The sequence below is a fragment of the Lepisosteus platostomus genome, chromosome 1, assembly GCF_059453375.1.
Source record: "Lepisosteus platostomus isolate fLepPlt1 chromosome 1, fLepPlt1.hap1, whole genome shotgun sequence".
Taxonomy (NCBI): Eukaryota; Metazoa; Chordata; class Actinopteri; order Semionotiformes; family Lepisosteidae; genus Lepisosteus; species Lepisosteus platostomus.
The window spans coordinates 12,821,325-13,051,562 of record NC_142611.1 but is presented as its reverse complement, the minus strand read 5'-3'; the positions used below and the strand labels follow the sequence as shown (position 1 = coordinate 13,051,562).

The window sequence follows — 230,238 nt, the reverse complement described above, 5'->3', positions numbered from 1 at the left end:
TGACAGGCTAAAAGAGATTAATCTTTTTAGCCTTGATTGGGAAGATTTTTGTTGAGACCTAATTCAAGTGTTCAAAATCCTTTCAGCTCAATAAGAGTCTTCAAAATTAACAGTGAAAGACAAACTCAGATGAAAACTAAGGGGAAGTGAAACTGAGAAAATGAGGCACATTTTTGTGCCAAGCTGAGGGAGTCTAGAACAAACTGATGATAAGAAGATATTGTCCCACACAGAAGGGGAAAAAGTGTTACAGTACATTAATAATCAGCTACAGTAAATAATCTTGAAATTCCACACAACTTTTGATTACAGCCAACTGATGCGTGTCAAATAACCTAGCATTTAACAGGCTTGGAACTTTTAAAGATGCTTGCAAATTACAATTAGTAGCAGAATCATTATTTTTGGTGCTGCATTTATCCAAGTTAGTTACAGTTTGTAATTAGACACAAGCTGTTGTAGCTGTGTCACTGCATATGTGCATCAATATTCTTTAGAATAAAAATGGCACATTAAAGATCAATTCATACAGTAATTGATGTTCTAACAACAAACTAAATTACTTTGAAAGGGTTTAACACGTGGTTGGAGAGGGTTTGTGAGGCTCAAATTGACAGGCTCTGAGGGAGAGACAGGTCAATGGAGATTTAAAGGGAAAGACAGGCTTGTGAGAGGGAGAGGAGGTTGTGAGTGAAACTGCTCATGGCACTCTGGAGAAATAAATGCTGAAGTAGTGGGCCACTATCTACTGTAGGTTGCTAAGTAACGGCACTTGGAATGCTTTGGGCAGAAGCAGAGTTCATGGAGGACTTGGGGACCTGTTGTTTTGGGCAGTTTATTCTAGTTTCACTCTCAAGTCCCCCTTATTAAATTTCTTTTGTCCCCATAAACCCCTTTAATTCTTTGTTTTGCAGAGCACTCTCTTTACATATACAGTAATTCAGTGAGAGGATGGTCTCCTGGCGCTGAATTAAAGCTGTTCAGCTCCACTCTGCCGTCAGCTGATGTCAGAAACAGGATGCTCCAGGAGTGACAAGGTAGAGCTTTTGAGCATTTTGAACATGAGTGACAAAGTGGAGATGGATTGAAAGTACAGTACTAACAAAATAATAATAATAATAAACTTCATTTATAAAACACCTTTAAAAGCATCTTTTCAAAGTACTTTACGGGTAAAAGTGTCACGAACAGTTCTTTCCGGGCCCTATGCAGACGACACGATCCGGAATTGTGAGGTAACACTGGGGAAAAAGTCATGCAGGAGAGGGCACGGAGACAGGGGGCGTGTCCAAGGGGTGCAGGTGTCCAGGGAGAGTAAGCCCGGGCGAACAATCCAAGAGAAAATCCAAACGGGTAATCCAAGACAGAAGCAAAGTCCCTTTTGAAGTAACTAAGTAACAAACCAATCAAGTCTATCTCAGACACGAGAGGAGCAAAATGGGAAGCATGCCTGCTAGGTCGAGGGGTATTGAGGATCTGAGTACCTGTTTTATTCTGGAGACAGGAGAACCGCATGAGTGCGTGGCAAGGTTAGACAAGCAGGCCTCCTCAGCCCCTTGCCAGTGAGAGATCCGAAGCTGGAGCCGGAGGTAGACGGGTCAAGTTATTATGTGCAAGGAGAGCAACAGACAGGGTTACTCAAGGTGATGAGATGAAGAGCTCTCAGTGGGGCTGGAGCACAGGTGGCAGAGTTCATGGCCCTCAGAGAGCCCCAGAGGAGGCTCCTGGGAAGCGAGTCAGCATTTAAGCTGATGGGAGATATGCTTTTGGTGTTGTGCATGATTATTGCCCAATTTGCGAGAGGAGGGCCTCCCCACCACGCATGGGAGATTAAACACTCCAAAAGTATCCAGCAGCTCATCAAAAGCAGCCTTGCTGTCAGAGGAAGGAGGCAATCAAGGTAAAACTCAACCAGAATATGAATAATAATAAACTTTATTTTATATAGCACCTTTAAAGGTGGCTTCTCAAAGCGCTTTACAGAATGACAACAAGAAAAAAAAATAAACAAGATATAAACAATGAAAATACACAATGAGAGGAGACAGTAGATGGGGGTACTGAATCCATTAGGAGCAAAGGGGTTAATAACAGAACCAGTTAAGTAAAAGCCCTTCTGTTTTGAGTCTAGATTTGAAACATTATAGGGATAGTGACTCTCTGATATCCTTAGGGATAGAGTTCCAGAGCTCTGGGGCATAACAGGAGAAGGCTCTGTCACCCATAGAGTGTAGATGGGCTTGGGGAACAGATAGGAGCCCAGAATTAGAAGAACGGAGGTTGCAAGGTGGGGAGTAGGACGATAATAGCTCTGACAAGTACTGAGGTGCCAAGCCATGCACAATCAGAACAAGTGCACAATCTCACCACATCAGTTGGAGTGAGAGAGTAGGAGGTTGGGTACAGGTAAAGAAACTGGTGTGTGGGAGCTTAGATCCTTGAGAGGAGAGATCCCTCCAGGTGCTGTTGACCAGTGATACATGATGATACAGGAAAAGGGAGGAAGATAAGACAGATGCACTTGCGAAATAACATATAACCTTTACATTCTAGGATGAAGACAAGATGTTCCTGATCTGTTTCATCCTGAGACTGAGAGGAGGAAGGGCCCTCATTGCATCATGGGAGACCCCATGGTACTGCATACCCCCATGTGTAAAAAAATACGTGCTTCCTCCTCAGGGCGAGAGAGAAGAAGAGGCACAGATCACTGGTTAAGTAAACTGCTGCTGTCCTGATTATTCTCCCGACAGCAACACCTCTACAGTTGAAGATCAGCTGGGCTTGACTGTTTAGTCCTGGGTGGTATAAAAAGGATGTGCACAGTGATGGTGGTGTTGAGTGTCTTATTAAAATACCACCCTTGTGTTTTCTGATTTTTCTACCTGAAATACAACTAAAATAATGTCTCCTTGGTTATACTTTTGGTTTTTCATTGTGGGTTTAGTGCATCCAGGCTCCAGGCACTGCCCTGATAAGCCAAGTACAGTATCTGTCACATCTACCTCAAAGTAGAGCTGGCTTTTGTGGTTTATGGTGATTTGGATTATTTATCTTGCACTATAAATAAAAAAGTACCTGTACCCTGTACAAAAATCACAGTACACCACCCTACAAGACTCCTGTTTCAAACCCAGTTTACCAAAGAGTATACAACACGTTGAAAAGTCAAAATCAAAACTGTCATTTATGCCTCAAAGTCAAGACATTTGTATTTGTGATCTTGAGAATGGTATAATATTAATATGAATGGTAAGTACAATTTTTTTTTTTTTTGGAGTAATTATATGCATACATTTACATTTTATTAAAAAAATACTTTATGTGGAACTCCGTGATTTCACATTTTCAAGTGACCAAGTGGCAGAACATTCAAACTCCATGCAGATAATACCCCAAGAACTGTATCCAGGGCCTCAGGACTGCAAGGAAGCAAATAGCTACATTCATTTGAAACTGAATTAATCTACTCTGAAAAGTACTTGCATGTATGAAGGTATATGGCAGATTAAGGATTCCACTGTTCTACACGAACAACTAAATGAGCAAAGTTGTTGAGGACATAAAAAACAGTGAAGAAAATGTTTCTGAAGAAACGTATCTTGCCATCCTGTAGTTACATTAGAACAGTTATATTCATCAGTCCATTTCAGGAAACTCAGAGTACTGTACAATTTTACACAAGCGCACAATAGTACACACAACAGAAGTTTAAACAGAAAATCAGAAATTTGATTTTGTGAAGCCGAGAGTAAAACTAAATTATGCTGTACATCAAATACGTAATTTTTACAAACACGTTTTAAAACACGTTTTAATATTTTAAGTTTAAGGCTGGCAGTCTGAAAGCTTTGGGCAGTCGACAGACATGATCCTGCACATGAGAAGACTGATCGCCACCTTCTCCCCCACAAACCTCAGTGCTAATTTGTTAACGACTCACTGTAATGTAATGTCTACTGACCTGTATTCAGGTGTGAATCAAGCAGAAACAAAAATCTTCAACTTGTTATTTTAATGTAAAGCATCTCGTTTATGAGTTCTGCACAAGCATATAACACTTGGTTTTATCCTTTACAAAATATGGTGTAACTGATGTCAGTTTAATAAGTGAATTGGTGTGTAATATGGCGGATAATATATGGTTCTCACTCAAGGACAAAAATGACATGATTGTCTAGACAGTGCCTTTTGCAATACTGAACTTTCTGGAATAAGTAAGCTATTTTTTCTGTAATACAATGTGGTATGTTTAAACATAGACATTAAACATTATAGCTCTAATTCTACTCTATAAATGTATTATCTTTATGTTCTATAGCTCATCCATTACATTTTCTTTGTAACTCTTTCAGACATTAAACAAAAACATACTGTACTGTATAAATGAAATATACATATATCAGGATGCTCCACAACATATTTGTCAATATGTGTTTTATTTAGTCCCTGTTTATAATGATACTACATATTGACCTCATAAAACACAGATTTCATTGTAGCCTAACCTGTGTAGATGTAAAATGTGCTACATCATTTGGAAATATGTACAGTATGTGTAATGGAAGTTTCTGTACTTCAAAATGCATTGCTGAATCTTTCTGGCCTTAAAACACGTTAAAATCTAAACAAATTATAACATAGCTTTCATTTTCCCAATGTGGCATTTTACTTGTACTTATTTTAATTAATAGTACCTTAACTTATGATGATGCACCATAGATTTGTATGTAGAACCACACATGTTGTTTATGTAAAGGATGAATGGTTATAATTAGAGATTTTCATATTTCGCACTCAAACTGGAAAAAACTATGAGACATGTCTACAGTTTAAAATGAAGTGGCTGGAATGGCTATCAATTACTTCCTTATTCATTTTGCTAGAGCTTTTGAAGCAGAAAATAGAGAAAGAAAAACAGTGGTGTAAGAACCATTAGTAAACTGTGGTCAAAGCACACCTGGAGGATGTAAGAGAATTTAAGAGAAAGAGTGGAATAAGACAGATATAAATCATAAGCGAATACTAAAATACTAAAAATACACAAAAAACCGCTTTATAAAATAATTTTAGAATGATCCGGTTAGATTTAAAGAGAATAATGAATTATAAGCACAGGTAAAATGATACTAGAAAGGCAAAGAAAAAGAGAAGAATATTACATTATAGACTAAAATAAAAGATTTGTTTAATACTACTAATAGCAAACACTATAAATGAAGTGACCTGTCTCAAGATAAAACTGTAAAAATTGTAATATGTTGAATAAAGAAACAGTGAATATATAAAAATTAGTATACCAGATAGGTGTTCACCAAAGCAACAATATCAACAATATTGCTTACACTGAGCAAAGAAATTGTTATATTGAATAGTATTAGCATGGAATTGAAAGATGTGTATCAGATTTTACAAGCACTTAAGATAAATCTCCAGAGACCTGATGGTATTCTTCCTACTGTGTTTAAGAAACCAAGATTTATAAACAGGAGTGTGCACCTCCTGTAGATCGACAAAACTAAACCAAGTGATTATAAGCCATTAAGTCTTACTTCTATTAGAAATAGGATTATGGAACAGATAAACTGAACTAAACTAGAGGATCATCTATAGAGTTATAGGACAGGAGTTTTTAATCCTGGTTCAAGAAGCAAGTTTAATTACTTATGTGAAGTCTTAATTGAAATTACATCTTACTTGATTGGAATATTTGCAAGTTTATTATTTCACTTCAGAAATGTTGAATCTTACTTTTTAAATGCATTACTTAAAAGACAAGCTCCAATATGTTAAAAGGTCAAACAGTTCAAATTATCCTATTAAAGAGTAAATCAAGGGTTCAATTGATTAACTGATAAGTGGTTTAAACTAAAACCAACAGGTGTGTGGACCTCTGGGTCCAAGATTGTGAACCCATGTTTTAGGAGATCTTTAACTAACCTGGTAAAAGTCCTTTTAAACAGACAAAAGCATTAATGGATACAAAATAAATCTGCAATGTCATGTATTTAAATACCAACAGTGTAGTGGACTTACATTACAAGACATACAGATATCATTATATTAATACCTTCTTTCTGTGACAGCTATTCAGATCAGACAAGTATTCTGATTACCAATATTTAAAAAAATGATTATTGTTTACTTCTAATTAAACAAGTGTAAAGAATCTGTAAGGATTTACTTTCAATGTTTTGCTTCAGGGTACTAAGTTACAGTGTTAACAGCAATACAAATAGCAGAAAAGAAAAAAAAACACATCCTTTTTGTACTGCTGAATTACTATATATACACTATTAAGAATTCATAATGCTGCCAAACAATGTTTCTAGAACATCCAAGATTTAATTAAAAGTTAACAATGATAGAAGGGCAGAAAAGCCATTTACACACATGAATATGAAATGCAAAGAGGTAACTGAGCATGAATTAAAGGCATGAATCATTAACAAGACATGAATCTTAAACAATGCAATGTCAGACAGGTGGAAGAAATATACCTGTCACTTTTCTGATATGCAATACAAAGGATTTCAAAGGGTCAGATGTACAGTAATATCAAGATATACATGATCCCCACGTATTGTATATTTAAAGTATACTGTACTATCTTCAGTTCGTATTGAGATATCTAATTACATGCCATTGCTATTTGGCAATTTACTGTACATGGAAAGTGTCCAAGGGCTCTTAAAAATAAAAATAGCTACAGAAATTAGTGCACCAACTATTCCAGCTCAAGAATATGCTAAAGATATTGAATTTAATTGAAAATAATAAGAAAATTCCAGTTGCATCTAAGGAAAGGCATAATGTTTCTCCCTCTTGTTGAATCCAAAAAAACAGGTGGAGAAATGAAGTAAATGTCAAATATGAACACAGCACAATTATTTGCTAGACGTGCCTTTAAAAATTCCTATTGGTTGTGTTTGTTTGTATATAAGTTAAATAATGAGTTTAGGTCTTGAAATATCAGATGACAACTTCAATTAATGGTAATTTTTATGCCTGACAGACCTTTGGATTTAGCTTCAGTTGTAATGTTAAACCTTTCCACATATTAATTTAAACTTTATTAATAATAACTAATATATTTTATATATACTGTATTAAATAATTGATAGAATAATAGGATATCTTTACTTTTCATACTTGCAGTCATGCAGCACTGCTCATTATAGAACAGATCCATTATAGTTTTCTATAAATACCGTATATAAATCAGCGTCTTGTATTACAATCCATTTACTTCTTTTCTGTATCTATAGGGACAAACATTTATCAACAGAAACAATATGAAAGCAAGTTTTTGACAAAAGTCCAATCATTTGTTATCTGCTTTGATTACAAATCGCTAAGAAGAACAATTTCATGCAGATTTGGAACCAATGCAGCTTCAAAAGAAAACATGCTTTGCTTTATATAACCATAAAAAGCTTCAGAGCTTTTATGAGGATGTTGACTTGCAAAGTCCATAAAACAAGTACATTGTGGTTCAATAATTGATCCACAAGTACACTCATAAACAAAACTTCAATTCAGCATCTGGAGGGATACAAAGGGTCTTTCCTAGGTCAGTTTCATCATATTGCAATACTTAGATTTTCATCTAAGAATGATTTTTCAAACTACTTTTTGATGTACTGTAGCTGGGTTAACAGTTCTTAACATACAGGTACACTACTTTATTTGCAGCTTATAAAGTCCAGAAGTTTCTGACCTCCTCTCCTTGAGGTCTGTCAGCTGGAATGTAACCAACTGGATATAAGCAGAAGGCAATAATAAACATTCATCGTTGGAGTGTCCAATACACGATCATCCCCATCATAATGTGGTCGTCTACTAAGAGAACAAAAATTCCTCACCAGCAAGTTGGGGAAAAGACTGTATATACAGTAGTTCTGAATGCCAGAGCTGTTGGGAGTAATAAGCTTTAACTATGGTAATTTTGAAACCAAGAACTGAATGCAGACAAAAATCTAGCCAAGCAAGGTGATCTGTTACGTGTATCAATGAGCACTTGAGCACTGGTGACTTAGGGTACAGCTGGAACCCAACCCTTCCAGGAACAGGATTGAGACCCACAGTGCTAGGGGAAATAGATGGGATTTGAGACTTGTGGAACAGATATCATGTCCTGTTGAGACCCCGCAAAGGCCAACATGATATTCAGGTGCTAATATTTTGTCCCGTGATTTTGTTATATGGCTTATTAACTCTTTGCTTTGTTTCTCATGTGTTTATCTTAGTCCAACCATGGTTTGATGTCTCTTTTTTTCACCTTTTTGATTACAGACAGCAGCTAATGAGTCTAAAAAAAGAGCAAGCACACATAAGGCTCAGTAAATGTACCTGTGAAGAAGCAATCGGCATACAACCAGACCCTGTGCAGTCCTGCAAGAATGGAACTCCAGCCAGTCCCAGAAGGTAATGGAGTCAGTTCTAGAGCACATAAGGAAAACCTAAAGTGGCTGGAAAGTGGAAGTTTGTCTTCCTTCAAATTACCAGTCTTTCCTTACAGAATTGGACAAATGCTCTCTCCCCATCTGGAAAATAAGCGGCATAATTCAACCATGGATGGCTTGTTGATAACTAACTGATCCCAGACCTTCACAGCTTCACTGCAACCCTAATTGTAACCTAAAACTTTTCCTAACACTGTCCCTGTACCTGTTAGCCATAAACCCCATCAATAATTAATAATTATTAATTATTAGGATAGGCCAGACTGTTCTATCCTAAAATAGAAACTACACAGAACATAGAGGTTAGGAGCCCCACTCAGCCCTTCCAGACAGTACCACAAGATCTTTAATGACCAAGGAGCCAAAGCCTCAGTTTAATGTCTCGTCTAAAGGACGTCATCTCCTGAAACACAGTGTACTCGGTCACCATACTGGGGAACTGGATTCAGTTCTACCCTAACCTTACAGTAACTGTAACTGTAGCCCTTCACTCTCACACCATCTTTCTTCTGACTTCTCACATTAACCCTACCCTAAATTGAATTAATATAGATTTGTTTAACAATGAACAAATCATTTCAAAGGCTGACATCTCACCACTAGGTGGTGTGCAGTATCTGTGACTATCTTCACACAGCACTGTCCTTTCAAATATTTTGAAACAATTTTTTTTTAGTTTAATTGATTTTCATTTGTTCTCCCATGGGGACGTATAATTGTTTATGTATAATTCTGTTTGCCAGCACACACACACAGTTAATGAGTCATACCCAGTGCAAGGCATAGCCAGACCCAGTTGTAGAGACAGCAATGCTCAAGCAGCTCTCCACAGAGGCAACCACCACTAATGCAACATCACTTCAGCTCATTTAATAGCATGGAACTACCAAATCCACATGGCCGGGCTGTCCTCTTCCAACTCGGGCAGATCAAAGCCAAACCCTAAATTACCATTCTTTTAATACATTACCTTTCGGGGTTTATCTGTAACTCCTGGGCTATTTCAAACATAATCAAACATCAGCCTCCTGCAAGAGATTTCATGCACTAGTTCACTAGTATATAGAACAAGGTCAGATTTTTACTATGAAACTCTAGGAGACAGTGAAATTTCTAATACTTTGTGGCTGCATTAGCATTGGAAATAATAATAGAACCAAAGAAAAGAGTAAATGTACAGGTATACTGTTCACAGTGTATGTGATTACACATAGAGCAGTACTTAGTAGCAGTAAAAATGAAATGTTACCTAATACAGTATTATACTGACAAGCTTTAAAATTCAACCCATCAGACTTTGCCACACAGCCTCAAGGTTTAGTGTAGGCAGTGTTACCGTTACAGAATTTTAATTATGTGGTGAACACTATGGTTCCTGGAGAATAAATCTCAACAAGAACATAAAAAGCTACACTGCAGCTAATGACGTCTTCTCCTGTTGAGGGATTAGAGAGGGATGTGTGAGAAACAGGTACTGTTAGTATTAGAAGAAAGGTTATCTGGTCCGAGACCTTGAGAAAAGTCCTATTGCACGTTCAGGAGTTTACATTTCTTCAGGAAAAATAAGATACAGATCAACATAACGTTGCTGCTTCCTCCTTTTTGTTTGATGCTCCAATAATCAAGTTCCAGAGGTTATTCCAGAGTTTCCAGAATAGCTGTTGGAAGTACAGGCCTTCTTCCTCTTTATTGTACACTGGGAGCCGGTTCTGACTCCCGAATGTGTTGTTTAAGACCCTATGCAGACGGTATAATCCGGAAGTGACTGGAGTAGGACATCAGGGGAAACATGGCAGGAACAGGACAGGATAAATTACAGGGGGGCGTGACGGCTGTGATCCGGTGCTCTGGAGGCATGGTGCAGGCAAACAAGTCCAACTCCAAAAAAGGAAAACAAGGGAGCAGTCCATAATCCAAAAGCGGGAGGTACGTCCAAGACAAGGACAATTAAAATCCCCGGGAAGGGGGAACTCGTTCAGGAACACAGAGGTTAAAAGGATAACGAGGCCAGGCGCTCCGAGCCCCGGACCCAGATGGTCAGGACACTGTGGTGAAGCCGATGTTGTCGGGTCACTCCCGAACCCGCTGGTAGGCGGGCTTCCAGGCGTCCGTCTTCCAGATGCTGAGCAAAGAGCTACAGACACTCCATACTTAAATAGTACTCAGCAAACAGGGAGCAGGTGCATGTCATAATAAAACTAAAATACAAAAGGGTCAGAGTGCCCACTAGAGGAGAGATGACGATCGTGACTGTTTTGTGTGGTGGTGTCATGTTTAGGGTTGGAATGTGCTCCTTTGAGGGTGTAGCTAAACCATATATAGAACAGAAAGAACAGTGGTTTTGCAAGATGTCTGCTCAAAATGATGGACCAGTGCAAACCCTCTTTTACTCATAAATAACGTGATCTCTTGGTGTAAATCCCTCACAGAATAACAAAATCCAGGTCTTCTTTGCCAAGGGCTTAACTATGATTTACAGCCGTGAGAACCCCTTTCCAGCTTATTCATTACCATGTGCTAAATTACATTTTCTGTGTAAGAAAATACCATTCCAGGAGGCAAGCTTGTATATTTTTCCACAGAAATCTATTAATGAATTAAACTAAATCACACAAGCTAAACATTTCACCAATTTAAATGTTATTTTCATGAGAGATGGACGTTTACGTACAGTATGGTATGATTCACAATAAAAGGATGTCAAAATCTCTGATGATTCCAAAATCAAGAAAAATCTGGTTACAAATTGAGACATGTAGAAATTTCCACTCTAGGTGGATAGGCTTTAGAAGGTGCTTCACAGACCTTGGTTATTAATACTCCTAGACTCCTGATTTAGTCACACTAGATGAACATTATATAGTCCAGGATTAGTGATAGTCTGTTGATAGTCTGATAGTCTTTAAACTGCCTTGAAGGAACGTTAGAACATGAAAAGGTTACAAACAAGGGACCATTTGGTTCATCTACATGTAGCTTGTTTAGTTGATAGTAGTTAATTGACCTATGGACATTACCCAACTATTTCTTGAAAGAAGCCAGGGCACAAGTTTCGGCTTATTAAAGTTCATTCAGGGGGCTCTGTATTGCCACAATACATCCAAAGCGATTTGTTCCATGTACTTATTCCTCAAAATGATTCTGGTGACCTCCACCCTCAATAATTGAACTTTCCAATACTTAGACTCCTCTGTATCCTGACTCAATAATTCATCTCAACCAAAATAGCTGTATATTGCTCCTACATTTTAATACTTAATACAGTATGTGTTAAAAGTTAATCTCTTGGTTTATTTATTACCCTCACTCAGAAACTTCTAATTTGAGTCAAATCACACACTACAGTGTACTAAGTTTTAACTAGCTGCAACTAGCTACTCTTCAGCTACCTTGTCCAAAGGTTTATCTTAATGTTTCTTTTTGACTCCCTCGAAAACTAATGTGAATCCCTTTCCATTCCATGAATTGTGCCATGAAGAATTCCTTTCCTATATGGTATCTAGATATACTGTATGGATCGTGTACTGTAACTGTCATTTGTGTTATTATAAAGTACATTATGTTGAAGTGTGTACCGTACAGTATGTTTTGAAACAATATAAATCATCCATATAGAAACTCTCCCACACTGGTACAGTGAACCAAATACATTTAGGACCATAATGATGCAATGCTTTGTCATTTTGTGCTATTATTTAAAACAAATAATAGCGCATGCTGAAGGTCATGTCATGTCAGGTCATGCTGAAGATAAACCTCTGTGTACTAGTTTAATTGCAATTAACATAGTAAAGGTCATTCTTAGTCTCTGTATTGATTTTTTTTAAAACACTGAGCATCATAAGGTCCAATCAACAAACAGTGAGTCACTCTAATTGAGATCAACAATGTATTAGTAATTTAAATATGACTAATTGCATATAAATGTCCAGCGCACATTTGCAACTAAGCTCAAACAAGGTTTTTAAATAATATATTATATAAGTCAAATAATCCAATATCTAAAGAATGCATATATATATAGTGATGGAAAAATGAAATACTACACCTCCTCCTCAACCCTCTGACCCTCCTGTCTGTGTGGAACAGGCTGAATAGGACATGATGCCACTGCTGACGAGTCCATCGCAGCCTCTGTCTGGCCCAAACCAGTCGGGTGTGACGTGTAGGAGATGTGAGCAGAGGGCCTCTGACAGGTGGCCTTGCTCTAAGGCCAGCAGCATGGAGCCTCTCTGTCCTGTCACTGATGCGGGCATTGTGTCTGCTGGCAGTCTCAGCAGCAGTATAGGTGGCAGATCTGAAAGGACCTCTCAGATGGACCAGTCTGATGTGTCGGTCCTGGTCTGGTGTGGTCACTTGATGGCAACCGGATCTTGGACGGTCATCTGTCCTGCCAGTCTGCTGAAATCTTCTCTGCAGTCAGGATGCAGTGGAGTGGCTGACTCCATAGTGTCTGGCAACGCTGGCACATGACATGCCTGCCTGCAGCATGCCAATGGCCCTCTCCCTTGCTTCTGGTGACATTCGAGGCATTATGGGATGCACAGAAAACTAAGTGAGGCCTTTTTCTTGCAGTGAGCTAAGCTTTGAATTAAGGCCTTTTTAAAGGTGACCTGATCAGGTCATTGTTCCACCTGGTCCTCGTTGGGTAAAAGTGCACCTAACGAGCTTCCAGGTGATTGGCAAGTTGCAATGCCTCACTGCACAAGCTGTATTGCTGGTCAGAGGGCTTAAAACAAATTGACAACTTTTTGTGAAAGTACATAAGCTATAACTAGTATTCTCATTCCAGAAAATGTTGCATTTCTATTTCCATCAGTATACATATACTGTATTTCCATATATGGGATTGCTGTTAATGCAGGATGCTGTGGAATTATAGCAGTTTTTTAAAAAAATATTTGTTCTAATTATACAACTGATAGAATGTGCAACATTAGAAAGCATATGGTTTTTTCAGCTACAGAATGTAGCAACAAAACATAAAACAAAAACATAAACAGAGCAGAGCATCTTCTTTTAAAGTACGATCACAGTTGTTTCTTTGCCGCAGAAATTCATCTTCTTAATTAAAGACTGAATTGACTGAGAAAGAAATCTGTGATAAACCTTTACTGACAGATACTGTATGTTTCAGAAAACACAGGAGAGTTGTTCACCATATTTTCCCTGTATAATTCAGCATTTGACTTTATTACTTTATTACTTGGCTTGTTACATTAAGCATTCTCTAGCAAAATGTAATTAAATGAGAGACACAATGAAAGCTGAATATACTGTATGTGCCTTATGCTCCTAGTGTAATCTACTGTATACAGTATAAAGTAAAGTACTCCCAGATTTCATAGAAAATCGATATGACCTAAAATATGAAATTTCAACAAAGAATTTTAACTCACCCCTTTAATGGGTTAAAATAGGTTCATCTTTAAAAGTAAATTATGGGTGCAACTGATGACTGATAAGGATGATAAAAACCAACAAATGGAATTTGGTGGTTTACTTTATTACTTTACTACTTATTTTATTACTTACTGTAGTTTGTTACATTACATTTGTTACATTTGTTACATTAAGCATTCTCTAGCAAAATTTAATTAAATGAGAGACACAATGAAAGCTGAATATACTGTATGTGCCTCATGCTCCTAGTGTAATCTACTGTATATAAAGTACTCCCAGAATTCATAGAAAATGCATGTGACCTAAAATATGAACATTCAACAAAGAATTAATGGGTTAAAATAGGTTCATCTTGGAAAGTAAATTATGGGTGCAACTGATGACTGATGAGGATGATAAAAGATGGAGATGGTTCTCACAATCATGAGCAACAGCTGTGTGTGAGTTCTTTGACGTGTCTTGTGAAAGAAGTTTGATGATTATTTTAATTGTGTGCACTTCTTCTGAAAAGACTTTGTGGACTACTTTTAATTAATATGGCTGACAATGTTGCAGGCTCAGAGATAAAGAAGAGGGCAATCAGCAGATTAGGAGGTGTACTTTCAGTGTTAGCGCTGCCTCTGCAACCAAGAAAAAAGAGGAAAGCACATTTCATGATGACAGATTAACCTTCTAGTACAGTGCATCTGACTTCTCATTGTGGTAAATCATTCACAGAACCCACAAATGGGACGATATCACAACAGAATCTCTGTTTTCATATTTTCGACTGCTATTGAAAAAGTAGATTAGTTTGCTTGCAGAATTGTCAAAGAAATGTGGGTTTCTACCCTCAAAACAAATACAGTATCAAAACCAAAAAGGAATATCACTGAGTGACATGCTGTGAGAGTGTTTTGTGTTTAAGAAAGCAAATCTATTAAGAACAGATAGACAGTTGACATACTGTAAATCTGAAATGTTGAAGAAGAGCCTACAAATGCCTTAAAAGAGATTATCATAGGTTTCTGTTCTCTCTAAATCTCACAGTAAGGCAGATTTATTTTCCCACATGTGTATTGAATTTATATCGACAGTACAAAAGTCAGCATAGAATTAGCATTTTTTATAATGCAAAATGAACAGATTTGGTTTCTTTTCATTTCCATGAGCTCTCGATTCAAGTTATAGTTGTAACCATATATAATGAGTGTGGGTCAATCCTGCAAACCATAAAAATATTAGTTTTGAATTTCTGGAAATGGAAGAAATGTATACCATTAAGGACAAAATAAGCTATATTTCCATTTTCCATGGTGTTTTTCAATCATTCAGAGCTGTACAGTACAGTACGTGACCAAATACTAACTGTGGAAAAAACTACAGTATATGTAGCAGTACAGTTGACAAGAATTATGTTCAATTGCTCTTAATGTCATGTTGACTGAAGTAAGTTTTCTAAAGAAACTGAACTTTTGCACAACTGTGGTGAAAAGAGCTTTTTTGGTGAAAACAGAACTGTTGGTGAACAGGTATGCATGTGAAAGGTTTTCATGCTTCTTTTATCCACCAGAGGGATTCTGCAACTTCTCGGTGCTGACAACTGTAGCACTCGAGTTAAGAAATGTAGAGTTTCCACATTTTACACCTTACTTCAACTTTCCTGCATTGCAAATGTGAACACAAGAGTGCTCCAGTTACTGTTTTTCTGTCAGGATATTTATATCAGGAATATAGCAAATCTCAAAAATCAGATGTCCTAAATTTCATACAACTAATGACACTGCCAGGATTTCTTTGTTAACTACAAACATACAAACCTTGCAAGAAACATTCAGTACCACCGATAGCACTCCCGTGAGTTACCGATCGCTCTCAACTACAACAAAAGTTCAGTTGGTCTGAGTAAAAGCTATATGTGTCTGTTGAAAGTATCCTTTCAACATTTTGTTATGTGACATCTACAATAAAACATTTTTGTGGCTATATTTTCCGATTTTCAGGGAATGTAACTTCCTACAGATCTATCCTGTGAAACGTGTTTTCTGTAGTTTGTTGTTTCCTTTCAAGGTTAATGACATCACTACCCCATGGGCCAGTGCCATGTTAGTGCCTTTCCACCGAATATACAAAATTGATATTGGTCCATTGGTATTGGTTCCAGGCTATCATCAGAAGAACCTTTCCTTTCTTATGAGAGAAGGGGAGCTTGGAGTGATTTATTACCATCAGTTGCTCTCTTGACAGCATGCTTTTGGCTTTGCTGAGATTTAGACACTAATCATGTAGTGGTAAAAAGGATGACTCTCGGGACAACAGGTAAAGCTTTTCTGACCTTGGTTCTGTGACTAATGATTTTATGTCCAAGGAAACTTGTTCCTGCTACTGTATATGGCTTCTTACAACAATCTTTTATTTTTTCTCAAACAAATCATTCATTTGTATTACTTAGTCCAATTTAACTCTCTGACTGTTCAACCTTCCTAAAACCTTTCAAACACGCAAGATTATTCTGGATTTGGATTCCTAGCTCCCAACAATGGCAGAAGCATTTTACAATGAGCTGACGTGTTGACCTTTTCTTGAGTTGGTATAACCTCTTGTCCTCATTCTTGTCCTCAACTTCATTTTTTTCTCTGCTTTTCACCTTTGGCTGCAGTAGGTCTCTACTTACTTGGGATTATGTTGTAATGTTCTCCTCTTCGGTGTGGATATAGTCCTCTTCAGTGATGCAGAAGACCGACTGTCTTTGCATTTAATCAACCACTGATGCCGAGTACCAGCTATCAAATATGGTGCTAACAATTTACAGTACTTCTGGCACCGATTGTACGAGCAGAGTACTGACCATCAAGATACCAACCATTAGATGCCCCCATTGTGGTGAGAGAGCTACTTTTCCCTTTAATTGACTCACAATGCAAACGAGGCACTGTTATTGGGATGCCCCAATAATTCTGGGACATTCGTTGGTAAGCAAGAATGAAGGAACTCTTTGTCAAATCCTTGATCTCGGGTGGCTTAACAGATATCTATTTAGCTCTGTATTTGAGAGGCTTGTCTTTTCTCATGTGCTAGTGTGAAAAGAGTCCTGTCGCTGGCTCCGTGGAGTCTTTCCAAGTGAATGGCTGTGGCCCAGGCCCTTATTCATGAGCACTGGGAATATAAATGCTTAACTACCTTGAAGACGGACAAGTTCTCAGTTGAACCAAGTTGGAGGTGAACACAACAGGTTATCTTAATGTTAGATCATGCAACAGCACTGGGACAGACAGATTTGGTGGATATTTGCGTGACGGGACTGTGTCTAAAACATCATGGTGGAACTCCTGTCCACAGGATGGCTGAATGGAGACAGTGCTTCCGTCTGGAGGCAATAGAAATGATTTGGAGTCTTTATACAAGAGTGACTGTGGCCTTGTTTGACATGATATGTTTGTTCTCCTGCCACCTTGGTTCTTTCTACAGGACTTCTGTAAGGCCGGGTACCCTGATGCACAAATAGCCTCCAGCGTTACCTTATGCCTTTCTTCTACTGATTCTGTGTGATCGTCGCGGTTCTGGTGTCTCCGGCGTAAGGCAACAGGGCACCAACCATGTGAGCTAAAGGAGACCTCCCTCAGCCCAGGCAGCTGAGGTCCCTGTTACGCGTAGGGAGAGCGCTGATGTCACTGCACTAGCTCCGCTACACTGCTCTCACATTGTCACCTTACACACAAAGAAGAGTGTGTCCAAGTGTTGGGCACTGCTAACTGAAGTGATGTTGGTCTAAAACACCACTCAAACAAGCAGCCGGTGCCACATCTTGAACCATCTATGATGGGATTTCTGCTGAGGCCCTCTGCACGGAAGCTTTCCCCTCCTAGCATGTCCACTTCCTACAGGCTGAGTGGGATGGAGGCAGTGCAGCCATCAGTAGAGTTTAAGGCTTTGCATTCTGCCTCGAAGTCTATTCATGACCCATCACCACCATGAACTTTGATTTTTGCCCTTGAGGGAACACCTGAATTTCCTTTCAGGGAGCCAATTCTATCAGGGTACCGAGAGCAGCCCCATGATTTTTCTGCTGCAAAACGTCAAGATGTTACAGTCTGGAGTCTTGTTGCACATCATTTGAACAGGACTTGGTTAGACAACAGAATAATGAAATGTTGGAGTGGGAAGCTATACCAGTGTGAGAAGGTTGCAAAGGAAAACATTATGGTTATACCTTTGCTGACGAATAGAAAGGAGAGAAACAACATTTTGGCTGTTGGGCCTTCTGTACAACATGTTGAGCCCTATGCCAAATGTTCTAGTCAGTCCCAGAAGGAGACTAGTTCACATACATTCATCAATCTGAATGGTCCACACATCTAAAATGGCCTTCTGCTGAGGCTGCTGAGCACACCAGAAGAAGGCTCAGCAGCCCAAATGTTGTTGTTCTCCTTTATACTGTATTTGTCAGCATTGAATTGATGTTTACTTGATTCTTTTTCAAACTTATAAGGTGCTGGAGGACCAGGCAAGATTCTAGCAACAGCTATGAATACCAGACCTTATACCACCAGATTTTTTTTTTTAGAAAGGAAAGCTTGAAGTATCAAGGTTACTGATAAAAATCACGAATAATATATCAAGAACTTTGGATTTGAAAGACGATGCATGACATGGAAGGTCAAACATGTTACATTAATCAGATCTATGATTTGTTGCAATTGTTCTTTCTGAACTATCATAAGAGTGCAACAAGTGTACACAATTACATCCTGAAAAGATTGCCAAGTACAGTATAATATGTGAATTTTGATATACAATAACATAATTAAACATAACATGCCATAATTCTAACCTCAATTCGTATTAAAGTCAAATATTGACTTAATTGTATTTGGCTAGTCCTCCTTTCTTTTCTGTTTATGATATCTTTTGCAATTATTTCTCTTTTCTATGGGGCATATTGTTAAGTAACAAAGGGGGTAAGACACACAACAGTTAATTGCTGAAGAATGAATGTAGGAGAAGAAAGAAAAGTGTCTGAAGCCATTGAAATTGTAGCCACTGAACCTGGTGGGGAGACTGTGATAACTGTAGAATGGTGTAATGAGCTGCAAGGACATTTCTGAAGCCTGACTGAAATGCAGATGCCAAGGTCTTATAACATTTGCGACTTAAAAAGGGGATGTTCGACGCCTGTCTAAGTCAAGGGTAAATGTCCAACAGGGGAAGGGAGGAATGTGTGAGAATCTGACAGAAAGTGACAATATTTGATCAAATACAGTAGTTTGGGGATTATAGTGTGTTTCAAAATCTGGAGAGTCTACCATTGGTTTAAAAAAGCAACAATTATTCTGATGGATTGTTCACCAACAACCTCTGGGTTACAGTATGTCAGGGGGTTTTGCACAGGGCGTTTGCTGTTTCCCAATTCCCCAGGAAAGATCCTGCTGAAAGTCCTCTTCGAAATGTTTGTAAAAGGTGAGAGAGCTATTCCCATTTGCCCGAAGGAGACAATGTAGCTGTCTATAGTGAAAATCACGTTTTACAACCGCAAATGTTAGTCTTGCATAAATCAAGAAAAGCAGGAATACCACTGCAACAATTTCTCCTTCATATACTTGTGATACCGTATATCTTGGTAATGCTGTCATTTAAGTGAATCCTAAAAATACGAAAGATGGTTAGCACTGCTGAAAACTGTCCGTTTGCTTCATTTTCTACTTCCTTTTGAGAACGGTAAGAGATTAAATCTGGAACTTTCAAAAAAAGGTCTCTTGTAAAAAAAAACACTACGAACTCTACTCCACGAAAAGCAACATAACAAGGACATATTTCTTCTGGAAGAAAAATAAAAGTTTAGAAAAAATAAATGTTGGCACATGGTATTCAGCAGCTGTCCCAGTTTATCAAACAGGGTGACCTAAAAGCATTGTGCTGTGAATTCAGATAATGGTGCTGTATTCCCAGATGACTACAGGTAAGCCAGACATGGTGCATTCTTGCGTAATTAGAATTTATTGGCGAGGGCCCGTGAACTAAATGAAGCAATATCGTTTTTGTTTGATCCGCATTTAGATCCACTCTCTGCGAATCATAAGCCCAAAAAAATGGGTCCAGCCTGTGCAGAACCTTAAATCGCATTTGTAACGAAAACTAAAAAAAATAGGTGCGTGAACAGAAATCAATGAAAATGATGCTGTAAGACCAGATATGACACTAGTAGTGACATGTGATGTGTCAGTGAAGTTCAACTACTACCTGCAAGGCAGACTTCAAAGACCTCAGCGGTGCAAAGCACTCATAACCCCAAGCCGCGAAGCAGGGCGTGGCGCAGGCGGATGACGCCGCCTTTGTCCAATCAGCAGCGGAGCAACTCCCTGCCGTGCAGCCAAGTGGCCAATCAAGAGCAACGCGAGGGGCGGGCTCTCACCCTGTGTTGGAGTCGGTGCTCTCTAAGCTGCAACCCGGCTAGAGTAGAAGGAAGTAAATAATTAGATGGGAGGATTGATGTCATTTCAGTGTTTACGAAGATCAGTTTCCCCTGGCAGAATTGCATAACCCGAGTCCATTAACTTTGCGGGGTCCCCGTGTCTGTGCGTGTAAAGCAGCAGCGATTTCCGCTGGTGTGCGGGACTGTGAAGTGCACTGCTTTGCTTACTGGGGACGCCGCGGTGCGGGTTTAAGGTGGGCCTTGCCCGGATGTCTATGTGACTAAAAATCCCGGCACGGTCATCTCCAGATTAAAAAAAAAAAATTAAAACATTTTTTTACTCAGTCGTCCAAGTCTTCGGCATCATCCGCATCCTAATAGTGTCTGGGACTATCGTGCATTTCATCAGCCGATATGGGTAAGTCCTAAACAAAATGATATGCGCTATGCGAAGTTCTAATATAGATCAAGTTCATATTGGTGGGGCATCGCTGAAATACTGTTGGTAGTTCGTCAAGCAGCCAGTCTTAATCTTTTTGAATGTATCAGGCTTCTTTGCAAGAGGTTTACTGTAGCGGGTTGGTGGGGTGACCGTATCTTTTTTTTTTAGCAAATTAACGTTATTCTCTCATATGGAACATCTTGTTATCTAATCATGGTCTTTTCTCTGCCCAACACGAATAAATGCGCACTCACACTGATGGGGCTGGTTTCACATACAGAGTGGACTATGTAGGTGAACTGGTCTAGGACAGAGGCTGATTAAAAGGTCTGGGGGCTAGACCATAATATTTATATCCTACATTTGTAACGTTTTGTGGTGATTTATCCATTTCTGTTGCATTGAGATGAATAATTATTTGACTTTTCTATAATTTTATTTTTTTTGTGTGTTTACTAAACCGTGCAAAGGTGACAATTACGTATTATGCATGTAGGTTTGTACATACTCCTAATAGCAAACGTTTTGCTTTGAACCAATTTGGAGTTGGCGTGTCCGGTAATTTGCTATATCAATGTGCAGTCTCCTATGGCAAAGGAACTGCATTTAAATATTTAATATTATTGCGTTACGCAATCCACGTGTGATTATTTTGCACGCGTTTGCCTATGAAAAGGGTTCCTGGCGCGTGCAACTGATTAATGACGGCACTTGACAGAAAACACTGTTTATTGTAACAATCTGCATGTGTTTAACAATGTAAGGGCCGATCAACGCCTAATTTGGATACTGCTTTATCATCAAACATCTGTAAAGAGAAGGCAAGGGTTTTTATTACATTATTTCCGGGAAAGGAGAGTTTAGTTATGGTCGCGTTTGACCTGATTCAAATTTATAGTTGCTTTATATTATGGTATGATCCTGCTTGGATCAGAAGTATTTAAAACTAGTGTACAGCATGTGGTTTTGAGTGCAGATACATTAAATGAAATGTGACTTGTACAAGGCATTTTATGCCTTGTTAGAGCACTGCATTATTTATTTTTTCTTAAAAGGATATAATAAAATACTACTGTGTGTCGTGTTTTGTGGTTGTGATTGGTTCTGGAAGAAGACAAATCCTTCTGAAAATAAACATTAAATGACTATTAGTGTGATGCCAAGATGTTGAGACACTGTTGCAGTAAACTGGGTCGGATACAAAACCTGATGCTTGTGGGCATTTTCTGAAAGTGAAAAAGAAGGTCTGGTTCACCAAACTCCTGCTGGTAAAGGAGACTGTGAAGTTGTTATATTTTTGGTTTATTTTTCACAGTCATGGTCCAATGTGTTGATCCTCATTCAAACGTGAAATATTTCTTCTGGATAAATCACTAAAGGGGCCCTTTGGGTAACGAGGTTTCAAATTAATGTTTCTTTTTTCCTTCAAGAGTGTTCATCCTGGTAAAGGACCTTATTTCAAACCACTAGACCAGGAAGTAAAGAAATTCACCACGGTTGGAGGCAATATTTTGTGTTCATTGTATTTGTCCCTGTTCAGTAAGGACATACTAAAGGAGGTACTCAAGATATGACCAATATTGAGTTTTCTTCAGGTCTGTACAAAAATGCACTGATCTCTTTGTCACCTTAGTGAAGCACATGGTGGAGCTACATTGAGTGGCTTTGTGGAATAGCTTGCACATAGACAAAATATGAAGCTGTCTTCTGGTTTGGATACAGAAACTGAAAACATTGGCACTCAAGTTCTCCTTTCATTATTTAATACTGCGTCCAAAAGAAATGGGAATCCATTGCTCTGCTTCTGGGGACATAATAATAGTCCATGTTTTTGTGTGCCACCTTTACTGAATAATTTTGTTCTCGGATACTCGGTGCCTTGTGTTGCATTTGAGACTCTCACATTGTCACTCTTCTGGGACCTCATGTAACGGCTGTGAGATCTGTTCGTTGTGCTCCACCCAAAGTCTTCAAATGACGTTTGAGAACTTGGAAGAATGGAGAACCTGGCCTGTGAGTTTGGTTCTCCAGGACACAGAGCCTCCATACACCCGTGGAGGTGTCGAGACCATGTGTGCTATATTGCACCCTCCACACATCCCCATGCCACCCCCTGCTCTCCAGCAACTGAGAGAGATTGTCTTGACTCAAATATTTTTTAATTATTCCTGACATCTCTGTTCATGATTCATCCAGTACTGTTGTAAGGTGGTTCCGTGATACTATTGCATAATTGATCTAGATTGTCTAGGTATAGAACTGCAAGTATCTTAGTAAATTTTCCTTGAAGTTATCATCTAGTTGAGAATTCCTGCAAGGCATCCTGGAGAATTGTGAAATGTGAAAGTTTGCTTTAGAAATCTTATCTTTCCCCATGTCCGTGTCAGGTCGATGGTCATTTTCATGGGATGTCCATAAAATCCATTTCTGTTTCCATCCATTTTCCAACCCCTTCATGCAATTCAGATTCATGGGGGGAAGAAGAGCCTATCTAAGGGGCTCAAGGCGGGGTACTCCCTGGGTAGGTCTAGGTTTAGAGTTGGGGTTAACCCACAGACAAGCATGCACTCACACCAGGGCCAGTTTTCACTGAAGCCAATGAACCTGCCAGCATTTCTTTGTACTTTGGAAGGAAACCCACTTGAACATGGGGTTCTCCACACAATGACACCCAGAGTCCAGAATTGAACCCAGGGCCCCAGTCCTGCGAGGCAGCAATGAGAACCTCTGTGCCACTAGGCCTCCCCTTCACGGGATGTTCTAGTAAATTCTTTAAAAACTCAGGAAAATGTGACCGTGTTCCTCCTGATAGCAGAGACGCAGTAATATGAAAGGAAAGTCAAATGATAACATTTTATTTCTGTCCCCTCACCAAACCAGCAGTGAAAACATTTTGTCTTGTGGGTAATGGAGAATTATACTTGAAACTTGATTTGCAGATTTGTAGTTTGTCTGTGGTGATGAAGTAGGAAAAAGCTCATGGTGGACATGGAGGCAGATCACAGGACCTTTTATTCTGTCTTGACTCTTGGTATGTACCCAGAAGGTTCAGTTTGACTCAAAAACCTTTTTTGTGGCTTCAATGTTTATTTTCAAAAGCTCACCTGATCATAGTTTTAACTATGCAGTTATGTATGGTCTTGACAGCTTGTGAAGCTGTTAAGGGAGCTTTCTGGACTGGAGGTATTGTGCTTATCCATCTCATTTGAAGGCTGAAGTCATAGTTCAGCAGTGGTCCTCTTTTGATCTATTGCTTTCAAAGCTGAACACAAACAAATGTATGTTTTTGTTCTGTTTGCCGACCTGACATGACTAGACTGCTCATGTTCTCCAGGCACAATTAGTCATGATTTACATGAGTCAAAGGTTAAAAATTAAAGACCAGCGCCTTTAATAGAAACTATGCAAAATGAGGGAAACAGAGGATCATGAAGTTCATAATCCCAGATGTATTATAATAATAATAATCAGAATTACAATAATATCGCTATGACAAATAACTTCTCTACAAAAACACTCATGGGTGGACAGATGTTTTCATGCGTGGTTTACCGTTGTTAATTTGTTTATGCGGCAGGGCAGTAATTATTGTCATAAGATTAGTTGACACAGATTTTTATTTGGTTTTCCCTTAGAAGTGATGGGGGGGTGCTAATTACTTTGATAGTGGGTCAGACTATTTTAGATTTAACAAAGTGACCTACTGCAAAGGGAGAAAGTAATGTGATGGAGGCAGATATATCTGATATTCCTAAAAATAAAATGTAGTCCGTTGTCAAGAAGTGAAATATAGGGCCGGAGCACAAAAAAGTCTAGGTATGGGAGACAGTGTGAAAAATCTTAGCAGGAAGACTAACCATTAGAGAGGTCATTTAAAACCCTAGACCGGTGGACAAGGACTACTTAATAATGTGTAAGGATACAGAGTATCAGTTTTGCAAGAGTATAGCAGAATGGTATTTGTCTGTTTTGGGACTAAGGTACAAGCCTTTTAGAAACTGCACAAAGCTAAGCACATTTAGTGTGTATGCGGATGTGCTTTCTGCTTATTGCCACGAAAGCACCCTGTGGTCTGATGAGTCCCACAGCAAACTGCTTCCGAAGCATCAGCTAAAATGCCTAAAAAAGACCAAAAAGGAGGGGCTTGTGAGTTCAGAGCATCTGTCCTGAAGCAGGATGGCATGTCAGTCTGTGGTTGCGCCTAATTTAAATGGGCAGTGAGTGGAAACCTCAGCATGATTAAAGGAAAGCTAAATGCAGCAAATTACTATGGGATATCGCTGAAGGAAAGGATGCGTAATGGCTACAGACTCATCGGGAGGTGCTTCGCGGTAGAGCATGGTGACTGTGTGCCGAGTGCAGCTGGGTCAGGTCAATCCGAAGAAGAGAAACGGGACTTAGGCTCAAGGTTGGTAGTGACCTGACCTGGACCCAGCTGCAGTGTAATGGCAGTGCCCACCTGCCTGAGGGAACTTGGACGTGCTGGAATAGCCGAACAGAAGAGTATCCCGTGGCACGGACGACAACACTTTATCCAGATCTGCAAATGCAGAAAACGTTTACTAAACGCAACACCACTAAGTGTTGATTGTGTGAATGCTTCTCTTCTTGGATAAGTGGTTAAAAGTTTTTGCTCTTGTAGGAATAATATTTTGCATTGTAATATGATTTTTTTTTTTAACCTGAACCCTGCGTGCTTTATGCCCCGAGGGTGCGAATCTGTACTGTATCTCTCCACTTTGATTTTAATCAGCAGGAATCGCCGTGCGCTCGGTCCTGTGCAACCTCTTTGTTTTTCCCCAGCTCTTTGTTTTGCTGAGCTGCTGCCCTAGGTGTCCCACTGGCGTCTGTCTCGCGGTTTGTGCATGGGGTCATAAATACCAGCCGCACAGGTGGGGGGTGTCTTGAAAGGCAAACTGAAGGAAACTCGGATTAAAGAAACGCCAGCGGAGTGCAGGAAATGAAAGCCGTGCAGCTAATTAGGGGAAGAACAGGGCTGCCGAAATTTATTTTCCTCCCTAGAAGAAGAGAATTATTTTTTAAAAAGTCTAGGTCAGTGCCCCTTAATTGTGTTTGCTGCCGCACAGAAAACCAGACACAGGAGACTTGTTTTTTTTTTTCATTTTATGTTTTCTGCAGAAGTTGCTCATTATCTGTGTATAGCTGTGACCCTTGCAGTGCTCTCAGCACCACGTTTTGCCAGAAAAGAATTCCACTCAATGGAAGCCTTTGACAGCCAGGACTGAAATAACCAGATTTTGTTCCTTCTGCGAGAGATCTAACCTCCCGTTGGTGAGGGGACGTGCGAGTGACATTCCACTGTGAATGTCAGGCCTGAAAGTGGTTTCATCTGAACACATGGCCTCGCCACAGGAGCAGCTGCATGTGGTCACTGTGATGTAGGAGTATGCCACAGCTTGGAAAAGTATGTTTAGTCCAGCAGTGAAGAGGTCTGCAGAAGCATTAGACCTGATGATATTAACCTCTGCAGTGTAGTTTTGTTAAAAAAAAAAACTCTTACTGTATCAATTAGATTTCAGCCCCTTTTGCGCAGTGGGTGTTTTTGTTTTGTTTAGATTATGAATTGTAATTTGCGTTTATGGCAAATGCTTCATTATATCGCATCTCATGTACTGCCATTTGATCACACCACTGCCTATTGCCTCTTGTTTTCTTTTGCCATTGAATCGCACACTTTTTTTAACCTGAAACTCTCTTGATTGCAGATACTGTCCCTGTTCCTTCTAACTCGTTGAATAACAGCAGAGACCAAGTGGTGGTCAGTGTCAGAAATGTGTGCCCCAGATAATGCAGAATTCTGCTCTGTTCAGCAGTAGCCCCGTGATTTTTGTTTTCTTGAAGTGTTTATAGGTTATAATATAGACCTATTTTGTATATCTTGTTCTCTAGGTTATAATATATCTTGTTCTCTTCATCTTTTGTCCTTGTTGCACTTCTTTCTAGTACATATGGTAATAATGTATTGCTTCGTTTTGTGAGGAAGCTTCAATTGCAACATGCACAGCGAACTTAGAATTCGCTGAAGTGATTTCCAGCACTGTACTGTATATGAGTGTTCACAATCACAATAGTAAAACGATCAGCTGGGTTCTACAGCAGATCTGGTTCTTTTAGTGATGCAAATTAGAGTAGAAAAATACAGGGTGTCTGGTTGATCACAGTGCAACATAGTGGGTGTTGCACATCACAGAATCTTTTGGGTTGGAACAGTTGAAACAAGGCTGAAGTGTCGATGCAATATTAGAAAATATGGATACAAAAGAGAACATATTCTTCAAATTATATATGAATAATGTCTTATTTGCAAAATATGAACGTCGTACCAGATACGGTATTATATTGATATGCTGCCAGTGTTATTAGTTGTCAGGCAACCCATCAGAATGTGCCACACTCTGTGTGCCTCAAGGCCTACATGAGTGTGGGCAGTATTACCATTGTAGGGCTTTTAATCTGTGGTGAACACGATGGCTCCTGGGAAGGAAGTCTCAAGAAGAGCACAGAAATTTAAGTTTTAGCTAATGAAGTGTAACGGAGCAGCTGTCGCTTTGAGCAATTCATTCTTGTGGGTTTAGGTGTCTGGAAACCATTAAGGTTATGCTATTAAGGGATTTAAGGAGAAAATTGGAGCAGGCATTTTGCATGTTGGTTTTGTGCAGCTGTTTGCACATAGGTGCAAGAGAGAGTTGTGCAGCATCTGATACTGGTTAGGTTTCTCCAATATCGTGGTTCAGTCAATCCCCTGGCTACGAACAGTCTCTTTAAGGTTAGGATGATCTCTTGGGGGAAATACTTTGCTGATACTTCCCCTAGTGCTCAATAAAGGTCTGTGGGTGTTACTGAAGGCTGGGAGTCCAGTCCTTGAGGGGACGTGACTTTACTCTTTGGCATGGAGAAACCTTGGGTTGTACAGTCTCCTGGGGAAGGAAGGTTCACGGGTCATCCAGAACGCCACACTTGAAGTTCACTTCACAGGGAAACCACAAGTGGCGGGCTGGGAGCGACAGGAGAAAGGTTGCCATGGTGCTTTCTCTAGCGATGAGCTGTGTACCATGTGAAGGCTTTTCCTGTTGATGGATTAGAGCCCAAGTTCACGTTTCACCCAGTCCTGTCTGCAAGGCTTTGAAGGAGGTTTGTAAAACATGTGCTGTTCATAATAGTCCAGATTCCCCAAAAGTGTTGGGACATTCCCCAGTGTACATCCTCTATGTGATAGATGACAGTCCAGTTAGAGGTCTGGAGAATAATCTGCGAGTACAGGTTTTCTGCAAGATGCAGTTGAACACAAAATGGTCGCAGTGGCTGTGTGGCTGCTTGGAGAACTCACCCTTATCGTTTTTTTCTTTATAAGTCCCATCCTTCACTAAGGTCCATGAAGTTTAGATTGACCATAAAATAAAATGTGCAGAGCCCTTACTTTGCTTATCAGCAGTTTAGCTAAATGATGAAGTGTAGGGCCTAGATTTGGCAATGTCAGGGGACATGCCTGGGCAAAACTAAAATCAGGCCTTATCCTGCAAGGCTGGAACAGCTGCACAGGGAAGAAGAGAGTTGTGTGGTGCCGAAAACTGGAGAAAGATAAGTTACTAAATCTGCGAGGAGTCATAACTGTCAAAACTGCGGCTCCTTAATTTTTCACATCAGGCCAGAGAGGCTTCTTTGTGCTTCCTTGGAATGGCAGCTGTTTCAGAAAGCCAGCACTGGGAAAACAAACCTGAACAGCTGTCAGGGTGGGGGTCAGGGATGGAGGCCTGTCCAGCGCAGTGACAGGTGAGTTGTGGTGGCCTAAATGGGTGAAGTGGACACGGCAGGAGTTTCACTTTCACTTTGTGGGCGTGTATTGCTTGTGAACAGAGGACTGGCACTTGGTTTAATTTGTTCGACGGTCTGGAAGTTTCGTTCTAGAGAACCATTTTTTTCCCCACGGAAGTCGAAAACTGGCAAGTGTCATTTGTAGCAGGCAGGTTGTAATCAAAAGCATACAAATTAGTTTACAGACTTGTAGAAGGATTAGATAGGAACAGGTGCAATTAGAACTTTTTCTCTTTTGTTCATTGTTGTGTCAGTGGAAATAAAGTGAATTTGCTTGAAGAACGTGCTTTTGTTTTATCATGATTACTGCATTGTGGATGGGTCATGGAACCTTTAGTCTATATTACTGAACTTCCTGTGCTCTGAACTATTTAAATAACATAGTTCCTCGATATGTTATGATTTTTTTGGGGGGAAAATGTCATTTATTTCAAGACTTATTTGAAGCTACAGTATTTAGAACAGGTTCACTACAGATGCTGTCTCTAGGAGGGCCTTTTTGAAAGTCTCAGGCTGCAGATTTTATTTGTTCTGAGGAAAAGCAGGTGTTGTTGACAGTCCTCCTTGATTGTAAGCACATTCAGTTCTCTCTCACCTCACAGAGCTTTAGATTCCAGCCTTGACTTGCTCTATTGCCTTGAGATTCCTAGGATTTGTCTACAGCTCACTGAATATTTCAAGACCTTTTATTTATTATGGAGTGGGCTTAGTCTGGCTTTAGCTGAGGATTGCTTTGTACATATTTTTTTGTATAAAAGACACTTCGCGTGTTGTGTTGGATATGACTGGTGAAGTCACAGTCTGTACCCAAGAGACTTTTGTTTTTGCTTTCTGTCCTTGAGGGATCGTCCCCAGATTGCACTTCTAATCCAGAAGGAAGGTTTATTCTAGCTTTGCATCTGTAGCTCTGTAGTTGCAAGAATGAGGGTTATGTCCGGAGTAAAGAATAGAGCAGACCTAAGATGAAGAACTTAGGTGTTTGTATGTTTTACCCTTCATTTCTTGACGTTTAGCTACATTTTGTCTTGTCTTATGTAAATATTTTTACCGCACTACATAATTATTGATAGTCTCATGGGTTGATAATCTTGTAAATCTTCATTTATTTGTAGATAAGAGATTTGAGGAAATTAATAATACTGTCTATATTTCTTCCTGTAGTTATAGTGGTCTAACCATGCAGGAGCATTACTAAGTGTAACATGCTATTACACTTAGTAATAGCAACCATCTGACTTTGTTTTAAGCTTGCGGATATTTCTGGTAATGAATCTAAAAGGACAGAGGAAGTTAAGTTATAGAAAAAGGGCATCCAATATCAGTGTCTCTCTGGATTGAATATTTGCTGAACCTTTCATGAGAGTAATTCTGGAAGGTGAATATAGAGCAACATTACTGCTCTCAAACTTCTTTATACCCCTTGCTGTATCTTTCTAAAGAAAGATCTGCTTTTTTGGTGAAGTCCTAGAATTTTATTTTTTGATTGAAGTTTACAGAGGAGTTAGTCAGGAGTCTTTCAGTTTGGAAGCAAGTTGTTTCTTCAGCAGCTGAGAGAAACTAGATTGTCAGTGGAACTTGAAGATGTGCCTAGTTGTACCAGGCATAATACCTCACATAAAATATGAGTTAATTTTAAAGACTCATCGTAAGGAAGACAGTTGATGAATTTAACAATTGCAGACAACTTCCTTAAACATTTTTCTGGACTTCTCAAAAATCAAAAAGCATAGTACTGGTAGGCTATGTTATACAATAAGTCACCCCACTGCATGATGTTTTGCACTGACGTTGTTGATGAATTGATGAGGGTCTCGACAGAAAAATTGTCATTGTTTTTCAAGGCACCAAAATCATCAATGAAGGTGTTGTTTTTTCAGGAAATGAAAAAAACATTGTGAAAATCAAAATCTAATATTTTGCTTCTTGTAGTGCTTTTCTTATGAGGGAAACTTTCCGCAAATATATTGTTTTGCGGTAAGTGACTTTCTGGTCCCTAACCCCCACATATATCGGGGACCTCGAGAAAATAAACTCGAAAATGCTCTGTGCTTGCACATGGTATGTGGCTACATTTTATCTGCATCCTGCTGGAAGAGTCTAGCTCTTCTATAGATCTCTATATCCAGAAACTGCATGTTTCTGAAAAAAAAAAAGTTTAGGTTGGAGAAAACAAATGTGGGTTAATGAATGTTTTTCTCACAGTGGCTCTGTGGAGGTGGGGTGAAGGCTGTGTGAAGAGATATCACTGCCACTGCTGCAGGCTGCTAAAAACAGGAGGAGGGAGGCTACCCTGACTACCGCGCCTACTGCACTGTTACAGATCCCCACTGAGTTGTTTCCCTCTCATATCTGGCGAAATTGCCACACTGATTGGATGTCACTTGATACAGAAAGCCACATGACAGTAAAGATGTGCCATTGTGTGAAAGTCCTGCTGGAGTAAAGGGTAGATGTTATTAATCCTGTGCTCCTTGCCTATGCTAATCTGAACCCTGCTCACAATTTTTCAGTTGCTAATGTAATTGAAGAGGCCACAGCTGAATTTTGCTTTGGATTTATTGTAACGTGTCTAATGTCCAGAGAGAATACTGCTACTAATAATAATATTTATTAATTAATGTTGGGAGGTCATCAAATTAAAATGAGGTCTGGGGTAGTGTTATGGGTTGTAGTTATGCATTTGTGGTGTTCTTCTTTTAAGCAAAAGTTACAAAGGAAAAATCCTTGTATTTCTTGGGAAAGCCTGATAATCAATATGATTTGAATGACCAATTATGAGTCTGAATCCCTACTGTAGTTTCATGTCACCATGACTGCCATTGTGGTCAGCTTTCTGGTTTGTCAGTTTGGACCATGATTAAGTCGCATGTTTATAGTGAGAGGGATATTCTTGTACATCATATAACAAATAAATGTAACATCCAGGTGGGGATGCACATTGGTGGTGGTGGAGGGGAGTTCCCATTACCTGTAAATTGCTTTGAGTAGAGTGTCCAGAAAAGCGCTATATAAGTGCAAGCAATTATTAATTATCATTATTATTATTATCTTAGATTCCAGCATTGCCTTGCAGCGCAGGTGCCCTGGGTTGGGTTGAGTTATCTAGGTGGTTTGTATTTTCTCCCTGTGTTCGCGTGGGTTTCCTCCCACAGTCCAAAGACATACTGGTGAGTTTATTGGCTTCTAGGAGAACAGCCCAGATGTGAGACTGTGTTTGTGTCTGTGCGTCTGCCCTGTGATGGACTGGCATCCTGTACAGGGTGTATCCTGCTGTTGCTTGCCAGGATAGGCTCCAGCTCCCCCGATAGGATATGGATGAGTCGATAATATAATAAATATCTCAAATTCCCTTTAAGATTTTAGGTTAGGATAAAATGTGACCTTTAACCATGTCATTTAGTTTTTCCTTGTTGCATCTGATGTATCTATAACAATAAAAAAGTGCATATTCTTGCAGAAAGTGGAATAACAGGAATATATATCTATTTAAAACCCTCTGAAGAACACCAAGGCTGGTCAAGAGTGCACACTTTCATTTTAAGTCCTAAGTTCTCAGCATTTAATAGTGATGATAACACTGTGATTAGAGTTAATATTCTTATTTTTTCATCGTTGACTCGATTCATAATATGAGTGATACTGCAAAACGGAACCAGGTTTCTAAAGAGCAAGGAGTTTAAAGCCCACTTGATGTGCATTTAGGAGAGCTTGCAGTGGTAAGTGGTATACTGCAATCGATCCTTGGCATATGTCCCTCTGGACGTCTCTGCTGCTTTTGAAATGGATGCACCCATCTTTGCTTCACTTAGGGCCGACGCTGTACTGAAAAGCACTAGATCAGATTCTTGCTTGCACCTCACTAAAACAGTGAGAGAGCTATCTCTTTCCTGTTTAGCGATACTCTACACAAGCATTCAACCTCTACCGCCAATGTGGGTGATGTGACCGCAGACATAGTGCACCAGTACTCTCACTGTACCCCGGCTATCAGTGGGGAGGAGAACTGAGTGATGAAGCCAGTTGATACTGTAGATGGGGATTATTAGGAGACCATGATTGGTAAAGGCCAGTGGGAAATTTGGCCTGCACACCAGGATAACACTTACTCTTTGCAAGAAACACCCTGAGATTTTTAATGACCACAGTGATTGTTTTATTTCTCATCCGTAGGACAGAATCTTTAGTACAGTATCACCATCAATATAATGTATACAGACCTCAGGGTGAGCACTCACCTACTGGTCCCACTAACACCTCTTCCAGCAGCAGCCTTAGCTTTCCCAGGAGGTCTCCCATCCAGGTACTGACCAGGCTCACACCTGCTTAGTTCCAGTGGGCTGCCAGTTGTGAGTTGCAGGGTGATATACAGTCGCTCCTGGCTATCTGTGTAATGCTCAACTGAAAATGAGCATTATCAATTGATATTGTGGAAATTCTGAAGCAGTTCCCTTGGGGAACTCCCCCCTCCTACTGCTTTTGAACTTTAGAAGAGACTGAGATAGAAACCTGTTCAGGCACAGTTCGGTTCCACTGTGTTTGAGTACTGAGTTTAATTTCTCACTTCTCAGATGGCTGTCAGCAGAAAGGAGTTATTCCGTAAAAAGCACCATAGCGAGTGAAAGATTGATAACTCTGTCCAGAGAAAACGTCTAGCAAGGAGAGAAGCTGAGTCAGGATAGCTGGAATCAGGGAAATAGCCTGGTTTTTGATGAGAGCGCCAATTGTTCTGCAAAAAATAGCAAATTTTCAAGTACCAAGATTTTGTTTTACTTAATAACTTACAAAATTTTACATATTTAATTTTGAAGTCTAGTCAACCAATAACAGGTTATATAGCACTTGACTTGTACAAATTCTACTTTACATAAAACTGCTGTAACGTTTTAAAAAATCAGTCTTACAGTTTTACAGTTATGTAAATGATCATTAAAGGCAACGTAGTGCTTCCATAAATACCCCCTCCCTAAAATAACCTGAGTTGTTTAATTCATGAACATTTTTATTTTCTACAATCTATTTAATCAATTTAAAGATTTTGTTTTTTGCAAAGTATTTATTATATTACACAATACCATAAACTGTGCATTCAATAGCATAGGAAGCTACTATGATCTGTCAATAAGTATGAAGCTTAAATAGTAAGGGTGCATACCTATTAAGAGTGAAATCTGCTTTTAGTGAAATATATCTTAAGGAACAGCTTCCAGAACCAAACTCCATTCTTGAAAGAAGCCATGTATCATGGTCTGTCATGAAATATCAATGAGCCATAATTATCCTAAATTATTTATTCAGTATCTAAAATTTACACTGTTCATTTTTCTTAAAAGTTTCTCTGATGCTCACAAAGTATTTAGTTTTCTCAGCCTACATTTAAAAAAAAAGACTTCGGGGATGATATTTTGATGGAGCAGTTAGTGTGACAGATAATTATAACTGCCGTAGTAACTTACAACCGTGGACAAGGCCTGAGAAATTAATTACTTGGGCCTTTATTGTCAGAGTTTCAGGTTTTCAGTGATATAAACCTTTATTCCTGAGGAATCATAATATTATAGCAACAGAAAATGATTACTGGATTGTGTGCTCAAGGTCGGAAGATGTAGTAGAAGCTCTTGTCTTTTGTTGTTCCATGTTTGTGCATCTCACTTAATGCCCTGACAGGGGTGATTCATTGGCATTTGAGACATACAAGTACTACATTTGAAGTCTCTGAGGATGAGAGCACTGTTTTTGTAACTGCAGGGGTTGTTTTACTAGACTGCCGGAGTCTTCTAAAATTCATATCTGCATTAGTCATAGGGATTAGTGCAGTCTGCAGGCTGAAGCTTTTCTGGGAGCAACCAATACAGCATTTCTTACATGGTCTAGGAAAACTAGCCCTCTTGGTATCACTGTTGGCGTCACATTGTGACAGACAGAGGGTCATCGTTTTAGGTTCCAAACAAAGTTTTGCACGGCCTGTCATGGTGAATATTAGCATGTGTACTACTAGGTTCTGTACTACATAGTGTACTACGTTCTGGCACAGCTGCTCTGCTGTTTAAGGGCTGATCTTGAGGGGGGAAAAAAAGGAGTGGTGTATTTGAAATGGGCTGAGGAAGGATTCATTCCAAGCTGTCTTATTAACAGCCCACTTCTTCTTCACTTCCATTATGGCTTATCAGCATTGTTTTTTCTGTCCCCACCACCTCATTTCTATAAAAAGAAGGCTTTGGCCTCTTTGCATTGTCATTTAAAGGGAATTGCAGCATTTTACTTTCTGTGTTTTGCACATATTGGAATGTTATGTGTTAAGATTCACTTCCAAAAAGCTATTGAGCCACATACGCTGCTGGTAGTTTTTCTTGCTATACTATATTTTAACGCAACACCGTGTCATTGTTCCCTGTGCTCACTGCATCTCACTGCTGGAGAGGGCTTTTCTTATCATTTCGGTTTAAACCCCACAGTATGTGTGTTGGGGTTAAAAAAAAAACTCGGCTTATGTGGGGAAAGTACAGAGCTTTGATATAGAATCTGTTGGCTGCTGTAAGTAAAATGTGGCAGGTTGTTTATGAGCAGACCTTTTCAAGAGCACTCTTCATGAGGAGAAAAGCCATTAAGCCTACCATTTAGTTTCAGCTGAAATTAGTGAGGACGGAAGACCCGTTACGTTTTACAACCAGCTCTTCCAAGTGAGGTGTAAGATACAACATGTTATAAAGCGGAGATGAAGCAAAGTAAGCCGTTTTTTTAACGCAATGGATATTTTCTATCAAGAAAACCTGCCTGCTATTAACAATTGTTCCAGTCTCTGTTCCCCTTATCGGTGAGCGAGGCATGTTTCTGAACTGGAACAAAAGCATCATACCTCAGGTACATCAAAGGCAACGGTATTAGCTTAATGCTGCTCGCCTGTAATTAAGGTGCTCAGATTTGCCTGACAGATTTTGATTTTGCATTATCAGTGCAGGCCAGCACAGTATTCCTGAATTCAAGAACTGTTCTTCACGGAGAGGTTACCTTTTGCAGCTGTTGCCTGCATCCAGCTGCAATATTCTATTCTGCTTCCTTCCTTTTCCGTCGTATTGCATTATTGCCAAGGGGCCTCAATATACAAAAAGCTCAGGAATCCAGCAACTTTCACGTGCGAAGAGAAAGGTCATCGTTCTGTAATCATGGAAATCGTCAAAGCACAAGCATCAAAGGCTGATATTAATTTGCTTTGCTGTTTTTTTGTAGTCACACTCAGAGGATTGTTGTTTTTATCTGCAATCACAAATTATTTTTTCTATAGTCCCCCCCTAAATCTGAAATCGCCAGCAGTCAACACAATTATCCAGTGCAATTATCCCATTGACACAGATGGGATGGTCACCATGGCTCTGTGTTGCCTTCCATGCTGTTACCCACACTGCAACACCGTCCTAGTTGTTCTTGAGTCGAGACGTCACGTGGCTTTTTACTGAAGACTCTCCAAAATTAAGACCCTAAATATCGAAAGGAGGACCCCGACTAGCTCTGTTGGTAGAGCATGAGACTCATAACCTCAGGGTAGTGGGTTCGTGTCTCACGTCAGGCGCCAGGTCCTCCATGTTGGAGGTTGAGCACAAGGCTAACAACCCTGTCCCTTAAAAAAACTAACGTTACGTTAACAGCAACAGGATGCTGGGAGGCATGACGGGCAAACATCCATCCATCCATATCAAAAGGAGTCTCCGCCGCTTGGGGAATCCTAGTGAAATCCCCCAGACTCCAAACCCACTACAGCAAGGGTATTTAGTGAGGTCCCAGGAATTGATCAGTGCAGTTCCATGCAGTTGGGTTGGTAAGGAGTCAACACACTCTGCATATCAAAAAGACCACCTTTGTGCGTTTGCTGGGCTGAGCAAAGTCCTCTTTTTGAATCAAGGTTTTGGGTAAATCAGCAAGACAGGTGCGGACGTACAGGAGAAATAATTGTGGCACCCAGAAGACCAGTCGTGGTCTGGAATTTCACTGCAACGGTCCTGGGACACGTGTTGTGCTTCCTTCCTATTTGACAACATTTCAGCATGACCAACACGTGATCTCATGCAGATTCCGTATAACGCCTGCTTTCTCGTGAGATAAGAGCGTGGCAGGTATGCTGTGGAAGGCCTACTCTCCAGACCTGAGTCCTTTTGAATATTTCTGGAATAAGCTAGGATGACATGTGGTATCTAGAGCTCAGAGACTCTGTGAATTGGCTCATGTTTGTCGAGCCTCTACGCGAGGAATAGTACAGATCCCCTCAAGAGAACATTTTTGAATGTAGGGCAAAACTCAATTTTAGATGTACAGCTTACATGACTTCCAGATGTGACAACATGCTCTCCTAGTCGTAACTTTTTTTCAGTAGATACCATGTTGCTGACAAACGTTAATTAGCAAAATGAATTGACCTATTTCATATCTGTTTAATGGAATATCATTTCACCTGCTACTAAAAGATTGCCTACAGTAGTGTTACCTAACTTAAAGCCTGTGCTTATCCTTAGTTTGTGGTCAACCAAAATTAAATGGTTGTCGCTGTATGTTTTCCATGACACTAATTTGTTTTCCATATACACCATGAGCTTTCAGCACATAATTAAACGGCTTTTAATGTGCATAATTGTTAGAAGACAGTAATAATAGTTTTAGACCAATATTTATAACACACACTTAATATTGAGAGTGCAGTTAGTTTCTAGTGCGTTAAGTGCTAGTTTTTGAAATATAATATTTTTTACCACAGGTTTTAAATTTCTTTAGAGGTTTACGCAAGTTTGTTTTTGGTTGCTAATAATGCTCCACAAATTCTGCCAGTCTTTTTTTCAAAGAACCCACAGAGTCAGCACTGAGCTCAATTGCCATTAATGTCCAAGGATCCCTGGCTGGACCTGATACTGGTTCTGATACTGAATTGATTATGTTGCTGCTTCTCAGAGTTTTGCATACCTGAATCAAGTCCCCACGTAGTCATCTGTATTCCAAGCAAAGAACAGCAAATTCTTTCCTCTGTTCAAGTAGTGTGGCACTTCTCTTTCATATGGCCTCTAACAGCAATTTGTCTCTTGTAACGTGGTGCCTAAAACTGAATGCAGTAGTCAAAGTGAGTGTAACTAATCCATTGTTTTAATTTAGCATTGGTTCCTTTGATTTGAAGTCTTTAAAATCCATTGCTTGCAACATATTAAGGATACTGAACAGTTTCACACTGTATTTCCATAAATGTATATTTATTGCCAGTCACACTAATATAAAATGTGAATTTGCTTGTTTCTACCAAGAAAACACTGCAGTGGCACTTCTTAGTTTTGTTTATCATCCATGAAACTCTCAACAAACGCAGACCCCAGTTAAAAATATTGCATTGCAGTATCGGGTAACACCCTTACGAGCAGCAGTAACAGTCTGATCATTGTTATTGCCTGGACATCGACATCACCTGCTGTTCGATGGCCTACAGCTTCTAAACTGAGGCGAAGCATTCAGCTCTTCTGCAAATACAGCAAGGTGTGGTCAGTCTGGTGTTCAGCCAGCTGATTCCTGGTGCTAAGTCAGGTTCAATTTCAGAGACAAGGCAAGCCAGTCCATGTCAGGATCACTGACTTCCCACAGACACACTGCCATTCGCTCACTGAAAGTCAGTCTGTGGCCTTGATTCAGGAGCACAATTATTGAGCTCACGTTTTCCAGGTAGTGCTGGCCTGTAACATTTGCTTCTGAACACAATATTTTCTGGAGGATTTCTGAGAAATGAGATTCCCAAGTAATTAATACTGTAAGTTATACATTTAAGAAAAGGGTTTTAAGCTTTCTTTCAAATTTCAGAAATCGGTGGTCAGTTGACATTAGTTTTAATGCATGTGAGTCATGGCATTCACCACACAAAGTATTTTGAACATTTGTTGCTTATTAAATGTGTTTTGTGGCTCATTTCAGGAAGAACTTCCAGCCTGCTGTTTGTGGTGTCATGTGATTATTTTGTAGGTTGTAAGATCAGGAATATAGCTATAGTAGTTCAATCCCCTGAGTAACCTGCATTGCCTTGTAAGAAAAACCATATGAAATTAGTACCATACTGTGGATTTTGTTATACTGTTCGATGCTGTCTTTTTTTGTTATCGGTTCCTTGACGCAGTTGCTAAAGGCTCCAGTGAACAAGCCAGGCATGTTTGTCAGTGCTTCAGCGTTCATTACAGGGTTCTGCAGGTTATTGGTCAAACAGGGAGGCCATATGTACCACAGTGAGGACCTCTGTGGATTCCTACCCATCCATCCCGAACCCTGGTATCCATGGTGATAACTGACCACTTGCGAGCAGCTGCACGACCTGTGTCTGAAACTGCAGTGGTCATGCTCTAAGGCGTGCTAAGCTTCCTTATTTATTGACCTTCTTGTTACTTCACTGGCTTTGGGGTTGGAGCTGCCTTCCTATAGTCCTGAGTTAATGTCAAAATGGTTTCCTCCCTCGTGAAACTCTTGACACCGATTCCAAGTGTGTCGATTCGATTCACAGAGTGAAAAATCTTGCACTACAAAAGGGATAACTTTATGAGTCTTCCTTACATTTCTCAACTTGGCAATACACGTGTGTTACCATGGTACTGCCTGTTTGTTTGTAGTTGCCGAAGAAAAGCGCACTGAGGAGCTGCCTCACTGAAGGTTAACTAGCCGTTTGGCTTTTGTGACTGACAGATTTGTCAACCTTTAAGCACTTGCCATGCGCGCTGTAGTCGCTGCTTCTTTACCTTTTTAGCATCAGGGCTTTGAAGTTGCTGCAGACTCAACGGCGGCTCTGACATCTCTCTGTTTTATGTCATCCAAGCAGATAACTTCTGTGAAGCCCTGAGGAAGCTGAAGCTAACAGAAGCTGACAGCACAGTGGACAGTTTGGAGGGATGCCTGGACTGCCTGCTTAAAGCATTGGCTCATAATAGTAAGTCTGACTTGTCAACCGTATGAGGACAGATCGGCAGCACTGCAGAGTCTGCGCTGAGGTCATTCCTCCTGGTAGGTGAGGTATTTGCCTGCTGCTGTGGGAGTGCAGTGCTTTGGTGTTTATGTACCTCTCATTCTCTGCTTTGCACAGACTTCCTGCTTTTTTAATTTCCAGATTTCCGACTTTTCCGATTCGCCGATGATAACGTGTCAATGTTGGTCAAAAAATGTAAAACAAATGTAAGCAAGGCAGCTGACTCTGAAAAGGCAGCGTGAAAGAGAAAAACCTTTGGCCTGAAAAGGGCATGTTGAATAGTTCTTCCTTGAGTAATTTAGAATATTTTTTATTCCAGTAATATGTATGGGGTTTCAGAATATTTGAAGAACATAGTTTGTTTCCACATATAAAAGTTCATGTGGGTTATTTTTAGAATAATTAAAAAGCCCCTCAGAGTCTCTGATCATGCGAGAATATAATTTCACAGGAGAATGAAAAACCTATTATTTCAAATGTTCCTCCTTGTCTAGCTCTGGGTTTCATGTCATGGCTGTTATGGTATAATTTGTTCCGTGTGTTACATTTTCATGATGCGTTTCCATCCCTGATTTTTTTTTGTTCTGTTTTTCCTGAAATTATTTCCTTATGCAATTGCTTCGGGAACCTATAGACTTTGAGAGAAAGAAAATGTCTTCACCAGATAGCAGTCTAGTTTAAATCCATTTTCAAATCCCCAAGAGCTGTTATACTCAATAAAAACCATTCTACTAAAAAGCAGCATGTCTTCCATGTTTTCTTAATGCTGTGCGGCTGCAACTGTTTAAAATATCAAACGACTCTTTCAGTGATTACGTTTTAGATTGGGATTAAAATCTCTGAGGTACACCTGGAAACATCTAGTGATGATCTTGAAATCGTCTGCCTACAGATCCCTATAGCTGACGTTTTGCAAGAAACCCACTCACACTTCATTCAATTTGCCAGCATTTTAATTAGTTTTATCTCTACTGTATCTACCTGCGATTCAATCTCCGTTTGATTTCTCCGCATAACAGAAGGCAGATGTCGATTGCTTTAAATTTGATTACACCTAAGTGATCCTCTCCGCCCCAGCCATCATTATTTCATTAGAAAACACTAATGGTAAATGTTTCCTAGGTACAACATAGACACTGCAATGTCTATGTTAGTTGAAGTGCAGCCAAAACATATTAGGACTGCAACAGCTGTTAGAGTAGTTGACAGGTAACAGTCAATTAGGGGAGAAAAGCTTATGATGTGGCTTAGTGTTTAACTAATGGAGATTTAACCTGTTATCCTGTTGCACTGATCTCATGCCCCCTTGTCTCCTGGTTGCATGTTTAGTTTGTTACAGTTTAGCACCAACTAGTGTGATGTGAGCTGACAGACGTCATTCTCTTATTCCTCTGCTGATACAGTATATACTGTAGAGTGCTGAGTCTAAAGCCTCTCCTCTTTCCCCCCCTCAAGCAAAAGTCTGTAAAAGCTCTCTAGGGTACCCATATGAGCCATGATCCCGATGGATGTTTTTCAGTGGCAAATCCATACTCCTGTCCATGATCAAAGATGCCACCAGATCAGCAGCTTATTCCCATGTTAAGCATTGACACATGAGATCTAGTGGTCCAACATCCTTTAAATGAAAGGACGCCCAGTATAACATTTTTGGCCACGGCGACCCTAGTTTTTTCAGGTTTCCAGATTGTGTCCGCAGTAGTTGTGGTTTTATTTTAAGTTTTAAGTCCACAATCATTTTTTTTGGGGGGGGGGGGGTTGGGGTGGGTTGTATGATGCTCGTTGGCAGACCATTAGCTTAAACATGCTTCCTTTTAGTCCTGCCTCCGTTAGATCTTATCCTGTCCTCATCACAGCTGGAGCCCTTTGTCACTCTCACCTTCCTGGCTGCTGTCTCTCCGGAGTCTTCTTTGAGCTTTAGATGAAATAAGTAAGTTCACTTCGCTCGTTCCTGACCTGTTCAAGGTCAGAGTGACCCCCCCACCCCCCGGCAAGCTCGATTGCATGTCACGCACTTCTGTTATTTAATTTATGTCGTGCCCACTCTTGGGGCTGCTGTGCGTGGCCTCACTGTGTACCGAGAGGCCGTGGATAAATAAGAGCACTGTGGGGGTTGTGTGCCTCGTGCCTCCCACTCATTCTCTCTCCACATTACTCTGCCTCCCAGGGCAAGCAGCACATATCCATTCCTATATTTCACTGCCGGGTGACAGGTAGCTGTGAGTCACGGCATCATAATGAGCAGTTTCCGCACGCCGAACGAGGTGTAATTCATAGGGAGGTTGTAATTGCCCGAGTGAAGCAAGAAGGGGATTTCAGATTTCAGGGAAATGAAAAGGCGATCACGCAGATGCGAAGAGTCTGATGGGGGGGAATAACCTTGAGTAATTATTACAAGGAAGGAATTTGACATGATCTTTTGGGGTGCTGTTGAAGAGTAGTTTTCAAAAGTTAGTTTACAGGTCAGTTTGTTCCTGCAGTATATGGATGTTTGATTTATGTAACGCTGACTTCAACAACAATTTGAACCAGGACCAGAGTCTCTCTCACCCAACCTCTTAACATTAAAATTGTGAAGCTGTGTGTATTGTCTTCCTAATTCAACCAATAGGCCAATGTGAAAGTGCTGTACAAGATTGTTTAACATTGAGGTTGATTTTCATTGTTTTCTTTCAGATTCGTGAAAATTTTCGATCTTGTTCATTCACACCATGGGGACAAAAGTCAAAATCGCCATCACTCTATATCACTACAGATATTTTCCCCATAGTCTTACGTCTGTCTTCTTCGTGATGTTGTTGCTCAGCCTGTTTTTCTTATTACTGTATATCAAGCCACCTTGATTTTTCTCTGTACCACCCAGAACATATCAGAGTTCTCGGGCAGTTCGAAACTTATTGATGATGTACCGAAGCCTTTGTAAAATGTGTACTTCAACCTCTCATTTTCTTTTATTGAGCTTTGAGACATGTTTTCAGGAGTTTTTTTTTTGTTAAGATGGTAAGTTAAGGGGGCAGGGAAGTGGCGCAGTGGTTAACATTGCTGCCTTGCAGTGTTGGGGCCCTGGGTTCAACTTTGGACCTGGGGGCGACCTATTTTCCCCACAGTCGCACTGGGTTTTCTCCAGGTGCATCAGTTTCCTGCCGTAGTCCTAAGACTGTGTTAACACTGATGGGTGATTGGCTTCTGGGAAAGTTGGTGTGAGTGTGTGAGTGACTGCATTTGTATCTTTGTGTGCCATGCGATGTACTTGTGTCCCATTCAGGGTGTATCCTGCCTTGCACCCATTGCTTGCTGGGATAGGTTCCAGCACCCCCACGGCCCTGAATTGAGTAAAGCAGTTAGAAAATGGATGGATGGCAAGTTAATGGGGTTAAACGGATTGAATAGAAACATCAGAGGTTTTTTTTCTGAACACGCATCAAAAATGTACTCTCCTCATTCCCTTTGTTCAGTGCATTTCATGCATATTCCCTATAGAGAAACTGATAAAGCACGGAACCCGAAATTATAAAGAACTTGTGTAACTGAACCTCCTCAAAAATGTGACAAACACTGACAGATAAATAGGAGGCAGGCTTTAGTACCATTGAACTTGATTGATTTTCAGTTGTGTTTAATTTTGTAAATGAAATAGAAGTTTCTTTCTTTTGTTATTTTTTGATTTGGTTTTAATATGAAGCCGTGCCAGAAAATGAACCGTTTTTATGTCTGTATAGTTTATTGAATCCCAGGGATAAGTTGGTGGTTATAGAGAATTCTGCTCTATAATAAGAGCAGATTTTAAAAAATTTAAAACCTGCTGTTCTTAGTTTGAATCAAAGTTCACAACAGCCTGTTTGTTCTCTCACGAAATGTAGGTGTGATCATAATGGGAGAAATTCACTCTCTTGTAAAAGAGCTCCATCTGCTCAGCTACTAGACAGGTTTGGCAGTTGGCACACACTTCCAAGGACAGTATCCTTGGCACCGCTTGTTTATAGGAAATGTGTTTAGGGAATGCTTTCAGTAAAGCTACAGGGAGAAAAAAAAAAAGATCACACTTTTGGGAATGATGGGTTTTGGTTCAGAGTAATCGAGTACCTCTGCTCTGTTGTTCTTTAGAGATGCTGAATAAGGATTGCAAATGAGAAGAAGCCATTTGGCCCAAATTCCTTAATGTTTGCCTGTTTTTTAAATGTTTTGATTCAAGAAGCGCAAATCATCGTTTCTAGAAAGGTCCCAAGCAACCGGCTTAAAATATTTGTTTGTGTAGTCTTCAAGAGAGTCTCAAAAAGGGTTGGAGATTAATGTTGATATCTGCCCAAAATGTGCGGTGATAATTGCATTTAATGGCCAAATAACCAAAATGTATAATATACTCAGAAGACCAAAAATTGTGACGTTAATTGACGAGTGTAAGATTAATTACTTTAACATGCAAATCCAGTCATGAATCTAGTCTTACTAAAAAACTAGACATTGTACAACTTCTGTAATGACTTAACCTTTTAATTCATTTAGTGCTAAAATAGGTATAGTAGTAGAAAATAGGATGAAATTTGCAAAACCCACTTGGCAGGAGTTGTCTGATATGTAATTATCAAAACATGACTGCTGCTTGTTATGATTTTCACAGAACACAAGCAACATGGATCACGCAGACACTTTAGAGATGCTTTTTCTGTGCAGGTCAAACCTACTGTTGTTCACCATCACCATTTGATTACAGCACCTTGATATAACACACCTCGTAATTATGATCAAGGAACCTGAGATCCCAGCTACAATAAATCCATCCATTTTCTGACCACTTTATCCAGTTCAGGGTCACAGGAAAGCTAGGGCCTGTCTCAGCAAGGCGCAAGGCAGGATACCCCCTGGAAAGGACGCTAGTCTATTACAGGGCACACACTGAAACTCACACACACAGAATCAGTTTGCCCAGAAGTGTTTTAACCTATGTCTTTAAACTATGGGAAGAAACCAGAGCAGCTCGGGGAAACCCATGTGAACATGGGAAGAAGATAAAGTACAAAATTTATGCAGAGAGCACCCCAGGTCATGAATTGAGCCCAACACTGCGAAGCAGTAAGCAATGCTAACCATCATGCTGCCCATCCCAACTATAGGGTTGTAAAAATAAACCTACAAGACAAATGGTAACTACACAGATGGTAATCGCCTCAAAATGTCCGAATTGAACATGGAGTGTTGGAACATCACCCGCAGTGGGAAAGGTGTGCTTTTGATGTGCAACATTAAGGTTACAGATCCCTTTCCACGATTCTGTGCTTAAAATCTTTAAATCCCTCCTGTGCATGTAGCCGACATTCCCAGTTCCTTATTTCTTTGTTGAGCCCAAACCAAACTGTTGGGTTGACTGTTATATGCCAATACGTGTTCGACTTCTATAATGGTGAGGGTCTCCATATCAGTACTATAGGAACATTGAATTACTGGACCCAGAATTTTCTCCCTTTCAGAATCTCTCTGGTGACACGCAGGGGTATAGCTTGGCGAAGGTGAAATCTTAAGCTGCTCCTTTTCAGCGTTAATACTACATTTTGGAATTGTGTCTCAGATTCTGTCCGAGTTAATAGCAATGAAACTGGAAGCGAAGCGCAAAAGCCATCGGGCATCAGCAGATCTTAGTTCACACAGGACCGCTGTTGTTTCTGTGACGGCAACAGCGCATGAACAAAGCTGGTCTCAAACAGCTGCTCCAATGTCTGGCGTGGGAGTGAGGAGAAAAGAGCAATTTACATTGAAAAGCAAATTCCTGTGCTCTTTCTTCCCCCATATCGGCTTTTCTGTCACTTCATTTGAGGTGGGAAGTGCAGAGCCAAGCCATCATGTAGTACCCGCAGACAAGTTTGGTTTGCTATGGCAGCTCAGAGAGCTTTCATGTGATGCACGTCTTCTTTTCTTGTACTTGGTGAGGCTCTTTTTTGGTTATTTGCGTATATGCATAAAAATATGGTTTAAAATAGAAAGTGTTACCCCTTTGGCAACTGATTTAAGCAGGGCTTCTTGGCCACCAGCCACAAAGCCTTCACAGGTTCTCCAGCATAACAGCAAAACCAGAGTATTTGGGTAACATATGACAATGAAAATTGCACATTTTGAGGCTGTGTGTAAAAAGAAGCCACATTGTTTTGTAAATTGACTTTTAGTTCAATTTAGTAGCAAAATCTTTGTCTAATCATCCTTTCTCAAATCCAGCCAAGTCCACAGGGAACATATTTTGCTCCAATAGCCCCTGGGAATGAAAACCTCTTCAGTCTTGCAGATCTGAGAAACAGTCATGCACTTCTCTACTTCACCTGTACTCCTTCAGGTTTGAATAAAAAAGTATTTTGTGCAGGGGTCTTTATTTTACTGAAATTTTACTGAAGACGGTTTCCTAAAATAATTGACTTTTTTTTTTGCCCAGGCTGGCTTGTTTTCATTTGGTGAATGTTTTGTGCATTATTCTCAAAAGAAATTGCAGGAAACATCTTTTAAAAACAAAACAAAACTCATAATTAAGTAAAATTATTATTTCTGTTGTATTCATTTCGTAAATCAAGTAAACTGTAGCATGGGAATCAGAGACCTTTCTCTGTAGAGAAACAAGCCTAGTCAATTTTACTACTCCCTATTTTTGGATCCACTCTCAACAGACTGTAGGTAGTAGTTAAAATGGGAAAACCCCTTTGCCTCAAAACAAAATTCTCCCATACCAGCTTTCAGTGGTAGTTGTTTAAATAGATATGCTCATCAGTTTCTGTCAGTGTGTTGTGCAGTAACTGACATTACTGCTATTTTTCCAGTTCATTTTCTTGGCTTTAGTAGAGTAGCAAAGAAAGCTACATTATAATCACAGGACCAGTCAGCCTTCTCAAATACCCTAAAATGGCAAATACTTTAACAGTCTAAGTTTAACAATGGACATGATGGTACCCCGTAAACTGCAACAGAGATACAGTATAGAATTGTAATTGTGACCAGATTTGATAAAATACTGCTAAAATCAGCTGACAAGGATGCTAATTGTTGGTAATTTAATAAGAACTTAAGAAAGGGTCACAAACAATGAGGCTATTGTGTCCATCCAGCACATTTGGTTGCTATTAGCTAATTGATACGATGATCTTATTCATCTGCTTCTTGAGAGAAGCCAGGGTATTGGCCGCTATGTGGCTGGGTAGCTTCTTGCAGATTCTGACAGAACCAAATGCCTCCTGATCTCCGTTTTAAAGACACTCCCTCATCGTTTTCACCTGGGTCTTCTGGTTTTCATTTCACTGATGATTTTGTTAGCTTCAGCTACGTGGTTGGGGTAGCTTTAAAAAGTCTTGGTGATTTGGCGTTTCAGATTCTGCAGCGTGTGCTGATCTTTTTTTTTGGTATCATCTGCTAACTTGACAAGCTTACTAACTATAGCAAAATCTACAGTAGTAGGTCAGTGAAATAAATGAAGACGTGTTGTGGTCCTAATAACAAATCTTCATCATGTCACCCAATTTGAGCATTCAGGTCTAACCTGTACTTTATCAATCCATTAATCAGTTCTCATCCCAAAAATATGTACGACCTTGAATGCCTACTGCAAGGATTAATCTTTATGGGGCAATTTATCAAAAGCTCTGAAAATATAATTAGATTGTGTCATAAGTTCTATTTATATCCAGAATCATTGTTTGTTCAAAGACCTCTAACAAGATGATTAAACAAGGTCTGCCTTTTCTAAATCCATGTTGACTTGAATTTTCTGGTCATACAGATGACACTCTCTTGTATTTATATAATTATGATTATTTCTTTAAAGGTGTATGTGTAATTATGTGTAATAGAAATAGGACTTAGTTGGTTGAGTTAAGTCAAACTTTTCATGGCTGGGCACATTACATTAGTAATTCCCAGTAAATAACTCACCCCTGTCTTGAGTGACTCTTGGAAGATTTTTCTTAATGATTTATAGATATCATCTCTTGTTTCCTTTCCAATTGGTAATATTGGGAGTACAATTTGCAGGAAACTGTCAAGCCCTGGAGAATTATCTTAATAGCTCAGTGTACTTCTCCTGAGTAACACTCCTGTCTCTTCTATGTTAACACTACTTAAAATAGTTCTTTCACTGCTTACCCTAAGACATATTGTCAGTTTCTTCCTTGCTAAACACCTGTGTAAAATATTTTATATGTTATCTGTTTTCCTTACAACAGAATGTTTCCCATTTCCCATGAAATACCAAACAAACTATTGTTTTAGTTTGAGTAGACTTGAACACCTGAAGAAGACTTCACAGCCAAAATGTTGTGTTTCTTGTTTTTGGAATAAACCTTTATCTCTTCCTTTGAAACTTTTATTTTAGCCTTCTTTGCAATATTCTTCTCCATCTCCTGGAATTTCTAACATTATTTTTTTTACCTGTCCTTGCAATGTATTGTACACCATTCCTACTTTGCCGAACGTTGTCTTTTAGATTCTGCCTGTTCAAATTAACAGTATGCTTCAGATCATAATGCATTATGATTGCAGTTGCTTATTGATTCCTTATTGTCCCTTTTCCTCACTGTCTTAACTGTTTGAAAAGACTTGAAAAAAATAGGAATATGAAGCCTTCTTTTTGGTGCTCAGACACAAAGAGTAAGAAGTCTTTCTGATGGTTCCACTGATGGTATTTCCCAGTCTGTGTGAGGAAATGTAAAATACCTTCAGCTCTTAAACTCTTCAGTTCCCATAAATGCCATCATACTTGCATGAGAGAGATGAAGGAGATGTATGCACGCCTCTCAACGTGCACTTGTCTGGCCATCTCATTCGTTACCTGGGAAAATTAAGCAATTAAGCATCAATTCTGTAAATAATGCATTGGAATGATCAAAGTCCTGTAATGAATTAAGAAAACCCAAGATTATCTGTGACTGTCCTAGTTTAGCCAGTTGTGCTGTGTTGCTTCCATATCAGGGTCAGGTAATGGGATAGTATGGACTGCAACCAGTTATACTACTGGCCACAACTTCCTTATGGCTGGACACCTTTATTGCTTAAAACTATTTGGGAAGCTGTATTTAGAATTTTCAAAACAGTTTTTTTTATATAATTCAATAGGTTTTGCATAATTTTTGAATGTTTAATTCAAATTGGAACTACCAGCTAGTTTGCATTGTTCTGTCAAATGTATCTCCCCGTCAAGGAGCATTGGACTGAACTTATGAGTGTTGCAGTATGTCCGTTTCTGTTCATTGTTCTTTCATTCTGTGTTTTGCAGATGTAGAAGCTAGTGAAAAAATCCACGAAAGTGGGACTCTCAAGATGTTCCCGGGTCTGTTGTCTCCACAGTCTTCCAGTACACCAAAAGTAGCTAACGTCATTGCTGAAGTTGCCAAAAATGGTGAGGTTTTCCACGAGAACTTTCTCTGCTGGAACATCTTCAATTTTGCTCCCGCCACTTGTCAGTAAATATTTTTTATTCCATTTATTGTTTCATTTTTTTCTTTGAACATTATGTTGGCTTTCATTGTTTATAATTGTGTTGCATAGTCTATTGCTACTCATCCTACTCCCTTCATTTGTTAATTTATCATTCAGTGGTGAAACCCTGCAATGCCCTCTAGTAACTTAATCCACAGCCAGAGATTAAAATCTGATATTGCTTAATGTTAAGAAGGTGGCCCATGTTGCCTCTGTCTTCTGAACATTAACATGTATGCAAGCAGAGTTACAGGCATTGTGGGAAGTATACGCAGTGGCATACTTCGGTGCTAACTTTGAAACACATGGCCAGAGGTAGGACATGTTGTCACTGGGATGGGCAGTTGTTTGTCTGTACCAGCATGCAGCACCCAAATGTATCCTGTAATTTGGCATCATTCTGACTTATCTTTGACTGTGGGTCTGTTTTCAGCCAATTTATATATCGCTTCTCACCAGATGGTACTAGGCTGTTCGACAGAAGGCAGTAATAATGCATTTGTGACATCCGGCTTGTTTGCTTTTAGTCTTTTGGAAAGAGGGCTTAATCTTTCATGTACACAGTCTCAGTCTTTATCTTTTGGTAAACGCAGGGATACCTGTTTTTATTTTTTTTATCATGAATAAAGGACCTGCGTTAATAAAGAGTTAGTATCGTACCTTCAAACCAGATCATGTGTAATTATGTTGTTTGGAACATTAAATATTCCAGCTCCGTCTTCTTTGTCTTTGTCAGTTCATGACTCAAAGCTGAACTCAAACTTCATCAAAATGAAACTGTGGCTGTGATTGTCTCCTTCCTCTGCATTTTAGTAGCGGTCTCAACAAAGAGAACCACCCATCTTTTGTGTTAGACTGCAGTGATATAATATTTGATATTTGATATCAAATGATATTTGATGAAAATAGCTATCATTGATAGAAGATCTTTGATGAGAATTGAGAATTACTACCATGCTTTGATTTTTTAATACTGCATATTAAATATTGCGGAATTGCAGCGACTTTAAATTCTCTGCATGTTCTGCATTTTTTATAGAGTCCTAATTGTATATTGTGAATATTGCAAATTAAATCAAACTAAACATATCGGTAGATGACAAAGTGATTAAAGATTTAACTGGGTTTTGAAAGCGAAGATAGTAGATTTTGCTAAATCAGCCTTAAGATGGGGGAGGCCAGGGTTGTAAATCGTGCACTTGAAGTAAATTTGAAATGCCTGCAGTTTTACATTGAGGCAGGGAAATTGATTTACACTGGATTTTTCACATCAGCAGTGAAAGCTTAAATGAATTGGGGGTGCCTGATGAGCTGAAAAATCCTTTATTGACTGGACTATTCCCTGTGCAAAGGTAGCAGCAAGAGCTCTCTGGAACAGACACTAACTAGGCAGCAATACAGTTGTATAAAACTGGCTTAAGGAAAGCTACTGCCTGTCCAGTTATGCATTGTACTATATAGCAAAACAAGTAAAATTTCAGTTCTTAATCTGCAATCTGAAACATTTGTCAAATGTGCTGAATTTAACATGCATTTCTTCCATCTCAGTTGCTTGTGGTTAATATCACACCTTGTTGAACAGTACACTGCAGAGCTGTGTCCTTGGTATTGTTTTCCATACCAAAAAGGGTTTTGTGTTCAAGATGACATGATTTTTCTAAACAAAAAAAGGTTTGGAAGTAACATGCGATGAATTGATGGAAAAAAATAATTCCAGGATGATAATTGATTATTCTTAATAGCCTGCAAAAGACATCTGCAATTTGATTGCTATCTGCTTGCTGTTGGAACTTGGCAAAGGAGCAGAAATTAGGCATTTATCTCTTTAGTTGTATCTTGGCCTAAAGTTCATGGCTTAGACCAATTTGAATGCATGCGTTGCAAGCCATAAGAAACTTTATTGTGAATACAGTCACAGTAATACCAGATATACCAGATATAACCATAATATTTGATATACATTTGATATGCGAATATCAAAGCACTTTAGAGTAACGCAGTACAGAGAGTATACACTACTTAAAACACATCCACGTGATAGATCACAAAATAAAAATCCTTACAAAAAGTTTTTTTTGCATTATTTAGACAAGGGTAAAATCCACAAAGTGAGGATGTCCCAGATTATTTTTTTTTCCCAGTTGGTCCTCCCTAAGCACAGGCTGGATTAATCAGGGCTGAGTGAAAATGATTGTCCTTCTTAAGGCACTGCTCGTTTATTGCCGGACATAATCCATTCTTTCCCTTCTCACAGCGCTAGCCAATGGACATTTTCGGTTTGGCCCAACGCTGCTGGATCTTGTGGAAAATTACAGTTCTTTGTGGACTGCTTCTTCATTACCTGTAACACTGCAAGTTCTCTAAGTGACACATTCACCACGAAAAGGCTTTTAAGTGTAAATAAAGGAACAGAACATGATGATCAAGATATGTTCCCTAAACAGTAAACATGCTGTTTGCTCTAGTCAGCATTATTTTACCATAACAATAAAATGCTCCTCTTTATGCCCCATTTTGAAATCCCATGCTATAAATCTTAAGGGAAGTAGGGTTTGTATAAAATTGTCATACATCAATATGCAGTGGGCAGGAGACTCCAGATTGTTGAGAAGTACTACAGAAAATAGATGGGGGAAAAAAAAACATCTGACGGTGCTTTTTTTGCAGACAGACTGAAGTATTACATAAGCAGATGATTGTCAGTGGTCCAGAGTGCAAGGCCTCTGGAGTCCGAAAAGCTCATTGCTCCCAACATTTGATCACAAAGAAAAATGATAACATGCTGAAAGAGCTTTTGCTACCAAAGTCACAGCCCTGGTGCTGGAATTAAATTTGCAATGAAAACGCACATGAGAAATGGGGTTCTTAGACAAGAAAAAGCAGCAATTCTTTTTGTGGGTGACAAGGAAGTCTAAAAAGGCTCTGTGAGCTTCTCACAGCTCATTTGAGATTATAATGTCATTTGTGTAGCAGGAACATCTGCTTTGCAGAGCAGGCGAATACTGTACTGTTGCCTTTTCTTTCTAAACAGTCACCTCAAGCTTCACATTCAAAATGGTCCGTATTGTTTTATTGATATGGGAGATCCTTGTCTAAACCTAAAAACGACAACCTTGTATTCTGCAGGCGTTGCCTCGGTCTCTAATTTTTTTTTTCCCCACTGGCAGCCCTCTTTGTGGGCATTTGTCCGCCGGCGCGCCGTGGCATCGTGTGGGCAGCCTGCGAAGGGAAGCCCATTGGCCAAGGAGGTTGACCCTGTGAATTGCGGGTGAGTGGAGGGCTGGCCATGACGAAGTCCTGTGTTGTTTACAGAGTTCATGCGGAGCCCCTGCGTGGAGGCCGGATTGATTCCTCCCCTGGTTCAGCTCCTACACTGTAAAGACCAGGAGGTGCTCCTGCAAACAGGCCGAGCCCTGGGAAACATCTGCTATGACAGCCGTGAGTAACCCCGAGCCCCCCTCCGCCTCCCTATTGCTCTGCTCACACTCCCGGCAGGTTTTCCCACTCTGAATGGACGAGCGCTGCTGCCACGAGCCACCTGTATGTCGAGAATGTCATTTTTTGTATTACTTTGATTGAATCGCTATAAACAAGTCACTGCTGCAGATGAATGGTGTGGAATGGTTTCTGGCAATGGCACTGCCGTTTGTTAAGGGAGCATTAAATTTTGTAGCTTGCGCTCCTGAACAGTATTTAATTGTGTGTGCATTGGCCTGCGCATAGATCAGTCCCTCATTAATCATTTTAGAAATGCTTGTGCATAATTGTCCTTATTTAAATACGTTTTTCACATCTTGGATATTTTATTTTTTTGAATCCCATGCACTCAGTTCCAAATTATTTGCTTTCTGTGTCAAGAATGGTCATCATAATTTAAAAACCATGCCGCAGCATGCCAGTAAAATAGTGTAGAACAAGTTATTAAAAGACATTTATATTGCAAGCACTTGATATTGTTAATGAGCAAAATAAGGCACCAAGTCATACGGTTTACCTCTACAAATTAAGCCTATAAAAAAGGAAAGTTTTTTTTTTTTAGTGATTAACTGTAGTTATCTAGTTGAAATAAGAGACTGGGTTAAGGCTAATTTCAAATAAAATTCTGTGACAAAAAATTACACAGCTGAAATGTTTTGTTTCTAGAAGCAGCGCAAGTGAGCTGCCGGTAAAAGGAGAATAGCAATTTGCTTTGGAAGGTCTACATACAGTAGAACCTTAGACCAATGAGCAAGGATCTGACAGAATTAGATAGCACATTCTGAACAATCGGCGTTGAAGAGAAGTCGATGGTGAAGCCTGACTAAGCAGGAGCTCAAAAGACACGGGCCTTCTTGAGACCGGAGTAAAACTACAGTAATTGCATGGAGACTTTACAAAAATGTGTGTGTGTGGTCATCTAGAAATGTCGTCATATGTTTTGTACACTAAGAAAAGTTCCACAGGAAGACAACTGTACTGTAAAATGTTTCTTGGAAAAGTAAGTGTGCGGAAGCAATAATTTTGCTAATTATAGAGGATTCACATTTGACATGGAAAACAAACTACATTTTGACGGAGAATAATGGAGAGTGGCATACACTCTGAGCAGCCGTTTTGGAAACCTGGTGACTTTTTTTTTCAAATGGTTCAAATGGTCTGAGAAATCAAAAGTTCATTACCAATGCATTTTTTAAAATTAAACCACAGTTTATATGGAAACAAAATGGGAGACCAAGTGTAAAAAACAAACAGCTGGCACACTTAAAGGAAACCAGTGTTCCAGAGCAATAGGAATTACTGCTTGCTTGCTGATTGTTCAGCATGACCTGCATTTCCATTTTCACAACTAGGCCAGCACTGGAATTCCTGAAGAAGTAAAGGGTCAACGCACTGGACTGGTCATATACAGTCTGGGTACAGTCTGACTGGAGGGTCACTGGTGGATCTGAAGGAAATCTAGTCTAGCAAGAGGAATCTGACTTTAAGCTGCTTGGGTCAAACAGTGGCGACAATTCGCTTAAAGCTGCAGCAGCATTTATTTTTATTTTTTAAAGTCTGATGACAACAGATACCAAGCCTTACATACAGTAGAAACCTTAATTGTTTCAATGTTCCTTCATACGAGACAGGCCAGAAAACAAATCCAGGATGCTTTTGATGTAATGTAATTTGATGTCACTCAGTACAGTGAAAGGTAACCTAGCTGTGTGAAATGTGAGAGTGTGATGACCGAGCTTGACTGTGAATACCTAGAGGGGAGACACCAGCTGGAAGACAGCTCTCAGCTGTCCTGGCCCCACTGCAGTGAGCGTGTCTGAATTCTAGAATGTTCACCCGTCAGCATTCTCGGTAGGTGCATGCAGATGATGATGGTGGCTGTGCAGATTACAGCTCTTATTTTTTTTTGTCTCATTGACTTTTCTTGACTCACTAAGTATGTCTGAATGAGTATCACCTCTTTAAAACCAACTTTACTCATCACTTATGTCTCGAACCCTATAAGTGTAGCAGAGCAAAGAATGCTAAGATTCCCTTGTGGGATCTGACTAAGAAGGTCATGGCTCAGAAGAAAACTGATGTCTCATTATCATGGACTCCTCCAGCTGCCTTTGGAGTTCGTACTGTTCAACAGGCTTCTGCAAATCGATAAGGTAAACTCATTCAAGGACTGGAGTCAGGAGAGTTAGCGGGTGAGGTCAAGTGGTCCTGTGAAAAATTAATCATGAGAGACAGTAGTACTGAAGTGTTGTTTTGATTTTACTGGAACTATTAGATATTGGTGAAATATGTTTCAAGATTGTTTTTATTGCTGCAAGGACAAAATAAAAGGCAATATTAACAAAAATGCAAAGTACTGTATGCAATATACCATTTTATTAACAACAAAACTTGCATAGCATACCAACCAGAGTTATATTTGTGAATCGATCAGCTTTGATAAATGACCGAACATTCACTCAGGGATTACAAAGATATTAATATAACCTAAATTAAAATATATTGACTATAACACTTGTTATTGCCAACCCTGATAATTTAAATCGATCTCCTATTATTAAGCAACATTAATATTTACAAAGACAGGCAAATGTTAAGTCACTGTTGCAAATTAAAATGTATCTACCCTGTGTTGGAATAATACAGTAGGTTAGTTCTTGAGATTTCCTTTTTTCACAGTATGTTTATGAAGGGTTATCTCACAAAAATAATGAAAGGAAAAGGACAATGCACTTCACAGTGATGACAAACAGACCATCCCTCCCCTCCACAGTCAGTACATCAGAGAGCATTGGGATTTTCCATTAAAGTACAATAAGTGAAGAAGTATTGAGCTTATACTCATCTAATAACTCTCTGGTCAGGTTGTTTTATGGAGAGTTTGAAGGTCCCAACTGGAGACAGAGCTAAGCTGGTTTGTTGCAGCCCTGCCCAATCTTCTTCCTCTGTCTCAGTGCCAATGACAGTACCATCAACAAAAGAGGCAGGGAATGATTCCACTTGCAATGTCTCGTGTAGCTTTCCAACATTCTGTGCGAGGTTCGGTCACAAGGGACAAAGGCTGGGAAAAATTTCAGTTCACTAGCCCTCATTGTTACCGAGGTGCTGCCGAAAATAACGTTATTCATGCTTGTCAACAAAAGTTCACCAGTACTTCCATTGTTGATCGGGCCATAATTACAGTCGTCTCGTGGGTCCCAATTTCTCTTTTTGCAGAGGAGGTTGTGAGCAGAACCCTGTTAATGTATGGACTCGCTCTCAGCCCGGTGTCTTGAACTTAAGTTCACTTTCCAAAAACTGGGATAAATGTGGCCCGTGTCACATGGTCGAGTAGCTTGTCAGGTTGGCAGGCTCGGATAAAGGGAGATCACCTGAGAATGAATTGTTCAGACTTTTTTAATTATCGTAAACACGTTTTTTTCTCCCACCAAGAATTTTCAGTTCTTCCCCATCCCAAAGATACCTCACTGGATGATTTGACAGGTGACCTCCAGATGGGTCTGTCTAGAAATAGGAGACTAAGCTGTGCTGATTTTTATATTTGCTGATATACAGTAACTGTAAGAGTCACAGATGCCACCAATTTATTTATGATGATATTATTTAGGATGTCCTGGTTCGTTTAAGAGTCTGGACCTGCAGCTTGTGCAGATGACCCTTCTCTGATTCATTCCTAAAACTTAAATCAGCAGTTTTACTCTGCCAGGGTTATTGTACATTTAAGACCACAGAAATAAATTTCTACACATCTTTCCTAACACTTAATTCTGAGTGTAATAATCCTTCCTGTTACAATATATCCATTTATCTGTCTCAAACCTGTCTCTGTTGAAGTTTGGGACAATTTTGTGCCTTATGGATGATCTCTTAGAGCCACTTTCCTATCAAGGCTGCTTGGGAAATAATTCTCTATTGCAATAAGAAAATGATTTTATAAACTATTTTGACTAAAAGAAAAGCATTTTCTCAGTGCTATTATGGGTCAGACCGTTCATCTCTCTCGTAATGATGCGAGAAGTAAAGAAAAACATGTTTGTGTATCTTTACAAACCCAATCAAGACACCTACACAAACATCCTCCCACTCTGTTTAAACTAACAGGGGTACTGCTTCTGAGAGGAATTCACTTTTGTACTTTTTAAATTTGACCCTCACCTTCAGCTCTACGCTTCTACTGTTCACCCATCTTTTTTTAAAATGAGACAATTCATAGATGTTTCTATGTTGTCCTTCACAGACCACAGGATACAGACATATCAGGGCTCTGCACTGCTTCTGTGGATTAACAGATCTGGTGGTTCAAGGACATACAGTAATGGTTTTGCTTTCCCCTTTCTTTACAGAATAGGTTTTAGCTAGGCAAGTCCGTCACAATAGGCTAGTTTAGGACCTCCGACAGCCCAAAGAAAATGCATTTTAAAGCATATTGTTCTATTTTGTTTTTTTTTTAACTGTAGCCTCTTTCATTAGATAAATGTCTCGATTAAACAGGTTGTATACACTGGTCACGCATGGCTACAGAAGTAGACAAGTCAGTTCCCGGTGTCTGAAGCATATATACATACATGGAAGCAGCTTTTCAAATTCTTCTCCATTGTACAATTTCTTGGGGGGGATGAGTTTCAAGCATCCAGATTCAACTATTATTATCCTTGAAAATAGAGCTGCATGTTTTTCATGACCTTAGATTAGAGTTCCTTAACCACTTGGTTTAGATCTGTATAATCTTCGACTTTGGTTTGTACATTGATGCTTTGACACTGGTCCTTAGAAAGCTATTTTTTTTATCAATGCTTTCAAATCAAGCCATATAGCCTTATGGACTTCTTCCTTCTGACCTAATTTCCCAAATATTTGGCTTTGGTTATGTGCTATATGAAAAGAATTGACTTTGTGACTTGTTCACCATTTACTTCACTTGGAACCGGATTTTACAGGCTTACAGCTGAAAAGACACCATTCTGGGCTCGAGTCTGCAGCTGAGCAAGGAATTGGAGTCATGGAAATATTCCAACATGTAAGCCTCAGGGAGCCTGTGAAGTGTACCAGCTAAAAAAAAAAAAACGGTGGATCTGCACATAGTGGATTACAAATGATGGTCTCTCATCTTTTCCCCGAGACGCTGATTGCATGGACTTTATGGCGAGATAATATAAGTGATTTCACGGCTGTCTTAAAGTACAGAGAAATATTTTAAATGTCATAGCACTTAGTTCCTCCTCCAGGATTGAACGTGAACGTGAAAACTTCAGAAATAGAAACTGTGAGCCGTTTCACGGCGTCATCCCCTTGTTTCTCTGGCTGGCAGGGAAGATAATGATTTCCTTCCCTGCCACTTTGTCATGAGACGAGGCAAGGTAAACAGCTTGTCTCACTGATTCATTCCGTTGTGCCTCCCCTCCGGTTCTGCCTTTCCTCCTGCTTCTTTAATTGGTAATGAGGAGATGTCGCACTGGCGCTACAGTTTATACAGTGGATCTTTAGGCTTTACAGGAGCTCCGGCCATTTTCGAGAAATCAGCTTTCAAAACCAGTGGGCATATAATTCACTGTCCCAGCATCCCTGTGTTGCGGGTGATGTGGAGAGCAGCGCATGGTAACAAACCACTGCTGCCTTTCAACTTCCAGATTCCCAAATTGGGTTCCAACGTCAGGTGTCGGCCTGTGTGGAGTTCATATGTTCTCCCGTTTTGGGGTGGCTTTGTACGGGGTGCCTCAGTTTTTTACCCCACCCCAGTGTTCGGCTGGCCTCTCTGGGGTTGGTTTCGGTGGCTTATCAGTACTGCAAGGGAGATAGAGCCACGATCAGCACATTGGGCTGAATGGCTTCTTCTTATTGGTAGCCTCAATGATGTTAAATTGTTCTTGTGGTGTATTGACATGATAGCTTATGACTACTTCTTCCAGTAATGAAGCTACAATTTAAAAAAAAAGACAATGAGTTTTTAAAATATTTTCTTGACTAACGTTGACCACAAATACTTTCTCTTTCGCATACGAACACAGCTTTTGCAACTACATGCCAGTAGGCCTAGCAGATCTACCTGAGAGAAGCCAAGGCACAGAAAACAAAAGATAAACTGTTTCATGGCATCTGTATTACCCCGGTAAACTGCTAAAGTGACACAGTGAATTTAATGTTCATTTACTATTATTGCTGTCTGCTAAGCCTCATACTATAACATATACAGTATTCTAATGTATAGATATAGAGTATAACATAGATTGAAGTGTCTCAATTGACCTGCAGTTAGATAGATAGATACTTTATTGATCCCGTGAGGGAAATTGCAGTGCAACAGCAGCTTAACACACACAACACAGCCACAGTGTAACGAATTATATAATAATAGTACAATACATACAATACAATACAAGAGTTACTCACAGTCCGGACACACAAGAGGAAACTAGAACAGAACAGTACACAGAAAATCGTATCACACGTATGAATATAAATATAGATGTAACCATAGATATAAATATATATTTATATATATAGTTTTATTCTTAGTATAATTTTCATATCTGAAACTCAAACAACTATACTGTCCCTGTGGGCAGGTTTAGGCAAAGCTATCAGCTGAAAATAGTTCCTTAGTTAATTGGGACTTCATGCTAGCATAAACTCTTTTTACACATAGACATCTACTCTCAGACCAATATTGCATTCAGCCATCTATCACTACTTCTGTGAACTTCATTATCACTAAATATATGTGGGGATGATGATATTGTAACTAGTCAAATGCTCTCCTGATGCAAGCTTGGTGCACCAGTCAGTATATTCATCCTACTGGTGTTAAATCTTAAGACATTGTGTTGATTTTACTGATTTTTTTTTTACATCATAAAATTTCACACGACCCAGCTTCAGCTTCAATTTTATGCCAACCATTTCAGTCCATAATTTGTTCTTTTTTAAAAAAGAATGCAGAAATATTTTATGACAAATGATGTTGACATGAAAGTCACCACTGTATAAATGATATACCTGACATTATTTAATATTTAAAAGGCTAAGACCTCACTTAATGCTACTGAGATTATTATTGTTGTCACAGAACCCCCAAATATTAAAATAATAACTTATTTTTAATTAAAGAGAAGGCTGAACATTTTTCTCTTCTTAATTTTCATTTTCATGTATTTGTCTTCATGTGGTATTAACTTACTTGATCCTTTGTACCAGAAAGTCAGAATGATGTCACTAAAACAGATATTTGTACAAATCAAAGAAGTTTTAAAATTAATAATACTGTAAGTACAGTACTGCAGTATTTTTAAATTAGAATGGCATTTAAATCCCATTAGAATTTGTTTATCCCATTCTATATCAAATGTCATAGCATTAGCTAGGAAGAATTCAGGGTATGTAGTGTGATGCAATCTGACGTGCCAGTGTCCTCTGATTTCAGTCCTTGTTTTGTATCGTGTGTGTATGTGTTTTGTCTGATTCTTTGCAGCTCTTTCCATATAGAACCTGTGCCACAGTAACAAAGTTTTCCAGCAAAAAGTAGGTTTTGAAACAGCTTCTTGAGCTCAAGGGACAAGAAGGGAGATTTGAAAGAATATCAAGTGCTGCAATAAATGGGTTTTTTAAGTAAGGAGGTGATGTATGGAAGCAAACCAAATAGAATTTCCTCTTGTAGATTCCATTGTCCCCTTGTTTCACTCTCTCACATAATTTAAGAAAAATGTCCCCACTGATTTGTCCTGCAGGGACTGGAATAGATAAGCTCCTGATTCGAAACAGTTTAAAGCAGATCAAATTCACTGATACTTTCAGGGAAATGCAGCTGCCTTCAAATGCCTACATCTTGCGCTCCTTTAGAAGGTTTTTCAGTATGGCTCTTGACTAAATTGCCCTTGTTTCTGTCCAGCACATCAGGAGCTTTAAATACACAATCAACACAGTTGCACAAGTAAATAAAAAGAAGACGACATGGCAGGAAAAATTACAAATAAGTATTGGTCTCCCTGCTTCTAAACTCCTCCATGTGGCGACAGGACCTTTTTTAGCTTAACTTAGGACTTATGTCCAATGATTAGGTTATAATTGGAGAGATGTTTTGTAATCCTGTGAATATACCGTTGCTGTTATTACATTGTTCTGTTTGTGTATCGTTAATTTGTGCAGTTAATGTTGTCTTATTATTTTTCATTGATGTTATGATTTGTTTCTGTTCTTATGGTTTGCTGGTGTTTTTCTTTTTACTTTAACTCTTTGTTTTCCAGAGGAGGGCAGGAGTGCAGTTGACGAGGCGGGTGGAGCACAGATAGTTGCTGGCCACATTAGGTCACTGTCCCACAGTACAGACCCTGCCAGTGAGAAGCTCTTGACTGTCTTTTGTGGCATGCTGATGAACTATAGCAATGATAATGGTAATAAACCACACGGGGAAAACTACCATCCGTTCCACTTTGAAAGATAAGAAATAAGCACATCAAGGCTGCTGTTGCTAACTTTCCTTGGGAGTCATTGCCAGCACCTCTGCTATGTACCTGGGTAGGTCTGAGTGTATTAAAGTATCCAACCTCAGCCGTAAAACTGACAGTACAGTTAAAATTTAAATGTACTGTACAGTATCTAGGTGCATAGCAGTGGTTACTGAGATTACCATCACACTATAAGTGATATGATCATTATCAATACAGTTCTAGTTTTCTAATGATCATAATTAAGAAAGTCCATTTAATGCATAAATGTAGAAAAATAAATTGGGTGGTTGGTGGTTCACAGTCTGTCCTTGTTTATTTTCAAAGCCCAGCTCCCCCTGGAAACTGCGCTTAGATGTATCACAGCAGTTGTAAACTGTCTCTTAAGGCTGCTTTGCAGAGTCATCAGACTTTGTGCACAGTGGTTGGTGCTTGAAGGCTATATTTGATTATTGGGGTGGTGCTGTCAGAGAGATTGCATAAATGAGGGTAATCTGACAACCCGTAAGAGATTGGTGAAGAAAAGCACTACAACTTTACCCCACACACTGTTTTATTTTTGTTTCTGTTTGATTTTCAGCAATCTAAAATTGCCTGTAGGTGATTCATTCACAGAGTGACACGTTTTGTCGTATGTTCAGAAAGAGTTTGCACATTTCAAAGTTCCTTCAAAACAATATCCTTTCTTTACATTTCAGAGTAGATAGCCCTCTACTGTACAGTAAGATATTTTTCCAGTTAAATTAAACTAATTTAAACTAAATGGTAAAAAAAAAAATGTTGTAGTGATGTTGTGTTTATTGCTAACCTGGCAGTTTATGATAAAAAATTGATTTTATAGAATATCTTCAATCCTGGGCTGCCTTTAAGTCTGTGTAGTGGGCAGATGTTGAATAGGGAAGAACAGTGTTTTGATTTGTTTTTGCTCTGTCTCCAGGTGCTCTGTCCTTAGGCCCAATAAAGCCTGTGCTTGAGCTAGTATTTGCTTTATGCTCTTTCTTAAAGCGATAAATGAAGTTTTCTCTGCAGTCCCTTTTCTGCCTTCATGTGCTTTGACACACAGTTCTGTAGCGGTCAGCCTGCTGGCTTAAGATGAGGAGGAAGCCAACAAAGTTTCCATAGTTGGAACTTCCAAGGTCAATGATATCCTTTTAACTAAAGTGCCCATGGTTTAAAGTCTAGAACATACCAAAAGGTCATACACAAGAGAAAGCCATTGAGCCTGTTAGGTAGTTAATTGATTCAGGCATCTCATCCAACAGTTTCTTGAAGGAAGCCAGGGTATTGGCTTCAACAATAAGGATGGGTAGCTGTTCCAGACTCCCATAATCCTTTGTGTCTCCTGTTCTCAGTTTAAAGATGTTCTTTCACGTGGAATTACACAGTGTCAAATAATGAGTGTGGTTTCTGTTTCCTGGAAGTGATTAGGTATAAATGAAAGGAATAATAATAATTGGAACTAAAGGTAAAAGGATTAATAAAACTTTCTAACTAAGTAAGCAAAATGGACAATCATCTGAAGATTGATGTTATAAAATAATTAACATTTTTTGAGCAATTACTCTTCTCTATATCACATTCTATTTTACTAAAGTTGATCAATTTGTATCTCTAATATATGACCTAAACATAATGTTCTGTATTAATACGAGATGTTTAAAGTTCTCACCTTGATTTGTGTTTTAAGACTGCGTGAAATAAAATAATTGTACATTTACTGGCTGTTCTTACATATATTCAAGGAAGCCTCGCATTGAATTTTACTGAAACTCATGCTTTATGATTGCGTTACTCTTGACACTTACATGGAAGAAAAATCAAAAACTAAAATGTGTTGATTGCATAAGAATATACCCTTTTTATGATGGCAAACAGAAATTACTTTGTTGTACAGTAGAATGGCCTCTCAGTGTGCAATAATAGTGGTTCATATTACTTCAAAATAAATACATCTGTCTGTATAAAGCCAGTCAGGTAGGGAGTTTTTTTTTAAAGCAAAACGTTATACGTGACCACCAAGAACTTGTCAAAACAACTCGGGAATAAAGATTCAGAAAGGCACAGATCAGGAGAAGGGTGGGCACTAATTTTAGGCACTGAATATTTGAGCATGGTGAAGTTTTTCATGGAGAAGTGGAAGATGGATCATACCACCTAGACTTCTGGGCTAAAAACTGGGCACACAGGGAAGGAGGAATCTTGTCAATGATGTCACTGTAAGACCAGCAGCGAAAAAAGCTACGGAGCACAGTGGCTGAGATGCAAGAAAACGTCAATGAATCAGTACAATCCTAGTCACTGCACAACCGAGTCACTCCACGAAGCTGAACGAATGGAAACCCATCTCAAATCCTGCTTTGAGTTTGCAACTAAACACCTTTTTTTGGGCAAAAGGTTTCATGTTCAGAATAGACAAAATGATAACCTTTTAGTAAAAATGCAAAGTGTTGCATTTGGTGCAAACCGAACACCGTGGATCCAGACAATACCGTCCCCGCTGTCCAACATGATTGAGCCTGTATTATGTTATGAGGCTGCTTCTCATCAGCAGGCACTGGGACACTTCAGAAGACTGAGGGGAAACAGATGGAGCAAAGCACAGGCAAATCTCGAGGAACATCTGCTTCAGTCTGCTAAAGACCTAAACCTGGGGCAAAAGTTCACTTGTCACCAGGATGTGACACAAAGCACAAGGCCGAAGCTACATTGGCGTTACTTAGCCAGAAGAAAGTGAATGTCCACGAGGGGTCCAGTCAAATTCAGACTCGAACCTGATCGAAAATCTGCAACGAGACTTTGAAAGTTGCCGTCGCAAATCATTATTGCTGTCGCAAATGGATCATTGTGATAGTTTGTTGGAGCAATTCTGTGTTTTAGAAAAGAACAAGATTCCATCTTCTGTTTCTCGTAAAGCAATATGAGCCTGTTTCCCCCCCTACATTCATCTTTACAAAGATGTCTTCAGTTATTTTTTTTCTAGAATGGTGGGGAGCCAGCACAGACCATTTCCTACCCCCTAGAAATAAAACAAAAAGATTGTGGGTGGTAATGGTGAAAAAGGGAAGAGTGGGAGTAAAAAATAAAAGGCAGAAATGGAGATGACTTGTTTGAATGAATGGCTATGGAGACATACAAAAAACGGTTTAAAATGGAATGTATTTTTTTTAGGACGGGCCTTATGCATTCTTACATCTGGAGAAGGAAAGAAATCATTACTCCTAGTACACAATCAGATCTTACTGAGTTTAAAAATCAGCAGCTTCTGGAATGGTAATTATTCCTTGTAAATTAAATTCTGCAGGAGGCAGTGGTCTATTTTAGTGTCCGACTGTTCATAAATTCTCACTATGCCAAACTTAACGTTCATTAGTTTTCGCTAATAGCTACATTTTCTGTGTGACCTACCATGTGGCTGTTGCAGATACAGTATGTGCTTCCCAGAAAGCTTTCTAAATTCTTTAAAATGTCCTGCCCTGTCAAGAAACTGGAATGTACAGTGTTTTGAGAGAAAGATGACATTTAATTGGAAAGAAACTGCAAAATGAGGTACAGCTGACCTCAATGAGTAATTAGCACACAGATGTGGTGAAATTCCATGTGAGCAGAGGTGTCTGATGTGATAGGCTCTGGAATTAATCCCTCCTTCGGGCTAATTAAAAGGTTTGGAAGACCAGTTAGGGGGGAAAAAGGTTTCTTTCAAGGAGGAAACACAATAGCCCTCTCTAGAAACAGATGGCGCTGGTTTGCTTGTAGGCAGTACAGTAGTTCGTTTGCCAGGATCGATGTAGTTGACGTGCACTGTTGAGGGACAGGTTGGCCAGCTGAACCAGGCCTCACTGGAGACGTTGGTACCCAGAGGACTAGGGCATCTTCACCCCTTAGCTGTGAGAGAAAATTCATCCTCCCTGGACTTTCCCGCCAGCAGAAAGGTGGGCTGTCTCTGACTATAAGATAAGAGAGACAACAAAGCTGTTGCTTTGTCAAGGAGACGAGTGTTGGTTACAGAGAGGCCCGTTTGGCTCTAGGCCACAACACTAGGCTTGAGGTTTAAACCAAGATGGTGGCTATGTGCAAAGTTCTCTCTCATTACCTCACATAGGGTTTATGGTTCTTCAAAGGTGTTTAATGATATACTTCATTTTTAACACGTCAAATAATAAGAAGTTACACACATAAAATAGTCAGATGAAACACCCGAGTAATTTACCTTCTCTGGCAGCTCCTCACCTTATTCACTCACCTGCTGTGTGTTATGGTGCGTTCATGTTGGACATCCCCTGGGTCAAACCTGTTTTCCATCTCTTTAAAAACAGTGCCACTCTGTAGAGAAACAGCTGATGAATTTAACAATGAAGTCTGACTGTAGTCAAAGAGAAAAAAATACTCCAGCTCCAGTTAATTATTCTTCAGTTTCTGTTTTTTTGTTTTGAAGTTTTTTTTCGTTACATTTGAAAGTTAATGATTTTAATTTTCACAAGTGTCGATTGTTAGACAAAAAGCTAGCAAAGCTATGGATAGTTGATGATTGCCAGTCCAGGGATAGAGAGTTCTGTAGATATGAATAAAAATCCAAAGGAGCACAAATCGGATAAGTGTCTTATTCGGAAACGCTGAATAAGTCAGACGGAGCAACGTACATGTTAAACAGCAATTCATGATGCTGTTCAACATTCCAGTGTTCAACGTTATAGAGACTGTTCTATTTAGTCATTGATCCTCACTGCCACAAACTGCCAACAAAAGAGTAACCTACTTTTCTTTTTACTTTAATGATCAATTAAAGTCACATTGTTAGCCGTGAACACCCACAGTGTTGATGAGGCTTTTGAAAAAGTATAATTAAGGTGCACAGATTTCTGTCCATAGTTATGCTTACAACTTCAGTCTTCGTATGTATTCACGTCTGAATTCTGTTAATATGCAGATATTAGTGTAGGGTCAGAGTAAAATGTTTGAGAATGCAATTTGTTTTCAGTCTTAACAGGTGGGGAAAAATAGATCTGTACGCATCACTCTTAAAATTGGAAGGAAAAACATGATGGAAAAAAAACATGTTGCTCCCATATATTATACTCTGTATATTTGAGCGCTTACAGTGTAGAAAGGAGACACTTTGTTATTAAAAGTTTGTCTGGAATGCCTTTTGGGGAAAATACTGAGTGTACTGTTGGTCTGGAGACAGCATTAATTACATGTCTACCGTGTAGATTCTTAATGGCCCAGCAGGAGTCCTGCAGATCTGTGTGCTGCCTCACTTTCTTTCTGTGAAAGAAAAGTCCTGCTACTTTCCAGCTGCTCTGCCTTCTGAAACTTTGATCTAATTCTTCATCTGTAGCACTGCTCTCTTTCTCCTGTGCCTTTTAAAATGTCTTAATTTGGTAGTGGGGAAATGCTCTGCACATTTCCTCCAGTGCTTTGCATGAGGAGGTGACAATTAACAAGTGGCAATTAAGAGGAGATTAATATAGGTCTGGAAAAAGAAAGAACTTTTCTGATGGAGGCGAAACTACTGTATATATTTATTTAAAGAAAATGGTACTTGCTGTGATATTCTTTTTGTTGTAATAAAAAGGACCAAGTTGCAGATTTGCTATCATTAGAAACAAGACAAGTTTGTTTCCTTACTTATTTTCTTTAGTTATAGTATGGTTCTACTTCCATGTAATCAACCTTTCTGTTGACCATTTTCTATCATTTTTCCAACTAATACTGGGAGGGTATGCATTTTTCACAGATTGATTAAATTTCTCTTTAAGCGTTTTGTTCTTTTCTGTTTTTTTTGGGTGGTAGGGTTATCTGTTCTTAAAAGTTCACACCTAATCCCTATTCTATGAAAACTAAACCGAATGCCGTAATACCTTCAAAAACTTATAATAATAAAGCCACTGTAAAAATATGAAGCAGCAAGGTTACTGTATGTGAATTAATCAACCAGTAAATTTTCTTCCCTTGACACATGTTCTCCTCCTCTTATAGGTGGAACATTTCTTATTGGAATCATTAGTTGTGGTTTTACACTGTGAAAAGATTTTAACTTGTTTTGTAACGACTGTTGTTTTACCTGTTTTTTAATGACAGTTTAAAGGGGAACTGCAATGCTATTTTCATATTTTGACTGAAATAATCAGCATTTATAAGTGCATTTTAAACCACATTTAACCACATGTGCACAGTAAATGTTAAACTTCCAATTTACATCACAAAATAGATGACATTTCCAGGTAAGTGCAGTGCCATTTTCTGAGGCAGCAAAACTCAGGTGACGTGTGAGGCCCTGTGACATTGTAAACAAGCAGGCTTATGAATACATTGCTTTTGATCCAATAAAAATATTGCTCTCGACTTTGAGACAGTTTTGCTGACAAATACTATTTTCTTGTTAACTCTGCATGCAGATCACGTTGGAACATTTCTGTGGTGAAATGTCTTTTGCACGATCTGTATTTATTCATTTGTACATCACATCACATTGCATTAGTCATTAGGGATACTAGTGAGCAGGAAGGGCCGCATCATGTCGCAATTCATGGGAACTCAAATGCAAGTTTGCGACAACACAAAGACTTAATTCAAAATTGATATTTTTTCTTTGAAATCAATCAATTTATTTTGTTACTGAGATTTTAAAAACCAGTCTGAAAAATTGGGACTGCAGTTCCTCTTTAAAACAGCACTGGAAAAAAGATTTTAAACTCCTTTGAAATCATTCTGTTTCTTAAACTGATGATGATTCTCACAAGCTTATTTGCATTCTTAAAGGCTTTTCAGAAAATATTGAGCACAATATAAGGAAACAAGTTGGTGTTATAATATAACAATTTCGTCATTCGTCAACTTATTGATCAATAGTTTTCTTAACAAAGTTGAGCTTGGAGCAGGAAATTTTCTCTTCTAGCCTCTTCCTACTGTGTAAACCCCAGATAAAGATTACAGGCAATGAAAAACGGAGCTTCAGAATAGCGATGGACCTTCTTGCTGTCGAAAACAGTAATATGCAGATAGGGAAGGTTCATAATTTCTCTTGCTGGAAAGCGCGGGGGTTAAGCAGGCACATAAATGAAAAGCAGCCAGCTGGAGCCTTAAGCTGTGTCTTGATCCACTGTGAGATCAGTACAGCCCGTGTTTTGTTTTTTTGCTCTCCTGCTCTTTCAGGAGTGAAGAAGCATTGATAGGTAGCTCTGCACAGCCAATCTACTGTGTGCAACAGCTGTGTTGTCAATCACAAGCAGACATAACCATGCAGACTGCGTGTAAAGAGACAGGGATGTCACTGATGTTTTCTGTGCCATGAGAATAAGGTACGCTGATAAAGGGACTGTGTTTGTCCACATGCCTTGTCTGAACTGGTGTAAAGCAAGGATTGCCCTTTATAGAGCTCTAACATGGCCGTTACACACTGGTTAGTAAACTCATTACTTAGCTGTATATTTTCTTTGGCCATTTCATAAGCATGGGCTTTGCATCTTTTTAACCTAAATCTGTTTTTTTTTTTCTTGCTTGGTGCTGTTTTATTGGCTAACTATTTTCCAGCAGTCCTCATCTCTGTATGTGTCTTTCTGAATTCAGGGCTCTGTATGTTGTTTTACAGTGCATCGGGTACTTGATTGTGAAGATTTCTTTTTTTTTTAATCACGTATCTTATCAGCGAGGTAAAGGTGTTTCTTCTTAAACAGGGTACCTTTACCTTGGTTCTGGCTTTTACTTTGGGTATGTTTTTCCTTTCTGAGCCACGTGCCTGTAGTGTCTCATAGGTGTTTCCAGCACGCTGCACTGGCCTTGTGTAAAATCTCTTGGGGGGGACTACCCACACATGCTTATTTGGCAAATACTTTCTGCTGATTAACTCTGGGCTTTCGGCCCTCCTCCTGTTAACTTTAAGTGTAACCACAAAACATTGATGTGTTTCCAAAATCTTGTAACAGAAGATTTGTTTTTCACCCACAGAATGCCTGTCCCGTGATTTGGAAACAGTTCCTCCTTATAATTGAGCAGACCTTACTTGTAATGCTCTTACCAACAGCATTGTTTTAGGTTTCTATAGATATGTAATATTTGGATTTTCTCATTTGCATTCATAATTTAAATTTGAAAGATTTTGGAAACTCACAAGTGATATACAAGAGTGTGGAGATTATGACAGAATCTGTTGTCTGAAAAAACTATATAGTTTTAACACCACTTAATGTGTGAGTATTTTTGACATTATAGATCTGGACTTTTATTGTATTTGTTTTGGATGTATGCTTTTAAAAGCACTTAATGGCATTACACGTCGCCCTACACAATCTGGGTTTTGATCCATGTCCTTCCTCTTCCTCCAGATACTTTGCAAGCACAGCTGATCAACATGGGTGTGATCCCCACTCTTGTGAAGCTTCTTGGCATCCACTCCCAGAATGCATCACTCACAGAGATGTGTCTGATTGCGTTTGGGAACCTGGCAGAACTTGGTAAGCTTGTCTGCATCTCCTCTTGCTCCATATGACCGTGTTAAACTAAAATTCCTCCCATCTCAAAGGAGAGCTGAGCTGAACTATACCATTCATTGAAAATCTTTTATTTCAGAGGCTTCTGGAGACTGCACTCACCCCTTACAACTATGCGCCACTGCCCTGCCTGAATAGACAAAGAAATTGTGTCTACCTAAATTCTTCGTACGCTGCCTTATCATGTCTGTGGTTTGGCCAGCCAGTCACCAGCATTCCCAGAAAAATATTCCTCCCTGTGCTAAAATATCAACTTGGAATGTCTCTTTCAATGTTAAGAAAAATACCACATCACAATTCTAGTTTGAAAGTTCACTACTGAAGTAAACCTTAATTTAGCAAGATACTGTACATCTGGGTTTGCACATAAGATCTCTCCCCCAGAAAAGTGATTGTTCCAGCATTGCCCTGGCAATCACAGAAGGTAAATATCTAATTTAACTCTTTACATTCATCCCTAAGTTGGCTAATACAAAGAAAGTCCTCACAGCTCTACAGCTGTGACACACTGACTGTCCTTGTTAGAAACCTTGTGTTTATGGTGTGTAAAAAAAAATGTCAGTTAATGGTGAATGTTGAATAAATCTGTTGAGATCATTTGCCTTCACATGAACTCTGAATGCTTAGCTCAAATGCAGTTATTTTGGAATGGCCAGCAGGTGTTAACATTTACTCTATGTGTATTTTTTGTCAGACTAGAAATTTGAAAAATAATAATGCAAACATACTGATTCCAATAAACAAAATGTAGAACAAAGTAATGTTTCTTAATAAAAAAACACTGTTGTTTTTATCAGGTGGATTTATATAGTGCCTTTCATGTCAAATCCTCCCAAGGTGCTTTACAGAAAATCTAAAACATTTGTGGGATTTTGCAATTGTGCAAAGAAGAACAGTCAAAAACTTTAGTGTCCAGATGTGCAGAACTGGTAGAGACTTGTGGCTGTAATTTCTGCCAAAGACAAAATACTCAAGGGGGGTGAATACTTAAGAAATTAGTCATTTCCGGTTTTGTATTTCTAATTAATTTAGGAGGAAAATTGACATTATTTTATATCGATCAATGACAAAAAAAAAACAATTACATTACGATTCCATAGTCTAACACAATAAAATGTGACGAAGTCCAAGAGGGGATAATACTTTTCATAACAACTGTAAGTAAAATACAGTATGAATAACATCAGAATTATTGTCACCGGGTCTAACAGAAAGCTGTGTTTTATTTACATAGCTGTGAACATTTGTGCCATATTTGCTAACATTCTCACCTACTGGTACTGTAGCTTTTATAGAGAAGATAACTAAGAGCCCAGAAGTGATTCCAGTGGAATGCCACATGTATTGTTGGTCAAACCTTACGCACACAATATTGTCTATTACTGTACATTTGCTTTAAACCAGTTCAGAACAATTTCCAAAATACCAACTCATTCTCTAAGATTAATTACAATTAAATGATTTGGGGTGTCAAAGCAGTGCCTAAATTTAAAAGAACCAAAACTAAAGATTAACTAACTTTAATCTGAAGGTCATTTACGTCTTTGACTAATGCGGTCTCAGTTCTATGATAGGAATGTCATCAAAACATTTATCTGTTTAAATACTGCCTTTTTAACTGAATTGGAAGATTTGAATATATCTGATGTAACTTAGTACTGAACCAAATTAGATTTTTTTTTAGTAAGAGTTTAACAAGGACAGTTTTATGTAAAAGTATATGGAAATATCCCCACAGACAGAAGGCTATTAGAACTGTAACAAGGACATCATTGCACAATCTAATGACTACATCCTTCAAACATTTAGCTGGTATTGACCTAGAAGATAAAAGGAAGTAATATTTAATTGTTTTAATTTCATTTCATGCTTAATTCTTGCATGCTAGTCAAAGGGAACGGGTTCATTTCTGAATCATGTGATGCAATTAATTGTACATTATAATTAGAATAATTTCCTAATAACTTTTATTTTCAAAATATGGAAATTTAAGTGCTTAATAAATGAGGCCTTTGTGTTAGCTTCAAAATTGAGTGCGGTATTAATATAAAGTGCAGTATCAAGTGTTGAGTGTTCTAGATTTTCTCTTATTGTCTACAATAAACTTAGTAAAAAAAAAAGCACATCATGCTGATCTTTAAGCTTAATAGTACTTCTGTAAGAGTTGCCCCTGAATATCAAAATTTACACCTGATTTAATAGTTTTCCAATTACATTCTGCTTTTGGACAATTTCATTTTATTCAACAGATGGCAGTGTTGAATAAACCATAACACAGTATTTGTGAGGAGACCATTTTAATTTTTCCTGGTGCCACACTACAGTATCAACACCGTTTTCTAAATGGCAGACATATTTGTCGACTAACTTATCATTTGTTATCGAGCTAACAAAACCAAAAAGAAACAGACTAATTTAGGAACCCTATGAAGGGCAGGAGCGTTAAAAACTCAACTTTTGAAAGTCTGTATGAAATCCTCAGGTAGCTGTTAATAAAAAGCAACAATGATGAGAGAGCAAGATCTGGAGTATAAAATATATAGAAATGTTCAGTTTGCAAGAGGACACTACATCTATGTAAACAGTGTGTAGGTACTGTAACATCCTGTATAAAATCAAAGATGTCTAACATCTAAAAAAATCTACAGCCTCCAAACCAGTTTCACTGTCAATATGTGAGTTAAAATGTCCAATTAAAAGAACGAACTGATAGTAAGGCTAAAAACACCATTATTATACAGTAATTCCTTCATCGAGACTACACAACACGATACAATAACGTGCATATACTGCAGCAAAAAAATAGCACTGTCATTTTTAATGAGCAGCATCTACACAAAGTCCTTGTCAGTCTTCCCTCATCTTCTTATCTGGCGTTTTGCTGTACATTATCAGATGAAACTATATCTCGTTAAGCATCATTGCAAATAATTGCATGACAGTCATATCATTTGCACAATAAAGAATTATGCACGTTAGGTCATGTAGTGATTATGGATGAGTTCCGACCTCATTCAACTAAAGTGGTAACAAAGAGTCCTATCAGTGGGAGATAATTCCAAAAATGTACAGGAAGTCGTATGTAGTATTAAAGGCAAAGGTTGCAAAGAAGAAGAAATCCTCAATACAGTACATTTGAATCTATATTGATGGATAGAGGACTAGACAGACCAGCTACATAGTCTGTGGTTGGGTAGTGCTTTACGTATTCTGGAAATTATAGGTTGTTTCTCCTGTCTTTAATCGCCTTGTCGTTACACTGCAGAATCGAGCAAAGAACAGTTTGCCTCTACAAATATCGCTGAGGAGCTGGTGAAGCTCTTCAAGAAGCAGGCGGAGCATGAGAAGAAAGAGATGATCTTTGAGGTCTTGGCTCCTTTGGCAGAGAATGGTGAGTACTTAATTATTATAGCTTCCTGAGGCTCATTTGCAGTCACGTCTCTCTTCACAGTCTCTTATATCAGCCAAAACTGACAGTTCTCAGTTCCTTGATCGTTTCACACAGGATGGATTTAACAGTTCAGATCTCTATCTGTGGTTGGCCTGCACCCATGACACAGGATAAGACAGTCTGTTCTGCCTTAATTGCATCTGTCAGTTGGATCTATGGTAAATATTTAGTACCATTGAGTGTTTTGTAAGATGGTTTTGAGTGCTATTATCAAGAAAAAAAACTGTGATATAAAGAGCTTAAAGGACTGTACCCTGCCGCTAATAGAGTTGACTCCAGTTGTTTTCATGCTCTTCCATCCATCCATTTTCTAACCGTTTTATCCAGTAGAGGGTCATGGGGGAGCTGGAAACTATCCCAGCAAGCAACGTGCGCAAGGCAGGATACACTCTAGATAGGCCAGCAGCACATCACAGGCCACACACAGGCACAGATGCGCACACACCCACAACAGGGCCAATTTTCCCTGAATCCAATCAGCCAACCAGTATGTCTTTGAATTGTTGGAGGAAAATCGGAGGAAAGCTACGCGAACACGGGGAGAAGATACAAACTTCACTAGTAACACCGCAGGAATTGAACTCAAGGATCCAGCGCTGTGAGGCAGCAATGATAACCACTGCGCCACTCTGCCACCTTATTCATGTCCTTGATACAGTGTTGCTAGAAGTTGGTTACATGTGTTGCAGAAATAAATGAAAATTTGGTATTTGATTATCAGTTTGTTTGAAATCAGCCTGCATGTTAATAGTAAAGGACATCAAAGTTGGTCCTTTGCACACTGGTGTGTGTGGGTTTTAAAAGTTGCCACATGCTACCTACTGTATACCATTCTAAGTGACACAAATTGCCTAAAATTGGCATATGGCATATAAGCAACTTTCCCCGTTTTGATTGTGTAGTACAAGGAGCCCATTAAGAGGGCTAAAACTACATTTCCCTGTTGGCCATGGCTTGATTGAGAATCTCTGAGTTAATTGAGCACAGTGTACAGTATAAAGGTGTGGCCAAACAGAGTGGTTTGTCTGTGTTTGAAACCAGGCAGTTGCACTGAAGACTGAAGTTACAACAGCTTCAAGAAAAACACAAAATGGAAAAGATTAAACCTTTTTGAACCTGAACATTTAATAGTAGGGATATTCCACAGAAAGTCTAGAATTGTAGAAGTTAATTTATTCCATGGTTGTTGATATAATTTGGAGTGTTTAATAGCCACCTGCCTGTTTTTGCGAGCGTTTGTTTGAAAAATTGTTGATAATTTTTAAAAATAAATCCTTTGTGATAGCAGTACCACACAAACTCTTCCATATAGACAACATGTCAGAAAGAGCCTAGCCATGGTGAACTATTCCCCAGTGTCACACATGTTTCAAGTATATCTCATGTGAAAAAGGAATGATTTAGTGCATATTGCCTTCCCCAAATCCTATGCAGTCCCCTTCAAGATTACTCTCTCCTTCAGATGTTTAAGCCAATATTGAAACCAGCTATACAACAGTTTAAAGTTCCTGCCTTTCTTGAATAACATATATAACTTCTTGAAATAATTTTCATAATGCAAAAAACATTAAAGTTCTAAGCATCCGTAAAAGTTGCCTGATAGATACTTTAATCCCAGCGATACCAGTCTGTGTTTTGTAGACGATGTATTTATTAGCACATTTGATCTTTAATACTTTTAATTTATTCTTGTCTCTACCCCCTGCCTTAACTTCAGTTCGAGAACCGACATCAGACTCATGTTTTTCAAAGGAAAAACTTTGTTTCTCTGGAGAAAGATTAGTGTTTTTCTGACTTTCATGTCTGAGCTGTAGATGCACTAGGACTCGCTGTTTGGGCTAATTTGACAATATTAACAGATTATTAAATCAAGAGCTTTTCCAGCTGAATTACCAAGTTCAAATCCTTGATGTACTGTATATAGCCCTGGTTGTGAACTTTGACAGGGGTATCTCAACATGTATCTACCTATTAGCAAAAGAGTGCTGTTCTTGTCCATAATTTAATAAGCCTCCAGTGACAGATTAGGCCAAAAGAGCAAACTGTTCTATTTTGATCTGATGAACTGCAGCAACAGGCAAAACTGACAAGCCTCAAGCGTATGTAACAAGGATCTGTGATTTGGGTCCAGTTCAGTAGCATTTACCTGCTTCCTGGCCTTAGTGCTGTCATATAATGAAGAAGGGGAAATATGTGAGATGTCTTTCTTTCCCTCTCACTCTGAAGAAGCAAGGAAGGTTAAATGGAATGTTAGACCCCACTGTGTGACAATTAACCCTTATTCAGTGATGGGGGGGCCTGTAAGAGATCCCCCTTGATAGGAGCTTACCAAGCTGCACATAAACTCAGCCCGATGGGAAGGAAGATTAAATGGCCCAGGGAACCACCAAGTTCTACACTACCTTTCTTTCCTTGTCGTCTTTCTTCTGCAGCCCATTTAGCTTCAATCCCTGTAGCAGGGGAAGTTCCTCGTCCGATGAATTCCAGTTTGGCTGGTCTCGTTCTTTGCCTTCTTTCTTACAAAAACCTTCAATTTACATCACAAACAAAATTTCCAGGTGTGTGCAGCGCCTTATTCTGCGATTCAGAACGAGGCAACACCGGTGAGGTGAAGCTGCCCTATTGTATTGTAAACAACCAGGCCTGTGAGTACTGTACATCTCTTTTAATCCAGTACTAATATGGCTCTCGATCTTGAGATGATTTGGCCAAAAAATACAACTTGTTAACTCTGCATTCAGATCACATTGGAACATTTCTGTGGTGAAATATCTGCTGCACAACCAACACTTAATTTACTCATATATTGTATTGCATTAGTCATTGTGGTGACTAGTGAGCAGGAAGGGCCATTTTGTGTCGCAATTCATGAAAGCTCTCGCCCATGGCAAGATTTGCAACAACATGGCCACTATACACTGCGTTCACAAAATTCACGATTTTGTGCTTAATTCGGAATTTGTCTAATTCTGTGATGCCGTCAATTTATTTTGTTACCGAGGTTTAATAACTGGTCTGAGAAATTGGGACTGCAGTTCCACTTCAATAAGAAAAAGTCTTTACCGGGCTTCATCCACCCAAATATGTTGTAACCTTTTAAAATAAACACCTCCCGTGGATCTGGGCCTGAGATCATTCACAGTTTCCCCTATTTCGTAATGCAAATATGGGGAATGTATCTGGTGGTTCAACCCCAATTCTACAGTTCTGGTTCATCCGCTGTGCTCTAAGGCTGTAAGGTTGTGCCCAGGAAGTTGTGGCAGTGGGTGGGATTTTAAATACCTGAGGTTCCTATAATGAAAGTGCTGACTCCTGTCAATGGGATCAATTCTCTAAGTTAAGTGGCAAACAGTTTGATGTGTAAAGGAAGGGGATTGTTGCAGTGAGTGACTGATCATGTTTAATCCATTTGGAATTGCTTATTGCACAGGATACATCATGACTTAAAGTGCATTTCTTATTACGTCTGTATGAAACAATGTATTACCTAATAAGTAATTACATTAAAAATACGCACGCTCATTGCAAAGTGGTAGCATTTTTTCGTTTGTAATTTCTTCTGCGTTTATTGTAGGTAATTTGTATAACTCTCCAGCTGTTACAGAGCAAAAAGATCCAATTGATGGATGTAACAGTCATTTTCCTGAACAGTCCCACAGAGAATCAGATCTGAGGCAATTAATTCCACACTGAAATACAGAGAGAAGAAACTCAACATTTCGGCTGTTGAGCTTTCTTCAGGCTCTTCTGATTTGTCATTGGACCTGTTATTCACAGTGTCATCTCTCATCAGTGTCATCCTTGCCCAGCTGCTCAGTTTGGAGGAGCAGTCTGGTCGTGGCAGTGTCTAAGTGGTATAATACACCTTCCATTCCTGGATAATACTGTAGAATGTGCTTACAGGGACATTCAGAGAATGCAGTAGTTTTTGTACCATTCTCATGATCACTATCATGACTTTTCCTTTTTCTTTCATGTTATCTACAGTAACTCAGTAAACAGCAAAGAAAGTTTGGAGGCTGTAATTCTGCCAAAGGGGGTGTTACTAAGTACTGACTTTTGCACATAGCACATTTACTGTTTTTTTTTCAATCTGTTAAATTCAGCAAATAAATAGTAACTGTGCATTAAAATTTGTGTTTTCACTTAGAAAATCAACAAAACATGTAATTTGGCCAAACGTTTGCAACTGTATATAACAGTTGCTATTTGGTATTTGAAACTGTTAGGACTGCAAGCTTGAAAGCAACATAATGTGAAAACTATGCAAGCATCTGAATACTTTTGCAAGGCACAGTGTATGTGCGTATCACAGGCAAATAATCCTAAATGTGTAGCATTTATGGTAAACCTTACTTAACCTTCAGGAAACTGTAAGGAATTTGTTTTGTCAGGAAGTGTTGGGTGATTTCTGTTGGCCCTGTGTTGTGTTTTCAGGGTAAAAGAGAAAGTGTGCCTAGGCAAGTTGTGGATTAATGATTGCAAAGGAGCAGGGCAGAAAGACACAGTATAAATTCACCTTAAGAGGAAAAAAAGGAGGGGAAGAAGGAGAGGAGAGAAGGAGAAGCAGGTAGAAGAGAGAGGAGTCCGGAGGAGTTGGGACTTGAAGCTTGCACCAGGCGAGAGCTCCTTTGTCATGATCATCCAAACAGAACCTGACTGGAGCTAACGTACTTGAACCCTGTTAGAGAGAGCAGGCTTTTCTGTTTATCAGGGAACTTGGGTTTCCTGGGTAAAAGATACCTCAGTTACAAACGTCTTTCCTGATTAGGGTGTGTTTTATGGATCGGAATCTAGGCTCCCATTTAATTTTTGGCATCCAGGGTGCAGAGACAAAGATTTAACTGCAGGCAGCTCATCTCTTGTGTGGCCTCTGTAGGCATATTAAGAGTTTAGTGCTTGGTAGCAGTCTGGCGTTTTCTGGGTAACCAGAATGTTAGGCCTCTGAAATGCCTTATCTGTAAATACTGTATAAAATGTAACTTTGTGTGTTGTATGTTTTGTGTAGTTTATTTGTTTTAACCAAGTGTGCCTGGATTATTACTCCTCTCAACAAAGCTGTGCCAGAGTAAAGTATTCACGTGCCTCTAATTATACCAGCCGGTCGGGTATACAGTATGGTTAGAAATCATGTACACGTTGGAGGTTATGAATAATAATTTCACTTATTGACTAAGCCGCTCTGTCAATTCCTGATTTTTACCAGTTTCGTAACCCCGCATTTGTAACAATACACTATGTTGTGGCTTTGTGTAACACAAAAGGTAATAATTTCCTATATCCCATGTCTTTTATACACATTCGGATTTGCTTATTTTCTGAAAAAACATTTGGATGACATAACAGCAGAAGGCTTTGAAAATTGCTTATACACTATCTTACAAAGGAGGTTTTTTATAATTAATTCATTTTTGTACCATACTTTACTTTCCTCCTTAAAGCAAACCGTATCTTTAAAACATGTCTGTGTGTTCATCAAACCATCTTCAAAAATATTTAAAAAATGATGGTTCTTTTTAAATTAAAAGGTTGTTTTTTGTTGTTGTTGTTATTGTTATGTTTTCAATAAGAGGTTTGGATTGTAGCCTGCCATAGTTGTAAAGGTCTCATTTACCTTGATCATTGACGACCAGATTGTTTACAGATCTGTAAACAATGTTTTTTTTTAGCAGAGGAGTGTTTACTCTGAGAAAATAATGCTCTGGAAATAAAAAGAGAGGATTATTATTGTTATTCTGGTCACAGGCAGCCTTTCTTGTACAGTTAGTCTCCAAGACAACGTCCTACTTTAGCAGCTACAGAAAGGATGATTGCTCCCTCACGTGGTCAGGACTGTTAGGAGAGCAACTCCAGTTTTCCTAAACGCACAGCATCCTCTCCCTACATAACAACCCAAGGTTGTGATTTATCAGAGCTAAAATGAATAGAGGTGTATGGTCTTGGAAGGAAATCCCAGTTTTAGGAATCAGATTATGAATCCCTTCGGGTGTGGAGGGGAAGATAGGAAAGCTGGTCCCGGGAATGTGAATCTTACCATCCTTGACAGCAAGAACTTGCATTTTCTTCTGCTTTTAATTCTTTCAATTTGTTGGCCTTTCTTCAAAGCCCAGGCTTCCCACTGATTATGGGAGTCGAAGATTTAGTGAGAAGGTATTGAGCTGATATAATGTATACACCCGGCGTTTCAGTGTGCTGGTGAGGTTCGATAAAGATAAAACATGTAAGAATTTGCACATACCTTTGAGGACAGGACCTTTCAGCACCTTTTCTCCTGAGGCACAAATTAAAACATTACTGAAATCAGCAGAAGCGAGTAAGAAGTTAAATATATGACAGTCGTTGTGTGGGTCTTTTTTTAGCGTCCTGATAAATTAAATACGTCCCCCCTTCAGTTTTAAATCTTTTTCTGCTATGGGTCTGAAGGCACCATTACTATTGTAGTTGTGTAATCCATGCCAACGACAAGTCCTACGTTAACAGATAAAACCTTCCTATGGTATCTAAAGGTCTGAGTGCTAGCATCCCAAGGTATTTTGTGACCAGTGTTTAAAAATGTTTTGTATTTTGCATGAAGAAAAATAAGTCTGGCAGTTGCTAAGCATGTCAGCTCCTTAAAGCTTTCTGAAATGAAGGCTCAGTTGTTCAGTTTGTGATTTCCTGGAGAGCAGTAGAGTGGCTCGTGGCTGGGGTGATTATAACTTGCAACAGAAGAAAAGCTTTGTGCGTTTATGTTAATTAAAGAGCAGTGCAAAGGAACAAAAGAGACTGATGCACTTGGGTGAAACAGGAAATGGAATTTTTTACATGGCTAGTTCCTCCTGTATTTTAAAAAACAAAAGGTCTAAAAATTAAAATAGGCAGGATTGCGCTCAATAATTTAAGTAACCTGACCAGCAGCTAATAAGCCTTCCATTTTTAATTTGTGGTAAACCAAATCTGAACTATCAAACACAATTCTGTGCAGTTCCACACAAAATTGTATTCTGTAGTAAATAAAAATTGAAACTGTTCCCTAGTTCCAAGGCAGCTTCATGCATCAGATAGTTTGAGCTGCAGTTCAAAAAGAAATAAAATGGATTTTGAAGAAGGGTTGATGTATTATAGATCAGTAGCCTTTCTAGACTGTTTATTTACTCTCTCCAGTGGAATACTTAAAGCTTTTTAATTATGTCCCAGTAATGACATCCCAGCAGAATAGCAAAGCCTATTCTGTTCCATCTCTCTGTCTTCTTCTTCTGTTTCTATTTGCTTGTCTTTCTCCTTGTCGTGTATCTGACCCGACCTGTACCTTTGTCCTGTATCTGACCTATACCTGACCTGACCTGTCCAGTACCTCTGTCCTCTGCTCCGTGTCTGACCTGTACCTCTGACCTCTCATATCCCTTTGACCTCTAACTCTGTCCTGTGTGTGACAAGCAGCTCTGTCCTGTCCCTCTGTCCTTTCTGACCTGTCCTGTGCCTAGCCTTCACCTCTGACCTGTACCTCTGTCCTGTCCTGTGCCTAACCTTAACCTCTGACCTATCATGTACATATGTCCTGTACCTCTGACCTATCTTTCTGACCTGTCCTGTGCCTAACCTTAACCTCTGATCTGTCCCTCTTTCTTGTCCCGCCTTCGTCTCCACAGACATGATCAAGCTGCAGCTGGTGGAGGCAGGACTGGTAGAGTGCCTCTTGGACATTGTGGCTCAGACAGTGGACGGAGAGAAAGAGGAGGACATTGCTGAACTGAAGACTGCTTCTGACCTCATGGTCTTGCTGCTGTTAGGGGGTATGGAGAATGTGTATTTTTCCCCCTTTGTTTTAATGTAGATGATCTATGTGAAGATGAATCAGACATACACAATTCCCCCACCTGAGAACATAGAAATGGCTGTCCTTGGATTAAATGTATAGAAAAACAATTTGCTGAGATCATATAGTCCTTATAGTTCATGTTTTTCATGTTCTTTTTCAGTATATTATCAATATTTTAAAATCTGAAATTAATAAGTCTGCAGTGATAGAATCTAGAGAAATCTGCAACGAGGCTGAGCTGCTGTGAGTAGGTTGCTGCAGAAAAAAATGTCTTGCTGCTGCTTCTTTCTTGGGAGGCTTGGGGTTGCAGTTTATTTTGGAAGATGCAGCAGAGTTCGACTAATTAGCTGTGACCAATTAAGAAGACGGCCCTGGAATGACGGAGTCTGATCCCGTGAGTGGGAGTGTTAGGGCGGCTCCTAAGGATTTCCTTGGCTTTGCCCCGGAGAAGCTTCATTTTGAGTGTGCATCGCATGTTTCAGATGAGTCCATGCAGAAGCTGTTCGAGGAAGGCAAGGGGAGCGTCTTCCAAAGGGTCTTGTCCTGGGTCCCATCACACAACCACCAGCTGCAGCTGGCTGGAGCCCTGGCCATCGCCAATTTTGCCCGGAATGGTGAGAACCCTCATTGTTTTCTTTTCGCTCAGAATGGGGAAATATCTCCCTTGTTCCAGTGAGGTGTTTATTAAGAGGAGGATTGAACCTGTACATAAGTTCCCAATAGCTGGCAAATTCACAGCATGTTAATGCTGGACGTGTGCAAGATTTATAATACATGCTCATAGCAACATTTCCAGAGCTGCTCTGTAAATCCTTCAGTGATATACATTGTGAGGATATACAGTAAAGGCATCACACAAAGCTTATTCTTGTGTTATGCCTGTTTTGTTTGGATTTTGATGTATTACCAGTTGTTTGTTAAAATGGAGGTGTGTTCTACAAGGCGTAGGTGCAACATAGTTCACCAGTCAATTGAAAATAGTTTATTACACTCAAGTTCATTTCATGAACTTACAGTGGTCACGAGTTGGTTTTTAAAAAGCAGAGCATCTGTGAAGCTTGTTGCTGCAGTAGCCATCTGGAGTAGACAAAGACCACACATTCCAAATGTGCCTGGTGCTTTGAGGGTAAGGTCAGGTATTTTTAGGTGAAAGACAGCTCTGCTGTGATGCTGAATTGCTGCCCCTCTCTGTGATGTTCTTACAAAGTTAAAAAAGCGACAGTCTGCGGAAGATTTAAGAGGCTTAATTGAAATGTTCTGGGAGAGTGGTGAGAATATATTTTTGTAGAATCCACCCTCCCCCTCAAATCACTATACTGGAATTGGATAGATGGGTATTGGAATAGGTTGTGAAGAACATGACAAGAACAAAATACTTGTTTCGGAGTGAGTGATGTCTGCAATAGGAGAGGGAGGTTTATATACCAGTATCGTTTCTTAGTGGCCTTGAGATCTTTTACAATTGCATAGAAATAGCCATCTTGAGATTTGTTACAGAGTTCTGTGTCTGTCCATTCTCTTAAAGTGTCACTATACACTCTAAAAGGTTACTGTTGTGAATTTACCGTATTATTCCTCAGCTTTGACCTACTTCAATATTACTAAATATTTCAGAAAACTTCTAATACCTTTTTCAAAGTGGAGAACATGTACCAAAATGTGTAAAACCAAAAGCCAAGCTATGTTGAAATATGACTTTCAATTATACACATCAATTTATTGTAAATCATTTTTTTTCTTGTAATGTTTTCACAGAACACGATTTTGGAAATGTTATTAAATCTGCTGAGCTAACACTGATAAACAAGTCAGTGTGTTCTGTTCAAACCTTTTTTTAAACTTCAACACAAAGTTGTCTCATTTGAAATTTTCTAGAGAATGTTATGGAGTTAATATGTAAAAGGAAAGTCATTGTTCATCGTAAGTCATGGGCCTTTTTTTCTTTTTCTGTCCTCAGTCCATATTCTATAGACATTCCTTCTTTGCAGTTTGTGTATTAATATTTTAAAATGTATCTCTTCTCATCAAAACTGTGATCTTACAAAGAAGGTTTGTTACTACTCTGGCATTTGCGGTTTAATGCTACAGAATGTGGTCAACGCATAAAGTAGCCAGTTTGTCTGGAGAATTTTGTATTATATTAAATGTATTCCACAGAAATTCAGCTCTGTGCCAGAGCCTTCATAACATGTTTGCCACAATTGATTCTGTAAGCAAGTAAAAAGAACAAATTGTAATGGGGGGAATATTTTACAGGACTATCGGCCATAAAAACAGGTGTTTCTGGAGTAAGGAAAACCTCCCTCCTGATAGTGGGCCAGTTTGATCCCTCTGTCTCTAGGAACAGAGAAAGCCACAGGCCTACTGCAGACCTCTTCATCCTGAATGAGCTCAGGCAGTCAATTTTCCGAGAGATTGCCTCCATTGATGCTGCGGCTTTGTGTCGTGTCAAGATGCGCTGGCTATCGATGAGTGGATAATTGCTTGATACAAAATGGAGGTCACCCAGAACAGTTTTTCTCATTTAAATCCCGCCGTGGGGCTGATGTTTTCAATTTCAACTCATTGATGTCAAGAAAAAAAACAATCTTGCTTTCGGCGTGCCCTCAGCCTCCCAGTTGAAAATGCAAGCATGGTAAAATAAATACCGCCTTCCCCTGAAGTGCCGTGCCAAGCAAATTGATCAAAATTTCATCAGCTGTCCCTGAGCTCTGTCTTTCCTTCTCCCGAGCATGCATCACTGAACACAAGAATGATCAATTTGTAATTTTGCACAGGAGTGGAGGAGGACAAGAACATGCACAATTTAGTGCAAAAAAGTTTGGCATCAGTGAAACGAATAGCTGCCTCAGTGTTGTCATGATGTGGTGTCTCCTCGTATTCAGATGGTAATTGCATTCACATGGTGGACACGGGCATCGTGCAGAAGCTACTGGACCTTCTGGAGAGGCACGCAGAGGATGGAAATGTGACCGTTCAGCACGCTGCTCTCAGTGCCCTGAGGAATCTGGCCATTCCTGGTGAGCAGTATCGCACTGTGCACTCTTCATTTACAGCCCTGGCTCAGGATCTGAACAGCACATACAGTACCAGGCGATATCCGATTACCCACAGCTGTCGGTGCACAGCCAAGGCTGTTTTGGGGGCAAAAAAGTTAAAAGGTTTCGTTTATCTCTCCGTTTTCACGAAATGTGCCCAAATATTGAAAAACATTAGGGTGATTCCGTGTGTACTAAAAGTGTGATTGCAATGTATGAAGCAACATGCTGTCTGAACAAGTGATGTGTAAAACTGAAAATACGTCAGTCGTGCTGTTGAACTTTTCTTTTTACTTTTCCCCAGTGGTAAACAAGTCAAAAATGCTCTCCGCTGGAGTGTCGGATGTAGTTTTAAAGTTCCTCAAGTCAGAGATGCCTCCTGTCCAGTTTAAGTTGCTTGGGACACTGCGGATGCTTATAGACACACAAGGTAAGTTCAGTTCCCACCTGGCTGTTACAGGCTATCCGGTATAGGCTCGTGAGGGAACAGGAGCCTATCCCAGCAAGCAGCAAAAGCAAGGCAGCCTAGACCCTGGCCTGTACATCGCAGGGCACACATAGACACACATATTCACACCGGGGACAGTTTTCCCAGAAGCCAGTTAACCTTCCAGTATGTCTCTGGACTGTGGGAAGAAACCCACATGATCAAGAGGAGGACATACAAGATACTCCACACAGATAGTACCTAAGGAATTGAATCCAGGGCCCTAGAACTATAAATCAGCAATGTTAACCACTAAGCCACCCTGACATGTTCATGTGGTGTTGATTAATATTTAGAAAAACCCCCATGTTCTCCTTCGATTGAAAGTGGTATTAGACCGAAGGGGAAATGCAGGTATTGAGTAACAGGTACCAAAGGGTAGAATTAGTTTTGTGATTTGAGTGATGGGACCTCCAGGTGATACCCCTGCTGTAATCTAAACACCCTGACCCCATCCTCTCTCATGTGTGTTGACATCTGGAAATGCCATTCCTTTGCTTAACTGATTGGACTGATGCACAATGCTAATGCAGTGACTTACAAAGTGCAGAGATGTTTTATAGTGTGTTTTCAAAGCTGTGTGGATCCTAATGCCCCAGTACAATGACAGGGACACTATATTGTAAAAACGCGCCATCCTTCAGTTGAGACGTAAAACCGAGGTCCCGATTCTATGTGGTCATTAAAAATCCCAGGGTGTTTCTCGAAAAGAGTAGGGGTGTTAAACGGTGTCCTGGCCAAATTTCCCCCGGCCTTTACCAATCATGTCCTCCTAATAATCCCCATCGGGCATGCCTGGCACTTAAACGTTTTGGCTCTGGTTGCTTCATGAGCTGGGGAGGGGTAAGTCTGAGCTACGGTACCTAGTTTAAGAGAGCAGCCTGGGTGATGGGTGGCACCTGCCATGTTATCAAGGCATTTTCAGATCCACCGGGGAACAGCTGCAATCCGTCTGCAGCCTGGAAAACAACACTTCTCCCTGCCAAGCAGCATCAGTGCCTTGAACGCCTAATTAGCAGTCAGAAATGTGTGTGTTGGGTTACTCTAATTAAGAGAATTCAGCAGGAAAAATCCCACAGTCGATCGTGTTGAAAGTGTGCTTAACCTGACCTATTTTTTAAAACTTTAACACTGCTCATAATCACAATTCAGTTCAACTGGTGCTCAGTTATACTTCAGAAATAAAGCTATGTGAGCAGGTAAAATCCTGAACTACAGCTACTATACTGAGGTTTGACTACAAAGGTTGAGAGAATTATCAAGCCTTTATATCCCCTAGAGAGTAGCAGGGCAGCCTCCTTGAGATACAGCTGGTGCTGCAGGCAGAGTACAAATACATTCATCTTAGAAGCAGGACCTCAGCTTCAGCCAACATTGTCATTTCACAGACTCTCTGATCCTCACAGATGTCACTCTCACTGTTGGCCTGTATCGCGATCTCGGCTCCACTCTTCTGTTCCTCCTCTGTGCCAGTCAAAGGTCTTCAGCAGGATGCGTTCTAAAAATAACATTTCCCACCAGTTACCTGCTGTGTTTCTGTGATACAGTCCTCTTTATCTCTTTCTAATCCCGTTGCCTCTTTGTCGGGAGAGGTGGATTTTATGGCACGAACACGATACAGCAGAAAGAGGCAGCCGAGGAGTGAGGTAATGGTTCCCCAAGGGAACACGAGCGTGTTGCTGTTATTGGCGTGGTGTTCCCAGAGCCAGCGAGGCGCCATCACCTCCTTCGCGTCACCTCGTTTCCTCTCGGGCGGCAGCCCGAATGTGGGCAGTGTCTCACTCCCACAGGGGCTCACAAGCGCTCGGCGCGATGTTCACCAGCACCAGGAGACGGAACTCCCTCAAAGCAGCTTTGGCTCAAGATTTCAATACGTATCAATGCTGTGATCAGACATTGTGCTGCCTGTCAGCTGGGTTTTCAGTGATCGTTGTGACCACTTCTGCTTCCCCGTGTACAGGAAAGGTGTTTGTCTTTGCTGAAGATTTTCGTGATTTCGTATCGATCCCCCCGGGGTGCTGCGTCTCCGAGATGTTGGTTACTGGCACTTGCCATCTTTTTTCAGTGCCTCAGCCTGTCTTTTTTGCAGCCCTGTCTTTTGAAGAGCACTTCCTGTACATGTCCTAACATGTTCATTTTGGTTTGAGGTGGGCCGACTGAGGAGGACGGTTACAGAAATCTATTTTTTTAGGTTTTGATGCTGCTGAAAAGGTAACTGCATTGCTAACCCATTTCAAGTTACATACGGGATCGCTTGAGAAACATTAAGTCGAAAATACAGTGATAGATACGTGGTTTTGTGACACTGCATCTTTAAGGGCCTTAACAGTACTTAAAGGAGATGGAAATCTTATAGGAGTCTTGTTATCAGATAGATTAAAATAGTTTGCTTGACAATGTATTTTACAATTCATTGATCCCATTCAGCCTTTTAAGTCTCAAAAAGCACTGACAATTTCCTTTTCAACCTCCCAAAGTTCCTTTCTGTGTTGTCTGTAATATGACTACGGTGTATAGAAAAAATTGTGTCAATGTATAAAAAAAAATCAGTAGAAAATTCTTTTTTTTTCTAAATAAATATATTCAAAACTGTCTCCTGGAGACATATTAAGGAAACCTCTCGCTTTGAGCAGCAGGTACTCCTTTAAAAGAGTGGAGTCCTTTCAGCTCCATGCTGAGAGCTAATACAGGTCATGGCCGTGTGAAGGTTGAACTCGTAAGTCAGCAGACCCACTCAGAATGTCTCCCGTGGTAAAAACTCCACCATACCTAACCTTTGTGATGTAAATTCTCAATTGTATCTTCATCAAGCAGTGAGGCTTCAGTACAGCTGTCATTGTGCTGCTGACCCCCTAGTGCCGGGCTGAAACTCTTCTTGCACCAATGTTGAACACGTGGCCAAGTCAATGGGGCTTGATGGCATCAAATATCATGCCACAACGGCCTGATACCCCCCCCCCCCCCGAAACATAATCAAAGGATGCTTCCCTCTCTTGGCAAAGAAATAGAGGAGCTGGTATTATTGAGCTTCATAGACGCCACTGGAATAGACCTACCAGCTTCACAAGCCAAATGCATTCATGTAGGTAGAAGTATCGATTCAGTTTGCATCAGTAAGAAGCAGGAAACTACATGACTGAGTTTTCCTGTTGCAGCCTTAAAGCTGGTTGGTTGTATTTGCTTCCGAACAGGTTTTGAAAAAAGCTGCTCTCGAACTGTTTTTACATCTGTGTTTTAGAACTGATTCGGTCGTCCATCAACATAATTTTAATATGCATGACTGCGGAAACAGAAGTAACGAAGGCATTTTTCATGCTTTATATTGCTTGTTTGGTTTTGGATATGTCCTCTGTGCATGTGCAGTGGATTGATCCTTCTCGTTCTGTAATGCGGACACGTGCTATCAACCAGTCTGTGAAATTTTGTTTCATTACTCACATGGACAGGCTAGCATATTGCTTCAATCCCTAACCACTAATTTAAAGTTTTTTTTTTACAAAACACCAAAAGGTTCAAAAGCATTGAAGAAGGAAGAGGGCAGGGCTTTGGTCACAATTTCCCAGAATCTTCATCCATTTGCCTGATCAGAGGAATTGTGAAGCACCTTGGAAAATTTAAAATTTATGGCAGTACTATCCCACACCAAACTGTTTTTGTGACATAAGGAAAGAGAATTTCTCTTCTTTGTTCACATAAAAGTTGAAAAGCAAGCTCAGCTCCGAAAGTCATTTCTTAATATTAATGATATGAAATAAAAAAGAAAAGGCAACCATCACCAGTGTGTTCCGGCCCAAGAGACTATTTTATTGGCGAGTTTAGTAAATGTTGTTTTAAATGCCTTGAGCAATCCCGCATAACCATAAACTTTTTTAATGACACAGGGCTTATTCTAGGCTTATCTCTGAATACATTTTCTGTGATGTCTCAGCATCTATAAATAATGTATGGTATCTCAATAGAAACTGGGCTAGTCTGCATAATGAAAACAGCACAGTCAGGAAGGCCAAAAATTTTCAGAGCTGTGCGGATTTGTACGAGGAAGAAACACAAATGGAATAAGAGGCTTAATCATTCGAAAAGCTCAATTACACATCAGAAGTGCATTCCAGGAGCATTCCTGCCCAAGTGTTGAATCACAGAGTGAGTCACCCACATTACAGCCAACCTTTAAAGACTCTTTCACAGCTTTAATGCTGCACACAAAATACTAATTAATAAATGTTATCCTTTTTTTGATTGCTTTTTCTGAATATAAGAGATTTTGAAAAGTTAACACAGCATATTTCAAATAAAATGATCCATTTATGATATTCTCATGATGGTGTTTTGTGAACATTTTTATCAAAAACCTGGCCACAAATGGTATACTGTACAAGAGATTGACAGCTTAAACAAATACATATAGTGTAAAAAGTGTTTAAAAAGTGACTGCTCAAGTTGTATCAGCAACAGTGAGAAAAGTTTAGTTTTTAAACTACATAATGTGAGTATTACATTTCACATTATTGAAGCCATTGACATGGGTGGTTTATTTAAGACAGGTGTGTTGAAATATAGTCCTTGCACCAGCTCCAAACATGAAACGAGCCATATGCAAGTTGTGTTCAGGGCCATCGCACAGGATTCCACTTGTATCTTGTACTCACACGCGTATCAGGTGCCTGTGTTGATGTTACGCTATTAAATTCTCAACACATAGCACTTCCTGTGGTTCTCAATCCAATCGCAGAGCCCTGACTGATGACATCACAGATCTAGTTTGTAAAAGATCAGCGACTGAACCACCAATAATCACCATCTTATTGATACTGTATATAGTGTTCTTTCAGGATTTCAAAAGGATATTTTAAAGGGTCTTGTAAATTAGATATTGGAGAAGAAGAAAAAAATATGGTTCAAGAGTAGTGGATAAATTCATGTTTCTTTATAGAACGGAATGGAAAGTCCATATGTTTTCCATTGCTCTTTCCAAAGAGCAATAGCAATAGTAGTGGAAGTGAAATTAGTGCTGTTTTTATATATCACTGATATTCAGCAAATTTATAGTGTTTTGTGTCATACGATGCCTCTTTAATCCTGCCTTTTGCAGATTCTGTTTCCCAGTTAAAAACACTAGAACTTTGCTAATTACTGAACAAGGAGAACTGGTTCTCACTTATTACTGCCGCTATGTCAGTATTATCAGTCTTTCACGCAGATTTTACAGATGGTGTGGATCACAAATCCCAGAGTCTGTATTGCTGGCATTGCAATCCCACAGTTTGATAGGCGACTATCTCTAGGTTTACAAAGGTAATCCATACCTGATAACTGTTTGTAATGTGAAATTTCAATTTCGCAGGAAATTTCTTCACAGATAAAAGCCTACAACTAGAGGTCTAGAAACAAATAAAGGTTTATTCCATGCTGAAAAGAGAAGAAAAGAACCACAACATTTTGGCTGTGGAGCCTTTTTTGGGTGTTACTCATTGTCTCATTGTTATTTTAAGAGTACTGAATTCTCAAAGTGCACTTTTGTGTGTTCTGTGATAATTAGCCAGTTTAACTTAGTACAGTAATTAGCAAGATATAATGTGTAAAAACTCTAAGCTCTTGAACAGTGGCACAGTACAACAAAGTTCAAGGCATTGCAAATGTATTTCCCTTTCCGATCCTTTCTTGCTTTATTACAATTGTGATATTTTAAATAATTCCAGATAAAAATGCTAAACGGCATTTTATATAGACTAATGAGTATGTTTCCATAGATTAATGAGTATGTTTTGCTAAACTGGCATTCAGAGAAGAATAATGACTGCTTATTGCAAACGAAAGTACTCTGTGTCCTTGTAACATAATCATCAAAAAGCACAAAACACAACAAATACAGTAAGTAATTCTTTGTAATAGTGGTGCCTTGTCTTTCGAAAACTCAGTAGTGTTAATATTTCAGTATTTCAAAATAAGAAATCTGACCTGCCACTGCAAATAAGTTTGACACCCCCTGAGTTAAGAGCTTTAGTGATTGTTTAGTTATTCGCTACTTTTAGCCTTTTATTTTTCCTGGCAAAGTGTGTCCATAAGCTTTCTGGAAAAATTAAATGTTTAGACTTTCAGCTTCCACAGACGGCATATTGGGGATTTTGTAGTTTGTACAGAGACCATTGTTGAAAAATGTGTAAATGTTGGGTTTGTTATGTTTTTTTAGAGTACTGTAGGTCTTCCTTAAGAGCTTTACTGATATTTGTTTTGAACCTTAAGGTGGGACCGTTAACTGAGCCTGTAAGTTGTACTGTAAGTCTTATCTTACAATCCAGAAGTCTACAGCATGAGGAATCTAAGGTCAACACAGAGGGGATATGTGCTTAATGTCTCTCACTAACAGGTCGCTATGAAGAAGCTGGGTTTGTTCTTTAAGTTTGTATTCAAACTTGAAAGTTCAGGGTTATCAGAGACTTCCACAGCGTCAAGAAATCTCCAACTACCCCTTTCGGGACTTCTGTATATTCTCTCGTGCATGAATGAATCTTTTGTTTCCACATTCCCAAGACGCAAATAAGCGACAATTTCCCAAACTCTTCATAAAAGCCTGATACACGCCATGACTGTAACTGAATTTGCGTCAGCCTAGCCTGATGCATGGTCTTTTCTCTTGTGTCTTAGCGGAAGCTGCAGACCAGTTGGGGAACAATGTGAAGTTAGTAGAACGGTTGGTGGAGTGGTGCGAAGCCAAAGACCACGCTGGAGTGATGGGAGAATCCAACAGGCTTCTCTCTGCGCTGATTAGGCACAGTAAATCAAAGGTCAGTCTCACAGCACCGAAGTTCAGCACACTGTTTTTCAGCTTTATCCGAGACCTTCAAATCTGAGTTTTCTACCCAGAAACAACTAAGGTTTGTCTGGGCAAAATTTCTTTTCGCTGACAGAAAAAAATAATTTTGGTGGAGAGCTGAAATGCTGTGTAAGGTAATGTGCTTTTGGTTTTCAATCAGCTAAAGCTATATAAGCAAAGTCAAAGGGAAATGCTGACTATGGAATGACACGGCAGTTAAACCTAAAGATGTTCTCATCTGAATTTTGTTATTGAAAGGCAAGATGCTGACTGTCCTTCACGTTATGTGTTTTGCTTTCCGCTTCTTTCTGCTCCAGGATGTTGTCAGGACAGTTATCCAGTGTGGCGGCGTGAGGCACTTGGTAACCATGGCAACAAGCGAGCACATGATCATGCAGAACGAAGCCCTGGTTGCCCTTGGACTGATGGCTGCCTTGGACTTGGGTAATGTAACGTGCGCCGGCTCTGATGTAACCAGCAAGTCCCAGTCCTCGTTTCAGTGTACAGTGTATTCCATTGCACGAGCAGGGAGATACTGCATGAAACTGTATTCTTTCTTTCGCTGGAGTCGGCCTGGGGATTAGGAGGCCAAGGCCTGCTGGCACTCCGTTTTCACTGGAATGACGGTTACGGCTTTTTCAACACTATTACATATAATTTTGCAAACTGATAAGGGACGATGGGAGGTTGTGTCCGTAGTGCCTCGTCGCCTGCCTGTGAGAGGACATTGTCAAGGAGAGGAGCAGATTGTTCCTTCAGTCGGTGTACTTTTCCTGTTAGCTTTTGTAGGGTTTGCAGGATAGTTGTTTGGCAACTGGCAATTCCAAGCTGGGAGGGTATCAGAATACCAAAAATAATTAGGCGATTTCAGTCTGTAAAACATTCATTTTATGTTCATTTTCTCTGTGTTGTTTTGTTTCTTCCTTGTTAAGATATGTTAACATATCTGAACCCTCACCGTCCTTCACCTCGAGGCGGTTTCTACCTGAGCCTCTCGCAGAGCTGTGGAGGGCAGCATCTTATTCGATTTGGTTTTGGGCTTTTTTTCCCCATCGTCGAAACGCAATTCTGTTTTCTGTTTTCTGTTTGATCCAATTTAGGATCGCCAGTTAACCGGTTCAGTTCGCTGCTATAATCCCCAACTCCCCGCCCAGCCCCCACCACTGCATCGCCGCACCCACCTGTCAGTGCCATTAGTCCTTTGTCACTCTGCGAGGTCCTCGGTAACCGTGCGGGATACTCAGTACTGAGTGTCAGAGCGACATGCCTCACACCCTTGTCAATGCCAGCCCCAAGACATCCAGCAGGTCCCAGGCGTCACAAGCTGAGGAAACTCTAGTCGTGCCTTGGCTACACAGTTGTGTCAATTATGTCTCACCGCCTGGGGAATATTCCGGTCGCAGTCCGTTGACTCGAGCTGGTAGCGCCTGCACTGCTATAACTCTTTACTCGCATTCAAAACAAGGCCCTTCACGCACCTTGGTTCACCGCAGCATGTGTGTCCTTGCACTTTTTTGGGGGGAAATACTGGCTCCATGTGGGAAACACAAAACGGAATTACAGACATGGGAGTGTTTTTTGAAGTCGAATTCTTCTTTTGGGGCCTTCAGAGAGTTAACTGACAAAAGTAAAATAACTGAATCTGTAAAGCTCATCCCAAGCCCTGTTACTCAGTTTAATTGTAAAATAAACTCCTGTTAGGAGCGCATTGTAGATAAAATATCTTAAAACGTAGTTGATCTTACATTGTGCTGTTAACAAAGTGTCTTTTTGCTGATTTCTGTGTTTCGGAAGGTATGGCAGAGAAGGACTTTGAGAGTGCTGATCTGGTGCAGGTGTTGCACAAGCTGCTGTCGGATGAGAAGAGCGCCCCAGAGATCAAATACAACTCCATGATCCTCATCTGTGCTCTCATGGGCTCTGGTAAGTCCGGCTTGTGCATTGTTGATCTCAAGAACTCTGGCCTCTCTAGTATGTGAAAACCAGTGTGTACCACTCTTTATTTCAGTGGAGTCTGGAATTAAATTTGTAATCAAAGGGGTTTCTCTTACAGCGCACCGTTTTGCGATACTGATGGAGGTAATACCTGGTTGTAGTAATGTGAAGCGCTTAACTAATTTTAGGGCTTAACGACCGAACCATGCCTTTCCAATAGTTTGTGACCCTGTCCTGTAGAGAAAGCAAAGCGATTAGAATTCAGTTACCTTTGAAAATCCTCTTTCATGTGTTAATTTCCTGGATTGCACGGTATTATAACATGTGACTGTTTGTTTTTTTTAACTCCTCCTTCCCCACAGAACCTCTCCACAAGGCAGTGCAGGGCTTGACGTTTCTGGACGTTGTGTCAAAGCTGCGATCCCACGAGAACAAAACAGTGGCCCACCAAGCGTCGCTGACAGAGCAGAGGTTAACAGTACAGAGCTGAAGGACTCTTCCTCCTCTCCCCCCCGTCCTCACGCCCCCTCGGTCCCACGTCATGTCACAGGGTTCCCCTCTCTGTCCACCGTCAGCTGTTCCTGCTAACACCCCTAGCCCCCCACCCTTTATACTACTCGTGCATGCATTTACAAGTCTGCGCAGTTAATTCAGAACGATGACACTATAGGTCACCTTCTTAAATAGAAAACAGACACACACACACACACACAAAAAAAACACTTTTTAAGACCATAGCTGTGACATGAATCTGCCAAAAGGGAAAAAAAAAACAAACACTTCTCATTCATGAATTGTCTGACCATGTCCCTTGTTGCTTGGATACCACGTAGTTTTAAGATGTGCATGTTCTAGTACAGTTGATGGTGTAACAGTGTTCAGCCACTCTCCTCTCCAGGCCCCTCTTCTCCACCTCTGACCCACACACAAATGTAGCGCTTGTGACGGCGGGGGCAGGCTGGAAGGTGGGGTTTCTCCCTCTCCGGTCCCCCGTCTGCAGAACCTCTCCTTACTTCCTTTCTGCTCTTTCCCCACCATCGCACTGGAAGACTTGCCCAGTGTGGTCACTGCTCTCCTTTTACTGGTCTTGCTCATTTTGCAATGTCAAAAACAACATCATGGCTCCTAAGGTAATACAATAAAGGCTCCAGATGATCCAACAAACGTGTGAGGGCTCGTGTTTTGTGAGGGTGTCTGTCCCGTGTCTTCCAGGCATCGTAATGAGCCGAGAGACTGTGAGCCACGCCAATGGATCTGTTGCTGTCAGTCCCGATAGAGGGGGTATGGTTCAACTGGTGGCAGCTGGCAAAGCTAGACATCTCAGCAGTAACTCTGCTTTATATGAACAGTCTATCACTGCCTGAAGATCAGGTACTAGTGTAGGATAAGTAATGAGCTCTTGCACATTCAGTCAACTGTAAAATTGAGCAGGGGTGTTTAACATAGGTCACTACACTATCAATCTTGTTGCACACACCATGGTAAATGCCTTAGAAGTGGCCTTTCCACATTCTCATTGCAATTGAAGTATGTCTATTTAGCATGTTGGCCCTGTGATGCAGATGGAATTTACAGAAACAAAATGCATGTCAGGGCTTGGGACTACTTCATTGCTGTCCCTGAATCCTCAATAATTATCAGACTTGCATTACTTCAGAAACACAGGTGGGGTTTATTTTGCTGAAATGGGAGGTGTACTCATTTGTACAAAACATTTTCAGTAAGCTTATTTTGAACATAGGAACATGATCACTGTTGTTTAGGTTTAGAAAAAGGCAGTGCTTTTTTTTGCATCTTATGGATGGGTAAATAGTGACTTGATACAGTGTGATGCACTAATCCCAACCCATCAGCCTTCTACAATTGGGGTCCCCAAAACCGGTCCTGGAGGTCCACAGACCTGCTGGTTTTTGTTATAGACAGGATCTTGGTTATACGGTTTAACCCTTAATTGATTCATCTGAACTGTTTGACTCTTTTCAATTCTTGAGCACATTACAGGCTACCGTTTATTTATTGTATTTAAGTAAAATCTCTACTATTTGAGAAGGAATTAAAATGCATAGATTTCAATTAAGCAATCTATTAGTTTAATTAAAACTCCAATTAAGTAATTTAGAGCAGATGAATCAGAACCACATGTGTGTTACCCTTCAGGACTAGGACTGGGAGCCTGTTGTATAATACTGCTTCAAAACAGATCTTGGGGAAAATTTAAAAATGAGATTCCATTACAGAATTCCAATTCCATTTTTGGTACTTGGAACATAATTATATACATAAAAGTTTCATCAGACTTCGCAGGTAACTCTGGGTCAATGTTAAACATGGATAAAGAGAATGATTATTAGCCAGGATAGTGTTATAGGACCTTAAATCTTAACATAAGACAAGTCTCCTTTTCAGGAATGTTAACTTGTCAACCATACGGTCAAAAATCACCATATTATCTGTCATGACAAGTTTATCTGCTTCCAGTTCCAGACTCCTGTTGCTTATAAATGTGATGGAACATGAATATTATTGCTCCAAAAAGTTAGGCTTGGAGAGGACAATTTCCTCTTCATTCAATCGCTAAGATGTAAAAGGTTACAAGACTGGGCTTAGAAGGTGCTAGTTTGCACACACAGTCACAGCAAGATAAATAATAGTGTCTTCGAGACATTTGGTGTATTTAGCAAGGTTATACTGTTGTAATGCCTAAAACAATCTAGAGAGAACACCTAGGAGATCATCTAATCCTAAAGAGTATTGCCATCATGAGGTCCTGAATTAATTTAGAATGCTGACTGAACCGATGCACGTTCCAACTGTCCGGTTCAGAAATGTTCATAATCTCTTTTAAATTCAGATCTCATGTACATTATCCTGTCTAAAATACCATGCCTTTTATATTATTTCCTTGTGTTTTGGGGTTTCTGTTTACTAGGGCTTTACACTCACATCGGTTACTGGAAGACGATCTTCCTGGCTTTAAGACGGATGTCCGTTGCTCATCAAGGTAGCACAACAATGTGGAGAGAGTGCAGTTAAAACTTCAGACAGGAAGACACAATATTTATGCTGATGAAAATGCTTATCTTGTGAATTCTTTAAACAGTGAATGTAGATGTCATATGGTTTATGAGCCAGGCTCATGGACCAGAAGGCTGGACTCTTCACACGCATAACTGTGTGACTCATTTTTCTGCACTCAGTCCTGCTTCAGGCTGGACTGACGTTAAGCTCTCTGAACATCTGTAAGCATGGGCCAGTTCTACAGTATGTGGCATGGTAACTTTTGCATGTCCAATGCCATGTACTGTAAAGCTATATTTATTTATAGGCAGCTGATGGAGTACTGTATGTGACTAGTCTCAGTCATTCTGCCAAAAAATTTTTTGTGAACCAATACAACACTGCAACCGCTCACTTTCCTGTTTGGTAATAGACAAAAACAAGATCCATGAAGTACACTTTACAGCATGGGATAAAAATGTAATATCATTCTATGCCAAATGGGACCAGGAACATAATCAAGCTGGGGCAGCCAAGTTTATTTGTAAATTTGTTTTTGTTTAAAAAAAATCAATGACCATCAATACCTGAAATAATGTGACAGAGCTGACTGATATTCTAGTCTCCCACAACAGCTGTGACATCTTTCTAATACAAACTTGTACTTTGGACAAGGAAAAAAAAGTCTGAGATGAATCGGATCACCAGAGCTCGTTAGAATACTTCATGCACTTTCATCTGAAAACATGGATCTTCGACACTTCTTTCCTGGTTCCGTATTAAAACGCTGCAGATTCCTATATTAATTGCGTTTATGGCACTACAGCAATAACGAGAATGAATTGTGCATCATCAAAACTTCTACATAATCTTCCAGAAGGGGGTGATGTAATGTCTTATCACACAGTTCTAAAAAAAACTGAGTGAAATTATGGATCAGAAAACTGAAAATATGGGAACTATGCAAACATGCACCCAGTTAGTTTATTTTTGGAAAGGAAACATCCTTAGTTCTAAAACCTTATTATTTGCACCATTCCCATAATTAATTTATTAGGATGTATTCTTTTTAACTGACAGACTCCAAATGTCTGTAACCACTGTAACAAGTGAGTAGTACAATACCACTATATACGAAAAAAATTAGACAAAAATGTTTCATGACATACCTGTTAAGGAACACATACTGGCTTTGCTAAAGCAAAAGGGTTCTTCTCTTTCGTAGTTTGGAATTGTAAGTCGCTGTATTTTAGAAGGCAGCATGTTTTACACTTGTTTTTGAGCTTCTAATCCAGATGTGTTTTAAAAGTGATACAAATACTAATATCAATGTACACAAGATTTTTTACATCATTGAATACACAAGGGAAACCAATGCCATTTGTTTTAGGCATGCAGTGCATTTACAGACATTTGTTTTTTACATTTGTTACAGAAAGTGTGTTTGACACTGCCATAAATTGTCAAAAAAGTATGCAACTGCTACAAAAGTATTAATATATACACATAATAAAACAAATAGTACAGAAACTCTTCTTTATACACTTGTGGAACTTGCGGATCTTGGCGTTTTCTATTCCCTTGATAGCGCTATCATGCTTGATGAGACCTTTGTAAAAAAGGGAAAAAAATGAAATGAGAAAATTGCTGAGTTTCAGATTCCACATGGATTAAACTCTGCATAGGTCATTAAAAAAAACAGCTCTCAAGGTATACATTTCATTTAGGCAAAAGCATGCCAAAATCAACTGACACTTGGTGCCAGTAATATAGTTTTAATGTTTACCAGAAGTGATATTTCACATGTTGCAGTGACAATGCAAAAAGGATAGAATGCTTCAGAAAAGCCAGTGCATTACCTAAGTAATCAGGGAATGCTGCCTCAGGTGAATAAACTGCAAAAGAAACAAGGTTAGGTTTAAGACCACTCAGAAAAACAACAAACATGCACAACAGTCAGAAAACATCATTCAGTAGCTAGCATTCAACGCTAGCAGTGTCACTGAAGGCATCATTTTAGAGTTGGAGGCAGGGTAAGAGAAATGAAAGCCCACTGTGGAGTGCAGTGACAGCCAAATAATATGGAGGAAACAGAGGTCACTGCAAGGGGCCGTGGGGTAACAAATGCATGCAGGATGCAGCAGTAGACTTTCATAAAAATAACATTTTGACTTAACCCTACCACCCTTTGATTTAAATGAGATTCAGCTGTTCATATTCTGCAGATCAGGTTAAATTGGATTTTTCCCATATTTTTCACAGAAAACGTTTTAAATGTATAAGAAATCCATCAATAAAACTGATCGTTGTGTGCATCGCAGCAGTCCCTTAAACTCAGAATTGAGTAGTGAGTTCGACTGCTCAGTAGCCACTGTTCGATTAAAGAGAACTTTGGGTGAACTCTATACCTTTATTAAAAAGGATAGAGCTTTACTACAAAGCACAGGTCACATATGGGTTTGAACCCCAATATGGCCTAAAGGTATGTTTTTATTTTATGGGAAAGTAAGGGTTAAAGCACAGCTGCATACCTTCAGTACGGTTACTGAGAACCAGAATCCAGCAGGTTTGCTAAGTATCTTTAAATCATCAACAGCTGAAGGCCTTTGAAAAGTATGGTCCAGATAAGCTAATCAATGAGTTAATTAACTGTCAGGCTGTGAGCTCCAATCAATTTAAGGATATCTAAACTTAACAGAAACATCTGTGAATATGCATTTAGAAGATGAAGCTCTGTTCCGACAGTTGGAGGAGCAGATGTTGTCGTATTTTAGTCTGGAGATGTGAAGGCACTTTAATGTTTATTTTTCAGTCAAGGAACTCAAAGAAGAGCAACAAATAGTCTTTAAAAAATCACTTTAACTGTCAGAGTTAAAGGAGAGGAGTATGGTATAAAACAAAAGGTGCTTTTGTCCATTAAAAAGTGTGTTTCAGAGAAAAATACATTATCCTAATTATTGGTAAACATAGGTTTGGGAAGAGATCAAATTGTAATTCGTCACTTTATCTCTCTTTAAATGTAAATATTCACCTGCTGAGTCCCTTTTGCGCACAGCTGTTCTAATACCCCTCCCTCTATACCCTTGCTACTGCCTCCCTGGTTCATTCCTTGCAATCGAAGCTGGTTTTGTGAGCTTCGGCCTCACAGCCAGAACTGTCATTTCCTCAACCAGGCAAGTTAACGCAAACTAAACTGTTAAATACACAGTCTCTTTATATTTGTCATCTCAGTCTTTTAATCAGAATTGAACCAAACTACTGAAATGCCTGTTACAAGCAGAACAATCTAGTCATATCTCTGACTTGTACGCTTTTTCAAGTCACACATGTTGTTCATGAACTTGTGGATTTCACAGTCATCCATTTGATGATAATAATAACAAAAATCCTAATGAGATAATAAATACTAATAATAAATGCTACTACTAAAAATAAGACAAATTAATTCAATTTGAATTTTCATTTGTGTGTTACCTTATGGGTATGCATAATGTTGTTGTTTTTTCACCTACTCAAGCCACTTATTTAAACTTACTGTAACACTGCAGTGGCTGAGAGATGTCCACAAGGTGGTAGGCTTTAACATAAAATTATTACAACATACATCATTCAGTTCAGTGTACCTTGGGGCCTTTGGAATGTGGGCACTTAAGACGCATTATAAGATAATACATGAAAAAATAAACCTTCATTTTTATTACTTGTGATGCTTTTTCCATGTAAAACAATTTACATAATAACAACAGAGCTCCAGTTTATTAGCCTACATTTAAGACCAATCAGTCTTGTACTGGAATATTTCAAACAAGACACGAGAAGCCTGAATAAGCTCTACTTTTATAAAGTCCCCTGTGGTTTCTATGTTTATAACTGTGTTAAAAATGTAATGGCAGTTACAAGTGAAATTGAACTGAGGTGAACTTGAATTTATCAAGTTGTTTCTATTTTAATTAAGTAAAACCTATTTAATACTGCTGCATCCTATTAATTGGTTAGGTTAGGGATAATCCAGAGCCTGTAACGGCAGATGAAAGTCTCCTGCTGGCCATCAAAAAGCACCACATTGTGTCGAACAGTGTTTCCTTTTAATAAGGTTGATGTTATTCTCACCAGCTGGCCCTCACAGCTTCAATGTCACTCACTAGATTCTGTGCCAAGCAAATCCCGAAAATCTGAAAAATATTAAATCCGACAATGCATCACAAACAAAGACAAAAGATCTACGGGGAAAAAAACAGTTTATGTGACGAATAGTCCTAAATGATCTTTGAATGGGATTTAGCGAAGTACAGTATGAACCAAGAGCAAAGAGAGAATTATAATCTGCGTGTGTGGCTGGCTTTACCAGGTCCAGCTATATAAAAACATCAAGATATTTTACAAGGAGACTAACATGCCCTATTTGGACAACAAAATGCTGTACGGAGAGAATACGTTTCTGTATAGGGATGAAAAAATATTGTATAGGAAGAACTACGTGCAGTACATAAAGATGAACCTCATCTGTATTCAGAAAGTAAACGATTTTGTAATGAAAAACAAAATGATGTTATGGGACATTAAAACACTGTACATAACATTGTGCGGAGACAACAAATCACCATATAAGGACACTGAAAGGAGAAATCTTTCCCTAAGACTTTACAGCAGGAAGCAGCCTCCTCTCAGAAAAGTCATTGACCTGAAAGCAACTTTACACAGAAAGCAATTGTTTTTCATGTGAAAACCAGGGACAAAGTTAACATGGTAACAGAGGCATCTGTTTGCTCGAGTTGCGTAGTTTCTACCCCAAAACAAAGCTGAGCGTTTATGGCAATCACAGTTCTGAAGGACGATGAGTCTATTCTAAAATTTTAAAAACAAGTCTGCAGCAGCATGGAGGTGCAATGGTTAGCACTGATGTTAGCCCTGGGTTCGATTCCAGACCCCGGGGTGTTACCTGTGTGGTACGTTCTCCCCATGCTTAAGTGGGTTTCCTCTGAGTGTGCTCGTTTCACAACCCAGAAATCATACTGGCGAGTTAATTGGCTTTGTGGAAAATTGGGCCCTAAGTGTTAGTGTGTGTCTGTGTGCGCTCTGTGAAGGACTGTACAAAGGGTGTACACTGCCTTGCTTCTGTTGTTTGCCAGGATAGGATCCGGCTTCCCCTTGACCCTGTATTGGACAAAGCGCTTAGAAAATGGATTGATGAAAAACAAGTCTCATATTATGTTTGTCACTTCCAACACTTACAGGAGTTAAGGGCAAACGGTAGTTAAGTGTGATGAATCGGTTGACTCATGTGACACTACTCAGTCGGCTGAGTTCTTTCAAATGGTTTTCGAAGACCTCACTATTCAAGAGGAGTGACTGATGCTGAAAACCCTTTGAAAGGCAGAACCAGGTAACTTGCTTCATTTAATGAGCTGAAGAATGATTCTGTCAGAAATATTGTGCCAATCGGGAGTCAATTATCAATGCACTAAACTAGTGGTTCCCTATCCAGGTCTTTTGTTCCAAATGGGCACTTAATCACCAGCCTTAACTGCTAGCAGAAACTGATCTACTTGCTTATTACTTTTTTGCTTCACTTGGTCCTTCACTTTGACCCTGAAGTGCATTATTTCCAACATTTTAGCAAATGGAATCTTATGCTGTCTCTCCTAAACTTGCAAATTAAGAATTTGCTCCCTTATTTCTCACTAAAAAACTCTTAACAGGCAATCAATTAATGTTGAACAGACAATGGTGGAAATGATTCTGTATCAGAAAACCACTATAGTAAGTCAGTGTTTTTCCTTCTGCTTACCGTAAGTCCAACTGGTAAGCTGTTGTGAGATTCACTAATTAGCCGAGGGTTAATACTGTACCAATTGCAAATCTCATTCAGCTTTGTTAGAGGAGAAAGCTAATTGTTTAAAGGTTGCAAAAACAAAAATATACATTTGCCTGGGATTAAAAGCTAGAATTAAACCAAAGCTTACATCCGCTTCAAGAAAGAAATGTACCACCCAAACATCCGACATTCTGTTGCATTTTTACTTGGTATTTCTAACAGATGCGATAGAAAAATTAATCAGTCTGAGCTGTGAAATGGAAGGGATACAAAAGGCAATTCCAGACATGATTAATGCAGCATAAGTGCTGAAATTGAAATTTTAACCTTTGGGAACAGCAAATGCAGATGAAGAAAATGAAACATTTTGTTTGCTTCTGTGCTCCACATACTGATAGAAAACAAATCCACTGCTGGCCTCCTGGACATCAGCAAGTATAGTTACCTCTTAACTGGGTCTGGCCTAAAATTGTACTTCAAAACTGTCCTGTAAGTGGCTGTTAGTGTGATTTCTGAAAAAAAATCATCTCAACGTTTATCCTGGATTGAGTAGCTTGGGAAATCAAAATTGTCGCAAAATCACATTCAAACTGAAATCGAGGAATTTTTGGAGGCTTGTGGATACAGAGAAATACAGTAACACAGCACAGCAGCAGTGAAAATGTCTTCCTTGTTTGGTTCAGCATACATTTGCGAATCCGTCATTCACAACAGGACGTTTTGTCAAATCAAAATTTCAAATCCATCAGCCAGACAAGCTTCATAACTAGATCTCTATTCTGTGGAGTTATCACTGTACTGTACATGCCACATTTTCGCATTGGAATTCATTCATTTTCAATTATTGATTGTATATATTGATTATACTAGATATTTTCTTCACATTTAATTTATTTATTTTCAATATATCTGTCTGTGCTTCAGGATATCATTCATTATATACAGAACTTACCCATTTGTTTTGAGATCAAAACTAGCTTCAGAAAAACAAAATGGATGGAGACCACCGATGTTGTATATAATAAACTGAACTTTGCTCCACTTACTGAGTATACTTAAATAATATGGATATATTTGCATCACAATGCTTACAAATATCCAATAAGCTTCTTCAACTCATGGATGATATCAGAGTTTCTCTCAAACAACACTGAGCTGACTTCTTAACTGGTACAACGTTCTGAAATACAAAACTAACTTGCTGCGCGTACTAGACTTTGAAAAAGTCCCTCTTACCTGCAGTAGTGCAATTCCAATAAAGATGCCCGCTACAACAGTCAAGTTGTCCTGTAGCCACTTCTCAAACTGAGGTACGCAGCCTTTGACATTGATGAAAGTCTTCTGTTCTGAGTCCTTCACACAACAAAAACCAGCAACGACGTGAAATTGTGAATGCTGTGTTCCTCACACAAGAAAGTGCTGCATCTTACAGAACAGAGACTCCCACCGGAAGATTTGACAGTTTTACCACATGCGTTTGCGTTTGTTTTCCCACCTCTTATCCGTGTTTTAACTCTTTTGTAGCTGAGTGTTAATGGAGTTTTAACAGAAAGTTCTGGAGGAATGATAGCAACCAAGGTCACTCTCACTTCTGCTACTCTGACTTGTAACCCTCCATGATTTTCCTTCCCAAAAATGCTATGTTCATGCTAGTAAATCCCTCTTTTGTCTTTGCAATAGTCCTTCTGCATCCCTGTGCCACCTCATCTCCACCTTTGTAGCTCCCCCTTACACTCTGTATGGGGATTCCAGCCTCAAGCTCTCAATAAATATTCCTAAATGCATTTTCTTCTCAGGTTACTCTTTGGGTACTTGGTTTTGAGCATTTCTTTTTCTTTTACTGTGCTTTACCATGGTACAAGTAGAAGTTAATCAAAAGAGCTAAAAACACACAGTGTCAGCTGTGGGGGATTTCTTCGGGCTGATAGCATTACGTCTTTGTGCTTCACCACACTTATAGCTACATTAGAGGTTCGGCTGTCGAGCTGTGTCAGTGTACAAGCTGCAGAAGGGCAAGCAGAATTTAATTCCACGCTGCACAGAAAAAAAGAGAAAAAAAAAACATTTCTGTCCAAACGTTTTTTTTTCTTTTCAGCATGAAGTTAAGCTCCGCTTGTTCATTTTCTCTTGCTGCATAGGATGCAAATTATATCTATGGATGGTAGCGGCCAATCTCGGTGATTTTCACCCTGGTGGTGGGAATGTCAGAAAAAAGACAATAATAGAAATGCGACAATGTCGTTGCCTCACTGCTTTTTCAGTTCTACTGTACTTTGGACATGTAGTGCCCCACCTGACATAAGCTCAAACAGATGTGGGATGTAGAATGAGGAAATTATTTTTTGGAATATATCCTAAGAAAAGTCAGCTGGATTTTTTATGGAAGACATAACGGAACCATAATCCATGGGGTGTTAAAAAACAAAATATATGTGACAGCTTTACCAGTTGTATGGAAATCCAGTTACAGCTGCTAGTACAGTGAAGAGTTAAACCATAACTCCATCCTGGCATCGTTCCCGATAGATATTATACAAACTATACAAAGTAAAAACACCATTATACTATAACTCCATCATAAACACTACAGAACACAACATAATACGATGCATAATGCTCTTAAACCATTTATGCAAATCACATTACAGGCATTCAATTATTATAGTTAATAAGTAAAAAGCATTAAAGACTTTATTTATACTTCTAGTACTTTAGACTAGGGTCTCATCCGGGGTGTATCCTGACATGTTCCCGTTGTTTGCTGGGATAGGCTCAAGCCCCACCACCACCCTGAACTGAAATAAGTGGTTGGAAAATAAATGGATGGTGCATAATGTCACAAGATCTCAGTCGAAAACTAGGTGCAGAACTCCAGAGAGGGAGAACTGAGGTGAAAATAATGGAAGACACATTCAGGACTTGAGAGCTGACAAGGACTTTCTGCATCTGCAGTGGTCCCGAAATGCTGATGTGAAATGTTTTATTTCTTTCTGCATGTTGCTTCATCATGTTGTGTCGTGTTTAAGAATTATGACAGCGTTTTTTTAAGCCTCATTCAAGTAAACCACTACCATAAGTACTGTCTAATTGCAATTCTCTTTCAAGTGCTCCATTCCTCACCAGCTGTACTGTATACTCTCTGTCATTCAGCTGTCAATACAAATGTGTAACAAAAGGTGTATTAATGGATAATCACTTTTTTTATCTTGAAAATTAAGCTTGAAGCAATCCTGAAGTATTCTTGATCAGGCAGTAGTGTTTTGGGCACATAATTTACCAAATGACTTCTAGGCAAGTAGGTGATTTTAATTTTTGAGACAGTGGGAGAAGTGATGGCTCGTTTTAAGGCGCTGTTCCTACCTCCCAGCCCTTGTTTGCTCTGTAACCCACTCCATCAAGCCACACTCAGAGGGTGTCTCTCTTGAAATCAGCAAAGTAGAGTCATGACTGACTCAGTTTTTTGGGACCTTTTCCTTCATCAGCAGAGTCCTCCTTTTTACAAGTTTAAAGTTGAGCACAAAACTAGACTTGGAGGAAGTCCCAATTACATAGATCGTGAACAGCAGAGATTTATTAATACTTTGAAGCTGAAACCGCCAATTGCTTGTGCAATTAAAAAATTGCAATAATAAATCAATAATAAATCATTGTTGAATTTCCCTTTTTTATTCGTTTTCTTTAAAATATATTAATCACTGTTCACAACCAGCTACAACTTTCCGTTCCAAGTAAACAACGGAGACCTCAATATAAAATATCCCTGGAAAATTCTCTGGGTTAGTGCAGAACAAAACAGTATTAGTACCTAATGAAGAAAAAATGAGTGAAACGTTGTCAGCTCACCTCTTTCGCTCTAACATCATAGCCACACTGGGTGTTTATGACATCCTCCTGAAAAAAGAGGAAAAGGCTTAATGGTGATGTCGAATAGCAACCATATCAACATTCGTATCTCATCTCTCATTTAGGATGACAGCTCAGTGCTGCGGGAATCTGCTATGAAGCAGCTGTCTTGACTGTGCCTTCTGTGTTGAGCTCCACTAAGGAAACTGAACACACACCAAATGCCAGGTTGGATTTAAGGCATCAAGAACTGAGAAATAATAGTCTAAAAAACTAAAAAGAAAGTGAACTGGAAATGCCTCTAAGTTACGGAAAATGTTGCTTTCTTTATACACATCCATATTCCATCATCCACATTACAGAGAAAACAAAACAGGCAGTCCATATACAGTACAAACAACTGTCTTATGTGAGGAAATGTCTTCTGCTGCCCTGCCTAATTAGTGTTTTCATCTTCTGTCCTCATTTGAACTTATATAATACTAAATGTACTTCCCATAAATTACCACACGGATCTCCAGGGTACGACACGCACCTCAGCTCCAACAGCTTGTGGCTGTTCACAAAGTTATGCTCCTTTTGCCTGTTTATTAACCACTTCAATTATGATATCATGTTAAAACCCTCACTGGGCCCGCTTGTTGACTGACAACTAGTCAAAAACAAACCCAAAAGCAAGAAAAAGCCATCATTAACATGTATCTGAAGGCTGTTGTGTAAAAGTTTCAATGACCTCATTTCTTAAAAATGCGTTACAAAATATCGGCAACAAATTTTTAAAAACGCTGAGGGAGAACAGAGCTGTTGGTGTGTTCAGTTGAATAGCCCTTGTTAGAAGACATGCCAGGATGACGGTTTCCTTTTTGTACTATTTGTTACTATAGTTGCATTAGACACTAAGAGGCCCTTTCTCCCAGTTTCACTGTGTTCCAAGCTTTTGTCCCATAACTACTCTGGCTTGCCAACTGGAGGATTTGTTTATTTTATTTCCCCATAAAAGATGTTTCTTTGCACCCGATTTTTTATGTTTGTTTTCTTTATTCTTTACGGGCCCAAAGTCAGTTGGAGAGACTTATTTTTTATTTTACACAGCTCTCTGTGAGGGTCTGGATCATATATTTTGACATCCCCCGTTTCTTATACTTCACTAGATGGATTCACTTAAAACTGTACTTGTTTACACTGTAAACATCGGGCACATTTTGATGGGAGCCGACTGGACGTTAAATAAGTGCCTTATTAAAAATAATGTTTAGGGGGTTACCGCAGGATCCTTGGTACAGCAGGAGAAAGGTACTCCACACTTCTCTCGGCTGGGGTTGGTCTCAGTGCAGTTAAAGTAAATGTTTAAGTTCCAGTCATCAGCACCAAAAGCACCACAGCACTCCCACTGTGGAAAAGAGAGAAATTACAAATATTTGTAAATGGGAATTTATTTTTTATAGCTGCCACTTGATTGAGGTCCATCTTATTTTACCTTATTATGTATCTCTGGACTATTCTCTGTCTTCCGCCATGATGAAGTGCTACTGAATGTTTTACTTCTGTGTTATACAAGATAACTTCCAGAAGCTTCCATAAACGTCCTGAGGTTTTGTGAAGCTATGAGATTTAGAAGTTAAGTCCATGTAATCCTCTGTTTTCAACACCTTTCAACAAGGTGGGAAATAAATTTGAAAATTGTGAATTTACTATACATGTATATATTTACACTCACTGCATAAATGTTTTATTTGCATTTTAATCCATGAATATTGAGTCTGATGTACGACTGCATCTTTCTTTGGTAAGGCATAATCTGCCAATGTTTTTAAACAAGGCTCCAATGAAACTAGAATAAGCATGAGGACTTACTGCAGAGTTTAGTTAAGAGTTCATTTAGGGTAAGGATACTTTTGTAGGCTACTGAAACTGGATTAGCAAGGAATAAGCTGAAAGAGCAGACGTTGACAGCAACTCTTTTAGTAGCCTACGCCCTAGCACACAGAATTAGCAAAAAGGGAGTGGAGTGCTGCCTCTGTCTCTCCTGCACTGTATAATATTTAATTTCTGATAGCACATGGGAGGGATTGTTAATGATCTGTGATTTCACAATATACACCAGTCTGCCACAGAACCAGCAGAATCAGGAGACGAACTGCTGAATAAAGCCAAAAGTGCTGTCCTTACGTATTCCTGGGTGAAGTCGATCAGGTTCTGGAGGTCAATGTCGTCCCGGTAGGCCCTGATGTTGTTGTTGATGAAGAAGTTGAGCTGATCTTTGATCCAGTCTTTGAAGACGAAGGCCAGAACTCCTGCAGTCAGCTCCAAGAAGAAAATCACCCCCAGGAACACAGAAAACTGAAACAAAAGTTTGTTTTTTCACAAAGGTGAAAATGGCACCTAACACCTGTCACCTCAATTACAACCAAAAATGAAATTTTGTTATATAAAATATTTCATCTTAATTAAGGCCACAAAGGTCATAGCTAAGGCCAGGTGCAAATCTGAAAGATTCTTAAAGAATCTTAACACTCTGGCTTTCAATTTTGTTAACAGAATTATAATTATAATTACAGAATAAAAAGTCACAGCAAATTGATGCACGTGAAAATTAAAACCTTAGGATAGTATACATGTAAATAAAAATACAGACCAATTACCAAAACAAAAGAGAAAAATGTATATGTATCATACAGTATATTGAGCAATAAAAAAAAAACGTGTTGCTTATAACTGAAATAAATGTACAACGTTATTATCAGGCAAATTATGATTTTTGAAGCAAGTTGACATTTAATACAACAGTTCAAGTAGGGAGCTGCATCAGGATGTATAGGCTGCAAATGAACAGGTAAAGGTTTATTCCATACTGAAAAGAAAAGAAGGCTCCTGAAGAAGTCCCCACAATTAAAACTTTGTGTCTCTTTTCTTTTCAGCTCGGAATAAACCAGTTCCATTTCCACAAGCTGTTCCACTTGATATAACAGACATGACATGTAAATTCATTATGGTGATCAGCATTTGTCAGCAACAGGACTGGTCAATAGAACGTCCACTGTGAAAATTACAGGCCAGTTGTATGTGTGGCCAGTGCTGGAAGCAATACAAGCTGTAGACTAGACTTTGCACCAGATTACAAATGGCGATCCCATCAGGTCTGGTGAGATGTTGTCCACAGTCAGGACCAGCATGTGCTGTTCACTCATCTTTGAGCTACAGTATAGGCATGCCTGCCATCTCAGTGAAAACCACAAATGAACCATCCATGAAACTACTTACGCGTTCTCATCTGACAAAAGAGCCATTGGTACCAAAGCATCATGAATCACGACTGCTGGAATGTCCTCACAGAGGGATGATCTGTACAAATGGCAGTAAATGAGACTCTGTGGTTGATTGATTGACTTTTGATTGATTGCTTGGTTGGTTGGTTAATTGACCCACCAACCCCAGGACTTGATTGATTGATGTAGAACTATGTAACCAGTTGCCAATATTCCAGGACACTTGGACCTCCCCCATCAATCTTGTTGACGTGACTCATGACCTCCCAGACTGTGGCCCATCAGTGATGGACTGCGCTTGACTGCAAAGCCATGTCATCTTAGAAATTGCTGACTGTGAATACCCCGGATTGACTTCTAACAACTTCCAACAATACAGTTGACATAAAGGTGTTATTCTGCTGTTAAACGGGCTCCTTAAACTGTTTTCCTGTTAAACTGTTTTCTGCTTTCGTGATTTCCACTAGGCTTTATGTTCAGCAGGTTAAATCACCTTTTCACATGTCAAGTCAGCTCTCCCTAATGAGGTGCTCTGCTGGTCCAATCATTTTAATGTATCGTGGTCAGCAATGAATATTCGACTAATCAAAATGATGACAAAATCATTTAATCAATGTCCAACATCTGTACACTTTATATTCTATAAACATAAAGACAGTGAAAAACGTAGTAAAGCAGTCAAAACACTATACTGTACCATAATTTGTGAGTGGGAACATCACATTCTGAAGTGATGTGCTTTTCTCTTTAAATATGGTCAGTCAAGTCCATTCTTAAGACGATTTCAAGCTGTTTGAATGGGTGCAGCCTACTTACTGTCTGCCAATTCTACTGTTGCATCAAAAGGAACAAGGATAAAAGACAGTTGCATAAACAGCAAATATTCTCAGCCTGTTACGAGATTCCTCACATCTGATCATCCAAGCAATCCAGCACCTCATTTATTTTTTGAAGGATCCCAGCTCATTAGTTTTTCTAATCTCAATTCAAAGAAATTCAAAGGAAAAAAATGGATGTTCTAAACCAAATCTTATATTTGTTGAACATTCTTCAAACTCCTGCATTAAACTATTTATTTTCTCATGTGGACCTAATACCATTCCTGGGATTTTTTCCTGCACTAAACTCTTCCCAATGCAATGTTTTTAACGTGTTGCAGCTGCAAGCACTGAAAGCCATCAAAATATCTTAAAAAAATATAGAGTAAAAAGAATTTCCAATTTATTCATACAATAATGTTCTACAAGAGATAAGAAGGGCTGATACCAGACTGTAATAATGTTTAAAGATTCACATTGTAGATTTCAAACGTCTTTGAATCTCAGAGGTTAATAGGGTTCTGTTTACATAAAACATGCAAGTTTGATCACAATTCATGCATATTTTAATACAAAACACAAAAAAATAAGTTCATGAACATGAATATCTGCAATCTCACTGATGTTTGTAAACTAAAAAAAGCTTCCAGGAAACTCTTTAGCTAACCATTCAGATGAATCATTTACACATTTACCAATCATTTTCTGAATGTTATATAATTAAATCAACTTTAACCTTCCAGGCCAATACGGCAAGACTGTTGTTTTACTTAGTTTCCCTTATTAATGAATTTATTTGCATTACTTGATGGTTTCTGGAAACCTAATATAAAAGCGTCTTGAAAGTAAGCTGATAAAATATTTTCTGTTGCCTTTACACATACTGTACAGTGACACTTTTAGAAATCAACAGTAGATTAATAAAATTTAATTCAAGCTAACAGAAAAAAAAACAATCTGTATCTGTTTGACTGTAGGCATGTACAGTACATAATCTGTACATGTTAGGACTATTGCATTCAGGAGTATACATTTCCTCTCTTGTCATTTTAAGTTGTAGGAACACAACTGCATTGCAATCGTCAATGTACTTGCACAACCCCCCTTCAAGTACATACTGTTAAATGTAATGAGCATCAGTTAAGAAAGAAAAATAAGGAATGAACTATAAAGTCCCACTTTTCAAGAGAGTACTGCCTTCATGCTATCAGCATATTGGACCAACATCTCAGACAGAACCAATTTTTCTCTTGCAATGAATCATGGTCATCAGCAAATGTGATGCAGACACGCAGGGTGTTAATTGTGTATTTAACAGCCCTAGATCTCCACCTGTATCGATGGTCGGCAGCCAGACTGTTTGGCCAAGTCCTGTGACCTCACTACCTGCCCTTCCTGGGGGCTCATCCTGACGTGACAACATTCCAGCAGAACAACACACATCCCATATAGCACCCTGGCTCATGTAACCCCAGCTTTCTTTCGAAAAGAGAACATGATAGGTACACTTAAAGCTCTGTTTTCCCAACCTGAGCCCCAGTGAACATCTGTGACATGACCTGCGATGATGAATTACGTGTAGGGCTCAAAGACCAATGAACAGGCACATGCTTGAAGAGGTTCTACAGAGGAAATGGGGCAGAATCCCACAAGACCTTCTGACACCTTTAACACCTCTGCATCTTCAAAGCTGGTATCCAACATCAAACCGTTCCTTTACTCAGCCTGAGGCATTTTGTCAATTTCAGCTTTGACAATGAGCGATCAGTCGTTTCTCTTTCTTCTCGTCTAACGGTTTCCTATGACCATCTCAGAGACACTTACTGTAACTCTACTGCGGGTGTGCTGTTGCAATGCTGGAAAAAAGCTTTCGTTATTGCAGTACAAAAGCTTAGTCCTGGACAAGACAAGTGGAGAGGTGGGAGGAGAGGGGCAGTGGTGCCGTGGGAAGGACTTACAAACTTCAGGAGGAAGGTGTTTTCCCTCAGAGCTCCTATGCAGCCAGCAAATCCCAGGATGAACATCACCCCCCCGACCACCAGGAAGAGCCACACAGGGTCGAACCCCCCCAGGTCTGTGATGGAGGATATGTTGGACAGCACACCCTATGGAAAACAGATACCAAGTTATTGACTGCAGGCCTATTTTCTATGCTTTAATGTTGAAATACAAAGGTCAGATTCTTGTGACAATTAAATCGTAAAACACTTTTATTCAGCAGAGACTAGACTGTCTAGATTGAATTGCCACATACAGTATTTTAAATCAACCACAAAAATGAAAACTGCAATGTTGGAATATCAGAAATTCCTTTTAAAAGGAAGTTTACTCCCTTTCTTCGTGACATATATGAAGCCCAATTGAGCTGTTAAAGAGACTAGAAACATTGAACATTCACCTTCTGGGGGCACTTCAGTTAAAAAATTTGCAAGAACAGACAGCACAAAACAAACTAAGAGCTGAAGATCACTGTAACTCTTCACCAGCTCTGTTTTGTTATTGTTAATATGTAACTGGTCACAGTGCTCCTAACAAAATGGACAGGCGATCCTTCTCAAAAGCAGATACGCATTCCCAAATAAGTCAAAACTGAATTCCAGCATTTAACAGAGTATGACAAGAAATGCAAAGACTGAGATGTAAATAATAGTACTATTATTTATTCACTAATATTCATTGTTTTACTTATTCATTATTCAGGTTAGAATTTTACCTTTGTATATTCATAGACTGGAAGTGATTTAGTACATTTTCTTTTTTTAAAAAAGATACATATTTCCATATGGAGCCGTGGTAGATCAGACGGCAAGGGTGTCTAGCTCCTGACTGGAAGGTCCTGGGTTCAATCCCAGGTAGGGGCAAGCAATGTACTGTAGCTTGCTCTAATTCCTTCCAGACGGCTCCCAGGTTCACTCAGCCTGCTTTCCAAATGAGTACCGGGAGTTAATCCTTCCAGGGTTAATAGGCTGGCTGGAGTGTGATGCTGACCACATCCCCTCCACCTCCAGTGTCGGATGGTTGAGAAAAATGGTGTACCTTGCCCCCCCATTCCCCATGGGCCTTTATGGCCTGGAAAGGGGACCTAACCTACCTTCCTACATATTCCCATTTTTATTGAAACTCAGGAGAAAGAAAATGGAAGAGTTTCTCTCTCTCTGGATTTAAGGGGTCTCCAATATAGCGTACATACAGTAGTTTATCAGATTTGACCTTAATCACATCTTTCATTGATCACATTTTGGTTTCATCAGATTTATTTCTGATCAAAATTTGCTTTCAATTTCTGCCACTCCACTTCCTCTAATGTGAAGCCCTTTTCCAGCCTCCTTACGTGTGCCAATTAAAATTTGATATCTGGCTTTAATCAAATAAAGGCTTCAATGAATTAAATTAGGCTTGTTAGCACTTCTGTAGCTCTTTTAATGGAATCTAGGAGATCGCACCTCTCTTTCTATTCCACCACTCTTGAATGAAGATGTACTTTTACATGCTTTATGTTGAATATCAGAAAATCTCCATCGGTTTTATTTTATTGATTGTTTTCACTCAGGTTCCAGGCAAAAAAAAAAGATAAAATGTTAACCAAGTCCAGGCTGTATTTAAAAAAGTTGGAGCCAAGTTGCTATTTGAACTAACTGTCCCGAATCCCTTTTTATTCCTCTTAAATTGACAAGTACTGTTTAGCATTTTGAAAAAGCAGGATTGTTTAGTTAAGCCAAAACAAACCATCTGAGCGGCAGAGCTGCTACAGAAAAGAAAAGAAAGTTCATATGAAAATTAACCTCTGTTGATATTCAAAATAAACTGCCTAATGTTTTCCAGTGTAGGCTTGGCAGTCCGTGTCTGACAGTAACTTAAGCTTTCCTGCCCTTGTTTTAAACTCAAAGATTTGTCTGCTTCTGGTTAAGGGGGTCTTAAATCAAGTCAAACATTAACGACTCTCAAGCTGCAACTCAAATATTTTTTTCGATCCAAAAACATTTTGTTGAGGGGGAGCAGCAGTTCATATGTTTCATATGTTGGTTTTTTTTTGGTCTGATGGATGTTTGTTGTTTGTTTTTACGAAAAACCTTTGTCCTCCAGTAGACTGTGCCACTGTTTTTCCATGTACACTAATTAATTCTGAGCCTTTCTGTTTCAGAATGTGTCAGGAGTATTTTAGTGACCGATGATTCATTTTACAGTATATCATATCATCTTCACAGAGATTACAAACCTAAAGGAAAGCAATCTCCGTTTTGTTTAAATTATTAAAACATCTTACAATCAAACATTTGACAATATTGCAATTTTTGAATCCTTATATTGTGAATCTTATACTGTATAGTTTCTAACTCTCTCATTACTCTTGTATTATGCTCAACTCAGTTGGAATACAACACAAAAGTTTGTTCATAATGTTAACTAATATGACTTAAAGCAGGGATACACTTCTCCAAGATTCATTTTTGAATAAGTACAGCAGAGACTTGTTTTTTTATATTTTCCCACAAAAGTGACATTTTCACACATTGACACCTTAAAATATTAAGAAATTTTCATTTGTGTTCTTTAGAAAAGCAACCATTAGATTTTTATCCATTCACATAACTATGTCAAGGATGTTTCAGGTTTGCTTTTTATTCCCTCCAGTGTTTAAAAATGAGGTAGCTTGTTTGTCCTCTACTGGAATAGGTCTGAAATGTGCCCCAGGTTACAAACTATGAATCCAATCCTCTCAGGTGTCTGTCCCCCAGCTCCCTGTCTCGGTATACTGTGTGCCATATACAGTACATGTGAAATTGCAAAGATGATCTCCTGCTAAAGCTGAAGTTCTGTCAAATATTAGGGGAGAGACAAAGCTAATTTTGAACCGAGTGTAAATGTTTTTCCCCACTGACTTTAACTTTTTGTTTGGCAAAACGTAGATAATTGTGATTAGTTCTAAGATATTAAGAACATACAGTTTGCAAACTACAAAGCCATAAGTGCTTCTATCTAAGACGGTAGCTAACTGAGCTGAAAATCTCATCCAACGACTTTGTAAAAGTAGTTATGGCATCAATTTTGACAGCCTGTGTGAAAGCACATATGCTGGTACTCCCTTACAGTACAGTACAGGATGTTGGGCTGGGCACTTCTATCAACTCTGTAAATCCTTCTGCTTCAGAGAGGCAGTTAAGAACATTTTCTTCAGAATCTGTTGAGAACTTGCATCTGATCGGGTTTGTTGTTATTTGCGGTTTGTAAAAGCTGCCTCACTCCTCCACCAGCTGGAGAGCTGTGCAAGGAATCGTGCTCGTCTGTATTTCCTTCCAAAGCGACAGTGAGTGGCACGCAGATGTGTACACAACAGATGACACAACAGATATTCACACTGGGTGTAGCAAAAGGGAAGAGGATCTTTCATCTTTGCAGTCACTACTACCGCAAATCAAATACCCAAATGGGAGAAATTTCTTTTCATTACAATACAAAATAACATTAGGCTATTTCAATTCTTGGATTTTTACCAGCATAAATTCTTGATCATTATAAAATAAGGTAAACGTGATTTTAGGTTTTGTAAAAAAATAAATAAATTTTTATTCCATTTAATTTCTTGGATCACCACTACAATGTTCAGCAGTAAAAGAGGGATAGATCTTGTGAGAAACATGCTCTGTTTGAGCTGTCTGCCATTACCCACACCCACAGTGCCTAAAGGGGTTGTACAGTAGTACGGACTGAAGGAATGATGCAGTTAACACTGACTGCACTAGGGGTGTCCAGTCCTGGTCCCAGGAGTGCTGGTGTGTGGTAGACTTTCAACCCAACTTCATTCTTATGAAGTAAATTGAACAATTACTGCCTTAATTGGACAAAATCCATTAAAAATGCAGGTAGAAGATTTCACTCCATGTGTACATCTATTATAAACATTTCAGAACTATAAGGTCTATAACTGACTTATAGTTCTCTTCTCCTCCTTGTATAAACCTCAAGCTGATGTCAGTCTGTAAATTGTCCTGAGTGGTTTAACCGGCTGGCACACTCAGCCTTGAATGCAGAGACTTTTCATTAGTAGACAGTAAAAGGCTCTTTGGGGATTAATCTCAGCCTCAAGATAAAACAGGAGGACAATTAGAAAGATGCCAGCATTTTTACTGTGCATTGTGAAGGAAGGAGAGGAGGCGGAAAATGTGTCTGTGATGGACCGGCTTTAAAGACAGATACTATTTTCTCTTTGTAGCTTGAACATCTGTAAACAACAAAGCGCATATAAATTTAGAACCTAGAAATGATTACAAATGAGGTTTCCATCAACCGTAATTAGTTGTTTTATGCATAGCTGTTCGTGTCAATTGCTATTAAAAGCTGTGACTAGAATGAGGTAGTAAAGTCTGCTTTGGGCTCCATTACTGAGGGACTGGCCACACACTGGCTGTATAAGGCCAGCATGTAGCTCGTGTCCTGTGGAAGCTGTTCTCTTAGTGCTGAGGTTGAAGACACACCTAGATCTAGAAAGTAGTTAATTGACTCAATCTGAAATACCACTTGCCAGGATAAGTGATGAATGATGTTTCTCTTAATCTTACAAGAGGAATCAGGGACAAATGAGTGTAGCTGAAAAAATCTGTACTTCACTTAATAAGTATTAATCAACCTTGAGTGAGGTTGTATGTCTATAGACATTTATGTTTAGTAACAAACACATACAAATACTTAAACACAATACTGGCACAAGACCTGTTTTGGTGGGGGTTTTTTCTATTTAAAACATATACTGCACTCAGAGGTACATTAGTTCCCAGTTCTGGTCCTGGAGGAACAGGAGTTAATTGTCTCTTCTTAATCACAGGCTAATTGATTTCAGTTTTCTATTTGGGGCCTTTTTTTTAATTTGCCTTCAGCTCTTAAAAGGTAAATGGTATTGGTGCCAGCCTTGCTGAGGACACCTGAAATGTAGCCAATGTGACCTTGGCAAAAGAAAAAACCAAATGACCATATTGTGTGGGCTTGTCTGATACATTGTCATTCCCACCCGTGTCTGCTCATCACTGATGAACTGCTAAGAGCTACAGGTTAGTAATCACCTAATAAGTGCTGATTAATGAGAAATCATAGCAAGCAGGTTGATGAAAGCCTTCATAAAGGTCTGTGCACTGAACTTGTTGGAAACAGCACCCTTGAAATACGGACTCAGGAGTGGCCAAAGAAACAAGCTAAAAGTATAAACAAGCAAGGAGATCAGTTATGGCAACAATTAGCACAGGAGATAAAAAGCTGCAGCTGGCATGAAGACCAGAAAATGCAGTGTTCCTCCAGGGACAGGACTGAGAACAACTGGCCTACAATAGCATTCCCAGACAGCCTTGGATCTAGACACAGGTAACAACAGAATTACCTTTTCATTCCATGCCCAGAGCCCAATTCCCAGGAAGGCTACACCAAGCAACTGCCAAGAGAAGAAAAAGGGAAATTTGTGTTACTGTTCTGCAGTTGATAAGGCACAAAAAAACAATTATGAATTCTTTTGTATGTTGGAATTTTCCCATCTTTCATTTCTTTCTCAGAAAACCATGTATTCTGGAATCATACTATCATGGTACAGGCTGACAGACTGGTCAATGAAACACACACATTGGCGTTTTTTTAAGTTGTTAAAAACTGCAGAAGCAAAGTGAAGAAATTGGATGCAGCCAAGTACAGTACTTAAAAAAATACTCAGTCCTATGCATGGAAAATATTTTAGGTCCTTTGGTTCACAAAACGAACTCCAATTAGTTCACACAGGAATAAGGTGCTGTTGTAGAAATTATTATCTTTTGCAATAAAAAATTTATATTTAATAAGCAATGGAACAGACAATAAACAGATAAAGCAATATGTTCCTAATGCAGCACAAATCACCTTCCCCCGTGTTTCACTTTTCAGATATGTTTGGAGCAAAAGTTCACTGTACAGCTCATGGGATTGTCTCAATACTGTACATACAGTTGTTCATATCCTATTGTACTGTAGACCTTGGTGAGAAAATGATCATTTCTGAAAAAAGTAAAACACCATATATCACACTATAAAGCAGGGGCTGTTAATCCCTTTACAGAGGTTGAGCTGCACTCTCAGTTACTTCACAAATTCCATACCCGAAATGTAATTTTAAATTTTCAGGTGTTACACAGATGGAAATTTTAAAGTGCCTGTAATTGTGAATGATAAGGAGAATAAAATGTGCCGTTTTATTATTTTATTTGGGTGGGGGATTGAAACCAAGAATATGAAATGAGCCTCCATCTGTTAAGTGTTTAGGAATTCTTCAGACGCGTGTGCTACAAAATAAACTGGGAGTTCAATTAAATATTCAGTTAAAAGACTGATGACTCATATATTGTATAACCAAAATCTAAAGTTACTGGGGTTATCAGATGAGGACTGTTCATCAGGTTTTAACTACTGAACTGCTGAATGTGTACATTTTAAAAAGGTCACAAATTACAGAGATTTCCTAAGACTTTACCCCTTCTGAAATTAACTGCAGCTCTTCTCATTTTGGTTAAAAAATACTGAGGAACCTCATTAAGCAGCAGGTTTCTCATTTACATGAATAACCTGATTTACTGTGAGAAACAGAATATGTCAGCAGTTTACACTTCTTGCCAGCTGATGGCAAGGTGAGCACGTACAGAATACGTGCTTAGATATTTGAGTGATGCACTCTCTGAAGTGCAAGAAATAACGAGACTGTTCACACATTTTCACTGCACTTGGATATTTACCGGTAGTATGATTATAATAATAAGAAGAATAAACCGTATTTTATATAGCAGAAAAAATAAACAATAAGAGGAGATAGCAGATAGAGATATAAAGAGAATTATAGTTACAACGAGGGTTTGGAATACAGTAGGGAGGCAAAGGGGCAGACACAGAACCTAGTTAAATAAAAGCCCCTCTAAAAAAGAAGGTTTTGAGTCCGGATTTGAAAGAGCTGATGTCCTTCGGGATAGAGTTCCAGAGCTCTGGGGCGTGGCAGGAGAAGGCCCTGTCATCCACAGCGTGTAGAGGGGCTTGGGGGATGGGCAGGAGACCAGAATTAGTGAAGCTGCAAGACGGGGAATAGAACAATAGCAGCTCCGACAAGATGAGGTGCCAAGCCATGCCAAGCCCTATACAGTAAGAGAGCATGAGGATTTCGAAAGTCAACACGATACCTGACAGGAAGCCAGTGCAGGGACTCCAGGGTAGGGGTAATGTGATTCATATTTCAAAACGGCAGCCTACTCAAAATTAAGTGATGTCCTCAGAGCGGGTATTAGCAGTTTATATGCTGACTGCCTGTCCCAGCAAACACAGCAATGTGATCCCAGAGTGAGATGGCTTAGTGACCTCCATCCTGAGAAACAGCTGCAAACCCAATTCAAGCGCAATGGCATACACCTCCTCTTAAAATACTGCAGATATTAAGGGAATGTAGGCTAAGCCTAATTAAAGTAATAGTTGTGTGGTATTGATCATGTTAACTGGTGCCTAATGAAATGCCGCAGCAACAAAATGTTAAAAAATGTTAAATTATTAGATCTCCTATACTGAAATAGAACTAAAACTAAAAAAACAGAATTGCTCATGGTGGGGGACTAACATCAAACTACTGTATATAAACTGTAACTACAGGACTGAGCACAAATGCTTGTTTTACACTACATCTCTGCATCCCCTGATCCTTGGCATTAGGATGTCTAGGCATTAGGCATCCCATTAACTGTATCATTACCTTGGCTAAGGCCATTTAGAGCTGCCAAATATTAAAGCGAAGCCTCTTAAAAAGATGAAGTTCAGATTCCACAGAAAGGGTATTTTTGAAAGGGTGGGTGGGTGGATAAATCTGTGAATCAGCAGTGCTCTCTCTTAAAATGTTCAGACCTTTTGTCAAATTTCCAAACATCTCGCTGCCCACCACATACTGTCTGTTTTTTTACACTCTATTACCTTTGGAAATCCAAGCACAATGAAGAAATAAACTGTACTCTATACTTAATATTTATAATATACACACCTGCAGTTATGTGAAATTATCTTTGATTACTACAAAAAGCATATCTGCGGAGCACAGCAGTGTCCGTGCTGCTGCCATGAACCTACAGGGCTGGTGGGGTGGCCAGTCTCAGAATTTGGAACTGCAGTTCCCCTTTAAATCTGATACCATGTGACATTATTCTTCTCTGAATAATCCCGAGTTCATTTCACTGACCACCAGGGGTCCCCAGACTAGAGCTCTAAACACTTCACCTTTCAAGCCGTCAAATATACTGGACAAAAATCCCATTTAAAATGATGTTAAAGAAAAGGCCACTGAAGTAGAGGAGTGTAAAATGAAGTCACAAAAGCAATAGTTTCCATAACCACAGTTGCTGGGGGGGAGAGAGAATACAGCCACAGTTCGATTTCTTATTTGTTTTAGACGCCTTGGGCTCCATACTTCATCAAAGAAACAAAAGCTTGCTTACTTACTTACACTGCCTCTCATCAAAACCAAAAGAAAGGTTTCTGGAAAGAAATCAAAACACTGTTAAGACTACTACTACGCATAAAGGGGCTAAGAGGTGCATAAATATTTGCAAGTGAACCAATCTTTGTAGTACTGAACTGGTGTAATTAGAATAATAGCCTTTTCAGGTTGTTATAACTGCTACTATACAACTGCTCATGATATGAAAACCTAAACGTGAACTTTTTTCATTTCAAACACACTGCACTGATATTGGAACACAGGAATCTACTTGACACAGACAAAATAAGACAATTATTGTAACCATGGCTTTGATACATACTGTACTGTACATTAACAGCACTTTCTCAAGCAGACCACTAGAGCAACTTCCTGTTCCTCAGAACCAGAATCTATGAATCATGTTCGCGACTACGAATCAGCCACACAATCACGAACCAGAGCACGCAAAGGAAAACTACCCAGAAGTGCATTTAAAAAGGAGAAAGGCACTTCTTTACCCACAGGATGGTGGGAGGCTGGAACAAGCTGCCCAACCAGTGGCTGAAGCTGATACCCTGACTTCTTTCAAGAAACAGCTTATTAAAATTAGCTAATTAAAGGGCCAGAATGGCTGAATGGCACCTCTCATTTTTAATCTAACGGTCTAAAGTTTGGTTTATTTTATACAACGAATTTGGACGGCACAGACTGGCTTCTCTGAGGCCTCTCCCCATGAGTGAAGAGGCTGTGGTGCCTCTCTTCCCTACAGCCGGTTCTAGTTACAGAACTACCCTTACTTTAGAAAGCTCTGGCCGGCCAACTAAATGTATCGTTTGCTTTGTAATACTTAATAAAAAATCGTTGTCAATCAAATGCAACTGCATTGCAAATTAATAGCATTAGTAACATTTTCTAACATTTTAAGAAATATGAATCATCCCGTAACATCTCCAATGATTACACAGTTCAGTACAGTTAAACCGTTTCAGGGTTTAAAAAAGAGAGGAGATTGGGAGGCACTTCTTTGCACAAGGGTTGTGGGAGTCTGGAAGAAATGACTCATCTACTGTATGTTGTTGGAGCTGATATCCTTGCATCTTTCAAGAAAACAGCTGGTTGAGATCCTTGGATAATCTGGCTACTAGCAACCACAATCCATCAGAAAGTAAACTCCAGGCCTCCACAGTTCTCGCCTTGAATAAGTGTCTTGCTAATAAATGTATGTATTCGACACTCAGGGAATGAGAATATGTGCTTCTACTGAAGTAGGCCCAGAAATGTCTTCTCAACACCTGTAGTTTTCAATTACACTAATAGGAGGCTCCACTCAAGCTATCTATAATTACAAATAAGATTAAGTGGCATTCTTATACACATAACCCTAGAAGATACATATTTAGTCACTCTCAGTGGTTTGGAGGAACACTTAATTAAGTCATTTACAGTGACTGTTTTTTTTTGTGAAGGAATCAATCTACTGCTTGGGGAATAAGCAATAATCTCATTTCTGAATAGCTAATTCTGAGTATTCATTTATTAGTTTCACCTACTGGACAATTCTTCAGCTAAATTCAGTTCAGTTTATTTGTCACGTGCACAAGTGCTATACAAACACATTAAAGGAATCACCAAAAACATAAACACAGAACAGCAGCAGCAACAACAAGTTAAATAACACGCAATTTGTTTTTAAAAGTCAGACAAAAGTCAGAAAAAAAAACATATAAGCATGAGCCAGTGGTAGGGGTAGAGTTCAGTAATCTCACAGTTTGTGGGAAGAATCTCTGAATCTGGATTTTCGTGCCTTTATGCTCCTAAAATGCTTACCAGAGGGAATGGGGGAGAAAAGTGAGACTTCATAAGGGTCCTATTCAGCTTCCAGCACTTCAGCTCTCTTAAGGTTTTATTATTGCAAGTAGTTTTTAATCAATTTCTCAGTATGTTTACAGCAGATGTGTAATCGAATGAGCCAAAAGAGAGTGGTTTGGAAATTCTCAATTTTAAAAACTCTTTAAATGTTTAGTTTCGAGGATCGGTAAATTCCACAGCTTATTCACAGGCAGTACCGACTATCACAAAAAAAGCCATTCGTGTAGAGAAATGCCCACACTGGAATGGAAATTGGTCGTTTATAGACAGTGACTGTAAATGAAAGAAAAAGACCATCCCTTGCTCAAGAGTAGAGTGTGTCTGGTGTGATCAGTTCTGGTTATGGGACTACACAGTGAGAAGGAAAATAATCTTTTTGTATATTTGTCTACACAATCCTAGGAAAACAATCTGCTGAAAGTTTTTGTTTTGTTTTGACATACAGTAAGCTTCAATGAAAGCCATGAAGGCTACTATGTATATCCAGCAGGCCTGTGGTTTTGTTTTGTGTCATGTGTGTATTGTATTGTATCGTCTTGTATTACGGCCGCAATGCACTTGAGATGCAAAGATGTCCTGAAGAATGAAGTGCTTTTTGCAATAGCGAAGAGCACCTTTTCTGCCAGTCACCAGGAAGCTGGGACTGAGAGCAAACTGCGAGTGAAAAACATATGAAAAATTAAAGAGGCCTCTCTTTAGAGAGGACCATAGAATGTGCAGTAAGGCTCTGTCAGTTTTTATCCTGATGCTTTGTGTCCTCCAATCCATCTCCTAGCAAGAGGCATGTGAAGAGCTGTAACAATATGCTGAAGGACGCCCAAACTCAAAAAAGGGAAAAATAAAGCACAGCAGTCACGAAGACGAACAGGAACAAGGGACGTGTCAACCTGGTGGAGTGGAAAGGCAGACTTGTCGAGTGCTTCCATCTTCAGACTCTGACTCAGAAAAATAAAATACCCAAAGGGAGGCCGCCTGCCGTCACACTGAGCGATGACTACTGTTGCATAGCTTTGCTGCTTTAGAGGTCACAGTCTACCAGGGTATACAGACACCGTGCAGTACATTACCACCAATTTAAAACCAGGGAAAACAGGATCAATTAAACAAGTATTTGTTTTCACTCATATACTTCAGGGCTCAGACTGAATGAAACCAAGAAAATATTAGAGTTCAAGAGAAACCGTGCAGTTCTCGGACTAGAGTTTGACTAAAGCAACTATTGATAAGAGCAGGTGAATATGAACTCAGCCTCTCAACCCGCATTTACCAGTTTTAAGAGGTGAACTTTCAGTTGTTCGCCCTTTGTCAGTAGAAGATGCTCATTAAACTGGACAGGAACAAGGAAAGGTTTATTCCGTGCTGAAAAGAAAGAAACACAGCCTTCTTCAGGCTCCACAGCTGAAACGTTGTGTTTCTTTTCTTCTCTTTTCAGCATGGAATTAACCTATTTCTTGTTCCTTTGCAGCCTACACATGCTGACGCAGCTACCTACTTAAATTGGACAGGCCATAGTAAAGAGTGTGAATTTAGCAAGTTGCAGCTGACTTTAAGTTAATGAAAGACTCACTGTGATGAGTTCGACAGATTAGCATGACTAACAGGTTGTGAACTAATGACAGAAAACGGATGAAATATGTAAATTACTAATCCTGATTTTGTACGAAATATGACCTACGGATTGTTAACAGTAAAAATTAAGGTTTTATCTTACACTATTTGTCTTATTCAAATATATTGTTTTGCTAATAATAAACTAGTTTATTAACAAGGCTGAATTTAGGTGCCTGCGTCAGAGTAGATTTTAAACAAATTCCACATCATACTGTAGCTTTAGAGTCTTACTACTGTGCATTGCAGAGTATAATTTATCAGAAACAAAGCTTCAGCTAACTGCCTTCATTTAACCTCCAAATGAAATTACTAGCATACTAGTGAAAAAGCCATGTGAAAATTATACCTGTCACAATGCATAATTGTATAATCCATTAATCGAAACCAAATATGCACTATCCTTTATCAAAGAGCTCAATAAACACCATTAAAGAGCTAAACTTAAGTCACTAATCACCTCAGAAGTTCATACTTCAGATTTCCTCTTCTATCACTGAACCACCATTGGATACAACTCAGGAATAAAAGTATAAACCAAAAACAATAATTCTTTGCTCAATTTCATAAAAAGTTGACACTTGAATTGTGACACAAATATATGCAATATGGTTTAAGGTCCTATACATTTCTAAATGTAATTTCTGGTTGGACAGGAAAAAAAAAGGTCTTTCTGGTTTCTCTGGAGTGACATACAAGTACTGCACCTGGACTAATTTGCAAAACTCCCAGTTTCTGTCTGTTTAGCATAGTATGAACCACACCCGAAGAAGGCTCCACAGCCGAAACGTTGTGTTTTCTTTCTTCTCTTTCCAGCATGGACTAAACCTATTACTTGTTCCTTTGCAGCCTACGCATGCTGACGCATCTACCCCCCTGAGCTAGTATGAATCATGTATGATTACGCAATTAAAATGAGCTGCATTTTTTATGACGTTCCCTCAAATGCTTGCTTTCAGAGCAAATACGGGCAGGAGTTAACAAACAGATCTATTGCTTGACTGAAACGTCCATGTTTTGCTGGTACTTGCCTTGTATTGAAGCAATCTTACCTACAGTATACAGACAAGTGAGTATGAACGCAAAAGTGACAAAGTATCTTTCAATGTACTTTTATGCTCCGCAAAAAAGTTAAAGAATTAATCGCAATCCTAATGTTCTGTAGTTCTATTCCTGTTTCTCCCAAGGCATACATAGTTCTTTAAGTTATTGTGAAATTTTAGTTATTCATGGTTCCCCTGGGTCAGATGCCTGCATTGAATGATTATGGTATCCTATTCATTAAGCATTAAAGACAGAGGTGGGTAGGAAAGTACAGCTGAGCAAGCCAAGTCGATTCTACTCTGCATTTAAAAAGCTAGCTATCTGCTCCAAGCTTTGCTATAGTACAAACACGAATGTGCAGAATTCTTTAGGGAATGTACCAAGAAGTCATTAAGATAACTCTTTGATATCGTTTTCAAAGTCTTTTCTGCAAAACAGCAGTGAATTCCAAGTACCAGCTGTAGTCTAAACAACAGAATAAATCATTACCTTCTGTAGAGCAATTTACCCTACGTACCCTGAAATATTTTCAGGTTTTATATTTTCATGATGCAAAATAATGTTTGTTAGACAAAATACTTTAAATAAACACTATCTAGATACTGTAGGCACAGTAGCTGGATATGTTGTTAATGTAATGTATGCAATCTAATTCTTTATTAAAATGGACCCCCAGAGACTAATGAAATTATTTTAAAAATCATTAACACAAATAACATACCATAGAAACTGCTATTTCTCTAAACGTTGAGCACTATATAACGTTATTCACCTATTATTATTCTGGCATCTATAATGTAATTAGGAACATCAGATTTACAAGAACTCAATTTTATTACTTTTATATTGGCTGCATTGCCCCATGTCTCATTAATAAATGAGATTTAAAGAATAAGCAATCTAACTTTGTGCTTTTAGCGAATGCCCACTGCACATGTTTGATATACTTTCTCATATTTTAAATGAAATATTTCTAATTTGTAGCACCTCTGTTAGTAGGGTACTCCAGAAGATGTAACCAAACATTGAGCATTTTTTATACTGAAACTGACGTCCAGACTTCTGTTTTGCGCATATACGTAAACACGAGTCTTCTCCCATTAGGAGAGTTCTGCGTTTTGTGCCATTTATCACTAACTTTCTAAGCATCTTCTCACATTAAGCATTACATGGATGCTTCTCTGTACAGTGTATGTTAGCATTTCTTTCAAAGAGCAATCACACCAGGACAGGCTGCCAAAACAGCCTGTCAACAAACGGGATTAAAGTTATCAATTAATCAGAAGCTCCCAGTTTCACAAATGAACAAAGAAAGGACTTTGTGAATATCTAAAATGTTAAGCTGCATGTTTACCATTACGGTTACTTTTTTGTAAAAACAAATCTATATTCACTTATGGAAAAATACACTTGCAGCTTAAGACAGAATTTGAGCTTTGTTCTTAAATAGAAAGTAATTTATTTTTCGTTTTGGCCCAGGGCACTTCCACACATTATTCTTTCTGTCTAAGCTCAGAATCTTATGGGAGTAGTTGAGAAAGGAATGTGTGGTGTGACATTCAACTACAGTACTTTACAATGTTTTATAATACCTTTGGGGCTGGCATTATTTTATTCAACGTGCAACACATCATTCTGCATAACACCATGAAACGCATCATGTGCTCTTGGTTAGAGATCTGAAATGTGTAACGTGAGATAAAAATATACCATCGGTTGCATTTGGGAGGAAGTGGGTGTCCACTTGTGAGGTAATATATCGAAAAACCTATGGTTCTATCTCACTGGTTGTCCACACATAAAAGAGACAGAGTGTGATGGTTTTTAAAGGCCACATCGTTGGTTGAAAGAGTCCAACCAATTCTAAATTGGTTCTAATTAATTCTAAATTAATATTTTTATCTTTACCTTATCTATCTTGATAAAAATCTTAACCGAGTTTATTACATAAATTCGGAAGGGATGGTTATGCGTTTACTTCACCTCGATGATGTTTAGTAGGCATGTTTTAGTATGAGTTTAGGAGGGACAGTAACCAAGGGTGTCCTCATCTCTGCTGCTCTGACTCAGAATTCTCCATGACACTTCCCCAAAAAATCTAAAATACCCACGGTAAGCCACTCTCTCTTCTATTCATTCGCCTTTCTGCCTCCCTCCTCTACACCATCTCCACCTCTGCAGAAAATCCTTGTCTAATCCTTGTCAGTCTGTATGGGGGTCCTCACTACAGTCAAATAACTGGCCCTCATCCAAGCAGGTTCAGTCAAAAACACTTTCCAACTCCTCAATAAACACTCCTAAAAACACTTTCTCACTGGGGTCTGATATTCCTTAACAGACGCAATGTCACACATACTTTGTCACAAAAAAACAGCAAATTTGGGAGAAATGTGGCCCTAACAAAAACAACAGTAAAGAGAAAATGTGAACTTCTCTATTCCTTCCAACAGACCACGAGACAATTTGACAGGTACCATATTTATTTTCATCGTATCCATAAAAGATATATAATCACTACGGTTGAGGTGATTTCTTAAGTAGAAGAGGGGATGAAGCCATAAAATACTCACAGTAAAGCTTTAAAGAACAAGTTATGTTACTGAACCCAAGACAAAAAGATCTTTCTAGAATCGCAAGATGCTCAGAAGGTTATTTGGATTAGAGGAGGAAAAGTGATGTGTGATGGAGCTCAGACCTGTTTAAAAGACTGTGTTTGTGCTCTTTACTGTCAAATGTTCATAACGTTTTATCATAAAAACCCTCAGCATGACGTCATTTTCAAAGGCCTCCAAAGAACTGCAATTCTCAGACAATTAGCGACCACTGATATGATTTCCTGGCTTTCCGCCTTAATTTTTCCCCTCACTAATGGCTTTTGTTTCCATGCATTGTTTTGGAGTTCTTCATGAAGGAAACAACTATCCTCGTCACAGAGAATTGCCTTTCTCTCTAGTGCCATCTGTTTTATATTCAGTTAGAGGACTGACCACCTACGTGTGTATACTGGACTGGAAAACACCCAGACTTGACAGGAAGGACAACAGCATTCGCTTCCTCTCTCATTAAGGAAGCCCAGCACAAGATTCTCAAATACCGGCTGCACACAGGCAACGCAGAAGTTTCAACAGCCACGCTTTTCTCAAGGTTGAAGTACAGGTCGTGTACTTTTCCAGGCGCGGAAGGAATTCTGCAAAACTAAATCTGCTGTGTCAGTGCACACTGCACTGAAAAACTGGTCATATTTTTGTCTTTGAAATGTATCCCATATGGATATTCAAATTAAAGGTAGGTCATTACGCCCATGGTGCTCTGCAGCACAACAAAAATCTATTTTACAATTGCATGCAATTATAATGAGAATACAGTGAAGGACTAAAGAAGCTTTTGCCTTGTGTTGCAATATAATTGTGAATAACATCTGCTTATAAAGCATCACAGGGCTTTGCAATACACTCATAGCCTCTTTGCAGTTTATGACTCTTAGACTCATCTCTTATTTTCACATTTGTACAATATGTCTCACCTCAGACAGAGCCAGCTCTTGGAAAACTAGCTGTGCATGAACAAGAAACACTGGTGTTCTTCAACAATCAAAAGGCCAAACTTGGGTGAAGTAACTAGAGGAGTATCTCAGGGATCTGTACTACGACCACTGTTTTGCCTAATTTATAGCAATATAATGTAATGTATAGTTAGTAAACTACTCATACTTGCAGACAACAGCAAAAACCTATGATTATCAAACACAACAGAAGCAGAAAGTGACATTTAAAAGGTTTTACATAAAATTCAACATTGGGCAAACTCCTGGCCAATGACATTTAATGTATTTAAGTACAGGTAGAAAAACCTATCTATAAAAAAGACCAAAACTAAGCTTGAAAAGGATACTTATGAACAAGACTTAGGTTAAGTAAATGACAGGATACATAGTTAAAAGTTTAGAATTAAAGTAATTGGTTCTTATGTTAACATTGCACAATGTACTACCAGGAACTGTAGAATATTGGACACACCTTTGCTGAAGGAGCTGAACCTTTTAAGTTTTGAACGGAGGAAAATATGAGGGGATCTGCTCCAGGTATTCAAAATTCTTCTTCAGAATAAACAGTAAAACACAAACGAGAGGACAGAAATGGAAACAATGTGGAAGAGCATTAAAAACTGAAAACAGGAGGCCCTTCTTTATGCAAAGTGTGGGGGCAGCCGTGTTATGGAATCCGATACCCTGGATTCCTCCAAGAAAAGGATGTATGAATTTCTTGGATAAATTAACTATTAACTACCAAAAAGGTAAAAATACCTTCTTATTTGTAACCTTATATTCTTAGATGCAATAACAAAACAGGCTACTAGACATGGTACACCTAGCAAAAAGGTCATGTCTGGCCAACATTTTTTGGTAAATTTTACACCTTACATTGAAAAATGTAATTTCACAGCAAAACAACACTACAGGTGGCAGCATACGATGGTGCGTTTCTTCAAGAAAACCTCGAGAGTCTCTTTCTGGAGGTTTTCTGGTAACACTGAATTGGTTTTCTTTTTTTTTTTTAATTGGGCTTTCAGGCTACGGGGAAATTGTGCTTCTAGTTGCTTTTAAGTGAAAAGGAAGTTGCGATAACTATTTTCAGCTTAGCGTTGACTCATTTCTTGATCTTTGTATATCCGTTCAAGAAATTCTAGACACTATTCAAACACTAAAATCTTACTAGTAACACCACCTTTTTCATATGTGATGGATTACTCGGAGAAGAGTTGTCTGAGGAAGCTCAATAATGGACACTCCCACCATGGAAACTGGAGTATGCTGAGAAAACTCTTACAGTACATACAAACACCACACAGATAGCACCTGAAGAATTGAACCCAGGACCCCAGCACAAATGCTAACGCCTGTAGCACTATGCTGCCCTTTTAATACAAATATTATTTGAAATATGATTCCTCTAAATGAAAATTCATTCCTGGTCAATCATTTTTGAAAACATGACATGCTAACAATCTCACAAGTTGGCTACAACTGTATATGTCAGCATTTCTGTGCATTTTCCCTCATCCATTATAAAGGTCTGGTGGACTCCGAGGGGAACTGTGGTGGTTTATAGCTTGCCAAGAGACTTACAGGCAGTTCAATGAATACAACACACATCTGGAATCTGGTTCCAGTTTCCGATTATGAAATAACACACAAATCCCTCAAACACATGTACAGTCGTCCGAAACCTTTCCAGAACACGCAGGACAGTCAAACCGGTTGTATGGACGTTTAAGGTATTTAAGTGTATTTCATGTTAAACATCAAATCCTAAAAGAAAAACAACTGACCACCATACAATGTTTCTTAAAGGTTCTGACCGATTTCTTTTTCTTTAACAAAACCGGTGGAAAAAATAAAAACGCATCTTTCAGGGTCAATAATGCTTAAAGGGCAATTAAAACATTTCCTTTTAATTTTGAAGCACTGGAAACGTGTTTCCTTTTTTCAAAACAATGTGATCAATTTAGAACAGGCTCCATATAGGGGATAAAGTATTCTTTTTATTGTTTCTTTTCATTTTGCGAGGGTCAGATGGTTGGTACAGTGCCTTACAAAATTATTCACCTCCAGTCTGAGCATTCAGGTTTTGATATAAAACATTCACTTTAAAAAAATCGGTGATACTGTGTGAATTCATGTGCATACACACAAGGTGCAGGGTTTTTTTTCTTTTCTTTCAGGTAATATAAAGAAATTTGGCAGTACATTTGAATTTGAGAATAAGAGGAATGATTGTTTTTTATTCAAAGAGTTGTGGGAGTATGGAACAAGTTTCTCAGCCATATCATTGAAACTAATAAACTAGTTTCTTTAATGTTTACAATCCCTGGATCAATTAGTGACTAACTACCAAACTAAATGGGACAAATGGCCTTTTTTTCCATTTGTAACCTTTCTTCATGCTTTTATGTTTGTGAGAAGAAGATAAGATCATCTAGGCTTCTTTTCTTTCTGATATTAGTACTCCCCTCTCTCCTTATATCCCTTCCATAAGAACAGCTCAGGCCAAGAGCCTGACAAACGTTCTTACTCATTTCTCTCCATACTGAAATTCGAAACACGCAGATGAGTCTGAACTCACTGTTTCACAATGAGATGGGAGATTCTCTGAAGTGTGAACCACGAGCGTGCGTTCGGTCAATCTGAAACTAACAAAAATAGAAGGATGGAGGTCCATGTGAAATCACCAAATGCAAGACTTAACTGCAAGAATCAAATAACCTACAGGGGGATGTGGGAGTTTCCCAGCCGGCCTTAACTCTCCAGCCAGGCTTTTCACATTATGAATGGCTTAGCAGTTGGCCATGATAAAAAAAAAGCACGAGCTCCCAAGCAGGTTAAAAAGTCATTATTGAAGAGGGGCCCTCTGGCAGGTTGCAATCGAGTGGGTATATGACCAAAAATCAAGGCGATTTCAAATCATTTCTTTGAAAAATGGAGGAAATTCTACGTGTTACACATTGTAGTTTTATTACTGTGATAAGCCGTTTTGAGATCACAAACTAATTTGCTCTGATGAGATGTATGTGCCATAAACAATATTCCTCCAAAGCCATGAAAAGAATGACATTCCTGTCCCTGTCAGGTGTCGGACCTGCCAATCAGTACAAAAGGCAAACACTGGCTTTCAGGATGTGCAGATTTATTTAACAGGATCTACTTAACAAGACCCTAATGACACCTCCGCACAGAAAACACACTCATCTGTGTGAGACTGTGCACCGGGGCAGTAAAAGAAAGCAAATCACAACTCATCAGACATGCTTCCCTGCTGTGCCACAGGCTGGATAGGAATTCTCCAGCAATTAAAAGCTGTAAAAGTACTCCCCTTTATATGTCCTGATTCAAACACAGAGGTTTCACTGCTTCCAGAAGACTTATACAGTGCTGGGAATTAGCGCAAGTGCTATTAATCAGTACAGTTGTATGCAAAAGTTTGGGCACCCCTGGCCAAATTACATACTTTTCTAAGTGAAAAGAAGTTAACACAACCTCTGCAGCGAACAAACTTAAACTGGACATATTTCTGCAAATTTCAATGCACAGTTACTATTTGCTGAATTTAACAGATTGAAAAAAATAAAACCGTAAATGTGGCATGTGTAAAAGTTTGGGCACCCAATAAGTCAGTACTTAGTAACACACCCTTTGGCAGAAATCACAGCCTCCACACGTTTCTTGTAGCCAGCTAACAGTCTTTCTATTCTTGCTTTAGGAATTTTTTCCCCACTCTTCCTTGCAGAACGCTTCTAGTTCAGAAATATACTTGGGCCGTCTTGCATGCACTGCATGTTTGAGATCTACCCACAGATTTTCAATAATATTCAAGTCTGGGGACTGGGAAAGCCAATCCAAAACCTTAATCTTTCATTTCTTGAAGTAGTTCATGGTTGATTTTGAGATAAGTTTTGGATCATTGTCCTGTTGTAATATCCAACCTCTTTTCAGCTTTAGTTTCTTCCCTGTGGGATATTAGCTTCCAGGATTTGTTGATATTTAGTAGAATCTATTCTTCCCTCTACCCACACAATATTTCCTGTGCCACTGGTTGTCACAAAACCCCAAAGCATAATAAGATCCACCCCCATGCTTAACAATTGGCAAGGTGTTCTTTTCTTCAATTGCTCCTCCTTTTTTTCTCCAAACGTACCTTCGGTGATTGTAGCCAAAGAGTTCAATCTTTACTTCAGCAGACCACAGCACTTGGTTCCAAAACGCCTCTGGCTTATCTAAGCGTTGTGTTTTGTGATGAGATCAAAGGTAAGGTTTCCTTCTGATGACTCTTCCATACAGATCATGTTTGTGCAAACAACGCTGCACAGTGGACCGGTGCACCACTACTCCTGTGCCAGCTAAACCTTCCTGCAGGTCCTCTGCAGTGATATTTGGAGGTTTAGCTTTGCATTCCTGACCAGTCTACAAGCAGTTCTATCAGAGATTTTTCTTTGTCTTCTAGATCTCGTCTCGACTTCCATTGACTCAATTGACTCAATTGACTCGACTTCCATTTCTTAATGACATTTCAGACAGTGGAAATTGCAAGCAGGAAGAATTTAGATATCTTTTTACAGCCTTCCCCTGCTTTGTGAGAGTCAATTATCTTTATTTTCTGATCCTCAGTCAGCTGCTTCGAGGAGCCCATGGTTGTTGAGTGTAAGCACAACAGCCTGAGAAGTTCGAAGAGTCAGAGAATTTATGAGGCTCTGGAATGGTCATCGCCTGACTTAGATTTAGGCCAAACGAGTCAATTAAGTTCTGAGACCTTACAAAAAAATAACACTAGTGAATCGAATGGAAGGGTACCCAAACTTTTGCACATGTTCCATTTACTGTTTTATTTTTTCCAATCTGTTAAATTCCGCAAATAAATAGGAACTGTGTATTAAAATTTGCAGAACTAAGTCAAGTTTAAGTTTGTTCGTTGCAAAGGTTGTGTTAACTTCTTTTCACTTAGAAAATCACCAAAGCATGTAATTTGGCCAGGGGTGCCCAAACTTTTGCATACAACTGTATATTACGTCATCCATATTTAGGGGTTTCAAATGGTGTGAAGAAACATTTTAGATTTGGGATATATTAATAAAGCATGATTGTAGAGAGATGTAAATTCGGTATATTCCAACCTCTACTGCAGATGAATTGCATGTTAGTATTTAAAACCTTAACCATTTGTAATCCTTACCGTAAAATGAGCCAAAACTCCTCATTCTAACCCTGCTCTATAGTTAGGTGTATTTAATTACACTTTACATTGGTTTTTAACATTGTTAATCACACGTTAATAGTTAATTTACAGACTGATGTATCAGGATCCTACACTAAAGTGTCACCTGTATGCATGCCCACTACTGTGAGTCATGGGACTGTGGGCATTATCCTGTCAAAATAATAATGCGAACAACTAATGACTTGTTTTTTACTGTAGAGATAATCCCATTTTACAAACTGCAGCGGCAGTACCCCATAACAGCATTTCCTGCCATTCCTTAGTAAAGGCTGCTGTTGATGTTGAATATTAATTATTAACGATCACGGAAACCATCTCTCGCCATGGTTCTGTGAGTTCACTTATTATCTCTATCCCTCAGCCCCATGACAAAAAGTAATATTGAGTAGGAACGTGTTGTCAGGGTCCCACACGCTTGCCTACCTTCTTCCGGGCTCAGTGCAGCACAGATGTGCGTCTGGAAGCGCTGGGAAACGAGTCAGGGAAGCATTCCAGACTGAACAACATGGTAACTTGGCATTGACATCGTTATTGAGGACAGAGATCGCGCTTTATTACAGACAGTCTTACATTATTTGCCCGTGAGATGGAAACGAGAGAGCCCATCAGCAGAAGGTCTGGCAATAACGTGTCTCCAGAAAAGCAATCTTTCTTCTCCTAACGGAAACTGAACAAACATGCTTGTTTAAACTACCGCACTTTGAGGGGGTACTAGTTCAGGGCTACTCTCTACGCTGCCGTGCCTCAAACCAACAAAACAGAAAAGAGAAAATGGACTTCATGGAAACTGCAGGTCAGACAAACTATGGCGACGAGGGCACGCCTTCTGATATTCATTTATAAAACAACACACAGAACCAAGTCACTTAATATCAGAATGGAATTGATTTTTAAGAAGCACACTATTTCAATAAACCCATTCTTTCTAAAAATAAATTCAGATATAGGAATTATTCTTCGCTTTTATGTCCCAACTTAGAATTACTAATTAAAGTTGTCTGGTCTCACCAAAGTAACCCTGCATCAACATAGGGTAGGGGAACTGAAGGTCACATAGGTTTTGGTCAGTTAGAATTGGCCAGACTAGTGGAGGTCAGGCAATGATTTTACAGCCCCATTTAGTACTCTTTGCTACAGGCAGCAAAAGGGAAAGTCTGGATTCAAAATTACAGTGTCCAGGATATAGCCCTTTCTGTGCACTGCGTGGAGGCCCCTCCAGAGCTCTGCCATGATATGACCTAACCCAGCGAGTAAAACTAAAGCGGTCTTCAAAATTTAACAGCATGAAAAGCACCTACAACTGCTCCCAGCTGGGATCAAACTCTTTGTAACCATCTACAGGAATACAATCTGTACAGTTGGCACCAAAGATGTCAGATTGGTGAACACCTAAATGTTCTCATATGTATTGGCAGGGAACATTATGCCATATCTTTAAAATCTTTTAACCTTCCTGACAAATATGCTGCTTTGTGTTTTATCAGAGCAGACTGCTAATCTGATTCAGATGGGACACACACCTGGCCAGCAGGTTGTAATGTAGTCACACCTAATGTGGGTTAATGTGCTGCATTATAATTGAACAGAACAGAATTTCATACTAGAAGATCACCAACACTTAAGTCTATTTTCCTAGCAGAGATAAGGGCCTCAGGAACACACTGAACAAAAGGGCAACATAAAGTTGAATGACAGCTCATGAAGGCCAGACCTTGTAATGCTCTGGCACAGAGGAGTTTATCCGCATACAAGAGCTTTCCAATCTCTCACACACACCTCACCATCAATAAGGGACATTAACGACTGTACTAACACTCATCAACAAAAATGTGAAAACCTAGCTTTTTACTAATCAGCAGCAAAGTGACAGTTATTGCATTTGGAAATTTACACACTCTACATATCTCTATGCTGTATTCCCTGTTGTAAAGGGCTCTTGTTGCGTACAGTAGTTCATTTTAAAAGCACAAAGAGCCATCCAAGATCAAGTATCAGATGCAGCAGCTCTTTTGAAAAAAATAAAAAATAAAAAGACTTAACCAATTAAGAAGCTGGCATCCACACTTGGCTTTGTAAATTGGAACACTTCCTACACACAGTGGGCACACGGTGTTCTTTATAGAATAGAGATGGGTACTCCTGGTCCTGGAGAGTCCCCATCCAGTTTGTCTGATAAATAACCATTGAATCACCCATCTCTAAAGATTTAAAACCATTGTACTGCGATCAGTAAGCAGGTGAGTTAGTGAAGTTTGTTAAGAAATACACACAATCGTTAGGAACACTTGAATGTTGTCTTGCAATAGGAAAAATTTAGTTATTACTCAAGGTTTAGAACTGTCTTAATTAAAACAAGGTACTTGTTAAGTTAGTACATTACTCAAAACCTTATAACTGTCCCCCATATTTAGGAATAGGTCACATATAAGACTGGATTGGGGCTCTTTGGGATCAGAAGTGGACACGTCTGCTATACATTTTTAACTACTGCTGTAACTTAAAATCTAAAAATATAAGAAAGGTGATAGACATTCAGTCTTTTCGAAACCAATGAGCTGGCATGTCAGTATTGATCCAAGGGCTTCTCTTACTTGTGATGAATTTGAAAGAACTGTCTTCAGCAACAGGGAACAGTTTGTTCCAGGCACCCACATCTGTTTGTGGTGGTGACCTAATTCGATATTATTATTGAGATTATGGACAACTGGCAGCTGCTTTAAATTCAACACATCTGTCTTTCTTAATATTCCCTCTGACTAACTCAACACCAAACCTATTTTGAAGTCGCAGTGACAGTTGGTGAATGCACTTAGAAACAATCATAATAATAATTGCTTACACTTAAATAGCACTTTTCTGAACACTCCACTCAAAGCGCTTTACAGGTAATGGGGACTCCCCTCCACCACCACCAATGTGCAGAATCCACCTGGATGACGGCAGCCATAGTGCACCAGTACACTCACCACACATCACCTGTCAGTGGGGAGGAGAACAGAGCGATGAAGCCAGTTTATGGATGGGGATTATTAGGAGGCCATGATTGGTAAAAGCCAATGGGAAATTTGACCAGAATGCCAGGGTAACACCCCTACACTTTTCGAGCAACACTCTGGGATTTTTAATGACCACAGAGAGTCAGGGTCTGGGTTTCATGTCACCTTTTTACGGTATAGTGTCCCTGTCACTATACGAGGGCATTAGGACCCACACAGACTGCAGTGTTAGCCCACTAGTGGCCCAACTAACACCTCTTCCAGCAGCCAGTTAGTTTTTCCCAAGAGGTCTCTCATCCTGGCCAGACTCACACCTGCTGAGCTTCAGTAGGCTGCCAGTTGTGAGTTGCAGGGTGATATAGTTGCTGACTGTCATCTGAGTTCCAATGTGGCACAATGTTAATATACTATTGAAGTTCTCACAGAATAGGCCAGTTTTACATCCATCCTTTTATTCCTCAGGAGGTTTGTAGCAACCCTGTGCTTCTCCCAGAAGTGACATGCCTTTGGAAAGTGGGTTGCCAGTTGTGAGTTGCATGGTGATATGGCTGCAAGATACTGCGAGTTAAAAATAAAAACCTTGACTGGGACCAGCAGGATGTCCAAGTCAGTGACATAGGTAAAAAGAGACAGGCTTGCACTTTGAGCCAATGAAAACACATTTATTAGGCCTGTGCTGTATATATAACTTATTTATACAAAACAGCAACCTGTACATAAAAAGGAATGCAGTCACAGCAGGCAGGAGTGAAAAAATGTAAGGTCACGAGTGTAATGATTGACACTTAAGTGCTGCTTGCTTTATCTCAATACACTACATTCCTATTCAGCCTGTCAGCAGTTGTTGTGGAAGAGTAACAATCAGCATGTATATTCACGTACCTTATACTGAGCCAGTACAGGTTCCAAACTGAAAGCTATCCGTTTTCATGGACACTCAATAGGTCATACTCCTACACAGCCTGAAAGTGTGTCTTAATGATGCTGGTGCCGACGAAGGAAAACATCCAAGCAAGGAGTTACCGAGTGAAAAGTGTGCAATATTAACCAGTCTGTAACAAGCCAATAAAGAAGATGATGGAGAAGAAGACGTTATTACAAAAAAATCTTTTGATGGTTTCTTACCATTTGGCGAGAAAGATTCTGGATGCAGTTAGAATGATTTTGAAAACACACAGGCGTGTATATCACTAGAACCACAGATCTCTTGAGCAGCAGAAAAGGGCCCATTAAAATTACAATTCTTCAAAGAGGAAACATCCTGCTACAGCAGGTGTGACAATGACAGGACAGAAACAATAGAGCTGAACAACAAACAAACAAACATAATGGCACACAATCGGGAGCTCACAAGAAAGAGGAACAAGAAAAGAGGAAACAGGGGCATATTAGACAGATTCTGCACACAAAATAACTAATTTTTCCAGGCTGGTAAAATGTTTTCACAAGCACAGTGGGGCACGTTTTTCTACAAGAACAGTGTAAATGAATGCAATAGAGTATGGATCAAGGATATCCCACTCCTTGTATCCTGCAATCTTTCACCCCATCCCAGCTACAGACTAAAATCCATTTCTGTTCCAGCACTACAAGTACTACAGATACAGCAGTGGAAAACAATACAACCTCAGCTGGCTCCTGCTCTCTTCAGCTCAAAACATAATTTCGAAATGTGAAGCCGAATTCCCCAGACCTACAATTTAACATGATAACCATAAGAGGCTGCCTTTGAATAATCGTGCAAAGGCTGAATACGTACTGTAAGGATCACATACATGTTTTGGACGACTCATTAAATTACCTCTTCCCAGTTTACCCCCTTATTAATCACATTCATGCACCTTAAGAACGGCAAACAACGCTTCCCAAAGGATTCGCTGCGTTTTGGTTCACTTCTTATTTCCTAACAATACAAAAAAAACAGGAAATCAAATGTACTGTGTACTCAACCATACAGGTGAAACAGCACATTAGAAATCGAACAGAAAGTCAATTATTGACAACAGCCAAATCATTAATCCAAAAAATGCCCATGTGGCTCAACAACTACTCAACCCTGCTTATCTAAGATAAAATAGCACGGTAGCCAGCATTTAGTAGGTACGCTTGCCAGGCTCCATCTCCCTCAGAACAAGCCCTGCTAGCCACAGAAAAGGGACTGTTCTGTCAATAACCACTAACCTGAAGGAAACCAGACGGTCAATAACAATAAATAATGGATCTCTCAGATTCGTCTAATTTTACGAAGGCAAAGTCATTAAGTATGAAAGTCTTTGTGTTCCTCATTTGTTTTGACCAGCTCCTGGAATAGCCTTTTCAATTCCCTCTGCTCCAATCTTCCCTATTCCCCACAATTCCTTGCCCAGCGGTTTTCTGCCTTGCGCCTTTCTCCCCCGACATAAATGGAAGAAAATTCTCCTGAATTAACAGTTTGGACTACTAGTCCTTTGACTAAGCTGCCTACACTGGAAGAACAACAAGATACTGTACATCTCTCTTTTTCAGAAAATGATTGTATTTAAAGTCCTTATAAACACTGGAGAGAGACAGCTGAACAAAAATAGTACACATAGTAATAGTAACCTACAGCATTCACAGTTATCTTGCTTCTCCCACACGCAGTTCAGCATTTTCTAAAATGTAAAGATGCTTGCTTTGATAAGCAGCTGGGTACATTTGTACATGACACTGTGTTTGGACAAACGCTGACACTGAAGGCTGGTTTTTCACACATGCACAGTAAAACACACTCGAATAGTGTTAAGGGGAGCCTTATCAGTTCACTGGGTACAATCTAGAACGGTTCTCAGGGCTCTGAACCTCTAACTGGAGATTAATATAATACAGGAAATACAGCTGAGAGGAGACTGTTCAACCTGCAGTGCTCATTCCCGTACTGTTTCGGGGATCCTGTCCAGTCCGGCTGTTCAAACTGTATGCATCATCATCATCACCCCACCCAGGCAGGAATCATATATTCCTATTCTACTCAATCCTACAGAAACCACAGTGAGCTCTGGCCAGATGAGCCACTAGGCTCAAGTATGGGCTTACTTTATGAACTCAAAGAGTGCTGGAAATCATGAAATCATAATATATTTCATGTAATAAATGAGGCATCCTCACAAAGATACCATGCCAGAAGAGGATGCATGTCAGTAAAGGCTGCCATGGATATCTTTATGGAGGAAACACAAGTGACTGGATCTCTTTCATACGCTAAGTCAGAGCTTAAAAGCAAAAAACAGATTGCTACAAAAAAAAATGTACTACTACTCCTCTCCTCCCCTTATCTCTGAACAACAGGAAACCAAAACGTGTTGTGATCAAATACAAAACATATAAATCCATATTACATTAAAAGGTTAAGTTTTATAACTAGCCAGGACAACCCAGCATAACTTTGAACCTCTACATATTTTGGGGGATATTTTGCTCCTTACAATTTGACACTCTTCCTTAATGGCAGTGTATCCTGCTATTATTGCCTCTGACTCAACTGTGTGCAAATGAACCTTGCCATGAATGCAGCACAGAACTGAAGGTGGCAGCCACACCTACATTAATTAACTGCTGCATGTTCCCTGTGCCTGAACACAAGCATTGTGTAATCCGTCACACTGTCTGATAAACTTATATCTTGTTTATCATCCTAATAACAAAGAGACCACGCAAGGCTAACAATATACTTCAGAGTTTTTAGGTTAAATGGGTTGTTTTTTATTTATTTGTAAAATCTTACAATCGTCAGCTGTTAATATTTTCTACCAATAAGACGGCAATTATCAATTAAGGCCAATATTCACAAACTGAATTAAAAGAAAACTCTTGGTATGAATGCTAAGGAATGAGAAAAGTCACTAAGAGGTCTACAGAACCACTCGAAAAACCTTTGCAGGGCTTGTAGATAGGACTGGCTGTGGAGGTGTCGTTACTAAAACCTAGAGAATATGCTAGTTAACAACTAGGAAAACTTTTCAATCAAATATCCAGTCAAACACTTGAAATTATAGAATGAGATATGGAAGACCTTGTGGTTGTTCAGAGTGGGGTCTTACATATGTTGTAAGAATGTAAAGAGCAAACTATACACAGCTGTCAGAAATCTCAAATTTTACTTGATACTCAAAACTGCTACAGGCATATATTAGAACTACATCTCAATAGCTAAATTTATGTAAAAGAAACCGTGGCATTTATGATGTCCCTGGTGAGCAATACATGGCTCGCTATCCATCGCGGAGTACATATGGACACATTGTTCATTAAAATTAATAGGAAAATGGCAAATAAATCTGGGAAACAGCTGATGGTATTTTAATGAGCATCCTTAACTTAAGATAAATGATGAACAGAAGACTGTGGTGAATAACAACAGTTTTCAAAGATTAGGAAAGACAAATTTAACACTGCTTCAGTTTCTTCTCAGTCACCGAAAAATTGGCATAAAAGAGAATTATAAACAATTTTCTAAATTAATAATTCAGTGTAGAATCTTCATACGTTACTCCACACAAAATGATATTAGGGATTAGTACAAATTAGCGACTAATGTATAATTGGAACTTACAAAACCCTGCTCACATACAGGACTTATCTTTAACAAAATACATTTAAAAAAATTAAATTATTAAAGCATTTTTTAAAGTTAGGAAATTCTCACAGAAATGTGCCCCTAAAGACAAAAAACAGCTTATTAAAAAACACACCTGCAACAAAAACATATGACCTATTAACTAAAACACTCCGATTACTGGCAACAGTTGAATTGATTCAGTAAAAATAATAATTTAGAAGTCTAATGAGTTTAAAACACACAAACACTTGCAAACAATATTTTTGAGCAATAAGACAAGTACTGTACCACTAAAAGGATATTTACACATTTCCTGAAATGTTTATTATGTGCCACTGCCTAAATATCGTAAGAGAGAAAGGGGAGTATGGGATCATCTGTTTCCAAGGCAACCTGTTCTGTCTCCTCTGGAGGCCTTGATTGCTCTGCCACTGGGAAACTAGTATCACCCACAACAAAGAGAAAAACAATGCCCTGTGCTGACAGACCTAACCAGTATATTCATGGCACAACAGTAAATTAAAATTTCTACAAAAAATTATTTTAAATGAGTATTGGAGTATCCAAGGATATAAGAACCCCGAAATTTCTAGACAGTGGACAATGCAGAAAAGAAGCTGTTCAATCATTATGATAGAATCCTTTACGTAAAAAAAGACTGGTAAAGGCTTTAAATGTAAGAACTGAAAACTAACTTCTAACTTATACAGAATTTCCTTTCTTAACTCTGCTGTTTTTCCAACTTCTTAAAACATTTTTATGATCTTTTTATGAATGAGCCAGTGTGATTTGGAAGCAGATAGCAAACTACATGCTGTTGTGTGAAAGGTTTTGAAAACACAGCTTCTGTTGTCACTGAAAGTGTACAATTTGTTACTTTTCTAATGTTGGACTTCACTTAGTAGTAAACGGAGCTCATTAACAGAAAACAGAGCCTACCAGATCGAAGACTGCTGCCACTGGATTTTGCTTAACATATGAAACTGTACAGTATGTAGCTGTTTAGACGGAAACCATACTATAAATCTTAAAAGGGTTCAAAATACTCTGGCATAAATGAAAAAAAAAATGAAAGTTAGAGAGGTTAAAAAGAAGAGAAGGCTGATTGGGATTTCCTCAAAATCAGTGGTAACAATGTGGGAGAAACTGAACATATAATATCCTCTAACATTAGCATGGTTTTCATATACCTTCAAGTCACCAAACACTTCAGCACGTTAATCAGTTTTTTTCTGAGAAAAAAGCGAACTGCTTTGTGAGTCAACCATATGTGGTCCCAGATTTAGTTCAGGCTGCCTAATTAAGCTGTAAATCAAAAGCACAAACAAAAAAATAATAAGTTTGCTGTTCTGGAAAATGAAGTTTACAGCAGCAAGCATAATCTGTTTTGCTAAACAATTACAAATCTAAAGGCCAAACATAGTACTGTACTTCAACATTTAAAGGGAGTTAGCCTGACATACCCCCATAATGAAGTCTGTCTCCTTGACTGAAATCAACTCCTTGACAATTAATCTGTTGTTTCAAGAAGAACTTCTTCTTGAATTCTTTATGAGCTAAATCATTTCCTGACCCCTCTTTGATTTCAAGAGGCACAATAAAGTGCAGTTCTATAGAACACAAAGCTTCTGACAAACTCGGCGAGCATGCGACTGGATCAGTTCTGCTCATATTTGTAAGTCACTGTACCCTTACTGACAGGTAGAGTAAATAAGGTTATTCAATCCTGACAGTTAAAAAAGGTTACTTAAAACATGCTCAAGTTGTCTCTTAGAAAAATGTCATTTGTGTTGTTGTTTTATATTTGTTATTTAAACAACTACGTTTAACCACGTTTTCAGCTTTGGAAAAAAACTCTTTTTACAACTGCACTTTGAAGCTTAAAAGCAAATGATTAATTATTAAGTTCTTACTGTAGCTGGAAGATGAAGTCTTCCAAAAATAGATTTGTAGTAGTATGCACATTTTAATGGCAAGACATTGTCTATTCAGGCTATTGTTTCTGCTAGCAAAGCCCCAACATGTTGCCAGCAGCTATATCACCTACTTAAGCTCAGCAGGTGATCAGGCTGGCCAGTACCTGGATGGGAGACCTCCTGGGAAAACTAAGGCTGCTGCTGGAAGAGGTGTTAGTGGGGAACAGTAAGGGGAGCTCACCCTGCAGTCTGTTTGGGTCTTCATGCCCCAGTATAGTGATGGGGACACCATACTTTTAAAAAAAGGTGCCGTGGTTCAGACAAGATGTAAAACTGAGGCCCTGACTCTCTGTGATCATTAAAAATTCCAGTGTGTTTTCCGAAAAGAGTAGGGTTGTTACCCCAGTGTCCTGGTAAAATTTCTCCCTGGTCTTTACCATTCATGGCCTCCTAATAATCCCCCTCTCTGGACTGGCTTCATCTGGTGGAGGGGGGTCCCCGCTACCTGTAAAGTGCTCTAAGTGTAGTGCCCAGAAAAATGCTATATAACAACTTTAAGGAATTATTATTATTATTATTATTATTATTATTATTATTATTATTATTATTATTAATATTATTTATTGTTGGCAAGATCTGCCTTCTGCAAGTTTTCTCTGCACCATGCTCATGGTGTGCTTGGTTTATAAATCTAAATAACACCAACTTTAGTGCTGCCAGAATCTGTAATATATGATTAATCATTAATCCTGCCAACTGTGCAGTAAATGATTCATGTAACATTATTGCACCCCTGTTTATAATAGCTATTCCATTGAGATTCTTCATTTTCAACATGCAAGGAAAAACAACATACCATACAGGAACCACTGACAAAGAAAGAACGCCCATAATGTGTTAAATGGCCTCTTCTCCTTTAGGTGGTATTTTTTAAATTTGTACTTCATATTTTAAAATGCATACGTGTAAAAATCTAAATGGTGCCACTCATATTTAAAAACTGGGAATCTCAATATGAAAGAATTCAACCCCAAAATATGGAAATCCATTTACGATTTACTCTGAATCAATGAATTAATCTAACATCGGGGCAAATTTAAGTAACAAAAACATCCACCAGCCTTGCAAAAGCTTATTAATATACATAACACATTCAAAAAGCGTAAGGTGCCTGTCTTTAGCTACAGTATGTGTCACTATGGAGGAAATATAAAGAAAGGAACAGCTGTATCCACTGACAACTGGTAATGCATAGACTTCTGAATCATACAACACGTTTCTGCAAATTGAGGGTCAGATCCCTGTCGGTCTACAGTAGGTCAGTTTCAATGTGTGTATGTTTCATTTTCTCAAGCACCTGATTACTAAATCAATCTTTTAAGCAGTCCCTGTTCATTGTTATCTTATTTTGTCCTTAAGAGAGATATCACTTTGTGTCATCGCGTCAAGTAGTACATCCTTAATAATACATCTTGTTTTTCTATATTTTATTGTATTTATTTTTTATTCATGACAGAACCCTGGTGATTAAGCCTTGCACTCATTTTTATCAAACCATTTATGGTCTTGAAGTTCCAAGTAATACAATATATTATATGGAAAGCAATGTCCAGAAGTCAGTTTCACAGCCATCAGAAATTGTGATCTCCTGCCACCAGGGATGTGGTCATGGACGTAGTTTTGATTCAGATACAGTCAATGGAATAGATGTCCCAGTGTTTTCACCGTGAATATCGCCAGGATCTTCTGGATCTGTTTTTATCTCAAAACATGACGCTGGTCATGACAGACTAATGACAATGGTTCCATTCCAGAGACAGACATCTCTTCCAGCTCTGGCGTTAAAGTCTCCATGAAGACTGAACCCATTCCCCTTCGTAAATCCACAAATAATCTGGTGGAGCTTGGCATACAAATTTTCCTTGGTTTCGTCATCTGAACCGAGTGTGAGGTCATCATACAGTATGCAGATATCAGGCAGGCACATTGGTTACCTGCTAAGTCAAGACAAGAAGGCATGAGGCACCCACTGATTCCATCAAGGAACTCATGCAGGTGGCTGGCTATTTCATTCTTGAAGGCAAATCCACTTTTATTAATTCAATGGTCTTGCTATAGCCATCTCCAGAATCCTTGAATAGCTCTTCTCCAGCCAGGTTTCTCTCACACTGACTATGTTGATATACTATCACTGCAAAAACTTTTGCCTGCAAAATGGTGATCCCTCTGGATGCAGCTACCCAGTCAGGAGTGGTGAGACAAACTATTTCTAGGGCCCTTTTTCTAGCCCTTTCCTCAAAGGGAGATCTTAAAAAGTTCTATTCAGTCAGTTCAGTCACTGTTACAGCTGTCACTGTGCAGGTTTGCCTCAACCCAAGTGCCTGAAAACCTCTTTTAACAGTCTCAGTGCTAGGTCACGACTAAGAGCTTGCAGACATGATTATCCTGCTTGCCACAGGACGTGAGGAGTGTGCTGGGAATGGAAGTTGACTGCACGTCTTCGTCGATTTTGAAGAAACTGCTGTTTCTCCTGTACTTGACCTTGGTCCAATGGTAGGGAGGAAATGGTGATTGGATGTCTCATTCTGCTGTAGCCTTCATCCACAAGAACGGCTGTCAGCTCATTCCAAGTGGACTCTTCACCCGTTTGTGAAGTGTGCTGACCCTCATTCCCCAGGTTTAACTGCAAGGACATGGAGGTGGACTTTGGAACCCACCTACTGTATAGATGCCATCCATAGCACAGGGCAAAAGATCATCTTACAGCACCGTAGAGTTGCAGTTTGGACTTGCGACTGGCAGACTGGTGTCAAATCTCAGGCACCACGGTTGGTTGTTAGAGATTTCTCTAGTAAAATACACACCGGTATAGATGAGTACAAATGTAATTTATGTTGGATTGTGCCAGTCAACCAAATTTAAAAGGTAATGTAAAACTCTTATTTCTTGTCAAGAAAGAATGATGGTCAAAAATATTTACCGGATTTGAATGAAGACTAGTTAAACAAATATTTCTCTCAGTTTTATGCCCTGTAGACTAAATTGTTGCTTCCAACCTTTAGCTGCAGATGCTGGTCTAGAACGTTTAGATTTGAACTTCCTTACTCTGCACATGTTGTACAAACATAATCTGCAACAGATAGAGATGAACTATGGGGACATTTGAAGGCTATAAACAGTGATCACTTTATGATTTATCTCCGTGCCACAACAGACAGCTTCCACAGGGATCAAATGTTTAATCTTCTGGTTCACCAGCTTAGTGCCGCCTTGTTGATGGTGGGTGCCTTACAACAGGATGGGAGTGTAAAACGCAAGCCAAAAGAACAGGAATAAACTAAAGGGTGTTCCTGGCATACGAGCAAACTCAGAACACCATTGAAATATAGTAAATGGGAAGAGCTGGAAATATGTTTTTGAACAATGACAATCAAAGCTCTGATCTCCCAGTGAAAAGTCACAGTTGTTAAATGGTTGAAAAATTAAATTTTATTTCTTGCATTATAAAACATGCTAATGGTTTCCTTGGGTAAAACTTCGCTGTATAGTCTGCCACTTAAGAAAATGTCTCTCCGGCAAAAAAGTGTTTTGGTTTTAATAGAATGACAACACGGCTTTAACTACACTTTTTCGTGTGTTTCTCTCGGTCAACATTTTCCTTTTGGATTTGTGCTGACAAACACACTCCGTGGTCATCCTGGAATTAAGCTTTGTCATCTCCCCTCAGTATTGAAACACAAACTGAGCTTTCAGTTTTGCCAAATTATGAAAACGCAGCACAAAAGATGTCAGAGACACTTCATGAAATTGAGCTCAATTATTAAGCAAAATAATTTTATCTCTGTCGTGGTGTTTTCTGTATTGCTCTCCCGTCACCTGAAAAGTTAGGCATATTTGGCATCCTTGTACATTTCTCTGAAACAGAAGGGAGTACTGCACATACCAAAGGAAACATAACATCCAGAAACACAATTTTTGTTTAATACTTCGCCTTATTAGTTTCTACAGTGATTCTGATTAACCTCTAGAAACTGTTAAGGATTTGCTAGACTGCAAGGGGGAAAATTAAACATTGGTTTAACTCTAAAGCACTAACATAAGTTGCTATGAGGAGAAGGGGGATACGTAAAATTTCTTATGTATGTGACAGCTACTGTATTACTCACACAAAGTTGACAGTTGTTATCAATGGTGCTTTCGTTATTGTGCATTTGCACTGCAGACTTACTGCCTGCCCAAGAAGGTTTATAAGAATATTAAAACAACTGTAACAACTTGTAATGACAGAAAGGAAGCAGCAAAGTAGAATGAAGACAAAGACTGAAAACTGAGCATTTAAGTTGAATTAAAGTCTTTGCATTGTTTGGGAACTGGAACACAGGCGCTTACCTTGTCAAATTTAATTCTCATAACTTGGGCAAGACATGTCCCAGTGTCCCAGAGGAGAAAGGAGCACCCCCAGAATTATAGTGGGTCTGTCCTTCTGCCCAAACCAGACTGCAGCTCCAACATTTTTTTAACTAATTTTAATGTCATTTGGGCCTATTGTACATATGAGTGGCAGAAAGATTTGTTGATAGAAATACAACATAAATGCTTACACTGTATGTACAGAAATATAAAGATAAGGATTCCAATGTCTGTATCCATATTAACAAGAAATGTAAATATTAAATGAGTAAAACCAATATAAATATTTCAGAAAGGCTGGGGAAAGGGAAAACTGCTGTTCGTTCTTTACGTAATTAAAATTTTAGTAGAGCACCTGTCAAAAGACATTTCTCTAATGAAGCATAAAACCCGCTATGGTTACAGAATTATTTCCATAGTTTATTTATTCCGCAAATCACTCTAGAGGTTAGTGACTTTTAAGCGCATGGAGTGAATTAAAAGAGGTACTATGTATTTTAAACACTCATTGCAGGCTGACGAAAAATATTTAATAAGCCATGAACATTTTTTCACATCCACTCATGACTTCCGTAGCCTGCAAGGCGTCTTAACTGGGTACAGTTCGGCAACAATACATAATTAATTATTAATTATTAATTCTAATAACACAATTGCAGCATATTACTAAAATGGGATACCACGTCAGATCCTACACTTCATTTTAGCCGAAAAGCTGAGAACAGATTTACGTACTGTTTATCTAAGACAGCAAAAATAAATAATACTGTTAAAACTGAAAATAAAAGCAGAAATGCTTCTCTTTTAAAACGAGAAATACCGGAGAAACCGGTTATTTTGTACATTTTAAGATAGATATAAAACAAAGTTATTGATGCGTTTCTTTCTTTCTTTACTGGTTGAATGGGTCCCCTGTATTACATTAAAGTTTTTATACATCAACAGAATTTGCTCAAGACGCTGCTATGGGGGGGGGGAGGTGGGGTTGAACAAAAATCCGTTTCGAAGAGACACTTAAAAAACAGAAACACAGCCCACGGCCGACCCAGATTGAGCAACAAAGCAGTCAATTATGCTTTTTGGATGCCAGATTAAGCACCAGAAGAACAAAAAACAGTTGGTAAGTAACGAGTACAGCGGCAATGACACACTTGTTTTTTTTTTCTAAGAGACAATAACAAGTATTCAGACAATAGATGCAGTAAATGACACAGATGATCAGAAAGAGGATTATCTTTCTCCAGGGCACGTACAAGTATGTGACACGATGCTTATTACTGTGCACATAATTGAATTACAGTCGAGTAGCGGTGATACACTAGGAACAATCCCACGAAACTCATCCAGTAACCTGGCATTTTGCACCTCTACACTTAACGGCAACAGCAGACCGGAGTTGGCATGCTTATTTATATCTGCCTCCTTATTAAAGATCTGACAACGGTTTCCCTTTAACCAGGCCTGGAAGACTGATAAAGCGTAGGGATTAAGCACATACTGTAAGCATATACAGTATGAAAGGTAAAGTAATATTACTACCGAAGACGAAGATGCGATACTCTCTCCTCCCTGTATTACTGGGCCCAAATATAGCATCTCACAAAAAGCGTAAAATTCAAACTAAACAAGGAGAAGTAGGGGGAATCGATACTTACCCAAAAAATGATATTGAATCCAAATATAAAATACTTGATGCAGCAACTGACTTCGTGAGCCTTGTAATGTTTTCCTGACATGCTCGATTTTCATCAACATACGCTTCCCCTCTGAATAAAACACAGTTATCAAATCATTTAAAAAAAAAACAACAACAACAACAGTGTCACTAAGTAAGGCAGCAGGTTGAGGAATCCGGCGAGACAGTCAAGTGTGAAATCACTCCCACGGTCTTATTCCATTTCGTATCTGAATAAAGGAAACATCATTGGCCCCCTCAATCCTTGAACCGCGGTACAAAGCAGCGGTGATATTACAAGGGGACAATGTTTCGCATTAAAAAGAATAACAAAGAACCCGGCTCGTCGTGTAATAGCGCCAGCACTTAGGATAGCGGACTTGAGCAGGGATACAGTACCACAGATGTGTGCAGTTCATTTCTGCCCAGACATGGCTGATCTGTGACTGACTCCCCCTTTCACCAATCGGCTGGCCGGTATCATTTCTTGGGGAAGGACTTCCCCCTTCATTTGGCATTTAATGAGAGCTGGGATTAGAAGGTATCTGCTCAGATCGGATAGGGCTTGCCCGAACTGTGACAGAAAAAATATTTTGTTCATCTGTGACTGAGGTATGGGATTGTTTTTATATGCGCTCACGATCGTCAAAGCCTAAAACGATTAACATGGTTACACACATTTAAAATAAAATAGTTGTTTTGTTTTATTCGTTATTCGTGTTTTAAACTAAACCAGCCCTTCACAACACATCATTGACCCATCGGCTACAAATATCCGATGGTTTTTCTTAATGAACAGCTTTACTACTAACTGCTGCTGTAAAGAACGTCATGACTGCGATTAAGCACTTCTATAAAATATCCCGCTCCGTTACTTCTACTTATTTTCTCAAGTGCAATCTATAAGAAAGTCAGTAGAAAATTGTTGTAAACCGGTAAAAAAATGAAAAATAGAGAAATATGGTAGTCACAGAGTATCCCGTTATATACCACCAATGTTGTGTTGTAATCAAAAATGCTGTAACCACTTTATCCAATACAGGGTCACGGGGGAGCCGGATCCTATCCAGGCAAGCAACAGGCGCAAGGCGGGATACACCCTAGCTGCGATGGCAGTGCTCCTCGGTGCACACACTCACACCAGGGCCGATTTAGCTTATAGGAATACGCTAATTAACCTACCAGTATGACTCTGGTCTGCAAAAAGAAACCGGAGCATCCATAGAAAAAACCGGATGTGTTGTACATTCTCCCGGAACACAGGGAGAACATGTGAACTCCACACAGACGATGAACCCAGGGTCCCAGTGCTGTAATGCGGTACCATACCAACCCTTGCTCCACCATGCGGCAGACATGCTGCGTAATGTTCTGTTAAATTTCTATGTGATGAAAGAGGATTAAAACATCTACAGTGAAGTAGTTTACCAGCCTCGTCAATGAGATCGAGCACTGTCATCCATTAAAAACGATTCTGGACTAGCAACTGCTGCAAACAGAAACAATTATGAAGTAAAGGCCGACAACACATCGCTTGCATCGATAAGCAGAGGTCCCCTCCTCTTTAAAAATAATTTTTCTGCACTCCAAATCACAGTACACCATAATAGAGGACACACTCCTTTGTCACTACTTTCAGGTGGCTGTGTGGAAAGTGAAAATCTGGAATAACTTTACAGTGCCTTACAAGGCAGTGGAAAAGGATTCATGAATGCAGGATTCATGAGTGCAATCATGAACCAGGTGGTTTGTGCAGTCCTAGAGACAGAATCATAACAGGCTGTGGGCTGAACACTTCTTGGCAATGGGGTGCCTGGAGCACAGGTCAAGAGACATGTTGGCCAAGGAGATTAATGGGGTCACCCCCTCCAGTGTCATCACCTACTGTTCCCCTCTGTGGGATGTGACAAGCAGACGCTGGGTGTCCCCAGGAGTGCTGGACCTTCACAAGGAAGTCTGGGAGGAGGAGAGACCACTGAGAGTACACTCCAGTACACACAGTGTGAATCTAGGTTTTGCACAGGGGCAGTCCTGCATTAGATTCATTATCAATAATTAAAATAATCTCCTTTACCAATTAAAAATATCATTTTAATCTATATATAATTCAATATTCAGTTTTTATAACATTAGAACTATATTCCAGATCATGTAAGTGCTCACAAAAGGGCAGAAGGGAATACACTGATGTTAAATTTAAAATGCACCTTAAATGCACTACAGTTGCAAATTATATTCCAGAATTTGTTGATTTTAGGCATTTTAATAATTATGTGACAAAGGGGAATTTTCCAGTGCTCTATTTTCACCTCAGGAGTATATTGTTTACATTTACTTCTTACATCATCATAACCAGAAACTGACCGACAGTCAGGAAGAAGTAAAAACAATGTCAGTGTTGCCAGTTTTATCTGTTTTTAAAAGTGACCAAAGAGTACAGACAGTGGTATAGATTTAATACCAGCTGGTTTCTTAGTGCTCTAGGATGAAAAACATTAGTCATCTCACTGTCCTTATCTTGAGTTGTCACAGGCTGAACACACAATGTGTTTTATTTTGGGACAGTCTGCGTTAATTTCATTCAGTAACTGGTGGAATCAAAGCCAAATGTTTTGCCATTTTGATCTACACAGTGCACTGTCGGAAATACACGTCCATTGGAAATTTTACTGTAACATATCTTGGTCCAGCTGTTCAGTCAAGTATATGCTGTGCATGCTCTTCCATGCCTCTCTGTGGCCAAATACAATATTTCTGGTTAATATAATTTTCACATTTTCTCCCACAGGTCTTGAAACATTCTCGCATTCTTCTTATACTACAGTATATATTCAATTATTGTCAGTTTTGTGACAGTATTGTCACAGAAGGCTTCTATAAATGTCAGGACTGTCCATGTCATTAGAGAAAAATAATATATTCACTATAAATCTTAACTACAACTTGTACAACTTGTACTCACGAAATACCACTGTGAAATCAGTATAGTTCAACTATTTTAGGACTCTTCTGAGTAAAAATGGCATGTGACATTTTTTAGAAATGAAACGTTAAAGAGTATTTGAATTGTTAAATACATTCTTAGATTATGTGAGGACTTAATGTTTAGTCTTTCCAAACAATGCAGTAGTCAGAAAAACCAGAGCATGGAGTTACTGAATAATGTATTTTACTTGTATAAAATAGCATTGTTTGACAGACGTTTCTAGACATGAATCCAGTCAGCACTGCAATGTTAATTGATTCATCTATTCCTTCAAAACGTTTTAAATGAATAAATCTTGTTAACCCCAGTCAGTCTATTAAGACAGTAAGTGGATTGTATTTGATATATTTACCGCCAAGCAGGTCTCATTCAGAAGTAACCTATGCTTATGTTTCTGTAGTAATGAAGAAGAGCAGTACTAATTTATCCTAATCCCCTGTTCCTGTGAACATCATTATTTTCATCTAAATTTCCAAGCCATAGCATATCACCTTTCTAACGTTGTTTCGGTTGCTTCTGATTAGAGATTATTTTCGTGTGTTTATTTTAGAACATAAGAAAGTATCCAAGCAAGAAGAGGTCAATGAGTGCATTTTGCTTGTTAAGTTGTTTTATAGCCATGCGAAAGTTAAATTTCATCCCCTCATTATTACAAATACCTGCAGTCAGGGCCTCAATCGCCTGACTGAGAAGCCTTTTCCAGATCCCCGCACCTCTGCGTCAAGAACTATTTCCTGTCCTCCATCTTTATTAGTTTCCAATTGTGAATCTGTGTCAGTTCAGCTTTCCTAAATGGTTCATTCCAAAGTTCCCTATTTCTTTCACAGCTGACATTTCTTGTGACATTCTGAGAAAATGTGAGAAAGCACACGTTATCACTGAAAGTAGGAACAAGGCAGGTGGAAAACCCCATTTGTTGGGGAATTTACACAGAAGGGAGATATGATAAAATAGGTTATTTCAATTTCTTTGACTGTCCTTCTCAGTTCCTTCCAATATAAAGATTTATGAGCTTGAACCCATGTGTGGATTTCACTTATTTTGAGGTTACATACCCCTTTTTTCATAATTGTAAATTATTTTCTTGAACACGGTCCGCATCTTCAATAAATCAAAATGAAAACTAATAAAAACATTTCATAATGAGAACTTTAACATGCTGAATTAATATCTTTGACACTAGCCATATCTCTACAAATGGTGTTGTACACAGCACATTTGTGCAGTATATTTAAGGCCATCTCTTCATTTCAGTCCACTTAGGTTTTTACCATCAAAACACAACAAGCAGTTTTTGATCAGAGGTCAGGGTAATTTTAAATAATAACAGTTTGACAAAAAAAAAGGTTAATTCACCATATAATTAAGGAGGGCGTGGCATATTTTTATTGAAAGACTGTTTGAAAACACCTCGGATGTTGGTAGCTGTCAGTTCGTATTTACCATATTTACAGTACATGATTTTTTACAGGATGGGTCCACTAATGTACAAGCACCTTGTTCACAGGGACTCACAAAGACAGGTTACAAAATTACAGAAAAACAACACGTACAGAAAGCTGTTAAAAAATATAGTTAAAAATAAAAGGCAGTCACTGGGCCCATTTAACCCATTTGGTAGACAATGCTGGTTTTGTTTTGGTAGTTTTCATAGTTAGATTAGGTAGTTATGTGCTGTTAAATTGCTTTTAAAATATTAAATTATCATAGATTTTTATTCTTACAAAAGCATCAAGAATTAAAAAAACAAACTACTATTTAACTAAAGCCTGTTTTTATTGCAGGGATGTTGGACTTCAATATGGCTGCGGCACAAAATTTAATAAGTACATGTGGTGTCTTATTCAAGTTGACACTGCGGCAAATACAGTATTTTAGAGGTAGGTGTGTGCAGTTCTCATTACCCCTGGGCTTGTAGAAGGGTGCAGCAGTTGTTGAGTCAGGTCGATTAGCAACTGGTAATGTCAAACTTGAATTAAAACCAAATTCAATTGCCAAATTTTAAATTTTAAACTAGTAAAATAAATACAGCAATTATTTCTCTCCAGTCCATGGGTAAGGCCAAGGGGAGGCCTATTCTGTGTCTTCCTTCATAAGGAGTTTCCGGTGTTTTGTTTTCTCTGCAATGGAACTACCAAGATATTGTAGTAATCAGTGTACCCGGAAAACTTATAACGAGTGATCTCCGGGACATAGTGAAGTACAGCCCTTTGGGTTTCAAGCCAACAAAGCTGAAAATACAAGCTGATATTTCTGTAGTCACACGGTCTTTTGAGAGAAGAATCACGAGTACCTGTAGCATTGCTACCCACTATTAAATTAAAAGCAGAGAGTAACAGTAGCACACTCCCAGGGTAGGCAACCATGGTCCACAAGTGCCAGATTCCTGCTGGTTCCTTTCAATAAGCACATTGACTAAGGTGGAAAACACAACTGATCCGACTTCTTGTCCACTTAATTAAGTTCAATTAAGCCATTAAGATCTGAGGTGGATGAAACCCAGAAACGCACGCAGTACTCCAGGGCCAGAGGTGCCTGTTACCTCTTTTCTATAGTGTTCCCAGGGCAGACTCTGCGCAGAGATGCGCATCCGGGGCAGACTCTCCGTAGAGAACATAGCCTTTGCCGGGAGGCACGCCTGCTTTCAGTGCTTCTGGCCAGCTCTGAGTTTCACAGAACGTCAACAGGATATCAAACACTGCGGAGTAAAACACATATCCAAAGAGTTAATTCCAGTAACAAGTGGAAACAGCACCTGGACCAGGCAGCCAAGTCCCACAACAGGATTGTTTTCAACCCATAATATTGTTGCATTCCACTCAGATACATTCTATCACAGAGGACAGTCACCACTCCGGGCCTCTTCACCCCACTGCCCTCAGGCAAGAGATACAAGAGCATACGGACACTCACCACCAGATTCCTCAATAGCTTCTACCCACAAGCAGTGCGATTGGCGAACACATTTAGCCATGCCCCTCTACCACATCTTTACCATCTACCTCATTATGATTTCTTATTTATTTATTGCACATCTCCAGTCATGTTTACACGTCTGCATTGTTAACATTCAAACTGTTTACTTGTACATTGTCTACTGTTTGTTTGTATATTGTTGTGATGCACTGTCTGCACTTTGTGTTTTTTACACTTGTTTTAACAATCGAGTGACCTTCTGTAAGAATTCCATTGTACCAGTACATGTACCAATTACATATGGCAATAAAGTTCAAGTTCAGACACCGTATCCAGTGATGGATTTTCTTTATCATTTGTCATTTTTTTTGCATTAAATAATCTTTTGTAACCCAAATGGTAATACAGTTAGATGAAGGGCACTGCTGTTTATTCTGAAGAAATCTGCTGGGACGATTCTGTCAATGTTCTCGAAGATACTGAATACTTCTGTCAGGCCCCCTGTAGTCTTCTCTGTTCAAGACTGAAAAGCTTTTGCTCCTTCCTCTCACTGCAGGACTCTTCTCTTAAAACCACGGGTTTTGTATCTGGGGTCTCTTACTCTCTTCACCCCAATAGAACTAATTGTCCCCAAAATAAATAAAAAAATAATTTCACTGTACAGTTTTTTAAAATAAACTTTAGAAAAAAAAAAACAAAGGTCACCTCTGCTTTATTTCACAAAGGAATTCTCAAACCAGCAATGGCTTTTCACCACTCTTGTCTATGGGAAATTGCAATCAGGTTTATAACATGATAACAGTAAGGTAATACGATTACTTTTCTTTAATACTGAAACAACAAATGGTGCAAAAGCCAGTGTCACTCAGCTGCATACTGGATTAAATTTGCCATGCAGTTTTCTGAATGAGAAACAAAAACAATCCTTCCTGTGATTTTCGAGTGCAGTTTAGTCATCACTGTTATTCACAAGAGAAGCACAGCAAACCAATTTGCTCACCTTGATTGATTGCAAGTATCTTTGAGTGGAAGTTCTTTGCATTTGTTTTTTTGACCATGTACTCCTGGATTGGTAGCCTGGCTGTGCACACACAGCTCTCTCTTGCCTTCTGGTATGTTATCTTCTAAAAGAAACACAATGAAGCCGAAATCATTTTAAAAAAACAAAGAAAAAAAATCTTAAAAGGATACAATGGGGTAATCAAAATTAAAACCAAAAGTAAATAGGTTACAGTAAATGTATAATAGTTGTACATTTAAACACTTTTATCTATTCATTTTTTGGCAGGTGTGGGGATGGCGATGCAAATTATTCCAGAATATGATGTTGTTCCACTATATCATTAGAAATCGTTTTAGAAAGCCACTTGTTCCTAGTACGTGTTGCAGGAATCTGTTGTCAAAAACAACTTACCTTCTGAATACTTTCATCCACCAAACCCCCCAGGATGTACACCTTGTCAGGATCTACATGTTCCAGAGCTAAAAATCCAACAGCACCGCAATGAATGTACTAGCATTATGAGACAAAAATGCAATAACACATGCCTTCTGGCTTGGCTGGCTAGCCTGCCACAGTATGGTGGTATTGAAATAAGAAAAAGGACAATTGTTACAAAACTTTCTAATCTTTTTAAAATGAGCATTTGTAGGAACATGGACAATGGACATAACTGTATTTAAAAAAGAGATCACATTAAAGAGAAGGAAAACTAGGAATTTGTCACTAAACTTTGCAGGACCACTGACTTTAATATCTTCTGTCACCTTTGTCCCTAACATGAAAGCACCACCATTTTTGTTTCTTAATCACATGAGCAGGTTACCTAGAGCACACCACCATGGTTAGTCTCCAAACGTCTCTAGTCCAAACTATGGTCTTACCATGTTCTGAGTCAGGAGTCAGGTATATTACACTATCCAAAGGGAACAAATCCAGCCAGCTGTCTTCTGTTACATCCATCTAAATACAGATTAGTAAATCATTAAAGATTACCTCCTTACTACTAATAAAATACAGTGCCAGCCTTTGTGATTAATGGCCATATTCTAAAGCAGCTTCATCTTTATCTGTGCGATTATATGCTATATTTATAACCGTCAAAGAACTTAAACCTCTAAACTACTGACAGAATAAAGTTGCATGGGAATTAAGCATGATATTGACAGAAAAAGAGACATGATGTACTTTTACATTCATGTATTCCAATACAGAGAGTGTCCCTTTCCGAACTCAAATAGCACAAGGATAGTTAAATACAAAGAAGCATTAAGAGACACATAATTAACAAGGTTGTCTATTACTGGACAAAATATTAAGTTTGTGCTTATACATTCAAAATGCAATTCATTCTACAGAAGCAGTATGCTGTAGACGATATCATTTTGGAAATATAGACTTAAATATTACAATGTGTAATGACAGTTTGAGATGTGGACTTACTATATATACTATAACGATCATCAAAAGAAATCACACACTTCACAACATTATCAGGAATAAACCCTGATAATATTCCAGGAACAATAACATTAAAATTAATTATGTGGATTTGTCAAACAAGTAGCACATGTGACCCCTGTTTGAAATACACACTGTTCATCTGCCACACACACTTTGCACCAAGATGAAGGTGTCTTAGAGAACTCTCTCCAGTTCTTCTCGTAGGGACTGGACAAACACGCCCACTGTTTTCCAAGCTCTAGCAGGTCTCCCCACAAATACTCAATGGAGCTCAAGTCTGGCGAGTAGGATAGCTATTGCAACACAGCTGTCACATTCTCATCTCAGAAGAAAGCCAGACCGCATGAAGAGGTTTGTTGTTCTGCTGGGATGTTGTCATTTCAAGGTGAGCCTGCAGTAAGGGCAGCGAATGAGGTCCCAGAACTTGAGCAATGTAATCTTATGCAGTCAGATTGCAATAAATCACTAAAATATTGAGTTCTATAGTGAGTGGAACTCCTCCCAAGACCTTCACACTGGGATTTCCTCACATTATCATTCTAAATATATATAGAGAGAGGGTGATAAGTGTCTTGTGATGCCCATTGTAATAGTACCTGGAGGTCCAATATCAGTACTGGAGGTACCAGTATGTCTGCAGGACTTCATTCCACCTCAACTTTTAATAGCCTGAATCGGCTCATTACTGGCGTAAATGCCTCTCAGCTCTTCAGGTGCTATGGCTTTAAAGAGAGCTAGAGACCAGAAGACACACTGGCCCACAAGGCCCCGAGCTGGAGCACACAGCAGTAATCAATGAAGAATGTCCCAGCCACAGACATTTGTGACATATTTGCTTTGCACAGAACGCATGCTCCAGGGGTCTTGCTGCAGAGGCACCTACCACATAGTTCAAAAACCCATCATTCTTTCGCAGGCACTCCTTGTACAGCAGGCTGTCTTCTCGGAGGCCTGTCAAGTATAAGTGGAAGGGATTGGCAGCTTTTCTGTTGGAGCCATACAGCCTCCTTATTTGGCCAGCTAGACGACTTATTTCCTGAAAAGAAAACAGAAAAACCTTCTTTATTCATGTATCATATTTGTAATAGCAACCGAGCAAAAGCTACTTTTGCCAGCAACATTGTATATGTGCAAATGTTTTGAAAACTGTACTTTTACTGAACCAAACCAAGCCATGTTAGAGTACAAATTTTCTGAAGATCCTGCATGATGCAGAAGCAGTAAGGATAATATGGAGTTTAAAAGGGAAATCCTCAAGGACAAAAAATAACAATAGTCCAAAAAATAACTTAATGTAATAATTTTCATGAATCAGACAGATATGAGCTGCCATCGGGGACAATCAAACACATAACATACAGATTTGTTTAAAAACGTGTATAGATAACAGATTAAAGGCTTTTGTACCCTTAGTAAAAAACTGAATTAAGACGAAATACAGGGAACTGCCAAAATAAAGTGTTTTGTTGATAGTGGTGAAAGACGCTGTCTCGGGCACCGTTCCAGAATTGCCGATAAGTGTTCAACTGGGTTGAGATCTGGGGACTGGAAGGGCCTTGGCTTATTCTTTACATAGTTTTCACGCTTACTGAACCATTCAGTGATCACTCGTGCTCTACAGATGGGAACATCGTCGTCCTGGAGTATTCCACTATCTTCTATCAGGATAGAAATGCTTCACCATAGGATGAATGTGATCACTCAGAATGGCTTTGTATTTATTGGTATTTGTTTTGCCCTCTAAGGGGTTGGGTGGGCCTAATCCATATGAAGAAAATGCATCCCACACAGCTGTCAGAACCCTTCACCGTGGAAAACAAGCACTTGAACCTGTAGGCTTCTTTTGCCATGCACCACATGTGGACTCATCTGCTTGGTGAGAACAGGGTGAAGGATGACTCATGATCATGTGACTTCTTTCCACTGCTCAGTAGACCACCGCCCGTGTTCTTTGCACCACTTTTACTTGCAAAAGTGCTGTTTTAGGTGTAAATTGGGGTAAAGGCACTGCAACCCAACCACAGTATCCCTCTCTGTGAAGACCTTGATGTACTGTACTTGATGAAACTCCCTGCTCAACTGATTCAGAGCTGCACATCTGCTTTGACCTGCATCTAAAACCAATGCACTGGCATTAGGGTCAAGGAGTATGTGCTTTCGTCCACAGTTGCCCCTAGCTGATGACGTTGTTCCCTCAAGACTTCCATGCCATCACCTAAGTTCCACTGTTCCTCGTGAAACATCAGCAAGTTGAGTAGTCTTCACCACTGAAGCTCCTGCCAAACCTCTCTCAAAGTCACTGAGGTCTTTTCTTCTGGCCATGGTAGTCAAAATAATGGGCAACTGAGCCTGCCCAGCATTTCCATACATGATCCTGAGCATTATGAAATGTAAACTTCTTTATTAACTCAGGAACCACACTTGTATGGAATCACCTGCTTTCAATACAAGTTGTATCCCTTTATTTATTCAAGTGTTTCCTTTATTTTGGCAATCATCCTGTATTTGTGTGGCTTATCTGCTAATTCAGCATAGTGGCTTAATTAGAAATTGTACACATTTTGTATACATTAAAAATAAGATGCCTTTCTTGAAGCCACACCAGACAGTTTCTAACTGGTCTTTCCAGTCTATACTGGATATCTACATGGACTTTGAGTAGTTAGATGTGTATTTTAATCCTGCAATTTATTAACTTGTAAATGACCGCATGTCAAAACCCACCTTGTGAGACATGAGGTCTGTCATGCTCAAATCAATGCAGAGTCTGGGGCCAACAGTTTTGGCCTCAATCAGGCGTTCTTTGGTGATCGCTTTTACAACACGCTTGCTGTGCTGAGAGCTCTGCAGCATATTGCCTGCAATACAAATGCAAGCCACATGTGACAACTAAACCACACATTACTTCAAATTCCCATTGGGCTTTGTGATTTTATTTAGAAAAGTTTCATTTAAATAAACAAAAATATTTTCATGGCTTTGTAAAGCGTAAAAATAGATATATTTTTAACTGTTTGCGGAACATTCTCATAACATTACATGGAGAACTTAGGTTAAGTTAAACAAATGGAATGTGTTGCCAGGCACCCATCAAAGGAATATGTGCGATTTCAGCATTACCTCTCGAATCCATCCTATCACATCTTTCTGCCATTAAGTGACACTATGTACCTGACTCCTCAATGCGTTTCAGCTTCCTTCTCTGTTTCTCTTCTCTCCTCTTGCCTTTCTTTGCAGCCAGTGTCTTCTCCCAGTTCTTCTGCTTCCTCAAAACATTTCTCTGTGAAAAGTAACAAACAAACCTACAATACATGCATGTACATAGGGGATCATCTTCCAGAATGCAACACGACCTCAAAATACATAGGAGTGAAAACCTCATGATTTTGTGTTCATCTAATATACTCCTATTAGGGATGAGCACTGGTGTGTTAAATATAGAGCTTTGCAGCACTATAATTCACACATCAGTAAAGATTTTACATAAAAAGACAGTAGTATATGGTGCTTTTACAATTTGCCATTTCCTTTTAACTGGATTTGCCCGTGGATACAAGGATAGCATCACTGCATTTGAAGAAAGACTATATAATCTTTAATGGCTCACTTAAAGACAGTACCACCCACCATGGGTCTGTATGTTTAAACTAGAGGGAAGAGAGACATCTAATGGATAAGAAGTGTTCCTGCAGTATATAGCTTTTCCCAGGTGCCAACTTGAGCTGTTACCTGGAAAGAGCAGACCCAGGGCTTGGCACAGATGCTTCTGTATAGCACATTCCCGATGACCAGATCCTCTTCTTATGAAATATAACTTATAACTGAGGGCAGTTCAACAGGGGGGTATAAAAGGAAAATAAAATGTATGTCCCCTAGCATCTGCCAATTACAAACATAAATGTCCCATGTGAAAATGGATTTGTTTAACTAGCTTTTATTTAGAAAATATGTCAATACAGTTAAATTTCTATTTATGTCAGAGAACAGGACTGATTTATGGTCTTACGGTTTTGTTGTGTTAGGACAGGTCAAGCGAGCTTAACCTCAACAGTTACAACAGAGGAGACTGAGAGAAGATTTGATTCAAGTATATAAGATCCTGAGTACAGCTAGTGCTTACCCAGGAATCTATTTTATGTGCCCGATGAAGGTCAATTACAGTCAACTGCAATCCAAAAGAACTGGCTTCACCTACAATTATCTAAAGATATGCTGACTTTATTGGCCCTGTGGTCAGATATTGAAGGCACTGTGGCTAAGGATCTGCGCCTGTGGCTGGAAGGTTGCCGGTTCAAATACCGCAGCCGGCAGAGGAATCCTACTCCATTGGGCCCCTGAGCAAGGCCCTTAACCCCAACTGCTCCAGGGGTGCTGTATAAATGGCTGACCTCACGCTCTGACCCCAAGCTTCTCTCTCCCCATCTGTGTGCCTGTGTGTCTCATGGAGAGCAAGCTGGGGTATGGGAAAAGAAAAATTCCTAATGCAAAAAATTGTATATGGCCAATAAAGTGATCTCTTAACTTTCTTTTTTTTTAAATAAGAAGAAACTAGATTAAAGACCTGCAATGGAATGGGATAGGTGTGCAAGGCCAAAGGTTGCCTTCCCCTGCTTTTCGCACCTCAAAATTAAAATCTGTGCATCCACCCAAGTTTAGGAGTTTTGGGAAGGACCATCACCATGCAAATGAAAGCGTTCAGTCGCACCACAAAATGAAAATGCAAGATACATTACTTACCCTCACCTCTGCACCCTTTTTAAAAGTGTTTCAGAATCATGTTTCTTTGATCCCAGAGCATTAAAGTTAACGTACAGCAGCTGTGAGCTCTTAGAAATCTAATCATGGTACTCACAGAGCACGAGCTGTCTTGGCTATCAGTCCTGGGAATCTTCAGCGTCTCGCTGTCGACGTCAATACGCAGCAGCTCAAACATTTCCTGGGTTGACGAAGACTCTTCGCCGCAAATGTGGGGGTCCTCGCTCTTGTGTTGGCCTTTCGACATTCCGCAGCTCAAGGAGTGCTCGGATTTCTCAGTTTCACGTTCAACCATGGTTCCTTTCTTTAAAATGCGCCCTGTGGATAACATATAGTTAGGTTACGTGTTAAACGTAAAAATAGTACAACTACACTAAGTATCCGCGTTAATGATGAACGTCAAAACTGCTGACGAAAAAGGCACATTTAATGACATCTACAAAATAAAGTCACGCGTTACACAGTGACACAAAATGATCTGTTTTATACATGTCTTATTCAGTTTTTAAATATTATGATGTGCCTACTTACGATGATCTACACCTACTCATCAGACAAAACTAAATCAAAATTCATAACCAATTGGAACTGTGACATTATGACATGGGTCAGCCCTATCCAACTATGGTTTGAACATATCAAAGATATATCTAATAGGACATCGCCCAGGAAAAACAAGAAAGTTTGAAATGAAACTGAGCGTCTTCTTGTGTCGAGTCTGGGTGTCTCCAGTTTTTTACCAGTGTTCTTAATGTTGTATTTGTTCAAACTACTGAAAAAAGATAAATTAACCATGGTACTGGTACATGCATTAAGTTCGTAAAACAAGATATTTCATTATTAAACTATACGTACCTCTTTACTAAATCACACTTCTCCGTCCGACTAAACTGACAGTTCTATTCAAATCTAAACTCTAAAACCTCGTGTCCGCCCATAGGAGTTGTTGTTGTGGCGCTTGTAATAGACGTCACCGTATTTCAAGTTGTCGATTGGTCGAACTCTGGTGACGCAGAATTCCGCAGTTTTCAGAATCTGTGCATAACGTCGTTTTTGTGGCGTCGCATTTCCAGACTTCTGTGCAGAATCTGCAGACCCGAAGCGACGTAAGAGTTATTGTGGGGTGGCTTGATTTCAAATAAATATATAATACATACCCAAAAAAACAGTGTGAAGAAATTCAACATTATATCACAAAAAGCTAATATTGTGAGCGTCATCAACACTGTCAGTTATCAACTGTGTTCTAAACAAAATGTGAAATAAATGTATTTGTATGGGGATGTCAGATTTCAGACTCCAAATTAAGATTTTGTCTCTCAGATCAGTTTTAGATTAAGAAAAAATAGTAAATACCTAAGTGGAATAGTTAAAATAGTAAATACCACGACTTCGTAATTATTTCATAATCTAAATGTGCACGGATAAACTTAATGAAGCTTAATGTAATGTAAAACTGGGCCTTAATTAGGGACCCCCTGAGTGTAATCTACGCATTTTTTAACAAAATAATTGAATGATTGCCTGAGGTTAGTACAAAGTTACTATGTATGTTGCCAGATGCTCCAAAAGATGGCGCTCTTCAGTTACTACAGGACAGTTTAAAAACGGAGATAGCTTTTTCTGTTTTGTTTCGACTTTTGTTTCGAGTTGTTGCATTTTTCCGGCAAAATATTGATAAAACATTATTTATTATTTAAATGCAAGCATCACTATCAGTATGACCAAAGAAAATGAAACAAAAAACAGATTAAAAACGTTTAATTACTTCTACTGCAATTTCCATTATAAATCAAATCAGTAATCATTACAGATTTGGTATTGCATCAAAATAAAGCCTGTCCAAAAGCTCACAAGAATAACATGCATGTAAAACAAAAAATCCAAAGTCTAAAACAAAACAAATCTCACATTTAACTAGAACTAAAATAACTAATCCTGTAATTTATGAACGGTTACTTGTCTTAGAAATATAGGCATTTTTATGTTAAGGTCTTAATATATTATCAGTGCAAAAGCAAGGCTTTCCTGTTCATGCTGTGTGTGTTGTGGTTATATGTGTTTCTCCACTGTTCTCAGTTTATCTAGCATACCCATTTATTCAAGGCAACTTAAATAAAAGAATCACAGCTTTACAATGACATATCACAGTTTCAGGCATTTGTCATGTAAATAAAGATAATGTGGTGATCTGCCTCAGCAGATGAACTGCAAAGGTTAATTCCATGTAGAACAGAGATGAAATCTTTGTAGAACACAGTTAATTCCATGCTAAAAAGTCCGAAAGAAAGAAGATAGGAGCCTTCTTTGGGTGTACTGTATGTGGGGATGAGGGATAGAATATGGGGAACTGAATATAAGGTTTAGGAAAGAAAAAGAAACAAAATGTGAAAATGGGTAGAAGGAAGTGAGAGAGGAGGTCCCAAGAGAGAATCTGGGAGACTCTGGAAGCTTTTTTCCAGTCAAACAATAATCTCACATGCGCAGATTTCTTCTCCACAGTAAGCATAACGTCTTTATCACCTGCAAATAAATATTCAGAAGAATTTAGACGCATAACCCGTCGGGCCATTTCATAGCGACTTAGAGGGTATCATGGTTGACCAGCAATTGGATTTCTAACATTGGGGAAAACACGAAGAAGATTGGCTGACTGTTTCAGGGAACGTATCAGAGCACTGAGGATCAAAGATTGTTATAATATTGTTATATTAGGTTCACGCTTTCCCCAAGATATCCTTGATAAAATACATTCTTTCTAAATCTCTTCAATAATGTGCAGATTTCTGCCTTCAACACCTCTATTTGAATTTGTCTCCTCGTTGGACCTATTTTCTGACCCCCAAACCTCATTTCACTCTTTCTTTTGCTCACCTGATATATCCGTGCTCTCTCCCACATTCCTCCACACGGCCGAGGAAGGCCCCACAGCTGAAATGTGTTATTTTCGGTTCTATTACATTTCTGTATTAACACCTGCTTGTTCCTTACAGGATTTTTACAACACCATCAGTTTTTAATGGAATATATAACAGGTTATTCCAATGATATAAACAATATAAGGTAAAACAACAAGTTATACTGTTGAAGAAGAACAATATAATTAGGCAAAGAGTAAAACAATACAATTGTGGCTTAAGAACAGTTTTGAATTACAGTAGCTATGAAGTGGTTCAGTGCTCATGACTAATGATAGTTTAACAGGATCGGGTGGGAGAGAAGGGACCGATGTTGGCAGGAGTTTCAGTCATGGAAGGATCTAGAATCTTTTCAAGAAAAAGCTTGAACAGTGTCCTGCTTGTTTAGGCTATCACAGTGTTGTTCATCTGAACTGAATTCGGGTACAATACATGACATTAATATGGAATATATTAGCAGCAGTATACATGAGAAGGGTAACAACTGTAATGTTTTGTTTTGCTTCTTAAAAATAATAATCTAGAACTATGTTCTAGAAACACACAACATTGCTGTCTTCATTGTGGGGCTATACAAAATAATAACACTTAATAATAACTTCCCCATTGTGTAAAAAAATAACTTGTTTAGAGTAGGAAATGTTTCCCAGCTGGAAATATGTTCTACATAACAGTTAAAGAGGTTTTATAGATCACATTGAGATGTCTGAAACCCTTGTTTAAAGATGTACAGTAATTGGAAAGTTTTCCTCTTGTATGATAACGTTCAGTTCAAATACAGTATAATACGATATTAACTTATTAAATAAACCTTATTTTATATCGATGAAATCACATTTTTATTGCAAAATTATTATTTCAGTACAACGTTGTTGTGTCCTTGATCTTTGTTGCCTACCCTGACTGTAAACATAAAGAAACGATTTTTTGTCTGTGGATGCACTTTCTGATTTGTTCTCTACAAAGCCATCGGATTACTCATCGCATTGAGTAAGAAAGTAAAAACTGAGATCTATTGACCACCTGTTTCAGACTGATAACGATTCCCTGAACTGAACTTTATGTAGAACATAAAATAAAATACAGGGCGCTCATGAAATATCATGTTTTTTTCTTACAATATAAGAAAATGCACATAGTTATTCCTCGCTGGCGTATTTGTACACTGAGCAATTCAACTGTTACGACTAATCAGAAGTATATTCTATATTTTTCTGTGGCGTTATTATTTCACAAACGCACAGAGACTGCAACAGCCCTTATCGCTTGTGTAGATTTCCCAGACGTGCTTATTAAGCCAAGGTTCCCTATGACGCTGTTCGCTGTGTAACTTCTGAAACACGGTTACCCCATGCGATACACAACACCGAGGAGACGGGGTCCGCTGGGGTCGACTGAGTCAAGTCACCTGCCTCGCGTTTGATCTGCGTGAATTGCCTGCAGCATCCCGGGACTTGCAGGGATCGTGGAGCAGACTGTAGCGACGCTTTGTTTCAGAACCGTAACTCTTCTGGCTTGTCGGCGGTGTCACGCCTTGCCCCCATCCTGTTTTCAAGGTAGCGCAGCAGCAGTAGTAGGGTGGACGTTTTAACGTCCTGACCTACTGTGCAGTAGGTGTTGGATTAGGTCGGTTGCAAACGTGGATCTGTCGGCTGGCGCTGCTTGTATCGGAGCACAATCACACGCCACAGAGGACGCCAGGGAAGTACACAGGAAGAGAGGTACCTCTGGGCGATTTGCGTGTTATAATTGCCTCCTGTGTTTACATCACTGCAGCTTGCTTTAAGGGGTTTCGCGTTTCCCCTGGCAGAATGTAATGATTATTTGTAATGATGACTTTTTTTTTTAAAAAAAGAGGCACTTTCCTTTAGAATGAACTTTTAAAAGTTCATTCTGTGAAATTAACACCCTGCCCGTGCTAAAGGAAACCAGAGCGGTGTTTGTATTTAACGCCACAGTTGTCCAAAATACAGCAAGGCTGGATATCAAGTAGTATGTATGAGTAGACAGGGGGAGGGGTGGGGGTGTTGGTACTTAAGGCTTGCTCTCTCTTTCGCCCCGTAAAGGATGGTGGTTTTGAAGCGCTTGTGGCGAGAGCTGTAGGTTTTACACGCGTTCTGAAAAAATGGTACCAGCTCATCACCATCCTCTGTTAAATCTGTCGGGACAGAAGGAACGTTGCAGTGAAAAGGGTCAATCGTCTCGGTCGTTAGTCGGCAGCAATAAGTGGGATATTTTCCAGTCCGCTAAACTGGGGTGAGTGCATAATTGAGAAGTCATGTTTGGAGACCTCCTACCTGTTTGTACACAGTTTTTAGTGCTCGGTGGTCTGCGCTACATATAGTAAAGTGAATATAATTATATTTCATTGGAAAAGTATCGTTTTACCACTTTATGTCTGTACTTCAGAAAGCAGAGAATTCCCGTGTGTGATCCTTATTCCGTGTGTATAAAGGGGAAAAGGTGGTTAATCATTTGGAAGATTCACATGCCAGACATAAATGCCCCAAATCGCGTATATACTGTACCAGATATGTGCAAGACTTAAAAAATTGCTAACTAAATTTGAACTGTATGAACTTGAATGTTGACTATTGAATAAACGTCCGTGTGTTAATAAAGCTTTACAACCCGGAGTAAGAGGAATACTAGTGAATTCGTCAGGATATTACGCATGCAGGTGTAATTCTGAGTTCATGCCGAAATGAGCACATTTGTAATGAACGGCAGAGCCTAGGTCTTATTTCCCCCGTTTTCTTTTCATAGACGATTGGAAGAGTGTAAAAGAATAATCGACGCAGAGGGACCGGAGGTCTTGAGCCGTTTTGATGCCAAAGGGTACACTCCTGCCCACTGGGCTGCCCTGAATGGGTTTTCTGACCTCATCCTGTGTTTCATTGAGTGCAAGGGCGCAGTTAATCTTTTCAGCCAAGCGGATTTGGCTCTGAGACCAATTCACTGGGCAGCGGTGAACGGGCACATTGCAGTTGTCGATCTCTTGCTCCGGGCCGGCGTCCCGGTTGACTCGCCAGACCAAAGAGGATGCACTCCTTTGATTCTGGCAGCGCAGTGTGGGCACACGGCCTTGTGCTGTTATCTCATGGGGAAAGGAGCCCGGCTGGACGCTTGTGACTGTGAAGGGGACAGTGCTGTGCACTGGGCTGCATTTAAAGGTAGGGATGTCACCTGCACTCCTATGGTGTAAATTGTCACAGTCCTCGATTCACAAGTTAGACGCGGTGTGATTCAAAAGCTGGGTGTTGTTAATTGGCCACACCTTTTTTTATTAGCTCACTGTTCTCTGCTTTTGCGTATTGGTGTTTTTTTTTTTTGCTTTATTATTTCAACTTTTCAAAAAAAAACTTTCAAGACGCTTTCTGTGTTCTCTGTCGCAGTTTTTAACCCGGAGCAGTCTAGGAAAATGTGAGCCACGGACTTGTGCAAGATGTTAAGAATAAAAATAATAGCCAGTGATGATTGTTGTATAATTACTGAGTTGTCTTCAAAACTGTATCACAGCCACTAGGGGTAAACTATGCATGAGTACCCAATATGGAGTGTCATATTAGGTTTGATTGGTAAATCCCATGGATTAGCTAACTGACTCATAGTCAGGTGCTCCTTGTCATTGACATCATTTTCTGCTTTCAGCACATTTATAATACTTCATGAACACCACTGCAAAATATGGATATATCATCTTAACTTTAGCTTTAAGCACAAAAACAACCATTTCTGCAGAAGATTGCAGTATCACTTTTCTGCATAAAGAACAAAAAACAAGTGAAAACTGTAGAAAAAAAGTTATTCTTTGTGTCTGCTCTTGGCATGCTTGTTATTCTTAATCTCCCTGTTGCGTCTAATTAAACCGTAAAATGATCATATTTTCTTGAAATTCCTGCAGCCTAAGGTTGGTTTATTGGTTTTAAACTCACACCTGTCTCTCAACCCCTTTAAGTGTGTCTCAATATTCAAAGCTAATTCTGCATTGAGAGCTGTCCAGACTAGGTCCCAACACAGAGCCCTGAGAAACACCAGGCAGGCACTTGGTAATAGCGTCTGAAAGGATAAACTGGAGTTTTACTTCAATACACAGAGCTACGTGGCATTTCCAAGCCATGCAGACATGGCAGTCTGTGTTTACACATTGTCTATCTGCTCTAACTGCAAGCTATTTAAATCTAACTCTTCCAGGATCATTTTGATGGTGGCTTTTTTCTGTGCCCCCAAGTTTTAAGAACAGGCATTATTCTGAGCTATGAGACTGCATGGGACCCTTGTATTACGACTATAATTAGAACTTCATTTTATCATTTGAGAAATTGTGCTAATGTACATTTGTGCCAGATAAGAAGGATTTGGAGATGCTGGTTTATGCCTTCATGGGTTCACGACTTGACGCCTGCTGTAACTCTATTTGTAGATGAGCCAGACTGCAAGGCCAGCAGGCTCCTGCTTGTTCACATTGTTGCTGATTGGCTGCTGACGGGCACTGGCTTTTCTCATCAAGTCACTGCAGTGCTGGGGTTTTGCATTGGTTACCTGTGCGTTTTCAAGTAGATTTAATGGAGTCAATTAAAATACATACAGTCCTTCATAGGTCAGGACCCATCTACCTTCAAGAGCTCCTTACCGCCTAGGTCCCAGACGGCTCACCGAGAAGAGAATGTGGGTTTACTGACTGTGCCCTGGCAGTGTTTAAAGTAATTTCTTTAAGTCTTTCAGCTGCTATAGCCTCTGTTTATGGAGTACCTTCCCAATTCACATCAGAAATGATCTAATAGCTATATAACCTCACTATTCTAAATATTATCTAGGACACTAGATTGTTTTAAAAGCCAATTGAAGGAATTCCCTTTTAGATGTGGATTAAACTTAATTAAAATTAAAAATTATTCTTGCACTGCCTTGCCTTTACTCTTGTTAAAGCACTGTGGGATGCCTATGTATGAAAAGGGCTACAATACCTAAGAATAGATTTGCTTTCTTTTTTTGGCTGTAAAGCAATAGATATTTATTTAAACAACGGATTATAAGAGTCTGGAGCTCTTCAGCCACAATTTTTAAGCTCAGCCTGAAATCACTTGATGTCAGCATAAGATTTTTAAGCTATTAGAGACCAAAAGACCAAATTGCCTCCTCTAGTTTGTAATCTTCCCAGGTCCCAGATGGCTCATCGAGAAGAGAATGTGGGTTTACTGACTGTGCCCTGGCAGTGTTTAAAGTGATTTGGGCACAAGTCTTTCATCTGCTATGCCCTCCATTTCACATCAGAAACTAGTAACTACAGCATGAAACCTAACAGTTTTAACTTTTATCTAGGATATTAGATTGTTTTAAAGGCAGATTGAAGATTTATGTTTTAGATCTGTTTTTCTAATTCAATATAACTGGATTTGTTCATGTTTTTATTTTTATAAGGTGCTCTAGGATGCCTAGTCATGAAGAGTGCCGTGTAAGAAAAAACATTTTGATAAAATATCTAAGACTTTTGCACAGCAATATGTTTTACAAGTTTTTTTTTTTTTTACCTTGTACACATCTTGCACAAGTAATGGATGTATCTTCATTGCTGACTGAAACATCTGTTAGCTTTGACCTGTTTTTATTTAATATATTGTCTTAAATCATTCTAGATTATCATAACTTGTAAACATAAATTTAAATTTAAGAACCCCCTGCTGAAGCCAGGGCTTTATTAATAACCCCCAATCTGGAGGTTGTACTCCACGAAACCTGTAAAAAGAAGCAATATATGCAGTGTTTTACACTAAATGCAGACAGACAGATAATTGGTAGTAAGTGAACAAGTCTGCATTAACAATTCCATGAAAGTCTTTATAAAAGAAAGATGTTATTTACTTATTTCAGAAGTGTATGTTAGCATATCTGTATGTCCTTGAAAATACTTCAAATACTATTATCTTGAAAACAAATGCTCTGTCTTAGTCCGTAATCGAAAACGAAAGACTTTAGTGTGGGCATAGAACAGTAAAACTGTGAGTAATCATTTTTTAATTTAATGTATTATGTTAGTTTTTAGGGCTAATTCTTTAGTTATTTCTCTAATTGAGTTTTTGTCTTCCATAATCAGGCCATTGTGAACTGACTCGATTGCTAATCTACGCAGGACTCAGCCCTACACAACCAGATCATTTTGGCCAGGTAAGATCACATTCTTTATGTTGGGATATTTGTATTGGTTTTTAGGACTGGCGTTTGTGTCTGTTATTTTTTTAAATTCTGAATTTTAGGGTTTTTTATTTTTCATACCCAATAAACATTTCACTGTAGGAAAGATGTTAAATGTGTTGCTGCTCCAGAGATTGGTAGAAGGGAGTGTTGTACTACAAGAATCAGGATTTGCAGTGCTGCTTGTTTTTCCCTATGAAATTAATTATTTAACATGTTTGTAAAACACTGCACAGGAAGTAACAAAACCAGAGGCCCAATAAAAAGTGGCTCATGTGAGATTCACTTTACTGTATGAGATATACTTTCCTTTATTTTGATCTACAAAGGAACCACACAGAGTTATGGAAAAATATTAAAACGGACGTTTGTCAAAAGGGTAGAAGGCTATTATTACACTCTTTCAGTTAAGTCAATCAAGACCTGGCCAATTCAGTGGGTATCTAGTTTAATCCTTCTTGTTGCACTGATTTTCACAGACGTTTGCTGTGGATGTTTGAAAAATTCCAGTTTACAATCCTGATACGACATTCTTAACAGAAGCCCTAAATTATACCCTTAGCGCAACTGCTTTTTGACAAGGTGAATTAACTATAGAAAAATACCATGAAATAAAAAAGCATATTTTAACTGGAGATAGTACACTTCGAATGTGCTGTATCATTCATGCATTTCCACTAGGATGCAAATTCCGTTGTGTAATTTGTTGTGAAGCATTTGATTCGGCAAATTACAGAAGGAGTTTAGGAGTGTTGTAGCATCCTAAGTGGATCACTTCCCTTTGGTCATCAGGTTTAAAGCAAAAACAGTTCCTCCTGACCGTAATGCAGTCAGTTATCATCAGAGCTCCAGTGAATGAAAAGCAAGTACACCCAGTGGGCTCCCATAAGTAAACTGAGATCCGGAAGTGAGTAGGCAACATTATCTGTGAAACTTCAGCGCTAAATAAAGACCAAGCAAAATTTTGTCCTCAGTCTCTCCTTACAGCAGTGTTGGCATTAGATGTGCCTGCGTCAGCTGACACCTTGGTCACTGGGCACTTCAAGGACTCATCTGTGCCATGTTTCCATCTGGATAGCTCAATACTGATTTGCATTGCTTGAATTGCATATGCAGAGTCCACAAATTACATGATTCTCCAGGCAGTTTCGGTTATAAAAGCATTCATTGTGTCCACTTGTGCCCTCTGATTCATATTTCACTGTTGATTCTGAATTTGATCTTTGAGTTTAATACTTTTGAAGATTCTGAATATTTGGATCATGTCCAATCATGGTCTTTTCTGTCCAAGCCTTGTAAATGCAGTTACTGTATTTCAGCTCGTCCACGTAGGGCATTCTTTTAAGCCTGCAACTTTTGTTTGATTATTCTTCTTTGGGCCGAATCCAGAGCACTTGTTTCTAGAATATGGGAAATTTCCATGCAAAAAAATGTGAAATAATTTAGAAAACATTCTTCTGTGCTTAGTATGAAATCCTTCTTTGATTTTCTGTTTCAAGATTTGTTGCTATAGTTGTTAATAAAGTTATTTTTCTGTAATGCTGAAAGAGTCTGGCTGTGTTTATCGGAGTGAATAAAAGCACACGCACCACTGAAATGGAGCACAATGCAATTCTGCTTTCCTGCTGGTTACATTATTGGTTTCATACCACCTGAAGAGAGCATTAGCAATCTGTCATTTAGCAAAATACATGGAAAACGTTCTCATTTCTTTTCCCTATAAAGAGTACCTTCATTTTGTAAACCGAAATATGGTCCCTTAAACATAACTACAGCCAAATTTCCATCCTAGTTTTAACATCGGGTGCACATTGTACAAATTCTTGAAATACACTAATTATTTGATAAGACCAACTTTCTGGGAAGCCAAAATGTACAGTCCAGAAATATGCGAATCTGCCAAGGCTCTGTTGTTTTCACAAATCGCAAGGTACACCAGAGAGATGGGCAAATCAAGACTCTCCTGGGAGGTGACAATTTGTTTAGAAATAATATAATGCTTATTGCATGGAAGTCGGATATCTTGAACTGAGTTAACTTGGGGTATGTATGTCTCAACTCGCCCACAGCAATCTTTCTTTTATGGTAAACAGCTTTAATGTTTTGTTCAATTAATGGTTTAGACTCTGTTTTCATATTCCTTGTTACTTGTGCATGCTTTTATTTATTTTCTGGAGCTCAATTATGAATTGTTAATATGTGCAGATAAAGTGCCAAGGTGTACTTTCTGAAAGAGAGTAAATCGCAGTGGACATTGATCACCCTTAGGTGTGACTACCTTCCAACTGCCAATACAATAAAACATTGGTAATCATGAGGGTTAGGTACCTTGAAGTCTCCAGAAATGGTGAATTTGGTGAAAACGTAATACCTTATGGGGAAAAATTGGGTATGGCTCTGCGGCTCATGAAACAAGCATTTCCATAGTAATGTTCTTGTTTAATAACTGTTAACAGTTTCAGAATTAGGCTTGCTGTTTAAAACTGAAGCTCTTATTTCTAGCTTATTTGACTATCTTTTTGAAGATAAAGACAGGTGCTACCCAGTAGCTTCCTTTATAGTAGTGTGTCAGTGTTTGAAAGATAGTGTCTTGCAAAAGAATGCCACCCCCCCCATCCACAGGTTGTCAACACTGTGTCTAGGTAGTACGATACACCTTCCACTTCTTGATTGTTGACTTCATTGTGGTCACAGTCCTACAATTTGTCGTTTTAATTTGAGGCCAATAATAATAGAATCTCACACTGTTTCAGAATAAATGCACATACCTCTGTAAAGTAACTTTTAAGCCAAGATTCATAAAGATCAAGGCGTTTTCTAAACAATGGAGCGCAAAGTTGCTGAAGTGTAAGAGAAAGGTATATCATTTCACAGATGCTGAATAAAGTAAATGCGCACGTGAACCAATTTAGGTATTTGATGGCAAAAGGTTGACATTTTTTGCAATCAGTATTTTCTGTTAATAGCTTCTCATTTTTCTTTGCAGATTTCCGGTATGTAATGGCTTTCACCAATAAAAGAGTTCAGTTTCAACCTTCAAGTTTTGTTTAAATATATTCACTTTAAAGAAATGCATGTACACCCTTTGTAATTCAACAAAATGTGACCTTATTGGAATTAAGTGACTACTTTTGTGAGACACTGCATATTTTATGGCCGGTATGTTGAACATGAAAAATGACAACACAGTGTTTCTACACCCACAGAATACAACACAAGTCCTTCTTTATGGCAGGGGATTTTTGTACTGTTAATATATTTACACCAAATTAGAAATAAACTCTCTGTGAGGCCACATTTGCCCTTTTCTTAGGAGCATTGTTTAATCTAGATGCAGAGCTCGTGTGTCTGTGCATTTTCTTTTTTTGGCTAATTACGATGTGAAAGGTGTTCCTGCTAATAGCTTGTGATGTGGCAGAAGGAGCACTCTGCTGACGTGAACACTGCTCTCTTCCACAGACTCCTCTGCATCTGGCTGTTCTCAGTGGGGACTTGCTTACCGTGCAGCTGCTGTGTGAACAGGTCAGTAGAGCCGTCTGTGGGCCTTCATGCCTGCAGCTCCATACCTGCACAGACGGAAAAAATAACCTTGAAGAATTACCAGTTTAAGACCTACTGTATGGACACATTTACTTGTTGCAGTCTTTTTTTCCCCCCCTCTCTCGAACTTGAAAAAAATGAAGCTGGATATTTTGAAATTGGAGGGGTAAGTTGCTGACCAATAGACAATATTTTGCTGATTGGGATGGGGGATAGGGAGGTGGGAATGATTTTGTTGTTCATTAAAACGACACTGATGCGTTTTTTTAAACTGCGTGAATGCCACTCGTAAGGGAAGAGTAAAAGTACAGATACTGTAGACACTTGCCTTGCAGCTGAACTTAACGGTTTGTTTAAGATCGTTCTCAAACCAAATCCGATCTATTCATCTACCTGTATGAAGCAGCTGTTTCGTGTTTAGCTGGTAAACCTTCTACGTCCTGCATCCACCACAACTGACCACTGAATCCCACTGGATTCCATTATTGGATTTTTCTAATTAATGATTGATCACATTGATATAGCACTTTACATGTAGAGACCCGGTTCTTCCAGCACCAGACTCCTCCATTAGAGCAGTGCTTTGATATTTTTAATGACCTACTAGTCAGGATCTTGGTTTAACATCTTATCCAAAGGACAGCGCCTTATGCCTCACAGTGCCTCCCGATCACCACACTGGGGGGTTGTGTCCTTTTGGAAATGCTGGTCCAGAGGAAGAATTGGCGTCTAATATTCCTCCAGCTCCTCTTGCAGCAGCAACCACAGTTTGCATTGAAGGACTTTCATCCAGGTACAGAGCAGGTGTAGCTTCTCTTGAATTCTGAGATCTGGCTTGAGGCTACAAAGCTGCTGTTTTGAACAGTTGGATTCATAATTAATTATATCCATCCAGTGCAATTCCTGAGACTGTTGATGCTCTTTGGGCGTACATGCAATACAATTCTCAACCTCACCTTTGGAAATGGCTTTATTCTGGGCATTCATCCTCAACATCAGTTTCCAATAAATAAAAAAATAGAAAATGAAAAGGAGAAAAATCTCTTCGTCTTGGATAGAGTTGGTGAAGATTGTTTTTGAATACATACGATTTGAAGGATTTTTTTTCCTGACTGATCAAATCTCTTTCAATGCCAGGCCAGCTAAAACAACTTCCTTTTTTTTAAGTTCTAGAGTATTCAGCAATCTGTATTTGAACATTTTGACACACGTCTGTACTTCAGTTTTTATTGAGGTTTCTCTGTTCGTATGGAGAGTCAAGCTTTTTTTCAGATGTCTGACTTAATTGCTGTAACTTGAGTTGATGCAGGAAGCAGAAGAGCAGATTGTGTGCGCGTGCTACAGATCGTTCTCTCCACACTATGTGCTAATTAGTTTAGACCTCTGTGGAGATTCTCACCACTGATGCGGCTGGACAACCTGTTTACCTCCTCTTGCATTCCGACATTGTATGGCTGTTTTTAGAATAAAGCGGAAGGGTATTTATCCGTGGAGCCGTGTGAACCAAAAAAAAGAGATACAAGTCCTTTTTTGTGCCATTTTCTTCATAGCAGTTTAAAACTTCTTTGTGTTTTATAAATATTTTTGGGAAAGAAGTTTTTTCATTTGAAGGACAAAGGCGCATTTTATTCAAATGCACATCTAATGGAGTAATCGGTTACTTTATCACATTTCTTCTAATTATTGCACTTTGTGAGAAGATGAATGTCATTTCAGTTGCATAAGATTAAATTGATAAGTACTTGTGAAGAATATGAACTTAAAAACACATTTGTTGGGGATGTCATTTGTTCTTTTAGTCAAAGTCAACATATCGAGAATATAGACAGAGTTTGTAGATGTGTAATAAAAAATGTGTATGAAAACCTCTAAAGGACTCAGAAATTATGTTAGGAAAATCTATACAGAATACAGGTCAGACACAATAAATTATGATTCTTCTATGTTAAGGCATGCACAAGACTAAACCCTTCAAATGAAATTAATGAATACTAACGTTTTTATGGATTGCTTTTAATAAATAATGAGGGATGTAATGTATATGTAAGTTTTTTTGAAGTTGCAGATGTATCTGTTTTTTTCCCCTTGTGAGATATCACATCATCTTTATGCATAACTGTTTTATGTTACAGGATGGCGTAGAATTGGAAACCCAAGATAAAAATGGCTATTCCCCACTGAAGCTGTCCAGGGTTCGAAAACATTATGAATTGTCAGAGTATTTAGAAAACCTTAGAAAGCAATCGAGGCGCCTTGTCCCAAAGTTTGACTGGAGGTAGGTTTTCTTAAACACTTTTTAGAGTTTCTAACCTTAAGATTCTTTCTATTGAAATATGACATGGACAGTTTGATATCCAAATTCAAAGAGAAAAACTGTATAGTCTGTCAACACACAAGGTCTGAAGGATATTTCCTTGGGAGAAACTTTGCCTGGTGTATAAAGCATTTTGACATTTTGAATTGTCATACAATGGGGTCATGATAATGATAACCTTGCATTTTACCTGTGCTCTGAAGGCTACCAGTGTTCAGCAGTTCAGCAGTGCAGTATGTCTGTGGTTCTTGAATTATACAAACTGGATTGTGATCATCTGTAAGGTAATTCATCGGTTTGTGCTTATAAGGTATAAAATCTGAATCATTAATAGATTGGTTGAGGCTATCTAAGAGGATATGAATAATCTGACTGCCGACCTTTGTGATTTGCACTTGTCTCTCTCCATTCTGAAGCTTATACTGTGACCTTTTCAATAATCCTGTAGATAATAAAACATTCACCCAAATGCTTCCTTAAGACAGGTTAGATGCCAAAATGTCATTTACCCGAGTTCAAAAGTGTTATTTTGGTAGCCCGTTGGAAAATTTCCCGAAAGTTGACAACCTGTCGCAGAGCTGAAATGGCATTGCTGATGTTGTGAAACACACACCCATCTCCTCCAATTCGCTTTCTGTCTTTCCAATGTTACAGTTGTTCTTGTCATGTTGACTTTGTTATGCTGGAAACTAAATTTGCTTTCCCACGCAGCTTTGAAGAGCCTTTGCAGAGTCTGTATTGCAATTGAAAATATGGACGTTGATAAGAGGTAGCCATTGTTTCATCTGTTGGGTTGCTAGTGGTTAATAGATTACAGGATCTCATGGTACAGTAACAAAGGTAATGGATTCCAAAATGTGGCTTAGTAGCTTGTTCCATACTCTCGCAACTCTTTGTGTAAAGGTTCTCCATTTAAACATATAAATGAGCCTCCTATTATCTTAAAAGCTTTTACTGGAATAGCTGCAAGTAGCAGAGAGCACTCAGAACATGTAATCCAATTAGCAGGAAATAAGCAAATAGCAGGAAAGTGTTGATGCTGCTGTACTTATACTGAAGTGTCCTGGTAGCAGGATCTTTACTTTTTGAATAGTACTAGTGCATTCTGAGGAGTAACACGCTGGCACATTACTGCCTCAAAGAGCTGGGGCCCTGGGTTCAATTCTGGACTGTCGGTGTGGAGGTCTGTGTCGGTATCTGTCAGCTCTGTGATGGCCTGGGTTTATGTGTCCTGTCTTGAACCTGTTTTTTGCTGGGACGGACCCTGGCTCCCCCAGCACCCTGAATTTGGAAGAAACAGTTAGATAATGGATGGAATTATAGTGCTTTCAGAACATAAATATTGTAAGTTGTTCCTCAAAGTGTTACTATATTATGTACAGTAGTTTAGTGTATCTTTCACTATTTTTGAGAAGTGCACAAATTACCCCAGGTTTTTGAAACTTTTCTTGCTTTAAATTATCCATGGTGCGTTGCTTCACCCCAATTTGGTCTCTGTTATGAAGACCACAGTCACCTTTTACCTTGAATTAAGGGAGGTTATGTTCAAATGCATATAGGTACCTGTAGTTTCTATGCTCTACTTACAGTATAATGCAGATAAATCTGTTATCAGCTACCCTTTTCACATTTTTGCTGATCACAACTTTTGGCACAATACTCCTGCGGGGATCAAAGTTAATTCGAGTGTCCTCTAGTGACAGAAGTCCTGCAGCCATGAACAAAAGGTGTTCTTTAGGGCAACAGATTTCGATGTGTCAATTTAATTATCAGTTCAAATTATGAACTGCACTGCATGTAGCCTTAACAAACTAAGCCAAGTCTTTTATTTCATTTCGCACCAGTTTTAATGTGCAGCATGAAATAAATAAAGAGGGAAAAAAAGGTAACAAAACATTTCAGCTGTGAAGCCTTCACGGCCAGAAACGTTGTTTCTTTTCTTCTCTTTTCAGCATAGAATAAACCTTTAACATGTTCCTTTGCAGCCTACGCTTGCTGACGTAGCTACCTACTTGATATAGGTATTATATGACAATTGTGCTATTACATGAGCACATAAAGTATGTGAGAATTACTAAGTCATAATTATGAGAATTTTCTCGTAATTACAAGATAAGGATGAGGATTTTTTTTCCTTGGTGGCAGCAATACGCTTCTGCAGATGAGAGACTAACTAAGAATAGCACAAATAATCCACAGAATTTTAAAATGAGTTGTAGATATTGTAATTTCGGGTTCTGTGAAGAGAAACTTCTTAAAGACTTAATGAACTGGAAAGTGACAACAAATGTTAAAAGCAATTGAAAATGTACTTTGAGAGACTGCAGACATTTACGAACCATCATCCTTACAATAGTTTGTTTTACCTAGTTGTTAGATTTCTCAGAAGTGGTTGACTACAAAGACAATTCATTACTTTGCAGAGACAGTTAAACCTGAGACTGTTTCTCAGAATTCAACAACGCTTCCACAAACAAGTGCTCTCTTTGGTGGCGATAGTTCAGCCAGTGTATCGCTGTGAAGAAGCTATTTGGTCTCTTGCAACTCTACGATGATTTGTAAAGTGAATAATGAACTCTCAAACACATTTTAGAAATGAGTCTTGAATCAATTCAATTGTTATTGAATTGTAGCTCGGGGCTTTTTGATGTGCGAGTGAGCTATAGCAAATGGGATCTCCCAAGCTTTTGTGAGGTAATTTTAAATAACATGAGTTACAATTTGGAAAGTTTCGTTGTGTGTGGCTTAACAGGAGAAAGCCTTCCTGGGGGCCGTTTTTGTTGCTAACCTTTTCTATGACAGATGGGTGACCTCTGATCTGCCAACGTTTCTCCCTCCATGCAGACTGACTGTCCCAAAAGCAGACACACGTGTTCTGTATTAACCTCTGGAATCTGTCCCCCCCTGCTGGAAATTCCACCTTCGTCTCCTCTGAGAATATGCCATATAAAACAAATAATAATCACCCTGCAAATCTGGTTATATAATGCTTGTCAGAGTTCAGGACATTTTTTTTTCTCCCTAGAGATTAGTTGGGTCCTTTTTTCTGAGAAGGACAATGCAGACAAAAACGCACACCGGGAGAGTTTTCATTTTTGTTCAGAGACGCAGTGCTGTAAATAGATTGCCACGTGAGCAGGTTGCCAAAATCGTCCTTGGCAGTGGCTGTTAATGACGGATAAATATAAACGTGCACTCACTACCTCCGTGTCAGGCCCGACGGGTCAACTGGGATGATGTTTAGAAGGAGCCGTGCCATATTGCAAAAGAGGAGATAATCAATGAATGACTTAAAACATGTGTGTGGGGGGTTTTGACACGCACATGATGACTCAGTTCCTTCAAAAGGCAATTTTTCAGCACGAATGAACTATTAACACCCCAGTAGGCAAAAAGGATCATTATTGCCTTTCAACTTATTGAAAAGCGGTACATTCTAACAAACCTTCCACCATGTGAGTAACATTATTGTAGTGTTTTTTTTTTTGTAGAACATGCGATGGCTAATAATTTTTCCTTCTATATCCCTCCATTGTGAAATGGCCAATTGTAATTCCTAAAATGGGAAACTATAAATCGCCTCTGCTGATAACACCAATATCCTTGTTCCATTGTTGGGGGAGGACAGGGATCTTGTACAATGCCTCTGGAAATACAGGAGTAAGGCGGCTCTCTCTAATCGCGATCAACTTGGAAAATCATGGCCACAGTGAACTAAACGACATAGTCCAGATTGGAACTGGACACATCTGTCCCACAGAGATCAATGTGTGCTCCAAACACCTCTCTTTCCTCATTGAAGAATTCTGGACCCTGTGGTGATAGCATTAGTAGCTAAAAATGGGTTCCAGAATTGCTTTAGACGCCCACTTGAAACAAAGTAAATCAAAACATGAAATACTAACAATTACTGTACGTGCAGTATAGCTGTGAATACATTCATAACCTGAATGTAAAATCAGCTACAGTAGTTTCAGTATCGTTGAAACAACAATAAGCATTAATTATATGTACCATTAACCAAAAAGGAGATGCTTATGCTAACTTCCTTAGTTGGATTAGAGTGCTTTTCTGTGATAAGCCTACAAATGTCAGGAACAGAGAGTGAAAGATTGGAGGTGCTATTGAGACACTAGATAACCCAGCAGGGAGGCTAAAAAAGATTGTTTTATTCCACTATACATCGTCCTCATAGTGTGGTGTGTTCATTTTCTAGAGGAATATAGTATTATAAGATATTTTTTCTGTCTTCCAGTACTTTGGTATTTGGCCCACCTGAGAAATCAAAAGGTCCAATACTTTTCTTGTACGGCTGTTTGCTTCTATGGGGATACCCTACCTACTTTCTAAAGGTGAGGCCGTGTTAACTGTAGAAGTCGGTTCAAAGCTACAAATAGTGTGGTACACACAAATGATCATTTGTTACGTTGGCTGTTTAAGCTGGTCTACTAATTTGTAATAGTTGTGAGCTATAGCATGCACAGGCTAAAAAGGGATACCTTAAAAAAAAAGCACTGGCAGGAAATATCGAAATTCAGATTTTTGACTTGACCCTTTTGGGACATTGAGAATTTGATTTGTTCATATGTTCCAACTAGTACTTCTGCTGGTCATTAAATCTAAAACTTAGATCGAACTCGCTGTCTTTTGAAGCATTGGCTGCATCAGTAATCCAGTTGGGGGAGCCTCTCACGCTGGTGTAAATGTGCGATTCAGGGCTATCAGTTTACATGTATTCCTTTTGCCAAAGCCATTAGTTTGACCCTAATGAGTGAAATTGCCCTCTGTTCCACTGTGCAGATTGTTTCTGTCTCCTTTAACAAGCTGTGGGAGTTTCATATGGCCTTCCTGCTTGGCAATGCCCTGATGTGGTTTCTCTTCCTGAAAGCTTCTCTGATGGATCCGGGTTTTCTTCCCAGAGACAGTAAGGAATACAATCGGGCCATTAGACAGGTAGAGAACCTATCTTCTTCTCCTGGGATGCAGACACTGAGGTACAGAGAGAGAGCTACATGCATGTAGGCACACACGCTCCATTTTAAACGCCGATAATTCCACGTTATGCACATATAACAGTTTATTGATTTGAAATCAATCTGTTCTGTTTGGAGAACAAACTAGAACAGAACAAAAAATGGGGGGGGGGAGAACTAAAAAAAAATATTTGAATGATGCCATAATGCACTTCAAGGTCACAGTGCATAATTCAAAGTTTTTGATAAGAAACGATGCACACTCGCTTATTTGTCACTTACTTTATTTGTGGCTGCGAGCTCAGTTGATGCATGTTTTTCCAATATCAAATACTGTGTGAACAATATCATTTAATTTCCAATACATTTTTGGAGGCTTTAGTTTAGATGTTTTTAGATGTCTATGTTTAAAAAACGTAAGCTGCTAGCCTCAGACATAACTAAAAATGCATGAAAGAGCAGAGGTAATAACATAAAATGAATGAGAATAATTTTGTACATGTTAAACTGTACATTTTATTGTTTAAAGCTAGTCCTTTCTGGGAAATTCTGTGTAATTCTAATAAACTAAGGTTAGTCAGAACTGAGCAGAAGTGCAGATCTGCTTTTCATCCTTATGAAGTGTCAAGATTCGCTATAAATTGGTTTTGATAAAGACTTTAAGTGCCCTGTTTTATTTTTAAACTATTCTGTGCTTCTTTTTATCTTGTCACGTAGAAAAATAAGTGCAGCTTGACTTAATATTTTATGTAACAAAACAGATTGTATCCTTTTATTCTTTATAATCTGTGCTTTCTGTTAAGGCCAGTGGCTTGACCATGTAAATATAAAGAATCCCAGTTTATATAAATATTGTAACATGTAATCAGTAATGAATTAGGATCATTCTGTGGGTCATAAACTGTAGGTACTACTGTCTACTGCAAGGTCTCCTAACATGAGTAATTTTAAAATAGAATAATATGACTAATGTAGATAAGAACAAGCCACTGTCTTCCAATAGAAATGGAACATATGATCGCTGTAATGATCAGAATGGTCACTGGACTGGATGATTGTGCTGATTATTACAAAAGCTTCAATACTTAAGTGGGTTTGCTGATAGCAGTTGGACTGACCTTTACTTAAATGTTTTATTAAATATTACTCTACTTTGATGAATGATTATTAAAAAGAAATTGGACTGTTTTTGTTACTGTTACTGAAATTCATGACTGTCAGTTTTTTATCTCAATATGTTGATTATCTGAGTATTTTTTTTTCTTCAGCAATGTATTTGTTATTTGTCTGTGTATTTTTTCTGTTTTATAGAGGGTGTAGATCTGTAGTCCTAGCGAACTCTCTGCTGTGGACTTTCTCTCAGTTGCTCCTGGTGTCCTTGCAGGCGGTGCACTTTGAAGAGTGGAAAGGGGGTAGGAACCCCCTAGAGAGACTGTGCCACACCTGTCACATTGTAAAGCCCTTTCGCACGAAGCACTGCCGTGTCACCAACCGCTGCGTGGAGCAGTTCGATCACTACTGCCCTTACATCTATAACGACGTGGGCCGCAGAAACAGGTGCCTTTTCTACCGGGATCATTTGGTTGTTGTTTTTTTTTAGAATAATTGCATGGCAGTTTTTGATCTTTTTGGTCTCCTCTTCAAAGACGTTCCTCTGATCGTTTTTCATGGCTCGCACTTCAGTGAAAAAGTCGGACGCTAAAACCAGCATTTTATCAAAAATTCCAATCCACCACATCACTTAGAAAAACCGCTTGTCCGATTCGGGGGTCAATGTGGCCCAGACCTGATCCTGGGAAGCATTGGATTCATGGTGGGATACACTCTGGACAGGCACACATAGACAAAAACACAAACTCGCACCAGATGTCAATTTTTTCCCATTTCCAGTTCACCTCCCAGAATATCTTTAGACTTCCTCCGGAAGAGACTGGAGCACCCAGAGGACACCTGTTCAGACGTGGGGACAATGTGAAAACTCCACACTGATAACACACCCCAGGAATTGAACCCAGGACCCCCGCGCTGTGAGGCAGCAATGCTAACCTCTGCGCCACTGTGATGTCCTCCAATTTAAAATAACGTACATTAAAATTCTGTTACTTGATTTTAAGTTTGCCATTGGCCGGCCTACTTCTTCCTAGCAAAAACCCTCCTGAAAACATTTCTTCCTTCATTCACATGCACTGTACAATATTTTAAAAACAGATCCAGTATTAAGGAATAAGGATACTGTGATGTAAAATCAAAATTTATTGAGGGTATTAATAACACTTAATTCTTAGCCCATTTCCTTCAATTATTGGTGTTAATTCTGAATTTTCTGTGCTGTATAGTCTATACAGAAATATTAAATCTGTTGTGTTCTTTTCTTTTAGGACTTACTTCTTGGGGTTCCTGAGTACCATGAGCATCAATTGTTTCTTGGGAGTTTACATTTGCTGGGACTGGTTCCATGTAATGGGCCGCAGCATTTTTGTGGGAGCTGGCTTCATCTTTATGGCAGCGATAGGGGTCATTTCTGGCTTAATGGCAATCGCTTGTGTAAGTACGCTACACGCAAGTGAATCAGATGTCCCTTTAAGGATATTAAGGTAGTTTCTGAACTGAACTGCCCTCTTGTGGATCCATGTAGTACTGGGTGTTAGATCGCATTTGTTAGCCTTCTCAGAACTACAGTATTGCTCACACCAAGAGTTATAAACAGAGCAGCCAAAATCGGAAGATCTAAAAAAATAGCAAATATATTGTACTGTATGTTACTAATTTGAGAGGCACTTATCTGTGTTCTCCACACAGCACTGAATGTAGTAGTTTTGCTCTTGTACGTCTTAAAATCACATACACTATATTGATCACCATGGTTACTATAGCCTGTTAACTAATGTACAATATTAACAACCATATTATAATATGTGTCATTCTCTTCATCTTATTTGTTAAGGGGATACATTTGTGGTATCAGCTATTTTTAAAGGAACCTCCTATTATATCCTGGTGTAAGCTAGCTGCTTTGTAAAAAATATTGGCTAATTCTAGCTCTTCACAGAAAATCAGGCTTTACTACATTTGCTACATTTTCACAATATTCAGTTTCAGTTAGACATTTTTATCCGTCAGTATTCGGTATTTCCCTGTGACCTTCTGTTAAACTATAAATAAGATTACTTATGTCTGAAACAAAACACATTTTTAAAAATATTTGAGTTGTAGTACTGTAGATATTTATTAAACTTTTTTAGAGATTTTTATAGCATGACCCCATGTCATTTTAGATATTAATAACTTTGTTGTTCACTGAGGCTTAGGGCTATGGTTTTATGTAATCGTCATGCTTTAAATTGCCTGTGAATGTTATGTAAGGCAGCTGATTTAAGCCGCCTGCTAGTCGGGAAATTACTTTAGAATGATATTGCAGATTTGTTTAGTTTACTGTACACTATCTGTGCCTATTATTACATTTCAGGTTAACTACAGAGACCTAATAGAAATTTTGAATGTTAAAGCCATGAAGCCAAGAGAATTTTTAGTTTCATTTAGTTTCATTGGACCAAGAACATCTGTAATCAAACTTTTTGTGGAGGAATTGTAGAAAAAAGCGCTTCATCTGTTTACATTTTACCTTCTACAGAGTATTAAAATTAGATAAATATTGCCCTATATTGGTGTTAAAGCATTTTGGACCTTTGATGGTAACAAATGGAGGACAAAGAGTAATTCATTAAAGGAACAGTTTCATGACAAACGCTTGATTCATCGGACACCCAGACTGTATTATGTCATCCAGCAATGGATGAAGGCTGTTGTTCATTTTCGGGACGTTAAAACAGTCTAGATTGAGTAAAAAATAAAAAGTACGTTTGAATGAATCATGAGTTCTAGCTGTCAGAGCAAAGGTCGTCTGTTACATGAAAGTTTTACAAGCATAAGTCTCGTCTGACTAGAGTTTAAAACATCTAGAGGTAGTAAAAACACAAAGTTACATTATGATTTTTTTTTTTTTTTTAAATGGGCTTGGAGAAGTTTTCTGGCAAGTCTTACATAAACATAGCTAAATTCTTACACAAACAGCATGAGACACCATTGCATTTTAGTGTAAGTGATACTGAAAAGATATCCTATTTTAAGTTTTTGATGCTAAAACGCACTTTAGAGCTAAAGGTAATATACTGTTTACTGCTGCTTTACAGAAGGAAGGTAAGATTTTAAGTACTATTTTTTGAATGTCAAATGTTGAAAGTATTATATAGCATGCCATTACTGTTGTATGATACAGACTATGCAGTATTGTTTATCCTTAAAGAACACTATTCAGAATTCACACCCAAAGAAAGCTCCACAGCCGAAAACGTTGTTTCCTTTCTTTTCAGCATGGAATAAACCTTTACTTCTTCCTTTGCAGCCTACGCATGCTGATGCTGAAAATTGCAGCCTACGCATGCTGATGATGAAAATTTTACATACTAAAATTGTTTTAAAGTTTGTTGCACTTGTTAGAGTTATTTTAATTTACCAAAAAATAGAAAATAGAAAATAATTTTTTTTTTTAAGATTTTGACTGAACTGGGGGGGGGGACGATTAAACAGTAGTTAGCATTGCTGGCTCACAGAACTGAGGGCCTGGGTACGATTCCCGACCTCGGGTTCTCTCTGCATTCAGATCGGTTTCCTCTGGGTGCTCTGGTTTCCTCCCACAGTCCAAAGACATGCTGGTAGGTTAATTGGTTTCTGTGAAGCTTGCGTCTGTGTGACCTCTGCGGTGGACTGGCGTCCTGTCCAAGGTGTACCCTGCCTTGTGCCCACTGCTTGCTGGGATGTGCTCTGGCTACCCCACAATCCTGTCTTGATAAAAGTGGTTAGAGGATGGATTACTTCTCCTTGTTACAGATAACGTCTAGATTTCTCATCTATTACTGAGATTAGCGTGACTGCATATGCTTGTTTTGGGGTTGCAATTCTAAAATTATGTTCATGTTTGGTTTTTTTTCCCCCTCATCTGTCAACAGCTTTACATGGCTGCCGTCAACACGACCACTAACGAGTACTTCAACCATCACAAATACAGCTATCTCAGAGGAGGAGACGGCCGGGCCAGTCTGTTTGACAGAGGGGTCTTGATGAACCTGCTGGAGTTCTTCCATCTCGTCCGACCTCTCCACGATGAAGATCTGAAGACCTTGGATGAATTACGAATCATCTGAGGAAAAACTTAACAATCGTGGAAGATAATCAGAACACAGGAAGAGCTCAAAATGGGGGGAGCCTATTCTTCTCATCCGGTTGGATAACTGGTCATCGCTAGTCAAGCCTCGAAACGATCTTTCTACTTCCTGTAAAATATCAGTCTTTGTGCGTCAGGTCTCAGGATGTACAGTAAAATGAAACTGTAGCAGGTATGTAACTTTCTCAGGAATATTCAAACACTCTGCTGCAAGGGAACTCTTTTGGAGAGGGGTGTTCATTGCTCACTTGCTAGGGCTATGCAGACAGGGCACTTGGACACGTGATTGTGACAGCCATCCATCTGGGATGAACTGTCTGGATAAGCGGCTTGTTCCAGATCCCATCATGCTTTGTGTGAAGCAGTGCCCACCTCTCTTCTGTCCTTAAGCGCATCTCTTCTCAGGATTTTAAACCTTTCCATTTCAGCATTCAGGCTGCTGTAAACTGGCAATAAGGACAAAGCACAAGATTTCACAGTCATTGTGAACTGATCGCAACCCTTAAGATGCACAAAAAAACTTTTACAAAAAAGCAAAGTGTGGAAGATACAAAATCTGCATTATCTTAATTCAATTATTGATTAATTCAATTATATGCATATGAAGAATGCACATAGCGCACATGCATTCATTGAGATGGTTATTGTAAGTTTAAAATTTTGATGCCGCCTTTCAGTTAAAAGTATTTTTGTGACATCTGGATGATTCATCAACAGGGACAAAGTAGTGTGACTCGAATCGAATACAATATGTCAGGCAGCCAGTGAGACATTAAACGCATTTGAAAATACGGATTCTAAAAATGATATTTCAAAAGCTATTGCCTATTTGAAAAGGATTACTATGCATTTAAATATTTTGAAATTCATGGAATATATAGATAATCCGTCCACGGATTTGATTTTCGTGAATTTCAGGAAATTCGAAAAATACTTTGGGTTTCAAAGTTGCCATATTTCTAAAATACTTGAATTTTATGTCTAATATGATTATTGTTGATGAAACGTAAATTGTGAAGTTACTCTGGGTTAACAAAAGCCATATATTTTATGAATATCTACAGTACCTTACCTAATAAACTGTGAGCACACATTTAAAATGTTGGATTATGCATTTTTTCTACATTATTGAGGTTTAAACTTCAGTTACATTTAACTCTTTCATGTTTAAAAGACAAGCCAAGTGTTGAAATTTTGATTTAGTTGGCTAGGACCTCTGTAGAATTGGGTTTTTTTAAACGTACAAGTTTTAAATGAGAACTGCCTTTAGAATTATTTTAAATGAACGTTTAAAAAAAGAAGAGCTGTTTTTTGTACAACTCAAAATGAAAGCACAAGATGTTGACATACTGTACAGCAAGGGACATGAATTTACTGTAAGCCAGGATCTCAACTGAATGCAGTGATTTAAAATTCTGTTAATCCTGAACGAATTAACAAACATTATCCAATTTAAAAGAGCTAAGAGGTGACAGTAAATGGGGATTCAGGTGGGTTGATATAGTGAATACTGCTCTGTTAGGAAGTTCGTCATGTAGCTGTCCCACAGAACAGTCAAGCAGGTACTGTGGGAAGATCAAACAGAGTGACACTTCTGTCTCTTATTTGCTGTACAAGTAGGGATAATTTGGGAATGTGTAATGGTCTGCATGCTATCAAAAAATGGCTTGACAGTTTCTGTCAAGTGCAATAAATAGCTGGGAGGTCCAACTTAAATACTGTTTCTCCACTGAAAAAAACAGTCAGAACCCATTCAGCAAAAGGGCATTTTATATTTTTTGTGAACTGTTATGTATGCTTACTGATATGTATTGATTTCCAATAAAATCTGATTTTTTTTTTTATTGTGAAAACCTCTTGTCCTGAAAACCAAGTTGTAAGAATTATTGCTGCGGTCTCTCTTCACAGTGGTTCCGTTAAGTCTAATGATAACAGTTTTTCAAAAAGGTTCAATACTAGACTTGTACTAGACCGATAATGTGGGAGGGGACGTTTTGTCTGCCCACGACATTGAAAGGGTAGTTATTAGAAACTCCGACACAACTCCCAGATTGTTGTGCGTGTCAACCTCTTCATTGGCTAAATGCGAAAATCGCGTTATTCTGCTGAAATACTTTGAAACCCTTTTTCCTCAGAACGGCCTGGTCGTTCTTCACGCCACAAGATGGCACTCTCAATTCAATTATTAAATCGTCTGTGATTTGCAGTGGCCATCATCCATGGTAACTCGTATTTAAATAATCAATAAATGTAAATATATATCTAGTTTAATACAATCACTAGTGAGCGCTATAAAGGACAAACAATCAGCTGATTGGATATGAACCAGAACAATATGATAAATAAATACTGGGTCGAATTGCGGGCTCTAAGTGGCAGCCTATAAATTACTCACCAACGTGAGAAGTAAAAAATGTGCTATAATAATGACATGCGATGTAACACAATTTAATTTTGCTACGTCCTCACAAGTTGGATATTTATGAAACTGCACCCGACTACTCGTTTGCCTCACTTGTGTTACTGCTTATAAAGTAATAATAAAATTAAGATTTTTTTAAAAAAATACAATGATAAGAATGACTGTATAATCTTGTTGTGTCTGAAGCAAATTCACACGAGATAAATTAACCTTATTAATTCCGTATTATTGGTTATCATTAACTAACAAACATAAAATAGGATAAACTTTCCTTTACTTGCAACCACAAGTCTGTTGTGGGTGATACTGTATATCTATGAGCAGACATCTGATAAAGAAATGAACATTTTTCAAAGTAATAAAGAATGTCTAAAATCGTGACAAAAGTAATATTTCTGGCATTACTGGATTAAACGCTTCTTGAATGTACTGTAGATTTTTATTTACATAAAATCTGTACTGGTTACGCTGTACAGTATATAGTTTTTGAAGGCGTGAATGCGCACTTCTTGTTTATGCATAGGAGAGTTTGAGGGGTATTTTTTCAATGTGAAATGTTTGTGCATACCACGTTTCGTCTGGTAGTCGCCTTTTAAACGATTAAGTAAAGGCTGCGGATTAACACAATTCAATACAAAACTCAGTTTAGTATTGAGGAAAGGCAGTAATCCCTTTACCGCAGAGCACAGATCTTGCTTGTCCAGAATTGGCGCTCGGTATTTATTCTAACGACTGCGCCCTGGCTCTGTGAAGGACTCTAGTGCCGCTTCCCTTGCCTTCAAAGCAACGGGTGGTAAAGGAGAGCTTTGTACCGTCAGTGACTGGCGTGTGAATTGGGGGGGAAGCTTATTTGAAAGGAGTTTTCATTCAGTTTGAAGGCGAGAAAGTCTGGAATGTACCGCCGACTGCCAGAGCGAGAGATTACATTGTTGTTAACACAATTTAAAACACCGCTTCGAGAGCCACGGTCTTTGAAGGGGCTATTCTTCATAAACTGCAAAAACTGCGATGGGAGGGATTTTGGCGTCGCGGCACAGCCAACGTATAGCTGCTAAACCTTAACGCTCAAAGGCAATGGGTTTGTATCCAACTGGTATTAATTCCAGCATCTGCTCCTCGTGGAAACATGATCCAGGAATAAAGAATGTTTAATGTCGGTATAGATGGAAGAACATCAAGACCCTGTTCAAAGAACCTAGAGGATTTCGATTCTGTGCGCAGCGTGCTTCTCTACAGGTCAGTGTACCTTGGTCCTCTTCTCCAACAACAGTAACTTGGCATTTGGGGAAGTAATGAATTTTTAACCATATACGTTACATTTAACAGATTGTACAGTAGATGTGGGGAGAAAGTGCGCATAGTTTTTGTATTCATGCACTGGTCAATGAATACTTGGGGATTAAGGTCTTGCTTGGTGCAACATATTTTTTAATTGTATTCGCATTCAAAATAACAGTCACGTTACTTGCGTTGTTTACACAAGACATGAAGCCAGTTTGACATAATTCAACATAAAAACAGTATTTCCTTTTTCTGATAATACAGTATTTGACCTAGTTGTAATGGGTGGCAACGATGATCAAGATACGTTTATTTTTAAACGTTTAGCATTTGCAGCTGGAAAGCATCTCCAGAACCTTTTCTGTGCATGACGTGTTTTAAAGGGTAATGATATCGAATTTATTTTAACATTGCCTTCTCTTACTGTAAAACCATAGGGAAACTAAAACATCGCCGTCCGTTACTGTTAGCTTTCTCAAGGAAATACACTGTACTGTGCCTTTTCATCAGGGGGAATTTGCTGCCAAATGGCCGAAGTTTTATTGAGATGTAAAAAGAAACATTTCACTTGTATTTTTCCCGTACACATTGAATGTTCTTAATACAGTAAGAACACCAATGGTAAGCATCCAGTTTAGTCCATAAAAACCCTTCAAAAGACAACCGCAAGTGGTAGCATTAGACGTTAAGCAAGAAATACATCTACTCTCTGTCGAAACTATTAGGCTTTACAGCACTGTGGCCATCCACGCCTCTGGCGTCAGGCCAACAGTGAGGTTACCAAGAAAATAAGTTGCAAACTGTCAACCGTGGTAAGCACACACCTCGTATTCAAGCATGATTAAATAGCTGATATAATAAAAATTTTACCGCATTGACAAAAAAATTGAATATTTTGCAGCACTTTAATGTTTTAAGAAAATTAATTTTTAGATAACGATTTTTAAACAATATTTTCTTAATGATGTAAAGCCAAATTTTACTACAAAGTTTACTTCAACTTTCACAATACTTTCTATGTATTCTACCGTACAGACATTATTATTATGTTAATGTTATAAGGTTACTCCCAAACTAAATAAAAGCAACCGATTAAAATAATCTTTTTATGATTTTGAAATATATGTACAGTACAAATAACACAGATTGTTAAATAGGACAGACAGCTAAGTACACACAATTGTATATACTTGTGTGTATACTAAGTGTCACAAACGCATAACTAAGGAAATGGCTTTGCTGCAATTTCTTATTTAATCGCCGACACCTATCCATTCACACCTTTGTAACCTGCCTCTATGCTTGTCAAGGCTTCCTTGTGCCTATGGCAACCCCGCTGCTAGCCAATCAGAAAGGCGGCATTCCTGTCACATGACTCAAACTAACCCGTATGCGGGACAATATGGCGAAGTGTTAGTTGTCAACGTGAGAAAGTAACGTACTGTAGACAGTTTAGAGAAAGATCGGTATGCGTTACTATAACGTGTTAATGCGTATCAGAAGATGAATTCCCAGGTTCGAGATTTCCAGCGATCCTCCGAGTCTCCTTTCACCCCCGGTCCATACAGAGAACAACAACCGGAGGACGACGAAGGCAGCTATGAGAGTGACACTACATCAAGTTACAGCCCCTCCGATTACTCAGAGTGAGATACCGTCACAACGTAGCAAAAATAAATCTGATGAAAATAATTAACTGAATTACGAGCTGAAATCTGAAAATATGCTTAGATGTTTTGTTGTAGTGTAATTGTGAATAATATTTACTACAGAGTTCGGCTGAAGTATTTCTATGCTGCCAACTACTGATAACGTCTTTTATTAGTTTTTGTTTTTACATAAAGTATACCGTGTCATGAGCTTTAAAAAGCAGACGATACAAAATAGTTGCAGTAATAATGTACAGCGAGTTACTGGTATGACAGTGTAAATTCTAGAGTTCTCACTCAGAAAGGTAGTAATATCAGAATAATACTAGTACAGGTTAATCTAAGTACTGTAACACTAAAATATGGCGTTAAGTGAGCCTGGATTGATGGCATTCGTGGATATTTATACATCATACTGTAATCTTAAAACTGTTTTATTGGAATAACTTAGGTATTGTATTTGTTTTTCATTACTTTTTTCATTACTGTGACATCTTCCTTGAAATTGGAAATAAAATGAAGTTAATTGAGTTTGAGTTTCTAAATTTAGTTTTTAATTTCTAAATTTATCAGGTACAAGGATGAGGCCTTTAAATATGAGATTTAGGTTTAAGACACTAACTTAATTTGTGATAATAAAGTTTTAGAAACAGGTAAAGAAGGGTTTTCTCTCGTGTGCTGATCTAAAATGATTCTTAGATATGCAAGGTTCAGATAAATTCCCAGAATGAAATTTGAGTGCAGTATGATTAAGGCTCAGTTGTATAAAAATGTCATTTGTACTACAGTGTTTTTTTTCTCCATCCTGTACTCTTGTCTCATCTCCTGGCTTTTGAGAAATTCCAGCAGAACACGCACAATTTATGGTGGTTTTTTATTTTTGAGAAAAAAACAGCTGAACCATCTTCAAAAGCGCCTACAGTACCTTTTCTTTGCTTCTTTGAGCAGCCTTCCTCATTGAGTGTTTAAAGTACTTCTGTCTGTGCCTTGACTATCAGAATTTCCCTCAGTTCTGTGACCTTCAAACCCTCAGTTCTGTGACCTTCAAACCAATGGGCAGTGCTTGTGTTAATAGCTCTGGTGTTCCAGTCCTTGCAGTGGGACCTTTTGTATTGTTACCAGTCTCTGTTTCTGTTACGTGATTTCTCTGAACAATTCCCTTAGTCTTTGTCATTAGTGCTGTTGCATCTTCATCTGGTGCTGCTGCTTTCCACCTCGCTGAGTTCTCCTGTCGTGGTTGTTGGCTCTGCTGTGACGTCTGGGATGCTGCAATGTTAAAGCTTTCAGAAGGTATCCTACTGATGGTTCTGTCTCTTCCATTAGTTCTCCTCTTTCGTTTCTTCCAGGCACTGGTGCATGAGCTGTAATTAGATCTGTCCCACCTGAGCACCTGCCATCCTCACTGCAAAGTCTTTCTTTCCTGATGGTTCCTCTCTCTGTAGTTTTGGATACCCTCATTAGCATGGCCCTGCTTTTTGTCTGTCTCTCATCCACACATGGCCTGAATCATCTCCTTCACTTTGCTGGTATAGGGGCTCTTTGATCTCGCTCTCTGTGGCCTTGTCTTCCTGTGTATATTCATTTGGATTTGCCCTTTAAATGTAATGTTTTCTCAGTTGAAAGCAGGGTGGGGATTTTACTGAGGGCAGCAAAAATCATTATGTCACCTGCTGTTGTTACATGTCCTACTGTAGGAGTGCTGTTTGCTAATTATCGTGTTTGTTGGCCTTCCTAGCCAGTGAAAAAAGCTTGAGGTTCTGCAAGGTAGGGGACAGCTATTACTAGAAGGGCAGGAAACAAGAATACAGTGCACCACTTGAGCCATCGGTTATTGAGGTGATCATGTACTGTACATAGGATAATGTGTCATGTGAATAGTGAATTGTTGAACTACAGCTCCAAAGCACCAAAGACAAATGGAATGAACTGATACTGTACACCAAACAGTGTGAACAATTTCTGTGTGCCTCTGTGACCTAGTAACTTCTGTAAGCTTCAGTGCACTAAGTTCTTCTCTGGGAGCTAAGTGATTGAAATCCTGGTGGCTTCAAGGGTTTTGGGCATCTCGGAGTCTGCTTTTACTTTTTACTTTTTTGTTATGAGTGTAAAGAAGAGAAAATTAAGGGGTTAGAAGGGCTGTGATGAGCAGAAGGGCAGCTGTACAGACTTAATTTAAGCCTGACTTAACTGATCTTTTTGGGCTGAGACATTTAACAGCTTTTTATCTGCTTGAGTCCTCTGGGTAAAGGCGACTATGATGTCCATGTGAGAATGTCTCGTGATGTCCGTGTCAGAGAATGTCTCTTGATTTTCAGTCTTCTAGGCTTCCACAGAATAGGTGCAAAAATATACAGTACCAGTCAAAAGTTTGAGTACACCTCCTTGAAACAGGTTTATGATTATCTCTGCTTTAAATTGTATAAACTTGTCTATAAAGCACTTAATATTTAATTACATGAGATGTGTTCTTTTAATCTGAAGTAAACTGCATTGAAAATGTTAATTTTTGATTTTCAATAAAATGAACACCCAAAGCAGGCGGATTTCAGTCTGAAGCCCAGGTTAGTTTAAAGTTAGAAATGTGTATAACATGGTGTTAGAACACTAAAATAAGTTTAAAATTGTCTTTGTAAACTCACAGTTAACTAGCATGTTACCTCATTTACCTTTTGTCACCAATTATTGGTAAACAGGTGAGGGTCCACGATTACTATAAATATAGGGAGCATGGGCAAAAGTCTGTAATTCCAATCTATAATTACTTTGAGAAATGAAGGTCAATCTTTAAGACAAATTGCAAGAACTTTGCAAGTGTCAGTAACTGCCGTGGCCAAGACTATCAAACGATATGAAGAAACCGGAACTCGCGAGGATGGAAAAAGGTCAGACAGGCCAAAGGTGACCTCAGAATCAGAGAATAAGTTCATTAGAGTCACAAGTCTGTGAAACCGGTGGCTAACTGCTGAGCTCAATGCAACTAGAAGTACAATGTGTCGACATCAACTGTTCAGAGGAGGTCGCGTGAAGCTGGCCTACCAGGACAAATTGCTGCAAGGAAACCATTGTTAACAGTGCAGAATGAGAGGAAGAGACTTGCCTGGGCTGGAAAACACAGAAACTGGACCTTTGAGGCCAGTTTCATGCAACCTCCGCTGAAAATAAAGAAAATATGTTTCAGCTTCACGTTTAAGTTGTTCCAAGAATCTGGAACTAGCTGCTCAGATTGTCACAACAGCTGCCCTTGACTTCTTTCAGAAATGGCCTTAATGAGATTCTCAGATCAGTTAGCTACTAGCAGATGGCCTCCTCTCAATTTTAATCTTTATATTCTTTTAGTCATGTCTTGCTTTCTGATTCTCCTGGCTGGTCTTGATTTGCAAATGCCAGAGGCTACAGCTTCGATCCCATGTCGTAAACCGTATTAGTTTCAACTTTCTTGTGTGACAAATCATGCTTTGAGCAAGGGATTGATGTTGACTTTATCTTCTCAAAACTTCTCACTTTAAAAAGATCACTTGAAAAAGATAATCTGTGCTTAATTTAACATGGAGTTTAAATAAATTGAATTACTGTAGAGAGCAAATATAAAAAAGAGCTACTGTACTGTATCCTGCAGCTTTCATTCAGTGTCTAATGCAAAAAAAAAGCCCTCTGTTTCCAATTTGGAAAGTGAACCTTCATAAATAATTATATGCCATTCACCATCTTTATAAAATTTATGGATGTGGTTTCAAGTGCTCCTTACCACAGGAGTGGCGTGGCTTAATTTAAAGAAAGACAAATGTCTGCCTAGATTTTTGGTTTTCTTTTTGCAAAGCTAGAACATTTTATTTTAGGGGGTGTAGACTACCACTTTCTCATCTCTTGCCCTCCAGATACATTGTTTTTGACCGTCTTGTGAACGTCGTTTTGCAGACATTTAAAAAAAGCCACACAAAATGGAGTCTAAGATTTATTTTATATATATATAGAATTGTTTTATGAATGGATTCTGTAGGTAACTTGTAGATATGTCCACGTCACTGTTCATTTATTTACTTTATGATCTAAGGTTAAAAAAGTGAATCCCTCTAATTCAGTTTGATTTAGAGGGAAATCAAATCTGGCAAATCCGGCCAGAATTTGACAACAAATTTGAGTCAATTAGCATCATGGCAGTATCTGATTTTTGGACATTAAGTATAACAATTTTGTAAGCACTTTGTGAGACCTGCTTGCATGGTTGGAATAGAGGTGGGTACAATTAAATCAAACGTAGTTCTGACCTGCAGGTTTGCAGGGTTGGGCATTTTATTGATAACCTTAAACCTATTTAACGTGTTTGTCAAGAAGGGAACCCATACACACTTGATAGGATGATTATATTCGTGGACTGCAGCTGGAAAGACGTACAGTAGCTGAATACAAAGTCTATACTGTGTTAGCAGTGTGGGTGATACTGAAAAATACTCTGTGGGTAAGAGCTGCAAACCTGAAAATGGACTATATGAAAACACACGCCAATGGATTACATTCATGTGTTTTATATGACAGCCAGCACTTGAGAACTGAGCATGAAGGACGTCTTCGTTCTTTAGCTGGTTTTCTTTATTCATTTCATCAGCCTGGGATGTGGAATCACAGGTAAGAAGACTAGTCTTGTTTCGAGACAAGAGCTTTTACCAAGGGTGTTGTGCCTCATTGCTGGTGTTGGAGTGAACACTTACTATGGCCAGCAATGTGCAACATTGAGTTTAGCATTTCGACACAAGGGGTCATTTCAAAGAGATACCAGTAGGGACACGGTTTTATACTATAAATGCAGCCCAAATTATTTTCCCATACTGTATACAAGTACATAAGAAAGCTTAAATGAAGAAGCCATTTGGATGATAGTAGATAATTGATCCAAGGATATTTTTTAGGAATTTGTCTAGGAAGCCTAGGCTTGTATCTGATTGCTCTTTTCTGGACTGATTCCAGGCCAAAAAGTTCTTGTAAATCCAGAAATCAGTTTTGCTGCCATCCATAGTTACATCCTGAATAAAGTGAGCACATTCCAGAGGTGACCATGCAGGCCCAGGCTAGATGAAGTGGTATTATTTTCAGCATCTGCAGTTCCTTTCTTTCTCCATACTTTCAGTCGTTTTTGTACCACTTTGGTCGAGGCGTATCTTGGTCCCATCATTAAAACTTGTTCCATAACTTTCTTTTGCTGATCTTTGTACCTAACAGCACATTTTGAAGCATGATGGAGATAAAGGCATGGCCTGAACATGCTTGGCTGTCTTTGGAACTGGCTCACTCCTCTTTATAGATGATGTAACTAAGAATGACAGCAGCAGAATGAATTTCAAAGTTTTTACAGAAACGTATGGGCTTCTTATTGAGAAATAAATGCTTCTCTTCACGGTGGTGCCTTACTATGCAGCATGACAGTGACCCAAACTAAATGGACTGTGGAACCAGCAGAAAAAAGAGGAGTTCATCAGTAGAAAAAAAACAATGGAAAATCTTAGACTGGCCAACTCAATCTCCAGATGTAAATCTAATTGAGCGTGCATTTTACATGGCAGTCTTTATGATTTTCCAGGATCATCCCAAGAACAGTCAAGAACTCAAAGTGATTGTGGCAAGTGGTTGCACAGAGTGTTTAGCTCAGTGGGTCACATACTTCATGCAGTTATTGGCTCTAAGGGATCTTCAACCAAATTCTGAAACTGACTTAAAGTGAATCTGTCCCAAATACTTATTGACACTTGAAATTGAAAGATGAACATGAAATGTTTTTGTTCCATTCTTATTAAATGTATGTATGGAATTACTTAAAAAAATGTATAATGTCATTTATATAAACTGCATCATCACAGACACCAACTGATTTAGTCTGAAGCAAAAATTAAGTACTTAATCAATGGAGGGCACTGAAATTCTTTCCTTTCCCCTTCTTCCTCCGTCTTCATACATTGTTCTAATTTTCTAACTAGTGTAACTGTATTAGAAAAGCTACTGTTTCCTAATCGTTATTGCTAAGGCAACACTGTAAATTATCCATCGTGCCAATGAAGTGATATAAGGTGGTGCAGAAGCTGCTAAATAGCGCAGAGTAAGGGCATGGTGGAACACTGCTGCTTGTAGTGTTGTCATGTCATGGCATTTGCCAAACTGCTTCATAAGTGGGAAGCCGGAGCCTACCCGGCAAGCAACGAACGCAAGGCAGGGTACACCCTGGGCGGGACGCCAGTACATCCCAGGGCAAGTGCAAGCCAATCACACATGGGGGCAATTTGGAGGCCACGGTAAAGGCCGAGGGGGGGAATTTGGCCCGGACACCGGGATAACACCCTACTCTCATTGAGAAGTGCCCGGGAATCTTTAATGACCACCGAGAGTCAGGACCTCGGTTTAACGTCTCATCTGAAAGGCGGCTTGTAATGTTGTGTCTTTGCGAATCTGTAAAAGGGCTTCCGATATTGTACCCAGCTGGATTAGTTGTTTGATTTGACATCAGACCAACTATTATACATATTGAGGGCTGACGATCCTGGCCTAGGTGTAATTAAGGTTATATACTCTCCGACGTTGCCTCCTGATTCCTGGCTGTTCTCTCTGTGGCAGTGACGTGGAGCCTGAATGGCTGGATGATGTCCAGAAGAATGGGGAGCTCTTCTATTTGGAGCTGAGTGAGGGAGAGGAGGAGGTCGCTCTCGCCCAGTCCGGCGCCGCGCCAGGCCCTGCGGCCAACCATGTGCGTTTCAGCGACAAGGAAGCCGAGATCATCACGGACGGCAAGAGGCGCAAGGAGGGGGCGAAGCTGGAGCCGAAACTGAAACGGCTGGCCAAGATCCTGAGGAGGAAACGCCTCTCCCGGAGGTGGACGGACGATGATAAAGGCCCTTCTGGGTGCCAGAATGCAAGCCAGTCCTCCCAGCCGGCTTCGATTCTCAAGAACCAGTCCAGTCAGAGGCCGGGGGTTCTCGTGCAGCAGCAGCTGAAGGATGTCTGCGTTTATGTGAACCCTAAGAGGTTGGGGAACCTGTTATCAACGGAGGGGAGTCGTCTGCTGGAGTCCTTGCTGGGGATTGTTTATCATCCTTCTTGGGCCAGAAAGGTAGTCGGTAAAGGAGAGGAGCCAGAAGCAGCCTGTGCTGAAGAAAGGCTTGCTGTGCACGGACTGGTGCCAGGCAGTCCAGCAATTAAATGTGGACAGATTCTGATAGGTAAGTAAAGTGGTATACTGTCTGTGAGGTCCTATAAAAGTCTTACCGACCTATTTCCATGGACAATGTGATACATTGTCCATGGACTATCACTGGTGGGGGTGGCAGTCCTGTCACTGCAGGATTGTCTTATTGTATCTCGTGTGTAATGACTACAACGGGTGTTCCCAGTTCTGGTCCTGGTGAGCCACACACCAGCTGGTTTTCATCCCAGCCCTCCTTAATTAGATAATTGAAGCCTTACTTGATCTAAGAAGTTGCTTCAATTTAATATTTGCCTTTTGTTTCTAGTTGCGAGTTTGGGATTTTTTTTCACATGCAAAATACAATGGCTAAAGCTCCAACATATTAAAGAGCTCGGAACAAAGAGCTCAAATTAATTTTATTGTTATTACTTCAATGAAGGGTTTGGTTGTGTAACTGAGGACTCAAGTGGCACAAAAGCCAACAGGTGTGGGTGTCTCCAGGACCAGGATTGGGAACGTTGGTGTAGAGTTATTAAAATATACGACATTTTCAAATTTGTTAAATAATTTTTCTCTCTGTCTCTAATGTTTCATTTATTATTTTCTGTGTATTTTTAGGTTTACATCTTTAATCATATTAATTAGTCTTTTAATTTTTCCCATAAAGTCTTCCTATTTATAAATATCACGAACAGTTCTACTGTATGTGTTCGCATAACGGCTAAGAAAATGTAGCTTCCAACTTAAAGTAAAATTTAGATGACGTAAAGGCGGAATATAACCCTCATGTATGTTGGGGAATGGGTGTATATTGTTAAATTTCTTTGTGGACAAAGTTAAAACTCTGGACATAACACTTTGCTGATCCTTCATTCATATCTGTGGTTTGTTGCTGAGCAAAAAGTTACTCCAGTGCTTAAGCACACATGTCATATTTTTTACTTTATAAGTTAACTATTGTTTTTTTTTCATATGCTGTTCAAAGAACTGGAATTAATACGAAGAACCGATTTCCAATGGGAGTTTAAAATTTGAGCCTTTTCCTCTGGAGTCCTGCGGGACCAGATAGATTTTGGCGTTGAATGGAAAATCAGTTCTGCCTGGGCACAGGCGAAAGAAAAAAGCAGTTTCTGTCTCGGCGCGGACAGATATGCGTGTGTCTGAAAGGCTTTCTTTCAGGGCTGACTCGTCTTGCCTCTCGCTTTGTGCTGCCAGTTCTGTGAAGTGGTCTCCTAGAGCTCAGCCACTTCAGCTGTCGGGGAAGAGGCCAATGGCTTGCCAGCTGAAATGCTCTGGGAAGCAGGCACATAAGTGAGCATTTAGAGGGCCTCCTGGGGGAAACCCTTGTTCATGCTTAAACCAGTATCTTGTGTAAATATTTCAGATAAGTAACTGGTAGATTTCTGGATAAACACCTAACCCCCCCCCCCCCCCCCCACCTTAAAATGTAAACTACTTTGTGTGCAACTACTTTTTATATCTCTGGATTTATACAGTACATTCAATATTGTTATTTAATTTTATGTCATACTTCAGAATGGGTGATTCTGCTGCTGCGTTCTGCACTGCTACAGGTAAACGTATGCAGAAGGTGCAGCTCAGAAGATGTACAAATGAGCAGTTGTGGCGTTTTAGCCATAGAAAGAAACTGCCTGGTTCTTAGGGGCAAAGGTTTATTTTGGCGGTCCTAGGCCAGTGGGAGATCGGACTGATCTGTTCGGTTTGGAATATCTCTACCGCTTGTCAGATCTGTGACTTGGTTTATAAAATAATAAATGCAGAACTCTTAGAGGCAGATCCACTGTCTCAAGAGTGTTGATTTCATGCACTATTTGGCCGGAGAAGAAGAGATTCTGGAAACCTTTTAAGGATCCTATGTTGATTTGTACTACCATAGGGAATTATACTTGGGAAAAATGTATTTTTTCTTTCTGTATACATTGGTATCTACTGGGAAATTACCGTCAGTCATGAAATTCATTCCTTTGTTTATCATCTTTGTGAAATGAACTTAAGGTTCAGCTGCCACATGGACCTGTGGAGAGACAACACAGTGTGTGCAGCAGAACTCTGTAGCCACTGTGCAGAGCTTGAAGATTGATGTTTTAGCTTTAATTTAAGCCATAAACCAGGCATCTACTGTATACATTTCCAGAGATATTAAAAAAAGGTTTGAGGGGACATACTTCCAGGAGGAAATTGACTCTTTTCCTAGGGGTCATAAAAGGTTAAGAGCTACTTGGAAGTCAAGTGGTTCTGCTTGTCTACGATATAGGAGTTCTCGTTGAGCAACCAAACGTGGCCGCAGCCAGCTCTTCAGATAGCCCAAACTCTGCTCTGCCAGTCCAGCGCTCCCCTGGGATTCTCAAGCCACAGCCAGCTAGAATATAACTGAAAGCAGAACACACATTATAATAAATGAATCATGCATCACTGTTCTCCACTTGTATCTCCTACTTGTGGGGAAATCAAATAAGAGAAATACCTTTTCTGCCTCGGTAATTGTCATCATAAATCACAAGGTAGATAAGAGACCTCGCTGCGGGGTATTACTGCTCAAATATGTAAGATGTTTCCTTGCTGGGAGTTATTTCTTGAATTTTTCAGTAGCGTTGTGTTGTACTGCACGTGCAGGAACAAAAGATTGCAAGACATTTCCGAAGGTTTCCGTGCAAGACTGAAAAGGTAGCTAGGCCATCGACTGGGCCCCCAGCCAGAGAAGGCAGAATGCTGCCAGGGTAACCTGGAAAGACAGCGGGTAGACGGCCCGAGAGGGAGAAAATCGTCCTGTTTGTCCCACCGCCCTCCCCATGATAGTGTGGCTCATGGGCGAGGAGGCGGTCTTGAAATGGCCGATCTTCAGTCTCTTTGTGTTTCAGACCATGTAAATAAAGAGCATGTTTTTTTTGTCATACCTCTGTGTCTGTTTCCCCTGGACCTGCCTATTGAAAGATAACTTTGCCACACTACTGCGCCCCCTAGTGGTGTCACAACTCTGCGAAGAATCAACGGCTGGGAAGTGTTCAGCCAGGCGGTGGCTTTCAGATTATTCAGATGATTTTATCCTGTGTGTTGTCCCTGGGTCTGCATAGTGTCTTTTAATGAAAATGTGTTATTTGCAAACCCAACCTCTATACTTTGGCCTTGTATGTGACCTCAACTGAGATGAATCCTTACAGTGGGATTTCCTTTTAATCTTACCATCTGCTTCAACAATGTACAGTAGAATTGCGGTCTGATTGCGGAATGAGTGCTGTTCATGTACATTTTTTGTGTACAATATCATGGCTATAATGGATATGTTATCATGGAAGGCCATGTTACTCCACACAAGTGCAACGGCGATACGTTTTTTTTTCTCTTCCAAAATGTCCTGACAGACCTGCAGATCATTGAGGTGGTGTCAGGTCTTGCCTAAACACAGCAGAAATCAATATTTCAACTCCTGCTTTTCTCACGATGTGAGGTGTGAGAGCTGTTGGAGGATTCCATGCCCCCTGAAGACCTCGTTTTCTCTTCTTGCAGGAGACGTTCTCGTAGCGGTCAACGATGTCGATGTCACGTCGGAGAATATTGAAAGGGTCCTGTCCTGCATCCCAGGGCCTACACAGGTATGAAACTGTGTTCTCGGTACAGAACCCTACACAGCTGACATCCTGCTGGCACCGTTACTAGAGGAATGCAGTGAAAGTCCCAGAATCATGAAAAATAAACTTGCAAGACTTTTAATTACCCTCCTAAGAAAGATTCTGCACAGTTTCACAACTGAGGGGCTCAGTTTATGTTTCAGAGAAAATTGCCTTCTTCCATTCACTTTAAGGTGTTCGCTGAATGAAGCCCTTTGTCGTTCCAAAAAATATTTTTACATGATATAACAGGCTATGATGGTGTTTTTTTTAAAACAACAGATCTAAGTAGTTAAGCTTAGAACTTAGAAATTGACTACTCAGTTTAATCATAAATCTTCCTGTTTTGTGAGAGTAAGATCTTCTGATTTCTAAAGTTTAATATGAGGTTTCTCCACATTTGTAACTTTTCCTGTGAGATTACTGAAAGAGAATGGTCCTTATTTTCCTTAAGGATGTGTCACTGTGTCATTGTATTAAACAGACATCCATCTACTCCTTTTCAGTAACTGCTTTATCCTTTAAAGGATGTGGTGAACTGTGGAGTCTAACCTAGCAGGCAGGGGGAGGAAGGCAGTACACTTTCGATGAGACACCTTCACGTTGCAGGACAAAGACATGCACTCACATGTATATACTGGAGAGTGGAAAATGTACAAATTCTAATCATCTAAAAATGTACTAGACCAGGAGTTTAAGGAATTTTTAGGCTGATGAAACCCTTATTAAGAAAACGTTCTAAAGATGGACTGAAAAGAAAAAGTAAATCAAACTATAACTTCATATAGGCATTAACAAGCATATCTGTGAATGAAATCTGACACAACTGTGCGAGTGTTCCAGTTGACAGGTAATCATTGCAAGGAAATGCTGGACAACATTTTTTCTTAGCTGTTTATTTCCAATGGACATTTGAAAATGCAGCTCTTGCGCTTGATCAGTCTTCGAAGTTTCCACAGACTTGGGATAGCACTGCTACTTTCTGTCATTGCAGTCACTGGGTGTGACAGTAGGTGTCACATGACTGCTTGTACAAGTTTTCATTTCTGCTGTGAATACTTTTGGTTTCCCATCGGGAATGCATAGCGTTTTTTGTGTGCTTTTGTCCTTTCATCTAAAAAAAAAAATCCAGACTACACAGTAGACTACAGAGGAAAATGGGGGAATAAAACAAAGGATATTTTTGATGGGAACTTTATGATTGCGTAAATTATATACATAGTTCTAAAATTCTGCAGATTTTATCTTCAGTCCTAACCACTGAAACCATAGCGGCCAAAGTTCTTAGCAATTAAAAGGTCCTCTAAATGTAATGTGGTTATTTAGATGAGCAGTTCTGAACTGCGCTGCCTACAGAGGGAACAAGGCAAGAGTGAATTTGCAGGCACTGAACTTTTTTAATATGCTCTAAGTAGGTTCGTAAATCACAGTGTTAAAGAAGCAGTGTCTATAACTTGCTTGTTCCTTGCTATTAAATGTGATGGAAATAGTCACATTTGTCTTTGCCATCATAAGAATCCAAAATATTCATGAGGGACTCAAGACTGCTCCTTAAGAAGTGTTTAAGCTGACTAGTTATGAGAGCATCCTAAATTTCTGCTGGCATACACTGACTCACTTGTGTTTTAAAAGATGCAAGCAGTGTGCTTTCACTTTTTCTACACATAGTCTTAAGACACAATCACCATGTTCTTGCAGGAAGTCAGTGAAAAATGCACAGACATTATGTAAAAGGGTTGGGAGTCCGTGATCATAGAGGCACATATTTAGCTAAAGAGAGTAGGACTGAACTGTCCATAAGAGAAGGGCATAAGGAATATAATAGACATAAAGAACAAAATTTTCCAGTGGGTATTCGTGCTTCTAGTTTTCTTCCCCCGACCTCTCCTGTGACACAAAGATAAAAGTTTAGGTTTTGTTACACAAAATTTATATTTTTTTAAATGCTTCGTAATCCAGAAGGTAAGTGAAAACTGTTATAATGATGGCTAACGGGGAAAATAGACCCAATTTACTTTAAGTATAAGCTGTTTTGCTGAGTATAAACCAGAGCACAGTAGATAATCACAGTAAGCAAGTATGACACGTAAACTTCGCTGTGTGTACCCCACAGCAATTTATGAAGCAGCAACTAACCTGATGTTAATAAGGATTGACATTGTGTTCCTCATCCATAAAGCCCTTCTTCAATAAAGGGTCTTAAAGTCAGTGGTAAAAATAAAATGGCAAAAATGAGCTTATGAAATGTTGCTGTTAAACTGGGTCAGGGAAGAGAAGAGTCAGTGGTTCAGCTGAGGGAAATCTAATCGTTAAGTAACGCCAGGGTTAGTTGGGGAAAAACATACAGTACATAATTTGTCATTTTGCAGATGTACCTCTCTTCCATCATAATGAAGGGGACTCTACAGTATTACAGTACCTTTCTCTCAAACAGGGCAAGAATTTTGCTCATCTCCGCCAGCTCATCATACCCGAGCTTCGCCAAAGCGAAGATGCTGAGCAGACGAGAATAAACGGCTGTCATTCACAAGCAAGTGTCGCGGAGTTTGTGGCCATGCAGAACTCTTGTCAAACAACCAACAGCTTCAGGAGGCGGACATTCTCTTTTAGTTGGTTTCATAAACCTTAAGCATAGACAGATTTTTTTCATCTTTACAGCTGCAATCTCTGTCTGTGTCTCCGTTTACTCCATAAAAGGGGGTTTTAAAATTATACGGTGCGCAGTGACTAATCCAGTCATGGCAAAAAACTACAGCTGTAGCGGCACGATTAGAAAACCACAGGAAGAGCACAATTATGTTGCAGCCTTGTCAGCGCAATTGATCCGAAGGCGCAACCAAATAGTGCATTCAAAAGATGCAAAGGGTGTAATGTTTTTTGTTCTGTATCTTTGCAACCTGCTTTTTACACTGGAAGTCTCTGTAAATAGGAGCACAAGATCTTGCAGTGAGGGGATGAGATATTGAAAGGGGGATGCGAGATGCTGCTCTTTTATGATGTGGTACAAATCAGTGTTAATTTTTTGAAGTGGTGAGCTCTGTGCTCTTTTAATAATGTGTCTCTGGATGCCTTACCTGCCATATTGAACTTTTTCCCAGGTTTTTTTCTAACTTCTTTCCTATATGGGCATTTGCCAGCTGACTTGTTAATCACCCTCTTATGTGCTGCCCCAGGAGGGAAGGAAATAATTGTTGTTAAGAGCGAGGAAATGTTGTTTGAATTAGTGAACCCCAGCCTCCTCCCGTATCATTAAGATCATTAATTTTGCTTGGGTATTTCAACATGCAAGGCCCAACGATTAAAAAAAAACAGCTTCCTTTATTATTTTGCTTAAGCAAACCATTATTGAGGCAGTCGTTTTTTATAGTAATACGCTCATATTAAACATCCTGAGAGAGGCTGATTAGTGTTTAATGTTTCTGTGTGCTCTGGTAAGTGGTTGCTGCGAAACAGTGAAAGCAAAATCCTATAACTCCAAAACAACTGTCCTCTGATGCTTTTAAATGCACTGTCCTTGGATACGAAGCATACACTATGTGCTTGCCTCGTTATAGTAATTAACAGTACAGGATGTACTGTAACACTGCAGTTATTTTTATTGTAACAGCTAATTGTTTAATTGGTCAGGTTTCAGGTAACAAATGTGAAACCTTTATCACTTTTCTAAGGAGAGTTAGAAACTAAAAAGCACTGACAGGTTATGAATGGTAGTGTCACTAGTAAATGTGGTTAGGTGTTAAATGAAAGTGAATTTAAAATGTAGCTGGACATTTGCTCTTGCAGCTCCTAATTCTCAATTTTGAGAACGGACAGTAACCAGCTATCTGTCTTTCTTATTAAAAGTTTGCTTTTTGCAGGTAGCACACAATGGAAGATTTTAAAAGGCCATGTATTGTGTCAAAGTAAGGTTGTGTAATTTCGTTACTTTTGTACGATGTGAATCGGAACTGTTACATTTCTTTTTCTGTGTCTTTTTTCCTGTCTTAGTGCTTAGAAATTCAAGAAGTAGTTCCATATGTCAGTACATAAAAATTGCCGTCTATTAAGAACCATGATATCATGGTGCATCTGGCCCCTGCTATTATCTCCCATCTGGCGCTGTGCAAAAGTAGAAATTAATGCAGCTTCCTTGGTTTGATGCTGACCATTTTCAAGGATCGGATGATCAAGGGTGAGTGAGTCTGCAGAGGACAGTGACAGCTGAAACCATTGCAGGGAAGCCTTTAATGACAGGCTCCCATTTTAACTCTCAAGGATGGAAAGAGCCCAGAAGCGAGGGCTTAGTCAAAGTCCAAATGCGCACGGCTCGTGCACGTCAGTAGTGGTCAGCCAAGAGGATGGGAAGACTGGAGGCCGAACGTTTCTCGATTTTCAAGTTACCTTGGCTGCGCGTACTAGAGTGTGAAGTGCCGGCGGGTCCGTTTACATTTCCTGCGCTGACATTTGAGCCTGGCAATTCCATGACTGCACGGAAGGGGTCGGCTGAGCATCACTCTGGCAAGGGTTGTACAGTATGTGTGTTTGCTGAGCAAGCTAATTTTCCCTCGACTCAGACAGCTTTATTACAGTATGGAGGATAAGACACTGGTGTGGCGCTTTGTCCAGCTGTGGCTAAGAGTTTTTACTTTTTTTTAAAAACGTTTGCAGCTCAGTATTTAAGGGGACATTTCATAAAGCTGAAACGGCCATATTAACAATGGAACAGTTATTTGTCATCATTCTATCATCCGTTAATTCATTATTTTATGAGCCAGCAGCCCTGGTGCCCTCATTAAAACGCATTGCTTCGATTTCTCATGCATAAACGTCTGTCTCTGACCAAACCAGTCAGTTAGCATTTGTAACACTGCTTAGAAATCTGTTTACCAAATCCTCTCACAATAGCTATCACTTTTCAGTAATCCTTGTGCTCTAGCATACATGTGTATTGCATAAAGCTATGCAATATGCAGACCTTGTATCATCCCTAGCCTCTATTCGTAGGAAACAGGGCTATGTACACTGTGTTATCATTCTAAATATCAGAGCTGTTTTGTTTGTATACAGTACATACAAGCTTGTGTTTTTCCTGGTTTAGTGAGTTTATACTACTTCTAAATTTTAACAAGGTACAGTAAACCCAAATTACTGCTTTTCATAACAGACATCAAAGCCTGCCTTACTCAGCTCATGCCATTGATTGCATGTTTCAAAATGTGTACAAATTACAATAGTAACATCTTGGTTTATTTTTTTAGCTGCATACATTTGGGAACTTTAATATAATGAAAGTATCCAGGAAGTTTGGGACCAGCTATCCAGCCCTGTTGATCAGGCCAAGACCCTAGTTTCTTTTAAGAAAAAGGTGGAGATTCTTGCTTCAATTAGCTATAAACTAATAACTAAGGATAGGCATATAGGCTTAATACTACTAGATGGGCAGAATGTCTTCCTCTAGTTTATGTTATTAATTACACTTCCTAAATGACGTGAACTCTTTTTCCCGAATGAATCACAAATGGAAAATATTTTTTTTTATATTTATACTGAAAATGTTTATTTGTTGCTCTCTTGCCAGACCGGAAATTAAGAACACATGAGGAAAATTCCAGCATGCATCTGAAATGAGCAAAGTTATTCTTATTTCAAATCGCTCAAAGAGTTTTTGTTATAATCCATGCCACTGCTTGTTCATCTGTTCATCTCTGCTTGGCGATGTGTTCATCACTTTAATTTATTTTATCAGGAGTTCAATGACACAGTTCCAAAATATATTTTTCTTGAGTCAAGAAGTCAGGTGTCTTTTTCTCTTTTCCTTTTGTAAATCAAACATGCTGCAGTGTGAAATATCCTAATCAAGTACCAGTGGCCGTGTTTAAATAGGATACAAGTGGAAACCATGCGGCTTTTCATTTTAAACTGAGAGCTACTATAGAGGCACTCAAGGGTTGGGGGAATGTGAAACAAGCTAACCATCCATGTTATGAAGTCAATAACCTGGATTCTTTCAAGAAACAGCTGGATGAGATCCTTGGATCAGTAAACTACTAAATACCAAATGGGCTAGAAAGCCCGTTGCCTCCTATTGTGTAAGGTTTCTTATTATCTGTTCTTGACACGAAGAACAGTGGAAGGTGCTACATGCTCTCAACATGATCACTGTCTGTGATACATACACATACTGTATAGCGTCTTGTACACAGCTGCACAAAGCCATCTGCTTGTCGTTGTCTGCAGGAATGTACTCCCAAGGCCTCTTTGCCCGTGTACTGGATTTCACTGTTTCACGAGAAGGAACTTTTCTACATAAGAGATTGTAGAAGTCTGGAACAAACATCCCAACCATGTTGTCTGTAGTGTGTATTTGCTTCTTACTAGAAATGGCTGCTCACCTAGTTACTAAAATCGAAATGAGCCGCTGAATGTGTGCCTAATGGCATCTTCTCATTTGCAGACTTTCTTATGTTTATCATGTGATTCACCTACCCCAGGTACAAATGTACCTCGGCGTGGCTTTTTCTCCCCAATTCATCAAAAGACGTTGCACCAAAAAAATGACGGAAACGTTTACACCAAAAATCTGACTGTGTTGAATTGTTTTTTTTACTCAGGTGAAGCTAACGTTTGAGACCGCCTCCTTCGATGCTGAAGGGACCGACTCCGAGCATCTCAACCGTAAACCGTCGCAACCTGTGAGCAACCTGGTCAAGCTTTTGTGGGGTGAAGATGCCGTGGAACTCCAGATGTCTATCGGCAACATTCCTCACATAGTAATGTACCTGTCCCTCAAACTGGACTCGGAGTCTCCAAAAGAGGAAGTAGGTCTAATGGTCTGGTAGATCTCATTTTCTACCAAAGCCTCCTGTTTGTGGTTTTTTGCGTATCCTCTGCTTGTCTCAGTACGATTCTGTGCAAAAGCCCTGAACACTTGCTTAGCACAAGAAGAAGTATTTCAGTCTGAAGACTCAGCTCACTGCTGCTGACAAGTACAGTAGGTGTCTCAGCGTCTCTCTGCATAATACACAGCCTGGCTAAAGACGCCTCCATAGTAGACTTTCATTCTTAGGTCGTTCTTCGGGATTATTGTGTGTGTTGAAATTATGTTTAGAGGGCTATAGAAAAAAAGATCAAAACCAAACAAAAAATCCGTAACATAACACATTTTTTCTGTGTTTATTTTATTACTTGGCATTGCTAGTTTTCTCAAGCTGCCAATTGCCACACTCTCCAGTGTGAACTATAAAAACAGATGAGAAGCAGAGCCTTAGGCTGCAGGTGAAATCTTGTGTTACAAGGAGCATTTGATGCTGCGCATATAATTTTAAGAACTGCAGCGCTCTTTTGTGAAACCTCTAAGGTCATGCCACCATTGTAACTAATGTAAAATAGAAATCTTGCATCATAAGTATTGCATGTCTGCTTGAGTTTGATGAGCTAGCAGCTGGTAAATGTATATAATTGAGTCCAGTTCATTTCTTAGCCTCAGTGTATTTTGTTTCTTGGTGGCACAAATTCATCTGCTTTGCTTACCATGCAAGCATGTTAAATGAATTTAAATTGAAAGTCTCTCCGTAATTTGATTTCCACTGTGCTATGGCCATGTTTTACAGCATCTTAGAAAAGCAGACTTGCAAAGTCTTTAAGACTTGTTATTTCCTGTACCGATGTGTCTTTTATTTTTTAATTAAGATTTTTCCAAGTTTTTATTTTTTTATTTTCTCTGCGCCGAAATGGTGCTGTTATTGGAGCCAAAGAATTAAGGACATTCTTTGTTCAAGTCTTTATGATTTGAAATCTAGGTTAATGAGACGGAGAGAAATCACACAAAAAGGAGCTGAGAGATAATTTCTCTTGAGAACATTCTTTAGGCCATTTTCCTCTAACAATGTTTTACTTAAGGGACAGTTTTGTCATTAACATTCCATGTCTGTGTTTGTCAGCAACATAAAAGGCCATTCTGCAAAGCTCAGGGAAGACCTGTGCTGTGCTTCTTTCAAACAGATCGTTTGTTTTGCTTCTCGTTTCCTTGGTTGTGAAGCTGGGTCGCTGGAAGAGTTCTGTAGAGCTCAGATCAGAGGCAGAATGTCTCTCATTAAACTTGCTTGGTTGCCAGTTACCGTTTTAAACTTAAATGGTTGTATAAAAAAATCCTAATTAGCTGCTAGCTAAATTCTATTCATGAGCAACTCTGTTCTTACTAAAAATGCAGGCAGTTGGTTTTTGAACAGGTTGGAAGGATAATTCCTGCATTTTTTATTTTAAATTATTTCAAGACCTGGATTAGGAGAGACTTAGCAGTCCACACTACTTATACTGCTGTGAATAAGAATAAGAATAATTTATTAGTTATATAAATAAATATATATATTTATATCTCAACTCTGAGAGCTGGACATAGGTTGTTACTTATTGGTTACATTCTACTGTCAGATGTGGCAGAGGTTTCTGTACAGAGTTTTTGTTTCCTGTTGAATTAACTCCTTCTTTTCTCACAGCAAGAAATTATCTACCAGTATCCAGTATCTGAGGCCTCTAAGCAGCTGAAGGGAGTAAGGGGAATATTTCTCACTCTCTGTGACATGCTCGAAGGTGTGACTGGAGGACAGATTGTCAGGTATAGATCTAAACCGCCACCCATGCATGCACTAAATAAATTCATCCCATACAGGGCTGTGGCTTTGATTCAACTTAACTTTCTGTCTCGTGTTCAAAGCTGGTGTGACTAATTGGAGTCCCTGCAATAAACAAAAAAACAGCCTGGATATTTCTATCACGATAATGTGAAGACATAGGTTTAGAAACTAAGAGAAAGCTCAGGGAAGAAAACCACTGCCCTCCCATCCCGTGCCGCAGACGTGAATTCTAATTCCTTACACTTATATAGAGCTTTTCTAGACTCAAAGCGCTTTACAGGTAATGGGGACTCCCCTCCACCACCACCAATGTGCAGCACCCACCTGGATGATGCAACGGGAGCCATAGTGCACCAGTACGCTCACCAGCTGTCAGCGGAGAGTAAATTCCGCTCTTTTTGTGCCTGTTTCCCAGCATCCCTCCACATAACCCCTTGGTCACTGCGAATGGCTTCCCGTTGTAATTACCAGGCTGACTTTCCTTGGCAAGAGGTTTTCCTCTTGGAAAAGTGCAGTGTGCATTTCAGTTCCTCTGTGCATAGGTGCGAATATGTAAATGGCTGGAACTGCCTGTGACAGTAAGTAAGAGGTGCATCGGTACAGTAGGTCATTTTCTCTGTTGTCTCAGCTCTACACTGCTGCTGGGTAAGCACCTGGTCCATGTGGGCTACTGGAAAGAAGGAGACAACCTGCTGGTCATCGGCTTGCCTGCAGAAAGGTGAGGGTGCGAGCTGTCAACTCCAAGCTTGAATTTAATTTAGAGTAAAAGCTTCCCCCCCTCCTCCCAATTAGAACTACCGCTTCCTGCATGTCCATATTTTGCTTAATCCTTAAAGTAGGATATAATAGCTACAGAATTCCTGGTCCTTTTTTTGTGAATTTTGCTTTCAAAACGTTTTTAAAGGCACAGGTGTCACAGGAATTTTAAGTGTTTAAATTTCACTGCAGAATGACTCAGCATCTAGTAAGTTGGCTACCATTGGACATGCTTCACCAGGCAGGAGTCTTGTCAAAAGTGTAATATAGGTGAAGCATGGTCAGTGCAGTCCATATATCCGTCAAACTAGTTTGTGAAAATCATGAAAAAGTGTCTAACCTACCTATTTAGGATGTATGTTTGTCATATACTGTACTGTATGTCATCTATCCAGACAAGCTTTTTTGTTGTTACTGAACTCGGTACTAAATTGCATATAGTTAGGCTCCAGGTACTGTACTTGACATCTTCACCCCAGTACATGAAGAATAATCGTCTCGCATCTTTTAATAGGCAAAGAAGAGGCAACACTAAAGTACCTAGGCTTAAGTACTGTTTATAGCTTAGAGTTGTGTTATTATCTCCGCTATTTTTAATTGTTTTTTTTTTTCAAGGGTTCCACTTCTACACCTGAAAAATGTGGTTGGCGGTTTGGTCCGGACACTGAAAGTCATGTACAGCTCCTTAGACAGGTTTGTTTTGCTTCACTCCTTTCTTCCATGACTTCATGTGTTCTTGTGCTCCTGGACATCTGAAGCCTTGTGTATGATGGATTATAGAATGAGGACAGGTGTCCAAGGCTGCTTTTGGAGGTAGTTCAGAGTCACCGGGTACAGCTGGATGTTGTCCTGAAGCTTCTCCTTCTTCTTCCCTGTGCAGTGCTTTCTGTGAGGCTGACAACATGCCTCGATTGGACCATTTCTTCTGCCTGTTCTTCCAGCAGCTCATCCAGCTGCCTAAGCCGAATGGCAGCCCCAGCTCTCAGCCGCTCGATATTTCTAGTAATTTGTTTTTGAACAGTTTGCCCGCAGTGCGCTGGCTGACATTACCCCAGGAGATCAAGGTAAATTCCATCTGTAACTGACTGTTGCCGCCTGACAATGTTTTGTGTCGTTTTTATTTCCAACTGAAGAATAGATCTTTCAGTTGGCAGTGGTATTATCTAGCCAGTGCTGCGTTTCTCAGTTCTGATTCCTTTTAAACTGAAGTGACTGCAGCTGTAGACTTAACCACCTTCGACTTTCATCAGTCTCTATTTCAAGCAGAAAGTTTATTCTCAATGTGGTTTATGGAAAGCACTCTCAAACGTGAAACTGCAGTTCATGGGGGTGATTGGATTGTGTTCCAGTGTTCTGTGGTCATGCTGCCACCTGCTGTTATGTAGTTATAGCTCCGAAAGTCTTGAAAATCCTCATACTTAACAATTTATCTTAAGTTGCCCTCACAGTGTAGCATTTAACCAAGTCGGAAGATTTGGTAAGTGAATTGAGAACGAACCTAAATAAAGTATAGACTCTATATTTGATTGCATGGAGTATGTTCAGTTACATTTCTTTTTCTGTATTTACAGTAGAAATCTCTCTGCTCAAACTTTACAGTGACCTTGACCTTGCTGTAACTCATGTCACTAACCCTTCCACATTTCATGCATTTTTAACTTCATCCATAATGATGATTATTATTGTATTTAATTTACTCAAATTATCTGCAGCTTTAACGTTCTATAGTACTGTGCAACTTTGGAACAACTTTCGACTGCCGTTTATTTTAGTAGTCATGCCTTGTTTGTTTATGAGGTTGGTCAGATCACCTGGGTGATGTCTCTGAAAAACTGCATTAATTCCAGCTGAACCAAAATCACAATCGCAGCCCTGAAGGTTTTATACCTCAGTGGGAATGCAGTGCCCTGCCAGGTTAAAGTTAAACCCCCCTTTTATATCCTGATCTCAGTAAACCCAGATCGGCATTCCTTTTAATAAATATGTGCTTTGCGAATAAAATAAAAACGTTCTTTCTATGGGTTCCCTGCAAGTCGATTCACTGGAAGTTTACAGAATGTTTTCAGCTCCTTCTATATTTTCCTTTCCACAAGATTAATAATTATTTTGAGAAAGTCTCTCAGCTGCGACAAACTTTATCATCACATCTTAATTTGGCATCATTGAGAACAAAATGCAGTAAGCATATATATTTAACTGTATAATGCTCGTTTGTTCTACCTTAACATTATTATGTTGTTTAATTTGCTTTTAGGTGGAAATCGATACAGTTTTGTCTGATTTTGAATCATCAGATTTCGGAGACATGGTAAATAAAAGATAGTTTAACTCTTATGGCCCTTTTGAACATTTTTTTTTATTCTTGTTATCCTGCCCTTTTTAACTTCTATTCAAAACTAAAGCCCAGATTAGATCAAAATTTTGGTTTACATAGTACAGATCCAGTATTTGATTATGCTGGCTAGAAGCAGGTCAACTCTGGCAAACAGAAAGCTACCCTCAAGTAATAGGTCTATAAGTTACCATTGGCAGGTGGATGTAAAATTTAATTCAGTCTCACTCTGAAAACAGACATTGCAATTTTGAGCATGTGGTTCTCATTTATGTGGTGCTTCATGTAAGCTGAAATTATTAAATTGGTTTAGAAATTTTCAAAATTCCCCTGGCAGTAAAACATGTATTATTTTCTTATTTTTGTTTTTAAATTGACGCTTCATCCTTTTTAGCGCACTTGGCTTTGTTACATCATTGCCTACCAGTTTCCAGTTTGCTCCATTTCTGGTAATTGCTAGAAAATTGACCACCTGCAAAGCTGTTGAATTGTTCGTCCTTTGCCTTCCTGTTGTGTTGAATTTTCCATTTGCATCTGCATTCCTGTTATTGGTATCTGTGTGAACGTTTGCCTTGAAACTTTTTAAAGCAAAGCTGAATTGGAAGGATGCAAATCGCTGCTTCCTCACGTCCCCAGCAGGCAGTAACAATCATGGTGCGCCAGTCTGAACACGGCAAACACAGAAGCCTTTATGGGGAAGTTAACAACCCGTGTCTTCATGTGATTGAATGCAGACAAGTCAGAACACCCAAAGATAAATCCAATGATTTATTCCTAATAAAAATACTTTGAAAATGGTGGTTTGGAGAGGAGGGTGTGAGCGAGTTCAGTAAAACCTTTTGGGAGATTCCTATTGCTGTCATTCTGTCACAGACAAAACTATACCTGTTGCAGTACTGAGCCTTGAACCAGTTATAACCTGCCACAAATCCCATTCAACCCCATATGTTTTCAAAAAAAGAAAAAGAATAAATTGCTAGACTTACTTCGACCACATTAGGTTCTGCTAGTGCAGAAAGTTTGACAGATTGGTCAGGTGTCTTTTTCTCATCTTTAACACGTGTGTGATCCCCGTTTGTTCCTGTTTTGAGACCTCCTTTCATTTGGATTTGCACTTGATAGTTTCTCGGGTTTTTGCTGTGATCATTTAGCACTTTTAGTTTTTGGTTCACAATGTAACAAAAATGTTAAATGAATTACATCCCTATTGCAGTGTATACAAGCAGTGATTAAATAATTTTCAAAGAAATATGTCAACGAGTACCTTATAAATGTATTTTATAAGGCTCTTTATGAAACCATCTCTCTCACATGTGAAGTAGGTTGCGGTGTGCAATTCTCTGAACAGCCCAATTTAGCATAACAATTGGAGTAATGCTTTTTACAAAAAGATAGCTAATTTTCAAGGTGACAAAGAAGAAAGGGATAGGTCCTTCTCAGGTAGCTCTCTGAGTGCCTCAGCTAAATTATTTAGGTTGTCACTCCTTACAGATAATTAACCAGTCAAGCCATCTCCTTTAGCAGAAACCCGTTCCTGTAACGTCTAAGTTTGTGCTGTTCAATCATGTGAATGGCTGTGTGTTAACTCTTTTGTCCTCCCTTTATCTTCAGTCTGAAGATTACTATGACATGAGACGGCTTTATGTGATTCTGGGCTCGTGCTTGTTTTACAAGGTGAGGCTTGTCCCTGGTCTAAAAGTGTGAACACTGAGCTTCCAGTAGGTAACAGATAGTATCCAGCTTCTTTTTTTTTTAGTCCTGTCATGGATGCAATTACATTGAAATTGTATTCCATGCATCTCTGGGGTCTACAGTAGCTCTAATTGCAGATCATAGCTGAGCAACTTTGATTCAAATATTTATTAAGCCGGGGGATTTCTGTATCACCTAAACAAAGTACTCATTTGGACGTTCTTACCAGTGCTGGAAATGAAGGTCTCCTCTCTTTTTTAGCTGAGGGAATGTCTGTGCTTCAGATAAAAGATTTGACTTGTCTTCCAGTACAACCACTTTCTTTATCATCGTCTCTCTGCCCAGGCACCACTTTATGACAAGACCTTTTAGCACTTATATATATAAAACATTTTCGCTTTGCTTGTAGATTTTAGAGATGCGCTGTACACAAATCAGGTATAAGCCGACATTTCATTAAGTGGTACACAAAAGACGTTTAATGTCTTCATAGACTGGAAAGGTGTGCAGTCTCTTACCAGGACTGTAGAGTAACTTACCAGGAGTAACTCACCAGAGTGGCAGTGATTTCTTATTGATGGTTTCCAATTCCATAGGAATTAACTCAGGGGGAGAATACAAAGAGCTTGGCTGTGATTCTACAGTGCATCCAGAGGGCTGTTTTGTTTCATGCATTAAGGTCCTTCTTCGTTTTGTTTTTTGTTTGTTTTGTTTTGCAGGGCTATTTGATTGGAAACCATTTGCCAAAGGAGGACCTGCTGGACATTGCACTTTATTGTCACCACTACTGCCTGCTGCCCCTGGCCACAGAGCAGAGGATCGGGCAGCTGGTGATCTGGAGGGAGGTCTTTCCTCAACGCCAGTCTCAGCCCAGCGCGGAACCGGCCGCCCCAGGATACAGCGAGCCCAACGGGCGCTGCTTTCTGCTCATTGTCGGGCTGGTAAACACTTTCTCTCCCCCTCATCCCAGTGTTAAAGAAATCTGGCAATATTCCTCAAAAGGATCACGTTGCGTGAGAAAATATCCCAGTGTATGGGGAAAGGTGTAATGCACATCTTTGTTTCCATGTAACTTTACATTGTGCTGAAGAAAATCCAAAACGGCGGAGAAAACACTCATAATGAAACATAGTGATCTGTTTTGGTAGATATTCTAAATATTCCTCATTCTTTATGTTACCGTCCCCTGCTGTTTCTATTCTTGCTGTCTGAATAGCGCACATTCCTGTTAAACTAATCCCAAGCCTGGTGACTTCCTGCTTTCCCTTTTATATGTTGGTGCTTGTGGTTGATCACCCTCTGACTGCTGTCAAAGCAAAGTCCAGAACATTGTGTTGCACCGGAGGCAGTCTGACTGACTGGAGTGAACCTAGTGTGAAGCCCAAGGTGTTGTCATTCCTTTCATTTCTGAACAGCATGTGCATGCATTAAGGCCAAGAAGAGGAAAATGTTTCTTTTTTACGACCCAGACAATCTAACACCCAGCTGCTGTTCATGTAATATAAATGTTAATGTAGTGTCATAGTTTGATATGTTTGATAGCTTTGACTTTATTCTTTTTTTTGGCTTGTAAATCTTGTAGATCTTGTGGATCTCTGACTTGTCGTCCAAAAGCTGTGATGCTGCCAGTTTAATCCTAGTAGAAGTTTGTCCCTATCATAGAAGGACCAAACTTAGAGGATATGTGGGGGGCAGTATAGATTAGCGCTGTTAAGAGCTCTGGTCTCCTAACTGGATGGTTTTGGGGTTCAGGTGCAGCTGCAGACACAGCTGCTTGTCCTGAATTGTTCTAATCCACCCATTTGTGTACTATACCTGAGTACCAGTACTGTATTGATGAGAGTTACTTTGTGATGGGCTAGCATTCTGTCTAGGGGCTGTTGCCATTATTTCTGAAAGCTGAACACTATAGAAATTGTGATGAGCTCTAGCCTGATGCGACTCCACCTTGAGTTTGAACGAATTTGTTTTGGTGAAGCAACCAAAGGGACAAGCCGAAGAAAGCACTATCGGATCCACTGAATTTGAAAGTACGTACAGTTTCATACATGCGCCGGGAGTGGTTTGGAGGGGAGTGCTGTGTGTACAAAGCTGTGCTGATCTCATGGGCTCTTCTCCCGTGTCTGTCTGGCTTCAGAGACACTTCATGCAGTGCGTGCTGCTAGAGGCAGGAGGGTGTGCGTCTGCAGCCCTGGGGAACCCGGGACCGGACTGCATCTACGTGGATCAGGTGAAAGCCACCCTGCTCCAGCTGGAGGGCTTGGACAGGAGCATCGAGGAGAGGCTGGCAGCCCCTCCCATGCCCTGCCTGTCCTGTGCCGACTGGTTCCTCCCCTCCGGCCGGGAGAGACTGGACAGCATCACCAGCTCCCCGGTCTTCGGCAAACTGCCCGGCTCCTCGAAGGCCACCTCGCCCACCGGCCGGAGGGTGCTGTTCGGGGAGCCGGCGCTGAGGACTCGCCGGCCCAGCCCGCAGAGGAGTCTTTCGGACAGCGGCAGCGAGGGCCCGCTCGACAACCTGTCCTTCAACCCGGGCCTGAGCCCCCACTCCACGCCCGACTCCACGAGGAAGCTGGGGCGCAGGGACTCGCAGGGATCTGGGGGCTCCGACGGCAGTGCAGGCAGCGGGTCCCTGTTCAGGGTAACACCCCCTTCCCAAAAACACGAGCCCTCCATTTGTAGTGCTTCAATAACGTATTAACACCTCGGCAACTAATATGTCAGCTTCATTTTTTTGCCATTGTCACTTAGTGACTCTTAGTCACTTATTCTTTGCCATTGTTAGTCTTAATATTTGTCACAAGATTTTTATTTTTGCACCTACCAGTTCTGGCTGCTAACCCCTACTACTGTCAGACATGTTGCTGTACTTCTCCTTCTTTACCAGCTTGCTATTTGACAAGACTACAAAGTGCCATTTTATGAGCCACTCCTTCCTCAGTCTTCCTTGTCCATCATAAACAATAGCCATACCGTAATGATAACCTGTGGTGCACAGATGAATGGGTAGACTAATGGATAACTATATTGGCTTGATTGTATTTGCTTCTGTGTTGCATTACTGTAGATCCCCAAGAAGAAGCACCCTAATCCTTTCTACCTGGGGACGCTGAAAAAAAGCCTTAATGAAAGAGAGACCGAGGAAATGTATAACACACTGAAGTGAGTGTGCTCTCCTCTGCAAAAAATGAGTAATAGGAACAAGAAAAGGTTTATTCCAAGCTGAAATGAAAAGAGGCACAACTTTTCGGCTGTGGAGCCTTCTTCAGGTGACCCCTGAGGAAACGTCACATCTCTTCTCTTTTCAGCATAGAAATGAATTCACATTATAAAATGTTTGAAAATGTTTATATCGCAACTTTGCCGCTAAAAATCAAAAGCATTTTAAACGGATTTTAAACAGAATGTGTTAATTAAAGTTTAAGTGTAGTTGTAATGTGAAAAGCAGTCTTCAGACATTTGATTTTATTTGTAAATGCATTTTTTTTTGTTAGGTGATGTACTGTATGTGTGTTTTTGTGAGTTTTAAAGTGTTACATTATGACGAGGCCGGGGGTCTAAGGTATAACTTCATTATTACAAGGAATTTCGGATTCCGTAGAAGAAAATGTCAAAGCTAATTTAGTTTTAAACAGGTTAACCCTGATTTTTAATTACTATAGTCAGAACAGAAATTGTGGGAATTCAGTGCGTAATGGTTAAATCTGCTTTCTGTGGGCTGTTTTTGATCTGACTGTTCCCTGCTGCAGGCTGACCTCTGGTGCCGAAAACACGCTGTTCCACTATGTGTGCATGGAGACAGTTCAGGGAATCTTCATCTCCCCCACCCACAGGGAGGTGGCGCAGCTGAGTGGCTCCATCCACCCGCAGCTCATCAGGAACTTCCACCGGTGCTGCCTGTCCATCCGAGCCGTGTTCCAGCGGAGCCTCCTGTCAGAGGTGAGAGCCCGACGCTGCGTGTTTTTAAACTGTCAGGACGCGCTGCGCCACGCCCTCAATCTGTCTGTTACCTGTTTCAAGCATAATGTTTCCTCATTATTTCTAGGGATTGTACTTTATAAGAAAATACTTTTTTGTATCACATTTCAGCAATTACTGAAACCTGACTATATTATTCAATATAGTAAGACCTCCCTAACCCCGGTTCTGAAGTATCCCATTCAGTTAGTCTTATGGGACAACCTAAGTATTTTTTGTTTAAAGGTTATAAATACCTTTGGGTTATGTTTAAGTTACTGTCTGTTTAGCAAGAATTTGTTTAATGAATGTGACTCTGGTTATTGAGGTCTGGGGGATATTCCATTTTTTGTTCCCAGTGATCTCTAAATGACTTGCTGAACACACCACCTGTGCAATTGATCATGATTAAATTGTTCTGATCATTAGAAATTGATTATTTCAAGACTACCTATAAATATTTTCTGGACTGGGACTCTTGAGTTCCAGGTTTGGAGACCCCTGCCATACAGGACACCTATCCAGGAGGTAGAGATCCTGAGATTAAACAGATATTAAAACAATTCAGGTGGGTAGCTGCGTCAGCATGAGTAGGCTGTAAATGAACAAGTAATAGGTTTATTCCATGCTTAAAAGAGAAGAAAGAAAACACGATGTTTCGGCTGTGGAGCCTTCTTCGGGTGTCCACAGCACAGATGGTAAAACAGTCTGGCATGAGTGAATTTTCCCCTTTATCAGGTGCTACTGCACAAACAAGCTGGTCCTTTAGAGTTGTTTTTTTTACCATCAGTCTAGTATGGGATGGTACTGATGCCTGTGATAGTGCTGTGAAAAGTACCAGCTTCTCCACTGATGTTCACCTCCATCCCTCCAGGACAGGAAGGCTGCGGATGAGCTTCAGAACGTACGTGGTTTTGGGTCAGTGAAGGAGCACGGGGTTCTGTTCCAGTGCAAGCCCGAGAACTGGACTGACCAGAGGAAGCCTCCTCCTAGCATGACCTACTGGGTTATTGGGTACGCAGCGTTCGGCACAGGAGAGATCATTGATGAATGGACTGTCACATGCCTCTATCTCCCCATTCTGCAGAAGGATCTCCTGTCAGTACTCTCTTCTGTTTTTCAAAGACAGCAGCTGTGAAGTGATTAATCAGCTCAGTACGAGAGCTTTCACAGAGAGGCTTTTGAGAACCCAGACAGAGTTGAAATGATAAACACTTTGCGATTCAGTTAGGCTGCTGGCACGTAGTAGTATTCTTTCAGAAACAGATGAAGAGCTAGGCAACCCCCCTTGTTTTAAACTAACAGCTCCATGCAAAGTATTCAGTGCAACATATTTGTGATCTGCAAACACTGCGAAAAATGTGTTCAGTCTTAAGACTCATCCTCTTGGTTTCTTGTTACTTTTTTTGTGCCGCAGAAGGATGCTTCTCGAGCCTACTCCTCAAGAATTCTACGTGTGCTTTCATGACTCGGTGGCTGAGGTCCCAGTGGAGATGGCATTCCGGCTCTCTTTTGGTCTAGCCTCGTGAGGAAGAGACCTTGTTTACAAGCCCTCGAACTGTTTTTTTTTATACACACCATACGTTGCAGTTCCAGAAAACTATTCTGCAAACTAGTTGGTATCTGGCTGGGTTGTTGTTATCTTGCAAGAACGCTGGAGTTACAAGAGCAGCACGAGGATGTGTGTTTGTTCTGTTGCAATCGGGATTCTGCAGGATGTGCCCGCAGGACTTGATCAGTGTACCCCTGTGCAGTCAGGCTGCCATCAATCAGTACAAGGGAGTTCTTGCTGCTAGAAAAACACTTTTGAACTTATTGATTAATCAATGTGGAGATTCAAGTGTAGTCGGTTTGATCCCTGACTTCAGGTGTTGGTTTGAGACTCACACCTAACCTTGTTGACAGCTCTGTGTCTCTACATACTGTAATTTCAGGGTCTACTGTATTAAAATTGCTGAAGCCCTTGAACCTTTGTTTTACAGACAGGCTGTCTTATAGTTCCAGAAAAATTATTGTGCTTATCCTTATATTTATTATATTTTTATATCATGTCTTTATCTAAAAAAGCCTACCCAATAGAGACATAAAATGTCTCTGTTTTACCTTATCTTTATTTAGGAGTATGGCGTGGTGTGCAGAAAAGTATTCAGAGCAAATGAGGCCACTTCCTCCCACTATGTTCTGTACGTGAACCCATTCTGTCATTGACCAGATGTTTTAAGACATCTTCTCCCTTTTGTACCAAAACATAGATGCTGTTGTATTTTATGATGTATTGTATCATGTGGTCAATGAAGCCTCTTAAAATTAACTACTTTGAATTTTATGTTGAAGAAAGCCCTTTTATATGCTATTTAAACACTATTTTGAGAGAAATGTTTCCCTTTTTTGAAATGTTGCTGTTTGTACCTCATGTACCTCATCACTGTTAATTAAAAGCCATTTTTGCAAAAGCATTTCTTCCCCTGTAATTAACATTTCTAATCAACAAAGTTCAAGAATGAAGGTAATTAATGTTTTGCTTAATTTTCAGTGTACTCCGCATTTCTGACCATCTGACGAAACCTGGACAGAACAAGATATAAATGCTGTTTGGTTAGGTGCTGTAATATAGGTTTGTTCAATGGTTGGTACTATGGAGTACTTCTTATCCAGCATAACTATAATATAAGTTCATTCAGTTAAACTGCAGGTCCATTTATCTATCTTTTATTCATCAAGAAAGAACAACTTTCTTGTGACAATATGATTTTGTCTCACAGGATGCATTTCCCATTATAGTTTGTATGGTCACAACAAAAAAAAGTTATCAGACTGCTTTTTCTATAAGTGGATATGGTCACTATACCATTTGACACAATCTGACTTCAAGATGTCCCCGTTAACACCCTCGGGTGTAAAGACAACACATTTGTGGTGTTTGCATTTGGGAATTATTGGTAACAAAAACAAAACTCAAACAGTATCTTTTGAGAAACGTCTATCTTATTATGTACAAAAATAAGTTTGGTATTCCAGTTCACAGAAATCTACACCACATGCGATATTCTTTATGACACTAAATAAATACATTTTTTCTTTACATTTGCAATGATTTACATTTTTTGTTCCCCCATTCTTCATACACTTCCATGATTGCATTTCCAGTTCTACTACAGACAATAACCTATGACAGAAACATTACAATAAATTATGCTTGAACTGAAGCTACAATCCCTGATCGAGAGAGAGAGATGCACAGGATAAGTTCTTGTTGAGCTTTTAATGCCACTGCCTTTAAACTAGCACAGTTAAACTCTCTTGCCTCCCTCTGACGGAGCAGTCAAGCAACAGGCTGAACAAGCAGGTTCTTCTTGTAACATTCAAGACTGCAGAGGGGCGTCCCGGTCTTTGAGCAGGAGTATTTTTTAAGGTTTGAGCATCCGGTGACCCCGCAGTGCACTGCTACAGGGGTGGGGCACGGGCTTGTGACCACTGGAGTGGGCACCCCCTGGGGGAAGGAGATCATCGTCCCCTGGAAAGAGTCAGTGTAGCGGATCATGGGGACCTGGGACTGCTTGGACTTCTTCTCCCTCATGGTCTTGATTTTGGCTTTGCTGGTTTTGGTCAGTCTCTCGATAGTTTGGTTTTTGTTTTCCTCCGCCTTCTTGGCAGCTTGCAGGCGCCTTTTCCGGGCCCGTTCCTCCCTCTTCTGCATCATCTCCTCCGTCATCTCCTTCGCCTTGTAGCCCATGGGCAACTCCAGCAGGGGCTGGCTCTGCTGCTTGTGCAACAGCGCCCTCTAGAGACCGGAAAAGAATGCACACAGCCAAGTGAGCAGTCTCCGGTGCCTTTAAGAAATGTACATTCTGAACGTGTACATTTCCAAAAAGTTTTCTAATTTCTGTCATGAGTGTCATTTAAAAATAAATCTAGTGGTAAATTCATAAACAGATCTCAAAAGAACGTATACATAACGTTAATTTTGCTTACCACAGACATTAAAGAGTAGTAGTGGCCAAGGTGATTGACTGTTCTGATTTAAAAAATGCTTGATTGCTTGCAATGAAAATGTTATACAAAAATAGTGAAGCATTCATCCCCTTTCAATAATGTATTTTATATCTACATATAGTACGTATCCATATACTGTATGATATACATGTAAAGTGAACATTTTTAATCAAAACATGAATGCTCAAACTGAACATGTACAGGTGAAAAGCTCACTTTCAACTCTTGACTGTAAAGACACAAAAAACATACTTATGAATGGCCATAACTCTTAGTGCTTTGTGAAAACATGTCTGGCAATTTACAGTGGTGTGTCTGTAACAACTTTGTGCACAGTATATTTATAGAGCCTATATGCAGATCATACTCTGAGCTTCTCATGTCTGTTTGCAAGTCTGCTATATAGCCTACCCAAAGCAATGCAGTCTGAAGATTCAATTTACCACTAGCCACCAGAGATAAAGACTGACATAATGACTTCATCACACGGTCCCAGCCCTTTATTCTGTTCTTGAAATATGTGCATTGAGCGATGGTACATGTCGCTTAAACACAACAGAATGCCACGTTATCACCGAGAGGATAATTAGCACTCCAAAAAACCCACAAGAGTTAACTCCATAATGAAACCAAAGTCTTTCCCCTATAAGAGGACAGAACCCCCCACCCAAAAACAGTACACATATGAAATGTGTACACAGAAAAAACACAATCTTTAAGAAGCCACTTGATTCCCAGAACGTCTAATTCTTGGTCCAGGTGAGTCAGTGTTGTGTGGACAAGCTCTCACGTGGAGAAACAGAACTGAGCCCTCAGTCCACACTCCCTACCAGATTTCCCCTACCTGTCTGGCTGTGAGCAGAGACTCGTCAATCTCCTTCTTCAGCTCTCCGTTGTCATCCAGCTCTCCTTTCTCCAGGGCATCCAGCCACTTCTCCTCCTCATCCTCGGGGCCCCCCAGCAGGGACTCGGAGTCCATATCGGGCAGGGGAGAGGGGTCCAGGTTACTGTCCTCATCTGTCCTCAAAGCAAGACAAGGTACAAGTTAGGTGGGTTCCAAAACAAAGCCCAGTCCACCTATCCAAAAGGTTCAACCCATCTTTGTTATTTACAGGACTGATAGCCATTAAGCTACCTAAGTGAACTGCAATGTACATTGATTGGGGTTTTAAACTATCTTTCCAACTCGCTGCCATGTTCAAAGTACATGTATGGAAAAGGAAATACTGTAAAGACACCATACATACAAAGACTGATACTATATTTTTTATCAGAAATAAAGTAGCTGGAATGTTTAAGAGCTCAGGTATGGTTAAACAATTCTATACTGTGTCTCAATACGATGAAGTCACCCAAATTTATTAAATAAATTGAAGCATGATTTTAATGATGAGCCCTTTTGTGTAATGAAACTTAACAGTTCAAATCCTTACCAAGCCAAGCCCTATACTGCTCAATGGGGACCCCCTCTGTGGGCTCCTCGTCGTCATCCACTATCATCAGAGGAGACGGAGACCGATTCTCCTCAGGCACCACAGTGAAGGTTGGAACGCTGCTCACACAAAACACGGAAGATATTGACTAGAAAACTGGAGTTGTAGTTTTATACATGATACCAATGCGAAACGCAGAAAACAAAAGGCTTGATATACTTGAAAAATGGACATTTAAATCACATTCAAATACAACATTTTTACCCAGGAAAGTTGAGATGTTTTGCTTTGGAATTGATTACACACACAAGACAAAAACATGTCTGTACATTATCCAGATGACAAATCTGCAATAAAAATGTAACATTAGTGAATGACTTGATTAGTTAATTAATGATTATAATAAAATACTGTTTCGATAATTAGACAACGGTGCTTCCAGATAAGCATGACATGAAAGTATTATTAGCTTTTATTTTTAGAGATTACTAAAAACTGAGTCAGGGAAAACATTCTGGACAAGATATGTGAGAGAAACATCTGTACTGACTGTAGTGGAGACTAGCCACTTCCAGCACTTCTATCTCTAATAATGTAATTCACTAATTCTTCACTGCCTTATGTATATTACCTCTTCAACTGTACTTAATTAATAATGTCTTCTAAGATAACAGCATCCAATTTAGTAAGCGACACGATTTAAGATTTAAGGTGATTTAACTAAAAAATATGTAATAAAAGGGTGGCATGGTGGCGCAGTGGTTAACATTATGGGATTCAATTCTGGACCTGGGATGCTATCTGTGTGGCGTTTGATAGATAGATACTTTATTGATCCCGTGAGGGAAATTGCAGTAATCAATTGCAATTTGTAAGGTCTCCTCGTGTTCATGTGGGTTTCTGACTACAGAATGTCCTGGTAAGTTAATTGTCTGTTGTTATCTGGTCCTAGTGTGAATGCGTTTGTGTCGGTGTGTGTGCCCTGTGATGGACTGGTGTCCCATCCAGGGTGTATCCTGCCTCGCATAAAGATATGCAATAAAGCTGAATGCGCAACCCAGAGATTGCAATTGATTAGTTTCAAATTAAGGAGTCTAGGTGAAGGTGTGTGAATGCTGTTTAGAACTAAGCTGGCTGAATGAAGACTTTGCTACCTCTTGGTTCCCAGCGTCTGTCCTCCCAGCTTGATCTTTAACTTGAGCTGGGGTTTGACGACTCCCGAGTCGGACTCCAGCGCCTCTGAGGAGAAGCTGTGCCCCCCCTCCTCCTGGTGGTGCTTCTTCTTGTGTTTCTTGTGCTTTTTGTGTTTCTTTTTGTGGGCATTGTGACCCCCACCTTCATCTCCATCTCCTGAGAACACAAGGCAGAAAACGACGGAACTCATTCAGCTTTCTTCAGCTGGGGCGGGAGCAAATGTTTGAGTTCAAGTAATGAGACCGTGTACTTTTCAGATCACTACTGTAAAAAAAAAAACAATAAATGTTGACTATACTTCACAGACTTAAACAACAATCGCTTTGCATAGCAGTTCAGGTTTTATCATTTAAGCTAACCTTTTTTTCTGATCCAACTGCATCAGCCTTCAAAGCAGTAACACGGTTATTAATGTTCTTAACCAATAACAGCAATGGCATTATTACCTTGTAACCAGATCTTGCCAGATCTCAGAATCTAAGCAGGTTTGTTCAGTACTTAGATGGAAGATCTCTAAGGAACACCAAGTTGCTGCTTTAAGTGGTGTTGGTGGACCTGGGGTTAGAGTGACACCAGACACAACACTACAGGATGAGACAGGTTTGCAAGAGCAGGAGTGTTAACCCTGGATTTCCGGCAAACATCCACTCTGACATTGTATAACCTGGCCTTTCTGAACCTTCCCCTTACTCATTCGGTGAAACAGCTACCCACTTCTCTACTTGATGTGCTCTACGGTGGGTTGCAGGAGCAGAGCACATGGCTACTACACTGCACTAGTGGATAATGAGCACTTTTCCCCACATTCAGTAATAGCTAATTGATCAGAGGATCTCATCCAGCAGTTTCTTGAACAAAGCCAGGATATCAGCTGTTCCAAACTCCCACAACCCTTCGGATAAAGTGCTCCCTGTTGTCCTTTAAAAGTGCACTTCCTCGTACTTTCTTCATGTATTCTCCGGTTCATTTTTCGCAAATTATTCTGCAACTTGCTAACGTGACAAGAAGTTGCAAATATCAATCAGTGACACCATATTAAACGTGTGACAAAACCAATAGCATGGACTATTTTATCGATAGCTTGCCGAAAATCACTTTTGTTTCCTCTCCTCCGTTGTCTTCTGGCTTTTTCACTTTCTGTATTCTAACGTCATGTATTGTCACACAGCTTTTTTAAATGCATGGGGGCAAATCTGTTTTAAAAGGCGCTATATAAAAATAAACTGAATTGAAAATCAGCCCTGTGCAGACGATGGACTCGGAAACAGCGTCACTCTCACTATTTGAGTTATAACGTTACAAAGAATCTCTTCAGAGCACCACCTAAAAATCGAAACTATAGGACTGCTGTAATTGCAAATCTGCTTTTGTTAAGTGTACCTACTATTATCATACACTATTTTGGTTAAAATTACTGTAGTCCTATAAAAATCTTCTTTCCCCTCATTGCAAAAACTGGCCAGTGGAGGGTATAGCCTTTTCTATAACCCTTAAACGTTACATGGTTATTTTCCGGTTACAATGTAGCCTATACCATGAGAAGCTTAAAAGTAACGGAAGCGATCAGATAAAAAACACCATCTCAGAGAACAGCGTTTAAATTTCAGCCCGCAACCGTCAGTTGAGCCTCTCGACTGGAAAACGGGCCTTTTCCGACAAAATTGTGCCTTAAATCTTTGTACACAACCAGTTCAGGTGAAGAGATAAGAAATGTTCCTTACCCGAAAGAAACTTTTCTTGGATCATGTCTTTCTTCTTCCCCATTGGCGTCTATCGCGTACTGCTTTAAAACCTCCAAATGATCATGAAAATGTTTTGTTTTTTCTTCTGTTACATCCCTGCGAGAGACTCAGTTCTGAAACCAGCAAGCAGCGCTACTGCTTGAGGCGGTAGGCGGTGCTTGCAAAGGTCATGCTCTCAAAGCCGATTACAAGCATAAATGTGACTTGTAATATATTAAAGTTTTATTAAATATAATTAAACTTGCATCATCCTTTTAACTGGGTGTCTTATTGTGATTATTAAAATCCTAATGAAACCGTCTGAAAATAGAATTTCTCATTTATTTTGCGATTTTTTTAAATATTAAAGTACTCAGGGTAACAACTTTAAATTCCCCAAACTGAAAAAGCCAGGCACTTTGCAGCCTGCTGTCTATAAATAACTAGGTTACACAAAACACAGCGAGATACTGCGCCGCCGTTCGCGTCGCTCTTCTGACGTCACAGCCTGCGCAGATAGTGCTCCGACAGAACTGTTGGAGCAGCTGTCAAGGAGAGAGAGAGAGCGACACCGCAGTACAGGATGTCCTGTATCTGCAGGCGGAGTCCCATTGGCTTATTTTTGGATGCCGGCGTTAGAAAATGTGCATTAGAAATATTTTTTCAAGTTTTTGATGGAGTTTAAACAGTATTGAAGTTCTGCCTTATAGACACTGAAAGAGGGAGTAGAAACGGACGACTGTGGATGTGATATCTCCCTATTATTAGTGACAGATTACATCTTGTAAAATATAATATCAAACCCCTTAAATCTAACATTCACATTGAAATACTTAAAGCTAACGTTTTCCAAGTCTATCCGCAGAACCAGTCTGAATATACGTTTTCAACTTCAGGTGGGGCAGGGAACAATTTGTAACAATTGTTACACCCCGGTCATCCAGCCAGGAAGCCATTAGGTACTGACGCTTGAGGGAGTGAGGAGTTGCTCAGCCAATTTGAACCAGACCTTGGGCAGAGGAGGGGAGCAGTAAAGCAAACAAATAAGGGATAAGTGCCCATGACTCCTGGGACTGCCAGTTCTCAAAATAACCCAAGCTTCCTCCTGGTAATAATAAATAATAATAATAAACTTTATTTTATAAAGCGCCTTTAAAGGTGGCTTCTCAAAGCACTTTACAGGATGACAATAACAATAAATAAGAAGACTACAACAATA

At 39.3% G+C, this 230,238-nt stretch overlaps 6 protein-coding genes and 1 long non-coding RNA gene across 15 annotated transcripts; 4 read left to right on the top strand and 3 right to left on the bottom strand.

The window, feature by feature from the left end:
• Positions 1–20,246: 20,246 nt before the first annotated feature.
• Positions 20,247–94,020, top strand: rap1gds1 (RAP1, GTP-GDP dissociation stimulator 1). 4 transcript variants are annotated; one of them, XM_088624751.1, is made up of 15 exons: positions 20,247–20,674; positions 39,351–39,458; positions 48,733–48,855; positions 52,248–52,373; positions 60,650–60,796; positions 69,172–69,300; positions 72,602–72,727; positions 80,416–80,559; positions 81,068–81,199; positions 83,471–83,605; positions 83,928–84,053; positions 90,753–90,892; positions 91,239–91,365; positions 92,716–92,844; positions 93,219–94,020. In XM_088624751.1, the coding sequence occupies exons 1-15, from the start codon at positions 20,671–20,673 to the stop codon at positions 93,344–93,346; spliced, it is 1,824 nt and encodes a 607-aa protein (XP_088480877.1). In that variant the 5' UTR covers positions 20,247–20,670; the 3' UTR covers positions 93,347–94,020. The 4 variants fall into 4 exon arrangements, with proteins under 4 accessions (XP_088480877.1, XP_088480869.1, XP_088480887.1 ...); XM_088624743.1 differs by having other exon boundaries at positions 39,348–39,458; XM_088624761.1 differs by lacking the exon at positions 60,650–60,796 and having other exon boundaries at positions 20,248–20,674; positions 39,348–39,458.
• Positions 94,021–94,508: 488 nt separating this feature from the next.
• Positions 94,509–149,307, bottom strand: LOC148677730 (tetraspanin-5). 2 transcript variants are annotated; one of them, XM_088624805.1, is made up of 10 exons: positions 148,888–149,306; positions 116,962–117,012; positions 111,554–111,700; positions 107,681–107,851; positions 106,776–106,901; positions 105,512–105,559; positions 102,905–103,021; positions 99,964–100,025; positions 97,713–97,748; positions 94,509–97,462 (listed from the first exon to the last, which is right to left on the bottom strand). In XM_088624805.1, the coding sequence occupies exons 1-9, from the start codon at positions 148,966–148,968 to the stop codon at positions 97,736–97,738; spliced, it is 816 nt and encodes a 271-aa protein (XP_088480931.1). In that variant the 5' UTR covers positions 148,969–149,306; the 3' UTR covers positions 94,509–97,462; positions 97,713–97,735. The 2 variants fall into 2 exon arrangements, with proteins under 2 accessions (XP_088480931.1, XP_088480939.1); XM_088624813.1 differs by lacking the exons at positions 94,509–97,462; positions 97,713–97,748 and having other exon boundaries at positions 99,960–100,025; positions 148,888–149,307.
• Positions 149,308–149,407: 100 nt separating this feature from the next.
• LOC148677729 (uncharacterized) lies at positions 149,408–155,140 on the top strand. Its single transcript, XR_015935345.1, has 2 exons — positions 149,408–149,519; positions 149,950–155,140. It is a non-coding gene; the product is annotated as an uncharacterized LOC148677729 (long non-coding RNA).
• trmt10b (tRNA methyltransferase 10B) lies at positions 153,257–163,022 on the bottom strand. Of its 2 annotated transcripts, none has more exons than XM_088624783.1 (9): positions 162,884–163,022; positions 162,126–162,346; positions 160,445–160,553; positions 159,998–160,131; positions 158,157–158,309; positions 156,694–156,772; positions 156,224–156,291; positions 155,810–155,933; positions 153,257–154,591 (listed from the first exon to the last, which is right to left on the bottom strand). In XM_088624783.1, the coding sequence occupies exons 2-9, from the start codon at positions 162,321–162,323 to the stop codon at positions 154,443–154,445; spliced, it is 1,014 nt and encodes a 337-aa protein (XP_088480909.1). In that variant the 5' UTR covers positions 162,324–162,346; positions 162,884–163,022; the 3' UTR covers positions 153,257–154,442. The 2 variants fall into 2 exon arrangements, with proteins under 2 accessions (XP_088480909.1, XP_088480918.1); XM_088624792.1 differs by having other exon boundaries at positions 155,810–155,930.
• Positions 163,023–166,755: 3,733 nt separating this feature from the next.
• Positions 166,756–189,039, top strand: LOC148677727 (palmitoyltransferase ZDHHC17-like). 2 transcript variants are annotated; one of them, XM_088624731.1, is made up of 10 exons: positions 166,756–167,202; positions 167,713–168,119; positions 171,041–171,111; positions 174,598–174,660; positions 176,811–176,953; positions 181,248–181,344; positions 181,817–181,945; positions 183,350–183,522; positions 184,344–184,509; positions 186,972–189,039. In XM_088624731.1, the coding sequence occupies exons 1-10, from the start codon at positions 167,072–167,074 to the stop codon at positions 187,164–187,166; spliced, it is 1,575 nt and encodes a 524-aa protein (XP_088480857.1). In that variant the 5' UTR covers positions 166,756–167,071; the 3' UTR covers positions 187,167–189,039. The 2 variants fall into 2 exon arrangements, with proteins under 2 accessions (XP_088480857.1, XP_088480847.1); XM_088624721.1 differs by having other exon boundaries at positions 166,758–167,202; positions 181,793–181,945.
• A 1,245-nt stretch (positions 189,040–190,284) lies between these two features.
• On the top strand, positions 190,285–223,134 carry intu (inturned planar cell polarity protein). Of its 3 annotated transcripts, none has more exons than XM_088624696.1 (16): positions 190,285–190,844; positions 199,136–199,737; positions 203,229–203,314; positions 209,920–210,126; positions 211,804–211,922; positions 212,570–212,659; positions 213,313–213,390; positions 213,578–213,761; positions 214,952–215,005; positions 216,641–216,703; positions 217,441–217,662; positions 218,859–219,362; positions 219,789–219,883; positions 220,471–220,660; positions 221,553–221,692; positions 222,096–223,134. In XM_088624696.1, exons 1-16 carry the CDS (start codon positions 190,753–190,755, stop codon positions 222,205–222,207), a joined length of 2,838 nt encoding a protein of 945 aa, XP_088480822.1. In that variant the 5' UTR covers positions 190,285–190,752; the 3' UTR covers positions 222,208–223,134. The 3 variants fall into 3 exon arrangements, with proteins under 3 accessions (XP_088480822.1, XP_088480820.1, XP_088480810.1); XM_088624694.1 differs by lacking the exon at positions 190,285–190,844 and adding an exon at positions 192,261–192,535 and having other exon boundaries at positions 222,099–223,134; XM_088624684.1 differs by lacking the exon at positions 190,285–190,844 and adding an exon at positions 192,261–192,535.
• A 511-nt stretch (positions 223,135–223,645) lies between these two features.
• On the bottom strand, positions 223,646–229,513 carry ino80b (INO80 complex subunit B). Its single transcript, XM_088624709.1, has 5 exons — positions 229,020–229,513; positions 227,259–227,454; positions 226,105–226,223; positions 225,516–225,688; positions 223,646–224,459 (listed from the first exon to the last, which is right to left on the bottom strand). Exons 1-5 carry the CDS (start codon positions 229,060–229,062, stop codon positions 224,001–224,003), a joined length of 990 nt encoding a protein of 329 aa, XP_088480835.1. The 5' UTR covers positions 229,063–229,513; the 3' UTR covers positions 223,646–224,000.
• Positions 229,514–230,238: the final 725 nt, after the last annotated feature.

What these genes read in the sequence shown, in the direction of transcription:
- rap1gds1 (XM_088624743.1), top strand. An exon ending in TGGGAACCTGGCAGAACTTG is followed by an intron (nt 69,301 to 72,601) that starts GTAAGCTTGTCT and finishes GTTACACTGCAG; the next exon opens with AATCGAGCAAAGAACAGTTT. An exon ending in CGCCAATTTTGCCCGGAATG is followed by an intron (nt 81,200 to 83,470) that starts GTGAGAACCCTC and finishes CCTCGTATTCAG; the next exon opens with ATGGTAATTGCATTCACATG.
- LOC148677730 (XM_088624805.1), bottom strand. Translation starts at nt 148,968, where the DNA reads ATGTCAGGAAAACATTACAAGGCTCACGAAGTCAGTTGCTGCATCAAG. An exon ending in ATGATGTTAGAGCGAAAGAG is followed by an intron (nt 103,022 to 105,511) that starts GTGAGCTGACAA and finishes TGTTGTGTGAAG; the next exon opens with GACTCAGAACAGAAGACTTT. An exon ending in TTGGAATTGCACTACTGCAG is followed by an intron (nt 100,026 to 102,904) that starts GTAAGAGGGACT and finishes AATATTTTTCAG; the next exon opens with ATTTTCGGGATTTGCTTGGC.
- trmt10b (XM_088624783.1), bottom strand. Translation starts at nt 162,323, where the DNA reads ATGGTTGAACGTGAAACTGAGAAATCCGAGCACTCCTTGAGCTGCGGA. An exon ending in GCCAAGACAGCTCGTGCTCT is followed by an intron (nt 160,554 to 162,125) that starts GTGAGTACCATG and finishes TACTTTTCACAG; the next exon opens with AGAAATGTTTTGAGGAAGCA. An exon ending in CAGACCTCATGTCTCACAAG is followed by an intron (nt 158,310 to 159,997) that starts GTGGGTTTTGAC and finishes TTTTCTTTTCAG; the next exon opens with GAAATAAGTCGTCTAGCTGG.
- LOC148677727 (XM_088624721.1), top strand. Translation starts at nt 167,072, where the DNA reads ATGGTACCAGCTCATCACCATCCTCTGTTAAATCTGTCGGGACAGAAG. An exon ending in AACCAGATCATTTTGGCCAG is followed by an intron (nt 171,112 to 174,597) that starts GTAAGATCACAT and finishes TCTCTTCCACAG; the next exon opens with ACTCCTCTGCATCTGGCTGT. An exon ending in GCTTAATGGCAATCGCTTGT is followed by an intron (nt 184,510 to 186,971) that starts GTAAGTACGCTA and finishes ATCTGTCAACAG; the next exon opens with CTTTACATGGCTGCCGTCAA.
- intu (XM_088624684.1), top strand. Translation starts at nt 192,393, where the DNA reads ATGAATTCCCAGGTTCGAGATTTCCAGCGATCCTCCGAGTCTCCTTTC. An exon ending in ATGTACAGCTCCTTAGACAG is followed by an intron (nt 213,391 to 213,577) that starts GTTTGTTTTGCT and finishes TTCCCTGTGCAG; the next exon opens with TGCTTTCTGTGAGGCTGACA. An exon ending in CATTACCCCAGGAGATCAAG is followed by an intron (nt 213,762 to 214,951) that starts GTAAATTCCATC and finishes ATTTGCTTTTAG; the next exon opens with GTGGAAATCGATACAGTTTT.
- ino80b (XM_088624709.1), bottom strand. Translation starts at nt 229,062, where the DNA reads ATGGGGAAGAAGAAAGACATGATCCAAGAAAAGTTTCTTTCGG. An exon ending in GCAGTATAGGGCTTGGCTTG is followed by an intron (nt 225,689 to 226,104) that starts GTAAGGATTTGA and finishes CTTTGAGGACAG; the next exon opens with ATGAGGACAGTAACCTGGAC. An exon ending in CTCTGCTCACAGCCAGACAG is followed by an intron (nt 224,460 to 225,515) that starts GTAGGGGAAATC and finishes TCCGGTCTCTAG; the next exon opens with AGGGCGCTGTTGCACAAGCA.